The following is a 288358-nucleotide window of genomic DNA, read 5'->3' on the forward strand; positions in this document are numbered from 1 at the left end:
CCTCCGAGCCCACGACAGGGATGCTGTGGGGGACACTTGGCAAAAGAAAACGCTCAGAAGCGGCCGCCAGAGGACAAAAGGTCCTGTGCTGCTCCTGGTATTTTCAAGGGAGTTTGCAATGTGGAGAAAACGGCGATGTTCAACCCTTGAGCAATGTCTGTGAGGGCTGAAAACGCCAAGCCTGGCAGCTTGAAAGCAGCTGCGTCGGGGCCACAGAGGCCAGGCCCCTCCGATTCCAGGTAGGGGAACAGCTCTTCAGACTTTACAAGATGATCTCCATGGTGCTCATTTTCACCTCTGAGGGCAAGTGTGAAGAAAGCGGCACAGTGAAAGGGCTCACCCTCAGATCTGAAGGCTCAGCGCCCCACCTTAGCGAGAGTGCTGTGTTGACGCCATTGGGCAAAAGTGGGGCCTTTTTCAAAAATAGAATCAAGCTGCACCGGTGGCATTTTGGGAAACAAAGACTCTTCAGGGGAAAAGAGATTTGGGTTTTGTTTTTTAATGAGTGCAGCAGTGAGTGTCTCAGGGCCACAGGCAGAAGGTCCACAATTGAACCTCAAAGAAATGAGGAAAAGGAAACTAAGAGGCGTCCAGCAGATCAGAACCACTGTCATCCCTGCTGGGATGTTTCTAACCAGCGATGCTTGGTTGACTGGCCAGGAATCTGAGCTGAAAGGTAGTTTTAGTTGCTGCTGACAACTGAGGTGGGTGGGGGAGTGGGCCTCTCCCTTTCTGTATGTCCATCCAGGAGCCCCCAGCTCTGTCTCATCTTTTCTGCTTGGTATTAGGGCTGGAAAGAGTCTTTGAAACACAGCCCAGCCCTCTACTCCTGTGTGGCCCTGAGATATTAATTTATGATACATCCTCCCCACATATCCCCTCCCTCTTTTCTCCAGTTCAAGATGGTTTCAGGATCCATGGCAAGACAAAAAGAGACTCAGGCCACAGGATCTTCTGCTTTTGTTTCCAAAATCTGTGCCCAGGATTAGGGTGAGGTCAGGTGAAGCAGTGTCCCCGGTCCCAAATTTTAAGGAGCCACCCAAACACTTAATAATCAAGATAAAGTAATATTCTAATGCAACAGTTTTAAAAAATCAAAATGAAAACCTTCATAAAAGCCACAGTTTTAAAGTTTGCACTGTTACATTTAATGGCTGAAGAGGATACCTCACTCCCCTTGTCCTAACCCTAGCCCCACCCGAGGAAGAATTTGGAGGGTGTAGGGAGGGAGAAAGGAGTTTTCAGAGAGGGAAGGAGGAAGGAAGCATCTCCCTCAAACCAGACAGAGATTCTTCCCAGTTGAGGAAACAGGATTCCTTAGGCCCTGGGAGCCCCAGGCCTCCACCTGGAGACTTAGTGAGAGGTGGATGCCATTGTTCACTCGCCCAGTTGTGTCCGACTCTTTGCGACCCCATGGACAGCAGCACGCCAGGCTTCCCTGTCCTCCTGGAGTTTGTTCAAACTCGTGTCCACTGAGTCGGTGATGCCACCCAACCGTCTCCTCCTCTGTGGCCCCCTTCTCCTCCTTCCCCAATCTTTCCCAGCATCAGTGAGAAGTTGGGACCCCAAAGAAGAATAATTAGTTCACCACAGAGGTAAGAATATGGACATCTGAACAAAGGATTTCCAGGCCCAAGAGTGGTGAAGGGGCATCCTAGAAGTGGGCTGGGACAGTCGATGTGTCCGCAGTGACCCCAGGCACCTGGTCACTAAAGGATGCTCACTCCCTAGGACTTGACGTCACAAGACCCCAGAATGGTGGTCCAGTGTAGAGAGGATGTCTGAGATCACTGCCCAGCAGCCAGCAGAATGGAGGGAAACACATTCAAAACACATTTCAACTGACAGCAAATAAAAGGTTGTACAACTGGCTTAGGACAAATGGTTTTAATATCTGCCAGATCCAGATTGGGAATCCAAAGTCCAAAGGTTGATTAAGCAGCCTTTGCATCCAGATTGGAGTTTTTTGTTTTTGTTTTTTTAGAAAAAAGACCAGATGAATCTACATTTGATGGAGAAGCATCAATTTCAGCATGTCAATTTAAAATGACAGCCTTAGTTTTAGGAAGAATGTTTATTAAAATCATATTTTCTGTTTCCTGTTACCTCCCTGATGCCCCTGCATAAATCTCTTCTCTCTGTCAAATGCCTGGCAGCGTTTGGTGACGGCTGATGAGAAATCAGAGCAATCTGAGAGCCATCTGTCTTACCCTCCCCACCGTCACCTCCCACCTCCCACCAAAGTCCTTTCGGGAAGTTGGAGCTGAGAATTTATACAGCATGCTTCCTTCTATCCGATCAGGAGAGAGCCCAAGATCTCACAACTAAAATTTACTTCCAGATCATGATGAAGTTATTGGCTTTCTGTTGACATAAATTACGCGGGTACTACAATAGACGGAGCATCATTCTCTCTGGGCTGCCCGGTTTTTGTAATAGCAGCTGGATTTCTCAGTGTAATTTTTCTTAAGGTCAAATTTTCTCCTCCAAGTAGAGTCAGTGATATGAAACTTGTCAGAACAAATCTAGATGTATCTTTATGTTCTTGCATTATTCAATTCCCAGATTCTATCAGGAAGGTAGACAAGGAGAAAATATATCATTAGCAACAAAATAAATATCGGAGGCTATGCGTACAGTATCTGTGTAAAACAGAAAGAATACAACCCAGGGGAAAGAGAGAAATTTCCATTATTTATTCCAAATACCATTACTTGCTGGAAACCAATAGAGTTTCCACAGCAATTTACTTCCAGATTTTAAGACACCATTACCGCAAGATACACCCCAGGTTTAATAAGAGTTTTCAAGGAGGAAAAGGAAACTGTATTAAGGATTCATTAATTGTAAAATGAATTCCATTTGGAGAAATGCTAAAATGTGAAAAGTAGCCATCTTAGAATAGAGAAAAACAGGTAAGGAGATGCTAGCTCGTTGCAACTTAGCCATTAGTACTTGCCCCAGAGGGATGGCCATGGTAATCCCACACAGGAACCAAAGACAAGATCATAAAACTTGAGATCAAGACACAGAAGGGGAGGAATGTGTTTTTCCAGGTTCCCTAGGTAAAGTGGCTTGAAGGGAGGAGCCATGCCTATAGTAATAATAGGGTCAGATCCTATTACCTGTGTGATATGGGTCCTCAGTCTCCTTGTCAGGGGAAATCAGGGACTTCTTTATTCATGCAACAAATATGTATGTGAGTTGAAAATTTTCCAGACACTGTTACAGACACTGATGATACCTAAAGGTATCAGACAGAGAAGGTCCCTGCCTGCCTGGAGCTTAGATTCTAGCAATGCAAGAGGAGGAGGCAGGACACTCAGAAGTACGTGTGTGTGTTCAATCACTCAGTCATGTCCAGCTCTTTGCGATCCCACGGACTGTAGCCCCCCGGGCTCCTCTGTCCATGGGACTTTCCAGGCAAGAATATTGGAGTGGGTTGCCAGGCCCTCCTCCAGGGGATCATCCCAACCCAGGGACTGAACCCATGTCTCTTGCGTCTCCTGCATTGTCAGGCTAATTCTTTACACTGCACCACCAGTAGGCAAACCAAATAAGCAAGGTCAGTCTACACAGTGAGAAGTGCACAGAAAGAGTTTAAACAAGGATGGGGCAGCGCCTCTGAGGAGGAGTGACTGAGCTGAGACCTGGAAGAGCTGGAGGGAAGTTGTTGCAGAGAAAGGAAACAGCCAGTAAAAGTTCCCAAAAGATGCATCACTAATTATTAGAGAAATGCAAATCAAAACCACAATGAGGTATCACCTCACTCCAGTTAGAACAGCCAGCACCGAAAAGTCTACGAATAATGAGAGAGGAGTCTAAGTGAACCAACTTGGAACCTCAGAGCCTAACTCTCTTGATTGCTGGCTACATAACAAGTTACTTAATCTCCCTAAACTTTACTTTCCTTACCTGTAAAATTTACCTTCTAAGGAAGTTATGAGGATTAGATGAGCTTCTGTGTATAAAATTCTTAGAACAATACATAAGATATCTAGGTGCTCAATAAATTTAAGATTTTTTTTTTAAGTCTACAAATAATAAATGCTGAAGAGGGAATGGAGAAAAGAGAACTCTCCTACATTGTTGGGAATGTAAATCGGTGCTGCCACTGTGGACAGCAGTATGAAGGTACTTTAAAAAACTAAAAATAGAGCTACCATATGATCTAGCAATCCCATTCCTGGGCATATATTCGGAAAAGACGAAAACTCTAATTCAAAAAGACACATGCACCCCAATGTTCGTAGCACTGCTATTTACGATAGCCATGACATAGACACAACTTAAATGTCCATTGACGGACAAATGAGTAAAGATGTGGTACATACAGACAATGGAATATTAGTCATAAAAAAGAGAAATGCCTTTGCAGCAACATAGATCGACCTGAAAATGATCATATTAAATGAAGTAAATCAGAGAAAGATGAATGTATCATTTCATTTATATGTGGAATCTAAAAAAATAATACAAATGAGCTAATTTACAAAACAGAAATAAGCTCACAGATTTAGAAAACAAAGTTATGTAGAAAATGAACTTATGGTTGCCAGAAGGGAAGGGACAGTCAGGGACTTTGGGAAGGTCATGTAAACACTGCTATGTTTAAAATGCGTAACCAACAAGGACCTATCATATAGCAGTACATGGAATGCTCAGTGTTACGTGCCACCCTTGATGGGAGGAGGGTTTGGGGGAGAATGGATACGTGTATATGGTATGTCTGAGTTCCTTTGTTGTTCACCTGAAACTACCACAACATTGTTAATTGGCTATACCCCAAAACAAAATAAAAAGTTTAAAGTTTTTAAAAAACAACAACAACAACAAAAAGTTATAGTTACCAAAGGGGAAATGTGGAGGGGAGGGATAAATTAGGAGCTTGGGATTAGCATATACAACCTAATATATATAAAAATAGATAATCAATAAGGACCTACTGTATAGGGAAATATATTCAATATCTTATATCTATATTCAATATCTTAATAACCTATAAGGAAAAGTATATATATATATATACACACACACACATATATATATGTGGGTCACTTTGCTATATGCCTGAAACTAATAATATATTATGAATCAACTATAGTTCAATTAAAAAAAAAAACTCTTTCTTGTGGCTTCTAGGAAAACACTCTGGTTGATCTAATTCTGTCTGTTCTTCTGCTCGTTTCCTGTCTTCCTGACCTGTTCATATTAATGGGCCCAGGTGCTTCCACCCTTGCTCGCTACAATCTACTCCTAATACAGTGGCCAGAGTTACTCTTAAAATATGAGTCAGATCATGTTACTCCTTTGCCCAGGACCCTCCCATGGCATACTATTTCACTCAGAGTAAAAGTTCTTCCAGTCACCCGAGAGGCCCTTTGCAACCTGCCTCCCTTACCCCTCTGCCCACAGCTCACTCTGACCTCCTTGCACACATTACACATTCGGAATACTTCTGCCTCGGGGCCTTTGCACCATCTCTTCTATCTTTCTGAAATCCTCTGTGTCCAGATATCTCATGGGTCAACCTCTGAACTTCTTCAAAGTCTGCTCAAATTGTCACCTTCCCAGAAAGACCTTCCCTGACCACTTTGTTTAAAACTGCAGCACTTCTCCTGTCCTGATTCCTTTTTCTTTCTTTCTTTTTAGTTGCCTTTATTACCTCTTAATAGTACTTTGTCATCTGTGTGTGTGTGTTCAGTCGCCCAGTCGTGTCTGACTCTTTGCGACCCCATGGACTGTAGCCTGCCAGGCTCCTTTGTCCATGGAATTTTCCAGGCCTGAGTCGTGGAGCAGGTGGCCATTCCTACTGCAGGGGATCTTTTTGACCCAGGGATCAAACCGGTGTCTCTTGTGTCTCCTGCATCGTCAGGTGTGTTCTTTACTGTGGCACCACCTGGGAAGCTCACACTGTCGTCCACTTGTTACACTTATGGTTTACTGTTTCTCCCTCCCAACCAGAATGTAAGTTCCCCAGAGATGGGGATCTTTGTGCTTTGTTCATAGATATAATCCAAATGCCTCTTAGGATATTTCTCGATGTATCTTGGAGTTCATTCTAAGGTCTCCCCTCTGCCTGAAGGGGACTGTTCCCCAGACCCTGAGTTCAGAAGGTCCCTCAAAGCCTACAGAACCTGGAGACAATAAGGTTGTCTAGGGTATAACCCTGGATTTGAGGCAGACGAGGTGGGTGTGGGGCTCAGTGGCCACTCCCCAGCTCTGTGATCTTGAGCAAGTCACTTCTCCCACTAAGATTCAGTTTCTTCATCTGGAACGTGAGGTTAATAATAATTGCTCCTCCTGCCATGCAGAAGAGTGGTGGGAAGTGTGGCTTTAGAGCTTAAATTCCTTATGCCTCCATTACCCAGGGAAATGGCCCACTCAACAGCATTGGGTTATGACCCAAGGTCAATGTCCACATTTGCCAACTGACCTTTGGGATAAAATATTGTTTCTGAGGGAGGACACATTGTATTTTTTTTTTTTTTTTTTTTTTTTATGGCCACGCTGCTCAGCTTGTAGGATCTTAGTTCCCCAACCAGGGATTAAACCCAGGCCCTGTGAAAGTGCAAAGTCATAACCACTGGACCACCGGGGAATCTCACACATTGTTTTTTTTTTTTTTTGATTGATTGATTTACTTTAGTTGGAGGCTAATTACTTTACAATATTGTGGTGTTTGCCATACGTTGACATGAACCAGCCATGGGTGTACACGTGTCCCCATCCTGAACCCCCTCCCACCTCCCTCCCCTTCCCCTCCTTCTGGGTCGTCCCAGTGCACTGGCTTTGAGTGCCCTGTTTCATGCACCGAACTTGGACTGGCGATCTGTTTCACATATGGTAATATACATGTTTCATTGCTATTCTCTCAAATCATCCCACCCTCACCTTCTCCCACAGAGTCCAAAAGTCTGTTCTTTACATCTGTGTCTCTTTTCCTGTCTTGCATATAGGGTCATCATTACCATCTTTCTAAATTCCATAGATATGCGTTAATATACTGTATTGGTGTTTTTCTTCTGACTTACTTCACTCTGTATAATAGGCTCCAGTTTCATCCACCTCATTAAAATTGATTCAAATGTGTTATGGCTGAGTAATATTCCATGGTGTATATGTACCACAGCTTCCTTATCCATTCGTCTGCTGATGGGCATCTAGGTTGCTTCCATGACCTGGCTATTATAAACAGTGCTGCGATGAACATTGGGGTGCACGTGTCTCTTTCAGATCTGGTTTCCTCGGTGTGTGTGCCCAGAAGTGGGATTGCTGGGTCATATGGCAGTTCTATTTCCAGTTTTTTAAGGAATCTCCACACTGTTCTCCATAGTGGCTGTACTAGTTTGCATTCCCACCAACAGTGTAAGAGGGTTCCCTTTTCTCCACACCCTCTCCAGCATTTATTGCTTGTAGACTTTTGGATAGCAGCCATCCTGACTGGCGTGTGATAGTACCTCATTGTGATTTTGATTTGCATTTCTCTGATAATGAGTGATGTTGAGCATCTTTTCTTGTGTTTGTTAGCCATCTGTATGTCTTCTTTGGAGAAATGTCTGTTTAGTTCTTTGGCCCATTTTTTGATTGGGTCATTTATTTTTCTCAAATTGAGCTGCAGGAGTTGCTTATATATTTTTGAGATTAATTCTTTGTCAGTTGCTTTGTTTGCTATTATTTTCTTCCATTCTGAAGACTGCCTTTTCACCTTGCTTATAGTTTCCTCCATTGTGCAAAAGCTTTTAAGTTTAATTAGATCCAATTTGTTTATTTTTGCTTTTATTTCCATTACTCTAGGAGGTGGGTCATAGAGGATCCTGCTGTGATTTATGTCAGAGAGTGTTTCGCCTATGTTTTCCTCTAGCAGTTTTGTAGCTTCTGGTCTTACATTTAAATCTTTAATCCATTTTGAGTTTATTTTTGTGTATGGTATTAGAAAGTGTTCTAGTTTCATTCTTTTACAGGTTGTTGACCCCCAGCACCACTTGTTAAAGAGATTGTCCTTTCTCCACTGTATATTCTTGCCTCCTTTGTCAAAGATAAGGTATCCATAGGTGTGTGGATTTATCTCTGGGCTTTCTTTTTTGTTCCGCTGATTTATATTTCTGTCTTTGTGCCAGTACCATACTGTCTTGATGACTGTAGCTTTGTAGTATAGTCTAAAGTCAGGCAGGTTGATTCCTCCAGTTCCATTCTTCTTTCTCAAGATTGCTTTATCTATTTGAGGTTTTTTGTATTTCCATACAAATTGTCACACATTGGTTTTAAAACTCAGAGATCCTGAAAGCATCTGGCTGAAGTGGAGAAGGAGTGAGATTAAGGTACTCCAGACAAAATAGGCCATACTCACAAGGGTGGAGGAGAGCTGTGCATGCCATGGTCAGGGGCTGCTAATGTGGGAGAGCCAGGTTTTAAGAGAGTGAACCTCTCCCAGAAGTCCTTCATGGGCCTTCTGGGGACTCCCAAGCCAGCACTTTCTCCATTACTCCATCTTCTTAAAGAGCGATATGTAGAATTATTTCAATGATACAGTTACATTTTCAGATCCAGTTCCTTGGGCTCATGAGGTCTGTCACAGGCCATCGAGTTTCTGTTCAAGCAGCATGGTCTCCTTCTATATCTAGTTACCAAGAATCTTATCAGAACAGAAAGTAATCCAACGTTATTGTCCCAGTTCTGCTAGTCACCTGGGTCCCTGTCCATCCCATAGCTTGGTGTCTCAGACTATATTTCCCTTTTAACAAAATGGTACAAGTTTACACCTGTTGGATCTTTTGTGTTTATGGTATCTTACTGGCTTTGTTTCAGGTTTATAAGTCTGTAATTTCAGGCTGGGCCCCAGGGGTATTTCTGAAATATAATTGTGTATTTTGTATGTGTATGGGTGTGCAGGCATGGTCTGTGGCTTTGAATCTGAAGTTTAAATGGTAATAATAATAATTGGCAATTAATGATTCAGATTAAAGGAATAAGATTTTATTGATAAAAATAATAACACTACTCACCCTTTATTGAGTGCTTGGCTTTTGCCAGCCACTAAATTAAATTGAGGTAGGGAGTATTTAGGGCTTCCCAGATGGCGCTAGTGGTAAAGAACCTGCCTGCCAATGCAGGAGACAGTCAAGAGGCACAAGTTCAATCCCTGGGTTGGGAAGATCCCCTGCAGGAGGACATAGCAACCCACTTGAGTATTCTTGCCTGGAGAATCCTTTGGACAGAAGAGTCTGGCGGGCTATAGTCCATGGGATCTCAAAGAGTCACACACGACTGAAGCGGCTTAGCATGCACACACAGGGAGAATTTAAGGGTGAAACAACTGATCACACAAAGTCAGGGGTGGAACCAGGTTTCAAACACAGGCGGATTGATTCAGGAGTCCATTTTGTTCTTTTTTTTTTTTAATTTTGGCTGCTTGGGCTTCCTCTAGTTGTGGCAAGCAGGAGCTGCTCTTCGTTGTGGTGCGCAGGCTTCTCATTGCTGTAGTTTCTCTTGCTGCGGAGCACGGGCTCAGTAGTTGCGACACACAGGCTTAGTTGCCCTATGGCATGTGGGCTTCTCCCGGAGCAGGGAGCAAACCCATATCCCCTGCGTGGGCAGGTGAATTCTGATCCACTGGACCGCCAGGGAAGTCCAGTCCATTCTGTTCTTCACAAGCAGTTTTTGCATTCTGGTGTTCTCTCCTCCTCCACTAGTCTTGCTCCTCTTCGGTAATGATTCCCAACTCTTTGTGGCCTCAACTCACTGGGGGATGATGAGGCTTCCTGCAGAACCTGCTTCCTTGGCACATCCCTGGTTTCTAATGCATGCTGCCCAGTTCTCTGCTGCTTACTGATTCCGGCCCAGTGATCTCTCCAGCCACATCATGGGAACCTCTGCGCTGGGAGAAAGCCCACACTCTGCAGACAAGCAGTCCAGTGTTCTCCCACTCTAGCCCCTTCCCCTTATCTCCCTCCACCCTGATTCCTCACACTTCCTCCCTTGAAGTTTCCTCTTGAGCCAGGCTGAGCAGAGTTCTTGAGAGGTGCTGCTGAGAACATGCTCGTCACCTGAAATAGGCCTTTTTTTTTTTTTTGGCTCCCATTCCACATCCCCCAGGAACCTTCTTGTACAAGGCAGGGTTCTCGGGTTGCCTGCAACAGAAACTGACCCTTGAGAGAGCTTATTGGAATAACATGGGAAGGCTCAGAGAATGTACAGAATCTGCCATGGTGAGCCCCAGAAGGAGAAGGAATTAAGACCCCTGAGGAATCTGGGTAGCAGGAGTTAATGAGTGATTCCTTCATGGAACCTCTATTGGGATAGATTTTCCACCCTTGTGTTCCTGTGTTCAAGGTCCAGTTTCCTGGAAGCAAGAGTGTGAATGGCTTGCTTTGGGTCACTTGACCACACATATCCCTTGGCCATGGCACTTTGACTGACATTTGCTCCAAGATTCTGTGCCATGGGTTGGGGCAGTTTCCCAAGAATAATCAAGGAGGGGGAGGAAGGGATGCTGAGCAGATGAGATCCTAGATCACAGCCTCTCCTCCCTTCTCCCTTAGACCCACATTGCTATCTTCACTCATGATGGTCTATCACCCATCAGTCTTGCCTAGGCTTGTTGTTTAAGTTGCATGCAGTGAAATCACGCCCATAGCCATCATTGGGCCTTACACTGTGACTTTCTGTCTTCTGAGAGAGAAACTTCCTCTCTTAATTCTCTTGTTTTTTTTTTCCTCAGAGAGGAGAATGTTTGCTTCTAGGGTAGCAAACATAATCCTCTTTAATGGTTTTGAGGTTGGGGTCACAGATTCCAGTGTACCCAGAAAGAGGCCAGGTGGGAAATATCAATGGGGGCAGACAGTAGGGAGTACTGGGGACTGTGGTAAACTGGAGAGCTGGCCCCAATGAGACTTTTAAAAAGTACAGTGGGGGCCAAACAATGTACAATGGGCGGTCATCTGTGAGCACTCTTAAGACCAGTGAACCATCAGTGTGTGACCTCTGCCAGTCATTAGGAACAAGTCAGAGAGACTCTTCAACTTTTTCCCCTTCACCCTGCAGTGTGGCTTCGCTGAGGGCACGTGACGGCCTTGTCTGCTTCAGGGGAGGCAGGGGAGAGGAGGAGACCCCCCACTGCAAAATGGAACACAGGTTAACATCTTCAAATATTACCCAGCAGTAGCCCCGTTTGGCTCGGGTAGAAACTTGTCTTGGGCTAGACTACATCAAATTGCTATAGAGGCTGGCTCAAACAAAAGCTGCCTTTGACCATTGAGAGAGGAGAGTCTGGGTCAGAAGGATCAATTTTCTGATGAATCAGTGAACAATCCTGAGTGGAACTAATCAGGCTTATGCTGCGTCACCCTTTCTTTATAACCCATGGTGATTTGAAATCTCGCCACCCTCCTGTGATTCCCCCACCTCATCTTTTTGCCTTCCTAACATGTAGGCAAACACACTGTGTATATCTGCGTGCGCGCACACACACACACACACACACACACACACAGAAGAGGATGTAAAAAAGTACATTTTAGGGATAAGAAGGCTCAGAGAGATGCTAGAGGCTTCCTGGACAGGACTGGAAACAGAGAGCTACAAGGGGATGACGACCAGTGGAAGGAATTTAGCTCTCTGCCTCCTGGGAATCGAGAAGGTCTTGGGGAAACAGCCCTGGGTAACAAATTAACTCCAAATTCCTAGGGGATTAATGGGTAGGGAGCATTCCTAGCAACTCTCCTAGTTACTGAAGCCAAGGGAATAAGGAAGGGTAATCAATGAGTTTTTCCCTCAGTATTCCAACTGATGTTCTTCCACAAAGCATTGGGTCATATCTCTGTAGCCGTTGTAGGTCAGGCCTGGAATACCCATCAGACTAGTTAAGGTTATCCTGGTTTCAGGGAAGACTAATGCACTTTGACTGACTTGAACAGAAAGGGGGATCATCGGAAAGCTCCTGAAGGCTTTTATGAATTCAAAGGGAAGCCGAACACCCACAGCTCAGCAAGGGGAAGACAGTGGTTGTGTTGACATTGATGGGACTGTCTCACTAGGCTCTCAGTTCCTTGGGGGAAGAGCATGTTATGGGCCCTGTGACTGACCTTGGGCTCCCTAGAAGCAGAAGGGTGCTGATGCAAGTGATTTACTGGGGGGATGCTCTCAGGGGAAATCTGAGAGGCAGTGAGGGAAGCCGGACAGAGCAAGAGAAAGAGATGCAAGTCTAGTCTCAGGCTGATCTCACTGTGGAGTCTGGAGAGCGCACAGCCCTGCGGTTACCCCATCTCAAAGCGTGGAGCCTGCGTGCATACCCCCTACCCATCAGTTATTGACCGTGGGCTGCCTTCAGGAGAGGGCATCATTTCTCAAGCATTTTGGATCAAGGAGATTCAAGAGAAGGGGCCACTGTGAGCTGTTAGCAGCCAACGCGCACAGCAGCTGGGGGATGGTGCCCCACCCAGGCAGGAGGACCTGGGCAGACCTGCATCCATGGCCCTGGTTTGGCTGAGGTGTCCACATAAGAGCAATAAGCCATTGAGAGAGAGAGGCAGAAATCTGAGTCTGGGCATGGTTAGGGGCTGTTTCAGGGAAAAGTAGACAAAAGAGTGAGGATCAGCCATGCCAAAGGTGTCTAACATGTCCACTTAAATCACTTCTGCTGAAAATGTCCTTCTGGCCAGTAATTGATATCACTTGCCTGACCTTTCTCTGTATGTATTTGAATTTGTGATCCCAGGTCTAAAACCCTTCAGGAAGATTTTTGTTAGGTGTCTAGGTATGTACCCCAAAGTGGAATCTGTAGGTCAGTGGGTGTGAATGTGTTGAGCTTTAGCAGACATTGCCAAAGAACTTCCCAGAATGACTGTACATTTGACACTGCTTTTAACAATGCATGGAAGTTCTAGTTGCCCCACATCCTTGTCAGTGCTTGGTATTGTCTGTCCTTTTCATTTTAGCTCTTCAGGTAGACATGTAGTATTCTTTCAGAGAGAATTTAATTTGCATCTCTCTGATGACTAGTGAAGTCAAGCACCATTTCATATGTCTTTTTATTATTGACTTATGGGAACTCTTTATATATTCTGTATATGGTTCCCTTGTCAGATATATACCTAACAAATGGTGTATATGTATATTTATGTGTGTATGTTTATATAAACAGATAAGATAGGTATAGATATATAGATTTATAGATATACATACATAAAAACACATATACAGAGTGAGAGGAGATATATGTGATTTACACATAAAAATATGTTTATTATATATTACATATAATTTTGTATTTGATATAAACATGAACATATAAATATTAAATACAATATTTAATACAAATATATGTATAATGCATATAAATATGCTTATATAATTATTAATTACATAAATTTAATGTATTTTATATATATACACACACACCATATATATTTGGGCTTCCACAGTAGCTCGGCAGTAAAGAATCTGCCTGCCAATGCAGGGGACATGGGTTCGATCCCTGGGTCAGGAAGATCCCCAAGAGAAGGAAATGGCAACCCGGTCCAGTATTCTTGCCTGGGAAATCCCATGGACAGAGGAGTCTGGTGGGCTACACCCATGGGGTCGCAGGAGTCAGACACAACTTAGCAACTTAACAACGTATATGTGAAAATCATGTATCTTCCCTCACTGTGACTTGCTTGAATTTTTGTTTTCTTAGACATATTTTTAATGAATACAAACATTTAAATTTAATCTAGTTCAATTTACCAGTTTTTTCCTTTATATTTAGCATTTTCTGTACCTTATTTAGAAAATCTTTGTCCATGTCATGGTTGAACATTCTCCTATTTTTTCCCTAGAAGCTTTTTTGTTTTATCTTTTATATTTAGAAACATAATTCATCTGGAATTTATTTTTTGTGTTGAATTAGAAATTGAGGTGTCTTCCACCACCCCCACAGATAGCCAATCATTCAGTACCAATTATGGAAAAAGATCATCGTTTCCCAAAAGGACTACTGTTATGCCATCTGTCATAATCTGATGGTAATATATGTATGAGTCTGTTTCTGGTCTCTTTGTTCTCTTTCATTGGTTTATTTTTTTTATATGCACGTGCCAATATCATACCATTTTAATAATGAAAGCTCTGTACTAAATCCTTGGGTGATTGACTTGTCCTAGTTTTCCCAGGACATTGCAGCCCCCCACTCCCCACATTTTTATTGAGGTATAATTTGACATATAACACTATATTAGTTTAAGGTGTACAAAATAGTAATTTGATATATTTAACTTTCTAGGTTTTAAAACTGAAAGCACTGCATCTCAGAAAACCCCTCAGAACTTGGCAAACTAGAATAGTTGGCCATCCTAGTAGACTGCAATACCTGGTGACATAGATCCTCCAAATTTGTTTTCTTCAAAATTGCCTCAGCTATTCTTCACCTTTTGCATTTCTTTATAAATTTTAGAGTCAGCTGATCAGTTTCCACCAAAATAAAAGCTCTTCTGAGACTTTCACTGGAATTGAATTAATTTATAGATAATTTTAGGAAATTGGCTGCACATCTTTTGTCAAATGGATTCCTACAGATTTAACGTTTCTATGCTATTTTTGTCAATGGTACCATTTTTTAAATTTCATTTTGTTTTTGTTTTTATTGCGTTGCTGATACAGAAATAAGATGAAATTTTGTACATTGACCCTCACTCTATTAATTGCAATAGTTAATAGATTTTTTGAACATTATGTATATACAATCACACCTTCTGTAAAAAACGATAACTTTTTTATTTCTGTACAATCTCTTTGGCTCTTTCACTTTTATCTTAAGATTTGTACTGGCTGAAAACTCTAGTGCAGTGTTGAATAGAAGTGATGATAGTGCCTACAAAATTATCTCTTAATTTGATCCTCTGGAAGAATTGTTCTTTAACTTTAAAAATGTTGTTCTGAGAGTTGGAATTTTATGTACTGTGACCAATAAGTAGTTTTATGGCAGGTGGGTCCAGTTGTGGCCCTACTTTTATACTGACATAAAGTGTAAATACGCCTGCCACACAGTGAGACGACTTATTCACATTTACTCATTTTGGGCTGACTTTGGGATTAAAGCCTGTGTTTCCTGAGACGCTCCCGATGAGAACATCTGCCGGCTTTTGTTTGCCTGGCATCCTTTTCCTCCTTTCACGTCCTCTTTGTTCCTTCTTCATTCCAGCCATGGAATTCCAGTAAGCTCCCACTCACATTACTCCATCCCTGGCCTCCAGGGCCACAAACTGGCCCTGGCCCATCAACTTATTTCTTCCCCAAATTCAAATAGAAGCCTCCTGAAACCGTGTGGAAATGCTCTGAGAGCGGAACCAGCGTCTCTTGCTGCTGGCGACCTGGAGCTCACCAGTTTGCTGTCCTTCCTCTGGAACTGCTCCAGAATCCTCTTTCCAATAAACTTCCTCTTTCCCTTATCAAAGTCGGTTTCTGTTTTCTGTTAGAGAATAAGTACCCTGTGTCCAATTCTCTTTACTTTGCCATCAACACTGAGAAAAATGAAAAATTTTTTTTTTTTTTTTAGTTCTACCACTTTATTGCTACCAACCCATCTCCCTCCACCCTCGTACACACGTGTTCAGTCATGTAACCCCATGGACTGCAGCCCGCCAGGCTCCTCTGTCCATGGACTTTTCCAGGCAAGAATACTGGAGTGGGTTGCCAGAGAACATATTTTTAACAATATCATTGTATTCCACTTATCTGTATTTTACTTACTGTATTATAGAATTTTTTAATTGACTCAGAATTGGTCATTGCATATTACAACCATAATTAAGGATTTCCTTTATTGCATATACATAATTTGAGTTCAAGATGTTCAAGCTGGTTTTAGAAAAGGCAGAGGAACCAGAGATCAAATTGCCAACATCCGCTGGATCATCGAAAAAGCAAGAGAGTTCCAGAAAAACATCTATTTCTGCTTTGCTGACTATGCCAAAGTCTTTTAACTGTGTGGATCACAATAAACTGGAAAATTCCGAAGGAGATGGGAATACCAGACCACCTGACCCACGTCTTGAGAAACCTGTATGCAGGTCAGGAAGCAACAGTTAGAACTGGACATGGAACAACAGACTGGTTCCAAATAGGAAAAGAAGTATGTCAAGGCTGTATATTGTCACCCTACTTATTTAACTTATATGCAGAGTACATCATGAGAAACGCTGGGCTGGAAGAAGCACAAGCTGGAATCAAGATAGCCAGGAGAAATATCAATAACCTCAGATATGCAGATGACACCACCCTTATGGCAGAAAGTGAAGAGGAACTAAAAAGCCTCTTGATGAAAGTGAAAGAGGAGAGTGAAAAAGTTGGCTTAAAGCTCAACATTCAGAAAACTAAGATCATGGCATCCGGTCCCTTCACTTCATGGGAAATAGATGGGGAGACAGTGGAAACAGTGTCAGACTTTATTTTTTTGGGCTCCAAAATCACTGCAGACGGTGATTGCAGCCATGAAATTAAAAGACGCTTACTCCTTGGAAGGAAAGTTATGACCAACCTAAATAGCATATTAAAAAGCAGAGACATTACTTTGCCAACAAAGGTCCGTCTAGTCAAGGCTTTTCCAGTGGTCATGTATGGATGTGAGAGTTGGACTGTGAAGAAAGCTGAGCACCGAAAAATTAATGCTTTTGAACTGTGGTGTTGGAGAAGACTCTTGAGAGTTCCTTGGACTGCAAGGAGATCCAACCAGTCCATCCTAAAGGAAATCAGTCCTGGGTATTCATTGGAAGGACTGATGATAAAGCTGAAACTCCAATACTTTGGCCACCTCATGTGAAGAGTTGACTCATTGGAAAAGACCCTGATGCTGGGAAGGATTGGGGGCAGGAGGAGAAGGGGATGACAGAGGATGAAATGGCTGGATGGCATCTCCTACTCAATGGACATGAGTTTGAGTAAACTCCAGGAGTTAGTGATGGACAGGGAGACCTGGCATGCTGCGATTCATGGGGTCGCAAAGAGTCAGACACTCTAGGCTCATGGGCTCAGCAGTTGTGGCACATGGGCTTAGGTGCCCCACGGCATGTGGAATCTTCCTGGACCAGAGATCGATCATGTGTCCCCTGATTTGGCTGGTGAATTCTTAACCACTGGACCACCAGGGAAGTCCTAAAATTTTCTTATTTTCAGAAATTCCTATGTAACATTGGAGAACACAGAAAGATCATACTATAAGCTAAATTTCTCTGTAGTTGTTTCTTGACCATCTTGTTTTATAATGTACTAGTTAAACATTTATTATCATCAGAGAATATTTTTTAAAATGTGACTTTAAGATGTAAATCAGCTAGTCACTTAATGGCCATAATGATCCCTTATATTTGAATACTGTTTGATAGTTCACAAAAATTATAGTTCCATATATTATCTCTTAAGCTCCTCACAACAACCCAGGAGGTAGAAAGGCAAGATCTTATTAGCCTAGTTTAAAGAAGGGCAACCCGCCCAAGATTGCACAAGAGATAGGAGTGGGAGGAGTATTCTGGTCACACCACCGAATCTGGTCAGTCATTGCCGTGTCATATAATGAATGACACAATCATGCAATTCAAGAACTGGGTGATGAGTAAATCCTGCTTCACCAGCTGACAAACACGCTGAGTCTCACTGTAGGGATGTCTCTGGTTTGTCAGCACAAGCCCTGAATGGCTAAGTCGGTTGGGAATCCCAGACCTCCCCTTCCCTCCTGGCTCCACCTCCTCCCCTGCATCTGGGGCTCACAGCCATCGCAACCAGGGCTGACTGCTCTGAAAGGTGTTAGTCTTGTGCTGTAGCAGCTAGGAGCCTGGTGTCATTGCTGACTCTGGAACTTTCCAAAGGTGTGCCCTTGGAAAGCTGTGGTCTTGTCAACGTCCACTGCTGCCCGCAGGATCCAAGCACAATGTCCTTATACCTTATACGTATGCCTTTCCCTTCTCCAGGGGATCTTCCCCACCCAGGGGTCAAACCCGGGTTTCCCACATTGCAGGCAGATGACCCTCTGAGCCACCAGGGAAGCCCATATATGAACACCCCAGCCTGAGATAATTATTCCTGCAGCCCCAGGTGTGGGGGAGGGCTTCGGCAACCAATCCTCTGGTCATCTGTGGATACACAGGCCATCCGAAAGAAGTGATTTGGATGGAGGCTCTTGTCCTCACAGTGGCTGTTCCTGCTGTATTTCCCTTCAGGGGCTCCACAAAAAAGAAAGGGAGGTGCTCCTTCCCTTGGGATTACACATTTAGATAGGTGCACCCACACTGACTCAGGGGTCCCAGTGTGATAGTTCTTTGGATTCATTCACTCAGTCTCTTCTCCAGGTAACAAGTCAGGTGCAGAAATAAGCTGCCCTGAAGCCTGTATGTATGCGTTGGTTTAAATTTTCACATCCTATTATGGCAAATATAAAACATACACATAATATAGAGAATATAATAGTATACCCCATCTCCAGCATAAACCCATCACTCAGCCTTTTTTAAAAACATTTTATCTTTATTTACTTATTTATTTGGCTGCACCAGGTCTTAGTTGTGACACACGGGATCTTTGATCTTCATTGCAGCATGCAGGATCTAGTTCCCAGACCATGCACCAAACCGCAGCCCCCTGCATCAGGAGCAGAGTCCTAGCGACTAGACCACCAAGAACTCCCCATCACTGAGTCCGAACCCTTATCAACCCTCACCTAAACTTCTTTTATTTGTCCTGCTGTTTCTCCCTTCCCTCTGGAGTATCTTAATGGCAGTCCTAGAGATCATAGGATTTCACCCTTATTCATTTTATGTCCATAGTAGACAACAGACTGTTTTAGAAAACATCACCACTGTATGCTTGTGACACAATACCATTATGACACTGACAAAATGACTAACCTTGAAATTAATAATTCCTTAATATTAACATCATCTAATATCCAGTCTTTGGTCACATTTCCCCACTGGCTCAAAAACGTCTGAAACATCTGTTTATAATTGATTGGTCAAATCAGGATTTGCATAGTCTATTTGGTTGTTTGGTGTCTAAATCTCTTGTTAAGGTAAATTTCTTTATTGAGGAAATCCTCTCATTTGTTATGTAGAACTCTCCACATTTTTGGGTTACTTGATTACATCTTCTTGGTGTTGTTTGACACTTTCCTAAATTGTTCATTCTCCCTTCTCCCCATAAACTGATAGCTATGTTTGTAGGACTGATTGGATTCAAACTCAAAGTATTTGGGGGAATGGCAAAAATACTTCATAGGTGACTCAGTATATTTTTGACTGCACCATCTTAGGACGTGTATGATGTACGGTTATTCAACTCTTAGTGATATTACATTTGATGAGTGGGTCCAGGTGTTGTCCACCAAATCCATCCGTTAAAACTCTATCCATCCATCTTTCATTCAGTGGTTTTAGCAGCCACTGATGATTTATTTTTTTAGTTCTACCACTTTATTGCTACCAACCCATCTCCCTCCACCCTCGGGCACACATGCTCAGTCATGTAACCCCATGTACTGCAACCCGCCAGGCTCCTCTGTCCATGGACTTTTCCAGGCAAGAATACTGGAGTGGGTTGCCGCCATTGATGACTGTTATTTAAATATGGTATATTTTTTAGTTTCTGAAATGATTTTTTAAATCATTTCTTTTACATTTATTAGTAGGAAACATTTCATACAGAAGGATTTTTCCTTAACAACTCTTTGCTGCCCTAAAATACAATTTGTCCAAGAAAGGCAGAATGCATGTTTTACTCTTCCTCTTCTTTTACCATTAGTATATAATTTAGCCACTTACGATAGCAACTTGTAGATGACTTGTAAGTTCTCTCTTTTCTTAATATCACTATAAACTTGTGGCTGTTAACATCACTGACGTGATAGTTGATTTAGAATACATTCTACAGCCAGTGGTGAAAACCAAAGGCAGTTCCAACTTTCAAACATAAAGCACTCCGGCAAATGTATCTAAAAATCAAACAAACTTACTTGTTTTAGGAGGAATCCTTTCCTACAGAGCTAAGACGTGAGATCAAAATCTCTAAACATACCTAAACTTCTAGCTACAACATTTAACAATGAATATTTCCAGGATTTTCTCGCTCTCTGATTTTCCTCTTTCTTTCACTCTGTTTACAATCTTGAATGCCTGATTGTCTGTTTGAGGCTAGAGATTCACTCCTTCTGGCCCACTTAACAATTTCATCTTTGTATCATTCAAATTACACTTACACAGTCTACATTTCCTGTAACTAGTATTTGGACTTTCATTTTTATAAAATAAGAGCAAGTAAGCACTCAAATCATTTTTTTCTTCTTTTTTAAAAATTGAAGTACAGTTGATTTACTATGTTGCGTTAGTTGCAGGTGTATAGCACAGTGCCTCAGTTACACATATATTCTTTTTCAGATTCTTTCCCCTTATAGGTTATTTCAGAACACTGAGGATAGTTCCCTGTGCTATACAGTAGGTCCTTGTTGTTATCTATTTTACCCATAGTGGTGGATGTATGTTATCACAGCCTCTTAACTCATCCATACCTCTTTCTTTGTGGTAACCCCAAGTTCGTTTTCTATGTGCGTGAATACTTGAATAATTGAACAATGCCCTGATAATTGAAAACTGCCATGTGAACACGATAGGGATGAGGCTCAAACGGAAGCACTGAACACCAGTGAGTGCTGCCATGAGACAGTTCAACATGCTTGTCATCTGACGTGCCAAGTGAGTGAAAGTGAAAGTCGCCTAGTCGCGTCCGTCTCTTTGTGATCCCATAGGCTTTACAGTCCATGCAGTTCTCCAGGCCAGAATACTGGAGTGGGTAGCCTTTCCCTTCTCCGGGGGATCTTCCCAACCCAGGGATCAAACCCAGGTCTCCTGCATTGCAGGAGGATTCTTTACTAGCTGAGCCACAAGGGAAGTCCAAGAATACTGGAGTGGGTAGCCTTTCCCTTCTCCAGCGGATCTTCCCAACCCAGGAATCGAACTGGGGTCCCTTGCATTGCAGGGGAATTCTTTACCATCTGAGCTGTGACAGAAGACCTGATGTGCCAAGGACAGAATTTATTCTGTAGAAGGAGGGTTGGGTGTTTTGGTGAGGGATGCATAAAACTGTTATCGACTGTAACACCCTTGGTTTGCTGTCGGCTTATTTCTCCACTAGAAAGTTAGTTGGTTAGTTAGCTAGTGAATTCTAGGAAGGCAGGAGCCATACTTGTATTTTATATTTACTCCCAAGAATCCAGGACATGGTTTGCTTTTTTAAAAGAAAAGAACGAATGATGTATGCCAAGCAAGAAAAAGATCCACACTGGTTTTGAGCAGTGAGAAGCACAATTAGATGTATTTTTCACTTGTATTTGTTGCATATTTTGACTCTGGGATATTGGTATGATAAGCTATTCTTTCTCTAAAAATTAGTTTATCTGAGAGAGATGTGGTACATGTCATCTAGGACTATTTTGAAAAGTAAGCAATCAAGTTAAATAATTGATAATTCCATTCCTTAAGGTTAACATTTGGATATCTCTTCTTGTAATTCTCTACGTACAGCATTAACAATGTTGGAATCATCTAGAACATACTGTTTACTAAGTGCATGGTTAACACTATCCTATGTTACCTTTTCCCACAGTAGAAATTTTAAAACTAACCAGACCCAAATCCAGTTTCCAAACATGAAATTTTGATGAACAGGACCAAAGAGCAATGATTCTGATCAGAACTGTGCTTCTTAATAAAAGCAGCCTGTTTTATGACACACACAGCTCCAGGATATGAGAGTAACTCCAACAACCATTCATTTAGATTTGGCTTGATTTTATGCCAGTCTCATGGCCAACTCGAAGCAGGTCCTAGGACAGCGAGTGTGATGTTTGGTGTCCAGGGAAGCAACAAAGAGGAGGAGGGACCCAAATTCCAGACCCAAATTCCAGGTAAAGTCAACATTTCCTTTATACCAAAGTTATCCATTTATTGCAGCAACATTTGAACTAAAATGTTTTTTTAAAAAAAGCCAAACAAGTTAGATCATCTTGCAGCAGGGGGGTGGGTGGGGTAGGCAGGGGGAGCAGGGGGTGGGGGAGTAACCTATTAGTATAGAAAGAAATGGAAATGGTGAAGCTAAAAAGACATATCTGCAGATACATTTTGCTTTCAAGATTCTACACTATGTAAATATCCTTCTAGAAGATGAATTTAAGCTGATTCATTGTCACTTGCTTCTGCAGTGGTTTCCCAGGCACCTTAGCTAGCAGCCACCCTGCCTCCAGGGTACTGAGGGCAAATAAATATGTTTCAGACAGGCTGACAATAGGAAAGAACTGCAGGACAAGAAACTACCTGTAATACCTAGGTGGGAGTATCCTGGAAAGTGACGTGCTGAGATACTGACCCTTCCAGCTGGTTAACTTTGAGGTTCCTGCATTTACTTTTGGTTGTGGTTCATTCAGCAATAACAAGTGAGTATGTGACAGCTGAATGGTTCAGGGGGACATGCAGTATTATAGACAGAATCAGAAGAGATTCAAAGTGCATGCGTGGCATTACTAACATCTTTCAAGAGCTTAAGGAAGTAACAATGCTTAGGCCTTTTCAGTTCTAGGTGTAGTATGCATTGTTTTTTGATCATCGCTATCCATCCTGAAAAAGGCCCTGATGCTGGGAAAGACTGAAGGCAAAAAGAGAAGAGGGAGAGGGTTAGATAGCATCACCGGCTCAATGGACAGGAATCTGAGCAAACTCTGGGAGACAGTGAAGGACAGGGAAGCCGGTGCTGTAGTTCATGGGGTCGCAAAGAGTCGGACATGACTTGGCAACAACAAAGTCCACTTCCTTATAGTAAAGAATCTGCCTGCAATGCAGGAGACCTGGGTTCGATCCCTGAGTCAGGAATATCCCCTGGAGAAGGGAATGGCAACCCACTCCAATATTCTTGCCTGGATAATTCCATGGACAGAGAAGCCTGGCAGGCTACAGTCCATAAGGTCACAAAGGAGTCAGACATAACTAAGTGACTAACACTTTTTTTCATCCATTTCCTTATTTCGGTGACAGTGATCCAGTTTTTTCTTCTGGAGAACACTCCTCTTCTATAGTCCACGCTCTTTGGGTGAACCAGAGGTAAAGTGTATGACTCATATTTGGCCAATCACAGCACAGAATTTTCCAAGCTCAGTAATTTGTTAAGGGATGGGCAGGTAGCCATGTTGGTTCCGTTAGTGAATCCAAGACTACAGTGAAGGATCTCTTTCTTGCTGGACTTGGACTGGGTGCATGTACATTTGAACTTGTTGGGAACTGTCTTGCTATCACATGAAGTCTGAGTTTTAAGCTAACATGGAGGAGAGCTGAGCCTTTCTTTTTTTTCTAAGAAGGCTCTCTCTTTTTTAATTAACCTTTTTATTTTGTGTTGGATTACAGCCGATTAACAATGCCGTGATAGTTTCAGGCGAACAGCAAAGGGACTCAGCCATACATATACATGTATCTCTTCTCCCCTAGGTGGGTAAAGAATCCAGCTGCCAATACAAAAGTTTCAGGAGACACAATTTCAATCCCTGGGACAGGAAGATGCCCCTGGAGGAGGAAACGGCAACCTACTCCAGTATTCTTGTCGAGATAATCCCATGGACAGAATGTCCTGGCAGGCTACAGCTTCCACATAACATTGAGCAAAGTAGGTCCTCGTTGGTTATCCATTTTAAATATAGCAGTGTGTACATGTCGACCCCAAACTTCCTAACTATCCCTTCCCCCCATCCTTCCTCGTCAACCGTAAGTTCCTTGTCTAGGTCTGTGAGTTTGTTTCTGTTTTTTTAAACAAATTGATTATATCTTTTTAGATTCTGCATATAAGGTATGTCATACAATGTTTCTGCTTATCTGACTTGCTTGACTCAGAATGACAATCTTGGATTCATCCATACTGCTGCAAATGACATTATTTCATTCTTTTTAATGGCTGTATAATATTCCATTGTGTTTATGTACAATGTCTTCTGTATCCACTCTTCTGTCAATGGACATTTAGGTTGCTTCCATGTCTTGGCTATTATAAACAGTGCTGCAATGAACACTGGGGTGATGTATCGTTTTCAGCCATGTTTTTCTCTGGATATATGCCCAGGAATGGGATGTAAGGTCATACGGTAGCCCTACCTTAGTTTTTTAAGGAGCCTCCACACTGTTCTCCATAGTGGCTTTACCAATTTACATTCCCACCAACAGTGTAAGAGGGTTACCTTCTCTCCACACCCTCTCCAGGATTTCTTGTTTGTGGATTTTTGATGATAGCCATTCTGACTGGTGTGAGATGATACCTCATTGTAGTTTTGATTTGCATTTCTCAGGAATAATTAGCAATGTTCCAATAATTGGCAGTGTTTAACATCTTTTCATGTGCCCCTTGGCCATCTGTATGTCTTCTTTGGAGAAATGTCTATTTAGGTCTTCTGCCCATTTTTGGATCGGGTTGGGTTTTGATGCTGTTAAACATCATAAGCTGTTTGTAGGTTTTTTTCTTTCTGTCAGTTACATCGTTTGCAAATATTTTCTCCCAATCTGGGGTCTTTTTTCATTTTGTTTCCTTTGCTGTGCAAAAGCTTTTAAGTAGGTTGCATAAGGCGGCTCTCTTTTATTTAACTGACCTGATATGGGCTTGGTGGCACAATAGACTGAAAATCATAATTCTACCCTTATTTTCATAGGAGAGCTACAAGTGCCCAAATTAAATATTTGTAAGAAAATGGATGCTTTATGATAACAACAGCAAACTCTACATTCCAATAATTTACTATATGAGCATTATAAAATGTCTGTGATATGGCATTGTGAAGTGTGCAAGAGAAAAATAAAACTGTGAATAGCAGATAGTAATGCATATAAGTGAACAGAACATAGTAATGTATATAAATATTCTGAGTGGTAATACAAAGTAACTGATAACTACCTACAAACAAAACTAGCCTAGAACAACAGCATGAGTCATGGGCTTTAGGCTCAACTGAGTATTTCCATTTAATTCTCAAGGCATTGATCTTTATATCTTTGTCTTAATGTTTACTGTGAATTACTGATTGTATATTCAGTTGCTTATTTGATATCTCCACTTAGATGTCCAACAGGCATCACAAACTCACTTTGTCTAAAAAGTCTTCTCCTCCAAATCTGTTTGAATAGACTGCCTTCCAGATTTCAGGAGATAGCAACCTCATCCTTCCAGTGGCTCAGGTCTAAAACCTTAAGCATTATCTTTTTTTCTCACATCTGAAATCCATTATATAAGCAAAATTTATTGGCTCTATCTTCAAAATTTATTTGGACTCTAACCATATCTTTCTGTCTCCACTCCTATGTGAATTATTGTAGTATGGGTCTTCCTGATCTCACCCTCCCTGTCCCCCCCACCAAAGTCTGTTTACAGTCCAGCAGAGGAAAGTCTTTTCATTTTACTGAGAAAAATTTAAAACACAGCAAAGTTGAAAGATTTTACAGTGATCCATCTGTATACTGGCTTCCTAGAATCTACCATGAACAGAACAGTCCTTTTAAAAATGACAGGTCATGCAGCTCCTCTGGTCAAAATTCCTCAACAGCTCATCTCATTCAATGAAGAAAAGCAAATTTCATACCATGGTCTACAAGACCCAGCACCCTCTGGTCCCTGCTACCAATCTTCCCTCTTGTCCATTACTCTTGAGCCACACTGGCCTCCTCTTTGTTCCTCAAACACTCTAAGTACCTTCTTTGCATTTGCTGTCCCTTGCGTGGGAGGCTCTTCCTGCCATGACTTTGCATGGCTTGCCTCTTTGGGTCACCTCATTCGGACTTCTCTGACTCTTCCAAGTGTTAGGTTGCATGATGTAATTCTAATGTCATTCTACTCAGCTGTGCCACATAAACCAAATATCATCCTGAAGTTAAAAGAGAAAAAAGATGCAAAGAGAGCAGTAATTTCATATGGTTCAAACTAATAAAACAACTAGACCCTAACCTTCTTATTCTTACCTGGGTTCCAATATTCTTTTTTAAAAATAATATTTATCTGGCTGCACCAGGTCTTAGCTGCAGCATGCAAAGTCATAGGTGCGGCACATGAGACCGAGGTCCCTGACCAGGGATCGAACCTGGGGTCCCTGCCCTGGAAGCATGGAGTCTTAGCCACTGGACTGCCAGGGAAGTCCCTGGCTTCCAATATTCTTGAGAGCACGTCTCACCATCTTATGTACGATTTATGTATTGTCTATGAGATCCTCAAAAACAGGGAGTCTGCATTTGTCCACTTCTGTGGACTCAGGACACAGACCAGTATTTGGCCTGTAGTGTGCACCAAGGACATATTTATTTAAGGAATGAATTCTTTACACTGAAGTCAAGCTGATCATTAAAAATACAAAGTCTGATCATGTCATTCCTATTAAAAACTCTCCAATTTGTTTGCATTACTTTCAAAATGAAGATAAGGATCCTTAGGAAGACTGTAGGTCCCTGCATGGGGCTCCTTAGTTCTCTAGACTCATCTTGCATCATCTCCCTCATTTCTTTTTAGTCCCTGGGATTCTGCTTGTACCATTGTGAGGTCTTTGTGGTCTTCCTTGCTCTTCCCCAACTTCTGCACTGAGTTCACTCTGAGGTGGTTTTAAATCTTGGCTTATAGCATCTCTTATTAGAAGTCATTTCTGATACCTCAGGTTAGACTGAATTCCACTTTAATGCCGTTGATTCTGGTGGTGAAAAGCTAGAAGAAGGACCTCAGCTCTTGTTTTCTTTGATGAAAGAAAATAGACCAAGACAGTGAAAAAGACAGAAGCACTTATTAGAAACACAGCACGTGTGGAAGAAACAAAGTATGTGTGGAAAAAGCAAAATAGTATAGAGGGAGCACACAGGTGAGCTTGGAGTGAGTTGCCCCCAGCAGGGTCGGCTTAGATTGTTAACATAGGGGCAGTTTTCTGGGAAGAGGTGGTTCTTCTCACTTGGCCCTGGTGTGGGCACACATTTCTCAGCCAAGGTGGATTCCAGCTGGTGACTTCTGCCTCGTTTTGTCCTGCCCCTAGACTGAGGGCCTTCTCTGTGCATGTGTCAGACTGAGAAACCCATGAGAGTGCACCCAGTCAGGGCCCAGTGCTCCTGTTGGTGCCACATCTTGAAGCATCAGCAAGAGACCAGCTGCAGCTTCTCAGTCTGGGGTGATCTACCTCCTCCTCACCCTCAGGCACCACATACCTACCCTTAGTAACACCTATGAGGATTATAGAGTGAATTTTGTGTGATTATCTCCTTTACCAGACAGTAAGTTTCACGAGAGAAGGAAACACAGCTTTCTTTTTACTCCTCCTTGAATCCGTAGCATCTGGGAAGTATTTGGCACATAAGAAGAGCTTAATACTTATTTTAAAAATAGACCCTATTGTGTTCCTGCGTTACCAGTGCAAAACTGGGTTCCTGGTATACTGTAGGCAAATAAGTGTGCTAAATGAGCCCTAACATGAAGGATGTTTGATTACTTATTTACAGAGCATACAATGCAGAAGAGCCATCACTTGATTATCGTGATGAGGCATTTATACATAACTGATACCTACAAGAAACTCCCTGACGCTGGGAAAGATTGAAGGCAAAAGGAGAAGGGGGCAAAAGAGGATGAGATGGTTAGATAGCTTCACTGATTTAATGGACATAAATCTGAGTAAACTCTGGGAGATGGTGAAGGACAAGGAAGCCTGGCGTGCTGCAGTCCACGGGGTCATAAAGAGTCGAATACAACCTAATAACGAAACAACAACACGAAACTCCAAATTCTTCCCTCTCATCAACCTTGCCTACATCACTGAGACTGAAGAAAGGAAATTACACTTCTCTTTCCTTTATCTGCTGTCTGGTAGAGGAAAGGATGAACTGCTCTTGCTAGGAGAATCCAGATGGAGTCAGAATTAGCCGTGAGATATGGCTTCCAAACCAACAGATCATAGCGTTCTCATGTGGATAATTAGATGTTTGCAAACTTTTTTTCCCTTTTCTGTCAAATGAGAACTTTTGCATTCCTTAATAAAAATCTCTTTGCAAATATTTCAGTGGTCAGAGGATATATATTAAAACACACATTTGCAAGTTGTACAAATTTATAGGTTTATTAGGGCAGGAAGGTATGGTACAATATAAGCAGAAAAAGCAAAAATCTTACAAATAAATCACATTTAAGTGTGTGGACTCACAAAATTTTTTAGTAAACTTGTAATTCTAGACAAGCACTGTGGCAAGTTTATTAATATTATCATTTGCTAATTTAGGAAAGGGAGAAGAGCCAAATATACCAGAAATGAATTGTTGCAAAATGGTAAATTTTTAATATGATGAAACACAAAAAGAAACTAATAATCAAAAGACCGTGAAATGTCAATTTCTTAGTTTTAATAATGTTTTATAGATATATAAGATGCTGCCAATTGAGGAAACTGGATAAAGAGTAAACAGGACTTTTCTGTATTATTTCTGTAACTTCTTGTGAGTCTGTAACTCCCCTCCTCACCAAAAAGGAAAGCAATAAAAAGTAGTAAGTCTAGATAAGAAGGCATTTTCGGAAACAGAACTGAAAGCACAGACACGTAAGCAAAGATGGTTGCTTTGCTAGGTTTCTGCAGGTTTGTAAGGAGTTAACAAAAATTTTAAAAATGCTTCCAAAGTGTGCTTACATACACACACTTTACTAATAAAAAAGATTGGGCTCTGAAAAGTAGCGTCCTATTTTTAATGTTTGAACTAATGTTTTCCAGAGAGTTGCATAGAGTGAAACATAGCATTGTTTGCGAAATTCAATTTTGTGAAAACTCATTTGCAAAAATGAGTGTCTGCTCTTGAGAAAGGAACACTTTTATTTCTTGACATCATCAAAGAAAAATGTGAAGGATTTTAATATGAAATGAACAAAAACGTACAAATCCTATCACCTCATTGCTCAAAAAAATTTTTTCCTTCATCTATTAATATGTCCCTAAAGAAGCTAGCTCACACAGACCTGGGGGCATTCACATGTCAGAATATCCCATAAAGATCTGGGAACACATATTTTTGGCGGAAAGAATGCGCAGGGAAAGACTGCTTGTGAAACAGTTCAGAGTGATGCATTTAGTAAGGATCCCCTTGCAATAACAAAATGTTAGCATCAGAACATTCTTGGGAGCCTTCAAAAGACACATGACATCAGGAACTCTTAAAACAAGTGAAATTTTTTTGGGGGATAACATGGCAAATATTCTACTGTGGGAGAACTAAAAACACAGAGAATTTCCAAAATTGCCTTATGGCACCCTACCTTAAAGTATACTTTCCTAATAAAATTACAAGAGCAACATAGACATTTGCTTGGCTGGACGCTTCGTTTATATTTCCCTCTTAAATATTAAAATTACAGCAATGCGGCATAAAATAAAAGGAGTACTAGGGCCAGAAAGACGAGAGTTTCAAATTCAGTTTCAAATTTCAGACTCTCTCAGCTACTAGTTTTGTTACCTTAGACAAATCATTATTTCTCTGAATGTCAATGACTTTGTTACTAAAATGGGTATAACAATCCCCATATCTCAAGGTTGGTCCTAGAACTGAAAGGGATCATATATTTAAGAGTTTAGTAGAATGTTGTGCAAATACTGTGTGAGCTGCCTCCCAGTTTTCCCAGAAGACACAGCAAGACCTTTCTCTGTTTGGTATAAGGTGAAACATGTGGCTAAGGAGTAAAATTTTAAAAAGCAAGAGAATCTAATCCTAAATACACACACACACACACACATTTATTTGTAGTTATTTATTTGGCTGCACCAGGTCGTAGCTGTGGCTGGAAGGATCTTTTTCCTTGTTGTCGGTGACATGCCCCATCTTTTAGTTGTGGCATGTGGGATCTATTAATAGTTCCCCAACCATGGATCTGAAACCCAGACCCCCTGCATTGGGAGCACGGAGTCTTAACCACTGGACCACCACGGAAGTCCCTTCCAATCCTAATATCATTCCAAACAGTCTTTCCATTAATTATGCAGTCACATAAACTAATACTTAATAAACATTATTGGTATTATTCGGGAACCTGAATAGGTTCTCTCTTGCAAGTCTGCTTTTTAGTTTATCTTTAACTGAGCAAAACACGTCATTAATCCTTTTTTTCAGATCGTAACGTAGTGTGATCTTTTGGGGATATTAAGCACCTCTTGATCCCAGGTAAAAACAAGTTTCAATATTTGTTCACAGGTCTTGAGAAAAACAGCGACATGGAAAGAGAAAGAGCGCGAGGTTGGAGACTTTGTCTTTCCAAGGCTGATGGTATTATAATCCTCCGGCCATGAAGCCACCTGTTGGTGTCTCTCTGCCCGGAGACCACAGTTCCTTAAGCCACGCCTCCCTCGCAGTGCCGCACTCCCGCCCTCATGAACTCTAAAAGGTGAGCAAGCCTTCTGAAATCCCAGGTGTGGGCAGCAGACAAACAGCCCTTAGAAGGCATTCGAGCCAGGTTCATAACATGGAATCATGGGCTTATCCAGTGGGTCCTGGAACCTTCTGCTGTCCCGGATGCAAAGTTGTGTTGAAGGTTTTCTGCCTTCTGCTCAGGAGGCTGCTCAACTGCCACTTCCCTCTGGAGGTCTCCTCCTGCCAGAGGTCTCGCCTACAGGATCTCTCATCACCTTTTTGTATCTCCTGCGGAGCCTCACCGCAATCTGTCATTGCCTTATTTGCAATATCCGTCCACCCCACTAGAAGATCAGCTTCCCAAAGAGCAGGACCTCTGGTCTTTCTCCAGGGCCCTGAAGCTGGTGGATCTCGACAGAGACTCTCGGAGTGAATGACAGGTCCGAGTCCATCAGATATTGAACGGACTCTGTATTTTCCCCCCAGCCCCGCCCCCAGCACTCTTCACCGGAAATCATTCCAAAATCATTCATTTTGGAAATAAGGCTTCCAGCGTTTCGACCGCACCCACCCACCTACGTTCCAACGGTTTGAACTGCCGCCCCGGCCCACTCACCCAAGCCCTCTAGGCCGGACAGTTTAGAGGTGACCGAGGCAGGGATAGCCTCCAACGGGCACGCGCATCAGTTCACATTCCCGACCCCCGTCCTGGGGGCGGAGGAGCGGGGTGGGCCCCGCGGGCCTGGAGGAGCCGCCTCAGGAGGCCGCCCGAGCCTCCACCCTACTCGGGGTCCAGAGTCTCTTCTCCTCCGGCGGCGCGCAGCCAGCCGCGGGGGGTCAAGCCAGTCGCGCAGCGCGCGCCGCCGCGACCACAAGTACTTCCGGGTGAGTGGGTCGCCGACCCTGTGGCCCCGCCCCTCCTCCGCCTCCGCCGCCCGCCGCCCGCCGCCCGCCGCTCGGGCTGCGGCTCCTCCCGGGGGCCGGTTCCCGCTGTCTCAGCCGCGGCGCCGAGGGGACACCGGCGTGACTGACTGACCGGCCGTCGGCGCCGGTAGCCGCCGCGTCCTGCCCGGCCCGCCTGGCCGGGGACCTGGGACCGAGTCCACCTTCCGCGCCCCTCGCCCTTCGCTCCGTCAGGCTCCCGGACGGCGAGCCGCGCTCCGGCCCTTCCCGGCGGCGCCCGCAGCCCCAGCCCGCGCCCGGACACAGGTAACGGCCGCTCCTCCCGCCGGCCTTGGCGGGGAACCGGGGCCCCGCTTCTCGGCCTCTGCAGCTTGGTGAGGTCCGCGCTGCCGCCGACCCCTGCTGGGGGCCAGGCCCCCTCCGGCGGGCCCCGGGATCGAGGTCGCCCCCTGCCTGGGCGTCCTCGGGCATCACGCCGGGTCTCGAACGCGCAGCCTCGGTCCGCGAGCGGGGACAGCGATACTCCCATTGTGGGAGAAATGAACTCGGGCCGCTGTCTCTGTGCTTTGGGTGCTCAGGGCTCCTCCTCCCTCTCCCCGACACACCACTCCTTCGGTCTGTCCCCGGCCGGCCACCCGGGGAAAGGTGTCAGGCCGGTGGAGGGCGTGGAGCTTGTATGGGATTTTTTCTTTTCCCCCTTCCTCCTTGATCCGAACCGAATGAAGCCCGAGCTAGGAGTGTCCGGGTTAACGCTTGACTACTGCCAGGTGTCATTCACACCCAGATTGTTAAGTTGCGTAGCTCCAGCCGGGCCTGCTGCTTGTGCCCGTGGGTATGTTACTGGAAGCCAGAGGGCCTAAGGAAACCCATCTCTCTTTCTTCGACGGGGAGGGGAAAAAAGTTCAAGTGTTTGCTTTCCTTTTTCCACCGTGGGATATACAAATATAAGGCTGTGGAGACCTGGCCAGGAAAATGATGGGATCCTAAACTTCAACTGCTTGTAGCTCTTTTTCTTTGAGTTTCCATTTAATGACTCAGCACTTCTGCCCTTAAAAAGAAAAAGTGTAATGTAGGTTCATTGATTAAAGGTTGAGTGTGAGAATAGCAGTGTCCATTACTTTTTCATGGCATCACAACGAGAGGAGAATGGGGATGCAGTAGTGGAATCGGAGAGATGGAGGGCAGGGTGTGGATGAATCAGTTCTTGATTAGTGTTTAAAATAAGTGTTTCAAGATTAAATGTTTATTTTGGGGATGCATCTGTTTGGAGAGGTGCAATTGTTGGAAAAGGCGAAGTGTTGCAGATAAGTGTTGCTTGGCAGGGACTTGAGGTTCGCTGTGGTTTGAATGTCTTACAGGATTAACTCAGTTTAACCAACTTCATGCTGTGTTGAACACATGTAGAGATGATGACCCAGTATTATACTCATGTAGAATAAGAATTTCAGAAAGTGTGATTCATTGAGGAAGTTAGATCACTCTCTGTGTGAATGAATCATTGATAGGGTTCTTAAACTTGGAATAGAGGAAAGTTTGAGGTTTGTTACTGCCTGTTTAATTAGATACCGTCACTCCTACGAAGTGTTGCATTGATGCTTTGTTAGGTTTGTTGCTGCTAATAATTGTCATTAGTATGGTAGAGAAACAAATAGTGGACTTTTGCAGAAGCTTTGGATTTAAAATAGTTTGTTAGTTCCTAAGTGAATTGTGATTTTACCCACTCCAGGAAGATAAATGTCTAGAAACAAATTAAATGTCAGTGAAAAGGACAGCTACCATCATTAAGGTAGGAAAAAGTTCACTCAAAGAATCTGCAGTACAGAGAACAAGCAGTCATTTGAGGGAAAGACCTTACCCATTTGGGAAAATCTGCCCTTAAAAAGGTGGAATGAGACTTTATACATGCTCATTTGTGCACGGACTTTAGTCCTCCAGACTCCAGATTCCAATCCGTGGAATTCTCCAGACAAGAATACTGGAGTGGGTTGCCATTTCCTCCCCCAGGGGATTTTCTGAATCAGGGATCTCACCTGCATCTGCTGCACTGGTGGGCGGATTCTTTACCACTGAGACACCTGGGAAGACCATACAGAGCTCCTGTTTAAGTTCTGTCCTAGAAGAAAGTGTGTATTAAAGTAGTGATTCATTATGGGAATGAATTCATTTTAAATTAGAAATAACTTATGACTGGAATGTAATTTGATCATTTTTGGCTTTTGAAGTGTTGCTAAGCAAAATGACTTTGAATCATAGAGTTCTTGATACTCTTAGCCTTGATTTCTTCTTTTTGGAAATCAGCTTATTTTATGTTGGTTTATAAAGAACTTTATAGTTACTTATCAGTTATTAAGTAATGGTAAATTTGCCCTGTTGATCTTGCTTAGTAAATTCTTTTAATTCTTGGACTAAATTTTGGCATTTTATTCCCTTGGATATCCATTATATTCAGAGCGTTCCCTAATATTGCTTTTGATTTTTGTCCAACTAATAGTGACTTAAGAGTTTCAGTTTCCAATTGAACAGAGATTCCCTTTTGGAAAATCCCTTGTGGAAACCACCCGAACTGATAGTCCTGATGGGTAGCTTTGTAAGAGAATCCTTCTTAGGTCAGGATTTAAGCATCTCCACAATGAAGGGAAAAACTGATTCGGAGAATATGTTTGGCAAAGTAGATTCTTTTTCTCTCAAAACAAAAACAGGTCTTTACTAGAAGCGAGAGGGAGCAGTTTCTTGCAAAGCTCTTTGTGAATTGTTTACCCTGCTCCTAGTGTGAAGAGGAGCAGAATCCATGATATGGGGGGGGGGGGGGGGGGGGGGGGGTAGGAAATCTCCCTGCAGCATGTTGGGAATTTTGATGAGGATCATTTTAGAGGAAACACATTCTGTCCTCACCACAGGCTCACTTTCCATCGTACCTACAAATAGGCCATTGCATAGACCTTTGCCTTTGCTTTCTCCCTGGAGAATATGAATGGAAAGATGGTATTTTAACCTTATTCAGTTAGAAACACAGTAAAGTTTATGACCATCATTCAAAACTCAACTTTTAAAACTTCTGACAGAAGGGTTGAGCAAAATTTACCCTGTGAGTAAAATAGCTTTGCCCTTCTCTCCACTTTTTCCCTTTGAGATAACAGATAGGACACCATTAGAAATGATCTGCCTTGCGCATTGTGCTTCCACTTTAAAAACTTTCTGGCCTTCAGTAAATTAAGGCAGACTTAAAAGGAATCCAACACTGGGCTAAAAACTGGGTTTATTGTATGCTAATACTTTTTCCTTTGTTCTGTTATATCTTTATTTTGATTGGGGGATGGAGAAAGGGATTCTGTTTCTTGTGGAAGCTCTGAGATTTGCTCCATATGTGTGCTGTTGTTTTAGTCTAGAGATGGGAAGAGCAGTAGCTAAGAAGAGTACAGGTGATTAAGAAGAGGTGGAGAAATGGCATCCATAGGAGTGTGCTCACCTCCTGGCTTCAGTAGTTGTTTGTAGAACTTTTTAAAATTGATTAAACATTAAAAAAAAAAAAAATGTCCCCTGGTGAAAAGGAAGTTTCATCTCCATGATAAACTTCTAGGCTTGACTCCCTCCGCCACCCAACTCCATAATCCAAGCAGTGGTTTCTGGTTAATGGTTTCCCATGTGTCTCTCCAAAATTTCTCTTCCATATATAATCTCCTGTGTTTAGAAAAAAATGCCCTGTCCCTTTCATTCTGACCTTTGATATGTCTTAGAGATCATTCTATATTAGCACATATGTCCATCTATTTTTCAAAAAAGACCAGCTGACCTGTCTAATATAGATGAAACAAAACTTGCTCATTTCCCACAGTTTAACATTCCCTGTTCAAGACATTTGGCTTCGCTGGTGGCTCAGCGGTAAAGAATCTGCCTGTCAATGCGGGAGATGCAGATTTCCATCCCTGGGTTGGGAAGATCCACTGGAGGAGGAAATGGCAACTCACTCCAGTATTCTTGCCTGGGAAATCCCACGGACAGAGAGCCTGGTGGACTAGAGTCCGTGGGGTCGTAAAAGAGTCGGACACGAGTTAGTGACTAAACTACAACAACAAGGTTGTTTTTAGCTTTCTGCTAACACTGCTGTAATGAACAACTCATATATAAGCCTTTGCTATAGTGTGTAAGTGTGTATATGGAATTTATTTCTGGAAGTGTGAGGGCAAGGTTGGGACTTAAATTGTGAAATTTTAAAAATTTATTTCAAGCTTATATTGGGATTTATTTTATAATAGAAATTACCTTTCTTCTTAACCTTGTAGGAGAAAAGAGTTGTTAATTACTCTGTGTTCTTTCTACTCCTTGCAATTTAAAAATATACTACAAGTGTATTTTATAAGGTAATTTTAAACACCTTAGAGTGACAGGTGGGTGATTTTATTTATACTGGTAAAGGTAGAAGCATTGTACTTTGAAGACTGTGCTATTATAGACAAACTACTTCATTTATATTTGGCAATACTAGTTAAAGGAGTGCCTTTTGTAGTAGCTTGATTGTTTTAGGAGTTTATGACCAATATCAATTAAAAATGTATACAGTTTCACTTCTTGCCCTGCAGAAGTCTGCTGCCATATATTAGTCACATGGGAAATAAATGGCCTATTTTTTCGCTTCCTCTACCTTCCACATCCTAATCTATTTATAATAAAATAAATCTCTGTGGGGTTCGAGATCCAAAAATCATTTTATAAACCAGAATGCTATTGATGGATTAATTTCTCAAGGCAGAAGGACAGATTTAGTCTTTATTCTGCAAAGTGGTCCTGAGCAGAATAAGGAAGATTTTCATTTTTAATTTCAATGTTACACACCTCACTCAAGACTAGCAAGAGTTCAAAAATCTTTACTCTTTTTAAAGGAGAGACGGGGCAGGGGCGGGGGCGGGTAGGAAGTGCTGAGGAACTAATGTATGAGGACAGAGTTGGAACTTGTGAGTGGCAGTTTCCTTGGCTGGTGCCCAGGGTCTATTTTGAGGCCTTGTCAAAGCTCTCCTGACAGAACCTACCACATAACCACAATCTGTCCTGGCCCCACTGCAAGTCAGGAAGGCCTGCGGTTTAGGAAGATGGCAACAGAAGAGGGAGCTTATAAAGGACATTTGCCTTCAGAAGATTAAGACTCAGTTTGGGGGTGAAAATGTGCTTAGCATGCATGTCTAAGATCCAGGTTTTTTTGTTTTGTTTTGTTTTCCCTTGGTACGGGATGAGCTTGATTAAGGAAAACTAACGAGGGCAGCATTGTAGAAGAATGTGTGCAAGGAGGAGCACAGTATTGATGTCATGTCTGGTTCTGAGTATTTGGCAAGGATCAGGCTAATGTTCTACACCAGGGGAAACACATTACTCTTACCCCAATAGGGAGGCCATGCCCCGAGTTGAAATAGAAGTCCAGTTTGGAGACCTTGTCCCTGGGATCAAAAGGACACTGGGAATGATGGGCTGTTATAAAAGTATTATTGAGTTTATACAGGGAAATAAGCTTCTTCCCGAATTCTCATTCTCTTCTTCCCATAGAACTGTGTAGCCCCATGTATAATATCAGAAAGTTCTTGCTCTAAATTTCTGGTGTATTACCAGATGCTGTGTCCCAGCATAGCTGCCTTTCTGTACCAGATGCTTTCTCATGGAACCTTGGTGTTTCCGTACTTAGTGAATAAAGTGCTTGGGTTTGGAGTTCTTCCACTGATCTCAGAGCTTCTTAGGCCAGAAGGCTGTTAAAGAGCTTAGTGTGCTGCTTTCTTGATCAAGGCTCATGTCACCATATTTATCCAAATCCTTGATTAGAGTGGAGGTTGTTTGAAGAATTTGGCATACAGACTTCATTTATAGATGCAAAACCTGCAGATGGTTTCCTTTCTTTTGCTTCACAGTAGGCTGGCACTCCAGAAAAGTTGAGTTTTTCCTTTCCCTCAGAAATTTGGATTGTTAGCATTTGATGATGATGATGTATTTAGTATTCAGTGTGAGTAGAAAAAAATAACCACTGTTTTTCTCTCTTCTCTATTCCTATTATCTGTCATGTTCCTATTATCTTGTTATATCCCTTCCCTGTCTCTGCCTTCCCCTTCTCCTCTGAAAAAAGAGTGAGATTAGAGCAGAGCAGAGAGCAGAAAAGAGGTTGGAGAAACCTTGAAGTTCAAGGGCTTATCAGGGTGTTTTTATTTTCTCAGAAGTAGATTAATAAAATCCTCCTTTAAAAATCACAGTCATCTTTTCCCATTGTTTTCAGTTTGAATCTTCTATATCTTAGTTTTCCTTCAGTAGGAACAGGAAATTTTTAACTAGTTTGGATATAAAATTACTGCTTTAGGAAACAAATTTAACTTTTAAGTTGCCTGTTCTGATCACTTTGTTATTCTTTCTACATCTCCCACTTTTCTCAATAGAAACATTTTAACAGCTAGGAGCAGTTAAACTATGCTGTGTGCAGGGAATTAGGATGTTAAAGTGTTCATTTCTCTGTTACATGGTTTAATCACTTATAGTAACAAAATTGTATTTATTGTGTTATTTCTTGTATAATTACAACATAATTAGTAAGCATACATGTTAAAATAAAAATAGACTAAAAATAGAAAAAAGTCCCTTAAAAAGGAATGACTGATTTATCTCTGGCTGCGCTGGGTCTTCGTTGCCGCACACGGGCCTCCCCGAGTTGTGCTGTGGGCTTCTCAGCGCTGTGGCTTCTCGTTGCGGAGAGTGGGCTCTCGAGCACAGGCCTCAGTAGTTGTGGCCCACAGGCTTAATTGCCCCCCAGCATGTGGGATATTCCTGAACCAGGGATCAAACCCGTGTCCCCTGCACTGGCAGGGGGACTTTTAACCTGTGGACCACCAGGGAAATTCCAAGAAATCCATTTTAGATTTAGATGAGATGTTTTTCCCCATGTCCAAGTGGATAGTCAAGGAAATGAGAGGATTCTATCCTGCTGTCTTGCTACACTCATCCTTTGCTCTCTATCCAAAGTGGTTTTTTTCATTGTGGTAAAATACATGTAACATAAAATTTGCCATTTTCAGCATCTTAAAGTGTACAGTTAAGTACACCCACATTGTTGTGCAGCCATCACCACCATCCATCTCCAAAACTTTCTCCTCTTCCCAGAGGGAAACTCTTTACCCATTCAACAATAATCCTCATTGCTCCCCAGCCCCTGGTAACCACATTCTACCTTCTGTCCCTATGAATTTGACTGCTCTAGACACCTCATGTAAGTAGACTCATGGAGTATTTGTCTTATAAAATAGCTAGTTTATTTCCCTTAGCATGTCTTCAAGGTTCATCCATGTTGGAGCATGTATGAGAATTTCACTTGATTTCAAAGCTGAATAATATTTTATCATATATAGATATATTTTGTCTATTCATCTGTTGATGGACCTTCGGGTTGCTTCTACCTTTTGGCTCCTGTGAACAATGCTGCTTTTGAACACAGGTGCATATCTTTGTAAGTCCCTGCTTGCTTTTCTCCTGGATGTATACCCAGAAGTGGAATTGCTGGATCATATAATAATTTTGTGGTTATTTTTTTGAAGACTTGCATGCCATTTTCTGTAGCAACTGCACCATTTTATAGTGTCCAAAGGTTCTGATATCTCTGCATCTTTGACATACTCTGTCAAAGATTCTCCCTCTTTGTTTCTTTCTGAAAATAGAGCCATTCTTGTGGGTAAGTGGTACTATCTCATTGTGGTTTTGACTTGCATTTCCATAATGATTAATGGTGTTGAGCATCTTTTCAAGTATTTTTTGATCATTTGTATATCTTTGGAGAAGCAGCTGTTCAAGTCCTTTGTCTGGCTTTGAAAGAGTTGTTGTTGTTGTTGAGTTTTGGGGGTTCTCTATATATTCCACATGCTAATAATCCCTTATCAGATACATGATTTGCAAATATTTTCTCCCGTTCCATGGGTCAATTTTTTTTTTACTCTGTTGATAGTGTTCTTTAACACACAAAAGTTTTTAGTTTTGAAGTCCACTTCCTCTAACTTTTCCTGTTGTTGCCTGTGATTTTGGTGTCCTCTTCAAAAATTCTTTGCTGTATGAAACATCAGAAGCCTTTTTGTATGTAGACAGTTTTAGCTCTTCTATTTATTTCTTTGGCCTACTAGCGGGTGATTTTTGTATACAACATACAGTAAGAGTCCAGCTTTATTCTTCTGCATGTGCATTTCCAGTTTTACCAGCACCAGTTGTTGGAAAGACTGTCCATTCCCCATTAACTGATCTTGACACCCTTGTTGAAAATCATTTGACCATATATGCCAGGTTGATTTTTGTGCTATCTGTTAAATTCTCTTGGCCTCTATGCCTCTCTATATGCCCGTAACACATTGTTTTGGCTATTGTAGCTTTCTAGCAAGTTTTGAAATCAGAAAGTGTGATGCCTCCTTCTTTTTCTTTTTCAAGATTGTTTTGGCTATTTGGGGTCCCATGAGATTCCATAGGAGTTTTAATGTTAGGATGGATTTTTCCATTTTTGCAGAATCTGTAATTGGGATTTGTAGAGAGTGCATTGGAGCTGTCAGTTTCTTTGGGTGTTTTGATGTTTTAACAGTATAAAGTTTTCCAATCCATGAACATGAGGTAGCTTTCCATTTATTTATGTGTCCTTTCATTTCTTTTAACAATATTTTGTAGTTTTCAGTGAACAGATTTTTTGCCTTCTCGGTTAAGCATATTCCTAGTGTTTTGTTCTTTTTTTCTTATCGTAAACAGTATTGTTTTCTTTCTTTCCTTTTTAGTTGTTCATTTGGTTGTCAGTGTATAGAAATACGGCTGATCTTCTGTATTGATTTTGTATCCCTACACCTTTGCTGAATTCATTCATCCAGTTTTTAAAGCAGTTGCATTTGTTTTCTGTGTTGTATAACAGAGTGCACAAATTTAGCAACTTAAAACAACACACATTTATTATCCTACAGTTTCTTTGGGGGCAGGAGTCTGAGCGAAGTTAAACTGTCTTCTGTTTAGGGTCTCATGAAATTGCAGTCACGTGTTGGCTGGGCTGTAGACTCACCTGAAGACTCAACTGGGGGAAAAAATTGCTTCTAAGCTCACTTAGGTTTTTGGCAGAATTAGTTATCTTGTGAAATTATGACTGAGACTTCTTGCTTACTTGAAGTTGCTTGGTCATCTGTAGGCTGTCTTCAAGGTCCTAAAGGCTGCTCTTAGCTTTTAGGGGCAACCTGAAGTTCTTGACCCTTGGGTGTTCTGACCACTTCATCAAAGCATCAAGGAAAGCCCAGGGCGATTCTACAGGCTAGACAGCCCCATGTAGTGTGGTATAATCATGGGAATGACGTCTTGTAACCTTTGTCATAGTCTGTTGGTAGAAGCAAGTCATGAGTTCTGCCTACATTCCAAGTGAGGTGTTCACACAAAGATGTAAACCAGAGTGGGAACCGACCGTAGCATCAGCCATAGCTGGTTACAAAATAGCACATGTTCTATCAACCTATTTTTGTGTGAAAAGCATATATGCACTTAAGAGTATCTTCAAATGGTGGAAAACTGCTGTTTTTTAATCATTGTTTTATAGTATTTTTTTCATTATTTGTTCCTATTTCTCCCTGCAATATTCTAGTTTTGCAATTTTAATTTTAAAATTAATTAATTTTAATAGTTGTGTCTTCCTTATAACTAAATAAATGCTATTTACTACTTAAGCCAAGAATTAATATCATGATTGTTTCCTTTCTTGTTTAACTTTCTTTCCCACCCCTCCCCCCACCCCGAGATTTAAGGACTTTTTTTTGGAGAGGGAGGGGGTTAGCTTTCTAGTCACCTTATTTTCCCCAAATGCTCCAATAGATTTTTCACATGTCTACTCTTTCTAATTTATTTTAAATTTTCAAGTGTCTGCTCTTTCTAATTTAGTAATTTGTGGTTTATTTGTGAAATACCTATAGAGAAATAGAAAACAAAAATACAATTTCAGGAAGACTAATAAAATAAGCACCTATCGCCTCACTACCAAGACCAAGAAACTGAACATTCAGTATCCTATAAGTTTCCTGTAAATAATCTTAAATGACAGCTCTTTGCCCTCCCAGTAATCATAATCCCATTTTACATGGTAATAATTCTTTTGGAACCATTCCCTGCCTTGCTCTGTAATCATATCCCTTCCTGCAAATATGTGTTCCTAATCAGTTTGTGACTTCATTTTGAAAAACTGAATGGTTTGATCACCCTTTTGTGTCTATTAGTCAGGTTAGGCTAACCTACTGTAACAAACAATACCCAAGTCTCAGTAGTTTAACACATTAAAGCTTCTTTCTCACTCCCACTGGCAAAGGAGTAGCTGGTTCCACACAGTCACTGAGGACTCAGACCACTTTCATCTAGTGACCCTGCTCTTGCATGGGACTCAGAGACTTTCACACTTGCACTGAACTCTTTGCCTCTGGCTGACAGATGCAAGGGCAAAGAGAGGGAGCATGGTGGGTTCCATGGCAAGTTTGTGGGCCTGGACTAGTACATATATCATTTTTGTCCACATTCCATGAGCCAGAATTCAGTCAAATAGCTGCTCCCAATCCAAGGCAGGTCGTGAAATGTAGCATGTGTGTGCTCAGTTGCCCAGTCATGTCCGACTCCCGGAGACCCCATGGACTGTAGCCCACCAGGCTGCTCCATCCTTGGGATTCTCCAGGCAAGAACACTGGGATGAGCTGCCATTTCCTTCTCCAGGGATCTTCCTGACTCAGGGTTTGAAGCCGAGTCTCCTGTGTCTCCTGCATTGCAAATGGATTCTTTACCACTGTGCAACCTGGGAAGCCCCTGAAATGTAGTATAACTGTGGGCAAAAAGGGGAAATGACTCGATGAATGGTAGACCAATTTCTACCACAGTATTTATCCCTAGGCAGTGTCTATTTTGACAGTTGAAAAACTGAATGGCAAATATGAACCTAGTTAAGAATAGAAAGGTCCACATTGCTACTATTAAATGAAGGCTGACAGAAGCAGATAAGCTGAACAGACTCTTTCTTGAGTCCTTTCTGCTAAGTCCTTGGGAAAGTTTGCTAATAAGTCCTGAGAAACCCTAAGACTCACTACAGTCAGAGCACCTGGAGGAGCTGAAGTCTTTACAAGGTGTTAAGTACCAAGAAGAAATATGGTTGGGGAAGTACACTGTTCTTTCAGGCTCTTCCTGCTCTGTTAGCAGAAGGTAAAAGTGAAATATATCCATGGTGTGAAATATGGCCTCCCTCCCATCTAGGCAGCTGGGGGTGGAACATTGGGAACTTCCAACATGGGGTCAAGACGGACTAAATTCAGATTAAAAGCCTGGGCCAGCTCAGCTCGTATTAAAAAGAAGTCTCAAAGGCTGTGGAGGTTTGGGCGATGCCAGCTCTCTGTTATGTCTCTGGAACCAGTGATTGCTTCAGTCTGTAGCTTTCTTCCTGGGATGTCCTCCACCCTGGGATGGCTTGATCCCGTTCACCTCTTCGGTCTTGGATTTATTCCCTGTATGCTATGTTTCCGTCTTTTTGATTTTCTCTTTTATTAGAGATGTACCTTTAGTAACATTAACATAGGGTGTAAAAGATAAATTTTTGAAACTGTGGGTGTCTGAAGTCTTTTGTAATCAAGTTTGAGGATGACCCTGGAGGAGAAAACGGCAACCCACTCCAGTATTCTTGCCTAGAAAAATCCATGGACAGAGGAGCCTGGCAGGCTACAGTCCATGGGTCACAAAAAGTCAGACACAACTGAGTGACTAACTCACACACAGCTGAGCGTGCGCGCATGAGAACAGAGCAGTGTGGCTGGGCTTAAGCCTCTTACAGGGGGTCTGTAATTTTCTTTCAGGAATGTGAAGGCATCACTCTATTGCCTTCTTGTTGCCAGAATTATTTTTGTTTCCAGAAGACTGAAACCATTCTAATTGTTAATCCTTTATCTGTGACCTGATCTTTCCATCCCTGGAAAGCTTGTAAAATCATTCTTGTTCCCATGTTTGAAATTAACTATAAGAATTCACTATGAAATACCTTGGTGTAGATTCAGGACTTGTACAGTCAGTAGGCCTTTTGAATCTGGTGACTCATGGCCTTAACTTCATGAAAGTTACTACTTTTTAAAATTAATTTGGCTGCACTGGATCTTAGTTGCAGCATGTGGGATCTTAGCTGCGGCATGCAGGCTCTTTGGTTGTGGCATATGGGACCTAGTTCCCTGAACAGGGATCAGACCCAGGCTCCCTGCATCGGGAGAATGGAGTCTTAGCCACTGGACCACCAGGGAAGTCCCAGAGAAGTTATTTTATTAATGATTTCATTTTCTTTGTGTGTGTGAATGTCAGAGTGTGTGTGTGTGTGGGGTGGGAGGTGTTGGGGGTAGTAGATGAGCAGGTTTGGGAGGGCCTGTTCGTTTTTACAGAAAGGAGCCCACCAAGTATTGGTATTGAGTCTTTCATGAGCAGAAGGAATGTGTCTGGAATGGCCCTCGTCACCTGTGTCTTTGGATTGGAGTGACACTTGGGTCACCCACTCTTGCAGCTGTGCTGTCAGCTCTGCCCTCTTCTCTAGTCCTTCCCTCATGAACACTGTACTTACATCATATTTATCTGTTAACTTCATCATTTTATAAGCCTAGTCAGTATCTTGCCTACCATTTCAGGGAATTATTTTGTCTTTCTAAGACAAGTTTAAGCTACACAAACCTGACCAGCATGGCCCAAGAGAAGGGAAATGTTGGTATCTTCCTGTCACCACTATTTTTCCCCCAGTGGGTGAACGCATGGTGGAAGAATCATAGGGATCTAAAGAGAAACACAAAATTTCAAAGAATTTTGCTCTGATCATAAGAACATGTAGAGTTGAACATTGATGTCTTACCCAAGACTTCAGAGTCTTGGTAACGTTAATGGTTACTTCTTTGTTCTAATTTTGACTTACTGATTGGAGTCAGAGTTCTAATTTTATTACATTTTTAAGGTTAATCTAATGGTGTTCATTCTTTTTAAAATTAATAACGTGTTTTTCATTTACTTAGAATTTCATTGTGTCCATAAGAGTCTTGGTTGGTGTGAAATCTGTTAGAACATTATGATTTTACCAGAGATAACCAACATAAATTTTTATAGTCCTACTTTGTAGTACTCTGACAGGTCAAATGAATCTTTCCCCTTCATTGGCTTAATACAGTGTCAAAGTTGACTATTCTTTTTACATGTTTTCATACTATGAGGTAGCCCCAGAATTGTAGCTTTTAGTAGCTTAAATCAGTTTTTGGTAAGGTGATTATCTGCAATATATAAAGCTTAAGAAAAAAGAATTTTTTATACACTATTTCCTTTGCCATTTATTTTTCATATGTACAAAATATTACATAATTTCAATCACACTTTACATGCCATTTGTCATCTTTTTGTACCTTGTAGACAAGATATCAAATTTGTCCCTGTCTTTATTTGCTTCCCATGAGTTTTCTAATGCTATAATTTATTGTATCATGTTGACTGGCCTTGACTTAAAGCTATTGTCAGTTTGGGTCATTTTCAGCTTAGTGTTTTGTTTTACTATAGATCAAAAAGAAATTAAAATGATTGTCTTTATTCATGTAATTTTTTCTTTTGTTGTATTCTAAGTTTGTTTGTTTTTTTTTTTTAACTAATAGAATAGAGTTAATGTGAGTATCGTCAGTAGAATTCACTCCCAAGCAGAAGGAGAAACTAAAGTCTAAAGCTAATTCCACCCCCCAAACCACCCCCTTTGGGACTTAATTCTGATCCCTTCTATTTTATTATCAGCAGCAGGTATCTTATTCTTCTATCATATTTTGATTTTTACTTCTTTTCATGAAAGTATTTCAGTTATAATTACACATACTTCAGAAAGAGAACACACCCTTGTAAGTTCAGTAGGAGGACAGGTAGTTCTTTTTAATGTTGCTTCATACCTCGGATTAGATCTGATAGACAGAGTGCCTGAAGAACTGTGGACAGAGGTTCCTGACATTGTACAACAGGCAGTGATCAAGACCGTCCTCAAGAAAAAGCAATGCAAAAGGGCAAAGTGGTTCTCTTAGGAGGCCCTACAAATAGCTGACAAAAGAAGAGAAGTGAAAGGCAAAGGAGAAAAGGAAAGATATACCCATTTGAATGCAGAGTTCCAGAGAATAGCAAGGAGAGATAAGAAAGCCTTCCTCAGTGATCAGCGCAAAAAAATAGAGGGAAATAATAGAATGGGAAAGACTAGAGATCTCTTCAAGAAACTTAGAGATACCAAAGGAACATTTCATGCAAAGATGGGCACAATAAAGGACAGAAATGGTATGGACCTAACAGAAGCCGAAGATATTAAGAAGAGGTGGCAAGAATACACAGAAGAACTATACAAAAAAAAAATCTTCATGACACAGATAACCACGATGGTGTGATCACTCACCTAGAGCCAGACATCCTGGAATGCAAAGTCAAGTGGGCCTTAGGGAGCGTCACTACGAACAAGGCTAGTGGAGGTGATGGAATTCCAGTTGAGCTATTTCAAATCCTAAAGATGATGCTGTGAAAGTGCTGCACTCAATATGCCAGCAAATTTGGAAAACTCAGCAGTGGCCACAGGACTGGAAAAGGTCAGTTTTCATTCCAATTCCAAAGAAAGGCAATGCCAAAGAATGTTCAAACTACCGCACAATTGCACTCATCTCACACACTAGCAAAAGAACGCTCAAAATTCTCCAAGCCAGGCTTCAACAATACATGAACTGTGAAATTCCAGATGTTCAAGCTGGATTTAGAAAAGCCAGAGGAACCAGAGATCAAATTGCCAACATCCGTTGGATCATCAAAAAGGCAAGAGAGTTCCAGAAAAACATCTATTTCTGCTTTACTGAGTATGCCAAAGCCTTTGACTGTGTGGATCACAACAAACTGTGGAAAATTCTTTAAGAGATGGGAATACTAGACCACCTGACCTGCCTCCTGAGAAATCTGTATGCGGGCCAAGAATCAAAAGTTAGAACTGGACGTGGAACAACAGACTGGTTCCAAATCAGGAAAGGAGTACATCAAGGCTATATATTGTCACCCTGCTTATTTAACTTATATGCAGAGTACATCATGTGAAATGCCAGGCTGGATGACGCACAAACTGGAATCAAGATTGCTGGCAGAAATATTAATAACCTCAGATATACAGATGACACTACCCTTATGGCAGAAAGTGAAGAAGAACTAAAGAGCCTCTTGATGAAAGTGAAAGAGGAGAGTGAAAAAGTTGGCTTAAAGCTCAACATTCAGAAAACTAAGATCATGGCATCTAGCCCCATCACTTCATGGCAAATAGATGGGGAAACAATGGAAACAGTGAGAGACTTTATTTTCTTTGGTCCAAAATCACTGCAGATGGTGATTGCAGCCATGACATTAAAAGATGCTTGCTCCTTGGAAGAAAAGCTGTGACCAACCTAGACAGCATAGTAAAAAGAGAAATTACTTTGCTAACAAAGGTCCGTTTAGTCAAAGCTATGGTTTTTCCAGTAGTCCTGTATGGATGTGAGAGTTGGACTATAAAGAAAGCTGAGCATAGAAGAATCGATGCTTTTGAACTGTGGTGTTGGAGAAGACTCTTGAGAGTCCCTTGGACTGCAAGGAAATCAAACTAGTTCATCCTAAAGGAAATCAGTCCTGAATATTCATTGGAAGGACTGATGCTAAAGCTGAAACTCCAATATTTCTGCCACCTGATGTGAAGAACTGACTCATTGGAAAAGACCCTGATGCTGGGAAAGATTGAGGGCAGGAGGAGGAGAAGGGGATGACAGAGGATGAGATGGTTGGATGGCATCAGTGACTTGATGGACATGAGTTTGAGTAAACTCTGGCAGTTGGTGATGGACAGGGAGGCCTGGCGTGCTGCAGTCAATGGGGTCACAAAGAGTCAGACACGACTGAGCAACTGAGCTGAACATATATAGTTAATTGGAAATAGAGAAAAATGCCTTCCCACAAAGGATGTAGGTCTGGTGTTGAATTAGATTTAGGGTTAGATTTATGTTTGAAAATACACAGCTCCCCACCCACCTACCCACCCACTTGTGGCTCAACTGAGATTAACTTTAGCCATGGGATTTCCTTCTGAGTTTTGCTTTGTCACCTCTTTTGCTATTGTGATTTCAGATTTTGGGTTTTTTTGGTATCAGTTACATCTTATATTTCTGAAACATTTTACAGTTTATAAAAACGTACTCAATATATCCATTTGATCTTTAAAATGACCCTTGTGATGGGAAAAGAAATTTAATTTAAATAATTCAAGATTTGTTGATTGAAAATCACAAAATATTGGTGAAAGAAATTAAAGAAGATCTATATAATTGGCAAGGCATCCCATGTTCATGTTTTGGAATATGAATATTGTTAAGGTGACACTCCTGTACAAATTGATCTTGGACAGTGCAGAATTGAATTTTTGTTGCAGAAATAGTCATGCCCATCTTAAAATTTGTATGGCAAGATAAGGGACCCAGACCCGGCAATACAATCTTAAAGAGGAACAAAGTTGGAGGATTCATGCTTCTTAATGTTAAAACTTACTCTGAAGCTATAGTAATCAATTACAGACGGTGTAATACTGGCATAAGGATATACATAATAATCAGTGGAATGGAATTGTGCGGCCAGAAATAAACCCTTACTTTTATGTTTAGCTGATTTTTAACAAGGGTACCAAGACAGTTCAGTGAGGGAAAGGACTGTCTTTTAAACAAATGGTACTGGAAAAAGTAGATAACCACATGCAAAAGAATGAAGTTGGATCCCTGCGTCATACCATGTAAAAAACTAACTCAGAATGGATTATGTAAAAGCTAAAGCTGTAAAACTCTTAGAAGAAAAGAGAGTAAATCTTTGTCACCTTTGGGTGGACAGTGCTTTCTTAGCCTATACACCATCAAAGTCTTACAACAAAAGAGAAAAATAGGTGATTTGACTTCCTCAAAATAAAAACCTTTGTGCTTCAGAGAACACTATTCTCTGAATAGTGAGAAAGGATATGTAGACAGGACTTCCCTGATGTCCAGTGGTTAAGACTCTCACTTCCGCTGCACAGGGCATGGGTTTGGTCTCTGGTTAGGGAACTAAGTTCCCATATGCGCTCCAGTGTGGCCAATAAGTAAATTAATTATTTGACTTTAAAAAAAGAATATGTACAAATGGTATAGCTACATTCTCTCTGACCTCTTTACAATTTTAATTTTCCCATTGTACTCTTTCTTCCACTTACAAGGCAATGATTAGTATGTACATAGTACCTTGCAAATTTTTCATAGATCTTCATTGAAAAGGGAAAAATTAAAGGTATATGATTTCTTTTATTAAAATTTTATTAAAATTTTGTAATATCCTTATTTCACACTTCTACATTTTTCCTTTGTTTGGGGTTTTATCACCTTTGTTTGGGATTTTATCACTTTTGTTTGGGTTTTTTTGTCACCTGAGCTTCTATTTTTAACCCTAGTACTTGTGCTGTTTTCTTGTTTTCTGCTTTATTTCACACTTTTAAGTGGGACCTATCTTCAGTAGTATGTAATTTTCTCTCCTTCCCATTCAGTCTCTGAACATGTGACAATACATTTCTGAGCTACTTAAAGGTATGGGGAAAGGAGTCCATTCAAATGGTACTACTAGAACGTGGTTTACTTCTTAGGGCAAACTGAGAATGCAGTTGTTGGTAAGAGTACATCTTCCTGATTTAGGTTCTGCACAGTTGATAATGTAGTATTATAAATCATGTTGAACATACAGCCCGTTAGAGTTCATTTATTGAATAACGTTGTTAGCAAGGAAGGAAGTTCGCCCCTGGCATGTACTCTTATGAAAAGAGGAAACGGAAAGATTATTGGTTGTGTTGGGTATATAAGAATACTAAGTATTCAAAATACTAGACTTTAAAAAACATTTTTGGTAATTCTTAGGACTACTGGGTGTGGAAGTAGGAGATGTGACTATACAAGTCTTTGACCTTTTATAGTCATTGTATTTTATAAAAGATGAGTTTAAATTAACCCTTATAGGTTCTGACACTTTTCCTGAGATTTAGTTTGTGTTTAGTACCTATCTTTCTTTGTTCTGCCAGGCCCTCCAGTTTTGCCTCATGTATGTATTTTTCATTTTTTACTTTGCCTCAAGTTCTGGGTGTTCCTTTTGTTGCTTTTGTGAGTTCTGTGTAATGGTCTCATCTAGATATTTCAGAATTGATGTCTTTGCAATCCCTCCCTCCCTTCCTTGCTTTTTTCTCTTTTTCTCTCCCCCTCTCCTCCCCATGCTTTTTGTGCCCTTCCCCCGCCTCCATTTTTTTTTTCCTTTTAGTCCAGGAATTCATGTTCTCTCCTTTTTCCCATAATCTTTCTAATGTATACATAACTATTGGTATTCTTCTATACTGTGAGTACCTCTGCCTTCCTTTTTATTTCAAATCAAGATTTTTTAATTGCAATTCCCAGTTGCCATGCCTTTTGTTCATTTAGTCATCTACCTTTGTCAACCAGTTACTTTTTTCCCAGCACTTTATTATAAAAAATCTCAAACATACAAAAAAGTTGAGGGAACTCGCTGGTGGTCTAGTAGTTAGGACTCCACACTTTCACTGCAGGCCCAGGTTTGATTTCTGGTCAGGGAACTAAGATCTTGCAAGCTGCGTGGCACAGCTAAAAAAAACAGTTGACAGAGGTCTGTGAACACTCTTGTACCTACCACCTGGATTCTGCTATTAATATTTTATTATATGTTGTCACCCGTATAGTCCTTTATCCATTCTCCTCTCTATCAATTATTCCTTTTTATTTTTGGATGCATTTCAAAATAAGTAGAAGGTATCAGTACACTTCAACCCTGAATGTTTCAGTATGTGCATCATTGACTAGAGTTCAGTATTTGTTTGAAGGTCCTTTCCTTTTGAGTTGGAATTTACATAGAGATATATGCGCAGATCTTAAGTGTACCATTTAATGACCTTTGTCTTTCTAAGTCAATTTGTGTTCTAATAAGGTGACTAACACACATTATACAGTTATACCTCTGAACTTGTGTATTTATTCAGATTTTCCAAAAAAGACTTTGAATAACACAGAGTACCTTAAAATGTTTTTTTAGCATGGCCAGTGATACCTCAAGAAGCATACTGGTAGAAGCAATTTTGAGGATACTTTTGTTTAGTTAAAAATAAAGAATTTTAAGGAAAGGCTAGGAATGCCCTTTTGTCAGCTTCATAAGCTAAATGTGTAAAAGAGCTAGTTAGTTCAAGACACTTGAAACATTTTGTCTGCTAAGTGCTTGCATTTATCTTAACTCACCTGAGCCTCACATTAGCCATGTCAGACAGTGGGGATGGTTGTTATTTCTGCTCTTTGGGTGAGGAAAGGAAGTCGTAGGCAGTGGGACGAGCAGAGCAGCAACTGGTCGGGCAACCAGCTCAGAGCCTCTCGCTTTAAATCTTGTCCAGGGGCAGCAGCTCCGGTCGCTCCAACTTCAGTTCAGGTGCCATTCTGGATCTTGGGATTTGCTTATAAGTAACTACCAACTGTTTTATTGTATGGACTTGGGTTACCTGTAATGACAATGCTGACACAGAAGACTTAACGCCAGTATGTTGAATTCTCTATGATGAAGTATAATACTTACGATGTAGGGAACCGCCACCATCAGGACCCAGACAGAACTATCTGAGTGTGCTATATTTAGCATACGACACGCTGATACTCTGTCCTCATAAAAGTGAACCATGTCATGAGTGAAACGCCACTTAATGCGGCAAAATGCCTGTTTTTCAGAAATGTATTGCATGAGATGCTTGTTGGAGAAGAGAAAGCCTTATTGATATGTCTGTTTTGGAAGGTTTATCTTTCACAGCACCCTTTCTTTCCTCTAGGTAGACAAATACTTAATGACAAAACCATCTGGAGAAAATCAACTTGACATTGGGTAAAGGAGTTCACAAAAGTGCAGGCAGTTTTGCTCTTGTCAAGGGGTGTAAAGGTTTAGCTCCGGGTTTGGTTGATAGCACTAAGGAAAAGCTGGAAGAAATTAGCATGGCTCCCAAAGAAAACTGTTCTTGAAAAAAACCTCCTTGGAATAGAAATTTACTTTAGAATCCTTTAGAATCAGAAACTGGAAATAATTTATTTGAGGTCACCTTCAAGACTATCTTTAATTTTGTCGTTTCATTGAAAAGTAGTTTTCTATTGCCTGTGCCAGAAATCTTACTTCTTTTAAGGTTTCCCCCTGTCGGTGATGTAGACTCTTCTAGAGTTATTAGAAGATGGTTGCATAGGGACTGAAAACCTTACATTTTTCTAATGTCAGGAAGGATGTCTCCTTATAGAATACAAACAACGTAATTTTTGCAGAAGCCCTCAATTGTTTTTTAAGATAGGTAATGACTGATCTGCCTCACGTGCCGGGATCTGGCCAGTTATGCATGAGAACACCTGGGAGCCCTTGTGGATGAGTCTCAGAGGACAAGGGAGACAGGAAGTTGTCTCCGCTTCCTCTCTGTTGTCCTGCGCCTCCGTCCTTTTCGCTGTCATCTTTCTCTCGGGGTGGCTTAGCCTGGAGCTTGTTGAAACAGTTTTGGTGTTTAGGCATTGTTAAGAAAAGATAATTCTTTAAAAAAATTTTATTTGTTATTTATTTTTGGCGGTGCTGGGTCTTTGTTGCAGTGCGCTGGCTTCTCGTTGCAGTGGCTTTTCTTGCAGAGCACAGGCTCTAGGGCGCTCGGGCTTCAGTAGTTATGACGCATAGCCTTAGTTACCCCATGGAATGTGGGGATCTTCCTGGATCAGGGTTCAAACGCATGTCCCCTGCATTGGCAGGCAGATTCTTTACCACTGAGCCACTGGGAAGCCCCCTAGAAAAGAATTATTTAGGTAAATCTGTGTGCTAAGGAATATCCTGGCAGCTCTAATGTCTAAGGCAGTGTATTAGTTGAGAAACAAGGAAAATGGATTATGGGAAAAGAGGAGAAAGAAATCCTCTATTCAAAAGCATGCCACTGGTGGTGGTGTCAAGTAGCGTGTCTCAGCTGGGTAGCATATTGGGCCTAATTTGGGTGCAATCCACTTTGGGGCCAGTTTATTCTCTGATATGAAAGCTTTTATTTTTAAATGCATCTCTTTTCCCCCAATGCTATTGAAGTTTTAGAGAGTCAAGAAGAAAAAAACTCATCCTTCTAGCAAAACTACTGTTAAACTTTGCTACAGTTCCAGACAAATCTTTTTTTCTTCTCTAATTATTTTTGTGTGTCTGGAATTAGAAAATGCCTATGTTTTGTATCCCACTTCTGTGAAATGTCTTTCAGTGAGTCCTTGGAAAGTTGGCTGAAGAGCAAATATTGGATGATACATACCACAGAGCAGCAGTTAAATTGTCACTCGGGTCTGAAAAGGGACCTTCTGTTGCATGCTGCTTTTCTCTCAGTGGGTAACTAGTGTTTGCACAGCATTACTATTAAATAAGTGAATGATCGTTAAAATGGTGCTGAGGCTAAGAAGGATGGCACCATTTTCTGGGGGGAAAAAAATCATCTGTGCTTTCCAGAAATTGTCTTGATTCATGGCTAGGATTTAATCAGGTGCTGCCTTCAGATATACATTCTTATTTTTTTTTCTTCTGTTTCCATTTAAATAAATCCTTTTCTTGTATCAGTTCAATCGCTCGTCATGTCAAACTCTTTGCTACCCCATGGACTGCATGGACTTTCTTGTATAGAGATATATTTTCTATGGCAGAATAATAGGACTATCATCTGATTGACAAACATAACAGGCCAGCTGTGTAGGAATAAAAAATGGAGTCAGCTAAGATAGGAATGGCCTGAATTTTTATCAGAGAGAACTTTTTTGGGCAGAATGAATTGATGAGTTCTGTTTTATTTTGCTTGGATCAAGTAAATTCATTCCAATACATTAAAGTCACTTATACGTTTAATATATTCAATAGTGTATTCTATCAGGACAAACTCACTTGAGATTTTCTTTGTGGCTTCTTGTCAAATGAAATTTTGCTGGTTGATGTATTTATTATTTATTTTGTTTACTTGTGTCGGGTCTTAGTTGTAGCATGCAGGATCTTTTGCTGCTGCACACGGGCTCTCTAGTTATGCCCTGTGGACTTCAGTAGTTGTGGCTCATGAGCTTAGTTGCTCCATGGCATGTGGGATCCCGGTTCTCCAATCAGGGTTCAAACTTGCGTCGTCTGCATTAGAAGGCTGATTCTTAACCGCTGAACCACCAGGGAAGTCCCTTGCCAGTTTATTTTGTTAAAACTAGGGAAAAACTGATGGATATTTCATTAAAAAAAAAATACATGCCCAGGAATGTGTATAGGAGAGAAGGAGTCATGTAATTTGGGATGCATTCTCTCACTAGTGTCTTTTATTTCAAATACCATGTTCTAGAAAGGTTAGATGGTCTTTATCATCCTTGTTACTTAATCCTAGCAGATGACTTTTTCCTTCACTCCTTTGTAAAAGTACATCTATTTTATAATAACAATAATAATAGACCAATAGATATATTCTTAGTCATTGGCCTATCTCATTGCTGTTTTGTTCATCACTGTATTTTTAACACCTCCCATAGTACCTGCCTGGCAATAGCAGCTATTCAGGATTTGTTGCCCTTGATGTTGGTTGTCGTACTGTTCATGGGGTTCTCAGGCCAAGAACACTGGAGTGGTTTGCCATTCTCTCCTCCAGTTGACCATGTTTTGTCAGAACTCTCGACTATGATCCATCCGTCTTGGGTGGCCCTGCACAGCGTGGCTCATAGTTTCATTGAGTTACACAAGCCCCTTTGCTGCAACAAGACTGTGATCCATGAAGGGCAAAAGTGAAAAAGCTGGCTTAAAACTCAGTATTCAGAAAACTAAGATCATGGCGTCTGGTCCCATCACTTTGGCAAATAGAAGGGGAAAAATTGGAAACACTGACAGACTTTATTTTCTTGGGCTTCAGTATCACTGCTGACAGTGACTGCAGCCAAAGAATTAAAAGACGCTTGCTCCTTGGAAGGAAAGCGATGACAAACATAGACACTGTATTAAAAAGCAGAGACATCATCTTGCTGACAAAGGTCCATGTAGTCAAAACTATGGTTTTTCCAGTAGTCATGTACAGATGTGAGAGTTGGACCATAAAGAAGGCTGAGTGCTGAAGAATTGATGCTTTTGAATTATGGTGCTGGGGAAGACTCTTGAGAGAGTCCCTTGGACAGCAGGGAGATCAAGCCAGTCAATCCTAAAGGAAATCAACCTTAAATATTCATTGGAAGGACTGATGCTGAAGCTCCAATACTTTGGCCACCTGATGCGAGGAGCCAATCATTGGAAAAGACCCTGATGCTGGGAAAGATTGAAGGCAAAAGGAGAAGGAGGCGGCAGAGGATGAGATGATTAGATAGTTATCACCGATTCAATGAACATGAGTTTGAGCAAACTCCAGGAGAAAGTGAAGGACAGGGAAGCCTGGCATGCTGCAGTCCATGGGATCACAAAGAGTTGGACCCAACTTAAAGACTGAACAACAGACATTGTTGTTTATTGCTAATTGCAGAATAATAAACTTTATTCTTTTTTTTTTTTTTAATGTGGTAACTTCCCTGGTGGCTCAGTGATAAAGAATCCACCCGCCAATGCAGAAGGAGCAGATTCGATCCCTGGGTCGGGAGTATCTCCTGGAGAAGGAAATGGCAACGCATTCCAGTATTTCTGCCTGTAAAATCCCATCGACAGAGGAACCTGGTGGGCTATAGTCCGTGGGGTTGCAGAGTTGGTCACAACTTAGCAACTACACAACAACAGTGGTTTAAGTGGAATTGTTTCTTGATTTACACTAAAAGCCAACTTGCCTTTGTAGCTTTAAGGCTCTGTATTAAATTTTCTTGAATATGCACTCTCAAAGTTTTAGGCTGAATGACCTGTGAAATGTTTTTTTCTCTCTAGAGTGGAAATAGATTTTAGAAATAGCTCTAGTAATTTTAAATTGTTAAGTAAAATTATTGCTGTTTGCAGTTTTCTGAAGCTAATATAATACGTTCTGACAGAGTGCTGTGGATAATATGGTGAAAAGCATAGGAGATTTAGTAATTAGTATAAATTTAAACATTCTAAAATTTATTGGGAAAAAACTGATAGTGGAAGACAAAGTGGTGACTAATTTCAGTAATTGATACTTAAATATAATTTCTCATTGTTAAAAGTGTAAGTGAGTATTAAAACTATATAAAGAGAAACATCGTAAATTATTCTGTTTCTTTTTTATTTCAGGACTGAAAACAGTGAAGTCACATTTCATTGTTTAAAGACTATTTAGAAGACAAGATGGGGACTCCTGGTTCTGGAAGGAAAAGGACACCTGTGAAAGACCGATTTTCTGCAGAAGATGAAGCTTTGAGTAGCATTGCCAGAGAGGTATGTCTAGAAAACCTCTCTCACCACTGAGTTGTATAAAAGAGAATGTTGTAAAGATGCTGGGGGGAGAAATACAGAGATTCATTCATTGAGCTAGTTTCAGAATGTTTACTGTGAATTAGATGTTAAATACAGCCTCCAAAATATTGTATTAGAATAAAATGCAGTTACTGTCTCTTTACTTGGGTATTTGCTCAAGTTATCTAAAATTAATTTTTCATTTTATTTTTGTGGTTTAGTTGACCTCCAGGGACTTGTCCTAATGTTTTGAAATTTATAATTAATATTCATTATTGAAGCTTAAGGTAATTAGAATGTTGAAGATATGATAGCTCTATTATAGAAATGCTCATTTGAGCTCTACAGTTAGTATCTTCCAGGAAGCACTATATAATTGTTGACAGAAACAGTCCTTATTTGGTGTCTGCTCAGATTCAGCATCTTAGCAGTTTTTGAGATAACTGCAGTGGAATTTTTGTGTTTAACTTTTAGCTAGTAATAGAGCTTCTGGAGCATTTTTGTTTTGATTTGTTGACAACTCAGAAAAAAGGACAAAAAGGAAAGGAGTGTCACCTATTAGATCTCTGGCAGCATTTCCTGTTGCTTATTGGACATTTCAGATAACTCCCAGCTGTGATTTCTTAGTGAGGAGCCAACTTTGTTTCAAACTCTGTCTGCAGTTGCAGACCTGACCGTATACTAACCTGGTAGAAGAAGCACTTAGAGCATTTTCAGATTGTATTCTTTGGGTGCGAATTGTTCCCGCATCACTTCCTCTTTGTTATTCTTAGTAAATAACTCATGTAAAACTAGTGCTGTTGCCTTTTGACATATCACACAGTGGTTTTTTGGATTTAGCTCATTGTTACATTTTTCTTTTTGTAAGCTACTCAGCTTTTGAATTGAAAGTCAAATTTTGTAGGAGGATATTTGAGGCAGAGGGAAGTTGTCTAAAATCTGATGACAAAACTGTGATAATACCTTAACAAAGTTGTTTTTAAAAATTGGTGAGATAGTTTTAGATGAAAAGGAGAAAGATATTTAAAAATGAAGCATTGGCTAACACTTTACAGTGATCTTAAGAATTTACCTGAATGAAATATTTTGGAAGCCACATATTTAGTTGAAAATTGAAACTTCTCAGAATGTTTGATCCCAAACTTGGAGAGATTTACATACCCAGGTTTCTATAAGGGGAGGAAATCCCAGTATGTTTTAGGCTCTTTTTGTGCTGTCCCTAGGTATTTTAACTTTTTTTGGATATGATGCTTCATTTTCAAAATGAGGTATCATTCAAGCATCTAACCCTTGAGTGCTTACTATGTGACAAATACTTTTCTAAGCATTTAAAATGAACTTTATTTTGGGGGGCTCTAAAATCACTGCAGATGGTGACTGCAGCCATGAAATTAAAAGACGCTTACTGCTTGTAAGGAAAGTTATGAACAACCTAGACAGCATATTCAAAAGCAGAGACATTACTTTGCCAACAAAGGTCCATCTAGTCAAGGCTATGGTGTTTGCAGTGGTCATGTATGGATGTGAGAGTTGGACTATAAAGAAAACTGAGTGCTGAAGAATTGATGCTTCTGAACTGTGGTGTTGGAGAAGACTCTTGAGAGTCCCTTGGACTGCAAGGAGAACCAACCAGTCTATCCTAAAGGAGATCAGTCCTGGGTGTTCATAGGAAGGACTGATGCTGAAGCTGAAACTCTAATACTTTGGCCACCTGATACGAAGAACTGACTCATTTGAAAAGACCCTGATTCTCAGTGATCCTGCTGCAGAAACAAGATAGCAGATGGTTCTGTGGACTCAGTTGTGATATTTTAAAGAGACAATAAAAACTCTTGATTTGAAAAAAAAAAAAAAAAAAATGAAAAGACCCTGATGCTGGGAGGGATTGGGGGCAGGAGGAGAAGGGGACGACAGAGGATGAGATGGTTGGATGGCATCACCGACTCAATGGACATGGGTTTGGTGACTCCAGCAGTTGGTGATGGACAGGGAGGCCTGGTGTGCTGCGATTCATGGGGTCACAGAGAGTCGGACACGACTGAGCGACTGAACTGAACTGATTCCTAGTTTTCATGTCTGTCTTCCGAACTCTGAACGTGAATATTCCAACTCTAATGATCTGGTCAGCTTAAACCTGAAACTTAAAAGACTAGTTTTTTCTTTTAAGATTGAAGATTTTATTTGCAAGAATGAGTGCCTAATGTATGATGCAGTTGTTGTGAAACTTTAGAGGAAATAGGTTTAGCAGTCTTAATAATCTTTCATATATCCTTTGTGATTCTTTTTTTCTCTTTCAAGTTTTCATAGCCAGTTCTTTATTGTCCACTCATATGTTGGACAGTGGGCATTCATAGATAGTCCCCAATCTTTATTTTCTCTGATAGGATCATCCTTTCACACACACAGAAATGCCTTGGGTTAGGAATTAAAACTAACAGAACCCTCGTAACAACTAAAAATGACAAATAGCTTAATGGTGTTCTGCACACTGAATAATTTGTGTGCTAACATGTGGAACTGAGTGCATTTGAAAATTGTTATAAAGTACTCATAACATTGACCACTGTAACCATTTTTCAGTGTGCAGTTCTGTGGGTTTAAGTACAGTCACGTGTGCAACCGTCATCACCATCTATCTCTAGGATTCTTCTTATCTTGTAAAACCTGTATGGATCTTTGGAAATGTTGCAATGTTTGGAGACTGCTCTGTGAAGGAGTCCTGCCTTGCTGTGGTAGGTGAGCTGCTGCTCTCTCAGGAGGGCATATCTGTCACGGCGCTCGCTCGTGAGAACAGGTGTTGGGGGAGGTCCCAGCAGGTTCTCCAGGCTATCAGAAGGCCCATCTGGATGCTTATTACCTTGTTTGCTCCTGTGACTTTGATTGTCCCCCAGGTTTGGGAAGAATGCTGTTGGAGAGTTGACTGTCAGTGAAAATTACCTAAAAGCACAGAGCGTATCAACTTGGGGACCCTTAGGCAGCTAGCATCTGAGAGGGAGGACGGGGAAGGATGAAAGCCAGTTATGCTGCCTCACCACAGTCAGGTTTGTGAGTGTTATGGTGAGTGTTTCTATGAAAAGTAGAAGGGTCTTGAAGGGTTTGCAGGCAGTCTGATTACAGCATCACTGAAGCCTGGAATATTACTCCTTTCCTTGTTGTAGAGCCGAAATGATGAAGAAAACATGTTTTCTGCACTTCCCTTCAAATGAAACTCATCAGAATGTTGCTTACTTTTGAACCTGATGATTGGAATGTCTTTCCAGTTCTAAAATTCTGTGATTTCTTTTGAGATTCAGGACCCCCCTCAAAATTCATACTCATCTTGCACAGTTCTCTTAAATCTAAGGAGTCATTGACAGTGACTTCCCTGGCGGTCCAGTGGCTAAGACTCTGCACTCCCAATGAGGGGGCCTGGTTCCATCCCTGGTCAGGGAACTAGATCCCATATGCCACAACTAAGTGTTCACATGTGCTGCAACTTAAAAGATCCTACAAGCACAACAAAGATCAAAGATCCCTCATGCCACAACTGAAACCCGACACAGCCAAAAAAAAAAAAAATTAAAAAACAGAATCAATGACAGGCGTAGAAACTGATCTTTTATAGGAGTTCAGTTCAGTTGCTCAGTCGTGTCCAACTCTTTGCAACCCCATGAATCACAGCACGCCAGGCCTCCCTATCCATCACCAGCTCCCAGAGTTTACTCAAACTTATGTCCATTGAGTCAGTGATGCCATCCAGCCATCTCATCCTCTGTCGTCCCCTTCTCCTCCTGCCCCCAATCCCTCCCAGCATCAGGGTCTTGTCCAATGAGTCAGCTCTTCGCATCAGGTGGCCAAAGTATTGGAATTTCAGCTTCAACATCAGTCCTTCCAATGAACACCCAGGACTGATCTCCTTTAGGATGGACTGGTTGGATCTCCTTGCAGTCCAAGGGACTCTCAAGAGTCTTCTCCAACACCACAGTTCAGAAGCATCAATTCTTCAGTGCTCAGCTTTCATTATAGTCCAACTCTTACATCCATATATGACCACTGGAAAAACCATAGCCTTGACTAGATGGACCTTTGTTGGCAAAGTAATGTCTCTGCTTTTGAATATGCTGTCTAGGTTGGTCACAGCTTTTCTTCCAAGGAGTAAGCGTCTTTTCATTTCATGGCTGCAGTCAACATCTGCAGTGATTTTGGAGCCCCCCAAAATAAAGTCTGACACTGTTTCCACTGTTTCCCCATCTATTTCCCATGAAGTGATGGGACCAGATGCCATGATCTTAGTTTTCTGAATGTTGTGCTTTAAGCCAACTTTTTCACTCTCCTCTTTCACTTTCATCAAGAGGCTTTTTAGTTCCTCTTCACTTTCTGCCATAAGGGTTAGAGTCTAGCAAATGAAATGTGTGGAAACTGTCATGTTGAGCAGAGTTTGCATGTAAACATATTCTGTGTGCACACCTGTTTGTAATAGTAAGGACAAAAGGAAACTCTATGGCTATTTAGCATTTGTCGCTGCTAGAACTTTCAGATTTCATTTTTTTTTAACACTAGCTTTATTGAGATATAATTCACATAACATGTAATTCACTCCTCTAAAGCACACCATTCAATGGTTTTTACATGACTAATTTTTAAGCTGTGGTCAAAATATATGTAACCATCACCACTGTCTATTTCAAAAATCTTTTCATCACCCCAGACAGAAGTTCTGTAACCATTAAGCAATAACACCTTTGCCCCCTCTTTCAGCTCCTGGTAACCTCTGATTTACTTTATGTCCCTATGAATTTTTCTAATTCTAGATATTTCATGTAATTGGAATTATACAATATTTGTCCTCTTGTGTCTGGCTTAATGCCTTAGCATAATGTCTTCAAGATTCATCCATGTTGTAGCAAGTGTCAGAAGTTCATTCCTCTTTTTCTTCCGTTTTAAAGAACTTAATTCCTCCTTTTATGGATAAATGATAGTCCATTGTATGTATATATTGCATTTTCTTTATCCATTTATCTGATGATGAATAGTTGCTTGGATTTTATTATTTTGCTGCCTAAAATGGTAGATTCCAGCCACCTAGTAATGAGAACCAGAAATTTGATTATGAATTAGCAGAGAAGAAGGATACAAAGGGAAGAACTGTGCTTAGTTTAAAAAATACTGTCCAGTGTTACTGTTTTATGGAATAACAGCCACGATAGCTTGATAGAGTTAATGATTTTCTCATAGTTGTTTTGCTGTTTTGTTCTAGTAATCTGTTCATTTTTAGGCAGTGTTGAATTAAGGATAAAAAACTTGTGTGAAGGATAGCAGTTTTTTAAAATGCAAAAAATTTCCATAATCAATAATGATTATGGGTATTAATACCATTTTTCATTTAAGAATAAAGTGGGGTTTTTAAGAAACATGAATTTTGAATGTCATTTATTTAGTAAATGTTTATTGAGCATCTACTCTCACAGGTGCTGTGTTAGGTCAGGACAAGGTCTAACGTGACCGCTTCCCTTATAGAGCTTAGATGCTAGAGGAAAAAATTGACCCTAAAATTAATGTCTGCATTTAATATTGTAATTTCTGTCTTGAAAGCTGTGGTTGTCAGTATATGTCACAACCAGTAGCATTCTTAAAATTGAGCAAAAGTAATAATATGTTTATGTACAGCCGTGCTAAGTACTTTGAGTGAACAGTAAATGATTTTATTGATGAGGGACTTGATGGGGGACTTGACATGTTTGACGGCTTTAGGAAGGCTTCCCTGAGGAAGCGCCCTTTCAGTTGAGTTTTGAAGAAGGAGTGGAATGATTTAGGAGGAGCTGTCAGATTCCAGGAAGAGCTTTACAGTCAGAGGGAAGAACATGGGACAAGCTTCTGAGGCTGAAAGATATGGAGAATTCAAGGAATAGCACCAGCTAACTTTTGCTGAGCTCTGATTATGTACCAGGCACTGTTCTGAGTCCTTTAAACAGACTTAATCCTCTTGATAACTCTGTGGGGTGGTCTGCTGTTCTCATTGTATCCATGATGAATCCAAGGCAGGGAGAAGTGAGGTAACTTGCTCAAGGTCACATAGCTGGAAAGGGGTCGGGTTTACAAGTGTACTTGGGCTCCTCCACTCCTAACTGTTGTGCCTTTAGGATATCACTGTGACTGTGACGTGGACAGCAAGGAGGAGAGTAGCTGGAGAGGCAGGCAGGACCCAGATCATGTAGGCTGGCGGCTCTCAACAGCGAGTGGCTTTGTCCCACAGGAGACGGTGGGCAACGTGAGAGGATATTTCTGCCTGTCACTACTGGCATTTGTGGGGAGAGGTCAGGGATATTGCTAAAAATGCTACAGTGCCCAGGACAGCCCCCCCACAAGAAAGAACTCTCTGGTTCAAATGTCAGTAAGACTTAGGTTGAGAACCCTGATATGATTTTGGTCTGCGTTCTAAAGAGGAAAGGGGAAAAATGAAGGATTTTGTGTAGGGGTGTGACGTGATCAGATTTGTGCCTTCAAAAGATGACTTTCCTGTGGGTTGGAGATGCTGTTATTAATAATACCAGAAAGAGACCTTAGTGGTTGCAGGGAGATGAGTCATGGGAGCCCGCAGTGGCCTGGCCTAAAGTGACGACTGTGGCAATGAGGGGAGATGGTTGGAATGGAATCAGAGAAGGTGCTCAGTGAGTGGCAGTGGTTGGGTAGCGGGGGTGGAGGCTTGGGGTTGTGCATCCAGTCGCTTGGTAGGCAACGTTAGTGTGGGGAGGACGTTTGCAGAGGGAACACTGTAAATTTATGTTAGGCTGTGTGGTATTTAATGTGTCTGGAGATTTTGAAGAAGCAGCTTGGGGGTTTGGGTCAGGAGCTCAAAGGAGAGGTCTGGGCTCTACATACATATCTGAGACTTGTGCACCTATAGAAAGGGATTGAAATCATGAGTTGTGGATGAGATTGTCTAGAGAGAAAGTGTAGAGTTGAGGGTAGTCACTCCTTGGGCTGAGCCCTGAAGAACTCCAGGTCAGATCTCGAGTCTTCTGAATGTTGACACTTTCTTTGATCATCCTTTTGTGTTTGGTTCAGATTGTTCTGTGCAAATTGGATTTGTCTGAAAAGTATTTCCATAGAAGGCAGAATTACTCTTCTTTAAATTACCTTTAATATGCTCAGTGGTGGTACACAAAATTTATAAAAGATTATAAAATATGAGTCAACTTTTCAGAGTTATGAAAAATGAATGCTTTTCTTTCCATTTCTACCCAGTTAAGGGTTTTCTTAAAAAATTCTGCCGCTTTGTACTCACTGGTTTTTTGTTTTATTCTTTGCTGTGCTGGGTCTTTGTTGTTGCTCGGGCGTTCTCTGATGGTGGCAAGCAGGAGCTGCTCTCGGTGGGGCACGGGCCTACCCCTGCGGCGGCTTCTCTTGGTGCAGAGCACGGGCTGTGAGTGCATGGGCTGCCCCAGCGGTGGCGCACACAGGGTCAGTTGCTCCACGGCGTGTGGGATCTTCCCAAACCAGGGATGGAACTCATTTCCTCTACATTGGCAGGCGGATTCTTTAACCACTAGACCACCAGGGAAGTCCTGTACTTAATGTTTTTATTAGACAAATGCTTTGAAAGAGTTGTCACTTTTAGTCAATTAGGAATCTTTCCAGTGGCATTAGTGCATGAATGCACCTGTCTTCATTTTTTTTCCCATTTACCCACTGAAATTAAGGCAAAGGAAGGAGGCCGATGTGATTGGGGCACCCCTCCCCATGCAATCCAAAGCCCTGGCTCTGTGATGGCCAACGTTACTTTTGGTGTCTCACTGTTCCTGGAGTTATCCCTCTAACCAGAATTAAGGGAGGATTACTGAGCCTGAAGTTTTGTGTCAGTGTGACTAAAATATGTTTGGTATAAAATTCATTGTCATTATCTTCTCCATTTCTGTGACTTACAGGCATTTGGAGAAAAAATTCAGATAGCACAGTATCATTATCCTAAATATAAAGCCATTACTAGCAACCCCTACTCCCAGCCTCCAAGACACACACAAAGTATTTCTGCTGGGACTGTGAATCACATTTTCCTTTGGCAAGACATGTCATTGCTGAGCCAAAGTTTCAGCTTTCCTGTGCTATCTTATTTATTAGATTGTATTCAAACCTCAGTAATAAAGTCTGCAATCTTAAATTTCTTCTCATTCCGAAAGAATATTTTGCTGACAGAAGATTTCTGAATAAAAGGAAGATACAGTTGTTAGACATCAGAAGAAAATGGATTAAAATTCCATAGATTTTATCTAATATTGTTGTTTATGCTCAGGAAAGTTTATATACTTGGTTTTCAACTACCAAAAGCTTAAAAAAAAAAAAAAGTTGATATTGTAAGATCAAATTAAGAAAAATGGTACCCAAGATTTTCTACTAAAGGGAAGTTACTAGGAAGTTGAGTAATGACTTTTATTTGTTAATTTGGAAACCGTAGCAACACAATAAATATTATGTCTGAGCTTGTCTTTCAGTGTTCTTTTGGCATGAGCGTCATGGAAGAATAAACAAAATTAAACACAGTAAACTCTTGAGACCTAGCTACCTGAATTAGTCATTTTCTTTGACAGTTTCACTTGGTATAATTTTGTATTTCAGATTTCTTGAAATTAAAGCATAGTCTGTAAAGCCCTAAATAACTCAGACGGTAAAGAATCTACCTGCAATGCAGGAGACCGAATTTGATCCCTGGGTCAGGAAGATACCGTGGAGAAGGAAATGGTAACCCACTCCAGTATTCTTGCCTGGGAAATTCCATGGACAGAGAAGCTTGGCGGGCTTCCTGGGGTTGCAGAGATTTGGACATAGCTGAGGGACACGCACACACACACCTTTTCTTTCTCATGCCAGTTGCGTGGATTTCGCATTACGGATGTACACGCAGGCTGGCAGTTCCGCATTTGGCTCCATTCAGTACCACCATGGTAAATTCCATTTGTGATGCTTTGAATCTGAGGTTCCAGTGGGACAGCCCAGTGTTTAACAGCCAGTTGGGTCAGGAGTGAGAGAGAAAAGTCTGTGTTGGACGCAGAGATTTGAAGACTCTCACTATCACTCAGGGAGAGAACTTAGGGTGGACATAGGTAAAGAGAGTGAGATGAAGTCTGGAAGCTTTGGTTACGTTAAAGTTTGAGGAGGTAGCCCATGTCGGACTCTGAAGAAGACAGATCACGGAGTCAAGAGGAAAACCAGGAGAGAGAAGCATTGCAGAAAGCCCAGAGAGGAGTGTTTCAGAAGGAACTGAGTGGCAGTGATATGGGAAATCCAGAAAGGACAAGCAAGATAAGAAGAGAAAAATTCTACTGGGTTTGGTAGTCAGAGGTCATGAGTGACTTTGGCATGAGCAGTTTCTCTGAAATGACTTGGGCAGAAGCCAGAAAGCAGTCATTTGAAGAGAGTCAGGAGGGAGGTGAGAGAATAGTTGGCCCTGTGTCCATCTCCAAGAGAAGATGAGACAGAATCGAACCGGGTTGGGACGGTTTGTCTGTTGGTCGCACAGCTTATGGGATCTCAGTTCCCCAGCCAGGGACTGAACCGGGGCCATGGCAGTGAAAGCCCGGAATCCTCACTACTAGGCTGCCAGGGAACTCCCCATTTGTTTGTTTATTAAAGATAGGAGAGGCTTTTAACCTACTTAGGATGAGAAGGACAAACCAATAGAGGGAGAGGGTGCAGGCAGGAGAGCGATCAGATAGTTGAGGCAAGGTCCCTGGGGAGGGTGGAGTTCCCATCCTAGTAGGAAGGGTGTGTGTGTCTATATATAGACACGTCCATCTATGTTTTATATGTACATTGTTATATAACTTTACATGTCTATACATATATTTACCTTGTTATATAGCTGTATAGTAAACTCCTGCCTTTGACACTTAGGATGATGAATTCAAACTGTTTTTTTTAAAATGAATATAACTTTGTTCCCCCTAGAATAGTGAAATTTGACATGGGGGTTATATTCCAAGGAAACAGGGCACTGTCCATTGGGTGGGATAGATCCTGCTTTACTTGTAGACCCTTAGGACAGATACTTAGAATAGGATTGGCCTTGGTTGAGTTTCTGATTTGGGATGCCAGTGGGAGCCACACTGAGTTCATTTTTGCCCATTTGCCTGTGTTTATTTGACTAAGCAGTGACAGAATCCAAATTTAAAATTGTAACAGTGTAAGGGTGCTTTTTGGGTATTGGTGAATTTAGTTAGTTCAGTCGCTCAGTCGTGTCCGATTCTTTGTGACCCCATGGACTGCAGCACGCCAGGCTGCCCTGTCCATCTCCAACTCCCAAAGCTTGCTCAAACTCATGTCCATTGAGTCATTGATGCCATCCAACCATTTCATCCTCTGTCATCCCCTTCTCCTCCTGCCTTCAATCTTTCCCAGCATCAGGGTCTTTTCCAGTGAGTCAGTTCTTGGTGAATTTAACAGTGTGTAATATGGAATAACAGGGATAGGAGGAGAGTGGGAATGGAGAAAGTGAAGTTAAAATTAGTATCATAGGTGAAAGTGGTAAGGGCCTGCTTGAAGGGAAAATTAAAGGTTGGATTCAAGGGATAGTGTAAAGAAAGTTTGATTAAGAAGTAGGAATCCCTGAGGCTGAGTTTTCAACAAGGGTTCCACTTCTGGAGATTGAAAAATAGGGAAGCATAGAGTATTCATGGGGATGAGGTTGCTTTTATTCACTCTTAGTGCATGACAAGAGATCCACCAAACAGTTAGAAATGTAGGCCTTGATTTTGGTCAGAGCCCAGGATGTAAGATTTGAGTCATTCTCATTGGTGGATAGTTGAAAATGGGGAGTTAAAAAACGACAGGAAAGGCTGTGTGTAACAAAAGAAGATTGACTACATTTGGTGTAAAGTCCTGGTCAAAGAAAAAAGAGAACCAGAATAGTACATTTTCACAGAAAAGAGAGTCTATGCTAAATTGAAAATCATAGGATAATTCATCCAAAGTAAACTTTTATTATTTGCCTAAGGGTGTGTTCTTATACTTGGGATATAAAGATATAAGTTGTGACAATATAGTTAAGAGCGTGAACTGGAATCAGATTCTTAGGATCTGGATCTCAGTTCCAGTACCTGCTGGCCAGGTGATATTAGGCAAATTACTTCATCTTTCTGTACCTCAAGGGGTTACTTTGTGAATTAAAGGAAAATAACCACCTAGCTTTGCTAAGTGCTCAAATGATGGTAGTAATATTAGTGTGAGGTCTCATCTTTTCTGTCGTCTTGAAAGTTTGAGTTTTGATTCTATGAAGATCATTCTCAAAGCACTGTTCAGTTTTATAAATATTAAGAGCAAAGGTGAGGGTCCCCCCTTTACAAAATTAGTACATTTTGAATCGGGTTGCCAGAACTTGATTGTTATTTCCCCACTGTCTTCCTTGGAGCAAGATCCTTGAAGAATTACTTACGGTTTATTTAGTAATGTGGTTAAGTAAATCTGAGAAATGCGTTTGTTTTATCCTTTTCTTGGAAATTCATAATGTGTATTCCTAAAGATCTGATTTAAAAAAAAATTAGCCTGGTATTTTCTAGACTTAAGAAATCATAAGATTCCCTTTCTTCCATTTTATATATTGAATTTTATGTGTTGGTATTTTATATGTTTTATTATCTAATTTAGCATTATATTCTTATGCATTTCTCATTTATTTAAAAAAAATTTTTTTTTTTTTTTTGGCCACACCACGTGGCATGTGGAACTTTCTTAACCAGGAATCAAACCCATGCCCCCTGCTTTGGAAACCTGGAGTCTTAACCACTAAACCACCAAAGAAATCCAATTAGAACTTTTTAAATTGAGATGTACTTCACATACAGTAAAACTCACATTTTAAAGTATACAGTTTTAAAAAATAATAATAATAATAATAAAGTATACAGTTTTTAGTGGTGTTCAGTATATTCAGAAGGATGAGCAACCGCTGCCCCTTTCTAATTACAGAAAGTCTCGTCTGCACATAAAGAAACACCACACCAGTCAGCAGTCACTGTCCATCTCCCCCTTGCTCCAGCCCCCAGCAGTCAGTCGTCCACATTCTGTCTTTGGATCTGACTGTTGTGGGCATTTCATATAAGTGGAGTCATGGAGGATGTGGCCTTTTGTGCCTGGCTTCTTTCACTTGGCGTGATGTTTTTAGGGTTCATCCATGCTGTAACCTGTATCAGCACTCCATTCCTTTTTCATAGCTGAATAATACTCCATTCTATGGATGATAACCACCTTTTTTATCCACTCATCAGTTGAACATTTCAGTTGTTTCCATGTTGGAGGCTGTTACGCATGATACTACTGTGAACACTTATGTACAGGCTTTCGTGTGGACACATGTTTCCATTTCCCTAAGTGTGTATATAGAGGTGGATGCTAGGTCTGATGGACTATGTTTAATGTTTTCAGGAGTTCCTAAGACATCTTCAGTAGCAGCTGCAATCATTTTGCTTCGCCACCAGTGGTGTGTTCTGACTTCTCCACATCATTACCAACACTAATTATTTTCCATTTAAAAAATGTTTTTGTTATAGCCATCCTCATGGGTATGAAATGGTATCTCAGTGTGGTTTTGATTTGCATTTCCCTAATGTATAAGTGGATCCACAAAATTCAAACCCATGTTGTTCTAGGGTCAGCTGTATTTGTCTTTTTATTGCATCTCATGTATTTTTCTTTACTTAAATTCCAAAACAACACAATACAAAATTCTGATGGTTGAGACGTCCCTAAGGTAGAAGCACTCAAACTGTAATACATGTTTAGGTCTCATGTTTCCCTTTGCGTGGTTCCTAGTTATTAGTTGAGTGATAAAGTGAACATTCAATGAGTTTAAAAGGTTTATAATTCAGCACAATCTAGAGCATTTGTTCCAAGGATATTCAAAGCCCATGTTTTCTTCCACTTGCCCCAAGCATTTAGTGAGAAATAAGATTTAATTCTATGAAAATATATCTTTCTTTTTTGTGTTTTCATTTTCACTGCTCTATGGAGAATAAATTTCTATACCTATTCAATTACAAATTATTTCCTTTAACCAGCTTTTATATGCCCAATATTTCAAAGCATAATAATCAGAATAATGTTTAGAAACCTGGTCCAGTGCTTACTAGATTTACTCGTAATTTCTGAACCTGAATTTCCAGTTCCTGAATTTTCCTATTAATTTTACTTAAAAGTTTAGGTCATATCAGCTGAAAGGCCATACAGATAACTTCAATGATTTAGGCTCCTGAATACTTCTGATTTCATTCACATCTTATGCTGACTTTTAAATTAACTAACCTTTCTTTGTGGTAAAATAAACATAACATGAAATCATTTTGATCATTTTCAAGTGTACAATTCAGTGATGTTAAGTACATTTAAACTGCTGTGCAGTCATGACCACTGGCCATCCTCAGAATTTTTTCAGCATCCTTAGTAAAACTCTGTACCCGTTAAAATAACAGCTCCCATCCCCTTCTTCCCACACTGGGCATCACTGTTCTACTTTCTATCCCTGTGGTATTTGACTATTTTAGAAACTTGAGATAAGCAGAAGCATTTAATATTTGTCCTTTTGTGTCTGGCTTATTTCACTCAACAGTGTCTTCAAAATTCATCAGAGTTGTTGCATATAGTCAGAGCTTCCTGCTGTTTAAAGGACACATAATATTCCATTGTATGGAAAATGTAGGTACATTTTCTTTATCCATTCATCTGCTGATAGACATTTGGGTTGTTATACGTTTTGGCTCTTATGAGTAATATTGCTGTGAACATTTGGTGTGTGAATGTCTGTTTGAGTCTTTACTTTCAGTTCTTTTGTGTATGTACCCAGAAGTGGAATTATTGGGTCAAGTGGTGATTCTATGTTTAATTTTTATTACCCAACCTTTGTTTTGAACTTAGTTCAATCCTTGTGGCCCTTTATTGTTTTATCTTTTTTATTTTGTATCTGTGAGAGTGGATTAAAACTCATCTGTGGTAGCTCTTTGACACAATTGTATCCTGAAGGGAAGGTGCTGGTGTTGCTGCTTTGAAGTGTGGTTTGTGTACCTATAATTTGACTGTTTAAACATATATCAGTATATCTAGTATTATGGGTAAAAGTCTAGAAAGCTTATTATCTTAGTGATTTTTAAAACAATTTTGAATGAGACTTGAAATTTCTAATCCAGTTCTGAAAATATAAAGAAATACTGTTGTAAACAAACAAACATGAAATTAACATATGATACAGTATTATTTGGGCTTCCCTTACGGCTCAGCTGGTAAAGAATCCACCTGCAGTCCTGGAGACCTGCCTGGGCTGGGAAGATCCCCTGGAGAAGGGAAAGGCTACCCACTCCATTATTCTGGCCTGGAGAATTCCATGGCCTGTATAGTCCATGGGATCGCAAAGAGTTGGACACGACTGAGTGACTTTCACTTTCACTTCACAGTATTATTAACTAAAGTACAGGTTTTATTCAAATCTTACAAAATTTTATGCTAAGATCTATTATTTGTTTTCATACCTTATTTAAAATTTCACATTGTATTTAGTTGCATTGAGCAGCATTAGTGGAATGCAACAAATTCTGATAAATGTCTTTTCATTTTTATTCTATTACACATATTTTCTAACTTTATTTGTTATGACTTCTTGTATACACTCATTTAAGTGGACATTTAGTTTCCATATACATGGGTTTTTTTAAGCATCTTTGACATTAAGTTCTCGTTTTGATACTGATTTCTCATTTAAAGGCTTTCTTTGCAGTCATGCTCTGTGTTTTTCCTGTCTTGTAACTTTACTGAGGCTTTCAGTGGCTGAGTCAAAGATCTCTCTTGGTAAATGTCACATTGCACTTCGAAATATGTGGGTTAATTTCAAATGTTTTTGATATTGATTTCTAACAATTCCACAGTGTTAAGAGGTGTATATGATTTCATATATATGATATCATATATCATATATATCATATGATATATATATGATATCATAAAGGTATATGATTTCAATACCTTTAGACCAGGAAATTTTTGCACCTTGTTTTATGTCCCTGGATATGTTCCAGTGTCTCCTGGTTTATAATCTATGGGAATTTGAATAGAATTTGTATCCTGCTATTGTCTGAAAATTGTATAAATCCTAATTATGTTGGATTGGTTCACGGTGCTTTTCAGGTCTATTATATCTTTCTACTTTTCTATGTATTTTATTAATTTTTGAGAATTTGATTTTGAAAGTCCAACTAAAAATCTTAATTTACTTAAAATGCTTGTAATATATAGTGGAACTATATATAATTTTGTTCTATGTTTTCCAAGTCTCCTATAAATCTGTTGTTATACTTTCAAAATTTTTAAAAAAATGTAAAAATGTATAAGAATAGAGTACACATCTTGTCTTACCAGATTGGAATGACCATTGGTTGTTAGCCCCTTGCTATTCCTACCATCAGGAACCTGGAAGCAATGTATAAAAAAGAAACAGATAAAGTAGTTTTGAAACCTCTTTATCTTCTTAAAGCTTGCTCTATTTAATACCATCTCCAAGGGAGGTAACATCCGAGTTTTGCTTAGAGTTGGCTGAGCAGCAAAGAGGAGGGTGTGTTTGTGGCCCTGACGCCCGTGGTCTTTCTGTTGTATGGCAGTTAGGTCCCTTCCCTTTTGTTGTGCAAGAGGTTGTACTATTAGAGAATAAATTTCGATTACCTATAATTCCGTTTGGTTAGAGAACTCCCATTTTAGAATAGATTGTGCAGAATTGGCCACAGATATCAGAAGGATTAAATCGGCATTCTTGATATATTTCTAAGGGAGGCTGCAAGTGTAGATGTATTTATTATGTGCTGAAGCATCACTTAGCCTTGAAGTCTTTTTCTGTAAAATACACATTCTGGTAAGAACGTGGTGATCATTCATAGAGGGGGAGAGAAGGTGGAGAGTGTAGGCGTATTTTTAAATTAACTACTTAATTATTTGGCCGCGCTGGATCACTTCGTTGCTGAGTGGGCTTTCTCTAGTTGCAGGGAGCTGGTGCTGCTCCTCGTTACGGGGTGAGGGCTTCTCATTGTAGCGGCTTCTCATTGCAGCGGCTTCTCTTGGGGAGCATCAGCTCTAGGCGTGCAGCCTTCAGTAGCTGTGGTGCCTGGGTGTAATTTCCCCGCAGCATGTGGAATCTTCCCTGACCAGGGCCTGAACCCGTGTCCCCTGCATTGCCCCGTGAGTTCCTATCCACTGGACCACCAAGGAAGTCTGAGTGTAGGTGTTTTAAAGATAGAGGCCATTGGAAAATTCATGTGAGAAAACTAAGTGCTCTGGAGATGATGGTGTGAGAGCTTAAGGATGGTAGATTGCAATTCACTTTGCAGGGTTTTTGCTACTAAAACACATATAAAACTGACTAGGAAAATGCCAGACTTGAGATAGTTGAATAACTAGTAATTCTTACACTGTCTATGCTTCTTAGAGGCCTGCTGTGACCTTACCTGGCAAAACCCACTGCCCCTTCCTGCAGGCGTCCTTCCTTTAAGCAGTATGTTTCTCTCTCTCGGCTAGACTGTGAAGTCTTTAGGCAGAAATGGCATGTCCTACTCTGTATTTTTTGCACTCAGGGTAGTGCTTACATACAGGAGATCCTTCTAAACCTTGGCTGAATCTCTTCTTAGTCTGAGAGTGCCTGCAGGCTCAGTTGCTCAGTTGTGTCCAACTCTTTGTGACCCCATGTACGTAGCCCGCCGGGCCCCTCTGTCCGTGGGATTTCCCATGTACCCCAGTATCCTTGCCCCTCCTCCAGGGGATCTTCCTGACCCCAGGATGGAACCCGCGTCTCTTCTGTCTCCTGCATTGGCAGGTGGGCTCTTTACCGCTGGGAGGCCCTCCTACTGTGAGACCAGGGCACAAATATTATCACAACAGGAGAAGCGGCAGCTACTGTCCTTATCAGAGGAGGACTCTGAATCAGAGTTACAATCCAGCCAAGAAGCCAGGAAAGCACTCCCAGAGAAACCACAGAGATTTTTTTAGTTTCGTATGGTACATCAAGCTGTTTTGTTGTCTCATTTCCTTGATACACCGGCCCATGGCCTGGAAATCTCTTGTTTAGCAGACACTGAGGCATGAAAGTTATAGGGTGACAGAAGCATGTAATTTTAATACCATATAATACATTTAACACAGTGTAAGAAGTCACAGTAGGGACATGTGCGTAGGGCATTCTCTGTGACAGAGGGCCTGAAGGAACTCTTAATAGAAAGTAGTGTGGTCACTGAATAAGAGAGAAGGGAGAATACCTCCTGTCAGCAAACAATCTTCTGTGAAGAGAGGCTGAACCTCCCAGCCCAGGAGATGGAGTCCAGGAATGGAGGTGGATGGATGCAGCTGGTGAAGCTGGGGCCAACTGGGGGACAAAAGGCAGAGAACTGACTGGGAGAAACCTTATCTCTGTTTTTGCTCTTCGTCTCCTGTCTTCTCTTTGTGCTGCTGCTGCTAAGTCGCTTCAGTCATGTCTGACTCTGTGCAACCCCATAGACGGCAGCCCACCAGGCTCCCCCGTCCCTGGGATTCTCCAGGCAGGAACATTAGAGTGAGCTGCCATTTCCTTCTCCAATGCATGAAAGGAAAAGTGAAAGTGAAGTCGCTCAATCATGTCCGACTCTTAGCAACCCCATGAACTGTAGCCTACCAGGCTCCTCCGTCCGTGGGATTTTCCAGGCAAGAATACTGGAGTGGGTTGCCATTCCCTTCTCCCTCTTTGTGCTGGTCTGTGGAATTTTTGCTTTAACGATGAGTAGGGGGGAGCCCCTAGAGTATTTTACAGAGAGGAATGATTGATTTGATCAGAAATGTGTTTTGTAAGGCAGACTGGCAGTCATGTAACCACATATATGATGAATTGTAGAGTCGAGTCTGGAGTCAGGTAGACGGATTTGGAGGCAGTTGCAGTGTCTAAGAGATAGAGTTCTTATTATATGATTTCATTTATATGCTGTGTCCAGAAGAGGCGGATTCATAGAGACAGAAAGTAGACCAGTGGTTGCCAAGGGCTGGGGTTGGGTAATGGGAAATTACGACTAATGGGTACAGGTTTTCCTTTTGGGGTGATGAAAGTATCATTAGATGGTAATGATAATTGTGCGACTTTGTGAATATACTTAAAAACCCACTGAATTGTATGTTTTTAAGTGGTGAATCTGATGGCTTGTCAATTATTATCGCAGAGAGAAAGAGAGGAAGAGTTCCTGAAATAAGCAGGAATAGTGAGCATAAAGAAAACGAGATGGGTTAGAGGGAAACTCAACCCAAGAGTTGACAGCTTGGGTTGTCAAGTCAACCCAAGAGCTGGTCAAAAATTGACAGGAGAGTGAATATTGGCGATGCTCACAGTGAAACAGGGGCCAGCCCTGCCATTTCTAATTTGTATAATTAAACTGATGGGGAAAGAAATTCTGGAAAAAGCAAGTTTGGAGAAACCTACAATGGACAGTGTGAAATGTTTTGAGTATGTTATCAAGTCAGACAGTTGTGCATAAAGGCCCAGATTTCAGGAGACTCTGGGACTAGAAAAAGAAGTGAGTTATGGAGGGGGTGAGGGGATGTAGACCGAAAAGGTCGTCAGGCTGCTGGTGGACAACGCCATGTCCCCACTCTTTCTGACTCTCTATCCTCCAAGCTGGTCTCGAGGGGTGGTGCTGGAACCACTGGTTTTTAAATAAAGCTCAGTCTTTCTGTTACTTTGCAGGCAGAGGCAAGACTGGCAGCAAAACGGGCAGCCCGGGCTGAAGCAAGAGATATCCGCATGAGAGAACTGGAGCGGCAGCAGAAAGAGGTAATTGGGGAAAATAACCCGGGTTTTGTGTTATTCCCCGCCCAGATCAGTACATGGCTAGTTTCCTTCTGAAGTAAACCTGGTTCCTTTTGAAATACTGGGAATAGAGTAACCTGATGTATGTGTTTTAACGAGCCATTCTGTGTCAGCAAGTTAAGTGCAATATTTGTTTGAAATCGTAACAGCAGACACCTATATACCTCTTGTCATAAGTTACTGTTGTGTTATAAGTCCTTGTAATAGCCAAAAAAGGCTTAGAGATGACAGGATTATTTACTGTAGTCCTAAATGTCCTAGAAGTTTTACTGTGTTATGATAAATACATAGTTAAGCTATGTAGCTTAACTACATAGTTAAACTCTGTGAAACAACCTTATAGTTTGTAAGCATACTTAATAATGGAGGAAAATATTCATAAAAGAAAATGGAAAAAAAATCCCACAGTTGTAGCACTTTTAGGACTCCAGTCTTGTGTTACAAAAACTAGTATCCATATATAGATCAAAAACTACTGGAAAGAAGTATTTACTCTGAGTACTTTGGTTTATCTATGGTGGGATTATGATTGGTTTTATGTTATACTTTTGTATAGCTAATACATTTCCATCTGTCGTAATTATCAGTGAGAAAAGCAAAAAAAAAAAGAAAAATTTCTAACTAGACATATAGAAATTGGGCTGGTTTAAAAAGAAAACAAATACTCTTTTTTACTCTTTCCTTCTGACATTGACCTGACTTTGAAAATTCCCATAAAAAACATTTCTGATGTTTTAGTTCAAAGGGGGGATAAAGCTGCAGGGCAATATTAAACACTTTATTTTGGGGTTTGTGGTGAATTTTCTGTTAATGAGTTAAAAAGATGTATATAGAGTCCATATTGTCTCAGCTCAAAAACAAAGCCAAAAGCAGTTAATGTGTTGCTAATTTTTTTTTTTACCTCATAGCTTCAAATATTGAATGCAGTTCTTGGCTTGAGATGAAATGTTACAATACAATGCGTTGTCTTTCATACTCCTAAAATTGTAGTGAACTGTAAGAATAGAGTTATTAGGTTTCAGTTTTATTTGTAGTTCTCTTAGCTGCAGACTGAACATACTTAGCTTAGTACGTTGTGTATTTTGAATGCGTAACTTTGAATTAACAATCATTGCCTTGCAGGACAAATGAATGTGATTAAGTTAAGACTTTCCATAGCAGACAGTATGTTGGAAACTTGAGTTTGTGAAACTTTTGCATTTGTAGCACTCTCATCATTCCTTTGATCGGAAATGGGGACAGATTCAGAAGTGGCTGGTAGGCCAGAATTGCCTGCCCTGCATGTTGTGATCAGTTGCTGAAATATGCAATCTCAAAGTAAAACATTGACTAATCATTTGCCAAGTAGGAGTGTTTGTCATGTTTGAACCTAAAGGTCAGCGAGTATCTCTTCTGCCTGTAGTGGACCAAATGTGTGCTTGGAGTCCAGCCATTTTTGTTGTAGTTACAGCCTCACGCTCATCTCATAAATGCTCCTGACCAAGAAAGATTGAGTAAATGAATGTGTTTTCACTCTGTGGATCTGTTCTTCTGTCCCTAAAATTTGCCCACCCCTCTCCATCCCACCTTCTCCCCTGCCCCTTTCTTCATTTCTCTCTTTTTTAAAAAACTATGTCATCAGATTCTTCATAGAAAGATGAACCAAATCATTCTTTCATCCCCTCTGAAAATTGCCTTTATTTTGTTAGTTCTCTCAGTTTCCTTTCAAGTCTTACACTGTCACTCCCAAATTTGTTAGCTGCAAGAGCAAATTGCAACCAGTAATGTTTGAGTTACTGTGAGTCATTCCTAAATTTGAGCTTTTTTCAGTGCTGACAATTGCCCTAGCTGCTTCTGATTGCAGAGGTTCTTAGCTTGGTGTGTGAATAGGCTTGAGGGATGGGGTAAAAACATCTCATGCCAGGTTTTGAGTGTGTGTATGTTTTCATGTGAAATGGCCACAGGAATTTTTATCATCAGATTCTCAAAAGGAGTCTGTGATCCCTAAGAGGTTAAGAACCACTGTTTAATTGCTGCTTAACAAGCAACTTTCATAAGCAAATCCCTTCTAGAATAGCATTTTAAGGTATAACTAGAATTTAAATATTTATGATTGTATTTACCTACAAATTTTAAAGCTTCATCATACGTCTCATTGTGATATTTTAGAAAAGAGAGAAAAAAGATGTTTGGTTACTTAAAATTAAGCAACTCCTCATGTATGTGTTTGTTATTTTGGAGTGGAATCTGTCCTTTCTTGTTATTAAAGCTCGCTTATTTTTTTATTCAAGTGTCTTCTGCATGTAACTGGCTTAATATTACTGATAATGTCTTAAGAATATTTTTGCATGAGTTAAGAGAAATAATTCTTAATTGCAAAAGTGGAAATATTAATTTCTTCTTATAATTATGTATTATAATTCTCAAATTGCCTAGGATTTTAATATCTTAGGGCAGATCAAAGCATTAAATAAGAAAAGCCTATGCTAAAAGTCTAATATTTAATTCTTATGTCAAAAGGAGCAGTTTGGGTTAGGGTTTAAAATGCAGGTGTCCGAGTCTTAAATAATAGGTAGGATTTGGACAGGCAGAGAAGGTGGGGTTTAGTTTCAGATAGAATAATTAACATTCCAACCCCTTCTGGCACTTTTTTCAAACTGATTTTTCCTCTTACTTCTTATCCTTGCCTTTCTGGCTGCTTTCTGTCTATGAACTTATCATAGAAGTTGGCATGTGATCGTCACAGTGTAAAATATGAATTACTAATAAATTTGTAATAAATAATGCATAGACAAACAATTAGGTTATCGACTGCTAGAAGGAAGAGTCTTCCTATATTAAAAATTTATCCTAATTTCTCCCAGCCTATATGGGCTTACATTTTATTCTGTAGTTTTCTGAACTCATTAGGTCATTTTTTCCAAATGGTGCTAAAAAGAAAGCTGTGTAAATCTAGAGATACTCCAGTAGTTACTGTGTTGTTATTTAGAGTTATTTTTATAATAGGCGTAATTAAGGATAAATATGAATTCATCTATCTTTGCTGCATGTTTAATGGGATGTACTCTTTAGAGGCAGGTTTTTAAAAGTGCTCCTGTGTGGTAGGTGGAAGGAAAAGAAAGGATAGAATAAAGAGAAGACTGAACATTAAACCTTGTATTGATATGTCACCCTGGTACCCCAGATAACACTAGGAGCGGGCACATGGAATTAACTTAAACTAACAAAGCTAACTAGCCTAGAACTTGTTACCACTTAGTAAGCTGACCTACCCTGCTGGGCTAACACTCATGCCCCCCAAAGTTTTGTGATACATCACCTGATAGTCAAAGAGAGGAAAGAAACTTGCTTGGCTTCTTACAGATTACATGTATCTATCACATAACAAAACTGTGAATCAGTGATGAATTCTTAAAGATCAGAACACCATGTTGAATATTGAATTATTGAATCATCCTGGTACATATAAACAGACTTCTGAACAGATTTGATCAAATGCATCAATGTACACGACAGATGACAACCAGGCGTTTTTTGGAATTATATTCAAAGATCATGACCAAAACAAAGCATTAAATTGTGGTGTTTCTGTTGAATTACTGTTGCTGGATTCACGATAAATGATCAGGCATAGCCACATCTAATTATTCCATCTGCATGATGATCATGCTGCATTGTCATGGGGTGTTGAAGTTTTGGTGCGTTTTGGGGAAAGCGGTGTCGATTAGCTGTGAACCCAGTTGGCCAGTTGTGTGTAGATTCTTAGTCAATGTGAATTGACACTCCAGACTTTGAAATTCTGAAAGATCAGAAGTTTCTTACAGTTGATAACGTTCTAGGGACTAGTCATTTAATTTCACATGACTTAGTACTTAATGCCACAGTGCTAATAGCTGAATATGGAAAAAATTAGTATTACTTTTAGTTAATTGGAATTTTTTATGTGTTTTTTTTTTTCACAATCTTCATAAGGCATAACTTCTGAAGCAACTTTATCACCTCTAAAGTATTTACTCAGTTTCCCCTAATTATAAGTAGTTTTTCATATTAACTATACACAGTCAGGGGCTATTTCATTTAGTTGTTCTTTACTTTTCCAGTTAAAGTGGTAAAAGAAAAAAATTTTTTGCAATGAGCACAAAATTATAACCCAAATCTCTTTAAAAGAATACATTTTCACCATAAACTACATCTATAATAAACATTTCTTCCTGCCTTGCATAAACTAACATCATAAATAGATCAAAGTCTGCTTTTAATGCTGACCTCAATTTCTGTTGGTTAAGTATACTTACTTATTTTTATCTTGGTATATTGTGCTCTCTTGGTCAATATAGAGTACATTCTATAGAGTACAATATATAGAGTACATTCTACAAATGGCCGGCATACATACACTTGTTCAAATGAAAACATTGCTAAGATGATTTCTACTTCCCTTCCAACTGAGGGACCTGACTGCCCCAGCCTCGGCTCTGAGGAAACTCACCTCTGTGCCCAGTTCTGATAGACAGCCGTCTGCTCAGTGATTAACTGTCCCTGTACTTTCTCCTTCCCCAGGAAGAGTCGGAAAGGGCCAGGCACTCCCACAGATCCAGTCATCATCGTCCTTCTCTGGTTTGTAATGACCTACAGACTTGCCTCTGATGCTTTTCCTCACCAGCTGCTGCAGTCCCTCACACACCTTTACTGTTTGTTTTTATCTTATCAGGGAGTTGAGGAGGCACTGTCCATTCGAAGTCTTGGCAGTCACAGGGTTGGTATTTTAAGTTGTTTACACCCTAATAGCAAAGCTATCCCTTTGTCTTTTCTAAAAAAAAAAAAAAAAGAAAGAAAATATTGGCAAAGTTCTTTTCATTGGAAAGTGATATTTTTCTCTCAAATTATTGCTATAAGTAAATCAATTCTAAAATCGTAAATATTTTTGTCTATTAACATGTATATCTACTTTTTTTTCTATAAAAGGGCTTTTGATTTTGGAAAATCATCACAAAATAAGATTGATTTTATAAAATAACACCTGCATGGTTCTAACTTTCAGATTTTTTTTAAATAATCATTTTTTTAATAAAATTTATTATTTTGGGGCATGGGTGACTAATTATAGTTTTATTCAGTGGAAAAATTGAACTTCTGATTTTCAAAATGCCTGTCTTACCATATTTATAGAAATGATCATGCTTCAATATTTTGATTAATATTTTGTAGTTTGTCTCAAGTATTTAGTGTACATCATTGTAAATCAAAATAAATGAGATATTGCTCATTAAAGGCTTGCATATTGTGCCAAAAAAGCTGATCTCTATTCTTAATGAATTGTGTTTTAAGTCTTAGAGCAATGCTTTTAATTTGTACATTGTTAATATAGTATATGTGCTCATATCTAGATTTTTTCATTAGTAAAATTCTATTCTTGTTAAGATCTGTATTTGTTAATATCGCCAGGTCTAGTTTTCTTCCTGTCTTGTATAATGTTCCTATCTTGTATTTTTTTCCTATCTTGAAAATACACTGTATTAAACTGAGTGTGTTCTGGTATACTAGTTATTGATATGTTTGCATTCTTAAATAGTCTTTTATTCTGGTTATATTTCTTTTTTTTTTTTTTTAATTCACTTACATTCTTAAGACCATATTTTATTTTTTAGATAATTTTCCTTTTGCTAAAATCTGTTGCATATTGGCTGGGTGCAGCTTTTTCCCATAAATTTTGCACATGCATATGCACTAAATTGAATGACAGGCGAGATGATGTTTTCTGAACGTACAGTTGTTCCCAAGAGTGGTTATATTTCTTATTGGTGAATGTAATCTACTGTCTTTTTGAAATAAATTAGTAAGCTAGTACTTGAATCATAAACATTTTGGTTGATTATAAAAGTTTAGATTTATAAGAATATTAAAAAGCCTTTATAGAAATCTAACTAGTGGTTTAAGAATGATTTTAAAGGAAAAGAGCTTTAAGATAATAAATTTGTCATGCTTCTCCCTGGAGAGATTTTGGTGCTTTTTTTTCTCACAGGGAGTTAACAAAAACTTAAAAGTTGAGCTTGGAGGGCTTTGAAAATAATCCCATCTCACCTCTTCTTAAAAAATATATGACTTATTATAATGGTCATAGTGTGAAGTTCACAGTCTTCAAGCTGGTTATTTGTAAATTTGCATGGGAAACTTACATATTAGTTTAACCTAATGGTAAAGCCATCCAAGTTCGACCTAATTTGTTTTTAAAACAAATGTGTAAACAAAAAATAAATCTGCAGTTAAATAAGGAGTTGTTTACTCAGTGTCTACAAAATGAGATTGATTTTCATTTCATGGAAATTACATCATTAAATAAATTTAAGATATAACTGAAACTCATAGTATTTTATTTCATTATGGTAATTATGAAAATTTGCTATTATGTAGCAAAAAGTAAAACTCCTAATATTTTTAAAAAGCAGTCTGTGAACTTCAAGATTAGTAAAATTTTTACCTTGTAGAGACTTCAGTACTACTGTGAGTATACATTTAGAATATTTAAGTTTTTAGACTTTCTTAGAAATGTCTGATTTGAAATGAAAGCTTACTAATAACACAGTATAAAAGAAATATAGTTTTTTTCTTTTTTCTAACTTGATCATTTTGGGAGTTTTAAATTTTCATCAGATTATTGCTTTTTAGAATAACTTTACCATCTACATTATACCAAAAATATAGACAACTTGTGTTCTCTGTAAAAATATATGTTATGGCTTAAAACCTTGACCTAAATTTTATTGGGGTTTGGTATTTCTTTTCTAGTTATTTTTTTAAACTTATGAGCTGTATATTAAAAAGTCTAAGACTTTTGGACCTTGTATTTGGTACATGAACATCAGCAGTACTTGGCTATGAGGAAGATGTATTTATGGTTTTATGCCACATTCTTCGGACTTTGATCTCTCCTTTTGTCCACTTAACTGCTTTCTTTGAAAGGTGTCCTGCCTGAAGCTATGTGGGGCTAGAGATGGTATAGATGCTATAGACATTCTGTATAAAAATAGAGCAGAGATAGTTCAAGATGGTTCAAGATGGTAGGTTTGGGGAAGGAAGATTAAATCAAAGCCCTGAGTTTAGAATTGAAACAGTGCTTCTTTAAAAAGCAATCTACCTTTAAAAAAAAAAATCTGACTGACTGCTTGGTCATGCTTTTATATATTGAAATACAAGAAGACTATAAGGAAGAGATCCAAAATTAGAAAATGAGGTGATCTTGAATCAGAGTGGTAGGGATACATCACAGTTTTCACTGGTGGAGAGCTTTACTGTTGTTTTTTATTAGTTCCTATTTATGTATTAGTGGCTTTAGTATAATTTTAATGAATTTAATTTTAATATGCTTGGAATTTTTTATTCTGTCATTTACTCCTACACTGTTTAATTCCGTGGAAGAACCCATCGAAGGACATTACAGGGACACATTGGAGCCGAGCCCGTACACCAGAAGTGAAGACCTTGTGGCGTGTAGCCCAGGGAAATGTGCAGCGTTAGTACTGCGCATTCACTGTTGACCACAGCGCCCCGGGGACTTGAGCAACAGGTCCATTCCCACAGAAACAGACACTTGCCGAACTTTTGTTTCTGTAGCCTGCTTTTTAATACTTTTTATAATAGCAAGTTTGGAAATATTTTGTTTAGCTAGAGCCTTTAATATTTTCAGTTCTCCCTTCTTTGATGAATCATTTGTTTTTAAACAACTTAAATACCAACTGTCACATACTGGAGGATCCTTTTTGTTCACCGGGTGTACAACCAGTGGTAGTGATTGGGATGTCCAAGTTGTGGATTTTCCTATCAGATTCAGCAGTTTTTAAAACTGAGGGAATTCCCTGGTGGTCCAGTGGTTAGAACTCCACTCTTCCAATGCTGGGGCCCTGATTCCATCCCTGGTCGAGGAACTAAGATCCTGCAAGCCTCACGGCGCAGCTGAATGAATAGATAAATATAATAAAACTATCTGAGCTCTGCATTATATTTTGGAAAAAGAAAATCAAAATAGATCATTTTCAGTTCAACTTGTTAAATCTTATGTTTTTGCAGAAGATCAGATGTTACAGAGAGGATGAGAACTAAGACTGATTCCTTCAATGAACTTACCTTTTTGGAGGATGGAATAGTTTATATGCAGGAATGTGTGATTTGAGTAATACATGTTTTGGTCATGGTTTTTTTTTTTTTTAAACAAAAAAGATATTTTGTTAACTGAGAGAAGTCGCAGGTGAAACTTTCATAGAGAGGGAACTTTATTTTCAGTGAAGTGTCATTCACCACAGTGACTTGACCGCGCGCATCATTTACCACCAAATGCACACCATTAGGCATTTTAGAAAATTTTGGATAAAAAAGATTTTTTTTACACATGGTAGTAACACTTTATATTCTGTTTTCATGATAATATAAGGAAAGTATGCAAATGCAGATATTTTGCTTCAGTACCTGTTAGTATTTACTGCAATATCATTTTTACCGAATTTAATTTTGCCAGTGGTAAAATTATACCACTTAGCCTTATACTTATGAAATACATTTTGGGGAATTTCTGCAATATTTTTTGTGAATGATCATCTCACTAAGCATGAATTGAAACCTTTGTTCTGTCTGAAATATTATTTTAATGCTTTATTAGAACTACACTTTTAAATTTTATCTTCTAGTGTATTTTAGGCTTTTTAAAATTGCAGCCTCTATGACAGGAATACATTTTACGTTATAATCCAACATACATACCCAGAGATGTGCCTGTTTTTGTATGTATAGAAGTATATAAAAAATACAGAAACAAATTTTACAAAAATAATATGTACTGTACGTGATCTACTCTAGTTATTTTGTATTTTCTTAATGTTGGTTGCACCCATAAATTGACTTTATGAACTACTAATGAGTTGCAGTCCACATTTAGAAAAACATTACTTTAGATCAGGTTTCTAAATAGTGTTCCCTAAGATCCTAAATGGGTATAAGAGTTGCAAAAGAAAAATATTTTTACCAAACTACCTGAGGAGTTTATTCATTGCTTTTGCTTTATACATTGTTCTTCTGGGCAAGACTGCTTAAAAAATCTCACTAGAATGCTTAAAAAATTAGGAAAGCACAAATCTGAGTAGTTAGTTACTATTTAATTTGGTTTCTTGAATTTGACATGTGGTGCTAAACGTATTACTTTCTTAAAGACCTTACAGGGAATATGGTTTTTCTGGTCTTGTCATAAATTTTATATCTATTTTCTTTGATTTATATTTCATGCCACTTTTATATGTATACTATCCATTCCACACTTTGCTCTCACCAAGTTTCTAGCTTTGTTCACTATGTTTCATAGGGAAAGTTCTTGAGAAGGGTTGTTTTCCAAGTGTGTGCATAAGCAGATCCAAGGGAACTCTCCCCATTTTAATGTTGCAGTTGTTTTTCGTCTTTTGGTTTTTTGTTTGTTGCTTTTTTGGTAAGTTTCATTATACTAGCTATGTGTTCCTGCTTCATTGCTTCTCCATGACTTGCTTTTGCCACATTTCACGTGATGGACAATGATGGTCACAGACCTTTAGGATGCTTAATGCCTGCATTTGAAGGCTTCCTTGGGTGTTTTGTGCTGTAGTGTACTGGGGTGAGTCATCTGAACATTACTGATTATACATTCTGGTTTTGAATGAGAACATGCAGTTTTTCTTGTACATATAGTTTAACAATAACCTATACTAGGAAAGAGTGAGGGGGGAGAGTATTCTTTAATTCAGATGTCACAACTGTTATGTTTAATAATTTGGAACTTTTAAAGTAGTGCTGGATTTTTCATAACTCTATAAATGTTGCTTCCCCCCCCCCTTTATATTTCTGATTTTGGAAATAAAACCAACTTTCACCTTTTCCTGAAATCCAGTATGGTGCTCTTAAGGATAGATCATCAAGACTTCCATCATTAGTACGTATTGCATGACTTTGTGTTAAATATAGTTTCACTTTATAAACAATTGATTATACTAATCCTAGATTATGTCTAACTTTTTCACAGGTCTGTTGTGATGTTTGGGGGAAATATGTGACTAACAGCAAATTCTAGTGTGCAATTGTGACATGATTTAGCACTTGAATAGCTTTGCCTTTTAGGATCTCAGGATCAGATAAAATTTTTTGCTTTCCTATTCAGGACTAGGATTGGTAGTAGTGTCTTTTCTTAAAATGGTGAGTCACCCAGCTGACACATACTCATGCCCTGGAAGACATGCTTCCAGCGGTGTTCTGAGACGTACTGAACTACAGCGGCGTGTTTTACAGCTACACCTGCTATGTTTTATGTTTTGTCTCACAAGCCAGCAGCTGTGAAAGGATTCAGGTGACAACTGAAACATCAGTTCCATCCACTCATTTTTTGCTTGATTTGGTTTATTTTTAATGGCATGTCATTTTGGCCAAGGAAGTTTACTTGTAGTGTGTTTTTCTTGGGTTAATGTGTCCATAGGTTGCCACAGCTCTTATGTTCAGAGTAATAATGTCTAAAAGAAAGATATGCACTTTAAAAAAAAAAAAAGAAAATGAGTTTGTAATCACTGATTCAGGGTCTAGCTGTGCATGTTTCAGGTGATGTGTGTAGAGCAGGCTGTTGATGGCTAGGACCCTTCTAGCTGCATCTCCTCCTTTCAGACCAAAGGTGCATATCCACATTGGACTTCTTATCTGCCAGTTGTCCTGTTCAGTAGTATTGCTGTCCTCTGTCCCCTCACATGCACTTGGCTCTGACTCCTAGAAGTTATGTATTAGACAGTGCTATCTTCAAAGGACTCGGAGGTCAGGTTATTATCTAATGACGCTGCTGCTCCTTGAGACAGGCCACGCTGTGCCGGCTGCTCTCCGCTGAGCAGCACGTGCTGTGGACCAGTAACTCGGGTTAAGAGGGCTGTCTCGGGCAGTGCAGTGTTGTTTTCTGTTCTCATCTTGCTTTGCTGGGTACACAAGATTGCTCTTTGGCCTTTAGGTAAGGAGGACTGCAAAAGGAAGTGGCCTCTCTTGTCACTCATGCGTTTTTAAGGAAGCAGAGACTCAAATGAGGTGTGGAGTGAAGGTCCCCACTTAAAGCCTAATTAAGTTTTCAGTTGACTCAACACAGTGCTGGACGGCACAGAGGAGATGAGGGGAGCGCTGGTGGGCAGGCAGGCTGTGTGTCTTAGCCAGTTTCCCGCTCACAGGTGGGAAGTAGAGTGCATGCGTGTGGAGTGCTCTGTGTCCCATGTGGGCGTTTTTCTGTGTATGATGTTAAGATGGTTTTATTAAATTATCTTAAAACTTCACTATCCAATCTTTAAAGTTAACTTCAATATTTACTTCTAGAGTCATTCTTACAGTCACTCTTACGGAATGAAGAAGAGATCTTCTGGTTCTCATAAAGACCCACTGGTTAGTTCTGTTGTGTCTCATATCACAGTATTTTGTGTGGTTGTAAAATTCACTGATCCTTTCAGGGAAGTTAAGAATTAGGGCTGCTCTTCAGGCATTATTGAAACCTGATAATATACTGAAACATGACTTATCAGAACCTTATTTTAAAATAATTTTGTTTTCATTTACAAGATTTAATGTCAAGTTAACGTATGATGGGCTTCCCTGGTAGCTCAGCTGGTAAAGAATCCAGCTGCAATGCAGGAGACCCTGGTTTTATCCCTTGGTTGGGAAAATCATGAGAGGCACCTATCCTGGAGAAAGAATAGGATACCCACACCAGTATTCTTCCCTGGAGAATTCCATAGATAGAGGAGCCTGGCAGGCCTAAGTCCTTGGGGTTGCAAAGAGTCGGAAGTGACTGAGCGACTTTCACTTCACTAGCGTATGCTAACCCTGGTGGCTAGACTTAGGAAAGTGTCACACTAAGTTCATTAATATTGTATTTTCATCTATGAATTGCACTTTGGAGGATGGTACCTTAAGAATAGGTTTAGTGAGATTCTTATAACTTATTTTGGAAATTTGAATTGATTTAGTTGTGGTATTGGGCTTCCCTGGTGGCTTAGACGGAATCTGCCTGCAATGTGGGGAGACCTGGATTCGATCCCTGGGTTGGGAAGATCGCCTAGAGGAGGGCATGGCAACCCACTCCAGTATTCTTGCCTGGAGAATCCCTGTGAACAGAGGAGTCTGGTCTGCTACAGTCCATGGGGTGACAAAGAATTGGACACGACTGAGCGACTAAGCACAGTTGTGGTATTATAGGCAGTACCAAACTCACATGGAGCTGTCATTCTGAATGATTGTTTTTATAGGTTTGAGATTTGGGGAACTTGAAATTAATTTTCTGGTAGAAACAACAAGGTTTATGATGGCAGAATTTCCAAGCGGTCTTGCAGAAAATTCTTCAACCTATAGTGTAATTAAACTGTAGGACTGATAGTGTTCTCCATTCCAGCCAACTTGCTAAATGGTGTTGCTGTATGGAGAAAAAAAAATGTCTACAGTGCCCATTTGGGGTGCTGGGAACACCTCTTCCCTGTCGAGTTGCAACAGCACTGGCAGAGGAAGTGCAGCCCAAGCTCTTTGCTAACTCGGGGCTCCCTTGGGTAGGGCTCTGACCATTGGTGAGGTGGAGAGAGGGGTGGGAACCTTTGGCTGGTGGAAATGCGGAAGGAGGCGAGGATGAAACGGGAGGATATTAGTGAGAGGCCCTGGCAGGTGGAGTATTGGGAGCTTTGGGGAGAAGTGAGTCATGGTGCCTCTCAGAGGGTGTGGTGCAGGCGGGTCGGGCAGGGCAGGGTTATGTGGGAGGAGGGGGTGTCCCCTATTGCATTGTCAACAGTGGAGGAGCCGTCTTTCAGTCAGGGATTGCCTGGGCTTCCTTAACCTTGAGCAGAAGAGATGGCTGAAATTTTATAGATGATTCCCCCCCCCCCCCCCGCCCCCGCCGCAAGCAAATCAATAATGTAATTGCTTGGCTTAGCATATTGAAGATGAACCTGCCATAGATGTTTTAGACCAAACCGTATTTACTGCTCACACTCTTTCTTTGGTAATTTAATTTGATGAGTTTATTTGGACAAATAATGGAATTAGAAGGAGTTTTGAAAAAAAAAAGCTTTAATGATTTCTGTGATGTTTCTAAATAGATTATAAAAGCGGTAATTATCCATTCGTCCTGGGTTTTTCAAGGACATTCCTAAGTGTGACATGAGAATAATTCACTTACTATTTCCTTTCTATTTTATCTGAGGATTTATATTCTTTTTAAAGTAAAAAAAAAAAAATTAGCAATGATTTGGTTTGAAAAGTTAACCTTTAATATTAGTCTTTTTTGAGAGACTTGAAATAGCTGTTATTTTGACTTTGACTTAATATAATTCAAAGGGGTTTGGCAATATCCAATTTTGTCATTGTTGTTAGGTTAATAACATTTAACCTAAGAAAAATGTGTTTGATTTTGCTTTTTGCAGAGTGGGCTCTACTTTGACCAAAGAAACTATAGCAGTCTTAGACATAGCAAACCCACCTCTGCCTACTGTTCTCGGGTTTGTCACAAGGTTTTTTTGGCTTCATGTGTTTTATCCAACTTTAACACATTTCTAATCCCCTGTTTTGCATTTTGAGTAGTTAGGACTAATCTGTGAATGGCTGTGTTTGAATTCACATTGTCTGTGTGAGTGTATCTTTGAATGATGGTAAATGTTGAATCACCACATTTATTAATGAGGACCATTTTTTCCAGTTTTTTAAGTGTAAAGTATTTAACATTTACAAAAAAGTTCAAAGAATTGCATAGTAACCACCCACACACCTATACTCAGATTCAACAGTTGACATTTTTACTGTGTTTCCTTTATCGTGTAATTATCTGTCTGTCCCACCATGTTTCCATCAGCCCGTCTTTTTGGGAAGGACACATTTCAAAATAAGTTGTGCACATCAGTACATATCACAGTGTATGTCCTTTTACTAAATAAAAATGTACATGTGGAAATATAAACTATAAGTGTGATGAGAGGGAATTCCCTGGTGGTCCAGTGGTTAGGACTCAGCGCTTCCACTGCCAGGGCCTGAGTTCAGTCCCTGGTTGGGGAACTAAGATCCCACAAGCTGAGCAGCACAACCAAAAAAATATGTGATGAGAAGAATGTAATTATGTAATGTGAGAATCTCTTGTTTTTTCAAGGCACTTGGCACATCATACATTTAGAACATATTAAATATATGGCACACAGTACATTTAAAATAATTCAGTTGTCAAAACCTGCATACATGATTTAGTCTTATTTTCCATGTCTGATTGGGCTTAGTGAAAAAGAACTGAAAATGTATTGAGATGACATCAGGAAAAAAGATTTAATTCCTTTTTAAATAATGCTGTGCCTTATTTAATGCATGGATTCACTGTGACCAGTATAATTTATCTAATTAAACCAAGGCACTTTGCCCATGGCTTGTTCTGAAATATAGGTTTCCTAATCCATTTGGAAAAGAGAGTTTATAGCAATAACTCAGAGCTCATTTACCTGGCTTCCCAGTAATCAGGATAAGCCCATTCGACGTCACAGGAGCTTCTGGTGACTGCTGCGACGTGGCCGCAGTATGCGACATTCCCTCAGCCAGGCCCTTGTTCCCAGAACACTGTCTCAGGTGGCCCTCTCACCTCCCGACATTCATGTTCAAAGACCAGTGGGACTTAAGACACATTTATAGAAAACTGTTCCAAGTGTTTTTCTTTCTGAGCCCTTAGAATTGATAGTCAAAGAGATGTCTAATGGTTAAGTTTTTCTCACTGTGTGTCACTTAACTGCCTTAAACACTTAGGAATCACTAATGAATTACGGGATATAAAGTAGACATAGGCTTTCTGCTTTCACGATTGTGAGACCAGTTCTTTCTTTTCTTGCTTGTGTTTTGTTTTTGTTTCTCAGCAGTCTTCCTCCTTGTACAGCGACCCTCTGGCGACATCCAAGAGCTACAGGGTTAGTACTTCCTGAGGAGGGCGGTGCCTTCAGAGCTGCCGGTTACGTTCCTTTGGTTCCTTTGGGTTAAATCGTGCTCTTTCTCCATAGGCCTCCTCCACTGTAAATTCTGGCCTGCTGAGAAGTGCCAGTCTGGTTTGTATTTTCCACTTCCAACGTGTGTACTCTTGGCGGAGCCATTGTCATGGTGCTGGCTCTAGCTTGACATCTTTCCTCCAAAATAATCAAAATAGTCACTAAAGCACGTGGCTTTAGTGCTGTGTGTACCTCAAAATGTGCTGCCTCTGCTTAAAGTACAAAACTTCCGGGGAGTAAAAATGAGTGTGTTCTCCTCACAGTGGTAGATAGTGCTGGCTGTTGGTGGGCCCTTGCCTAGAATTGGCTTCCTCTAGACGAGGTGGATTTGCATGGGTTCCACTCCACTCGCATACTTGTGTGAGATGGCTGCCTAGGCATGGGATGTCATATTTTGCAGGGGAACAGCTGTGGCCTTGGCCACATTAATACTCGGCTCTAATGAAGCCAGCTGACTCGAAAGCCAAAACAATCACTCTGTGTAATGTGCGATCGTGAGTTGGTTGCTTTCAGGCTGTTTGTTTTGTTGTGGCCTCTTCTAGTGACTGGGAACCTGAGGCTTTGTGCTTGATTTTATCGTGACAGTGGGCAAAGCTTTCTGTACCTCACTTTCTTATCTGTTTTCTTCCCTCTTTTGAAAGAATAAATTGGTAAATGTTCTCCTAATTTCATAACATGATGATGAAAGGCAATGCTGTAACCACTGGTGCTTTTTGAAATGAAGTGTGATCCTGAAGCTTTACTGAGGCTGACGCAGGAATTTATGCAGACATAAATGAGTGTTATCACCTCGGGAGGCTGTACACTTAAACACTATTCTTCAGCTTTTTTGGAACTGAGTACTCTGAAGAAGTTACATCACTTTCAAAATAACTTTGACGCTGAATGGCTAAATGGTATTTCCTTTGTTCTCCAGGTGTCATTGTATAATGGTGGATTATATAACCCTTACGGTTCTCGAACTGTAAGTCCAAGCAGGGGGCGGTGGTGGGGAGGGCGATGTGTAGGTGGGCACAGTTTACTTACAAAGAGAAAAGCCATTTAATCTGACCTGTAATAACTCTCCAAGCTGTGACCCATCAGCTTGTCAACTGCGACTCCCCCAAGCTGTGAGAAAGCGCCTGCTGCAAACCGAGGCTTCAAGTGCGAAGGCAGTACAAGCAGAGAAACCGCTTTTCTGGCTCATTAGTTCCTCGGGGAGAGGATGAGAATAGCACTTCTCGGGCACCCCTTTGTTCTCTGCTTGCTCTTGCCGTGAGCGGTGGGCAGCTGGGTCAGGAGGGCAGGAGTGCAGTAGGGCTCCAGCCAGGGGAGTAAGAGTTTCCTTCACCTGGGAGCCAGGGTGAGGCAGATCCAGGGGCACTGATGTCCTCCCAGTGGGAAAAGGAGCTGATCATTATTGTAAAACCTGTCTTCTTGGAAACTTTATAGCCATCTGAATACAGTTTTCACTCATCAAGAACGAGTTCATCCCGAAGCAGTCCTGTGGTGAGCGGCCTAGTCTCCTTGCATGTCCTGTAGACACTTTTGATTGGTTCATTAATCTGCACTCACCATTCAGAATATCGAGGGTGTGGTGTGTCTCACCCTGTTGTGCATGGATTGCCATTTTCCTTCAGCACACAAACTCAAGAACTAATTTGTCTGAATTGGTGGTTTCTGTATGAATGTGACTTAGCACATAATTCTTAAATGAGTCTGAAGCTAGTGCCATTGGAATTCTTTTTTAATTTATTTGTAATTCTCATTTGGAAATTCTTCTTGTTTTTTTCCAGTGGGGGTAGTTCAGGGTGTGAATTGGCTGCCCTATCCTTTTTCTTTCTCCTTTTCATCTCTACTTTCTACATTGAACCATTCCACTTGCTTCCTAGCCCTTCAATCAGTGGAGTGAAAGAAGAAATGAAATATGTCAACTTTAAAGAATTGCTACATAAAACACGAAACTGGGACAATTCTAATTACCCAGTCTTTCTAAAGTATTAAAACTTGCTTTAAATTTATAAACGTAATATTAGCTTAAGGAAAGTACAAAGTAAAAGTCCTCTGACTTTTCTCCTGTTTCTGTCACCCAAATGCAACCTCGGTTTGTGTATATCCTTTCAGAGATATTTTATGTCTGTACGAGTGTCCTTTGTTTGAACAGTATGCAAGTGATTCGTGTACCTAATGCTGCTTAACTTGTTTTCTTTACTCACAGTGTTTTTTCAAATCAGTATATAAAGATTTATTTTATTCTTTTTTTTTTTGGCATTTAAAAGATTTTAAAAAGTATGTCATGTCCCTTTCTATTTCCCCTGAGTGCCTCTTGGAGATTAGTTTTAGGTCAGCACATTTTTTTTTAATGGCAGTGTATCATCATTCTGTTAGTGCTGGGGCTGTACATTTGAAAAATCGCTCCTGTTTTGATGAGCTTTTAGGTTGTCAGATTTTTGCTACAACAGATACTTGTACAGTGAACATGCTTATACAAGTATATTATGAGTAGATCTGCATGGTAAGTTGCTAATAATGAAATGATGGGAACCAAAGAGTATGTACATTTAAGTTATGTATATTACCATATTACCCACTAAAAAGACTGTACTAATTACTATTTTTAATAGCAAATTATGACTTTTTTAGGAACTACCTTGTTATTCTTGATGATATTAAAATTGGAGAAATTATTAAGCAGTTTCTTAGAGGTCAGCATAGGTTACTTTGTGGAGTAGAATAGACAAGTTATATGGACTTTCCTCTATGTAGATGTTTGACTCATTTCTCCTGCCATTTCCAAGTGACATTTATCAAGGATTCCACTGTTACAGTTAACAAAAAGTTATTACAGGGATGTTTAAGGATATACAAGCTTTTTCACAGGAGGAAGTTTATTTTTAACCCACCTGGTAATAAAATTCCACTTGACAATTCTTGAGCCTGATGTCGTTTTTAGTGTCCCAGCTGTGATGGTCCCTTGCAAAAAAACAAAAAAATTTATGGTAATGTTTTTAGTCGAGTGTAGAATCTTGTCATCGTGTGCTGGCTAAATGTTATTTCATTTGCAAGTTGGGACTCAGAGTTATTACCCCAGTGATGCCAGAATGGCTCCTTAGTGACGTCAGAATGGGGGCAGCCTCCACATACTGAAGGTGAATCTTCCACTGCTGATGAAGGAGGGCGGGGATGTGCAGTAATGTTAGAAATTCCTGCATGTGCTGCACGGGAGTGAATAAAGGACAACAGGAACCATCATTTCAGTGTCCTTGGTGGTAGGAAGTTCTGTGTTTGACATATTGTTTCATTTGAGAAGATTATTTTTCTCCCCCCAACTAAAAGACAGGGTATTTATTGACTTAAATGAATTATAAGATTATAATTCATTGTAATCGGGGGATCCCAGAGGGCCTAGAGGTTTAAAAAGCATGAGGTCCCTAGCAAGTGTTGGCTAGTAGTCATGCTTCACCCCCCTTTTTCTTTCATTTAACTTAAAAGGTAAAGTAAATACTATTTTAATCTTTGTGCTTTTTGGAACTATCTTTTGGTTTTTGGTGATTATTCAATACGCCTCAAAACAGTTTTTTGGTTTAATGGTGCACAGTAGTGGTGTTAATTACAATCAATACTCATAGAGAGCATTTGCGTGCTTCCCCAAGCCTGCCTTCCTGTGCTTATGGTCATGGGAAGACCTATAGTGAAACTGCATCTTTGTCATTATCTGCTTTTAATATCCATAGTTTATCGACGATGACACTGCAAGCGTTGCGTCTTCTGGTTGTGCCAGCCGTGGGCGAAGGGACAGCGTGGTGAGCGTGTTTTGCATGCAAACACATCTAATGTTTTAAAATTGCAACACTGTGTGATCATATGAAATCTATTGCAAAATGAAATTTTCACTTGACGAAATGAGCGTTTTCTTCCAATTTAGTTTATATGAATAATTTACATTAGAAGTGTATTCCTGAGAATACATTTTCTCAGTGGGCTGTGTAAGCTTTCCTAGTGACACCTCTTATGTGCTAGTCATTATGTACTTGACAGATTTTCACTTTTTATTCTTTGTTGCTGTTTTATGCACATGCATGTATATGCACAGTTCACCAAAAACAAAAAAAAATCTCAAATAAGATTAATGTTTCCACATTCTTTAAAACTCATTACTATGGATTAGAAATCATGCTGCCATTAATTAGTAGTTTTCTTCACTATGTATTTAACTATTGTTTATATGTCTTTTAAGACCTGTGAATTTTTTGAGTTGCTGATGGCAAAATTTAAAAATATTGTCTTAGAATTCAACTAGAGTTACAATTGTAAAGGTAAGAAACAGCTATGTTAGAATATAAATTATATGATTTCAGGTTTGGTTTTTTTTTTATGAAGTAAGGAATTTTACAGAGAGCTGATGACAATTTTGCTATATTAAGAACTGATTCGAAAATTACATTGAGGAGAATGGTGTATCAGCTTAGAGCTAAAAGAAAAAAAGAGAGCCCAATAACTGAGAGGCTATAGAGGCTATAATTCCTTTAAGAAATTAGAAGGCCGTTTACTTTGAGTCATGTTTTGTGAAAGATTGTAAACCCAAATTTTTCATAGAAAAGGGGGAACAGTGAGAGTTTGTGAGCTTTGTTGCCAGAAATACAATGATTGAACTAAGCCAGTTTTGGTTCCTTGGCAAGCCAGGTAATGCTCATAATCACAGCTGAAGAAGAAAGAACAGTCCCCAACGCCCGAAAACACCCTGGAAGGTGACGGAGTGGGAAGGGCAGGGGCTTGTACTGTTGCTCCAGCCCATTAGTTGTATTAACAGCGATTTCTTTACTTATTATTTTTATTTATTTCTTTATTTCTTTAATGAGCATGTAATGACTATCTTTGTAGGTAGGCTTAATATATGGAGTAAATGAACTATCGAAATTCTGAGATAGTGGGTACCTTTATAGTATTATTATATGTAAATTTAAGTTGCGTTACTGTGAACAAGAATACTAGTGCTTGACCGTCTCAGCTCTTCATAAAACTTCATATATGTAAGCCTTAAAGGAGGCATCTGTGTGGATGGGCTTCCAGATTCCTTTCTGGAAGAGAAGAGTTTTTGAGCAAGGTAATCAGACAGAGCTGAGGTAAGCAGTAGCTGATGAGTGAGGTAACAGATGTTCATTGTTTTTTAATTCAACAAATGCTTATGGAGTGAGTACCAGTTATATGTGAGGCACTATGTTCAGTGCTGGGAATGATGTGGTATGCCACACGGGCCAGATTGCTGACTTCATGGAGCTTACATCCTAATAAAAGAAATAGGAAAAAGACTGGTAAAGGAAGAAACAAAAAGAGAAAGTAAACCCAGGGACTGTGAAGAGAAAAAGCAGGTGATGTGATAGAGGACATTGAGTGGAATGTGTGTCACTTTGGGATGGGGTGATCAGAGAAGGCGTCTCCAAGGGAGGTGACCTTTGAGCTGAGAGTTCTTAGGCCAGTGCCAACAGCTAAGGTGAGAAGAGACTGTTGTGTTCAGGGAACCAGAAAGAGGCCAGTGTAGTTCCTTCATTGTTTGTTCTACAGTTCCTGGTCCTGAGAAATATGAAAAAGGGGAAGCTGGAAACTTGGTAAAAGGCACAATAAATACTCTGCAGGTATTTTGCATTCAGCATATATGTGCTTAACCGACTCGATAGCTATAATGCATTATACATTTGTGGCATATAGTAGAGGCTTTAGGTAAATGCTATCCTAGAATCCCTTGTGGTGAGGGTGATGCTCCTCTTCAGACAGTAGATGATGATTTCTGTAGCATAGAACTCTGGCTAAAATTAGTAAGAGTTTATTTTAGGGAGCTGTGATGTCATTTTGGAACCCTATACATTTCTTTCTTAACTTCTTGAGTAGGTAATCACAGCACTTCCCTCATTTCATTTCATGAAACTTTATCACACAACAAAAAGAAAAAAAAGGTTTCCCCCCATATGACAATGTTCTTATCGTTTTCTTCTTTCTCTCCTTAATTTTAAAGCATCTCATTTTTTTCTAACTGAAAGGTTTCTGCCGCTGATTATTTTAGTCGCTCCAATCGTAGGGGGAGTGTCGTCTCCGACGTGGATGATGTGAGCATCCCAGATCTGACCAGCGTGAGTGCAGCGCATGGGGACCCACTGTCTCAGGCTTGTGACTAACAGCTATTTTAAAATCAGAATTTAATTTATTTGAGTACACCAGCATTAAATAGTTTTTTGTTTTGTTTCAAAATGTATACATTGATATGTTCTTATTTTTTAAAACAGTTTTTCCTATGGAAGTTTTCTAGGAGCAGCCCGAACAATTACTGATATTTTGCCAATTTGGTTTCATCTATTTCTTCCTCCTTCCCTTCTTTTTTTCCCTGAATTATTTTAAAGCAAATCCCATACATCACGCCATTTCCAAATAAATAGTTCAGTATGCCTCCCTAGTTAAGAACTTTTTTCTTATTGTATCAGACCTAATGAAAGGATAAAAAACTCCTTAAAACCATCTAATATCTTTCCCATATTTAGATATTCCTGATCAGTCTTAAAATTTTTCTTCTCTTTTCATTTTGGTGAATCTATAAATTTTTAGGTGGACTTTGACTGTTGAACAATAAAATACACTACTTAGTAAAATGTCACTAATTTATCATAACTGGGAAGATTCCGAATAGATCTGAACGTTTGGGTTATGGCATTGTTTTTGAAGAAATGCCTGTCCGTTGCTTTCACATTCATTATGTGTGCTCTCTGCTCAATCGTGTCCAACTCTTTGTGACCCCATGGACTGTAGCCTGTCAGGCTCCTCTGTCCATGGAATTCTCCAGCAAGAATACTAGACTGGATTACTATTTCCTCCTCCAGGGGATCTTCCCAATCAGGGATCGAACCGTGTCTCCTGAATCCCCTGCATTGGCAGGCAGATTATTTTACCACTGGGCCACCTGGGAAGCCCTCACATTCATTGGGAACTGCATTTAGGAAAGAGTGTCCAGTAGAAATGCCTGGAGGCATTTACCTTAATGAAGGAACCCACAGCAGCACATGTCTACCTGCCTAGTATATCTAACAGCCTGATTTTCTGTTTGTAACACCTCTCTGTTGCTGACATTAGTGTTGTTTTTGTGTTGTTTTGACCTTGAACCAACAACTGCTCTAGTTATCAACTCTTTGAATCAGATGATGCAGAGTTTCTTAACAAAAAAATAGACACTTTTTTAAAATGAAGAGATAGTTATTTATATTTAGCACATCACAGATTGTATTTAAATAGCTACTTGTGAATGACTAATCCTAGAAAACAATTCTAAGTGTGGTCCTCAAGTATTCCAGATGGTTGGCTCTTAAAGCTGGCTGAGCAACAGCCCCTGTCTTGGCTTTCATCAGATCAAGGAATCTCTCTGCACCCAAGTTAGAAGACTGGCTCCCAGGTCCTCCCCCTGAAATATTGCCTATTTTATTAATTTGCTTATTAACCTGTTTTTTCATAGATATACTCAATTTAATTTATTATATACACCCTTTCTCTTAAAAACTTTGAATCCGTTTAGCACCTAATAGGATGTCTGAATTACTGGTTATATCCTCCTTACGTTTATTTCTTCGCAGTTTATTTTAGTAACTATACAGAAGTGAAAAGATTGACTTTATTTTTAAAGTCTTCCACTGCTGCTTCTAATTAAATGAAACTCTTCTCCCAGTAATTATTTTGATTTATCTACACATTTTAATAAAAATTATACATATTTAAGAATATATAACTAATGATTTGGATTTGATAACACATGTATATAGGCTTCTTATTGTTAATTTAGTCGCTAAGTCATGTCCAACTGTTTTGCAACCCCATGGACTGTAGCCCGCCAGGCTCCTCTGTCCATGGGATTTCCCAGGCAAGAATACTGGAGTGGGTTGCCATTTCCTTCTCTAGGGGGTCTTTCCGATCCAGGGACAGAACCCACACCTCCTGCATTGGCAGGTGGATTCTTTACCACTGAGCTGCCAGGGAAGCCCCCTGTAGGCTGTGCAAATGTGTATCAAACCATGCTGTGTGCCTTACAACACAAGCACGAGGTTCTCCAGGGCGTTGGCCGGCACCCTGTTTTATAGATTATGAGCCGAAGTGATTTTTTTTTCCTGAATGGTTGTCTAAGTACCTATGTGATATCCTTAATTTTGCCTCTTGGCTAAATACATGTATATGTTGGTCCCCTCTCTAGAGCAAAAAAAAAAAATTGTCTAATATTATTTCCTCTAAAGGTTATACTGTAATTCAGCTCATTATAAACAAAAAGTGCACTTGATGTTGGTAAGATCTCCACCCCCCACTCCCTCACACATATGCTTTTTAAAAGGATAAGCTGAAGTCGTCATTTTTATGTGAAATATCTCGGGGTTTTTTTTAAGTAGTGAATTATTCACTTTTATTCAGCAAGCAAATGAATATTTTTTTCAGTCTGGGCATTTTCGGGACAGCATAATTTGGCATGAAGCAATGATCTATAAAGGAATTTTCTTATGATCCTGTGACATTTGGAACAAATTCCTCATTAATGCCTATAGAGACTACATTTTATACTAAATGCAGTTTAAAGAAGATTTACTGAGGTGCTGGGAGAGGGACAGGAAGACCTAAGCCAGTTTAACATTGCTCAGAAAATGTGAGGAACAAAGGACAAAGCAATATTTACCACTTGTTCTGAAAAAAGAATCCTTGTGAAATACCTCAATTTTAAAATGCTAACAGTGAATTAAAAATTTCAGAGGATAGCTTCTGGCTCCCCCATTGTGGATCAACATGTGCGTAACAGTCTGCTAGTTTATAAATCTCAGCTCAAAGGTGCTGGAGAAGGTGCCAGGCCCTGTTTTGGCAGGGCTTTGGTCACAGCGTGGTTGCTTTTGTCTCTCGTCTTTTCTTCTGCAGTTTCCCTTTCTGTCCCTTGGGTTGGGCTAGAATAAAGGAGAAGAATGTAAATATGCTTAACTGTAGTTTTACTGATTATTAATGATTAGACTATTTCTGAATGGACTCCTCAGCTAGTTTTGCTTTCGAAGATTATTAATTGTTCCCTTCCCTTCTATGGTTGGTTTCCTCGTGGCTCAGACAGTAAGGAATCTGTCTGCTAGGCGGGAGACCCGGGTTCTACCCCTGGGTTGGGAAGATCCCCTGGAGAAGGAAATGGCAACCCACTCCAGTATTCTTGCCTGGAGAATCCCCACGAACAGAGGAGACTGGCGGGCTACAGTCCATAGAGTTGCAAAGAGCAGGACATGACTGAGCAACTCACACTTACTCTTCTATGGTTGGGGAGTCAGAGCTTCTGTTTTTTAGGGTTTTCTCCAAATAGAATTTTTAAATAACATTATCAAGTCAGTATATACATATAAATTAGAAGTTAACAAAGGATTAGACTCCAGTGACTGCTTTAAGCCAAGAAAAGTGAAAGTCGCTCAGTTGTGTCTGACTCTTTGCTACCTCATGGACTATACAGTCCATGGAATTCTCCAGGCCAGAATACTGGAGTGGGTTGCCTTTCCCTTCTCCAGGGGATCTTCCCAACCCAGGGGTAGAACCCGGGTCTCCCGCATTGCAGACGGATTCTTCACCAGCTGAGCCACCAGGGAAGCCTCAGCAAGCTATACTATAAACTCTTCACTAGATGATAATTTTATACCTTATACCTTAAAAAATAAAGTTTGTTCAAATGGCTTAATATAATACTCTTATCTCTTGGTCACACATTATATTAGATTTATGTTATGGGTGACAGAATGGTTGCTGCTTGCTGAAAGTGGCTCTCCATATCAGATACGCGTAGCTCAGTTATATCAAATCTCCAGTGTCCTTTTAAAAAAGAAATATAATTTGGAACAAAATGCATCTTTATTTCTAAACAACTCTTTCTATTTCTAAACAATACTTTCAAATGATGGTATTAAAATGTATTCATAACTAAAATTCTGTTTCCATTCAAAAAGATTCAGTTATGTTTTACCATTTTAGTAGGACAGAATTATCGGTCACAGTACTCATATGCTGAAACAAGGCCAATGGGCCTCTTCATCTGAGAATAAGAAATACCTTTCTTTGAAACAGAAAGTTTCAAAGATTTGACAAGATACATATTCTAAGAAATATTTTTCGTGTGCTAATTTCAACAAATAATCATGGAGTTTAGACTTAAAGAGAAACAATCTGTGTTCTAGGATGTTAAGAGAAAAGTATTTTCAGATTTCCCAGACATAGATAAGGTAAAGGCATTTATCACCAAAGAAAAGATGATAGTTGATGCTTTGTTTACCGGTTGATAATTTGAAATTCTTGAAAGAAGCAATGAAGTTTGCCATCATATGCTCTTTGCAGATTAATATGAATGTAAAATATTACAAGCCTGTTAGCCAACTTTCCATTTCCAACTATCAAGGAAACCCTTTTCTTGATTGGAAAATTACGTATTTAATTATTTAGGAATGTAATGACATAACATGTACTTGAAAATTTTTGAGGCTGAGTAAGCTGTCGTCAGTATTCATGAGCAAGTTCTGAGGTCTTTACTAATGATTTATTTTCAGTATTCTTTTCGATCTCAGTTTAATTTGCTTGTTTTACAAAATTGTGACCATATAGTATTATACATAGAGCCTTTGTTTTCTCATTTTTCATATTACTACATATTCATTTTTTTGCGTGTTATTCATAAACAACAATTTTTGAAAAGTCACCTATAGTCACCATATTTTACATTAGATCCTCAGACTTTATTTATCTTACAGCTGAAAGTTTGTACCCTTTTACCAGCAGCATTTCCTTCTTTTATACCTTAGCATATTAAATATGATTCCATTTTATTCCGTTTAAGATCCTTTCCAGGATCTGGTGGAGCCTTTGGGTCATCCTTTTGAAAACTGGCTTCTTGTTGCAGTGCAGCTATGTAGACCTCCTGGGGCATTTAGAATACCAGGTTTCAGCTAGCTTTTTGTCTAAATGGAAGGCTGCCCATAATGTAGCACAGGGAGGCGAACTGGGGAGTCTCTGGCCAAGTCCCTGCAGCCAAAATAACTGGGCTGCGGTGGGGCTGGTCTCAGCGCTTTTGCTGCCTCCACAGTCCTGAAGCTTGGCGCGTGATCAGCCTGGGTTGCGGCAGTTCTGTCAGAGGATAGTGACAGCAGGAGAACCAGCCCTGTGGTCGGCTAGGTCACTGATGCATCCTCTGGATTGTGAGGTTTCTCTCAGGTGACTGCCTGTTAAAAGTGGGTGGGCTGGGGGTCATTTGTGTGAGAGCGAAGTAAGGGACAGAATTTCAGATGAACCTGGAAGATTGTTTCTGAATGCTGCCTGTTTTTCTCTTTAACTCATTAGGAGAAGAGAGTTGGAAGGTACTCTAAGGAGAATAAGGCAGTCTATTTAGATGTAGTATTTCTTTTGTTCTGAGGAATAACACGTTAAATATTAAGCAATATATTTTTACTAGTATAGATATGAGGAAGGTAATTCCTCCTTATGGCAGTATTTGCCAACATGAAAAACTACTGTTATTGCTTGTTTGTTTTAAGACATTTCATGTGTGGTTTAAGAAGTCAAAATGAAGTGATGTCCATTCTTTTTTAAGAGTATTGTAGTAAGAAGCAGCAAAAAGAATTCAAAATCTAAGACAGGATTTATGTTCTGATTTAGTACTTATAGAAAAAGGTGTTTACTGAGATAGAAAATGAACATGATAAATGTGAGTAACAAAAAAAAAGGAAAACTTTCAAATATGAGGAAGTTAGAGTGAAGTGATCTGAACTGGGCCAGAAATAGTGATGTTTTGTGTTTTAATAATTAACTGAGGACAGTTTGCAAATCTCTTCTCTAGATTGGGCTGGAAGGGTTATTGGTCTAGAAGTTGGGGTCCAGGTATATTTTCATTTAGTTAAAAATCTCTGTGACTTTTTTCTCCCTAGTGGTAATTGGGACAGTATATACAGGTAAATAATATGAACAATTGACGAAACTGAGATCTGGATCCTGCTCTGGCATTTAGTTGTTGTTTAGTTGTTGTTCATCCTTCAGCAAGATCTGAAATTTCTCTTTCCTCAGCTGTAAAGTCAGAGTTTTAGGCGAGACCTTTAAGGTACTTCTCTTCTTGAAACACGGACTGAAACAACCGTTAAGGCCTGTCTGTGAGAGAGAGGATAACTGGTATGGTATGTCCAGACAGTAGGGTACTATGCAACTGTTAAAGGAGGTCAGTCTGTAGGTGCAGGAGGAGGACAGTTTGTTTATTCATTCATCTGACAAGGTTTTAGTCCTTTTGTATGCCACATGCTATTCTTGGTATTAGGAATACAGAAAAGAACATACAGACACGAAGTTTACATTAGAGAGATCAGATAATAAATAGATTAATAAGTATCATGGGGTCAGGGAGTGATAAATGCCATGAAGAAAAATACTTTCTCTAATCTCTGAAACATGGTGAGGGAAAAGAGACTATATGGGATGTATTTGGGACACCACTGTTAGAATTTTGTAAAGACTTGGGAGTAGGCTGCCCTTGAGGGTAGCACATGCCCTTCGTGCTGTTGGATTTTTTTTCTCTTTTTAGATTTGTGCATGTATTAGTTAAAAAGCAAAAACGGAAACCATACAACCAAATCCTTGGGCTGTGGAGAAATTTTTTTGAGGATGTATTTAACATGCTGTAGTCCAGTCTGAACTTTTTTGGCTAAGTGCGCTAGCCTTATCTATGTGTCCTGTGTACTAATAATGTAATAAAGTTTGTTGGCTTTTGGTTTTATCAGACTTTTTCTTCTTCCATGTATGAGTATTTTTGTGTGTGTGTAACTTTTGCAATGCTAGAGTTTACGTTTATATGTAGTTTTCTTTAATTGTTTCAAATACCATGAAAAGAAAAATCTATGCAAAAGTTCTAACTTTTTTCATAAGGATAGCATGCTTACTCTGTCTTCCTTGAATAAGAATTGAAGTTAACATCTTGTCTTCTGTGTCCCAACTTTTATTTCAGTTTTAGTATGTTTACTTTTAGGATCCAAATATCAGCTGAGCTTGGAGAACTCAAATGGTGTCACTTCTTTTTTTCTTCCCCCTTAAAAAAATCAAAATGCTCAACATCTTTTCTGATTTTTATCTCTGTTCTTTTCTAGTTGGATGAAAAATCTGATAAACAGTATGCTGAAAATTACACAAGGGTGAGTATATAAATTCCTAAGGAAATTAAGTTCTCGAGGTCACTAGCTTACTTTCTACTACTATTTTATTCTTGATTTTACAACAGTTTAACTGATGGAGTTACTCTTCCTTTCTTCATCTACTTCCTGTCCTTGACCCCCAAATTCCTCTGCAGTTGAATCATGTGAAGCCCTGGGAAGAGAAGAGACACTGCATTTTATTTCCTTGCATGTCACCTCTTAAACTTGTGGCTGCTCTTTTGATTTTCATTCCTCTAGAATTTCATCCTGAGAAGAAACCATTACATACTGGAAGTGGGGAAGTGTCTTTAGGAATGGTGGTGACAAACTCTGAAGGTTTTCTTTCTTTTTCCTGTATAGATAAATTATTTCTTTGAAGTGAAATAATTCCTTTTTAGGAGTTGCTTTGTGTTTAAAAAAAAAAAGTCTCTTTCTTCTAGAAACATTTTTAGAAAGTCATCCTAGGAAATTATCTGGATTAATTTTTTGCTATGTCCCCAATGATATGCCAGTTCTGTCCAGTAGAAATATAGTGCAAGCCACAAATGTAAGCCACATGTGAACTTTCTAGCAGTCACACTAAAATAGTAAAAGGAAGCAGATAAAATTAATTCAAATGATGTATTTTATTTAACCCAAATGTCCAAAATATTTTAAGCATAACCAACATGAAAACTTATCAGTGAGATATTTTACATTCTTTTTTCCACATCAGGACTTTGAAATCTGGTGTGTATTTCACACCTGAGAAAAAATTCTCAATTTGGACCAGTCACATTCCAAGTGCTCAGTCGCCACATGTGGCGGGTTGTCTGCTGAATTAATTGAACATCCCATATCGCTGCCGTTTATTAATCAGGAGCATCATCCGCAGCTGAGGGCAAAATGCTGTTACTCTTAGCTGCAGACAGTGTCTCCAGCTTTTATCAACAAAGTGTTGGGAAAAGAAAAGGTTCTAAAGAAGCAGCTTCAAGAACCTAATGATTAGCATACCAACATAGCATTCTGAAACTGTTTAAAATCAAGCTGATGTCCTCACCCCAGCACTGTTTACAGTACAGCAGAGATAAACTTAGAAAACAGACAACTCTTCACACGAACTATTTCCTTCTTAGTGATTATGAATCCTAGATTCCAAAAGAGTGAGCAAACGCAGTTGTGCTGAGTATGCCTGGGCCCATCTCGGGGTAACCCCCCTTCCCCAGCTCCCCACCAAGGCCAGTCTAAATTGCTTGTGGACTGCGTTCGGTGACTTCTCATCCACGCTGTGTTAGAGCTCTTCCTGTCACCCTGCCCCACTTTTAGTTTCCACAGCAAATTTATTTTTAAAGAACTAAGACTTAAAAGTGTCATCTCTCTTTTTCTCTAGCCTTCATCTCGAAATTCTGCCTCAGCAACAACCCCTCTAAGTGGAAACTCATCCAGGCGAGGAAGCGGGGATACCAGCAGCTTAATAGACCCAGACACCTCATTAAGTGAATTGCGGGTAAACCGCCATTTTGGTTTGCTTTTTATAAACATTTTTTATTTTTCACTTCTTTGTAGTATACTGGAACCATTTAACATTTAATGTGACTTGGTAGGAAGGAAAGAAGTATGAGTTCTTTAAAAAAAAAAATGTTAATACAGTTCAAGAATGTGACTAGGGTCTGAAAGGAAGGAGATTAGTTAATTCTTTTCTGTTCTCTTTCCTGAGCATTTGATGGTATTTGGAATGAGTTCTGCTAGTTTACAAATGCCAAAAAAACCTTCTAATGTATATAAAAGTCATCCTTTCAAATAATTGGCCACATTTTAAATGGAAAATATGTGGATGTACAGGGAACCAGACATTGGGGATTATTAGTCTTTTGAGCCATTATAGTATTATTTGGCTGCTTGAATACAGTTATCTCTCAGAGTTTCATGATAAGACAAGTATAATAATATTTGGGATGACAGAAATACCTGAGTAATGAAAGCTCATTTAACCCGTTAGTTGAGCCTCCAGTCTCACTAATAACCCTTTCAAAATGTCTATGAATGTCTATTTGCTGAGCATCCTGTTTGTGAGGAACGAGGCAAGGGTAGTAATAAAAACTGCATTTATTCATTCATTCAACATTTATCGAGCACTTGGCCCCATAGGTTCAGGCAGTAAAACATACTTTGGAAACCTGAGGAATTCACTGTTTCACATGGGAGACAAGTGAATATAAACCAGTAAAGCCAGGTGGTGTGGTACTATCATAGTAGCAAGAGTAAGGCTGTTAAGGGAATTCAGAGAAGCATCATCTAAGTTAGAAGAGATAATGAAAGGCTTTTCAGAGGAGAGAAGGAGTGAAGGAACAATAAAAATTAACCAGGCAAAGAAGCTGAAGCGTGAAGGTGTTTTCTGATAAATTCAGAGAACCAAAAGGTTATCTGGGTAGCAGAGTTGCCAGAGGATAGGATGGAAAGTGAGGATTTGTAATGGATGAGAGAGAAGGCTGGAGGAGTAATGATGGGCCATGTCTCAAAACACTTTGTGTGGCCGCCTGAGAGGAATTCAGGTTCACCCTGACAACGGTGGGATATGAAGCAGGGAAGCGGTGCTGTCTGATTTGCATTCCTAAAGGTTGACCACAGGCTGGAAGAAACCTTGGAGGCAAGGAGAACTGTTACCCTGTGGTTGAACAGTGGGGAGGAGATGAGCAAGTCAAAACAGTAATGGGAGGAAATGCAGGCAGCTTCCTCTGAAGAGAGTATTGGAGGCTGGAAGTTGATTGGTCAATAGAGAGAGTGTTAAGAGAGGGTTTTTGCTTTCTTGCAAAGGCAGCCTTAGTTATTATCTTCATTGGTTGGATTGAGCCATTAGAGAGAGGCCATGAAGTTAAGGAGAGGAATAACTGAACAGAAAGTGCCTGAGTGGGTGAGAGGAATGTCCAGATAAGGCTGGGGGAGGTGGGCGCCCCTTCCCCGGACACAGTAGAGGAGGAGGGAGGGACCGTGGGTGACTGAGTCAGACTGCAAGTGGGTCAGGAGCAGGAGTCTGGTGTGTGATGCGGGCAGCTTGTACAGTGGGCTGAGGATTAGCAGAGGCTAGGGAGGATCGCGGCAGTGGCCGTGGCTGTGCAGGAGGCGGCCCAGGTCACCCGAGCTCTGACTGTGAAGGGGCCAGTGTTGTTGAGCTCTTAGTACCAGACAGAAGCGTGGGGGTGCAAAGTAAATAAGCTCAGCCCTTGCCTTTAAATGCTGTTTTCTAGTCCAGCAAAAGACAGGAGGATGGGGCTTTCCAGCTTCAGACTCAGCCTGTGCTCGCTATTTACAGCCTCTTGGAAGGAAATGAGCTTGTATAACGAGCTAGTGTCTGGCTCCCAGTAGACACTCTGGTGGCTCAGACAGTGAAGAATCCCCCTGCAGTGCAGGAGACCTGGGTTCCATCCCTGGGTTGGGAGGATCCCCTGGAGAAGGGAAGGCAACCCACTCCAGCATTCTTGCCTGGGGAATGCCCATGGGCAGAGGAGCCAGGCGGGCTACAGTCCCTGGGGTTGCAGCCAGACACGACTGAGCGACTAAGCACAGCGCAGCATCGGTGCTTGATAAACGTCCTGAGGGAACCGAGGAGTAACAGGCCCCCCGGGGAGGGAATGAAGAGGCAGGGGAAATGTTACGTAGTGTAGAAACTGTGCAGTGGGCCATTGTTCCTGCCTGTAATTGTAAAGTTGTGTTCAAGGGTCTGTAGCTGTTATTTCCAACCTAAATCAACCATCCAGAGTAGATCTCATGTAGCAAGGTTGGGTACAAGAGAGACAATATTTTCCATTTAAAATTTGACCTGCTTTACTTTTTTTTATAAGGATTATGGTAACATTTGGAGCATAGACTTTTCTCATCATTTAAATGGTGTCCTCAGGATAGACTGTCTCATTTGACATTGTATTTAAAAAGGTTTGTGTTTAATTTCCCTCCCTTCTCTTTCTCCCAAATGAATTGTGGTCAGTAACCAAGTCATTGAAACACAACTTTGTTCATATCTAATTTTCCATTTTTTAAAAACTTTTGCATAACTCAGTAAAATTTTCAACTTGTAATTAATTTGCTACATATTTTACTACTTCTTAGTGAAGTGTTATACTCAAAATTAAATGATTTATGCAATTTTCAAAATTGTGTTTTAAAAAATGTTATAAGCTATAGCTTTTGTCCATACACAGCCATGCCCCTGTTTGCTAATATTGCTTCAACAGGAATCAATGCCAAGAAAATTTTTAATAAGTTGAATTGGTTACTCTAGGGCCTTCCCCAGCCCCACCATCACATGTCTGTCTGGAGTGGCAGTTAAGTTTGTGTACTTTAACGGCTCTTCTTTTGGTCTGGTCTATACAGAAGTAATTCACATTTTCATGAATCCTTTGAGACTTGGCGTATGTGGTTTTATGCAATGGTTCATTCCTATGTCCTGCAGGATATCTATGACCTTAAGGACCAGATTCAGGATGTAGAAGGGAGATACATGCAGGGGCTTAAAGAACTGAAGGTATCAGGGCCCTTTCTGCAGCCCAAGCATGCTCTCTGTGCGCAGAAGTGTCAGTAGCGGCGGTTTCCCGAGTTCTCTTAACCCCACTGCACATGGCTTTACTAACCGTGTTTGTCTTTCAAGCGTGTGCTTAACCTGCAGTGAAAGGCGAACTTCCAGTCTCTGCTGATATGTACATGTGTGGTGTAGTTTTGGGACTATTCAGCAAAAGATAGTTGGCCTCAGTTTTTAAACCTTGTGAAATACTTACATATCCCTTTTGTCTTAACCTTACAAAATTGAGTTAGGCAAAAACCTAAGAAGTGTTCTAAGAATATATATATATTTTTTTTGAGAATTAAACCTTAAAATTCTTCCAAGCTAAACAAAAGAGCATTGCCTATTTCTGTCACCAAATTCAGTGTTAGAAACAGGAGGAAGAAGCATCTGAGAGAGAGCATTCCTATAAATAATCCCTGTGGTGGAAAGACCCTGAAGCATGAGGACTGTGTTTTGGTGGTTTTTTTACATGTAGGTCAAAAAGGGTTACACAGATTCAGTGCCTTAAAGAATTTGAAGGTAAATTTGAATAGGGATCTTCCCTGGTGGCTCAGACAGTAAAGAGTCTCCCTGCAATGCAGGAGACCCAGGTTCGATCTCTGGGTTGGGAAGTTCCCCTGGAGAAGGGAGTGGCAACCCACTCCAGTCTTCTTGCCTGGAGAATTCCGTGGACAGAGGCTATAGTCCATGGCGTCACAAAGAGTCAGACATGATTGAGCAACTAACACGTTCCCTTTTTAAATGGTAGCAAGAATGGATACCAGTTTTCAATAGAAGTGTAGGTGTGTGGCAGACATCTTAGTTATAAATGGCACTTGATTATCATGCTCTTCCCTGTGTTTTCTTACAAAGTCCAGATCTAATATATGAATTACCATAAGTTTCTCTGAACGCAGGTAGTTCCCTATTTAATATAGGCCTCTTAAAATATGTAAACAAGGCATTCAGAAAGGTGACTTGGGCGATGCCCCAAGAACACAGTATGAACCTAACAAGCAAAGGCTTTGCTCAGCTGCCCTGGCATGACTGGACTTGGGCCAGCTACCAGCCAAAGCCTTCACGCAGGTGACTGTGGCCAAAAAGGCACACGGTTAAGACTCAGGACCAGAAAGGGTGGAAAGGCCTGTGGAGAGCGTTCCTGGGACGCCCGGACACCACTGACAACCGTGTGTGGGCACTGGTGAACATCAGGAGAATCCAGTTAGTGTGCCTATGTGCTCACTCAGCCTTATTGCTCTCATCTTCAAGTTTTGGAGCTATGACTTGGAAATATCTTAGATCAAAGGAACAAATCCAGGACTTTCAGTCAATACATTCATTTTAAAGTATTGAGTGTAACATAATGTATCAGGAAAGCAAATGATTCAGATGAATTCTTACTTGTTTGTCCTTTTATTTTGAACATTTTCCTCTTTTTGACCTACCATTTATTGCATTCTTTGAAGGATACAGAAAACAGATTCACCTTATTTGAGGCTTTGAGCAGATAAGACCCCTTTTTTTCATTCATAGTTAGTGTACAACTGAACTTGACTTCAGATTGTGTTTATCCTTGAAATGAGTCTTTTAAACAGAAGAAAAAAGTCATTTACGAAATCATCCAGTTGGTGGTCAAAGCACAGTGGTGTGATGTACCCATATCCTATTAAAAAAGAATGGTAGGTCATTGCTTATGACATTATTCTCAAGTACGTCTGCCTGTGAGGGGTTTTTCCCCCACTCCAACTTCCATCCATCGTCACCTGGGTCTAATTAATAGCACAGATTGCTGGACTCTACTCCCAGATTTTCTCATTCAAAAAGTCTAGGATGGGGTTATTGAAAGTTTTCATTTTTAGCCAGGTCCTAGATAATGTTGTTGCTTCTAGTCTAGAACCTACACTGAAAATCAATTCCTTGGATATATTTAAGTAGACTAATTCCTTTTGGGTATCACTGTGTGAACTAGATTAAAATCATTAAAAGTACCTTGACACTTAAACTAGTCCTCTGTGGTCTGTTGTTTTAAAGAAAAGTACATTCCACACATTTTATGTCAATTTTATTATTTTATATGTTGTATCCTTGCCGCTGCTGCTTAAACTACGTTAGATTCTGGTGTTCATGCAGTCATGTCCCATTTTGTATGGGACTGAGTTGTGAGGATGACTTTTCTTCTTTTTTTTCTTTTTTGCCATTTGTCTCTAAGATGGATCAGAATCACTCTAAATTCTGCATTGTGTGGGGTTGGGCTAAAAGTTTGTTCATTTTTTCTGGAAAAAACCCCAAAACATTAATACACTCCTGATTTGCGAACAATTAAGTGTGTGTGTGTCTTCATTAAGATAAAATTCACATGCCATAAAATTTACCTATTGAAAAAGTGTACAGTGTAGTGGTTGGTTTTTTTTTTTTTTTTGCATAGTCACAGAGTTGCACAGACATCACCAGTTTTACAGTATTTTCATTACCCCAGAAAGAAACCCCATACTAATCAGCAGCAGTTCTCCATTCCTTCACTCCCAGACCACTAGTCAATGTCGTCTTTTGTGATTGACTTTTTACTTAATGTTTTCAAGATTCATCCATGTCATAACATGCATCTGTGTGTGTGTGTATGTGTGTATATATGTAAAAATTGGTAACATTACAGTGTACAGATTTACTGTATTTTGTTTATCTGTTTATTAGTTGATAGGCATTTGAATTGTTTATAGTTTGGAGCTGTTGTGAATAATGCTGCCATAAACATTTGTGTCCAGTTTTTTGTATAGATATATCTTTTCATTTCTCTTGGGCAGATTACCTAGAAATAGAAGTGTTGGGTCATATGGCAATTCTATGTTTAACATTTTGACTTGCTGCCACTCTTCCTGAAGCAGCTGCACTATTTTACATTCTCACTAGCAATGTATGAGGATTCTGGTTTTTCCATTTCCTCACCAACACTTGTTATCTCTTTTTTTGATTATGTACAATAGCCATCCTATTCAGTCTGGAGTAGTATCTCATTATGGTTTTGATCTTATTTCTTTAATCATTAATGATATATTAAGAATATTTTTGTATGCTTACCATTTTATACCCTCTTTGGAGGAATATCTGTTCAAATCCTTTCCCATTTTAAAATTGAATTGTGTGTCTTTTAATTGTTGATTTATAAGTGTTCTTTATATATTCTAGATACAGGTACCTTATCAGATATAAGATTTACAAATGTTTTCTCCCATTTTTTGCATGGTCTTTTTATTTTCTTGATGATACATAGTTTATAGCATAAAAGTTTTTAATTTTGATAAAGTCTGTTTTTTTCTTACATTGATAGTTTGGTTTCATATCTGAGAAACCACTGCCTACGCCAGTCATAAAGATTTACTTCTGTGTTTTGGGGGAAGAGTTTTATAATTTTGGCTTTTAATTTAGGACTGTGATCCATTTTGAGTTAATTTTTGTGTGTGTAGGTGTGAGGTAGGAGTTCACCTTTATTTGCTTGCATGTGGATCTTAGTTGCCCCAACACCATTTATGAAAAAACTATTCTTTCCCACTGAGTTGTCTGGGCACCCTTGTCCAATATCAGTTGATCATAAATGTGTAAAGGATTCTGGACTCTCAGAACCCTCAGTTCAAATATCATTGCTCTTTTGTTTGTTAACCATTTGCATCAGTATTTTAAAAATACAGAAGTGATGGCTTTTTCTATGTGAAATGTTTTTCTTTTTAGCTTTAAAAATAGGTAATAGTAATCTACCAAAATAGAAGCAGCTATTTAAAAACAGACTGTAAGCTATTTTAGGCAGAAAACTTTGAAGTATATAAAAATTTAAGCATTCAGTGGTAGCACTTTTTTGGGCGTGGGGCGGGGGGGGCTTGCAGCCAGGCTTGTGTTATCTGAGTTCCCCAGCCAGTGACTGAACCCAGGCCCTGCAGTGAAAGCACGGAGTCCTAACCACTGGGCAGCCAGGGAATTCCCCTGGTAGCTCTTTTTAAAAATAATTGTTTTTGTGTCGCTTAACTTATTTTAAATGGCTGGTATTTGAATAATGTCCAGAGAAAATGTGTATACATTTATTAGCATATGCAGAACAGGAAAGTACTGAAAACAGAGATCCAAGAATTGGTGAGACTCAAAGGGGTGTGAAGCCTGCTTGTAGAAAAGAGGCTGTATCCCTGTCGTTGCGCTCAGAGTGCCGGACAGCTTGCTGTTGAAAACCACAGGAGCAACATTTCTGAAAACATTCGCGATTCTCCATTTTATGACTTTTACACTCTGACTCTTCCGTGTTGTCTGCATGCGTTTTCGTCTTTCGGAGGCTACGTTGCTGCTTGATGTTGTTTTCTTGGATAGCAGAGAGCCCATAAAGTGCTTATAATGGCATTCTTGGCTTATTGTCGTCCTCCTGTTTCATGTGCATGTCACTAAACAAAGTTTCCAAAACTGCTTGTATTTTGCAAAAATATGTCTTCCTATGTTTGTGCCAGTGCTGTAGGTGATGAACGTATTTTGATGTCAGACTGATGACTCTGACTTTCATTTAGGAGTCTTTGTCTGAAGTGGAAGAAAAATACAAGAAAGCCATGGTTTCCAATGCACAGTTAGACAATGAGAAGAACAATTTGATATACCAAGTAGATACCCTCAAGGATGTTATTGAAGAGCAGGAGGAACAGATGGCAGAATTTTATAGAGAAAATGAAGAAAAATCAAAGGTAATTTGCTCATTTTACATCATGCCTTTCTCTGGGGTCAGAAAATTAAAACCTGCTATTTAAAAAGTACTGTTTTCTTCTGTAAAATGGGGCCAGTAATGCCTACATCATAGTTCTGTGATGAGGGGTTAATGATTATTACTGACTATAAAGTGTTTATTTAACACATAGTATTTTTTCAGTGAATGGTTGTTAGTATTATCGATGAAGAATAAAGGAGAATTAAAAATTTTTTTTAAAGTACTGGCTTTGATGGAAGAGGCCAGGGTCCTGGGGAATGGTATTTCCCTCAAAACTGGTTGCTGCAAGGAAATCAACAGAACATAAGACTGCCATTCCTGGAATATTTTCCTTTTTTAATTTTTATAAGGTTTAATTTATTTTCATCAGGGGAAACTTATCACCTCCTTTAGTTTCTGAAAATAGAATGCAGTTCAAATTTGATCTTTGTTTTCTATCTCTTAATTCAGCAATTAGAGTGAATTACTTCTTCCTGTTATAAATGCTAGAACTTCACAAAGCTCCAGAGACTTTCAGTGAGATGGCTCGTTTTTTCTCTTTTCTATTTTTGTTCTCTTCTCTCTTCTTTTCTTCTCTCATTTTTCAAGAGAACCTGTTTTGTAAATGATTGGGGAGAAGTCTTTAACCAGTTATTTGGAAACAGCAGTGTGGAGGTGTGGATAAGAAATCAGCAGATGTTTTCTTTAGCGATTTGTAAGCTATATTGTTAAAATGTGCAGATGGAAAATAAAAGCCTCTGCCCAAGGCCTGGTTTTGCCTTTTGACAGCCGCAGGAAACAAGTTGAGTTCCCTTAAAAAGCTTATTGGATTTTTTAAAAAATGCTGAAATCAGTCCAAGCAGAGGACAGATGGATATTACTATGAAGAAATGAGCTGCCGGTACATTGTATTAAAAAAAAAAAGAAAAGAATTTAGGAAATGTGCTTTGGTGAATTGTTAGAAGCAATAACAATCTGTATTTGTACATAATAAAGGGAGAGAAGGTGTTAATATAACCTCTAAGGGACCCACATTATTACTGTAGACTCTATAGGGATTTCTTGAGGACTGAAAATGCTCATTCCAGTCTGTTTTCGTCACTTTTACAAAGTGTTACGAAGTATTTGCAGCAGGGTTAGGGGAAGGAAGGCTGAAGAGGCAGAGTGCAGGAGATTTTTAGGGCAGCAGTGCTATTCTATATCATACATTGTACATTTATCACAACTCACAGAATGTACAACAGAGAGTGAACTCAATGTCAGCTGTGGGCTTTGAGTGACAGTGACATGTCCGTGTAGGCTCATTGATTGCAACAAATATGAATGAAGTCGCTCAGTCGTGTCCGACTCTTCGAGACCCCATGGACTGTAGCCTACCAGGCTCCTCCATCCATGGGATTTTCCAGGCAAGAGTACTGGAGTGGGTTGCCATTTCCTTCTCCAGGGGATCTTCCCGACCCAGGGATTGAACTGAGGTCTCCCGCATTGCAGGCAGACACTTTACCGTCTGAGCCGCCAGGGAAGCCCGGCAACAAATATACCCCACTGGTTTAGGATGTTGATAGTGGGGGAAAGCCTTTCTGGGAAGCGGGAGAGGGGACAGGGGTATTTGGGAACTCTAGTTTCTGCTGGATTTTGCCTTAAACTCCTCAGAAAAAATAATGTTTGTAAACAAAACCATTAGGATAAGAAGGCCTGCATCTAGATCAGGTGACAGGGGCTTCTGGGTGTTTTCATATTGATGACAGTGGCTCCTTGACAATGCGGTGATGGTAGATGGATTCCTCTTTGATTCTTCCTGTATCTCATCAGCCAGTTTTGGAGAGTCCAAGCCATCTTACTTTTCTTAGTCCTTGGACTCTTGTTCTACCTTGCCACACATTTTTCATGTCTATTTCTGGCTCCTGCTTCTAACAGATTAGAAGAAAAGCTCATGGTATGTATTGAATGGTCAGTACTAAAAGGAGTTCTTCTCCTTCTATCTTCTCCAGTGACCTTGAGCATTAAAAAAAAAAAAAAAAACCCTATGATAAGCTGTTTTATTTATTTATTTATTTTCTTTTTTTTTTTTTTTTTTATTATTATTTTTTTCCCCTATGATAAGCTGTTTTAACCTACTTCATTTTCCCTCCTATCATTTTCTAGGATATAGAGATGTCTTAGTATACATAGAGTTGTGGTTTTCTTTCAGTTTGTTTTTGTTTCTAAATCTTGTGCTTTTTGACTTTGAAAAGTCTGTGTGTTTTTTTTAATGCCCTGGGAATCTGCTTCAAATACGGTGACGCAGAAGACTTCGTGGGCATGTCTGTGATGCACCTTCAGCCCAACCTCTCTCCTCCTGAACAGATACTGCCTCATACAGATGTTCCTCTTCTTTTACACAACAATATTCATGCCACCTTTCAAAATGTCTTTCGTGTCTTCTGCTGGGATTATGGTAACTGCGTCTTACATGTTGGGTCTATACTACAGGGACGGAATGCCTGGTTAGGAATGTCTGCATTATCGTAGGGACTTCTTTTTCTTTTTTCTTTCCTTTTCTTCTTTTTTTTAGTTTATCTGAGATTTAACAAAATCTTTTCTGCAAATTTTAAACAGACCGGAAAAAAAAAAAAAAGTATAATGAACTTTCCCGAACCCGTCACTGATCACAGACAGGACATGGATGCATAGCCAGTTTTACCATGTCCGCTTCCGCCACCGGTTTGTTTGAAACAAGTCCTAAATACCCCATATTTTAATATGAGTTTATTATTTTATTTATTTATTTTTGGCCACACTGTATGGCTGGTGGGATCCTAGTTCCCTGACCAGGGATTGAACCCAGATCTTGGACAGTATTAAGTGCCAAGTCGTAACCACTGGACTGCCAGAATATTCCTGAATTTAATATGAATTTAAACATGTACTCTCTTTTTAAAAATATAGTGGCAATACCATTTTACATCTGAAAAGTTAAGAATAATTCCTTCATACTGTATATCCTGTCATTGTTAAAATTTCAGTTTCAAAGGTCATAAATGATTTTTCTTTTTTACACTTAATCAGAGTCTTGATGAGTTCCACACATTGGCGTTGGTTGTCATGTCTTACAAATCTCTATTTATAGGTTTCCTTTCATCTCTTTTTCTCTCTTGCAGTTTATGGGTTGAAGAAACTGGATTGCTGGTCTTAACAGTTTCTGACAGTCTTGGGGATTTTGCTGTTTCATTAACTGGTTCTTTACCATGCTCCTTTTTCTTCTGTGTTTCCTATAAATAGTTAGGTTTAGAGGTTTAATCACATGTGGGTTCAGTCTACTTCATAGATTCTTTTCCTTCAGGAGGCCCAGGCATAGGGCATCTCTCTGATACTGCAACGCGGTGTTTATATCCACTAGTTGGTTAGGGGTGGCAAAATGGCATTCTGTTTTTATCTTTACTGCTTTCTTTTATTTTTCCATCATTGTTTTAAAACAGCTTTATTGAGATATAATTCACATACCGTATACTTCATCCATCTTAAATGTACAGTTCAGTGGGTTATTTTGCATCTTCACAGACAAGTGCAACCACAACCAATTTTGGAATGTTCATCACGTGAGAAAGCAGCCCTGTACCCTTCAGCAGTCTTCTTGCTCTCAGCCTCTCAGCCCTAAGTGTTGGTTCTACTTTCTGTCTCTGTAGAGTTAGTTGCCTTTCATATCAGTGGAGTCGTATACTATGTGATCTTTTATAATTGGCCTCTTTCACTTTGGTTAATATTTTCAAGTTCATCTGTGTGGTACATGCATCTGTACTTCATCCCTATTTATAGCCTAATAATATTCCATTGTATAGATATACCATGTTTATCCATTCGTGTGTTGATGGACTTTTCTTTCACTTTTTATCTGTGATGAATTATGCTGCTATAAACATTTGTGTACAGGTTTTTTGTGGGAACATTCATCTTTTAAATATTATACCTAGGAGTGGAATTGCTGGGTCATTCGGAAAGTCTGTGTTTAAACATTTAAGGAATAACCAGACCCTTTTCCAAAGTGGTTGCACCGTTTTCTCTTCCCTCCGGTGGTGTATGCAGATTCTGATTTCTCCGCATCCTCACCAACACTTGTTCTTATCTGAGTCTCTTCCTCACCATCCTGGGAGATGGGGCTTTGGAATGCATTTCCTTGATGACTGATGATTTCGAGTGTATTTTGATATGTGTACTGTTTGTACATCTTCTATGGAGAAACGTCTGTTCAGATCCTTTGCCCATTTTTAAATTGGATTATCTTTGTGTTATTGCATTGTTAGGGTTTGTATATTCGATTCAAGTTCCTCATCAAATACGCGGCTGGCAAATGTTTTCTCCCATTCCATGACTTGTCTTTTCACCTGACTCTGCTTTGTTTATTAGTGTAAATTGCCCCTCATCCCTTATTACTCAGTGCAACAGTTTACATAGGAAAGGCAAGATAAAAGCATGACTCTTTTCCTTTGTTTACAAGTTTTCAAAATAAGGAATTGATTGTTTAGCATCCTCTCACAGTGACCAATTATTATCATTTTTAAAAAACCATTATGAAGGCAGGAATTTCATGATTTCCATCCACTGTAGCTTTATTCTTACTGATTTTCAAGTTGTCCCACGTTTATCTAAAGTGAACATCTTCAGGTTGATTCCCAAGAAATTTCGACCTGAGTCTGATTGGTTGTGATAGCTTCTTTGCTGTGTAGTGTAAGCACGTTTTCAGGGCTTGTCTGGTGCATTTTCTGCTCCAGACCTGAATCAGCTGTCAGCCCAGGGAGCCCTGGCTCTCTCGCTGGAGCAGTGTGGGTGCTCAGGGCGCACACACCACGGCTCTGGTGACTCTCTGGGCCCTTTCAGTGGCTGTGTGAGGGCGATGTGTACACGGGGTATTTTTTGTTTTTAAAGTCAAAACGTGTATAGTGTTAATTTATATTCAGACTTCGGATTTTTACTTGACCTCTCTGTCTTACATGTGTGTATCTCCTTCTTCTGAAACTGCCCTTCCCAGTTCTCAGAGTCACTCGGGATGGGGGTAATTTTGTTATATTCTATTTTCATCACTTTATCCCACAGTACCTAGAATAGCAATACCAGCATTACCACCAGCAGTATAATTACTGAAAATAGTTAAAAGCATGTTTGTTTTTCTCTGTTTGGTTGTTATTTTACTGCTTGGCTGTATATAGTACCACCATTGTTTTTAAAGTTACTTGAAATAGTTTCCCTGTGCTTGTATCACTAACTGAATACATACAACTTGGTTCACTACATTTTCCTTTCAATATTTAGGAATTGCTTTTTCAAATTTTTATTATGAAATTATTTTTACTTTTAATTGTGGTAAAAAAAAAATAACAAAATTTACCATCTTAACTGATTTATAGTGTGCATTTCATTAATGTTTATTCACACTGTTGTGTTGACAGCTCTTGAAAACTTTTCATCTTATGAAACTGAAACTCTGTATCCATTGAACAACCCCCCAGTTCCTCCTCCTGCTCCTGGCGGCAGTTCTGCTTCCTGCCCCTATGAGTGACTCCCCCAGGTACCCCCTATAAGTGGGGTCATCTCTGGCTTATTTTACTTAGCATACTGTCCTCAGGGCTCACGCACGTTTGTAGCAAGTGACGAGATTTTCTTCTGAACACTACTCCACTGTACTTATGTACCACATTTTGTCTGCCCTTCATCTGTCAGTGGACATTTGGGTTGCTTCCACAGTGAAATTTTTTACATAATTTGTGAATTATGTACACAGATCTGAAGTCAAATCAGTAACAAAAATATATTCAAAGAAGTCAGTCTTTTGTCTCATTCTCGTCATCCCGATTTTCTCCTTCCTTAAGGGAATTTTTTTAATTAAATGGTTTATCCTCCCTTTTTTTTTTTAATCCTAAGAAGACATTTTTCCCCATTCAAAAAATAAAATATATTTGTGTTTCTCCTTTCTTAGAAAATGGTAGCATACTGTACTATTTTTCTGTATCTTGACTTTATCACCTGATGACTAATATAGGGAGCTTTTCCTCTGTCTTTTTTTTTAATCACTTATACTACAGTTTGTACCACCAGTTTCCTATTAATGGACATTTGAGTTATTTGCAGTTTTTTGCTCTTCAGAATAGTCCTGCAAAACCAGTGTACTGCATAGGTCTTTTTATATTTTTGCCGGTATCTGTGCAAGTCAGAAAAGTTGAGTTTGCTGGGTCAGAAGGCCTGGTGGCCCTGCTGGATATGATGAACTCTCTTTTGTCGGGGTTGTACGATTTTGTATTCCCACATATTTTAAGAGAGGGTCAGTTTCCTTCTCCGTACTACTTTCCCCTGAGTATGGTGTTAAGTTTGGGGACTTTTACTGGTGTTTTGGTGAGAAACACAGTTTTATTTTGCATTTCTCTTAGTATGGGCATCTTTTCATTTTCAGAGCAATGTACTTCTTTTTCTGTGAACTGTCCCTTTTTTTTTGAGGCTCTCTATATGGAAAGATGGTATCCTTTTGTCTCTGCTATAACTTAGTAAAACAGTTTTTTGTAGTCATTTGTCACTTGTCTTTTTGCTTTGTTTATAGTGTTTTTGCCATGCAAAAGTTGTGTTTTTGTTTTGTTTTTTGGCGCCACTGCAACTGCTTGTGGAATCTTAGTTCCCCAACCAGGGATCAAACCACCGCCCTCTGTAGTGGAAGCATGAAACCCTAACCATTGGATCTCCAGGGAGTTTCCCAAAAGTCTTAAATTTTTATGTAGTCCAATTTTTTTTACCCCATTCTCCTTCTTGTTTGTGGAGTTTTGAGTCATGTTTTAGTAATGTTTTATCCACTCCTTGGTTATGGCGATACACTCACCTTTTTCTCTAGTGACCATGTGTCTAACTTCCGTTCTTCTGTCTCTGGTTTCCTCTCCCTTTTCCTTCAGTGCATCTCTTCTGGTGTGTTCTGTGAAGTTCGGTTCCAGTTTTCTTCTTCTGTGTTTATATCCAGTTATGCCAACACTGCTCATTTAAAAGCCTAGCTTTTCTCATTGATTTGAACCGCTTTCTGTTTTGTCGTTGTTTAATATGTGATTGGGCCTGTTTCTGGATTTTCTATTCTATTCCATTGGTCTGTATTCATGAGCCATTACAACATTTTTAATTATATAAGCCGTATAGTACTGTTTCAATATCTAGTAAGGTTAGCTTTCTTTTTTTGTGTTTTTCTAGCTGTTTTTTTCTTGTTTTTCTCCCAAATAAACTTTATAATCAACTTATGTTGCTCTGTGGGGAGAAAAACCTGTTGGTATTTTTATTTGGACTGCATTTAATGCATAGGTTATTTTAGGGGGAACCTATGTTTTTATGATGCATCGTTTTATTCAAGAATATGGCATGCCTTTCCATTGGTTCAGTCCTACGTCTCTGTCTTCCAGGAATGTTTTATATTATTTTCCTCATATATATTTTGAGTACATCTTACAAGTTTACGTGTATGTATTTTATTTTTTGATAGTGTGTTTCTTGTATCTTCTCTCATTTTGATCTGTGGCACTTCTTGAATTTTGCATGTTAATTTTATAAGCTGTGGTTTTACTAAGTCATTTCATTATTCAAAGTAATTTTGCCATTGATTAGTTTGGATTCTCTAGATATGTAATCATATGAGATGAAAATTGAGAATTTCCTGAGCCTTTCCGTAGAACACAGAATTTTTCTAAGTTACAGTGCATGGCAGCGCAGGTGTGTTCTGGGGGTCACACACAGCCTCTCTGTCGCTATATTGTAGCTGTTCCGTCTGTCCTGTGCCACCATCTGTGTTAACCGTATCATTTCTTTAATAACAGGAGTTAGAAAGGCAGAAACATATGTGTAGCGTGCTACAGCACAAGATGGATGAGCTTAAAGAAGGCCTCCGACAAAGAGATGAGCTAATTGAGGTACGTCCGGGAACTGTGGAAATACCTATTTTGGGGAGAAAATGCGCCAAATGGAATGAGGGCATGTGTGTTGGGAGGGAAGGGAGTTAAAATGCCACAAACCCTGTACCTGTCTCTTCACATTTGGCCGCACCCAAACATTTTACAAGTGTGAAACATGAGAGCAGGCTTAAAAAATTAATGCTGTAACCCCTGTAAGTATTTTCTTTTTAATAGCAGAAGCTTTGGTTACTGTCTTTTATTCCTAAACACACTCTTCCCTAAAGATACCTTAGGGAGTGGGCAAAAGGAAACCCCTCAGAGTACCATGATTCTTGGGAATGTAGTGAATGCTCTATTTTGGGACATGATTCTTGGGGAAGAAGAAGTTTGATCTTCACTCAGGTAGGTGCATTTCTGAAATGGCTAAATGGAAAGAAGTTGTCTGGATGCCTGGTGGGAGACAGAAGGCGAAACTTGGCTGAGGCTGCGGCTCAGGTTCCCCCGGCAAGGAGCTCTAGGATCACGGCAGGGTCCTAGGAGGGGGAGCCCTGTGGGCCTCCAGGAAACCTTTGATGGCAGTTCTCATCCTTTTGGGCCTGCTACCTGGCATGCATCTCTGTTTTTCTTTAAATGTGGTTTTCCTCTCGAGGTTGCCATTTTTTTATAAATATGGGGTTAGGTTTGTTGGGACTGGCTCCTGCTTGCTTCCTCGGCGTGGTTTCCCGGCGCGTCTCGTGTTGATGAGCAGCGGTGCCGTGGTGATGTCAGAGAGGCCCGCTCCAGCGACCCTGAGATGCCGCCTCATATGTCACGCTCAGCTCATCCATGTCCCTAGTGGTTCAGAGCTCCCCTCCCCGCTGCTTCCCCCCTCCTTTTTCTCTTCCCTCAGCGGATCTGACTCACTTTACCTCCCCCCATGCGAATGATTTTAAAAATGATTTAATCGAGGAAAAGAAGTGATTCTATTTGCGGATTTATATTACTTTTTTGTCATTCTTGAGAATAACTGAACTTGGCTTGCTGAAAGCGGGTAGAATTTGTGAATTCTAAATGCAAACACAGATAACCCTTTGAAACTATCAGGTTACATATGGAGTTAGTTGTCTTGGTTTACCATATATGGCAAGAAGTATATTGTCCACATTGTTTCTTGATGGCACCTATAAATAATGTGTGAGTTCTTCTCCCTCTCTGTCTTCTTGTTTTTATGTGTCAGTATGCCGGCCACTTCCTTCTTTTTCTAGTTAAAATGTATAATTTTTCCCCATTACAATTTCAAAAGAATGATAAAACTGCTTTGGGAGCTGCTTCTCAAATTCAGTAACTTATGTTAGAACTGGTTAAGTGTTCTGATTTTTAATGTGATGATTGTATTTAAGAGGAATTTTAATGCTTGACTTTTACAACTTGTCAGTATGGTCTCTTAATTTAAAGTCTAAGGTGCCGGGTATACAAACTTTAGTTTTAGGTATTTTCTTATGTTTAGAATTAACATCCTTCAGATATTAGTACTGGAGAAGGAAATGGCAACCTACTCCAGTATTCTTGCCTGAGAAATCTCATGGACAGAGGAGCCTGGAGGGCTACAGTCCATAGAGTCTCAAGAGTCAGACACGATTTAGTGACTAAACCACCACCAGATGTTAATATACGCATTTACTTATAACTGAAGAGTCTTGGCTATGCCAAAATAATGCTTTTTGGTCTTTAGAATTGAGAACCACGTGGTAAATACATGAGAGGTGTGAGTAGGGAAAGTAGGTGATAATTTACCAGTAATGCAGAAATGAAACCTGCTAAATATAAGAGGGTATAAATTGTGCATCACTGCCTCCTCAAAAGAGCTAAGAACTGCTGAATGCTAAAATTCAAGTGTTTCTAAAAACTGCTATGATCATTTGTAATTTATGATGTTCTTGCTATCATAGATGCTGCTAAAGGAAATTGAGCATGATTGAGCTGTGTCCCTCTCATGTTTTTTCCAGTTCTGCTTTAGAAAAAGAGCTCAGAAACTCCTGCTTGTTGTCAGTGACAAGGGTCACGTGCTCATAAGCAGGTCTGACTTCCCCTCTCTAGAAGTGTAAGTGTCCCATGTTGGAGGAAGGGCAGTCATGAGTGGAAGAGTACACGCGTGGAGCCAGCTGGGCGTGTGCAGGAGCCCACTGGCTGGCTGTGGCTGGGACCGCCATCCCCAGCCCCTCGCTGGCTGGCCCAGCACCAGGCCAGTGGCAGTCACGGCGCCTAGACACTGCGTGTCATCCTTCCTTCCGACAAGCAGCTCTTGCTTTTCCTGTTCATCACAGCCTTTCTCCTTTAGTTAAGTTTCTCTATCAGCTTTATTTCTCTTCTGCTTTCCTCCCCCTCACCCCGTCCTCTTTTTCTTCCTGCTCTTTCATTTTTCCTCTTCCCCTCTTCCTCTGCAGGAGAAGCAGCATATGCAGCAGAAAATAGACACCATGACAAAAGAGGTGTTCGAACTCCAGGAGACGCTGCTTTGGAAAGATAAGAGCATTAGGGTATGAAGTGAAACTGGGCTTTGGCCCGAAGCTCACAGACAAGGACTAGACCAATGTAAATGTAATTTAGAGATTCCTAAAGTTCTGTCCTTTGATTATCTTTGAGCATTTATACAGAGTGAAATATAAATTAGCAGAAGACAGAAGGTTCCCTGGGAAAACCTGATCCTATGCCTGGAAAGAACTCTTCTCTCCAGCTGACTCTGGGCTTGTAAAATGTACAAGCAAGAGCTTTCTAAGGAAGTTGTTCTTTATTTTCCCAGGATTTTTGTGCAGAAACAGCCACAGGCATTTAATTCAAACTCTGTGGGTAATTTGATACTCTTACATTGCAAGAATCTGGAGAAGCAGCAGAGGATAGGGGGTGGGGGAGAAGTTATTAACATCCCATAAATCTTTGGTGAATAAAATAGGAAGAGATCAGAATCATTTTAATTACGGAAGTGGATAGGAATGTAAGATTTTGCTGGCGCTGCCAAGCTGTGACATCTCCTCTAATTATATCCTCATAACTCCCCAGAGCAGGGGCCCAGATAAGGAAGAAGTTCTCTACCTTTTTGCTAAGCCCTTCAGGTAGATCCCAAGAACTCCAGAGACTGAAAACATTCCTGCCAGCTCATCCCAGGTAGCCTTTTGACTGGCATCTGCCTCATGGCATAGGACCTCTGTTCCGGAGACTCACCTTGTCAGGGGAGATGAAGGAAAAGAGAGGCGACCTCTGGCCTGAGGACCTAAGGAAGTCTTGTTCTGCGTGAAATTAGCTGGTGGTGGTGGCGCTCAGTCCCTGAGTCGTGTCCGACTCTGTGCGACCCCCTGGACTGGAGCCCGCCAGGCTCCTCTGGCCATGGGATCCCCAGGCAAGAATACTGGAGTGGGTTGCCGTGCCCTCCTCCAGGGGATCTTCCCAACCCAGGGACTGAACCCGTATCTCTTCCGTCTCCTGCATGGGCAGGCGGGTTTGTTACCACGAGCACCACCAGGGAAGCCCAAACTTTTAAAAAATGTTTGAAATCATCCTAGACTCTCATGCAGTTGTAAGAATTAATGCAGAGATCTTGTATGCCCTTTATCCAGTTTTCCCAAAATGTTACATCTTGTAAAACTGTAGTACAGTCGGGCGTTGGCCTTGACCCACTCTGGGAGGAGCACGTCTCCGTCACTGCGAGGGGCCCCTCCCCCTGCTCTCCTGTGGTCACGTCTGCTGCCTCAGCACCACTGTCCCAGGTGCTGGCAACTGCTCTTCTCCATTTCTGTAATTTGTCATCTTAAGAATGTTCTATAAGTGGGATCGTACAGTATATAGCCCTTTGGAATTACATTTTTTCCACTGAGAATAATTCCCCTTAAGATTCATCCAAGGTGCTTCATGCATCAAAAGTTTGTCCCTCTTTTGCTTTAAAAAGTTGTTTTGTTGTTGTTGTGGCAACATACAAAAAATAACATAAAATTGACCATTTAAATCATTTCTAAGTGAAGAGTTCGGTAGTATTAAGTCCATTCACATTGGAGGTTCCACAGAACCTCTTTGCATCTTGCAGAACTGAAACTGAACTTTATTAAACAACTACTCCCCAGGTCCCCTCGTCTGTCCCCTGGGAGCCCCCATTCTACTTCCGTTTCTATGAATTTGACTACTCTGGGTACCTCATATGTGGAGTCATACAGTATTTGTCTTTTTGCGACTGGCTTATTTCAGTTCAGCGTATGTCCTCGGGGTTCAGACATGTCATAGCATATGTCAGAAGTCCTTCCTTTTAAGGCTGAATGATACTCCATTGTGTGTGTGTACCACACTTTATGGACTCAGTCATTCTTTGATGGACACTTGGTTGCTCCCATCTTTTTGCTGCTGTGATCATGAGTTTTCCAGTCTCTTCTGGTGGTTTCTTTTGGGTACATACCCAGGAGGGGAACTGCTACGTTATATGTAGTTTACTTTTTGAGGAACAACCATACTGTGTTCCATAGCAGCTGCACCATTTTACCTTTCCACCAGCACTGTACAAGGGTTCCAGTTTCTCTCCATCATTGCCAGCACTCATTTATTTTTTTGTAGTAGCCATCATCATGTGTGTGAGGTGGTCCTCCCTGGACTTTTAAAAGAGGCATTTTAAATATGATGTGTGACTACCTGATGTATCATGTCTCTAGCTTCACTATCAAGACTTAAATTTAGTAGCTCCATGAAGGAGCATGGCCCTGTTCTCATATTCAAGTTCAGTTTTAATTATTTCATTGACCCCAGTGTTCGTTCATCTGGCACCAGCGTAGCTCTGAGCACCCAGGGGTCATGTGCAGAATGGGTGTGTGTGAAGGGCTTGTATGTCCCTACAGCCTAGCACCAAGGCTCACTCCCATTCTCACTAAAGATATTTGTGCCTGTATGTAATTATAACCTGTTGTCAAGAAGTTCAGCCTTTCGGGCTTCTTGACACTAGAATTTGAGGTTAGGTCAGGGGTAAAAAATTATTTAAAGCTCCACAAGCATGTACTTTTTACCCTAAAAAAATCTGCTGTAGGAACACTTACGGAAGACAAGCCCAAGAGTAGTGATTATATGGTCAGGTAATACAGAGGATTTCAGATCCAGTGTGAATACATTTGGTCTACTTATAAGGTATTTCAGTAGTCTTCAAACTCTGTGGTAAGATGGGAAGATTTGCAGGATATATTTTATTTTCCCACCCATAATTATGGGAAGGTGAAATTTGAAAGTCCAAAAGTAAAGATACAGTCTGCTGTAAGATTGGGAAGAGGAACAAATGGCATGTACTAGCTAGCATTTGCTAGAACTCGAGTTTCAAATTGGTCTGTTCCTAAGGGGTTTTCTCCAGTGTTATTAATCGAGCATGTTGTGACAGTGGCCGCCGTCCCCGGTGTGTGTGGCGATGCACGGCACGACAACGCACGTGGACACCTATAACCCAAAATAGCCAGCCCAGAGAGGACAGGCTGCCACGGATGGGACAGTGCTGTTGGGCTTTGCTGTCCTACTGTTACACTTGCTAGTAATGTAACAGTGTTAATACTGGCTTGAAGTGTTCCACTGAATGCCTTGTGGTGTTGGGAATGCACTTACTAACTTACAGGCAGGCTCTCGACACACAGTATGAGTGTAAATTGTTGAAAGAGGAAGCTGGATGTTCACATTGCAGTTTGGGCAAAGAAGGAATAGGACTTGTCCTGTGAACTGCTTTTCCAGTGGCATCTGGGGTGACAGTAAGGGAAGATAATGTGGCCTTCGTGAGGTGACAATACATGCAGAGTATGCGAGGGCTTTGAACCAAAAAACTGGGCTCATTTTCTGGCTTTGCCACTTACTGTGACTTCAGGTAGAAAACATAGCCTGTCAGAGCCTCAATTTTCTGATCTGTGAAATGGGGATAAGAAAAGTACAGGGTATGTAAGGGAAAAATTAAATATAAAAATACATGAGAGACATCAATTTTAAGACCTGGAGCTACACAAATGGCAGTTGCCATCATCCCTTATTTACTTACTGGTTGGGAAATAGGATTATAATGATTTAGAAAGTTGTCCAGCTTTTCAGCAATGAGTAACTAAGCAGTTGGCCCACTTCTAGACTCTGTAAACCAAGAAGAGAATTCCTGTTGTAGTTCAACTTCTTGCATGAACGGGAACGCTGGTGCAGAGAAAGGCTTTTTCAAACAGCCCAGCTGCTAGGTGTCTGCATGCACTGCTTACCCAGGTGGGTTTGAAGTCTGGGCTATTTTATGACATGAAGGAACAGTATGTCAGCATGGGCCAGACGTGTTCCTGCTTCTGTCCGCTGTCCTCAGCTCTGACAGCTGTGAGCTTTAGGCAGCAACAGGGAGAATACACATGGAACCCAGGCCGGCTTTCCATGAACCTTCCTGCGTCTTCTGCACTGCAGGGTGCTGGTGCTGAGTACTCCTCTCAGCCTGGGCCAGTGGGTGGTGCTGGTATCATCCTTTCTTCTGGTGAGGAAACTGAGGCACAGGTCAGTTAGGAGGTGCCGGGACTCATCGGCCTGTTTGCAAACCCATATTCTGCTACCTGCCATAAGTGGGCTGGGTTTATTTCATCAGTTTTTCACATTTTGAATGTACATCAGAAAAGCAAATAACCATTAGTTGCATTTAATTAACAAAAACAGATCCTTGAGAATTTGGGGTAGGGGGTTAGCTATTTTTCATTGAGTGGTATATGAGGAATATTTTACCATATGATGTAGAGGACAATTAAAATACATTGTATATATACTGGTTATTCCAGAACCCATTTATTATTTTTTTAAAAATCAAACATATTCTTGAATATACTAGTTCAGTTTAACATGACATGTGGGTTTTTGGACTGTCAGATAAAAGCACCCTTAGGAGGTTTGTCAGGAAACCTTTATATTAGTATTATTCATGCTTCACCTTCGTTCTCTGTTTACTTTCATTGACTAAAAAGGGTTTGTTTTCTTGCCTGATGCACTAAGCATGCTTTGCCAGATTTACACACGATTAACCACTTTCTACAAAACTTTCTTCTGAAGCTAGATACATAGGACTCTGTGTTCCCTCCGTATCTAAGTGCTTGTGTCCAAAGCTTTTAACGCCTCCTTGTCTCTGACGCTTTATCTTTTTTGAAGTTGAATCCAGTCCTGCTCTGCTCCCTTTCATTTGCTCTCTCTCTCTGCCCTTCTTTCTCCCGCTGCCCCATCTAAACCAGGCCTTTGAGAAACTGAAAGAACACGCGGGCTGCCTCAGGAGCGAGCGGGATGCGCTCCGGGAGGAGCTGGCCACCCTGAAGGCAGCGGCGGAGGCGGGAGAGGTACGTGAGCTCCTCGCCGCTTTGCTGCTCCTCCTGCCGCCCTGTCCTCTCTGCCTCTGAAGCTCTCCCGTCCAGAGCCGGGGTGTGAGTCCGTCTGCGGAGCTGGTGCTGACCAGGGGTCCCCGCAAGCAGGCGGGTGTTGTCACAGGGCCACCGTGCTGCTGCCTCCTGCTTCCCTGGGGCTCTTCTGTGACACCGAGTCTCCTCCTCCCCGCAGAAACATGGCCTAGTCATCATCCCCGACGGCACTCCCAACGGTGACGTCCACCAGGAGCCCGCAGTCGGGGCCATCACCGTGGTGTCTCAGGAAGCCGCCCAGGTCTTGGAGTCGGCGGGGGAAGGGCCGCTCGGTAAGACGCTGCCGCTGCGTTGACTGGGGTTGGTGTTGTCCTCCTGGACATCCAACCTGGGCACATCCTCTCTTGGAAAACAAAAACCAGGGTCCTCTGAGCCTTCTCGACATTCTTGAGAGGAAGACACCTGGGCATGCTGTCCTCGGACGTCCTTGACCTTGGGAAAGCAGCACTTGGGCCCTTGCCAGGCAGGGTCAGGGGGTAAGGCCCCTGGTTGGAAGCATGTTGGGTGTGTGTGTGTGGCTTTGTCATTTAAACACTACTTTCTGCGAAGAGAGAATACAGCACATCTGTCCTGGGGAGCCAGAGGGCTGGTCGGTGGCTTCCTGAGCATGTTCTAAGTTTTTTCCTACAGGAGCATCTGGTTTTCTGTTTTGCGACTCAGGATTCTGTAGCTCTTTGCCACCGCACTTCTTAAGGCAACAGATGAGCAAAAGTTAGCATTTCAGTATTCACTTACATAACAAATTGCCAGCCACCGGTGTTAGTTTCTGCAACAGTCCCCCCGTCAGTTATGTGTTCAGGGCTAAGCCACTTAAATTGGACGCTCTGAGAGCCTGACGACACTACCCTCAGGAAGACGCCCATGTGCTGCGTCCGCTCAGAATCCAGCCCTCGGGGATGGCACAGGCGGATGCTCTGTCATCAGCCACTTTTATATTAAAAGTGATCTTTCTTCCTCTTTTATTTTCATGTATGTGTCAGTTTCCTAGAAGAATGTGTATATGATAGAGGCGGGCCCACTCTCAATGAGGGGGCTCTGGAAGTGTAACTGCCTGTCGGCCCTCTGATGCAGCGGAGGATGCCGCGGAGCACGGACGTGTCCGGCCACGGGCAGCTGCAGGGTTTCCTCTGCCTTGTGGGAGGGGCTGGAGTCTTTGGTGGTGACCGTGGTTGGCCGTGGGGAGCTCGTCATCTGTTGGCATCCCGTCGGTCCAGGGCCCTATTCTCCGGCATGTTGGGAGGGAGCATCCATCCCCTCAGGCCAGGGGCGGCCTGCGTGGTCCTGCTGCAGAGCCTCTGACGAGCCTTGACGGCCTACGTCTTAGAGCCCGCACCCCTGTCCCCACACACACAGGCCTTATGGGCCTTGCCTGCTCCTGGCATCGTGTTCCTGGGCGTTCTTTGCTCCAGCATCCCCTCAGGCTCATTCTCAGCCCTGTCCTCTCTCCCGGAGTTTGTTTTCTCATTCTAAGGACTTAAAAGCCTGTAGGGGTACCCTTGGCTTTCAGGGGATTGTCTCCTGGTAAAACTTTGAAATTTTTGAAACGAAATGATCTTTGTTCTTGCATTTGTCTTCCCGTGGAAAATCACTGCTTTGGGGAGCAAATGTTGTATTCAGTGCCTGATAAACATCAACTGTGTGGAAATATGTCTTGAATCATCCAGTACTTTCCCTTTCATCATTAAAGCCTTCATGTGTTTTGATACTCAGAGCGGTAAATTGTTTATCAGATGTTTGCTATTTGTGAATTTGAAGAATTATTTTAAATTGTTTATATACTACATCATTACACACTTTTCATTTGTTTTAGACGTAAGGCTACGAAAACTCGCTGGGGAAAAGGAAGAGCTACTATCACAGGTAAACGCATTCTTCTCATGGGAGAGTAATCATAATTGTAACTGACTAAATCATGTGGTAAAATGTGAGCAAATTAAAATGTGCACTAGAAAGACATGTGCTTATTTCAGCTATCACTACTCCAGTAAGAGTTGAAGGATAAAAAGTCGTATTTACCTCTTTGTTGTCTCCTAGTCTTTAAAAAACAGGTATAGGCCACAGTTCATTCAGGCAGCCTGCTCTGCAAGCCCTGTTAGGACGGACGTTCCCGCCCTGGCTCTCGCGTTCGGTCCCTGTAGCTGACTGCGGTGCGCGCTGACCGCTACGCTTCTGTGTGACGTGCTTAGGTTGCTTCCTGGCCGTTCTGTTTAAGGCAGTCCTGGTGACACCCCTCTATGGAGCGTGGGGACTTCACTTGCTTCACCCCATCTCCCTGCCCAACATCTGTCCTTCCCGTCCCCACTCCCTCCCCACAGAGGGACAGCGGGACTCCAGTCGGGCTGTGTCATCGGAGGTCTGTAAGCAGCGCGCACAGCGGGCCTCGGAGCGTGTCCTGGGGCCCTTTCATCTCTCGCGTCTCGGCTCCCCGCAAGTCAGGACCGGGGTTTGCCTCTCACGCGCTTGGTTTCCTAGGTGCTGGTTTCTCATCTAGGGGCAGGCTCTCCAGCAGTAGTTTCGGCCCACACTCCATGTTCCCTCAGTTCCACTTTCTGGTTCCTGGAGTGTCTGGCTCAGCCCTTCTGAACATGCTGGCTCGCTCCCTGGGGCAGAGACCTTACCACCCTGCTCATCATCCGGTTTCCTTTGCCTGTAAGCGCCAGGCTGGACCCCATTCTGCAGCGTCTTAGGCCTCCCTCCCTCCACCTCCGTTCTCTTGCTCAGGTACATCCCCCAGTAGCTTCCAGAGGACAGTTTGGGGGCAGTAAATTTTTCTTAACTTCACAGGAGTGAAAATGTCATCTTACCCCTTTATTTGATTAACAGTTTGATGTGGTTGTGGACTTCTTTGTTGTAATCACTTGCATTCATCTTCTTTTTCAAAGAAATTGCTTCATTGTCTTCTGGCCTCCTTTGGCTATTAAGAATTTCAAGGACATTCTGATTTTTTATTTTTTATCTGTGACCTGTTTTTCCCCTCTGGAAGCTTGGCCCATACTCTCCTTTCTCCCGAGTATTATGAAAGTTCAGTGATGTGGTTTGGCGTTTTGTGTGAATGCCTTTATTGTTTCTCCAGGCACGTTTAGCAGCATAGGTGTAGGCATGGAGTGAGCAGCGTGTTAAGATTTTACCAGGTGAGGAGACTCAGGCAGATGGGGTGCAGGCATATGCCAGAGTGATGATGGACCTTGAGATTAAGCTGGCCAGGGAGGTTTATGGGGAACCTAGGAAGACATCAAGGCACACTGGAGAGAAGATGCAGACAGTGGACCATAGAGCCAGTCGGGTGCAGAGAGAATAAACTGGAAAGATCAAGAGTAGTGGTTAGAAGATGCCCGGGGCTGCACTGGGCAGGGCTGGCTGGCGTCTGGTGACGAGATCTAGTGCACGACAGTGGGAGCGAGTGGCTGAGGGCGCGGATGGAGTAGATGGCAAGCTCCTTGTTCCAGAAACTGAGGGATTCGTTGTGAGAGATGCTCTGCTCAGATGGATTTTGAATTTGCCAACAATTCAGGCAGGAATAACCTTGCAGGTATGAGAGTTAGGAGCTATAAAGGTGACGAGAGTGCGGGGTGATGGTAGTGATGAGCATTTATAAAGAGGAGATGTGACTGGGAGCTGCATTAGGAGTTCAGGGGGCCAGAGGGAGGCGTGTGCGCAAGGAGAGCAGGGGACCCTGACCCGTCCTCCTTCTCAGCAGGGGCGAGGGGCTGCCTGCCTGCAGGGGAGCGGCCCCTCAGCGGGGAGCAGCCCGGGGCAGTGGGGACGGAGGGGCTGCTGATGACACACGGTAACCAGAGGGTTACCAGGGTCCTTTGGGGAAGAGCACAGGCAAGAGAGGTGAGCCTTTCTGAGATGGACATGAGCAGGAACGACAGGGAAGGCGACCCGAGGCGGGTAGTGATGTCGTGGCTGAAAGGGCAGAGCTGACAGGAAGGACAGGTTCAGTCCTGGTGCCCAGCTCACCCTTCTCCATGGCGGGGGGCAGGCAGACTTGGCCCAGTGCCAAGCCATCCCTCTGCCCCCTGGGGATGGAGCTATGGACGGCCAGCGCTCTGAGCATGCAGCCTCACCTTTGACCCCTGAGGAGGCGGCGCGGGGAGGCCTGGGCTTGGCCCCATGTGCTGCCTCCTGCGTCTCTGGTGGGAAGTGCTGTAGGCATTTGGGGAACTCGACTTTGATTTCTGACTTGGGGGGAAGGGGAATAGACCTCAGGCCAGATACTCAGATTCTCTCTCCTGGTTTTCTATCCCTTTCGTCTCATTTGTTCTGCTTTCTAAAAGATCTTTTCAACTGTACCTTCTTATTTTTACTGAGTTGTATTTCTGAAGTCATTATGTCGGACGATATTGATATGCCGGTTGATTTGCTCCCCTTTTTTTCTGTGTAGTTTGTTTCATTCCAGATGTTCTTTTATGTAGATTTATTTAGTTTTCAGTTTAAAAGTGGAATACTAAAAAGCTGGTGGGCAGCTTGTTGGTGGGGCCCATCCGAGTTTCTGTAAAGCTTGATGTGGCTGGGAGCCTTCGATGTGGGTGTGCTGGACTTGTATTTTAGGCTCATCAGAATTCTAAAGAGTGCGCCTCCAATCTTCTGCCTGAGGCTCCAAGCCCAGCTGTGTGCAGTGTGGAAACAGGGTGGGCTAGAGGCCTCCCCATGCAGCTCATTTCTGTCCATCTCATTTTCCATTCATGCAACTGCTGTCTCCAACTGGACCTTCTTCTTTCCCAGTCCAAAGTCCCTCAAGTTTATCTATTTTTTTTTTTTAATGTAGATAGCTTATAATTGGCATAAAATCAGCTGTTGTGTATGCTTAGTCGTGCCCGACTCTGTGTGACCCTACGGACTGTGGCCCTCCGGGCTCCTCTGTCCATGGGATGCTCCAGGCAGGAACACTGGAGTGGGTTGCTGTGTCTTCCTCCAGGGGATCTTCCTGACCCCAGGCCTGAACCCGCATCTCTCATGTCACCTGGACTGGCAGGCAGGTTCTTTACCGCTGGTGCCAGCTGGGCACACACTTACAATGTGCAGATGCACATTGCAGATTAGTTCCCAAGGGCGCCACGACAGAGACCACAGGATGGGCGGCGCAGGACAGAGGCAGTCTCCACTGTGGAGTCCTGTGTCTGCAGTCCTGTGTCCCGGGGTCCTGTGTCCGCAGCGCAGCTTCCTCCTGAGGCTTGTGGGGGAGGCCTCTCTTCTAGACGGCGGGCCGCTGGGCCCGTTGGCTTGGTGACGGTGTTCTCTCTGCCATCACATGGCTTCCCTGTCCATGTGGTGCTCTTCTGATTAAGGACCCAGGCATACTAGACTCAGGGCACACCTTATTCCAGTGTCATTTCATCTCAACTAAGAGCCTCTGCAGTGACTGTTTCCAAAATAAGATCACATTATGAGGCAGTGAGCTTAGGACTGTAATACATGAACTTTGGGGGGACAGCAGCCTATGAAACCACATGGTAAAAACATGCATAACCCAAGTCCCTGTGTCCCTTTGTAAACCCTCCTTCCTCTCCCACCTCCTCCCCTTCTCCGGAAACCACCAGTGTACCTTTTTGCCTCTTCGGTTTGTATTTTCTGGAGTTTCTTGCACTGCATATACTTAGCTTGAAACTCACCATTTTGCTGCATGTGTTACCAGCATATTCGCTTCTTTGGCCGAGCAGTAATCCATTGTATATACATGAACTACTGTTTGCTTTATCCTTCCGTTGATGGACATTTCAACAGTTTCTTGTTTGGGGCTATTAATGAGTAAGCTGCTATAAATCGCCTTTATTTTGGGGTAAAATAAGGTAAATTTTGTAGCCAAACTCAAAAATATATTTCCAATTATTTCTGTATACAGCTTTCTAAATAAGAATACTTAACCTAACTCTCAAATTAGAACAAGAAACATCCAACTGATGGTGGGATTTTCCATTTTAAACAAAAATTTAAAAATACCCAAAGATGTGCTTTTCTACAGATGAACACAAATAATGAAATATGGCTATTTTTTTTGGCTATTTTCATTAGGACCCCCAGTCCTGGAGCTCACTCCTTTTGATCATTTGTTCATAGCTGACCTCCAGCACCTGAGACAGTGAAGAGGGTCTCTGAGTGACTATCTGTGGCCTTATTCTAAGATGCGGCCATGGGGCCAAGCATCTGTTTCATTTGAGAGGCTGGACCTCGCTGATGAGCCCTTACTTCCTCTTCAGATTAGGAAACTGAAGCTGCAGTTGGAGGAGGAGCGGCAGAAGGGCTCCAGGAGCGACGGAGGCACAGCCGGCGACCTGGCAGAGCTACAGAACGGCTCAGACCTGCAGCTCATCGAGATGCAGAGTGAGGCTGGGCCGGCGCACTCCCCGGGGTGGGGTGCAAGCGGGGTGCAAGCGGGCTGCTCAGGCCTGTGGTTCCAAACATCAGCCCTGAGGTGGACCAGGAAAGCTGTCCCAGTCAGTCACGGACTGAAGAGCCTGCTTCTAGCTGCTGTCCTGGGTAGTGCTCTCCCCTCCTGGGTGACATGATTTCTAGAACATCTTGCAGCTAGTGACATCATGACACTGTCCTTTTTCACATTCCTTTGTCATCTGTAAGCCTCCTTCCTACTGATAAGTTTTTCTGGGGAGTTTATCTTAGATGATTGGAGGGATATATATTCAGAACTCACTCACACCATGCAGAGTGGTTTTAGAGTTTTCCCAGAAATAGTCTTGACTTTACTAGATGGAATTTAAAACAGGCCACAAAGTAAGCCCATTCAGTTGACCTAAATTCAGTTTTCCTGCCTGTTTTTGACCCAATATTACTGAATATTGTAAAACACCTACTGTATTCACAGTATTCCACAGTAGGGAGACATCTGTATATGGAGAATGTATAATCCACACAGGGGAGACTTTTATTTTTCCAATTTGAATAAGGCATTTCTCATAACTTATTTTAAAATAACTGGTTCCTCCATGACCTTTTCATCTACATATTCTGAGTGAGGCCACATAGGCCTTTTTGGACAAAGGCTTCATTAGAACTAACTTGCTACCATTAACATTTCTGTTAAATTTGGATGGCTGGAAGGAATTTTTCTCCCCCAGCATTTCTAAACTTCTTGTTTTAAATAGTTTGCTTCTAGGTCAGATATACAGCTGATGATTTCCAGCTCTATCCCTAACGCATTATCACAACATACTACTGAAAAGCATTTACTTCAGCAAATATTAAGCATACATTATGTGCAGAGCACTTAGCTGGAAACAGGTAGACGCAAAAAGCTGAGGCACCAGGGGACCTGTGTTTTCCTATGTTCTATATAACGTGAGGAAAACATGATAAATGTCCTAAGAGCACAAAAAGGAACAAAGGAAGGAGAAGCTACAGTTAACTTTAGAGGGTCATGAAGAAGGTGAAAACTGAGGACCTTAATGGCTGCTAGACTTAAGAGATCAGAGGTGGGCAGAAGGGGAACCAGGACAGGGGCCCTGCTGCGTTCACAGTCGGGCTCCCTGCTCCAAGCTCCACCCGCACATACCAGAATCTCTTCTGGGTGCTGGGGTAGCACGCGCTGGAGCGGCCCGCAGCAGCGCGCCGGGACCGGGCTGACCGCAGCGGCGGCCTGCGTGCTCTTGGCCACACAGCCCTCTCCTGGGCAGCAGGCGGGCCCCCCCCCCGCCTCTCCTCACACCTGCATCCCTGCAAGAGGTGGTTTATTCTCTTCTCTCCTAGGAGATGCCAACAGACAAATTAGTGAATACAAGTTCAAGCTTTCTAAAGCGGAACAGGATATAACCACCTTGGAGCAAAGCGTAAGTCCTTCCTGTGAAAGGTACCAAGTGATTTCAGTCCCCCTGACAACACATCTGCTTCCTGCCTCTCCGTGGCTAACCCCGTGAGTGCCTAGGTTTCTCTGAGCTGTGTCTGCAGCTGGATCTCTAGAACAGCTCCATATTAAAGTGGAGAAGCCAGCAGTGAACTTCAGTCTTCTCTATGAAGGAAGACCGACTATACTTCCATTTCTTGGAGCCAATTCAAGAAAATGGTCCTTTATAATATATTCCCTTCCTGTACATTTCAGAAAGCCTAACGACTTCTCCATTCTGGGAGTCTCCTCCCGGGATGTTACTGTGGCTCTTGAACAATATAGTCATCATAAAACTGAACATGGGAAACTGGCCCTGTGATGACTGCACAGCTCATCCTCTCAAGGGATGACAGTTCTTGGTTTATAAATAGCAGTTGGGTTCTGAGAGGACCTCTGACTCACCCTGAAGGGGCTTGCTAGCATTAGATTACTTGGAATCTGTCATGATGTCGTGTTTCCATCTTGGCTGCAAAAAAACTGGTGGCTCCTAGTGCCAGCCCCTGAGGACTGTGTTCTCGTATTTACAGATCAACCGCCTGGAGGGGCAGGTGCTGAGATACAAAACCGCTGCTGAGAATGCGGAGAAAGTCGAGGATGAACTGAAAGCAGAAAAGAGGAAGCTACAAAGAGAGGTACTTACTGTATTATGCTTCTTGAAATACGTTCCTAAAAAAAACTCCTTTGGAAATACATTCTTTGCTGTGTAAGGATTTTCATCCTGGCTCCAATCTTTAATGACACAGCAGTGGAATCATTTACTCTGTGTTGGTTTTCTGACCTGCACGGGGACTGCCATTTACTTTTATGTTTTGCTCAGATAGAAAAGTTTTTGTTTCAAATGAGGTCTGTGTCTCTGTATGTCTGTATGCCCTTTCTCTCAGCACCACTGGTTCACACCTCTGGCTGGCTGGCTGGCTGGCTGAAAAAAGGCATTTAAGACCACCCCCTCCACCCCACCCACGGCAGTAATTCCATTTCCCCGAGAGTGCAGAGGAAAGCCATGCCGGGCTTTGTCTCTGACCATGAGAAGTAACCGCTCTTTTCCCGTTTGCAGCTCCGAACAGCACTGGACAAGATCGAGGAGATGGAGATGACCAACAGCCACCTGGCCAAGCGGCTGGAGAAGATGAAGGCCAACAGAACGGCACTGCTGGCCCAGCAGTAGGGCCCCGCCTGCCCCGGGGGCGACCTCCGCCCACCAACGCAGACCCCTTTCAGGACTGTTTGGGCTTTGTCATTCAGATAGCCACTTTGTATTTTATAATTTATGAGAGAATGAAACAGGTTTGAATCTTCATGAATGAACATTTTGTGTGTAGTTGATTCTAGACTAAGAACTAGTCCATACCGTTACTTTTTTTCCGTAATTTTAGAATCAAGTTTACTCACCATTTTTCCCCAGCCGCCTCAGTGACTGGGCCCGTTTCTGGAGGACAGCGGCTCAGCGCCCACTGAGATACTTCCTGGAGACCTCAGAAACACAAGTGCCTTCTCCACGGTGCAATTCAGACTACAGTGATCTCCAGGGGCCAAGAGACACTTACCCTTAATATCAGGTAGCGTTTATATTTAGTGAAGAAACAAGTTCACAGGTGGGGAATATATGTTTCACTCAAATTTGTATGTTTGGAGGAAATAGCCTTTTTTGTAAGATATTTAAATTTATATAAGAAAATGTTAGAAAAGGATATGGGGAGTGTATATAAAACTTGTTTTATTGCATGGGGCAGGGGCGCCCAGGGCCTGTTGCTCTTAAAGTAAGAGTAGGGTCCTTAGTCTTCACATCAGCTGTGCTGTATCTTGTAAAGTATTTTCATCTGCTGCTTATTTGTGGAATGAAACCTCAGACCAGCCCAATGGAGAAGGAAGGGCAGGCCAGGCAGGTGGAGGTCGGCCCGAAGAGTCTGTTAAACACACCCTTCTGCTGACTACAGTTGGCTACTGACACATTCGTTCTGTTAAGAGGAGCCTTTAAAACAAATCATGGCTCTCACGCCCCTCCTCTCTCCTTAAGGAAGAATAATCTGAAACACAGAATTTAAGAACTTTGGTCTCATCCTTAAAGGTACCCAGTTCCGAGGGTTTTGCCGTGGAGTGTGTAGCCATGTTGCAGTATTTGTGATTCTCTGTTGTTCTCAGAATTGAGGTGGTTTCATGGAAGTGATTATTGTATCTTCAACGTGTTTACACAAAAAATACGGGGGAAGTCTAACGAATTAAGGCCACATAAGATAAAATTAGACATGAAACTAGATAATAAAGTTAACTTAAATATGAATAAAATCTCTAAAAATTATTCTCTTCTTTAGAATAATTATCTGTTTTAAAAATATGGAAACCAGTGTCCTCAATTAAGGTGATTTCCTGTAAGTTTTCTTTCAGGTGGTGTGTAGGAGGGGGCGGTGGGGAGGCATGTTCTGGGATGCAGATCTGTCCTAGAATCCCACACCTGGCGCCGGCATGCTGTGTGGTCCAGCTGCAGGCCTCGGGAGTCCCTCCTCCTCTCCGCCCGTGGTCACTCAGCCTGTCTTGCTCCCAGGGCTGTCTGTCCTTGTCCCTGTCTTTTCCAAATGGAATGGCTCCACTTCTCACAAGACAGAGCCTTCTGTTCTTTTCCGCAGAACTTTCTTCACTGAGCCTTATGAGCTGGACTTACTTCCAAACTTACAGGCATTCTTCCTCCCAGTGCTGACTGCACATTTCTTTAATGCAGGCTGATATTAAGCTTATTTCTAATGACACTGATAATTCAAGTTTGTATTTTTATAACACCCTTCAAACAAGAATGCCTAGAAATGCCTTTATCATATGCTGGTATAATTGATAGCCATTAACAAAGTAGGCTAACTTACAAACTCATGCCTGTTATGCATTGCATAAAGACTGTTCAACTTTTTTTTTTTTTTACTAAGACTAAATTAATTAGTTATTAAAGGTACTAATAGATTGACCATGTAGAAAGCTGAACTGACAATACCATCAGAGTCTCTTATAGGTTCAGGTGCCTTTTAAAAGCATAAAAAACATAATGTCTATCACCTGATATTAGAAATGCATCAGAATATAAAGAATCAAATCAATGCATGATCTATATAAAATTTTCAAGGCCATTTAGACTTACCAGATGTCCAAGAGGCTTTCAAACTGCTTTTGGCAGTCTTCAACACAATCAGGTAGGTATACACTAGGTGAAAATGGATCTAGGTAAATTTCATTTGTAATGAAATTAAATAAATCATGCTCAGGACAAATTTGGCTATTTATTTATAGTCAGTCTGCCACACATGAAGCAGTGCTCCTAGTGAGAAGGCGTACGTGAGGTGAAAGTTCCACCTACCGACATCAGGACACAGAAGGAAGAACAAACCACCCCAGAGTCCCCAGGCGACCAGTCAGCACCTCTCAAAGACTTTGTACAGATCAGGCAGGTTAGCGAGCTGCAGGATGTTCCCATCTTCTGTGAAGTGTTTTGGAGGCAGCAGGTGGGAGCGGAAGGCTTTATAGATGACGTGCTCCACAGTCCACTTCCAGGGGTTTGCAGAGGAGCCAGGCACTTCACTCTGGAAGAGACAAGGTTGAGTCCACGTCCCAGGGTACGCCGGGCCTGGAGAGTTGTGGGGGCTTACAGTGGGGCTGTGCGACCTCATGCCTGAGAGGTCTCTTTTCCAGGCCAGCCTCGCAGGGATCCTGCGGCCTGAGCACAGCAACGAGAGGGTGAAGAGACTCAGCCGTGGCTCTTGTGATGCTTCCCCCCATGGAAGCTGTTTCCATTCGGGGACAGTGCTCACTGTAGCAGCATCTAAAATAATGTCTCCTCCTGACTGTGCTGCCTGAATGGCAGCGGTAGGAAGTACACTCCAAAATCACCACAGGCTCTGGGAGCCTTTGAACACACCCTGAAACTGGAGCACCGCACGTCATCTCAGGATGGGTGCGATCGCCCAGACAGTTCTGTGTATAAAGTGACTCCATGTCCATCTGACACCACAGGCAGACCTTGTTTTGTTGCACTTTGCAGACTGTTGTGGTTTTGTTTTTAAACACAAATGGAAGGTTTCTGGAACCTTGCACCAAATCTACTGGTGGCATCTCTGCAGCAGCATTTTTAAATGTGGGGATACGTATTGGCTTTAAGACACATGACAGACAGGACAGTGTAAACGTAACATTTTATATGCACTGGGAAACCCCAAAATTTGTGAACTCGCTTTATTGCAGTGGTCTGAAACAGAACTTGCAAAATGTCTAAGGACTGCCTGTGTTTCAGTCACCTCTCCTCACCCAAACAAAACCTCCAAAACAGCTGTGGATTGAAAAGCGCTGTCATCTGACATGGAAACATGAAGAACCCAGGGCCCTCCCTTAAGAAGAGCTGGGAACCTGACCCACTAAGCCAGGTCCGTCTGGCGCAGCAGTGTCAGAGGCAGAGTGAGGCACAAGCCGCAAGAGATGGGGCGACTGGCCAGGACGTGCCGGCTGCAGCCGCACCCCATTCCAGGCTCACAGTGGGAGACACGGGCCCCGGGCCCTGGAATCCACCTGCTTCTCACTACAGTGGCTTGTCTGTACATCTGACAGTGAGATCACTCTAGGGGTACCTCCTAGTAGTGTTTCAGAAGGAGATAAAATTTTTAAGAGCTGACCACTGTGTTAAAGCTGATGTGCCTTGGATCGTAGGTGTTCAGAGAGGCGCAGGCTCGTGTGAGCACCCATCCCAGTTCTGGAGCGCCAGTGTGTATCGCCCTCATACCTGCTGGCCTGAAAGGGTCGACTCTGCAGACACGTACTGCTTCCGGATGGAGTAAAACATCGCACATTCCTTACTGAGGCTTTCAAAACATTCCTTTTCTTCATCCCAGTTCACCTGGTCCAAAGAGAGAATTCAATAAGTCAACATATGTACATGCTTTAAACACATTTCATTTCTAAATGGAGATAACAGACGACTTAAAAAGGACATGTGATTTTTAGGCATGAAAGCTGTAGACTAGAATTGCTGAGTACTGCTAGGGTGGGTGGGGACGAGAGGGGCCTTAGCTTCGTTAGCTTTTCCTCCTCCTCATCACAGACGATGGTGGAGCTGCGACCCTGCACCCCCCTACCCCCAACACTCATCCCCCCACAGGACTGTCAGCAGGACGAGCTCCATCACTTGCCTCAGTGGCCAGTCTGAGGATGAAGATAGGCAGACCCTCCAGCGGGGGCACATAGTTGTCGATCAGAAGGGGTAATCCAACCAGGTTCCCTTCCTGGACAAGGGGGATAAGAAACCATGCTGTTAGACCAATTCCATCTCCCTGGCGCTTGCTCCAGGTCCTGTCCTCAGACTTGCCATTCTGGGCAACCAGGCTGGGGCCTGGGGGCAGCAGAGCCAAAGGCTTAGAGAGCCTTCTCTGTGGGTTCTCTTTAGGTCTGCTCACAAACTGAACACAGCAAACCAAGTCCCAGAGGTCAAGGGGGACAAAAACGGCCATCACCCACCTCATCAATCTCCAGAGAGAAGTAGTCTGCAAGCATCTCAGCCTTCTTTTTCAGAAACTCGACAATGTACTCGGCAAGTCCTTCCTTGGGACCGTCCTCCTCTGTCCAGCCACTCTCGGGACTGTCTAAGGCGAGCATGGCCAGGTCAAAGAGCGGTGCTGGCTCCTAGGAAGGGGCAAAAACATTAGGAGCAAGCATTAACAGGGCTTTCAAACACTGGCTGAATTCCCACAAGACCACTGTCACCTCAGCAGGTGAGAAGCCACAAATCTAGCACTCATTCCTCAATTCCCCCAAAGAAAACACTTGAAAATCTACAAAACAAGGTTGTCCTCCTCACCAATGGCCATTTCAGCAGAGACGGCGTCACTGGCGCACAGACCTGCTGAAGCGCCGGGAAAGGCACAGCCATTGGAAGGCACTCCCTCCCGTGCGGCTCAAAAGACCTCGCTTTCATATTTCTAGAAACTCACGAGGCCGAGCCTTCATTTCTTCCTACCGCCTTACTAAAGCGGGGGGGGGGGGGGGGGGGGGGGGGGGGGGGGTATGTTAAAGCGAAGGACGTTCAGGTAAATCATCTGATTAGGAAGGAGATTGAAATCTATTGTGAAGACTAAAATCCCTAAGTTTTATTTCTCCCCTTTGAATATTGTTACTGTTGTCATATTAATACATTTTACATGTTATAAACCCACAGTATACTGTTCTTACTTTTTCATAATAACAGAAGCGTCAATTAACAGAAAGACCTAACCATCCTAGATGTTTATGCACTCGGTAACAGAGCTCTACAATACATGAAGAGTAAAACAGAACAGTGAAGAGAAGCATACACAGTTACATGGAGGCTTCCATATCCTTTTCCCAATAACTGACAGAAAGTCAGTATATACAAGACGTCGGTGTCACCAACAATTTGAGACACCTGCCATTTGTGGGACATTCTACTCAACAAGACCAGAACACAAATTCTTTTCAAATGCACATGGAATATTACCAACACCGATTATACTCTGGGCCATAAAACAAGTCTCAATAAGTGTAGAGGATTCAACTTTGTTCCCTGCAAAAATGGAATCAAATTAGAAATCAATAGCTGATCTCTGAGAAAACTCCAAGTAACCAGAGACTAAATAATATACTTCTAAATAATGTGAGGGTCAAACAAAATCAAAAGGAAATTTAGAAGTATTCTGAACTGGATGAAAATGAAAACTTATCGAAATGTGTGGGACGCTGCTAAAGCAGCACTTGGGAAAATTTTACAGCACTTTAAGTAGAAGAAAGGAAATAAAGAGGAGAGCAAGTATCAGTGAAGCTGAAATCAGAAAAGCAACAGAAGAATCAATGAAACCAAAGTCAGTTCTTTGGGTCCAGATTGACAAACCTCAGTCAGACTGATCAAGTTAAAAAGAAGACATAAATTACCAATATTAGGAATGAGAGAGGTTACATCATTACAGATGTACAGACATTAGAAGAATAAAAAAAGACTAGGAACAACTTTATGCCAATAAATTTGAAAACCTAAATGGGCAAGTATTTTTAAAGGCCCCTCAAAGCTAACATGAATAGCTCTATATCACTAAAATTTTACTTAAAAATCTTCCTATAAGGAAATCTCCAGACCCAGATAGCTTCAACTGATGAATTCTACCAAACATCTAAAGCATAAACAACTGTAAACAAACTCTAAAGCATAAACAAACTTTAAATAAATTCCATCAGAAGATGGAATAACTATTTCTCAACTCATTCCATGAAGCCAGAATTTGATACCAAAACCAGACAAAGACAATAAGAAAACTACAAACCAGTAGGACTTCCCAGGTGCCACTAGTGGTAAAGAAATCCACCTTCCAATGCAGGAGACACAAGAGATGTGGGTTTGATCCCTGGACTGGGAAGATCCCCTAGAGAAGGAAATGGCAACCCACTCCAGTAGTCTTGTCTGGAGAAGCCCATGGACAGAGGAGCCTGGTGGGCTACAGTCCGTGGGGTCACAAAGAATCGGACGCAACTGAGCATTAGACCGAAAACTAGTCTCATGCATGAATACAGATGTTAAGAGTTGTAAACAAACTATGACAAGTCAATCCCAGTAAAATATAAAAAGGGTAATATATCATGTTCAAGCAGGGCTTATCCCAGGAATGCAAGACTGGTTTAAAATATGAAAACCGATCAATATAATTCACTATATTAACAAACTAAAAAAAGGAAAACCATACAATTATCTGAACAGATACAGAGGAAGCATCTGAAAAAAATTCAGCCTCCCTGCCTAAATAAAAACCTGAAGCACACGAGGAACAGAAGGGAACTTCCTCAGCCACCCTGTGGGCCATCTACAAAAACCTGCATACTCATGGTCAAAGGCTGAACGCTTCCCCCAAGACTGAAAATAAGAGTATTTCCATTCTCGCCACTTCTGCTTAGCCTGTACTTAGGTTCTTGCTCGTGCAACCAAGCAAGAGAAAGAAAAGGCATCTGGGTTGGAGAGGAAGGAATAAAACTGTCTTTATTCACAGATGCTATGATCATATACCTAGAAAATTTGCTGGAATCAATAAGCTACAGCTAATAAGTGAGTTTAACAAGGTTGCAAGATAGAATTACCAAAACACTTGTACTTCTATATAATAGCAACAAACTGACAATTTTTTTAAATGCCTTTTACAATAGTATCCAAGAATTGTGACTGTAAAGAAATAAACTGAGAGATTTTTCTCCCCAAATTGATCTATAGTATAGGCTCAACACAATCCCAATAAAAATTCCAGAGGGCTTTTCTGTATGTCAGATGTAAAAAGAAGATACAAAACTACATGGATAGCATGATTTTTAATTTTAAATTAAAATTAGGCAATCAATGAGAAGGTTTTGAAAGAAATGGACTAAAATTGTTAGCTGGGGTTGTGTCTGGGTCACAGGCTTTAGAGAATGTTTATTTCTGCTTCTATCTCTTAAGTTTTAAGTAGATATGTATTAGTTTCTATAATAATAAACATTTAAGTTGGCTACCAAATGACTGTTCTGCTTTGTATAAAACTATTATAAGGATACTTCCATATGAAACTCATACATAAACTGTTCTAATCACATTTAGAAACACTTATTATACAACAAATAAGATAAAGGGGCAGGGCTGTTTTCAGAAATGACCAGCTGGTGAAGTCTCAGAAATGAGAATCAGGAAATAAACTTACCGATAACCTCAGAACCCCAAAATTGGCAAAATCATAAATGAGAATCTGGTAGAACAGTTCTTCACTGAAAATAAAAATGAAGTGACTTTAATTTAAGGAAAAGCAGAATCTGCTTGAGAGCCGGGGGGCAGGGACAAAACGGGAGAGAGAACCCAAGACCTGGTGGGGATGAAGACGCACTGCCTCGCGGCGGCCTCGCCAGCAGCCCTGGGCTCTGCACCACCAGGGAGGCGGCGTCCGCCCACTCAGCATGGAGACCGTCTGCCCCGCCGTCACCCGCGCGCTGTCCCCACCTTTCTGGCTGTAAAAGGCTCTGACACCCACTGGTGACAAAGTCAAGGAGTTTTTCTCACTTTTCCCCACTGGCAAAGGATCATACAAGCCATTTCTTTTACCACCCACCATCTACAAGTGTGGGCTGTACCGGGGGCAGGGGACAGACCCGGGGGGCGGGGGTGGTGTAGGCGGCTGCGACGTGTACAATGTACTGAAGTACCTGCAGAAACAACTGAAGTAACTGTACTCTACAGTCATGGAAGAGATCTGCACCACACAGGTCTTGTTTAAAGACTTGGCCATCAGCGTAGACCAAGCGCGGCAGCAGGGACACCGCGGTACCCGGAGAGCCGCTGGCTGGTCCCGGGTCAGTCGGTGGGGAGGCAGGGAGCCAAGTCTAAAGCCCCTGCTCTCACCCCGGTCACATGCTCGCTGGGGAACTGTTCACATTTACCAGCAGCTAGGATTCCAGGACTGCCCTAGGTTTGTAATCGTGAAGTCAAAGAACCGAAACAATTGTGATTTGGGATCTTGGAAATCATGCAGTTAGATTTCCTGGCAAAGAAAAAACAAAGGGAGCAGGATCCCCAATAACTGGTAAGAGCTCCCTGGGAGAGCCCATGGCTCCTGAAGACAGACAGTGGCCCTGAGCTGAGCTCACCAAGGGTTTCCGAGCCTAGGAGGAAGGAGTCACCAGCATGCCGGCAGCAAGCTCTCCAGTGGGGCGGTTCTAGCTCAGAGAGGTCACGTGGGTCTGTCTCGTGTGGCCACCCCACTCAGGGCCAAGCGGCACTGCAAGGCCTCAGCAGGACGGAGCCCCGCGAGGGCCAAGCGACGGTGTCCAGGGGTGGAGGGTGGCAGCGCCGCCCACCTGAACTACCGACTCGAGGTCATATTTAACAGAGGTTCTAGACTCAATAGGAGCTCATCCGCCAAGACTCCTGGAAACCACCATAAATGTCATTGGCTACATGCTGGGCAAAGGGCAGCTGCTGAGTTGGCCCATCCCATGCTCATGGACCCCACTGGCTCCTCGGGGCTAGAATAGGCCTTGGCTCCATCCCAAAGCTGAAAGGAAAGAGGTGTCAGGGCCTCTCGCTTTCCCCGCCCTGTAGGCCGCGCTGGCTCGGGCCAAGGCCCACGTGGTCTCCCTCCTCTCACTGTGTGCAGCGGGGTGCCCTGTTATAAAGGGGGGGAGCGGGTTCTCCCTCAGAATCTCCCAGGTGCTCACCTCTGCCCCCCCACCACTACTTGAATTCAATCCGCCCCTGCTCACGGAACCTGGTCCCAGCTTTAAATCCAATCAGCTGGATTTGAGCAGCTGAGCGCTGGCGTTGCAGAGCAGGCCGCAGCCCCTGCTGTCCACCACACAGGCTGGAACACCCCCGCCAGCTCCATGCTCTCAACACCCGGCTCATAGCAGCCAACCAAACCCAGGGGTCTCACGTCATTTTACCTTCACAAAACCCTGTGAATTAACAGTGATACCCCACTTTTACAGGAGAGAAATCCGAGACTCAGTTATCAGAGTGACTTGGCCGTGGTCACATAAGCGGTAAACGGTTGGGCCTGGGCGAGAACCCGCACGTGTCTGACTCAGGCGGGGCCCTGCTCTCCCCCTGCTGCTCCTGCCTCTGTCTGCAGACCACCCTCCCAGCAGCTCTGCGCCTCTCATGTTTGCACCGATTTACCTAAGTCTGGTGGTGTTGAGAAGGTATAACTTGGTCTGATGCTGTGCCAAGGCCCACTGGGGATTCACGCAGCCCACAAAGGAGTGGTTATGCAGCATCTCCCGGAGAGCTGGAAAACAAGACACGGGTCAGGACGAGTCCCCCCAACACCTCCCTGCCCCCCGGGCACCAAGCACCAGAACTAGATGACAGATAAGCAAAGGCGCCCACATGGGAAACTCGTGCTGAAAACGCACACAAGGAAGGAGTAAGACAGAATTAATCTTTCAAAATGCAACGAGAAATTGCCAAAAGATTACGGAGTACTCAAAGATCACAATCCAATACAAAGCAGGAAGCCAGAGAAGTAACAAGAGCTCTGAAACCCTCTATGAACTAAGACACCGGAGGAACTGCAGGATTCATGGACTTCAGTTTGTGCAGACTATGAAAAGCCTAGGAATGGGGTGAAATGGGGACTGTGACAGGAGGTCATGTGCCCCTTCTGCAGCCAGGATTCACGCTAAGCAGGCTGCCTGAAAAGTCTGTGGAGGTTTTAATTTAAACTGATTCCAGGGCTAACTGTTCCTCCAGGTCCCTACTAGAATCAAAGGCAAATTCTCTCTGGAGAAATTCATCTTCAATTCAGACTTCAAATAATTCCTCACAGGTAAAGAACCAGGACCTCTGTGGTCAAAACTAGACACCAAGAATTAGAATCCAGAAGAAATCACACAGTATCTACCAAGTTTTAAAGATTGAAAATTCCAGTAAAGATGATAAAACAGTAAGCATGTACAGTGCACTTAAGAGGTATTAAAACATAGAGTAAGTCACAGACTATCACAATGATCATGGAAAGACAAAATTCATTTCACCTACATGTGGAATCTAGAAAATAATACAAGTGAACTTCTACAAAAACAGCAGGACTCAGAAAAAAAATTTATGGTAACCAAAGGGGAAAGCGGATAGGAAGGGATTAATTAGGAGTATGGGATTAACAGATATAAACAAGGACCTAATCTACAGCTCAAGGAGCTATATTCAATATCTTGTGACAACCTAGAACAAAACACAATCTGAAAAAGAACGTGTGTGTGTGTGTGTAACAATCACTTTGCCGTACACCTGAAACTAACAATATTGTAAATCGACTACAGTTCAACTTAACAGGAAGAAAAAAAACAAACAGAAACAACAAACACTCTACATAAACTTTCAAAATATAAAGGAAGACAGAGTAATTCCTACTTTACAAGACTAGCATAACCCTATCTTAACCCTAAGATGAGAAAACATTAAAAAAGGAAAATTTTAGGCCAACATCCTTGTGGGTCACAGATGCAAAAATTCTTAACAAAAAATTAGCATATCAAGCAATATGAAAATAATATAATCAAGAAGAGATTAGGCCAGGAATATAAGGTGATTTAGCATTTGGAAAATCTCACCATATAGACAGAATAAATGAGAAAAAAATAATCACTTTAACAGACACAGAAAGAGTATTTGACAACAACAATTTTTAAATAAAAACTCTCAGAGACTGTCGTAACACTAGCAATCCAGTGGTTAAGACTCCACACTTCCAACGCAGGGGGTTGCATATTTAATCCCTGGTTGGGGAATTAAGATCCCACAGGCTGTGTGGCGCAGTCAAAAAAAAACAAAAAATACCCTTGGCAAACTAGGAATAGAAAATAACTTCCTTAATCTGAAAAACCTATCAATGAAAAACCTCCAACTAGCATCATGTTTAATGGTGAAATAATAAATGCATAATTTCCACAATACAGAAAAAGATAACAACTCCCATGCTCACTCATTCTATCTGACATTGTATTGTGGGTTCTAAACATTGTAGTGAGGCAAGGAAAGCAAACTAAAAATATGAAAGGAAAAAAAGTAGAACTTTATCTGCACCCTTGGCAAGGTCATGTGACACAAGGTCTTTTGTATTTTAATATACTAATGGATGAGGGTAAAAATTTCATGGTAAACAATGGGGAAAATGATTCTGACTCAACCTTAAAAATTAAAATCAGAATTTTTAAAAAGTTCATATTAAAAAATGATCAAGGAGATTTCCAAAAAACCAAATAAAATGTCTAAAAAGAAAAAATACAAGAATTGAAATTAAAAAAATCAAGATCCAGGTTTCCCTGGTGATCCAGTAGTTGAGAATCCACCTTGCAATGCAACCCAATACGCCAGTTTGATCCCTGGTCCAGGAAGATCCGACGTGGTCCAGGAAGATCCCACGTGGTCCAGGAAGATCCCACGTGGTCCAGGAAGATCCCACGTGCCACAGAGCAACCCAGCCCGTGGACAAGTGCTGAGCTCACGAGCTGCAGCTGCTGCCGCCGGCGCCTGAGCCCGAGCCGTGCAGCAAGAGAAGCCACCGCGAGAAGCCCGCGCCACTCGCTCCCTCTCACCACAGCTACAGAAAGCGCGCGTGCAGCAACAGAGATCCACCACAGCCAAAAAATCAAAAACAAGTCTTAAAACAAAAACCAAGATCAACTGAACAGAGCGGACAAAGCTGGCAAGGCAATTAAAAGGTAGAACTATCGGGAGCACAGCCTGACGACATGAAAACAGGAAGCTTATGCAGAGCAGAGGAAAATAAATATGTAATTAAAATTGCAGAAGCGTTGGGAAACAGGGAGAGACAGTATCTGAAGACTCTCAAGACAAAGTATCAGAGAACGTCCCAAAAGTGATGAATGATACCAAGCCTCGGCTCCAGGAAGCCTGACAAAATCTACACCTGAGATAAACAGAATACCAAAGAGAAGAGACCTTAAAAGCACTCAGAGACAAAGGAGAGATCACCACAAAGTAACAAATTACAGGGCTGACAGGAATTCTCTGGCAGTCCAATGGTTAGGACTCCACACTTTCATGGCCAAGGATGCCAGTTTAATCCCTAGATCTCCGCAAGCTGCACAGCGAAGCAAAAAAAAAAAAAAAGACCGACGAATTTTCAACAATAGTAGGAGCCAACGATTGGTAGACTAACACCTTCAATGCACTTAGAGAAAGTAACTGCAACTCTGGAATTTTAAACCCAGCAAAGAAACTTATCAAAATAAAGATGGATTAGACAAAACAAAAAGCTTTCCATCCACGGCCCCACTGAAAGAGGAAGTAGGTCCATACACCATGAAAGGTCTGAGGAGAAGAATACTGAGCAAAAAATACTGGATAAATTCAAAAAACAAGAGTTAACAATGTAATATGGAAGAATCAGATACATAGAAATTGTGAATATAACGCCATATACCAAAACTAAATCTCAGGTGGACAAGAGATTTACATATAAGCATTTTAGGAGCTAACAAAAGACCATATATTTAATTATCCCAGAGTGAGCAAGAATTCCCTAAATAGATAAAAAGGTCTGTGTGATAAAAAGGACTGTGTGATACAGGAGCCATTCAGGGTGGTGGAACACCAGGACATGAAGCTCACCTCCTTCCGCAGGTACATCAAGGTGTGGAGGGACTCTCACAGAGCATCTACTAAATGTTGGCAGAAGACCTCAGACCTCTGCAAGGGCAAGGAAATCGCATGTAACCCAGAAGGACAAAAAGAAAGCAAGAGTGGAATGAGACTGGACTGGACCGTGCCGCAGGGAGGGAGCTGTGGAGGAGGAAGGGTCCTGCGTGCTGGAAGTGCCCTCACCAGCAGGGAGATTGGCCTGGACGGAGTAGCGGTCAGCACAGACAGGCCTGACCAGAGAGCTCTGCACCCCCGGAGAGCGGGCCTGGGGGAGGACGGGGTGCTGTGTGCACACACCATGAGGGGCTGCAGCCTGGTGTGACCACACGCGATGGTCTCTGAGGAGAGGCCAGGCACCACTGTGCGGGGGGCACACGAGGGGAGCGGAGGCCCCACCATCACAGCCGTCTTCCTGCGTGAGGCTGTGGGTGGCAGGACAAGCTCCAAGAGCGGTCACTAGTCGCTGCAGGAGCAGTCTCAAGCCGCGGGCTACCCCCTCCCAGCCTCCAGGAGCAGTCATCCGCTACCTCCACTCCCATCATGAAGCTTCTGGGCTGCAGATGAGCTACCACTACCACTGAGAAGTCCATCACCCAGCACCAGCCGCTGCATCTGCACACCCACTGTATCACGGGGAGAGCGCCCAGCACTTGCAGGACAAAGAGCCAACAGGCGCCCGTACTGAGAAGAGCCCTCCCGGGACTTCTCTGGTTGTCCAGTAGTGAAGGCTCAGTACTCCCAATGCAGGGGGCCCGGCTTCAGTCCCTGGTCAGCGAACTAGACCCCACGTGCTACAACTAAAGATCCTGCACGCCACAGCTAGGACCCATGCAGCCAAATACATAAAAAAGAAAACCAGTCCTCACATTATATTAAACCCACACAAGCTACACAGGGACAGGCCCACATATAGACAGCCCTCCAAGACTACTCTTCCAGCAGTAGATAACGGTTTCTCCTTACCCCACATAGGAAGAGGATGAAGGAGCAGAGAAAGCGCTCCCAGTTAAACGATCAAGAGAATTCCCCAGAAAGAACAATGAAACAGACCTAATAGACACCGATTTCAAAATGGAGATAATGAAAATACTCAAGGAATTAAGAAAGGCTATTGACAGAAATCTCCAAGGATCATTGCCTTGTCATGGCAAAAGGGCTTGTGCAACTCAGTGAAGCTGTGAGCCATGCTGTGTAAGGCCACCCGAGGCGGCTGGGTCCCAGTGCAGCCTTCTAACGAAACGTGGTCCACTGGAGGAGGGAATGGCAATCCTCTCCATCAGCTCCTCATAGCAAAATTCAGGCTTAAACTAAAAAAAGCAGGGAAAACCACCAGGCCAGTCAGGTATGACTTAAATCAAATCCCCTACAAATATACATGGAGGTGACGAATAGAGAATAGATTCAAGGGATTAGACCTCGTAAACAGAGCACCTGAAGAACTATGGACAGGGGTCTGTAATACCGTACAGGAAGCAGTGAACTAAACCATCCCAAAGAAATGCAAGAAGGCACAGTGTTATCTGAGGAGGCTTTACAAACGACTGAGAAAAGAAACGAAGCAAAAAGCAAGGGAGAAAGGGAAAGGTACACCCAACTAAATGCAGAGTTCCAGAGAATAGCAAGGGGAGACCGGAAGGCCTTCTCCAATGAACAATGCAAAGAAGTAAAGGAAAACAACAGATAGGCTAAGACTAGAGAGCTCTTTGAGAAAACTGGAAATATCAAAGGAATATTTCATCCAAAGATGGGCACAATAAAGGAGAGAAATGGTAAAGATCTAACAGAAGCAGAAGAGATCAAGGAGATGGAAAGAACATACAGAAGAACTGTACAAAAAAGGTCTTAATGACCCTGATAACCATGATGGTGTAGTCTCACTCAGAGCCAGACATCCTGCAGTGTGAAGTCAAGCGGGCCTTAGGAAACATTACTATGAACAAAGCTAGTAGAAGTGATGCAATTCCAGCTGAGCTATTTCAAATCCTAAAAGATGATGCTACGAAAGTGCTGCGCTCAACATGCCAGCAAATTTGGAAAACTCAGCAGCAGCCACAGGACTGGAGAAGGTTAATCCTCATCCCACTTCCCAAGAAGGGCAGAACTAAAGAATGTTCACACCACCAATGGCACTCATCTCCCACGCTAGTAAGGTAATGCTCAAAATCCTCCAAGCTAGCCTTCAGCAGTATGTGAACCGAGAGCGTCCAGATGTACAAGCTGAATTTAGAAAAGGCAGAGGAACGAGAGATGAAACTGCCAAAATTCGCTGGATCATAGAGAAAGCAAGGGAATTCCAGAAAAACATCTACTTCTGCTTCATTGACTACCCTGGAGCCTTTGACTGTGTAAATCACAACAAACTGTGGAAAACTCTTAAAGAGATGGTAATACCAGACCATCTTGCCTGTCTCCTGAGAAACCTGTGTGTGGGTCAAGAAGCAACAGTTAGAACCCTGTATGGAACAACTGACTGGTTCAGGATGGAGAAAGGAGTACGGCAAGGCTGTTTGTTTAACTTATACGCAGTGCATGTTATACAAGATGCCAGACTGGATGAGTTACAATCTGGAATCAAGATTGCCCAGAGAAATACTAACAACCTCAGATGTGCAGATGATACCACTCTAATGGCAGAAAGTGAAGAGGAACTAAAGAACCACCTGATGAGGGTGAAGAAGAGTGAAAAAACCGTCTGAAAACTCAATGTTAAAAGAAAACTAAGATTATGGCATCCAGTCCCATCACTTCATGGCAAATAGAAGGGGAAAAGGTGGAAGCACTGACAGATTTCATCTTCCTGGGCTTTAAAATCACTGTGGATGGTGACTGCAGCCATGAAATTAGAAGACAACTGCTTCTTGGCAGGAAAGCTATGACAAACCTAGACAGTGTGTTAAAAAGCAAAGATACCACTTTGCCAACAAGGTCCATATAATCCAGGCTATGATCTCTCCAGTTATCATGTACGAATGTGAGAGCTGGACAATGAAGAAGGTAGAGCAATGAAAAAATGATGCTTTCAAACTGTAGTACTGGAACAGACTCTTTAGAGTCCCTTGGACTGCAAGGACATCAAGCCAGTTAATCCCAAAGGAAATCAACCCTGAATACTCTTCTGGAAGGGCTGATGCTGATGCTCTAATACTTTGGCCACCTGATACAAAGAGCTGACTCACTGGAAAAGACTCTGATGCTGGGAAAGATTGAAAGCAGAAGAAAAGGGAACAGAGGATGAGATGGTTGGATGGCACTGCTGATTCAACGGACATGAGTTTGCATGTGAAAACTCCAGGAGATGGTGAGGGACAGGGAAGCCTGGCATGCTGCAGTCCATGGATTTGCAAAGAGTTGGACACAACCTGGCGACAGAACAACAATGTCAATCAATAGAAATGAAGAATATTTTAAAAAGGAACTAGAAACTAGAAAGAGGAACCAAGAAAAAGTTAGAAAACTCATTCGCTAAGATGAAAACTGAACTAAAGGCAATGAATCAGTCCAGTTCAGTCGCTCAGTCGTGTCCGACTCTTTGCGACCCCATGAACTGCAGCACACCAGGCCTCCCTGTCCATCACCAACTCCCAGAGTTTACTCAAACCCATGCCCATTGAGTCAGTGATGCCATCCAGCTATCCCATCCTCTGTCGTCCCCTTCTCCTCCTGCCCCCAATCCCTCCCAGCATCAGGGTCTTTTCCAATGAGTCAACTCTTCGCATCAGGTGGCCAAAGCATTGGAGTTTCAGCTTTATCATCAGTCCTTCCAATGAACACCCAGGACTGATCTCCTTCAGGATGGACTGGTTGGATCTCCTTGCAGTCCAAGGGACTCTCAAGAGTCTTCTCCAACACCACAGTTCAAAAGCATCAATTCTTCGGCACTCAGCTTTCTTCACAGTCCAACTCTCACATCCATACATGACCACTGGAAAAACCATAGCTTTGACCAGACGGACTTTGTTGGCAAAGTAATGTCTCTGCTTTTAAATATGCTATTCAGGTTGGTCATAACTTTCCTTCCAAGGAGTAAGCGTCTTTTAATTTCATGGCTGCAATCACCATCTGCAGTGATTTTGGAGCCCAAAAAAATGAAGTCTGACACTGTTTCCACTGTCTCCCCATCTATTTCCCATGAGGTGATGGGACCAGATGCCATGATCTTAGTTTTCTGAATGCTGAGCTTTAAGCCAACTTTTTCACTCTCCTCTTTCACTTTCATCAAGAGGCTTTTTTAGTTCCTCTTCACTTTCTGCCATAAGGGTGGTGTCATCTGCATATCTGAGGTTATTGATATTTCTCCCAGCAATCTTGATTCCATCTTGTGCTTCATCCAGCCCAGAGTTTCTCATGATGTACTCTGCATATAAGTTAAATAAGCAGGGTGACAATATACAGCCTTGATGTACTCCTTTTCCTATTTGGAACCAGTCTGTTGTTCCATGTCCAGTTCTAACTGTTGCTTCCTGACCTGCATACAAGTTTCTCAAGAGGCAGGTCAGGTGGTCTGGTATTCCCATCTCCTTCAGAATTTTCCACAGTTTATTGTGATCCACACAGTCGAAGGCTTTGGCATAGTCAATAAAGCAGAAATAGATGTTTTTCTGGAACTCTCTTGCTTTTTCGATGATCCAGCAGATATTGGCTATTTGATTTCCCGCCATGTTATTGTGCTAGTCATTGCCTTTTCCCAAAGAATGCTGCTCAAACTACCACACAATTGCACTCCTCTCACGTGCTAGTAAAGTAATGCTCAAAATTCTCCAAGCCAGGCTTCAGCAATATGTGAACCGGGAACTTCCAGATGTTCAAGCTGGTTTTAGAAAAGGCAGAGGAACCATTTATTTAAATGGTTTAATTTAATTTAAATGGTTTAATTAAATTTAAACTATTTAAAGGCAATGAATAGCACAATAAATAATGCAGAAGAATGAATAGGTGACCTGGAAGATTGGAATAATGGAAATTACCCACTCAGGACAGCAGACAGAAAGCCAAATTTTAAAAGAAAATGAAAGCAATGTAAGACACCTAGTAGGTTCTAGTGCATGCATGCTCAGTCATGTCTGGCTCTCCTGTGACCCCATGGGCTGCAGCCCGCCAGGCGTCTCTGTCCACGCAATTTTCCTGGCAAGAATACTGGAGCTTGCCATTTCCTACTCCAGGAGATCTTTCCAACCCAAGGATCAGACCCGTGACTCTTGCCATCTCCTGCACTGACAGGGGGATTCTTTACCACTGGCACAACCTAGGAAGCCCATAAGAAACCAATGGGATAATAAAAAGGCATGCCAAGCTATGTATAATAGGGGAAGAAGCCCCTTTCCAGAAGGGGAAGAAAGAGAAAAGGAGATTGAAAATGTTTTTGAAGAAATTATGGCTGAAAATTTCCCAAACCTAAAGAAGGAAACATATTCAGGTAAGGAAGCACAGAAGCTCTCAAACAAGGTAAACTTAAGACATACTATTTGGAAAATGGCAAAGGTTAAAAACAAAGATTACAAAGGTAGAAAGAGAAAGCCAAAGGCAGCAAGGACCCCGATAAGGCTAGCAGCTGATTTCTGAGAGCTGCAGCCAGAAAAGTTGCAGGCCAGAAGGGAATGGCAAGATATACTCAAAGTCTTGAAAGGGAAAAATCTGCAACCTAAGACACTCTACCCAACAGAATTATCATTTAGACTAGGAAAGACAATTTCTCAGACAACCAGAAACTAAAAGAATATAGCAATGTTATATATATCCTGAAAGAAATATTGAAAGTGTTAGTCGTTCAGTCATGTCTGACTCTGTGCAACACCATGGACTGTAGCCCGCCAAGCTCCTCTGTCTGTGGGATTCTCCAGGCAGGAATACTGGAGAAAGTTGCTATTCCCTTCTCCAAGGGATCTCCCTGACCCAGGAATCGAGCCCAGGTCTCCTGCACTGCAGGCAGACTCTTTACCATCTGAGCCCTACTAGGGAAGCCCAAAATATAGAAAGGTCTTCTCTAAATAGAAAAGTAAGAATATACAGAAAATAGAAATTCACAATTGAAAAGCAAATCCCTAAATAAGCCAGTATATAGATTAAAAACAAAAAAATAAAACACCATCTGTGAAAGTCATGAGATAGGCCTGGGACCTGGGACCATTTGCTGCAGTGTTGCAAAGCCTGGCCCTGGACACACCTCTCCTCAAGCTACAAAATACTGGGACTAAAAACAATCCTGTGCATGTACAGTTGAGGCAAATTTGGGACCAAAAGATACAAAAAAGGCAAAAAAAAAAAAAAAGATGCCATTTCTGAAGAGCCAAGAACAAAACCTGGGTGTCACAAGCAAAAGCAGGTACTGTGCATGCCCCCACTGCACTCAACACCACCAGAGAGGTGGGCAAAACCATCTAAGCCACCCCCCGCCACTGAACCCCTGACACACCCCTACCCTCGCCCCATATAAGGAACAAGCTTGTCCCCCACTTGGGGAGCAAGTGCGCAAGGGAACGTGTTATTTGTTTTCACTCACTTCTGCAGCCAGCGCAAAAGCCCGAATAAAGCCTTATACCTGAATTTCTTGTATGGCCTCCAGTCAGTTTCCACTAATTAAGGAAGGCCAAGAACCTGGTCAGTATCAATAATTACCACTGTGAAAACACCAAAAGGATGAGCATAAGGATGCAAAAACAGGACATCAAATCATACAATGTGAGGGAGCAAAGAAAATGTACATATATCTGTTCACTTCCTAGAACATGTTTGAGCCTGTATGACTCCCAGCCTAAGGCAAGCAGATATAGGATGCAGCTAACAAACTTGAAAAGCATGATAACCACAAATGAAAAACACACAACAGACTCACAAACAAAGAAGGGAACACAAGCATAATACAGAAGAAAACCATCAAACCACAACAGGAAAAACAAAAAAAGGGGGGAAAGACAAAGAAATACAAAACCAGCTGGGAAAACAAGGTTAAAATGGCAATAAATACGTATCTATCAATAATTCCCTTAAAGGTTGATAGACTAAAGGCTCCAATCAAAAGAGACAGAGTGGCAGATTTGATTAAAAAACTAGAGCCTACAACAGGCTGCCTACAAGAGACCCACTTTGGGGCAAAGGACACCCAGAAATTGAAAGTGAGTGCGGAGCGCCCAAGGGAACCTGTCTTGTGTCCCTCTGACCCCCGCTGCAGCAGGGGCCCAAGAAGCCTCGCCTGAATGTTTCATCTGGCCTCTGATCAAGGAGGCCAAGAACCTGGTTGGCAACATATTTTGCAGCGCCCAACATGGGGCCTGTCCCCTTCTGGGGAGAGGACCTGGGCCCCTCTGGGACCATGGAATGCAGCTGCCCATGGGTGACAAGCGGCCACCTGAACCCTTCGTTTCAGCACCACCGCGTTTGAAGGCTGCCTTCCTGGCCCTTGGGGCCTCAATGCCTCACTCAGGCAACACCTCCCCCTCCCCTCTGTCCTTTCCCTCTCCTGAAATCTTCTCTCTCTGTCCTACCCTCCCAAGAGTGGATGTCGGGCAGCTACAGCATCCCTCCTCTCAGCCTGTGAGACCTGCTCCTTCTGGCGGGTGACGGGCAGAGGTGGAAGCTCACCTCACACCGCACAGACCCCGGTCCAGAGGGCTCCCCCAGGAGACTCAGGAGAGTCACAGAGGTTCCACCCTCAGGTCGTGTAGTGGCTGCAAGTCTGACTGTCCCAATATTCTCACCTTTATTTCCTGCCACCAAGAGACGCCCTGCTGGGGACAGGATGAAGTGGCAGACTGCTATATACTATACACTATATATACTACATTCTGCGCGGTCAGAGTACCACCTTTGGGTCGCAGTCCCACAGACAAACAACTGGCTGGTTTCTGGGCAGATCGTCGGGTGGGCAGTGAACAGGGGGCTCCCTCCTTCATTGGCCCTTCCCGGAAAAGTGCTGGTTGGTGCCTGAACAGACACCTGCAGGGGGCGGATACAAACAGCACTCTCTCTGTTTTCCAGTCTTTTCTGTGCCTCCTCCCCTTACCTCTTCCTCAGTCCTCACCCCTACACCACAGCCCCTTTATCTGAAAGCTTTCGGTGTCTTTAGGTTTTGTGACTGCTGTCTTTGTGGCAGTTTTGTCCAGCTGCTCCTGCACGTCTCTGGGACAGCGCGGGCATGGTGGAGCACTTAAGCCTTGAAATACAAACATAGCCCACACGGCCTGAGACGGCAGCCCTGGGGTACTTGGAGGGATTTTAAAGAACAGGAAGAAAAGACAGGAGCCTGCATTTCCCCTCCTGCCTGAGCTGGAGCGGCCTGCATCTCTCCTCGCCCTCTGCAATGTAACTGCTCTGTCTGTGCTCTCAGCAAGTACTTGATTGATCTGTAGACCCTAGACTGAGGGGAAAAAAGGAGAGGTGCGTTTTAAATTCAAGAGGGGAAACTATGAGATCTCTGGTTCTATAGAAATTGGCTTGTCTGGCTTAAACCTGTGTGCTTAATCAATACCGACCTGTCTTTAGAGACACCGAGGTTAAGTATAACACTTTCACTGTACCGAGGGTTACCAGAAGTCAGTAAGTGCACAGTGTTTCTGTTATAAAATCTGTCAACATGGAAAACAACCTGATATGATGAAATTTTGAAGTAAAGGTAACTGGAATAAGAACTTTTTGGTAAATCCCACAGGACTAATCATGTTTTGAAAACTTTCATCTAAAGCAGTCCCTCCAAGTTTTGGTAAGTTTAAAAATAAATTAAGTTAAATGATAGGAACTAACTGAATATCCAGACAATTTCAAATAAGATAAAATACTGGAACACTAATTGCTAAAAGGTCTAAGTTTATCTACTTTCATCTGATGCTGCTGCTGCTGCTAAGTCACTTCAGTCGTTCATCTTCTGAGAGAGAAACTAAAGATGTATGGTGCTACCTTGAAATGTTTTCTACCAATTTATGGACTGGCAAACCACTTCAGTATTCTTGTCTTGAGAACCCCATGAACAGTATGAAAAGGCAAAAAGATGACACTGAAAGATGAACTCCCGAGGTTGCCGGTGTCCACTACTGGGGAAGAGCGGAGAAATAGCTACAGAAAGAACGAAGAGACTGAGCCAGAGGGGAACAATGTCCAGCTGTGGACGTGTCTGGTGGTGAAAGTAAATCCCGATGCTGCAAAGAACAATACAACAATACAACACCTGGAATGTTAGGTCCATGAATCAAGATAAATTAGAAGTGGTCAACAGGAGATGGCAGGAGTGAACATCGACATGTTAGGAATCAGTGAACTAAAATGGACAGGAAAGGGCGAATGTAATTCAGATGACCATTATATCTACTACTATGGCCAAGAATCCCTTTGAAGGAATGGAAAGTGAAAGTGAAGTCGCTCAGTCATGTCGGACTCTCTGTGACCCCATGGACTACACAAGTCCATGGAATTCTCCAGGCCAGAATACTGAAGTGAGTAGCCATTCTCTTCTTCAGGGGATCTTACCAACCTAGGGATTGAACCCAGGTCTCCCATATTGCAGGCAGATTCTTTACCATCTGAGCTAAGCCTAGAAGGAATGGAGTAGCCCTCATAGTCAACACAAGAGTCTGAAATGCAGTACTTGGTTGCAATCTCAAAAATGACAGAATGATCTTGGTTCACTTCTAAGGCAAACCATTCAACATCACAACAATCCAACTCTATGCCCTAACCACTAATGCTGAAGAAGTTAAAGTTGAATTATTCTATGAAGACCTACAAAACATCCTAGAACTAATACCAAAAGAAGATATCCTTTTCGTCATATGCGACTGGAATGCAAAAGTAGGACATCAAAAGATACCTGGAATAACAGTCAAGTTTGGCCTTGGATACAGAATGAAGCAGGGCAAAGGCTAACATAGTTTTGTCAAGAAAATGCACTGGTCATAGCAAACACCCTGTTCCAACAACACAAGAGATGACTCTACACACGGACATCACCAGATGGCAAATACCAAAGTCAGACTGATTATATTCTTTGCAGCTGAAGATGAAGCTCTATCCAGTCAGCAAAAACAAGACCTGGTGCAGACTGTAGCTCAGATCATGAGCTCCTTATTGCAAAATTCCAGCTAAAACTGAATAAAGCAGGGAAAATCACTAGGCTATTCAGGTATGACTAAATCAAATCCCTTATGATTATTCAGTGAAGGTGACAAGTAGATTCAAGGGACTAGATCTGGTAGACAGAGTGCCTGAAGAACTATGGACAGAGGTTCGTTAACATTGTACAGGAGGTGATGACCAAAACCATTCAAAAGAAAAAGAGATGGAAGAAGGCTAAGTGGCTGTCAGAGGAGGCCTTACAGAAAGCTGAGAAAAGAAGAAAAATGAAAGGGAAAGGAGAAAGGGAAAGATAATATCCAACTGAATGCAGAGTTGCAGAGAACAGCAAGGAAAGATAAGAAAGCCTTCTTAAGTAAACAATGCAAAGAAACAGAGGAAAACAACAGAATGGGAAAGACTAGAGATCTCTTTAAGAAAACTGGAGATATCAAGAGAACATTTCATACAAAGATAGGCACAATTAAGGATAAAAAAAGCAAGGACCTAACAGAAGCAGAAGAGATTAAGAAGAGGTGGCAAGAATACACAAAAGAACTGTACAAAAAAGATCTTCATGACCCAGATAACCACGTTGGTGTGATCACTCACCTAGAGCCAGACATCCTGGAATGTGAAGTCAAGTGGGCCTTAGGAGACATTACCACAAACAAAGCTAGTGGAGGTGATGGAATTCCAACTGAGCTATTTCATATCCTAAAAGATGCTGCTGCCAAAGTGCTGCACTCAGTATGCCAGCAAATTTGGGAAACTCAGCAGTAGCTACAGGACTGGAAAAGGTCAGTGTTTATTCCAATCCCAAAGAAAGGCAATGCCAAAGAATGCTCAAATTACCATACAGTTACACTTATTTCATATGCCAGCAAGATTATGCTCAAAATCCTTCAAGCTAGGCTTCAACAGTAGGTGAACTGCAAACTTCCAGATGTACAAGCTGGGTTTAGAAAAGGCAGAAGACCCAGAGATCAAATTACCAACAACCACTGGATCACAGAAAAAGCAAGAGAATTCCAGAAAAACATCTGCTTCATTGACTATGCTAAAGCCTTTGACTATGTGGATCACAATCAACTGTGGAATATTCTTCAAGAGATGGGAATACCAGACCACATTGCCTGCCTCCTGAGAAACCTGTATGCAAGTCAAGAAACATCAGTTAGAACTGCACATGGAACAACAGAGTAGTTCAAAATTGGGAAAGGAGTACATCAAGGCTGTATATTGTCACTCTGCTTATTTAACTTATATGCAAAGTACATCATGCGAAATGCCAGGCTGGATGAATCATAAAGTGGAACCAAGATTGCCGAGAGAAATATCAACAACCTCAGATATGCATATGATACCACTTTAATGGAAGAAAGTGAAGAGAAGTCTCTTGATGAGGGTGATAGAAGAGAGTGAAAAAACTGGCTTAAAACTCAACATTCAAAAAACAAAGATCATGGCATCCAGTCTATCACTGACTGCATGGCATATAGACGGGGACAATGTGAAAACAGTGTCATATTTCATTTTCTTGGGCTCCAAAATCAATACAGACAGTGACTGCAGCCATGAAATTAAAAGACACTTGCTCCTTGGAAGAATAGTTATGACAAACCAAGACAGTATATTAAAAAGCAGAGACATCACCTTGCCAACAAAGGTCCATATAGTTAAAGCTACGGTTTTTCCAATAGTCATGTATTCATGTGTGGATGTGAGAGTCGAACCATAAAGAAAGCTGAGTGCTAAAGAACTGACGCTTTCAAGTTGTGGTGCTGGAAAAGACTCTTTGAAATCCCTTGAACAGCAAGGAGACCAAACCAGTCAATCGTAAAGGAAATCAACCCCAAATACTCATTGGAAGGACTGATGCTGAGGCTGAAGTTCCAATACTTGGGCCACCTGATGCAAAGAGCTGACTCCCTGGAAAAGACCACTTGATGCTAGGAAAGGTTGATGGCAGGAGGAGAAGCAGACAATAGAGGCTGATGGATGGTTGGATGCCATCCCTGACTCGATGGACATGAGTCTGAGCAAACTCCGGGAGACACTGAAGGACAGGGATGCCGGAGTGCTGCAGTCCATGGGGTCACAGAGTCGACACTACTCAGTGACCGGACGGCAACAACGGAATGCCAATGTAAGCGACAGTGCATGGTTGCTTAAGGAAAGCAGGACGTGTGGATTCAGAAAAGGGAGTCTGGGGCATGGAAACGTATTTTGCTTAAGAGAAACAAGGTGCATTTGTCCTGGAGGTGGCTCTCTGAATGGGAAGAGAACACGGGACAACGTACAGCTATAGAAAGTGGCAGGTGATTTGCAGAAGAGGAGCAGTGAGAAAAGAATTCTGTATGTGGTCAGGATTTTCTAAGGTTGGATTAAACTTAACTAGGCAAATGGATTTTATTAAGAGCAGACTGGTGCAGGACTGGATTGGCCTCTCTCACAAGAGAACAAAAGCTGTCCTGGATGCTCTTTTGATAACAGATCGTGTAAGTGCCTTTAAGGTCTACATCGACCTTTATTTTTTCCCACCTTAGTTCAAGGAGTAAGGATTGTTTCACAGAAACCTATGATCCTATCTGCCTGGGTGTTTTAAATCTTTTTGACAGAATTTTCAAATATCAAATTCTAATGGAAACTCTCTTGACTTCCAGTTAACTTTGGGGTGCTTTAAGGGGCCCCTGGAGGACATCCCAAAGAGAGATCTTAAAGTAACTGGGTTAATCTGCAAGGAGAAGTTTGCTAGGTTCTCAGAGAACCCTGACAAGTTTAGCGGTAAATTTGTCAGGCTGGGATTGGCATTCTCTCTGACACAGCAGGCATCAGGGTTATTCTGGCCCACTGCTGCACCCCGGATGAAAAGGAGGATATACTGACAAAGGCCAGGGAAATAGCAGATGGCCTACTGGCCACCAATCCACACCACCAACCTCATCAGGTGGGGGAGTGGGGTGCAGAGGGGGGCGCAGGTATGTAACCCCAGAACATGACCCATAATCCAACTATGACAATCATGTAAGGCCGCTAGGATGAGACATTACATTACTTGTCTATCAGAAGGAACTAAAAGGTGTGCCAAAGCCTGTAAATTATTATAAGGTCTGAGAGGTTACACGGGACAAAGATGAAAATCCAGCAGTCCTCCTGAGCCAGTGACGGAGACACTCAGGAAGGACACCAATACAGACCCTGAGTCTTAAGGGAGACACTACTGGCCACGCATTTTATCACTCAGGCTACTCCTGATATCCAGAGAAAATGACAGAAACTTGAGGCTGGGCCCAAACCCCACTGTAAAGGTCTGTAACAGCCAAGACTTAACAGAGGAGGCCAACCAAGATAAGAGGCTAATACAGAAAACACAGCTTTTGGCGGCTCTGACTCACCCACCACCTCCAGGGAACCATGGAGGGCAGAGAAGGCTGGACACACCACCAAGAAACCACCTGGGCCTGAGCCAGTAACGCCTTTTGTCAGAAAGGGGGGCACTGGGAGGGGGGATGTCCTGAGCACCCTCCTGTGGGATGCCAGAGGGGTGACCCTGACTGGCCCCAGTTCCCTGTGAGCGATCTCCACACCCCAAGTGACAGGCTCAGGTGCCTGGCAGGTTCCACGTCCCACTTGATCCATCCTCATTACTCCAGAGAGCCTCGGGTCATCTTCAACATGGCAGGTAGGAAAACAGAGCTTCCTGTGGACAGTGGAGATACCTGCTCTGTTCTGACTTGGCCAACTAAAGGTAAGGTGATTTACATCTCCCCCTTGCCTGCAGAGTCGGGTCTACTGTTACTACTCACTCCTTTCTGTACATGCCAGAATGCCCAGTCCCCCTACTCGGCTGAGATCTGCTACATAATCTTAGAACAGGATGAAGTCCAAGGAGGTAAAGAATCCAAACAGAGAATGCATATATGAGCAACCCCAGATGACCCACCTGGTGGGTATCAAAATATCTCCCACAACATCCTTCAAGAAATTTGAGAACAAGTAGATCCTGTAGTCTGGGATACCCTCAATGCCAGGAAGGGCAAAATGTGCTCCCCCAATAAAAAATAAGATTTAAGGCCTGAGGAAAACACCCCTGGAAGAGACAATATCCTCTGAAGCCTGAGGCCCTGAGGGGAATCCAACTACTGCTCAGCAAATTCCTAAAACATGACTCATCAGATCCTGCCAATCCCCCTGCAACACCCCAATCCTTCCTGTCCAGATGCCTACCAGGCAGTATCAGTTGGTGCAAGACTCAGCAGTAGTGAATGAGGCAGTCATCCCTATTTACCCACTGGTGCCAAACCCACACACCCTCCTCACCCAACTGCAAGGGAACACCCAGTGTTTCTGTTTGGGACCTCAAAGATGCAATTTTCTGGATTCCCCAACATCCAGATTCTCAATACCTTTTTGCGTTTGAATGGAGGGACCCTGACACCCTGGGGGCTAACCAATATACCTGGATAGTGCTTCCCCAGGATCTTCAGGATGGCCTCCATCTTTTTGGAAATGCGTTAGCAAGGGAAAGAAGGGAACTGAGCCTTGAGGAGAGAGCTCTGCTACAGTCTGTTGACGACACTGATAAGCAGTGATTCAGATCAAAATACCGATAGGGCCCTAAATTTTCTAGCAAAAAGTGGATATAAAGTCTCTCCAACCAAGGCTCAGATTTCACAGCAGAGAGTTTAATATTTAGGATTTGTTTTGACCCGAGGGGCAAACAAACCCTGGCCATAGATCAAACAGCAATTAGTGCATACCATCTCCTACCACCAAGAAACAACTCCAAGGCTTTCTCGGGACAGCTGGGTTCTGTCATATCTGGGTTCTAAATGACAGCCATATAGCTAACCCCGATATGAGGCTCTAAAGGGAGGAGAAAGGAACCCCTCCAACAGAATAAGGACCATCAGTGAACTAAAGGGCCTCTGGGACGCTGAGCACCGAGCTGAGCAGAGCACCAGCAGCGGGGCTCGCACATGCGGAAAGGCCCTTTACCCTGTACGTGCATGAAGGGGTCGTGACTAGCCACAAGGAGTCCTGACCCAAAAGCAGGGACTGGATCAGAGACCAGTGGCTTACTTTTCAAAACAAATGCACTCGGCGGCCCTGGGATGGCCGAGCTGGCTGTGGGCAGTAGCAGCCCTGCTTGTTAATGAGGTATCCAAGCTCACCCTGCAACAACACTTAGGTGTATTAACCCCTCATCAGGTACAATCTGTGCTGGAAGTCAAAGGACATCATTGGCTGACCGGAAGAAAGTTAACAAGATATCAGACTCTTCTAACAAACATCCTGGACATTACCTTCAAGGTGTGCCAAACCCTGAACCCAGCAACTCTGCTTCCAGTGGTCAAGAGTGGAGAGTTAACGCATCAGTGTATGCACACGTGCTCAGTCATGTCCGACTCTTTACAACCCCATGGACTGCAGCCCGCCAGGCTCCCCTGTCCATGGAATTCTCCAGGCAAGAACAGTGGAGTGGGTTGCCATTACCTTCTCCAGGGGATCTTCCCCACCCAGGTATCAAACCCAGGTCTCCTGAATTGCAGGCAGATTTCTTACTGTCTGAGCCACCAGGGCAGCTAAATCCACACAGACTCTAATCCAGAAAGATACACAGCACCCTGATGTTCACTGCAGCACAATTTACAACAGCCAAGACATGTAAGCAAATGTCTATCCACAAATGAATGGATACAGAAGACACATAAAATGGACTACTACTCAGCCATACAAAAGAATGACGTAATGCCATTTGCAGCAGCATGGGTGCAACCAGAAATCATCACACTCAGTGAAGTAAGCTGGAAAGAGAAAGACAAATGACTCACGGTATTACTTACACGCGGGAGCTGAAATGTGACACAAATGAACCCACCTGTGAAACAGTCACGAATACAGAGAACAGACTCGTGATCGCCAAGACGAGGGGGTGAGGGGAGGGACGGAGTGACAGGCTGAGGTGAGTAAACATAAACTCTTATATACAGAATGGATAAACACCACAGTCCTATGCACAGAACACAGCACTATATTCAGTATTTTATGACAAACCACAAGGGAAAAGAAGACTGAAAAAGAATGGACACGTGTATGTGACTGAATCACTTTGCTGCACAGCAGAAATCAGCACGACACTGTCAATCAAGTATGCTTTTTTTTAAAAAAAGCCAACATGTAGTAAACAACTCATAAAGTCTGCACGTTAAATCTAAGAATTTCTGTTCATGAAAAAGCCTTCATGATCTAGAGTGCCCACCCGCTGCCTAGGCAGCGGCACAGCTGGTCCACGAGCATCTTGTTAGGGTGAGGTGTTGGCAACGAAGCCTGGAGCCCTTTGTCAGAGAACTGAGCACACACACCTGCCCAGGAAATGGAGAAGCTGAAGGAGACTCTAAAGGAAGGTGGAGTGATTGCAGACTCAGCCATTCCTTACACCAACGAGTATTTGAAATACAAGGAATCAAGGAGATGAGATGGTAGAGGAGAAGAACATGAGCTCACCTCTCCTTAAAAAAACATCCAAACCACAACTAACTACTGAACAACTACTGACAAAAAACCACTGTAACCTATCAAAAAGGATACCCTAAATCCAAAGAAAAAGCCAAAACAAGACAGTAAGAGGGGCACAATAGTGATGAAATCAAACCCCACACACATCAGGCAGGCAACCCACAAACGAGAAAATAATTATACCACTGAAGTTCTCCCAGAGGAGTGAAAGTTCTAAACCCCACATCAGGCTTCCCAACCTGTGGGTCTGGCAATGGGAGTAGGAATCCCCAGAAAATCTGGTTTTGAAGTTCATCAGGGTTTGATCACAGGAATTCCACAGGACTAGGGGAAATAGAAATCCCACTCTTGGAGGGTGCACACAGGATCTCAAGTATACAAAGATCCAGCGGGAAAAAGCAATGACCTCATAAGAGACTGGGCCCAACGTACCTGCCAGTATTGGAGGGTCTCCGGCAAGGTAGGGGGCAGTTGTGGTTCACTGTGGGGACAAGGACAGAGGAGGCACCAGGGTGAGCCCCCTTGGAAGGGGTTTTCTCACTAAGACCTGGTCCCACCCAACAGCCTGGAGGCTCCAGTGCTGGGATGCCTCAGGCTAAGCAACCAACAGGCTGGGATAGACTGCTTAAAATCTTCCTGCGCACATAGCTCCTCAATAAACGCACCCCCTGATGTGGTCCTGCCTACCAGAGGAACAACATCCAGCTCCACTCACCAGTGGGCAAGAAGCAGCTCCTCCCACCAGGAAGCCTGCACAAGTCTCTGAGACAGCCTCATCCACCAGGGGGTGGACAGAAGCAAAAAGTACTATAACCCTGCAGCTTGCAAAATGGAAACCAAAATCACAGGAAGGTAGACAAAATTAGAGTAGACCAATGTGTCCCAGATGAATTAACAAGATTAAAAACCCAGAAGAACAAGTAAGTGAAGTGGAAGCAGACCATCTACTGGAGGAAAAACAGTAATGACAGTAAAGATGATCTGGGAAAAAATGAAGGCACAGATCAAGACACAAGAAATGTTTAACAAAGACCTAGAAGAACTAAAGAACAGAGATGAACAACAGAATAACTGAAATGAAAAATACACTAGAAGGAATCAATAACAGAATAACTGAAGCAGAACAGTGAGCTGAAAACAGGTAAGTGAGTTAGAAGACAGAACAGTGGAAATTACTGCCAAAGAACAGAATAAAGAAAAAAGAATGAAAAATGAGGTCTAAGAAACCTCTGGGACAACATTAAATGCACCAACATTCACATTATAGGGATCCTAGAAGGAAAAGAGAAACATATAAAAGACCTGAGAAAGTATTTGAAGAGATAGTAACTGAAAACTTCCCTAACATGGGAAAGGAAACAATCACCCGTGTCCACGAAGCACAGACCGTCCCAGGCAGGAGAAACATAAGGAGAAACATACCAAGACAAACTAACCAAATGGACAAAAACAAAAGGCAAAGGAAAAAATATTAAAAAGCAATAAGGGAAAAACAACAAACATACAAGGGAACTCCTGTAAGATTATCAGCTGACTTCTCAGCAGAAACTCTGCAGGCCAGAAGGGAGCGGCACAATATATTTAAAGTGAAGAAGAAAGATAGAGAACATTACAGCATACTAACACATATATATGGAATTTAGAAAGGTGATAACGATAACCCTATATGCAAAACAGAAAAAGAGACACAGAAATACAGAACGGACTTTTGAACTTTGTGGGAGAATGTGAGGGTGGGATATTTCAAAAGAACAGCATGTATACTATCTATGGTGAAACAGATCACCAGCCCAGGTGGGATGCATGAGACAAGTGCTCGGGCCTGGTGCACTGGGAAGACCCAGAGGAATCGGGTGGAGAGGGAGGTGGGAGGGGGGATCGGGATGGGGAATACATGTAAATCCATGGCTGATTCATATCAATGTATGACAAAACCCACTGGAAAAAAAAATAATAATAATAATAAAAAAAATAATAATAAAAAAATAAAAAAAAAGAAAGGGAAGACCCTACAATGAGGAAGGATAGTCTACTCAGCAAGGCTCTTACTCAGATTCAACAGAGAAATAAAACACTTTACAGACACACGAAAGCTAAGAGAGTTCAGGACCATCAGACCAGCTTTGCAACAAATGCTCCAGGAGCTTCACTAGACAGAAAAGGCCACAACTAGAAACAAGAAAGTCGTTAACAGAAAAGCTCCCTAGTAAAGGCAGACATAAAATAAAAGGTACGAAATCAGACGCTTGCAGATATAATATCAAAATCAGCAACTGTGAGAAGAGGATATTGGACAAATGCAGGACACTGGAAATGCATTTGAAATTAAAACACCAGCAATTTAAAACAATCTTGTTTATACAGAGACTGATATACCAAGCAGTCTGAATTGATACAAAACAAGATTACATATATGCTGTCTACAGGAGACCCACTTCAGATCAAGGGACACATACAAAGTGAGGGGACAGAAAAAGGTATTCCATGGAAATCAAAAGCCAGCCAGGATATCAATATTTTATATTGGTATCAGACAAAAGGGACTTTAAAAGAGACTGTTACAAGAGACCAAGAAAGAAGAGCACTCCAAAACAACCCAAGAAAAAGCTGTATCAATTGCGAATATGTATGTACCCAACATACAAGCACCTCAATACATAAGGCAAGTAATAACAGCCATAGAAGGAAAAATCGACAATAACACAATAATAGTGGGGGACTTTAACACCCTACTTTCATCAATGGAAAGATTATTCAGACAGAAAATCAACAAGGTAACACAGAGCTTAAATGACACATTAGTTAACTGGTATTCACAGAGCATCCCACCCAAATGCAGCAGAATGTACACCCTTCTCAGGTGCACAAGCAACACTCTCCAGGAATGATCGCAGGCTGGGCCGCCAAAGGAGGCCTTGGCAAATTTAAGAAAACTGAAATCATATCAAGCGTCTTTTCTGACCACAATGCTGTCAACTACAAACTGGCACTTGCCATCTACCTCTGAAAGGATTAAGTCACATGTGGCTGCAGTTGCTGACCTTCAATACCCTCTGAAGGCAGCAGGATGGATATCAGGCATGAGGCACTTTGTGCTGGAGAAAAACTGGCAAAACAGGCTGCAGATAGATTATGTTCAGGAACTCATTTTATGAGCCCAATTCTTGCTTCTCCTCATATCTGGAAAAGCACTAAATTCCTTCATGGTAACATCTGCTCATGACTAGCAGTAACCCTCAGGAGACCTTCGGCAAAAATAACTGAATTTCATGTACCTCCCCTTCACCAAAGTCATATATATCTTGACCTTCCCCACTACCTCTTTGGAGCAATTTCTCAGAACTACCTGAAATGCTATCTCCCAGGCTATAGTCCTCATCTTGCCCTAAATAAAACTTAACTCGCAACTCTCATGTTGTACATTTGACAATTTTGTGGCGACCAACGAAGTGACCCAGAGTGAACTTCCCTCCTTTGCCTGAATTTTATGAGGAACTAGAGCCTCGGCACCAGCAGTGGCCCCTGGTACCCCTCTGTCTCCTTGGGGAGTCCAGGTGAATTCAGGTAAGTCTCTTACAGTTCTCAGATCTCCCACACCAGCTGATGATTCTGAGTTTTATGTGACGATGTGTAACGAGTACCTGCCCTCTCAGCTGAAAGATACTGGGAGGGTGGGGTGGGGGGCTCAGTAGAAAGATACTAGGTTTTGCTCAGCTGTGGAGACTGAGTGGTCTTGACTGAATGGGTAGGTAAGAAGCTGATCTGACACTTTTCCTCAATTTGGCTGCCTTAATAGAAACTGCTGGGATAAAAGTGAGCTCCAAAGAAAAGGAACAAGACTCCTCTCAGCCAGTTATGGCTTTCTCAGGAGACTGAAAAGTTTACGGGAATGGTGGAGACATGGTCGAGTGTCCTCATACCAGGCAGTGGTCCCATAGGGAAAACCACTCATTAATTGAAATACTTGCTCACCAGGAGTCATGAATAAAAATTGGCCACTCAGCCATCCAAGCACCTATGCTGGTCTTAGACTGTCCAAGGGAGAAAAACCAAGACAAAGAGGGCTGAAACGACTCAAAGGTGACTCCTAGAGGAGTTAAGCTCACAGAAAGCACACTGGCCCACCACACAACTTCATTAGTAAATTTTACCCCTGACAATTTCAACTTATAATGAGAAATAGACTCTCTCAAACACAGAAACGAGGGGCATCACAAAACAAGCCTCTAACGAACACCCAAGCCAGATTCATGTACAACACATACAAAGCTCATACCTGGAGCTCATATTTGAAAGTACTTGTGAAATGGGGAAATTATAACTAAAGGAGATCTCAACCTAAAATGGTCAAATTGGGGTTCTTTTGATAGTCCTAAACTGATATTTTTGCATGCACAGTTAGAAAAGCCGGCTGTTAAAATCAGACAGACTGAATGGAATGCTCACTCTGATTGGTTATTTAGAAGCTTCTAAAAGAAGAAATGATACAGTAACTTCTTTGCAGGAAACAAGCAGAAAATTGCTTGAAATTATATCAAAACTAAAAAAAAGCCGCTAGTGCTGACTCTCTCTCCCCCTCTGTTCCTCTTCTATCTGAATAGCCTGGCCCAGACACTCTTTTTCTCTTCCAACTCTTCTGCCTCCTGCTGCTCTCCTTTCCCCAGCAGAGGAGGATAAAAAATCAGAAGTGATTACAGCTCCCTTTGAGGAGAAACCAATTAGAAGGCGAGGTGAACCATCCTCGCTGCTCACACACATCCCCTGGACCCAAACAGAGCCTTAGAGGGAGGCTTAGCTAAGGAGTTTCCTGATCCAAGTCAGGGTCCGCTGGGATCCGCTGAGGACTCTAAGGGCTTCCCCGGTGGCTCAGTGGGAAAGAATCCACCTGCCAATGCACGCGACGCAGGTTCAATCACTGGCGCAGGAGGATCCCCTGGAGAAGGAAATGGCAATTCACTCCAGTATTTTTGCCTGGGAAATTCCATGCACAGAGAAGCCTGGGGGCTACAGTCCATGGGAGCTCAAAGAGTCAGACACAATTTAGTGACTCCAACAACAACAACGAATCTGAGTTAACCATCCAGACCTACGAACTTGGGTTTTCAGATCTAAATTAATAGTTTATTAGTTTCTGAAAGCAAAGCAGGGAATGGATAGAGGAACACCCCTTAATGGACTTTGAATCACATAGTTCACAAGCTCGCACTGAAGGCAAAGATTTAGCTCAGAAACTACTCTTAACTTATCCCAGAGCTTTTCCCAAAAACTGTAGACTGGATAAAGATTCAACAGTGCAAGCAAAGACCAGATGAATCAATTCCAGATTATTCTGAGAGATTTAAAAAACTTTTAAGCAATATTCTGACTTGACACCTGAATCATTCTCTAACCACTAAAATGATCCTTTGCCTAGATGAGGATTTGGCTACTCTGAGTAAAAGACACAATCTAGGTTGGTCCACATTACATACAAATGCCCTTGTTACACTGGCTGATCAACTTTTCAAAGCCACTAAAAAGAAAGGGGGATATCTACAAAAATCACGAAACTTCAACTGCACTATTAAGTTCCCAACAGCAGTTGAAGGTTAACCAACCTCCATGTAATTCTCAACTGAGAGAGAAACAAAAAGTTTGCTGTTACTGCAGAAAACCAAGACATCAGAAAAGGAACTGTAAGTTAAGTAAAAGAAGCCTAGAAGGAAAACTGGATTTTAGGCCAGAATTTCAAGTTAAACTAGAATAGGGCTGCTCAGAGGGAATGTGGTGAGTCTCTCCCCTTCTCCTAACACCCTGGGAAAAGTCGAAATGATCAAACAAAGAGAAACAAAGACTTAAGAGATACCAGGGCCATCTTCTCACTTTTGAACCCCACCAAAATTAAAGGCTCTCTCCCTCAGAGTAATACCTCAGTACAGATGGTAGGCATTTCTAATGTGCTATTAAGACTTAAATCATTACCTTTAGAATTCTACTTAGGGGAACTTAAAGGAAGACACTCCTTTTTTCTAGTAGAAAGTGCTTCTGTTCATTTGACAGGCAGAGATCTATCAGAAGCTTATGAAGCCCTTACTTCCTTGACTCCTAAGGGAGAAATGTATCTAGAGCTAAAGGACCAATCACAGATGTCTGTGACTCCTGATGAGGATGACACTGAACAAAACAAATTGCTCAGCTTAGTACCTAAAGAATTATGGGCACTTTATTCTACTGACATTGGAAGAATACATTCTGCATCTGCCATCGAAATTACTGTAGAAAAGGAAAAGCCCCTGCCAATATTTGCCAATATCCATTACGGCAGGAGGCCACAGAAGGAATACGCCTTCAACATCAGATCACACTGAGAAAGGGCTTACTGCGCCTTGCACCAGCACCAGTCCTTGCTGTTGCTGTTCGTCGCTCAGCCGTGTCCGACTCTTTATGACCCCACGGGGCTGCAGCACGCCAGGCTTCCCTGTCCTTCACCAACTCCCGGAGTTTCCTCAAACTCCTGTCCATTGAGTCAGTGATGCCATCCAGCCATCTCATCCTCTGTCGTCCCCTTCTCCTCCCGCCTTCTCAGTTCAGTTCAGTTCAGTCTCTCAGTCGTGTCCGACTCTTTGCGACCCCATGAACTGCAGCACACCAGGCCTCCCTGTCCATCACCAACTCCCGGAGTTTACTCAAACCCATGTCCATCGAGTCAGTGATGCCATCCAGCCATCTCATCCTCTGTCGTCCACTTCTCCTCCTGCCCCCAATCCCTCCCAGCATCAGAGTCTTTTCCAATGAGTCAACTCTTCGCATCAGGTGGCCAAAGCATTGGAGTTTCAGCTTCAGCATCAGTCCTTCCAATGAACACCCAGGACTGATCTCCTTCGGGATGGACTGGCTGGATCTCCTTGCAGTCCAAGGGACTCTCAAGAGTCTTCTCCAACACCACAGTTCAAAAGCATCAATTTTTCTAGCCCTTGTAATAAATCCCATTTTGCCGGTTAAGAAAACCAAATGGCAAAGGTTGGAGATTTGTACAGAACTTGAGATCTATCAATGCTATTATTAATATTATCCCTCAACATTCTGTAGTGCCAAATTCCTATACCTTCCTGTAAACAGTGACTTCTTTTCTGTGACAGATCTCTGTGGTGCATTTTTTAGAATCCCTATACATCCTGATGATCAGTATTTTCTTTGCCTTCACTTCAAATGAATGACAATACACATGGACTACAATGCCACAGGGCTATGCTGAAAGCCTCATTTACTTCTCTCAGATAATAAAAGCTGATCTAGATGATCTAGATTGTCCTCAGAAGTCAGGTTTGATACAATATGTAGATGATTTACTGCTGTGTTCAAATCTTCGATAAACAGCCAACAAAACACCCTGTATTTTCTTCAGAAGCTAGCCTTAGAGAGACATAAAATGTCCAAAGAAAAACTGCAATACTGTAAGACTAGTATAAAACATCTAGGACACAGGATATCTAAAGAAGGACTTTTAATTGATCTGGGTAGAGTGAAAGACATCCTAACCTTAACTGTCCCAAAGACAAAAAGACAATTAAGGGATTTTTAGGACTTGTAGGCTACTGTAGGAACTGAATTCCAATTTTTTCCTTCATCTCTTAACCAGTATATATTCTACTCAAACAAGACCAACCTGAACCTCTTTGCTGAAATGCAGAACATTTTGAAGCCATGAAGAGCTTAAAAAAAAAAAAAAAAAAAAAAAAACTTCTGGCCAAAGCCCCAGCCCTGGGGCATTGAAATTATAATCTACCCTTCCTCCTCTTTGTTCACGAAAACAAGGAGACTGCACCAGGAGTACTAACCCAACAACACAGCCCTTATTACCAGCCAAGTTAGATTCAGTGGCCAGGGACCTCTCGCCTTGCCTCCAGGCTGTCAGAGGGACAGCTGGGCTGTGTCAGACCACAGTAGAGATAATCATGAGTCACTCTCCAACCATCTTTGTTCCTTGCCCTGTGGAAGTCTTAACTAAACTTTCATCACAAACAACATTATTCAGCAAGTCAATTAACTTCCCATGAGACTATCTTGCTCTACCCGAATATAATTCTTCACAGATGAAACAAGCTTCATCCAGCCACCTTGCTACCAGAGGAATTAGATGTTAATGATGAAAAACATGAATGTGTTGTTTTACCTGACAACCTTTTATCTCTCAGGATCAATCTCCGAGGAAGCCCTATGGATAATCCTGACTTTACATTATTCACTGATGGTTCGTATCTGTGAGGACCTCGTGGAAAGTACCGGTTATGTGCTGGTACTAGTTACACTGCTGCTTCTCCAGTACCAATCCTTGAGGATGGTCCCTCACCTGACATCTCTTCTGCCCAAGAAGCTGAATTGATAGCACTAACAAGAGCCTGCCACTTGGCAAGGGAAATCCCATAATATTTACACCAACAGCCACAAAGCTTCTGGGGTAGCACATGATTTTGGCATGCTTTGGAAACAGAGGATTTTTAACTTCCTCAGGGCAGCCTCAGGGGACAAGTTGCAGAATTACTGGATGCAATTCTTCTACCAAGTGCATTAGCTATCATTAAGGTATCAGGTCATTCAGAGACTGACACCACGAAGCAAGAGGGAACTCCGTAGCTGATCACAATGCCAAGATGGCAGCTCTGCAAAATGGTAAGTCAACAGCGGGTTTCTCTTTCCAGCCTCCCAGGAACCTTGCTGACACCCTGCTAAATTTTTAAGAACAGCACCAAAGGGAGAAGAGGAAACATGGAAACAAAAAGGAGCAAGGTTTGACTCCAACAAAGGGCTCTGGATAGGCCCAAATGGAAAGCTATATTCTTCTGTTCAGCATACAATACCCCATTTTACAATAAATTCATAAGCTAACTCACCGGAACTCAGGTAAGACAGTACTGTGGGATAAAACAGTATTTGGGGAAGCGCTCCTTCACTGTAACTCGGAAAACTTATTCTAGGTGCACCAAATGTCCAAAATACAACTCAGGAAAGCCATTACATAGTTCTCAGGGAAGTTTTCCATTACCTGCTGGCTCTTCTGAAATTTGGCAGGTTGAATTTATCCAAATGGCCCCTCTCAAAATTACCAGCGTGTAACCTGTTAAGATTTGCATGCCTTCACATTGGGCTGAGGCATTTCCATACAGAAGGGCACACTGCACAGTTGGTAAGCAAATGAATACTAGGGTGATTCCCATTTGGGGAGTCCCTATAGAAATACAGAATTATAGGGGAACCCATTTTATTGGACAAATTGTCAAGAAAATTTGCAACATTGGGCTAATTATGAAGCATTTCCACTGTACTTTCCACCCCCAGGCCTCTAGGCTAGTAGAAAGTACAAATGAAACAATTAAAAATCAACTGGAAAAAATAAATAAGTAAATACTAATTGGCTAAAATCGTAGATGCTTATTCCTTACCTTGGCCAAAGGCCATTCCACTGGTCCTCCTCAACCTAAGATTAATTCCCTTTGGGAAACATCCTTTGTATCCTTTTGAAATTATCACTGGGAGACCAACGAGACTGGATGAAGGATTTTATAAACATATATTATTAAAAGGGAACATGTTATATTATTGTAAATGCTTAACTGAACTCCTAAAAGAGCATTTTAAGCTTGTTTCTGAAGTTTATCATAGTAATCTATTTTTGGATGAAGATCAGCTATCCCATGATGTGCAACCAGATTATGTATATTGGAAAAGATGTCATTTAAAAGACTCACTACAACCCAGATGGAAAGGCCCTCACCAGGCACTCTTAACTAGCTCATGTGCAACAAAACCAAAGGAAACTGACTGTTGGATTCACATTTTCCACTTAAAAAGGGGCCCTGCGACAGACTGGTCTGTAGAGAGGACTGCTGACCTCAAACTCACCTTAAAACGATGCTCAAATAAAGGAGAAACTACACTCACATCAGGATGAGAAGACAACATGAGAAGTAGACAGCTTACCCAAGATGCCGGAACTGACACGTATGATCATTTACAGTTTTCCTGACTTCCTGGACCTCTGCATATGAATCAAATGTTTTCCTATCATGGGCACGATCCCATGCTAATTAAAAAAAAAAAATCAATCCACTTATTGGGTTTGTGGCCAATTATCTGTGTCTACTACCAGGCTTACCCTGGAAGATTTCTCCCTTCCAAGGCTCTGACTGGATAGCCCTGAGGAAATTTATTTTAGAGGCAAGACCAGTCCTGTTCAGGCTACTCATGAAATAAATAATACCCACTCTGACCCTGGTCACAGATACAAATTTTCATTTAGTGTCACTCAAACTCAATCAGAACAAGCTAAATCTCAATCAAAAACTGTAACTTGTCATCTATTAAGAGGAAACCTTCCACAATTATGGGATGGATTTATATTGTCATTTAAGTTCAAAAGCTCCTCTATGTTGGGAACAGTTAAATCACACTAAGGGTGAATCAAACTAAGCCTAGTAACAGTAGGAAATTTGGCTGGGTGCCTTGTGAACAATGCCTACATATGATTACCCTTAGAGACAATGATCGGTATGAAACTGAGTCAGACAGTCAGAGAGTCACTGGGTTGCAAGTACTGGAACTCAGTGGATTTGTGGTACTAACTTACAGCCTTGGCTTCCACTGGGATGGATAGGAAAATGTCCTGCGAGTCCCATGGACATAGGTCATATACATAACAATTCAGAGATGACCCCAGCCAATCTAGAGATCTGTATGCCACTGGTATGACCATTTAACAACTATTTCTGTGCCTTCAATAGGACTGGAGAATGTAATCGGCATATCAAAGCCTTAACAACATTTACTCAACAGGCTTTAAATGACAGTAACTGGGGTATGAGCCTGTTGAACTCTGAGGTCTGTATGACGAGAAAAGCAGTGCTACGAAATTTACACAGCCTGTAACGTCCTTACATAATCTCAGGGACACACCTGTGCCATAATTCAAACTGAATGCTGTGTTTCGTACCTGAAGAACCCTCTCATACAACACGTTTAATGAACCACATGAAAAACCAGAACTGTGCTTTCAGTGACCCACACCCTAGTCTTGACAAGCTCTTCAAAAATCAGTTTGGTGTGGGAAGCTCTTGGCTTAAATATTTACTTACTAAAGTTATTAGCTATATTATTGGCATTTTGCCTGTTATACAAGATTAGCATTTTTTGTATTACCAAATGTGTAACTGAGCCTCCAAAAAAATAATGATGGCTTTCCTGGTGGCTTGGTGACTCAGATGATAAAGAATCCACCTTTAACGCAGGAGACCCAAGTTTGATCCCTGGGTTGGGAAGACCTCCCTGGAGAAGAAATGGCAACCCACTCCAGTATTCTTGCCTGGGAAATCCCATGGACAGAGGCTGGCCAGCTACAGTCCATGGGGTCACAAAAAGTCAGACACGACTTAATGACTAACACACTGAGGCAACTTGAAGCAGTTGATCAAACATATAATTCTGTATGCGATCAATGACTGTAATAGTATAATTCTCGATATGGGAAGATGCAGCAAGAGGGAATTTTTTTCTTGGACCAAAAAAGACTAGAAGTCGGGTGGCCCAGAGATCTTTAGTTACTGTTCATAAGACCACACTGACTGGTCTATCACCAAAATCTTCACCATCTAGGAATGCACCTTCCTAGCACCATGGAACGAATTTATCACCATGAAGAGGCCCTGTCAACTACAAAACAGCACTTGCCATGGGCACTTGCCATCTGCCTCTACAAGGATTAAATCATGTGCTGCTGACCTTCAACACCCCTGGAAGGGAGTTCAGGATGGAGGATCATGAAGGAGACACTCTGTTCTCTAGAAAAACAGGCAGAACAGGTCTTCAGATAATTAGGTATTTTCAGGAGCTGATTTTATGAGTCCAGTTCTTGCATCTCCTCATTATCTAGAAAAGCACTAAATTCCTTCATGGTGATGTCTGCTCCTCATGACTAACAGTAACCCTCACAAGACCTTCTGCAAAAATATGTGACTGACTGCATGCAATCCCTATTCACCAAGTCACATATATATTGACCTTCCTCCCCTAACTATTTGGAGCAGTTTCTCATAACTACCTGAAATGCTGTCTCCGAGGCTACAGTCTTCATTTGGCCCCAAAAAAACTTAACTTGCAACTCTCATGTTGTGCATTTTTTTTAAGTTGACAATGCTATTAGATTAGAAATCAATCACAAGATTAAAAAAACCTGTAAAAAACATAAATACATGGAGGCTAAGTAATATGCTACTAAACAACCAATGGATCACTGAAGAAATCAAAGAGGAAATCAAAAAATATCTAGAGACAAATGACAATGAAAACATGGTGATTCAAAACTGATGGGACACAGCAAAAGCAATTCTAAGACAGAAGGTTATTGCAATACAATCTTACTTCAGGAAAGAAGAAAAATATCAAATAAACAACATAACATTAAACCTAAAGCAACTAAAGAAAGAACAAACAAAATCCATAGTTAGTGGAAAAAAAGAAATCATAAAAATGAGAGCAGAAATAAATGAAATAGAGAAGAACTGGAAAAGATCAATGAAGCTAAAAGCTGATTCTTTGAAAAAATTAACAAAACTGATAAACCTTTAGCCAGACTCATCCAGAAAAAGAGAGAGAGGGTCTAAATCAATAAAATTAGAAACAAAAAAGGAAAGATACAACGGAGGGACTTCTCTGGCAGTCCAGTGGTTAGGAATCCACCTACCAAAGCAGGGCACAGGGGATCAACATCAGGTCTGGGAAGATCCCACAAGCCTCGGGGCAAGGAAGCCTGCGCACCACAGCTGCTGCACCTGTGTGCGGCGCCTACCGAGCCCGCGTGCTGCAGCTACTGAAGCCTGCAAGCCTAGAGCCTGTGCTCTGCAACGAGAGAAGCCACCACAACCAGAGAAAGCCTGCCTGCAGCAACGAAAACCCCATCTCGTGAAAAATAAATAAATAAATAATTCTCTAAAAAATCAAAAACTTACAGACATCACAGAAATACAAAGGATCATGGCAGACTACTTGCAGCAACTGTATGCAAATAAAATGGACAACCTAGCAGAAATGGACAAATTCTGAGAAAGGTACAATCTCCTAAGACTGAACCAAGAAGAAACAGAAAATATGAACAGACCAATCACAAGTACTGAAATTGAAACTGTGATTAAAAAGCTCCCAACAAATGTCCAGGATCACATGAATGGTGAATTCTTCACTGGTAAATTCTATCAAACTTTTGGAGAAGAGTTAACACCTATCCTTCTGAAACTCTCCCCAAAAATTTGCAGAGGAAGAAACACCCCCAAACACCATCATTATGATACCAAAACCAGACAAAGATACCACAAAAAAAGAAAAGTACTGACCAGTATCACCAGTGAACATAAATGCAGAAGTCATCCAGAAAACAGCAGCAAACAGAATCCAACAATACATTAAAAGAACCATCTCTCTCTCTCCCGTCACTCAGTCCTGTCCAATTCTTCATGACCCCATGGACTGGAGCCCACCAGGCTCCTCTCTGTCCACTGAATTCTCTAGGCAAGAATACCTTAGTGGGTAGTCATTCCCTTTTTCCGGAGATCTTCTTGACCCAGGGATCGAATCCCAGTCTCCTCCATTGCAGGCAGATTCTTTACTGTTTGAGCTGCCAGGGAAACCCATACACCATGATTAAGTGGGATTTACCCCGGGGAAGCAAGGATTTTTCAATATTTGCAAATAAATCAGTGTGATACACATCAACAAATAGGAGAATAAAAATCATATAATCAGGACTTCCCTAGTGGTTCAGTGGTTTAAAATCCACCTGCCAATGCAGGGTACACAGGTTCAATCCCTTGTCCAGGAAGATCCCACATGCAGAAGCAACTAAGCCTGCATGCCACAAGAGCCCAAGAGGTGCAATGACTGAGCCCATGAACCGCAGCTACTGAAGCCAGTGTGCCTACAGCCCATGTTCTGCAACAAGAGAAGCCACTGCAATGAGAAGCCCATGTACCTCAATGAAGAGCAGCTGCAACTTGCTACAACTAGAGAAAGCCCACACACAGCAACGAAGACACATTACAGACAAAAATAAATCATTTTTTTAAAAAACACCTAAATAGACGCAGAAATGGTTCTGACAAAATTCAACACCCATTTATAATAAAAACTCTCCAGAAAGTAGGCATAGAGGGAATATACCTCAACATAATAAAGGACATATATGACAAAACTACTAACAATGTTCTCAACAGTGAAAAGCTGAAAGCTTTTCCTCTAAGGTCAGGAACAAGACAAGGATGTTTACTCTCACCACTTGGAAAAGAAATAGTAAAATGGCCATTGTTTACAGGTGACATGATACTATACATAGAAAATCCTAAAGATGCTACCGCAAAACTACTAGAGCTCATCAATGAATTCAGTGAAGTTGAAGAATACAAAATAAACACCCAAAAATCTGTTACATTTCTTCACATTAACAAAAAATCAGCAAGAGAAATTAAAGCAACAATCCCATTTACCACTGCACCCAAAAAAATAAAAATAAAAACCTAGGAATAAACCTAAGGAGGCAAAAACCTGTACTCCAAAAACTGTAAGATACTGATGAAAGAAATCAAAGATGACAAACAGAAAGACATACCATATTCCTGGATTGGAAGAATCAATCCTGTAAAAATGACTATCCTACCCAAGGTAATCTAGAGAATCAATGCAATCCCTACCAAATTACCAATGGCATTTTCACAGAACTAGAACACACACCAAAAAATCTTAAAATTTGTATGGAGACACAAAAGATCTCGAATAGCCAAAGCAATCTTGAAAAAGAAAAATGGAGCTGCTTCAGACTATACGATAAAACTACAGTCATCAAAACAATATGGTATTGGCACAAAAATAAAAATATAAATCAATGGAACAGGGGAGAAAGCCCAGAAATAAACCCATGTACCTATGATCAATTAATCTGAGACAAAAGAGGCAAGACTACACAACAGAGAAAAAAGACAGTCTCTTCAATAAACAGTCCTGGGAAAACTAGAGAGCTACATGTAAAAAAAAATGAAGTTAGAACATTCTTTAACATCATATGCTAAAATAAATTTAAAATGGATTAAAAACCTTAAAGTAAGACTGGATACTATATAATACTCTTAAAGGAAAACATACGCAAACACTCTGAGATAAATCAGAGCAACGTGTATTTTGACCCATCTCCTAGAGTAATAGAAATAAAAACAAAAATAAACAAGTGGGACTTAATTAAACTCAAAAGTTTTTGCAAAGCAAACCATAAGCAAAACAGACAAACTACAGGAGAAAATATTTGCAAATGATGTGACCAACAACAGATTAATCTCCAAAATTAACAGCTCATGCGAGTCAGTATCAAAAACCCAAATTCCCAATCAAAAAAGTGGGCAGAGACCTAAATAGATATTTCTCCAAACAAGACATACAGATGGCCAAGAGGCGCATGAAAAGACATTCAAGATCACTAATTATTAGAAATGCAAATCAAAACTTTAATGAGCTATTGCCTCACACCAGTCAAAATGGTCATCAAGTCTACAAACCATAAATGATGGAGAAGGTGTGGACAAAAAGGACCCTTCTACACTTTAGTGGGAATGTAAATTGTTTTGCTCTACACCTGAAACTAACACAACATTGTTAACTATACTCCAATATAAAATTTTTTTAATTAAAAAAAAAATATTATATATATATATATATATATATATATATATATATATATATATATATATATATATATATATGGGGGGAGCCCATTTCCTTCTCATTACTAGAGAAGGAAATGGCAACCCACTCCAGTATTCTTGCCAGGAGCAATTCCATAGAGAGAGGAGCCTGGTGGGCTACAGTCCATGGGATCACAAAGAGTCAGACATGACAGAGCAACTAACACGCACACACACGTGTGCACACACACAAGCATTCATAAAAAAATACATACCCCATGAACCCTAAACTGAAGGAAGATGTTCTCAGATAACTGATTAATGTTTACATTACATAAAACACTCTTAAAATCAGAAAAGACCAAAAACCCAACAGAAACATGGGCAGAAAGCTAGAAACAGACACTTACCAAAAGGAAATATTTAGTCAACTTTATCAAAGACCAAGGAAGTGCAAATGAAAACTACCATTAGACACCATTTCACTAACAAGAAACCAGTAAAAAGTCGACAATATCAAACGCTGGAGAAAAACTGAAGCAAAGCAGCTGTGTCTACACTGTTGGAGGGACCACATACTTAGCGACCCATGTGGAAGACAAACCTTCACTTTTAGGAGCCACCCGGGTGGTGTGTCTACCCTACACAGAGCTTGCCGGCCAGTGCGCCGAGCTCATGATCTGCTCAAGTCTAGGAAAGGGGCTGGGGGCTGAGAGGCAGAGGTGGGGCCCCTGAAGTCCCCCGCATGTTCTTCCACTGCAGAATGAATGATTAAACACAGGGCAGAATCACAAAGTGGAATCTATCACAAACAGAAAAAGCAAACCAGAGTATAGCAAGATGGATGAACTTTAGCAATGTGTGTGCATATTTATATACAGTGCAGAAAAGTACAGTATATTTCCCTCTATATAAAGTTTAAAATCTGCACAATAAGTTTTGTAGGGCTACAAACATGGGTGGTAAAATTCTAATAACAGAAAGGAAATAATAGTCACAAAATGTAAGGTGACAGTTACCCTAAGAGAGGAGGGAAAGGCTGGGACGGGCCAGCAGCACATCGCTGTTGCTTCTCTAAGCAGTGGTGTCCAACACCAGTGTTTCTTTACACAGCAGTGTGTCCACGTTCTCTCCAGTAGCTCCTACTTATGTTCTATAAGCACAATTTTGCATCTGCTAACTTATCTGAGTGCCTGTGCACCTGAGTACATAAATATACATTTAATGAAGGAAGTAAAAGCCCCACCACTACAAAGGGGAATGGAGGAGAGGGGTTGGAGACAACAGGGCAAGCGTCTGGGGACAGCAGTAAGCCTCCACATCACATTTTTGTTTTTAAACTCAGGCACCACATGTGAGTTCCTGCACTGTTACATAAGTTCTGCAACACTCTCTGCTCCCCCTCCCCAAAAGAGGCTTATTTTCCTAATTTTAACATAAGTGTTCCCCTCTGTTCCCACTGGAAACTCAATGTCTCTACAGGATGTTCTGCGTAGGTGGAAAATAATTATTTTAAAAGCTGGAGAACATCAAATAATCTTGAATAATGAGGCATTGGAGAAAAGAGAAGCAGTGTAATCCACTAAAAAAGGACCAGAGATTTTTCCATACACATTTTTCACGGAAGCTCTGACGCATCCACAGCTACCGAAGCGCAGCCCGGCCGGGGGCAGGGAGGGAGGCGGGGCTCTACTCAGGCAGGAGGTTGGCAAGGAAGACAGGCCGGGCTCCTCCCCAGTCATGCCCACAGCACTGGGGGTCTGCAGGCATCTCCTGTCACTCTACCAGCACCAAGATGGGACCAAGTCCTCTGTGCTTCAACGCCAAACCACACATCCACGTTCACAAGGGCACCCTACATCTTGAGCACGTACCCCTGAGCACTAGCGAGTGAAGGTGCCCAGAGGAAGGGCGAGCAGTCCTCCGGCTCCTGAGGGCCCCTCCGGGAGCAAGCTCTCACGTGCCCGCAGCCCCCGGGGGCCAGGGTCTCTGGCCCTGCCTCAGTAGATCCAGCAGCCCTGCCAGGGAAAAGTCACCCTGTCACCCTGGTTGACGTGGCCTTCTATCTCTGTCCCAGAATGTCTCTCATTCTACCTTATGTCACAGCCGGCAATTTACCAAACACCCCCCACAACAGCATGGACTCCTTTAAGTCAAGGGTTTGAACTTATTCAGTGGGTTTTTTGCCTCAGGGACACAGCATACTTTGTACATAGAAGACATCTGATAAATGTCTGCCGAGCTGACTTATTGAACCAAAAGAACCTGTCATCTGGTGATAAACATAGAAGAGTGTATACATTAAGACCCAGGACTGTTCACCAAAGACCAAGAAAATAAAGCTGCAGATAAAATGGTAAGCACACTTTCTGATTTAAGTGTTAGCAAATAACTTACGACATTCCTCATCCTCCTTAATTAATGGATCAAAATTATGTGACTGGCAATAAGTAACTTGGTTGTTACTAATCCAGGATGAGCCTAATTCCACGGAACAGGTGGCTGGATGTTGGGCCAGAAATTAACCTCACTTGTTGCTTGAAAGTGTATTCACGAGGAATGGATAAATCCAGACTCAAGACGTCGTCTGATGGAGTGTTCAACCCTGACATCCCTTCAGGTTACAGATTGCAGGGTTCCCCCTCTGAGGTGGCTCTTCCCAATCACTCCTTCAGTAAAGATCTCCTGAGTCCCCAAGCCAGGCACTCTGCCTGGCACCATAATGAAATAATTACACAAATAAATGCAACTAAAAATGTCGCTAAAGGAAAGTGAGGCAGGAAGTAGATGGGCTCCCACAAGGTAAAAGGATAGGAGACTTATTCCCTGGGGACTGAAACTTCAAAACAAGAATAGCAGGAAAGCTCAGAGAGGAGACAGGGCCTGCCCAGATAGAAGATAAGAGACCACATATTTCTCATTCTTGAACCCAAGAGACCTCCCCAATTATACATGCACAGAAAGGCTCCTTGGAGGTCAAAAAGGGGAGAGATGCCAACTGATGCTCACTACCCATAGTCCTCTTTGGTGCAATCCATCTTGGCTAAGAGATGCATACCTACATATGGGAGGGTCCTGAGATATAAACTAAATTTGGACTCTAAACCAGGTAAATCAAAATGACTGGCCAAGGAAACGAGAAGAAATGCCCCATAAAAGTAATTCAACTGCCACAAGGGCACGCCTCAGCAACTGAGTCTGCCCAAGTGTCTATCCACACGGACTGTACTTTTTCCTCCTAATAAATACTTCACTTGTTTCACTGCTTTCCATCTTTGTGGGAATCGCTCATCTGCAAAGCTGAAGTGCCAGTACTGACCACTGGTCCAGCGGCGAGCATCTGGTGCTCTCCCGGCTGTGAGCCAAGTTCAGTCTCTGGCCAGGGAACCGAAGCCTGGCTCTAAGCAGCTGCAGGCCGAGGCCACCCAAGATCGTATTTGGTGCTGAAACTCGGGAATTCGAGAAGTCAAGGTAAGCCATGGAGTTTGCCCAGCTGTTGCTTTTACTCTTGCTTTCTTTCTCTCACCATCCCCTTCACTTTCAAGACCCACAGGCCATCATGTCTGTCCACTCACGGCATTATGGCTCCCTGCAACACTGGGGATGGCAGGGGAATTTCGCAGGTTGTACAGATTCAAATGTTTGGGTGACAGCTGATGCTGTCCTTCGGGACATGGCAGAAATGCAATTTCTGACCACGAAGGAGCCCAGGGGGTCTCACTCTCACTCTCTAACTTTCCCGTACAGAAACCTCCACTAAGGTATTCTTTCCCACTTTACTTGAACAACAAGGTCTATTTCTTACTTTTTTTCTCTACACCCTTTTATGGAAAGATTTCCTAGATATCGTTCCTAAACTGCATCCCTGCCACTGCCTAATTCAGTGCCATGTGCGTCAGACAAAATCAAACAATTCCCAACTCTTTTTTTCCTTTACTATAAGTATTTGTTTATCTATTTGGCTGCTTAGTTATAGCATGTGAGAACTTTTAGTTGTGGCATTTTAGATCTAGCTCCCTGACCAGGGATCGAACCTGGGTCTCCTTGCACTGGAGGTGCAGTCTTAGCCACTGGACCACCAGGAAGTACCCCCAATTCTATCTTAGCTCCCAGGAAGATAGGACAAAAGATTTGGAATTCTTCAGCGGTCTAGTCTCTCACCTCAACGTCCAGAAATTTACTATTGAGAATTTCTCCACTTCCTGGCCCTCAAGTCTTGAACCCCATGCCATCTTCCATAGCACCCAGCTCCAACTTCTCCAAGGATTCCTCTTTACACCTACCAGACCCCCTTCACTCCAGGCATAGCAGCCTCCACACTGCTACAGAGAGCCTATCAGGTCGGCCGCTACCAGAAGCCCGAATTATAATATAAACTTTGTAGATGCTCAGTCTCAGGGAATACACTCCAGCACAGGAGGACTTATCGTAGGACATAAGCTCTATAAACAACAGATCCCTGAGGGAAGTCCTGGCAACCTGTCTACACTGGTTCAAAAGCCTTTCTCCGGCTGTGCTGGGTTGGGTGCCCTGAGCAGGGTATCTTGGGGGCCAGAAACCAACCAGAGAGTGAAGAGGACATACGAAGTCCCATCAGGTTTGAAGAGAATTTCAGGGGCACCCGAAACCCCTTCAGGTTAATGCCTCCTGGTAAACATTTCCAGGATGCCACACTCCATTCCAAGAGTGCTCTCTTATTTTTGGTTGCAGGTTATTCAACATGGGAGGATCCCCCTCCGAGCCAGGAGAAACACTTCTGGAGTGTATCGTTAAGAAGTGGCCTTTTTTTTTAAATTGAAGGGCTAATAAAGGAGAGCGCTTCCCTGAGGATTAAATGGTTGGATGCCATCACCGACTCAACGGATATGAGTTTCAGCAAACTCCAGGAGATGGTGAAGGGCAGGGAAACCTGTGTGCTGCAGTCCGTGGGGTTGCAAAAAGTCGGACTCAACTGAGGGACTGAACAACAAAAAAAGGAAAAACAAATTCTACTGTCACAGTGCCTGGTCTTTGCATAAATTGGGGAATGGAGAAAAATGCCTTGAAAATGGGTTTCTAAATTATAATACCATTCTGCAATTGGATCTTTACTGCCACAAGATGGAAAAGTGGAATGAGATTCCCTATGTTCAGGCTTTCATGGTCCTTTACCAACATCTCGCCCTATATGGGTCTCATAATTCAAACCCTGGAGAATGTGCTCGCTTAGGCAGCATATATACTAAAAACCTGGGGAACAAGAAGACTCTCCTGACATTTTAGATGATCTTGTAAGTTCCCATCTCTCAGGGGGAAATCTAGCTCCCCCCACTCCTAACAACAGCATCTGTACTTTTTCAGAGTCACCTACTTCTCTCGCTCCCTCTGACCAATCCTAAACTCCGCCTCCCTACGTCCCTTCACACCCTCTGTTACCCCAAAGAAGAGAGACTAGTCCCTCTGGGGTAACTTACAGTGGAGCTTCCTATCACCCAGGCTTAGGAAAAGTATGCCCTGTCAGAGAAGTGGCAAATGGAAAAGGGACAGAGCACGTGTCCTTTTCTTTAACTGATACAGCCCAGTATAAACAGAAACTGGACCAATTTTCTGAAGACCCTAGTAAAGTTTGCTAAACGGTCTTACGTCCTCACTCTGGTCTATGATTTAACCAGAAGGATGTCCAAGTAGTCCTATCTACTCATTGTACTTTTGAGGAAAAACAGAATCTGGACAGCAGGTCAGAGGGAACTGACCAGTTTACCAGAGACCAACCCAAACATTATGCTCTGAGTGAAGATGCAGTCCCAGATCAGGAACCCTCTTGGAATTATAATTCCTGGGAAGGAACAGAAGCCAAGAAGCATTTATCCAATGTCCATTGGAAGGGATGAGAAAGTGTATCAAAAAGTCAGTTAACTATGAAAAGGTTAAAGAAATGACCTAAGAAGAAAAAGAAAATCCATCCTTCTTTCACATACGGTGTGCGGAGGCTTTTAGGAAATAGACCAACATAGATCCCTCCACTTGTGAAGGTCAGTCCCTACTGGGACAGAACTTTATCAGCCAGTCTGCCCCTCACACTAGGTGGAACCTCCAGAAGTTACAATTTGGCCCACAGACACTCATGCCCCAACTCTTAGGGGTGGCCTTTGGGGTATTTAATAATGGAGATCAAGCTGAGGAGGAAGAGGGAACCCAACATGAGGAAAGACAGGCAGGGCGCATGCAAAACTGACGGCCATTGCTCTCACCCACTCCTTGTAACCTCAGGACAACCCAAAGACACCAAGAAAGTCCAACTATCTGTCCGAAGGTAACACCAACAGGGACATGCTACAAATGCAAGTCAACTGGCCACTGGGCCCGAGATTGCCAGAAAGATCCCCCCGGGCCATGCCTAGCCTGCAAACAAACAGGTCACTGGAAGACAGACCTCACTCCTTCCTGAAGGGGAAGCAGGGCTCCCGCTCCTGAGAGGGCCATGCTGGACGACTGAGGCGGCCCGGGGATTCTGGTGGCTCCCCCCACAACGAGACATCTATCTCCTTCAAGAAGCCCCAAGTAGTCCTTGACTGACAGATAAGAAAATCGATTTTTTAACTGATAAGGGAGCCACTTACCCTGTCCTGATTCCTCACGCTGAACTTCTTTCCTTCAAAAGCTGTATTATAATGGATGTTGAGGGAAAGTCTCGCATCCATTATTTTACTGGGCCTCTCACTTGCCAACTTGAGCAGCAGTTGATTTCGCATGCCTTTTTAGTTGTACCAAGTGTCCCACCCCTCTCCTTGGGAGAGAACTTCTGAGTTTCCTCAGGGCCATACTCCAGATAGGAGGACCCGGGCAGCCTCTTATTTTGCCTCTAACATCGGCCAGAAGGGCAAAGTCCTATTCCCAGGCATATTCTACAAACAGCAGACCCTTCAGTATGGGACAAAAGAATCCCTGCAAGGACCATAAATGCCCAACATGTAAGAATTAGCTTAGGCCAGAAACCGCCTATCCCAACAGGAGACAATATTCTATAAAGCTGGAAGCAAAGAAGGGTTTACAACCCCGTGCAGATAAATTCTTAGGACGTGGCCTCTTGGTGCCCTCCAGCCTCCATGCACTACACTTGTTTTCTGCCAGTTGTTAAGCCGAACGGGGAGTACAGTACAGCACAAGACCTTAAAGCAGTAAAAGATTCAGTGGTCCCTATATAGACCCTTATGGCCAATCCTTGTAACATATTAGCTCAGATTCCTGGAGATGCCAAATAGTTTACTGTGCTAAGACTCAAAGATGGCTTTTTTTTTTTTTTTTTGGCATCCCAGCTCATCCCTCATCTCAGTATCTGTTTGCCTTCAGGTGGACTAGCCCTGACTCAGACCAAATGCAACAGTATATACAAACAGTATTCCCTCGGGGGTTTCGGGACAACCCACACTTGTTCGCCCAGGCCCTAGGAAAGGAACTAAGGGAGACACACCTAAAAGAAGGGATCATTCCACAGTATTTGGACAATATTTTAATATGGAGTCCCTCCATGGAGGCTTCAGATCAAAATATCATTGAAGTCCCTAATTTCCTCGGGGCCCAGGGTTAGAGTCTCTCAGAAAAAGGCACAAAGCAACAAGTTGAATATCTGGGATATATTATAAACTCCAGAAGTAGACAATTATCTCCAGATAGAAAGCAAACTATATTAGGCCTAAGCACTCCAAAGACAAAGAAACATCTCCATCTTTTTTGAAGCATGGCAGGATTTTGTAGAACTTGGATTCCAGGATTTGGACTAATGGCTAAGCCCCTATATGAAGCCATTAAAGGCCCAGATATGGAACTGATACTTTGGAATGGAGAACAGGAGAAGGTTTTTAATAATATCAAGCAGAGCCCTTGCTCTGGGTCTCCTCAGTCTGGAAAAGCCATTCATCTTGTACATGGCTGAAAGGCAGGGGACAGCCTTGGGGGGTCCTTATACAGAAGCTAGGGCAAGTTCCTCAGCCTAACGGCTACTTTTTCAAGCAACTAGACTCTGTGGCCCAAGTTTGGCCTGACTGCCTCCAGGCTGTAGCAGCCACTGGTTTATTGGTGGAAAAACCTAACAAGCTTGTCTTTGGACAGCCACTTGAAATCCAGACCCCTCACAAGTACTAGCAACTTTAGAGATAACAGGCAAACTAGAAGGGTGCCTTATCAAGTACCAGGCTTTGCCCCTTGACTCCCCAGAACCAACCCTCAAAATCTGCCACACACTCGACCCCACTACCTTAATGCCCACCCAAAGCCCAGAGCTAACACACTCTTGCCTCAAAACCCTTGACCAGGTCTGTGCCTGCTGATCTGACCTGTAGGCCAGGCCATAGAAAACTGAGGAAGTGCTAACACCAGTTTCATTAGAGATGGAGTCAGGAGGGCAGGGTATGCCATTGTAAGCAATTATAGTATTAAAGTCTTTGCCACCTAACACCTCAGCCCGAAAGGCTGAGCTAACTGCCCTAATGTGAGCCTTAATCCCAAGGGAAGGAAAAATTATAGAGATATACACAGACTCAAAATATGCCTTCGTTTTACATGCCACACAGCTATCCGGAAATAGAGAAGACTTCTAATGCAAGTCTAATGTAACTTCTAAATGCAAGAAATTTCCCTGTAAAATGTGGGGCTGAGATTCTACATCTCATAGAAGCGGTTCAAAAACCAGAACATGTAGCAGGCATTCATTGCCATGGGCACCAAAAGGGAACTTCTCAAATTTTCTGAGGAAATGACAGGGCTGACTGGGAAGCGAGCAAAGTACCCTGATGTCCGTAACAAAAATGGCTTTAATCCTATCCCTTACCCCTTCTAATGTTATACCCAAGTACTCAATTCTGAACAGACCTAGGCACGAAACAGGGGGGGAAATTAAGGGACCAGATGGCTGGTGACACACAGATCAGAAATTGCTCGTTCCTTCCTCTGACCACTGGAAAATTACTAAAGGGCTACGTGATTCTCTCCATCTAGGGAGAGATGCAGTGCCTATAGTTGTTTTCCAAGTTTTTACAGGGAAAGAGCTCCTGGAGACAATTAAAACAGTAACTCGAGCCTGTACCCTTTGCACCACCCATAATCCAGGAGGCAACGTCAAGCCTCCCCCTCGTCAGCCCAGTCCAGCAATGTGGGATTTACCCAGGAGAGGACTGCAAATAGGTTTCACTCAGATGCCCTCTTTCCAGGACTTCAAATACTTACTAGTCTTTACAGGTACTTTAACTGTATAGATGGCGGCCTTCCCTAAGAGAACAGAGAAAGTAACTGAAGTGGCTAAGGTGCTCCTAAAGGAAATTATTCCTGGATTCAGATTGCCCCATCACCTTCAGAGTGACAATGACCCTTCATTTATAGCAAAAATCACACAACAGATTTTGCAGACTTTGGGAATTAAGTGCCACCTCCATTCGTCCTGAAGACCTCAATCCTTAGGAAAAGCGGAACCGGATAATCGTACTCAAAACAAAACCTTGGGCAAACTGTCAGGAAACGTTGGAGTCGAGTTATCACCTGCTGCCAACAGCCTGCCTAAGGGTCAGGGCAGCTCCTGAAACTACCACTAAGTTAAGCCCTTGCAAAATGACATACAGAGGCCATTCCTTACTCTGGACATGCTAACTGACTCAGAAACCCAGGCTCACCTTAGATACATTATAAACCTAGGCCAGGTCCAAAAGGCTAGACAAGAAGATGGCAACAGAGCGCAGCCCTCTCCAGATGACAGTCCCAGTCACCCTGGAGATTGGGTACTCTTAAAGACCTAGACAAATGAACCCCTGGCGACTAGCTACTTCCAAAATGGCAAGGTCCTTACTAAATCTTGCTGAGTGCTCCCAGAGCAAACTCCAGGGGGTCACCAGCTGGGTTCATCTGTCCAGGATTAAACCTGTCTCCACCGATACGTTACAGGAACCTGAAGACCCACATTCCAAGCATCCCTGTGAATCCAGCCCTTTCTCCAAGTCTGTACAGCAGAGGTCCCCAAGCCCTGGGCCATGGAGCAGTAGTGGTGAGGCCTGCTAAGAACGGAGTCACAGAGCAGGAGGTGGTGGGCAAGCAAGCAAAGCTTCATCTGCTGCTCCCCATCGCTCGCATTCCCGCCTGAACCATCCCCTGCCCCCCAGCCCCGGTCCATGGAAAAACCGTCTTCCTCGAAACTGGTCCCTGGTGCCAAAAAGGCTGGGAAGCACGGCTCTACAGGACCCAGAGGACCCAAGACAGCCTGAAAATTCCAGGTAGATGAATAAGCCACTCCAAGACCTAAACCTCTTATTCAAAAAGCACAGAAAGACGTCTTAGACCCTAGGCTAAGTAACAGCTACTATCTTCCTTTTGCCTTCTGGCACACTAATCCATTTACAGAATAACTGATGTGCTCTGGTAGGTTTGGATAACTACTGTCTTCTCTGCTCTCACTCTTGGAATTTACTAAACTTCTCTGCCCACGCTGGGTGACTCAATTATGGCCTGACTGGTGCTATGATGAAGCTACTAACTGACTTAGCTTCTCTATGTCTCTTTCCCTTATCCACAGGATGAAGAGACAACTCTCTGGCTTGCACTGCACAAATTCATGCTTCTTCCACTGAGTTGATGGAAAGCTGGATTTGCTTACCCCAAGCTAAGTCCATCCCGTAAGGAATTTTAACCAAGTTCCTGAGGGAAAATGGTCTTCCATCAGAGACCCTAGACTCAGAATAGTAATGTACAGGGTCAGAATTGTTCATTTTCCAACTGAAGAAAATTTTAATGTCTCTTGCCTAACCCTTTCCTTAGAAACATTTTCTTACAAACTTTCTCTTCTCAGCCATCCTGATTTATATTTTGCCCAGTGCTCTGTTGGGCTTCCCTGGTGGTAAAGAATCCGCCTGCAATGCGGGAGACCTGGGTTCAATCCCTGCGTTGGGAAGATGCCCTGGAGAAGAGAAAGGCTACCCACCCGAGTATTCTAGCCTGGAGAATTCCATGGACTCTATAGTCCATGGGGTTGCAAAGAGCTGGACACGAATGAGCAACTTTCACCATTGTTTTCCATACTGTTGCACATCTGCAACTAAGACCTTTCATTCCAAGAAGGAAGGCCTGGGACCAACGGGTTCAGATCTTTCATTTTATTTATTTTTTTTCAGATCTTTCATTTTAGAAATAGAGAAAGATACTAAATTTTAAGCCCGAGATTAACAAAGATATGCTGACCTTGTATAACCAGATTCCTACCCTTGCTTGAGTCTGACTGTAACAGTCTTTTACTGGTCTTTAGTCCTTGCTTCTCTAAGTAGTTTGCTTTCTCTGGGACATCACAGAACAGTGGTGACAGAGGGACTCCAGTCACTCCCCACAGCAGACCCTGCTGAAAGAGCAATCTGGGGCCCTTTAAGGAGACAGGGAGAGAGCTTCATGAACCCAACTACATAGGGTCTTACGAGGCCCTGGCCAGCTGAAGAAGCTACAAAAGTTTTACCCTTTATCTATCTTCCTGATAAAAATTTCTTGGGGTCTGTCTCAAGGAGGATTTGAGGCAGGTGGTAGATGTGCCCCCCGACCCAGGGTGAGCAACTGAAGTTTGTTCCCTGGGGACAGAAACTCCTAAATATCAATAGCAGGACAATCGAGAGAGGAGGCTGGACCCTCCCCAGATAAGAGACCACACATTTTCTCAGTCTCAAAGGAGACCTTCCTGAATAGAAAGCTCCTTGGAGGGCAAAAGAGGAGCGATGCTAAGTTACACCTCTTCTCTGGAGTCCATCTTAGCTGACAGATGAGTGTGCATATATGAGATATACCAAATATGGGCTCTGAAGCAGGCAGATCAAAATGACTGGCCAAAGAAAAACAGGAAAAAATGCCCCAAAACAGTAACTCAAACTGCCTCAAGGGTGAGACTCAGCGACAGTCTGATCCCCTCAGCGTCAGTACAGCCGTGTTTCCCACCTGTGCTTAACTTCTTCCTCTTAATAAATACTTGTTTCACTGCTTTCTGTCTCTGTGGGAATTCTTTATCTGCAAAGCCAAAGGGCCATGGCCTTGTCAATGACCACTGGTCTAGTGGCTAGGATTTAACACTATCACTGCTGTGATCCAACCTCAATCTCTGGCTGGGAATCCAAGCCCCGCTTCAAGCTGGCCCAGGCCACCCAAGATCAAAAGCATCTGACTTCTTTCCTGGGCCAGGGCATAGCTCTGTGGGAGTGCAGCCAGGTTCTAGCCTACTTCCCCAAATCCGAGCTTCAGAGAGATCCCGGTAGGCATTTAACTCAACCAGCTTCCCTGCTTGGGGCTGTATAAACAGATGTCTCAGGTGTTCATCACAACAGCCGAGTAAGGGCTGTAACAGGAGCACCTGTTCACAGAGCAGGCAACAGATGCCCCACAAAGGTGAACAGATTTCTGACTGGCTACGGAATGCTGTAGGTGGTAGGAGCTTCAACAGAATTCTCCTGGCTCCAAAAGGCAGCCCTACTCCCCACACCAAGACCAGGACTCCTCTGGAAAACCTGGCCCTGCTCATCTGGAAACAGCCTCAGTCTGAGGGATCAGGGATCACATGGCTTACTCATCCCACCACGTGATCTAAAGCAGCTGATCTAGTTTTGCATCTAAGCCCTGGACCAGCCCCCCTGCTGCAGGCTGGGCTAGCAACAACCCCCTCTCCACGAGGCAGGCACCCAGACCAGCTTTGCACTGAGGGGATGTTCCAACTAATCTCTCCACCTTCCATTTCTTTATCTTTAAAACAAAGATAACAGCATCTGCTCTGCCTCCCTCACAAGACTATTCTAGAATTAAATGAGGTAATATGCATGAACATACAATTTTAGAACATTTTGATTCATCATCACCTTAGCAATGGACTCCAAACCTAACCAAACTTGGTACAGATTAGACTTATACCTTACCGAAAATAGTTTGCAACTATTCAGAAATTCACTGAAATTATAACTTTTAAATAGCCTGCTCTGCATGAGAAATACAAACTTAGAGAAAACTCAGTAAATTCCAAATCTGAGGGAGTCTGTCAATTAAAACAACTGTGAGGGAGACTGCTAAATAAATCAAGTCATGGCCCACCTTCCTTTCATTATTTAAAAATGATTTTAAAAGCTCCCAGCTTGAAAGCCAGTAACAGAGGGAATAGAAGCAAGGGGAACAAATCTTCACGGAAACAGAAATCAGAAGCCAGTTGGCAGCGCCATCTACAACTGGCCAGGCCCTAATCACAGGAAGTGTGCAGACTTCCCGAGGGAGCAGACCCCACACCTTCCCCCACATGGAGACAGACAAGGGCCCAGAGTGCGAAGATGAGAAAGAACTAGCTAGGAAAGGCAAACTGAGGCCTCTCTTGAGTTCATTCCAACGAGTGGTAACTGAGAGAAGAGGGAAGGGGTGTCTGAGCCAGAACAGCCGTTTAGAAGGCTAAGGATCAGTGGAAAAGGCCCTGAATTGTTCCTCGGCCATTCATTTCATTTAAAAGTTAGTCCAGGTTGTCCTATTTTAAGATAACTTTCAACACTGCTATAAAATGTAACTTGTTTAATCAAAAATGTGCAGTAGATGAAAAATGGCAAGGACAGGGCTCAACTGCACAGACTCAGGTGCAACACCGCCCAGCAACGACGGACCCACCCAGAGCATGACTATGACCCAGAGTGGGGTCAGGACTTCTATCAGGGACAAGTCACTGTCACATACCTCAGTCCCTGCATCAATTTATCCCCAGGAGGTGATGAGCCCTCCTTCCATTCCTAAAACCATAAACATCATTTCAGAGTAACAGGGACTCAAATGGAGCTCTATACTTGGGCGTTCTGAAAACTATTTCTGAGGAAAATAATAATGATTTTTCATTTTATCTTCAGGATACAAAAATAGCTATTGACTTCTTACTCTGTACCAAGTGTTTCACTTACATTTTATCTCTAATCAGCACCAGTCATCTTCAGTGGTAAAATTAACCTCGTTTTACAGATAAGGAACAACCAGGCACAGAAAGGCTAAGGTCAGACAGCAGACGTGGGAGCTGCCTGGATACACACCAGGGCCCGCCAGAACCTGTGTACTCTCAGCCACAGCATACCCCAGGCAGGGCACACTGCTTTTAGCTGAGATAGAAACAAACAAGATTCTTTAAATCAGGGGTCCCCAATGCCTGATGATGTGAGGTGGAGCTGATGTAATAATAATAAGGAAGTGCACAATAAATGTAACACACTTGAATCACCCTCAAACAATGCCCCCCTTGCCCACTCCCCTAGTCTATGGAAGTGTTGTCTTCCATGAAACCAGTCCCTGGTGCCGAAAAGGATGGGGACCACTGCTTGAAATGACCACTTTACTCTGACTTCTCTGATTTAACAAGAGTATGATTCGCTCTGGCTGAAACCAGAGACTCACTTTTTCTCTTCTCTCCCAGGTGTCGATTACCTTGAAGCTGACACCGCCATGGATTAGTAAAGAAAGCAAGGTTCGCTCAGCGCACTGCAGAGACCATTAGGACAAGCATGCTTCCTCCATTTCCCAAACCTTCACCAGAGCAGTTCCGGCCACGGGAGGTGCAGGCAGCCCTCGGCACTTACGTACTCTCATGGCCCCGCTCGTTGATCTCCTCCTGGAGACTCAGAACGCTGGTGAGGTTGATGATCCTTCTCCGGGGGGTACAAGCGGCTGTCATCTCCTTTCGGGATGCATCCTCCACCATTTCCACATCAGAGTCTTCCCGAGGCCTCTTTCTGCAAAGGAGATGAGGAACTGGCAGGTCAACACTATCTTTAAAGTTTTTAAAGTCAGTCAAATTTTGCCTCGCATTTTGGAGAAGGAAGTAGCTTCTATGTGCCAAATCTGCACATATTGGGGGGGGGGGGGGGGACCTCCCCACGAAGGAGCCAGTCAGATCAGTCTGTTCTCCCGGATACTGCTTCTCAGACACCTCTGGGGCCCAAGAAGGGGCCACTGGACATGGCTCAGCCCAGGGACCTGCAGGGGCTGGAGCAAGTGTGCTGAGCTCGCCACGTCTCATTCATTCAGCCCTCCACCCTCCAGCTGCCCCTCCACCCATCACTGTTTCATAACCCCAACCTCACTCAGCCATGACAAAGCGCCTGCCTTCACCATGCTGGCTGTCCAGTGGCACAAACAGCGACAGGAGAAAGGTCATTTTAAGTAGCAACAGACGCTGTGACGAAAATAAAACAAGGTAACAGACTGAGGGGAGAAGGAAAGAACTTTAGATTAAATGGACAAAGACGGTCTCTGGTGAGAGGTGACATCTGAGTTGAGACCTGGGTGACAAGAGGTCGGAGAGTTCCTGGGCTGAGGGACGAGTTCGGCCAAAGCGCCACGAAGGGGAGGAGAGTGATGGGCTGGGGCGGCCAGGCTGGTTTCACTCCAAGTGGTTTTCAGCAAGGAGTGATGCACTCTGGTTCCTGGTTTAAAAAGATCTCTTTGCTGTGCAGTCAATGGCTCGTAGTGTCACCTACCTTCCCAAGTGATAAATAAAAATGTCACACTTCCCGGCAGGGCTGTTAAGATCATGAACTGAGCTAATGCATGCAAAGTATCTGGCACACAGCGGATGCTCAGTAAGTGTTAGCACCCTTTATTATTCTCTGGAAACAAATCCTTAGAAGTCGTCTTGCTAGACTGACTTGGAAATGAGCGAACCAGAGTCAAGTAACAGGCCCAAGTTCCAGTGGGCATTTATAGCCCGGGTTTTGGTGGTCAGCCACCAGGTGGACACGTGGCCTTGGGCAAAGGACTTCACCCAGAGCTCCAGGGACACTGCCTGCACACGCTGAGTAAGGAATACGTACCTTACAAATTCCAGTGAGATGTCCTTAAAGCACCCAGAGTGTACACTGAACACCAAAGAAAATATACAGATGGCCAAGCAGCACATGGAAAGATGCTCAACATAATTATTAGAAAAATGCACACCAAAACTACAGTGAGGTATCATCTCACATCAGTCAGAATGGCAATCATTAAAAACAATAAATGTTGGCGAGGGTGTGAAGAAAAGGGAACCTTCAACTGTTGATGAGAATGTAAACTGGCACAGCCACTGTGGACAACAGTATGGAAGTTTCTTAAAAAACAGAACTACCATGTGACCCGGCAATCCTACTACGCTGAGAAAACTGTAAGTCAAAAAGATGCAAGCACCTCAGTGTTTACTGCAGCACTACTTACAATAACTAAAACACAGAAACAACCTAAATGACCATCAACAGAGAAATAGATAAAGATGTGGTATGTGTACATATACAGGGAATATTACTCAGCCATAAAAAGAAGTGAAATTGGGTCATTTGTAGAGATATGGATGGCCATAGAGTCTATCATACAGACTGAAGTCAGAAAGAGAAAGACAAATATTGTATATTAATGCATATATGTGGGATCTAGAAAAATAGTACAGATGAACCTATTTACAGGGCAAGAACAGAGACACAGACATAGAGAACAGATGTGTGGACACAGGAGGAAGAGGAGGGTAGGTCTGACATAAACACATTACCATGAGTAAACTAGACAGCTGGTGGGAAGCTGCTAGATAGAACAAGGAGCTCAGCTCAGTGCTGTCACGACCTAGGAGGGTGGGACGGGGGTAGAGACCAAGAGGGAGGGGGTACACGTACACAATTAGCTGATTCACACTGCTGTACAGCAGAAACTAACACAAAGTTATAAAGCAAATATATTCCAATTAAAAAAATTAAATTGACAAGTCATTGGTTCAGCTGTTCCTGTCTCCCTCTCTCTAACTCTCCACCACTAGCCCATGCACTTCAGGTAGTTTCATAATTTAAACTGAGAAACTCTGCTTCTTCTCAAAGGAGTGACAACAGTTTGGAGAAGGATGAAGAATCCTCCAGATATTTTAGGTCCCTGTTCCCAGCCACCTCTGCTATTGAGGCTTTATTAAAATTCATTACTAAGGATAAATCTGATTTTTTTTCTGATGTGTTTTCAAATAATGTTTGGAATCATGGGCATTTAAGGTATTTCAAAGCCCACTGTGATGGGTGACTCTCAAGCCGTGGTCAAAGGCAGGCAGTGGACCATCCCACTGGAGGGAGACGGTGAACAGGCAGAAAGAAGGTGCAAGGAGTTTGTGACAGTTCAAGTTAGAAGGCAGTTTCATCAAAGAACAAAGGCGGCCAGCTGCCTTCCCCCCGAGCTCACACCTGGGGTTCTCAGGGCTGGAAGAGGGCCCTCTCTTCTCGGCCAGGGCTGCAGTCCTCACTGTCGCGTCGTCCTCCAAGGCCTGACTCCTGGCAGCCACTTCAGCAGGAGCTGGGAGTTCAAGCATCTCCTCATCCTGCTGCCTGGTCCCGCTACTAGAGGCATCTGTCCTGTGCTCTGGGACAACAGCCTGGGGCTGACTGGACAGGGCCTTGCTCACAGGCTGCAGGAAGGCATCGAGCTTCTGTTCCCGGCAGTCTGTGCGGACCATCTGGTGGGCATACACTCTGTCACCACTTCCGGCAGTGGATGAGGAAGTCACACTCGCTGTGGATTTAACTGCTTCCCCAGAGGGGCCAGTAAGGCCTGGCAGTAAAGTCTGTGTCAAAAAAGAAGACCGTGGGAAGATTCAGACTATGAAGTACGGAAGTACAGGCCCCAAAACGGAGCACAAGCTAGAACCAGGTATAATTATCACCACAGAATTATTATAGAAGGAATTCTGACCAAAATTTGAAGTATGAAATTAAAAATACACAAATACAGAGACTTCCTTGGTGGTCCAGTGGTTCCCAGTGCAGGGGGCCTGGGTTTGATCCCTGGTCAGGGAACTAAGATCCCGCATGCCACAGAGCATGGCCAAAAAAGTAATAAAGACAGAAATAGACAATATAAAACCAAAAATTCACCAAAATCCTTACAATTTAAAAATCGGTTTGATATAAAAATATGCATGTAAAGCTCATATATTTCTGTCCATTTTTTTGTTGCCATAAGAGATTTATTCTGGTAAAATATGCACAACACAGAATTTATTTAACCATGTTCATGTGTACCGTCCTTAAGTACACTGACCATGTTGTGCAACCATCACCTACATCCATCCTCCCAAGTGGAAACTCTCCCCTCGCTTCTGGCAACCACCTTCCAACTGTCTTATTTTTAAATATACCTCTTTCCTACTTCTGTGCACTGATAAGGCCTGAGAGCAGTGACCACCCCGTAGCAATGAGGAACACCCCCCCACCTCAACCCCAGATTATAGTTTCTAAATGCCATTCCCCACTAAAATAAAGCAGTTCTTTGGGAAAGTGGCCAATTTCAGGGCATGGACTGGGAAACTATACAGTGAGCCTACAAAAATCCTATCTTATCAGAAACAAGGAAATTATCAAAGATTCAAGCAATTGGGTTAAAAGGACAAGAGCACCAGCCTGAAGTGGTTTCTGCTGGTCAAGGATGGAATAATTTAACTACAACTAATCGAATTATGATGCTTGTTAACAGCTGACTAAATACTGAAAGAGAAAGAAAAATGGAGAGGAAGAAAGGAAAGCAGGAAGGAGAGAGATGAGATAGGGAGAACAAAGTCACTAAACATTATTGGACATTGCTAGGACACCAACCCATTTCCCTGCAAACTGATCACCAAAGGCAAAGAACTCAGCATTTATCCTTTCTTTCTGGCATAAACTATTTCAGGATAACCTAATAACTAAAAAACGAGTGAAAAGTATTTGCTACAGAAAAAACTGGTTTATTAATAAAGAAGAAATGATAAAATCAAGAAAATCATAATCTCACAATCCTAATGAAATACTGGCTCAAGCAACGACCATCAAGGAATGGTGAAACTAATCACTAATGGTGACCTCCATGGTAAAGGAATCAGGCTGTCAGCAGCTGAGACCACTGATGAATCTTATCACAGCGACACTTACTTGCATATGTACTTAACTTCATTTGCCTGTGCAATCCACAGGTGGGTTTGGGGAGGCAAAAACTAACAAAACTACTTTGCAGACAGTTACTTTAAAGTCCTAAAAAGTGAAATACCTCGTCCAACGTGACGGAGCTGGAACAACCCACAAGCACCACCAGGGTTCCCGATTTTCACACCAAACGGCAGCCCAGCAAACCAGGGCTGCTGTTGTCCTGGCCCCAGGAGCGAAGTGCAAGGCCCAAGCTGAGGAGCAGGAGGAAGGCAACCCAGGCCCAAAAAGTGAGGAGCCAGGGCGACCTGATGTTGGCAGGTTGGCAGGGCAAGAAGGTGTCTGAGGACCCCACGGGAGCAGGGACAGTCTGAGTTTGGAGCCCTCTACCCAGAACAGTGCACCGACAGACAGAGGCGGGTCCTCTGATCCAGAAACCCACCTTCCTTCTAAAGACACACCAGTCGGAACCCACAGAGTTATCTCGGGAAATAAAATGGAATCTAACAAATCTGCCTCATGCAGGATAGGACAAGCAGGGAAGTCGAGAGGTTCTTTTCCTGGTAGAGCCACAGTCGCCTCCTGGGACTCTGGTGAACTTCTTCCTCCAGGCCTCTCCTCCCCTTCCCACCAACCAACCAAGGCCCCGGTGCCAGCATTTCCAGATTTCAACTATTCATCAGTGATCAGAGACAGGCCCTCTGTCCAGGCTCCCTCCTCACTCTGCCCAAGTCGCTGTGGGTTTCCATCCGCTTTCCATGCGGCAGCCATGAAGCTCTTTGTAAAATGCAAACCAGATCCTGTCCATTCCCATCACATTGACGTCTACACTCCTTACCTTGCTGATAAAACCCCTTGAACTGACCTGAACTCTGCAGGGAGCGTAGAGCTTCACACATGCCCAGCGTTGCTTAACCCCCCCTACACATACCCATGCCTGGCCAAGCTTTTAAAAATCACCGACGCCCAGACCAACCCCTGAGATAGATTTACTCGTTTGGGGAGGGCCCAGGTAGTTTTTAAACATGGCTCAGGTGATTCCCATCAGGCGGCCAGCAAGGAGAACGCTGACAGCACGCTGAGCATTCAGATCCTCAACACCTGTTACCTTGCAGCCCTCCCCCACCACCCGGCAGGCCTACATCATCCTCTCCTCCGCCAGAAACGCCCCGTGCACGCCTGTCCCTTCTGCCCACCTAATTCCTTCTCAGCCTTGGGGGCCAAGGCTCCACATCCCTTCCCCCACGTCTCTGAGGCTCACGTCCGGGACAAGAGCCCCCTCCCCTCCAAGTCTGCTTTGCTCTCATGTGGGATGTGGACTCTAGCCTTCGTGAAGGGAGGAATCGGTCTCTGCTGCACCCCCAGCACCCAGGGCCCATCAGGGGGCTTCTGTGGGTATCTGGGGAGGGAGTAGCAAAGGGCACTGAGGCTGAGTCGGCAACAATGGATGAAAACCTCCCGGATCAGCACAGAGGGCTCACACACACCCCCCTGGGGCCCAACCTGCAGGCGTGCAGGTCCCCGGGCAGGTGCGGCTGCCCAAGGGCACTCTGCTCACTGCTGGAGGCCACACCATCCCCCACTGAGGCTCTCTGCAGGCAGGTAACCGTGAGTGCTCTTCAGGAGGCGCTCATCTGCTTGGCCGCTTTGCAAGTTTTCAGAGAAGCAGGGCTCACAGAAGCCCACTTCCTGCTGGCAGGACCCAGGGTGACATAAGGGGGAGGCTCCATGTCCCTAGTCGCAGCGTCTGCTGTGCCGCTGATGAACCCACCCTCACTACTCGGGGCAGTCACCTCAGAACTGCAACCAGACACTGGACATGTACTACACCTGCTTATTGTACAGATGGGGAAACTGAGGCCCCAGAGAAGGGGAATAGTTTATAATCAACGCTCTTAGAACCTGGATAATTGCAGTAAGTTGAATGGTGCCTGGTCCCGGACCAGACATTTTCCACTTGCTGTTCACCAACCACTTACAACTTTCCTGGGATGTGAGGGTGACCAGCTCCATCCTTACTGAGGGAGACGTGGAGGTCAGGGAAAGGCAGTCACATGGTGGTAACAAGGCCTGACTAAAGGCCCTGCCCAGGGCCCTGCCCCTACACTCTGCCCCAGATATGGGGGATCAGCCTCCTCTGAACGTCTCCAGTGGGCAGTGCAGGTGAGAGGCGCCCCACTCTGTTTCAGACAGCCCCTGTTCCTAGGAAGGTGGTCTAAGGCCCCCAGAAAAAGGCAGAGAGAGAACTCAGGGCTTACGACTCCAGGCTCAGGGATAACACCATGAACCTTCAGAGTTGGGTTCAAGAAAGGTGCTGAAAGAGAACTATTAAAGTGGGACTCCCCCAATGGTCCCATGGTTAAGATACTAAGTTTCCACTGCAGGGGGCATGGATTTGATCTCTGGTCAGGGAACTAAGATCCTGCATGCTGCAGGTCAAGGCCAAAAGAAAAAAAGTATCAAAGTAAGTCAAAAGTCCCATAAAGCAACAGTGGAATATCTGGGCTCTCCTGTGTGACAGGGCACGTTTACGGTGGCAAAGGCACCGGAGAAAGAGCTGGGTGAGGCGTCCCCACCTGGGTGAAGTAGGTCCTGGAGGCGTTGGAGCCCAGGAGCCTGCTCTCAATGTGCTGCTGCACCCGCTCCAGGATGCTATCCTCATGCAGGAAGTGAACCTCGTGCTTCGTGGGGTGCACGTTGACGTCCACATTCTGGGGGCTGATTTCTAGACTGGCAGGAAAAAGAAGAATCACGTAACACAGTGAGAAACGCGGGGAAAATTCACTCACAGTGTATGCGGTGGGCAGGAGACGTGGGGAGGCCAAATGACGCAGTGGTTAAGACTTCAAGGTCAAATCCAGTGACCATGGTTCAAATGCTGACTCAGCTACTTGACAGCCGAGTCGCTGCAGGTAGGTTACAGCATCTTTCTATGCCTCGATTTCCGTGCCTGTGAACTGGACCTAATACATGTTGGGGATTAAATTCATGTAAAGCACTTTGCATGTACCCAGCACATTTATCATCCATCAGCTGTTATTACCATCACTCCAGAGCTAGTTGAATTTCTCATTCGATAACTCACAGCCAAGGCATTTAACAATTCACTGACCAGCAACCTATTAATATGTCTTTTGTTACCCAAACTTTATAGACCAGAGTGTTTCAATATTCATGTACATAACAACTCGTCAATGACAGGTGTCAGTTTCTGCAAAAATTCCCCAGTCAACAATGTGTTACCTTCTCAGGACTGGTTCTCCTATATGTAACCACGAACCTGTCCCTACTTACTGTTCAGTATTATGTGGAGATAAAAACATATTCCAAAAATAATACATGTGAGAGAACTTTCTAACATTAAAATGTTGCATAAAAGTCAGTTTAAAGGCTGTGCCATCAACTTACTGCCTCAGGTCAAAGCCAGCATCTATCACTGCAAGCTCTGATAACGGAGTGTGGCAGTGTGAGCTGTTGTCGGTAGAGGGCGCTGGACAGACTCGCAGGAGAAAAGGGTTTCTCTGCCAGGTTAAGGCAGGTTCCTCCTGGTTCAGGAGCAAGGCGATGTTCACTTTTGTTTCACTAACATACTGCCTGGCACCAGGGAGGCTCTCGGTGGGATTCTACAGCAGAAGTGAATAAATAAAGGCAAACTGTGCCTTTCACCTGTGAAAAGGGACAGAACACCCTGAGCCAGTGGAATATGGGGTTCACTCTCACTGGGCGAACTAACAAGTCCATGGCTCTTTCAGAGAGGATGGCTGGACAGAATTTCTCTTCTCTACGAGTCTTGGGTGAGGAATTCAGTGCTGCCTTACCTGAGGTACAGGAACGGGTGTGTGCTTTTGGGCAAATACGCTGCATACACTGTTTCTATGGCTTTTCTTAAGGAAGCAGACTCTACCAGACGATCTAGAAAATAAAAGGCAATAAGCTCCTATCTGTCTTAAGGGTGAGGTGACAGGTGCCCACCAATACCATGCCATGACATCAGCTCGGGAAGAATACGGCTGGGGTGACACCCACAACAGTCCCCCTTTACCATCATGATCCCCCAGCATCTCACTGGGGGCGTGGGGCTCTCCTCTCACCAGAGCAGCAGCAACAGCCAATTCTGCCTCCCTGCTCCCTTCCTCACCCCTCCCCGGCAGCCCAGGCAGACCACGTGCCCCTGCTCAGAACTTCACTCTGCAAATATACACTCTGGGCTACAAGCAGGGAAACAAAGGCTGGTGAACAGAGCTAGTCCCAGCCCCCCGTGGTAAGGACCACTGCTGGAGCCGGTGTGCTGAACGGTGGGGAGACGGCAGCTATGCTGGCTCAGGGGGCCAGCACTGGGGTAGCTGAGCAGAGAAGGGGCTTACGGGTAAGTGCATTTCCCAGGCACTTCAGGGGGAGCAAGTCCCTGACTGCATGCTGAGAGTAATTTAGGAGACGAGGCAGGCTTGAGAGGGTAGAAAACGACAAAAGCCGGAGAGATAAGCTGGAAGGTCTATTTTCAAACAACACGGCTCTCTTTTCTCCCCAGACTCTTGACCTGTTGATGATCTACTGTCCTGTGCTGGTGGAGTGGTGGGTATGTCACATCTTTTTATGTCCAAGGAAAGAGAGGCAGTGATCTTATAAGCAAGGAGACTATTATTCTGCGTGCTCACTACGTCACCCACAGCTGCCACGATGATGTCGCTGTGCTACGTAACCTAACCAAAGGGGCCCTCTGCTGAGGTTTCTGAACTTGAGACATGCTGGAGAAGTGTTCTTTGTCCCTGCCACCCGAGGGAGCCTGCCCAGTGTGTAGATAAGTGAACAACACACATAAGAGTCTGACCTAACCTCTAAAAAGTCTATAAATAATAAATGCTGGAGAGGGTGTGGAGAAAAGGGAACCTTCCTCCACTGCTGGTGGGAGTGTAAATTGGTACAGCCACTACAGAGAACAGTATAGAGGTTCCTTAAAAAACTAAAAATAGAGTTACCATACAATCCAACATCTGGAGAAAATGAAAACTCCAATTCAAAAAGGTACAAATGCACCCCAAAATTCACAGCTGCAAAGACATGGAAGCAACCCGAATGTCCATGAACAGATGCGAGAACAAAGAAGACGTGGTGTGTATTTCTATAAGCGTTTATGTACATAGATATATCACAGTGGGAATATTAATCATGAAAAAGAATGAAATATTGCCATTTGCAGCAACATGGTAAGTGAGATAAGTCAAAGACAAATTACTGTATCACTTTTATGTAGAATATAAAAAATACTACAAATGAACTTATTTACAAAACAGAAACAGACTCACAGACATAGAAAACAAACTTATGGATACCAATGGAAAAAGGGGGGAGAAGGATAAATTAGGAGCGTGGGATTAACCAATACACACCACTGTATGTTAAACAGACAACAAAGATTTACTGTATAGCACAGGGAACTATATTCAATATATTGCAACAACCTATAATGGAAAGAATCTGAAAATATATACATAAGTGTATAACTGATTCACTTTGCTGTATACCTAAAACTAATACAATACTGCAAATCAACTATACTTCAATTAAAAAAAGGAAAAAACACTGCCGGCACCTAAAATACCCCCTCCCTATGCCCTGCTGTGCAATTTCCAACAGTGGGTCTTGATGTAAGAAGAGAACAAAGGTCTGCCCGGGCCTGCTGGTAAGGCTCTGAGGCCAGCAGGGAGGAGGCTGGACTGGCTCACAGGGCTGGGATGCCCTCCCCTGGGCATCCTCTCAGAGGCAAGAACCAGACTCCACAACTGTCAGCCAACCCTGAGCACGTGTGAGAGGACTGAGGAGACTCCGGGCAGAAACCATAACTACTTCCTAATTAAACCACATTTCTGCATAAGGTTTCCCTGGGTGTAATCAAGCCTGTGGGTAAGAAATTCCTCCATGGCCCCTTAAAGTTCCCTGTGGAGAGATTTCTCCACATAGCTCTTTCTCACTTACGGTTGATGAAGAGTAAGAAGATGCACTTCTTCACCGAATAGTTTGCATTGGATATGTAGCCACTCATTTTGAAGGCAAGGGTTTTATCCTCACATTCAACTTCTATCAATTCTCTGGTTGGAAAAAAGAGAAATTTTGAGGCTTTTCAAACAACTGGAAAATTCAAACACTCTAAAGAATCAGAGTTGGAAAAATCAGTGCTCCTTCCCATAAACTGACTCTGCCAAAAGTGGATCCCAGAGACTTGGTTCATTAAGATCCTCCAGGCCCACCCTCCATCCGTCTATCCAACCTCTCATCCACCTATCTAGCCATCCATTCACCCACCTAGCCAGTATTTTCAAGCATTTATATGTCAATCATCACTGTCACTGTTGGGACATGGCAAATCAAGTTCTGAGATGTTATTTTGCTGAAACTTTTATGTATCTTAGTAACTCAGTCCCAAAGATGAGATTCCAAAGAATCATCTCTGTTGAAAATCTCTTACTTTGCTGATGGGGAACATGACAGACTCCTGTGTGGTGCCCCCTAGAGTGTGTTTATGGGGAGCAGGGGCACCTATTAAGATGAAACAAGGTCCCCCCATGAGCCACACTCACTTCTGCCTGAGGGCCTCTCAAGTGCTAATCCCTCCAGCTGCAAAGTTCCCTCTGCTGGTGTGGCTTCCTAGGTGGCGCTAGTGGTAAAGAACCTGCCTGCCAAAGCAGGACACGTAAGAGACCCGGGTTCAATCCCTGGGTCAGGAAGATCCCCTGGAGTAGGAATGGCAACCCACTCCAGTATTCTTGCCTGGAGAATCCTGTGGACAGAGAAGCCCCGAGGGCTACAGTCCATGAGCTCGCACGGAGTCGGACACCACTGAAGCGACTTGGCACAAACACCAGCTAGTTAATTCCTCCTTACCCACTGCATGTAGGGGTCACCTCCTCAAAGAGCCTTCCATGACAATCCCTCTCCCTGACCTCAGGAGACGCCCCACCTTATACTTTTCCTTTAAGCCATTGAGCACAGTCACTAATGAATGGAGTAATTATTTCCTGTGTCTTTTCAATTACAGTATGAGTTGTCTGGGGGCAAGACTCCTTCCTGCTTTATTCCCTCCTCCCCATCTCTACCCCACGGCACAGCGGCCAGCAAGGGGCAGAAGCTCATTACACACTTGCTGGAAGGATGGCTGACGCTCCACAGGCAGTGGTGTGCGCTCCAAGTCTGCACAGAGAACAGCTTCCCATGCCTCCCCACACAGAGAACCAGCAGGCCCTCTCTCCCCAAAAAAGAGGCTGGTTTCCTGGAAACCTGTTTGGGGAGCTGCTCCTCCATGGGGTTTCCAACCTCTTATACTCTCTAAGAGTTTCATAACAACTAATTCTGAACCTTAGAATCTAGCCAAAGAGCTCTTAGAAGTTTCACTGGGGGGAAAAAAAAAGTTTCACTGGGTCTTAAAATTTGGTCAACAGAACTCTCTGTTTGCTCTGGGAGCACAACTGGAAAAATAATTCTTTAACACTTGATTAGTGAAAAAAAAAAAAAAGGGGGTAATTAAAAGCAAATTGACTGTCCTCTAGTTAAGAACCTGGTTTTGTCCAAAGAGTGAGTAATCTGTCCTTTGGAGTAAAAAACTGAGTTCTGGGACCACTGCTCCTGCTTTTAAGATTGCTGGAAAAGGTGAAGTCGGGGGCTGTCTCATTCATCCGTGTACCTCCAGCTTCTGGGGCCTGCCTGGCATACAGAAGGCGCTTAGTATCTTCCCCTCAGATTATGACGCAGACACTTTGGGCTTTGCAAAGCCCTGAGATTAAGTTACGGATGTGTAATGGAAACAGTGGCCTTCACGCATCGAGGGGAGTGCCGTGAGAAATCTAGAATACAAGCACTTTTCCCGCTGAGGCTTTGACCATGAAGATCTAGCGACACGACACTGCTCGCCACCAGACAGGGACGTCTTCAGGGGCAGAACATTCTACTTGTCTTTACATCTTTACCTTCTGGCACAAAGCCCAGAATATGGGAGGCAATAAATAAATGTTGAGTGGTAATAAATGCAATCCAAGGGACAATTATGAAAATATAAGGACAAGCGGGAACAACGGAGGATAGAATTCTTTTACACCAGAGATGTTCTGAAGACAGAGACCTAGAGAGAACAAACAGTTTGCAGCCAGACCACCTAGGAGATGACGTGCACCCAAGAAGCACTGATTATACGAAATAATCTGAAGCACGACAACAAGCCTGAAGCATAAAAACAAGCCTGTACTTGGTTAAAGAAAACTCTTAAGGCAAGTGTAAACAGATTCCAAAATAATGTGATAAAGCACAGAAGATTTTTAAAAATGCAAGTTATCAGCATACCGGCTAACAGCATTTCCAAAGATGGAGCGAATGTTGTCCACAGTCGTGGCATTTGGCAGGGTCCTGACGTCGGCTACCGTTTCACCTTGCTGATAAACAGAACAGAGCTGACTGAAATACCATAATCTTATCTCCACAGACAACTATTTAAAAAAAAAAAAAAAGCCTTCTTCTTTTATAGTACGTAACCATCCTTTATAAATTAAGAACTTACTTTTTTAACTGAGAAACCAATCCCTGAATTGTGTATTGCATACCTAGCAAAAGAAAAAACAAAACAGTAAAAAAGAGAAGCCAAATGCACCATATGAGAAAGAGCCCCCTTGTAGTTAAATCAGTGGAGTTAACTGATCTAAACAAAGATACAAACAAAAATATCTTCAAATATCATATTTTGCCCACATGAAAATAAACCAGCAGAGACTGCATGAAGATCTCATTGCTAAATGTGGCAGAAATGAACAAAAAACAGGTTTCCCTTTTGCTTCCATGCATTGCTGACTAGGCTCGAGGGTATTTCAACACAATCTCCTCCTTGCCTAGTTTTATCTTCAAACTCAAAAGATCTGAGTGGCCTCAAAAACTTCTTGAGAATGTAGCCTGAACACCCCCTGTACTGTTCTTCTCTCTCAGAGACCCTAACACAGTCCCCTCTCAACCCGCGTCTTTCTCCCCACGAGATCCTGCTTCAGGATCTCCCAGTCTTTTCTCCACTGGCTACCGTTTACCCCTCCTCCCTCCATGGGCCCCAGGAACTGAAGGATTGTGCCTAGCAAAATGCACTTATTCAGTAACAGTTCACTTACCGCACATAGAACCAAAACAGTCAATCAGAATGCGTCTATTTCCTGGAGCTAATTAACATTCTGATACTGATTCATATGACTCCGGGGGAAAAGCAAAGAAACCTGATGTGTAAGTTCATTCCACTTTATTAATAAAATGGACTTTATCTAACAAAGTTCATTCTACTTTATTAGAGGCAAATGTTTTATTGATTTTAGATTTTGTAGCAACACTGAGAAATAACACACCTCTGTTGCAACTCAAGGACTCGCAGGCTCAAAAAGCCATGCTGGGGCCACTGTACTAGCAGGTTAAGTCAATCCTGGACACGATGCTGTTTTCACCTGCCCTGGGTCCCTTCTCCCTCTGTTAACAGCCCCTACTCTTTCCCCCACCACCTCTCCCCCTTCCACTTGTATATCCTTTCTCAGAATGCCAATTGAGACGTCATCTCCCCACCAATGTGGGCGCACAACAGGGGGACCCAGGCTATGCCAATCAGATGCACTCTCCCAGAAGACGCTCTTGAGCAGACTCAGAAGAGGAATGGAGAGAGTTGGGGCACAGACACTAAACCCCTGAAGCCACCTTGCTTCTTGACCTCTTCAAGAAGGAGCTGTCTACACTTTCTTCTACTTTCTGAGTCACTCCTAGCCTTTCAATAAATATCTTTTGGACCCAGGTTAGCTACAGTCTGTTTTGCCTGCCACCAAAGACCCTTCACAGATACAGAAAACAACTGCTCTCTCCTGGGGACGTGAGAGAAAACCCAGAATTAGTTTTCTCCTTGCCCACAGTTTTATTTTCACAAACTCAAAAGATCTGAGCTGTCTTAAAGACATCTTGAGAATGTAGCTTCAACATCTCCTGCACTGTTGTTCTCTTTCAGAGAGAGAGGGAGAGAGAATAATCTTGAGCTAACCTCTGACCAGAAACAATTTATGGGCTGGTATTGCTGCTTACCATCTAGCTCTGCAACTCTTCTCCGTTTCTAAGCACCAGAACACCTTTCTCTGGTGACAGAATGATTCAGAGACCCACACCCAGATTGTGGACTGTACCTGCCGACAACTTCCAAAATTTTCCCATATTCTTCGCTTGGGTTTTTTAAAGCTTTCCTCCTCGTGGATACGTTGTAAAAAAGGTCCTCCACCTGAACAGAAGGTTGATGTTTCTTGTAAATTCACAGAAGTATATGGAAGTACAGCACGGTCTTAAGGCAGAGAATCCAACTATGTTTACCACCAGCACAGTTCTAAGCGTTAGAAGACAGGGAAGGAGATGGGGCTGCCTTAACAAAAGCAAGCAAGCATATTTTCCTGCCTCCTACTTAACTCATTAACTTCTCAGATAGGCACTGAGGTCCACCTCCATGTCAGGCTCTTTGCCTTGTGCTGGGAATAAGACAACAAATAAAATATACAGTCCTGCCCAAAACGGCACAGGATTTAGTGGGGGAAAGATAAACTTATAAACCGTTGTGACACCACATGGCATGAAACTTTCACAAACTAGAAATAATTATTAGATCTTTTGGGGGTTCTTGGAAATCTCACTGTGGTCCCAGGGACAAGATCCCGCTTAACGTGAGATGCAAAGTATATTTCTTCATTGCTGTGCCCCCGACCTGCCTCATCAAGCCCAGGGCTTGGAGCCTTCAAGCAGATGTGCTCTGGCTGGGGCTCGGGGTGCGGGGGTGGGATGTGTAACGTGATAGTGGGGTGATTTATGGGATCCTGGAAGAGAAATACACCAAACATGGCACCACAGAAATAAGGCAGCTTAACAGCCTTTCTCCTGATTAATGACACAATTGTGTTACTCAAGTTCCCTTTGAATGAGTGGTCAAATATTCCTCTTGCCATCCTTTGATAGAGGAGCAAAGTAAGATGAACGGCCATTAAATGACTTGCCTCTGGACACACTGCCGCTGAGTGGCAAGGTTAGGATTCTGGACTTGTCTTCTGGAGTCAAGTTTAAGGTTCTTTCAATGGCAGCTACCCTGCCACTGATGTCTGCCATCTCAACAGAAGAATCTCCCAGCTTCTTAAAAAAAAGGAGGTGAAAAAAAAAAAAAGGAGGCGGTGGGCAGGCTGCCATGTCACAAAAATCAATCATCATTTCTCTTTCTTACAGGGTGATATCTTGAGGCCTCTATTAACTGGTAAATATTCACTATATCAATCCTTTGAGAACTCGGGAGACAATTCTGCCTTTTATTTCAGTATTTACACAAAGCTCTTTCCCAACAACGTCACCTCCCGCGTACCATTCTTACCGTGATCTGGGTCCCTTGGTTGCCTGCACACGGTTTAGGAGGCGCTTTCAGCTTTCCATCTGAGTAATGAGCTCTATCAGAAAATATAAGAGATACTGACAACTAATACAGAAAAGATACTTCTCCAAAGACTAAAAAAGTAAGTCACACCAACAACAGATTAAAATATAACCATGTTATATGTTGTCTGAGTTGCCAGCTTCCTCCCTTTTTCTACTTCCATAACCATCATAAATGGGTACCAAAGAAGGGGAGAAAGATTCCTACTTTTTTGTTTGTTTACCAACTACTGCATTTTTAGTTTCTGAGTTCTGGGCTACAAACAAAAGTTCTGACACTGCCTAAGATGACAGTAACATTTTTTTCAATAATTCTGCAATCATTTATTGAAGGGCTATCATGTACCAGGCCTGTAAACGCCCTGAAATAGAGACAGGCCTTGGGAGGTTCTTGATTTAGTGAGGGGACAAAGTGTTCCCTGAAGTGTGGAACAAGGTGCCAAGTGGTCCAGAGAAGGAAAACATTGAGCCTGGGGTGGGGTGGGAGGAAGTGTCACAGAAGAGATGACGCTTCACCTGGGCCCTAGACTGGTATCTTCTCAAGCGGAGAGGGCAGGGAAGTCCATCCAGGAAGGGAAAAGACAGACAAAAGCACAGAAGCTTTAGAACACGTAGCAGCGCGGCTGTGGGGAGAGGCTGGGAAGATGGACTGAGCACCTGGAGAGGGCACGAGCTGCTATGACGAAGACTCTGGATTTCATCCTGCCACACAGGGGGAGCCATGAGAGGTCCCAAGCAGGGGCATGAGACTCCAGAGGCAAAGAAATGGAGCCTGCGCCCCAGGCCATTTCAGAAGACATTCACTCACAAGCACCTCCCCTGTTTGTGAGAAGAGATTCTAATCATATCAGCCCAGCCAGGCCCTAGGCTGTTGCAATCTGCATCTAGACAACCCCCTGCAGCACCAAGCGCTGCAGACTGAACCGCTCCATCGTCCATGACGGCACACACTCATCTGCGGAAGAGGGCTGAGGAACAGACAGAACTGCCCTCTCTTGAAGCTGTTTTCTGTATAAACTAACAGTCAGTATGTGAGAAAAAAAATTCTCCTTTTTGGCAGGAATTAGATATGAATACCCATCTTTCACTAGTAATGGCCAATGGTTATGAGAGCAAAGGTATGATTTTGATTCCTTGAATCCCCTTCTTGTTCTGTGCCAGCACAAGAGACAGCCAGTGGGCACCTGTGGGAAGGAATCCACAGGGGCACTCACGTGTGGCCGGGGATCAGAGGCAGCTAAGGAGTCACAATCCTCTGGCACCCCAGCCACAGCCGCGGAATCAGGCCAAAGCCACACCGTGCTGAAGGGCCAAGGGGCAGAGTGACATCACAGCTCCCACCGACTCAGCCCTCCTCGTGTAACAGACACGGTGCTAGGCACTTGTAATCTGTTACAGCGGACCTTTCACAAGTTCATGAAGTAAGATTATTACTTACAACCACCCCTTTGGATTACGTAATCCAAAGGGAGGAAAGAAAATGTACCCAAGATCTAGGCAAAAAAATACAACATTCGTGTTTAGACAGGATTACTTTGAGTTGCAGGCCAAAAGCATGTTTCGGGATGAATCTATTCGCTGAGCAGAGGACAGCACTATACCTGTATGCACACTTCCCGTCAGCTGTTTTGGTTGTAATGGTGACGTGAGCCACGTGGCTTATGCTGGCCAAAGCCTAAAGGACGAAAGGACATGGAGTGAAAGAAAAGCCCACTCCCAGGTCACCCCCACCTCGCATTAAGGGAGAAGTTACCTAAATTGCCTCTTCTGTTTTGTATCAACAAATGGCAACAAAGAGCACTCTGCTCACGCATTTGATGACATGTTAAAAAAAAAGGAAGCTATAAAACTGAATCTGCAGCATAATTACTAGAACAAGAGGGGGAAAAAATACATCCATACAAAAGTCCAAAAAGAAAACACAACCAAGAATTAATGTGAACAGCAACTGTGTTCAGGTGTAGAGTTATAGGCGTATTTAATATTCTCAGTGACTTGTCTTCTAACAATTTTAAAGCCTGCCTTCAGAAATGGAAACACTCCAAATTGATAGTGTTGTAAACTGTATTCAAAACTGTTTTCTGTAAGCAATTTAATGGTTAGAAATAAAAATTTTAAATTATGCAGTTAAGACGAAACAAATTTTTTTTTAAAATGACCATTTTTCCCCCTGAAAATCAAGACTGATTCACTGGCCCTGTGGAACCTGTATCTCCTTTCACAGGACACCACAGCATAAAAAAACACAGCCTAAGCACTGTGATATGTGACAACATCTGAGCAGACAGTAAATACAGCAGTGGCAACTTTAGTTCATTAACAAGGACCACAGCTCAGGCTCAGAGATTAACAGGTCCTAGCTGGATTTCCCTGGTGGATTGTGATAAGCTAATTTTCACTCAGTTCAGTCTGACTCTTTGCAACCCCAAGGACTATAGCCACCAGGCTCCTCTCTGTCCACGGGATTCTCCAGGCAAGAAGACTGGAGTAGGTTGCCATTCCCTTCTCGAGAATCTTCCTGACCTAGGGATCAAACCCAGGTCTCCTGCATTGCAGGCAGATTCTTTACCATCTGAGCTATAGAGAAATCCTGATTTTCATTATTAAATATGTAAATGATTTTGAGACTTGATTTTTTTAATGATGTTGAGATTTTGATAAGGAAGGACATCCAAAACTACAACACCGTGAAGAAAGCAAGCCACTGGCAGACGACCCAGCTGCTTCAGGGGCCTTTGCACAGGCACTGCGGGAAGAGGGCAGCAACACAGACTCTGGAGTCAAGCTACCAGGGCTCAGGTCCCCCTTCTGCCGCTTTCCAGCCGTGCACTCCAGCCTCACTGAAGTCTGAGTGTCGGTTTCCCAGTATGTCAAACAGGGTTACAATAACAGAACCTACTTTTTCAGAGTTGTCAAGTGTGAAAGGGTTAATACATACAAAGGGCTGAGAACCAGGAATGGCACATAGCAAGCCCTCAGTAAATCGTCCCTGTTTAGTCACAACCCCAAACATAGCCTACGACTGGGCTAAGGCTACAGAAGGCCCGAGGCTTAGGAACTGACTCGGGAAGTTGCAAAGTCAGAATGAAACTGCTTTGCCAGGGCCAACCTGAGACCTACGTGAAGTCAGGGGACCCTCAAGGCTCACAGTCTGATGCCAATCCTTCCTGCAACAACCTGGGGCTCACTGTGAGCCGGAGGGTGCTTCAGGCCACCTGGATTTGATCTGCATTGTGGCAACTGGGTCATAAAAAGCTGCCTTTTAATTAAAAAGAAAAAAATCAAAGTAAAAATACATTCACATGATAAAAAATTTTTAAACTACAAAAAGAACTAAAATGAAAAATAACTGGCTCCATTCCCTTCCCTTCCCTCTCATCCCCCCAAATAACTACCCCCAAACAGTTTCTCTGGTACCTCAAAGCCCCCAGAATACAGCCAGAACACTGCCCGGCCAACACCTGGATTTTAGCACAGTGATAGCCATGTCCCCTGACCTCCAGAACTGTAAGATAATAAATGTGTGTTGTTTTAAACCACTAAGATTGTGGTCATTTGGGGGAGCAGCAATAGGAAGCTAATACAAGTTACAGGAAATGTATGTATATTTTTACTCACAAACATTATATCTATAAACTTATCCTAAGAAAATTAACTGAACAAAACACACTGTACATGTGAATGTTCACCAGAGCATTAGGCATGAAAAAAATGGCAAAGCACATAAACGTTCAACAGGAAATCTTTATAAACAGACTACAGTACATATAAGTAATAGAACAGTACGTAGCCATTATAATTCACATAGTCCTACATATACTCAATGATATCTTTATATCTACGGAGTATTGTCATAAAAACATAAGCTATTTTAGTCTTAAAAGTATTTTTATCCATTTTCTATATCATATGTCCCCATGATATGCCATATAATTTCATTTATAGATACTTCAGAATATAACTTAAAAGATTAGGACTCAAAAAATAAAAACCCCATGAAACTTTTTATATCAAGAAAATTAACAGTAATTTCTCAATAAAATCAAATAATCAATCTGAGTTCAATTATCTGTCTCAAAAAAATTTGAGTTTGTGCAAATCAGGATCCAGGTAAGATCCACACGTTGAGGCTGGCTCATATGCCTCTTAAATCCCCCTAACCTGTGATTCTTGCTCCCTTCCTTGCCTTTCTTCCCCTGTGCAGTTTACCTTATAGGAAACAAGTTTTCATCACATGATTTCCCAGTCTCAGCGCCCTCTACCATGCTGCCTCACTCCCTGTATTTTCAGTATACTGGTAACTTAGATCTAAGTATTCCTGAGATTCACATCTTATTTTGGACAAGAAAACTTGGTAGGTGGTGCAGTCTTCTTCCATCAAGAGACTTGGGTGTCCCTGGAGATACATAATATTAAAAAGCAGAGACATTCCTTTGCCAACAAAGGTCCATCTAGTCAAAGCTACGGTTTTCCCAGTTGTCATGTATGGATGTGACAGCTGGACCATAAAGAAGGTTGAGCACCGAAGAACTGATGCTTTTGAATTGTGGTGTTGGTGAAGACTCTTGAGAGTCTCTTGGACTGCAAGGAGTTCAAACCAGTCAATCCTAAAGGAAATCAATCCTGAATATTCATTGGAGGGACTGATGTTGAGGCTGAAGCTCCAATACTCTGGCTACCTGATGTGAAGAGCTGACTCATAAGAAAAGACACTGATGCTGAAAAAGATTGAAGGCAGGAAGAGAAGGGGATAACAGAGCATGAGATGGTTGGATGGCATCACCGACTGGATGGACCTGAGTTTATCTCCGGGAGTTAGTGATGGACAGGGAAGCCTGGCGTGCTGCAGTCCATGGGGTCAAAAAGAGTCAGACATGACTGAGCGACTGAACTGAACAAGTAAAAATTATGATATCTTACTGACCTGTTGAAAAACATAGGCTGACAAATGGCAGAAATGTTATCGCAGGAGGATATTTACACTCTGCTTCAATCCTCAGCTTACCTCACCCCGAAAGCCATAGGTAGAAATGTGAGCTAAATCTTCAAACGACTGCAGTTTACTCGTAGTGAACCTCTCACACACAATCTCAAGATCTTCTTTCTACAAGGTGCAAAGAAACAAGTAAATAAGTATGTTACTCGTTTTTCCCAATCTTTCTGAATTTCCCTTTTCTTGACTGACTCCAGGAAGAAAATGCTCTTGGGAGAAGAGTTCTAAATCAGCAGGAGCCTCCTCTCTGGGCATCCAGAATCCTACGAGGCCCTGACACTCCCTCCTCTTCACTTATCTGGTTCTCAGCCTGCTCCGCTGCTTCTGTCTCAGCTCCCCTGACAGCGGGTAATCCACAGTTCCATCCCCAGATGTCTGCTCTGTCTACACTAGTTCTCTTGATGATCTCATGCAGGCTCACAGATTGTACAAAAAATATTACTGTATTTGGAAACTCCTTTACTAAAAATTTACAGATATATTTAATTGCAGCAAAAGAAAATAACAAAATTTACCACTTTAACTCTCTCTAGGTGTATGAAGTACATTCACAATATTGTGCAACCATCACCAACTTCCATGTCCAGAACTCTGAAATCTCCCCATATGGAAACTGTACCCATTAAACAAAAGCTCTCCATTTCCCCCTCCCCCAAGCCCCTGGGAACCACTATTCTACTTTCTGATTCTAAAGATTTAACTACACTAGGTATGCCATATAAGTGGAAACAAACAGTATTTGTCCTTTTGTGACTAGCTAATTCTACTTAGCATCCAGTCTTTAGGGTTCATCCATGTGGTAGCATTTGTCAAAAATCCACTTCTTTCTAAGGATGAATACCATTCCACTATATGTATTTATCATATACTGTTTATCCACTCATCTGTTGCCTCCATCTTTGGAATATCATGAATATGTTGTTATGAACATGAGTGTGCAAATCTCTTTAAGACCTTGCTTTCAACTCTTCTGGGTATAAACCCAAAAGTGGAATTGCTGAATCATATGGCAATTCTTTAATTTTCTTCCAGTGGCTGCACTATTTGATACTCCCACCAGCAATGTACAAGAGCTCCAGTGTCTCAACATCCTTGCCAATATCTCCTTTTTGAGACATCAAAGGTTTAATGGATGAGGGAGCTTACACATCTGAAGAAAGGTCCTGGAGTGACATCCCACTGTATGGAGCACATGACAGGCAGGATATGGTGACAATCTTTTTATTAATTAATTAATTATAACAACCATCCTAATTGATGTCAAGTGGGAGCTCACAGAAGTTTTTATTTCTATTTCCCTAAGGACTAATCACATCAAGTGTCTCTTCGTGTGAGTCTCATGGCTTTTAATACCATTAAATGCAATACACCAAATTTTTATCTCCAGCGCAAACCTCTACTTTGCACTCCAAACTCACACATGGATCCCACTAACAGGCATCTTAAATTTAACACACCCCCAAATGAATTTCTGATCTTCCCAAATCCACCTGTTTCACAGCCTTCCCATCAGTAAATGGCAGCCTTTTTTTCTATTTGCACAGGCCAAAACCTTGAAGTCATTCTTGACTCCTCTCTCTTACTCCCTACACCAGCAAATTCTGAGAGCTTTGTTCATCATCACCAACAAAGAATCTCACTGCTTCTGTCCTGTCCTGCTGCAGTCTATTTTCCACACTGCAGACAGAAGAGTTCTTATAAAACTTGCCAAACCATGTTATCTCTTGGCTCAAAATACTCTAATCACATCCCTCCTCATCCAGAGTAAAAGCCAAAGGTTGTACAACGTCCCACAAGTTCCTGCATGCTCAGCCTGCTTCTCCTTCAGACCTCATCTCCCACTACTCTTCCACTCCCCCCACCACCCCATTCTAGACACCCCAAGCTCCTTGCTAGCCCTTAAGCATGTCCAGCAAGCTTCCATTTTGTGGTTTTTATGTGTATCGTTCTCTCTGCTCAGAACACTCAACCTCTAAACGGCCTCATGACTCGATCCCTGACCTCCTTACTCTCCTGAATGCTGCCAGGCATGGAATAGGTACTCAATAAATATTTATCGTTGGTGTTGAAGTTCTCAAACAATCCCATCCATAAAAGCCTGAAGTTTCCAGAACAGGGCAAAGTTCCGCCACTTCCTGCAGATGCAACACAAGCAGCACACAAACATCCTGCTGCTCTGAGGTTTTACTCACCCTGATCCCAGTGCCATTGTCTTGAATCTGAATCAACTTCAGGCCTCCCTCTTTAACCACCACTTGAATACTTGTGGATTTTGCATCTAAACTGGCAAATCAAACAAAAAATAGTAATTTATCAGTCTGCAGTTACTCCAATGCACATATTTTAAAATGAATCAAGGCATAAGAACAAATTTCAGACAAAGACAAGGCTGATGAATGTGTTTTTCTTTTGTCTTAAAGGCTCTGAGACCACAAAGTTATCAACTTACATGTTGTGAGAGACAGAGAGGGAAAGAAGAGAGGGGTAGAGGGGGCAACCATCACTTCCAATAGGACATTCAGCAACATTTCTGCTCCTCTAGTTCTAAACTAATTCTACCATCTGTTACTCAAACTTTATTCAGCCCCAGGATCCTACATGACTCTTTTAAAATATCACTAAGGAAAAAATTCTAAAAGTTTTTCTCCACTATTCTCTTTATGAAAATATATACTGGGAGAAAGAAAACAATGGTGCTGCAGAAAATTAAATACACCTTATTACACCTTCAAAGAATAGCCTACAAGCATAGAACACCTATAGAGCAAGAGAAAATAAATCAGCCTGGGGCTGCATGAGAAAAAGAAGTTACCTCCTCCTTAGGAAGACAATTATTTATTCAGAAATAAGATAATAAGTTACTTAAATATCAAAGAACTTTCTCAGCAGTCCCTGAATTGAAGTTGCATTTAGCCATCTTGACTTGTGTATTAAAAACAGAACTAAAAAAAAAAAAAAAAAAAAAAACAGAACTAAAAAAAAAATAAAAAATAAAAACAGCAGAACTAGACTCCATACAAAATTTCTTAGAGAACTGTAAGCCAGTGATCTAAGATGTGTAGTGTTCCTGAACGGTACCTTAACACACTTAAATTGTTCTGTTAGTTAATTCTAAAGTTGAAGAAACAAAAGCCAGCCTTTGCCAACTATGTAAGTAAAGGCAAAAGGAGAAACGATGCTCAGGTTCCCCGCTTCTTCTTTTGTCCACCTTCTAATTCTCTTCCTTTCTCCTGGTGGTCCTTTCTGACCCACTGTTCTTTCATTACCCTCTTTGTTGTGTATGTTTTCAGAACAATCCCTTTACAAACCTTCCAACTGGAACATTTTTTTCCCCTTTAAAGTATGGATTGTATTAACATCAATGCCTTTTTTTAAATATTTGGCTGCACCCAGTCTTAAGTTTGCAGCATGCAGGATCTTTAGTTGCAGCATGTGGGCTCTAGTTCCCTGGCCAGGGATTGAACTCCAGCCCCCTGCATTGGGAGGATGGAATCTTAGCCACTGCACCACCTGGGAAGTCCCATATCAATGCATTTCAACACAAAGGATCCCACACATTTAGGTATACTATGAACCTCTGTCCTTTTTGAAGTTTACAGTTTACACCTAACCTTCTGTCCACGTTTTTAACCTCTTCTCTCCACGATGGTTGTGTGACAATTCTAAACTTCAGAATCCCCAGAATACCCCCAAGAAATAAGGGATCTTTGAAGCGACTCCGCAAAGAGGGTAGGGAAATCCTAAGTGGGTGATTTGAGAGAATAGCACTGAAACATGTATATTAGCATATGTGAAACCGACGGCCAGTCCAGGTTAAATGCATGAGACAGGGTGCTCAGGGCTGGTGCACTGGGATTTCCCAGAGGGATGGGACGGGGAGGCAGGTGGGAGGGGGTTCAGGATGGGGAATGCATGTACACCCACGGCTGCTTCATGTCAATGTATGGCAAAACCACTACAATATTGTAAAGTAATTAGCCGCCAATTAAAATAAATTTTTAAAAATCCTAAGTGGGGACTAACCTGGCAATAGGAAAATGACAAATTAAACCCCAAGTTCATGGCCGTCTCCTAAACTCCTAGCAGTTAATTTTGAATATAACTCAAAGTGAATTGTACTGTTCAATGTAGATGGATGAGTTCTGGAATAAGCAAGAAAATGATAACCCATGGTACCGTTTGAAAAAAAGGAATTTAAACTATAAAACTTTTAGACATTCAAAAACTTGCACCTTCTGCATATACAGTTTTGAAAGGGTTTCTTAGTTAATAGCATCATTAAAACAATACTGGTTTACTGTCCTTGCTCCCCCAACAACCCTAAAGTCTCGCGAGAACGCTCGAGGGAGCAGACAACAGCCTAGGCCTCCGCCGCCGCCGCGACCACACAAGCTTGGGTTCAGGGCAGGGAGGCGTGTCCGCGCCATCCATAGCGGCGGTCCGTTACGCAGTGGCCTCTGAGAAAGCCTTGGCTCCCTTCGTACCAGTTCTCAATCATTTCTTTGATGGCATTAGCCGGCCGTTGGATAACTTCTCCTGCCGCGATGCGGTTCACTACTGTCTCGTCCAGCCGCCGGATAACCCCCGCTACAAGCGACATTTTGGCGCCAGACGATCCCGGGTCACGGCGTGAAGCTCACTGGAAGTACCTCCAGCCAATCTCCATACAGTTTCTTGCCCACGTCCTTCCCTCAATCCTGTTGACGAAATCCAGCCTAACCCTCGGGCGGTAGCGTCACTTCCGGACCAGGAAGCTACTGATTGGGCAGCTCTAATGCCCATGAAGTCGTGATTCCGGTTTCTTAGTCCCCGCCCTAAAACGGCTTCCGTTCGCCTCGCAGCTAGAAGGATGTGCGCCTGCGCGCTTGCAATCGCTGCCTGCTCTTTCTATTGGCTCCTGCCTTGGGGCTAGGGAATACGAAATCTCCAGCCAATAGGAACGGACGCACGGGTGCCCCAGGTTGGTGTCCGCGGCTGGGGTGATCTGGCGCAGATCGGAGGAGGCGCTTGGGGCCCATCTTCTGCTCCTCCCTCCCCGTTGCTTGCGGCCTCCCAGAGGTCGGCCCATCTCCTGTGGCCTCCGTGAAATGTGGATGACGCCCAAGAGGAGCAAAATGGAAATCGACGAGTCTCGGGCCTTCCGGGCCGAGTGGACCCAGCGGTACCTGGTGGTGGAGCCTCCGGAGGGCGAGGGCGCCTTGTGCCTGGTCTGTCGCCGCCTGGTCGCAGCTACCGGCGAGTCCGACGTCAAGCAGCACTACGAGGCCGAGCACGAGTACTACGAGCGGTATGTAACGGAGGACGAGCGCGCGGCGCTGGTGGAGCGTCTGCGTCGGGGCGACTTGCCGGAGGCCGCCCCGCTCACTCCGGAGCAGAGAATAGCTCGTGCAGGCCTGGGACTCGCCCGCCTCTTGGCCTTGAAGGGTTGCGGCTGGGGCGAGGGGGACTTTGTGCACCGGTGCATGGCGGTGATGCTGAGAGACGTGCTGCCCGATCACGTAGGCATTATGGATGGCATCGATTTATCTCCAGAGACCACGCGGCAGAGAGTCCTGGACATTCACCAGAATCTACGCAGTCAACTTTTTAACCGAGCCAAGGACTTCAGAGCCTATTCCCTTGCCTTGGACGACCAGGCTTTTGTGGCCTATGAGAACTACCTGCTGGTCTTTGTCCGCGGCGTCGGCCACAATTTGGAGGTACACGAAGAGCTTCTGACCATAATCAACCTGACTCATCACTTCAGTGTTGGCGCCCTTATGGCGGCAATCCTTGAGGCCCTGCAGACGGCCGGGCTTAGCCTGCAGCGCATGGTTGGACTGACCACGACCCACACTCTGAGGATGATTGGTGAGAACTCAGGACTGGTGTCATACATGAGAGAAAAGGCTGTAAGCCCCAACTGTTGGAATGTGATCCACTATTCGGGATTTCTTCACTTGGAACTGTTGAGCTCCTACGATGTGGATGTTAATCAGATCATAAATGCCGTATCTGAATGGATAGTTTTGATTAAGACCAGAGGCGTGAGGCGGCCGGAATTTCAGGCTTTACTGACTGAATCTGAATCAGAGCACGGTGAAAGGGTTAACGGACGCTGTCTGAACAACTGGCTTAGGAAAGGGAAGACTTTGAAACTAATATTTTCCTTAAGAAAAGAGATAGAAACATTCTTGGTCTCGATAGGAGCCACGACGGTCCATTTCACAGACAAAGAATGGCTCTGTGACTTCGGCTTCCTGGTGGATATTATGGACCACCTTCGAGAAATTAGCGAACTATTGAGAGTGAACAGAGTCTTTGCTGCCGCTGCCTTTGACCATATCTGTGCCTTTGAAGTGAAGCTGAATTTACTTCAGAGACAAGTCGAGGAAAAAAATCTGACCAACTTTGCTGCCTTGAGCCAAGTGGTTGATGAGCTTAAAGAGAATCTTCAAGAAGACGAAAAAGTACTCGATCTTGAGAGGTATCGAGGGGTGATCTGTCGCCTACAGAAAGAGTTTGAAAGACATTTCAAGGACCTCAAGTTCATTAAAAAGGACTTAGAGCTTTTTGCTAATCCATTTAGCTTTAAACCTGAATATGCACCTATTTCAGTAAGGGTGGAACTTACAAAACTTCAGGCAAATGCTAACCTTTGGGAGGAATACAGAACCAAAGATTTAGGGCAGTTCTATGCTGGGCTGCCTGCTGAATCTTTCCCGATTATCAAAGGGGTTGCCTGTAAGGTGGCATCCTTGTTTGATAGCAGCAAAATCTGTGAAAAGGCTTTTTCATATTTGACTCGAAACCAACACACTTTGAGCCAGCCTTTGACAGACGAACACCTCCACGCCCTGTTTCGGATTGCCACCACTGAAATAGAGCCACGCTGGGATGATCTTGTGAGAGGAAGAAATGAAACCAATCCATAAACTCTTAAGTACAACATTGAAACACTCAACAAGAATCCAATGCTAAAAGCAAACATTTATTTGATTTTCAAGTTTGCTAATTTGGATTGTGGGAAGGCACCATCTTCTTCCATCAAAATTGATCACAGTTGATACTCTATAGACAGATTTTTTTTTTTTTTTTTTTTTTTTCCCATCTCAAGAAGCAGCACGGGACTGACATCTGCAGACGCCTTTTTTTTTTTTCTAAAGCTGAATTTCCTGGCAAAGTCATTATCTTTTGCTTTTATAATTGTTTTTAAAGAAGTTTAGTACTAATAATGTGAGTTGAATCAGAAGTCTGTTTTTAAGGTGTTTCGAAGAAACTTTTGCTCTTATTTTAACCAAAAAGGTGTTAAAATTCTGATGCGTATAGTCTGAAAGTATCAACTCCTAAAATATATGTTTGAGCCAGTTTGCAGAAACTCACATAGCAACTGCAGAAGCTTCTTCAAAGGAGGAGGTGTTTTGTCTAATTATCAAAATGTTTTTGACTATTTTTTTTTAGAGATGTTTCTGAGTCTAAATATATTTACTTACTTTAGACCTATTTCCTCTCTCTCACCTTCCCCTGCCCCATGGTAGCGATAATGATATTAGGAAATTTTACTCAATTTGAGTAAAATTTTAGTCAGAGGAGCAAGAATTGTTTTAAATTGCTAGTTTAAGAGGCTTTTACAGTTTGAAGATCAGACTAACCAATTTTTGGCAGTTTCCCCTGAATGCTTCACAGTTGGGTGCCGTTTTTATGAGCTTGCCTGTTAGAAGACTATGGTAAGTATAGACTCTTAGGGGCTGCCCACTAGTCATTCTTTGTTTACTCTAGACAGTTTGGCCCTGTCAAAAAGGATGAGAAAGAGAAAATGTTTGCATCGCAGGATCAGGAGGTGTGAGCTATTTTAGCTTATTTGTCCCATCACCCTGGGTGCTAGGGCTTTATAGAGAAATCCTGCTAAAAGGCAATCCTTTATTTTAATGTGATGTATCAAATGTTGTTTGTGACTTTAAATGGATTTATTATCAACTTGCCATTGTCCCACACATTGTGTATTTAAGACTGCACAAGGGGAAATATTTTAACTCTGCAGAAGCAGCTTTATTTACTGATTGTAGCAGTTCCATATTTTTTAGTGAGACACCTGCTTTGGACTAAAACAGTAATTTTCAAATTTATGTTAACCATTAAAAAATCTTACAGTAAAGCCAAATATGTGAAATGATTTAAGGACAGGACCCAACTTAGAGATCCGCTCAAGTACAATTTGAAAACTTGTGCTCAAGTCCTGTCTTAACTCTTGGAATGCATTTCTCTATGGTCACTAATTCAGCAAATTCAAGGAACCAGAATAAACAAGAATTTAGAAGGAACGTGAAGCCTGAGCAATCAAAATAGAACCAAAATCTTGCCAGTGGTTCTCAATCAGACAGTATCTCCTCCTTTAAAATGTAGGGAGATGAAGGAGACTTTTTAATTGTGACATTCATTAGGAGGAAGTTCTGCTGGCGTGTAAGCATGAATGACACCCTCCCCTTGTGGTGCCTAGGATAGCACAGCACAGTCAAAATTCCTGCCAAAGTTCCAGCAGACCCCCCTCCACCCGAGCACATCATCTGATTTTGAGGGAGAAGGCAAATTACCGGTAGAAGCAGAATTAGAAGGGCAAGTTAGGCTAATTGATAACATTTGATGGTGGAAACTAATTCCAGCATTCCAGATTTGGCTGGTAAGATACAGTCAAGGCCCTGATAGGTTCTGGTAGCTCAGAAGAGCATTTATAAGTCAGTAGTTGGCACTGAGCCAGATTAAAGGGCTCTGCTCTATTACACTTAATTACACATATGTTTTATTACACACAATTAGTTTAGGGCAGAAAAGAAAGTGTTCTATATTACTAAGATACTTAGCGAGAATGGTCAAGTTAAGATTTGGGTTAACAGGGAGTAAGCTTAAACATCTGGAGAAACAGCAGATTAGAAAACCAAAAAAGAACAAAAACATCTGCCGGTAATTTTCCAGTAGTTTGGAGTATTCACTTTCATGGCAGGTGCCTTAATTGAAAGGATAATGGGAAGACCTGTAAGCTGCTTCTGCTTTCTAACTCCAGTTCCTCAAATACTGAAGTTTTGTACATTTTGTGAAGTTCCATTATATGTTTTGCTTAGGGTGATCATAAAATTAGTTCTGTAGTCACTGACTGTGGGGGAGGTATAAGCCCAGAATTTTAAATTAACCCTGAACAGTAGAGAATTTGCTATGTAAATTAGCCTTGTTTGTAAAAAGAAGTGTGTATTTTGCTGTTTTCTGTACTAAGTAATTCTGTAACTGCATGGCAGTCTTTACAAGTTACTTTTTATAAAATAGCTGTTACTGGTCCTGTCATATCAGTGAATATAGTTAAAGTAAGTACTATTTTTTTTTAAAAAACTCTTGTCCCAGTATCTCCCATTCCTACTAGTTTTCTTCAAAGATTTGTCTGTATTCCTCCCTCCCATACTGTGCTCTGATCACTCTTCCAAGTTTCCCAAGTCCTTGTCAATATGCCTACCCTCTTCCCACCCCTGACTGCCCTCCTTGAAATGCTTGCTTAGTTTGACTTTTGGGAGAGGCTATCTCCAAGTACGCGTTCTCCATCTTCTTTGCAGGCACCTCTTTCCCTTAAACATCTGTGTCCTTGGGATTTTTTTAATTTGGTTTTACGCTATCTTGTTTACATCATCTCCTTAGCTGACTTTTTTTTCCTTTCATCCCTTCAGTTACCAACTGTATGCAAATGACTCCAACTTCATGTCTCCTTTCTTGACCTTCCCTGATTCCCATATCTAATTGCTAACTCAAGTCCACTTTGCATAGGCATCACACATGTCCTTGACCTTGTCCCCCAAACGTGCTCCTCTCCTGGTCCCTTTCTCTGTAAATGGCACCACCACTGCCAGCCATTCAGTTGGCACAGCCTGAGCCCCAAACTCAGGTCTCCATGACCTTTCCCTCTTCATCCATCACATCCACTCACACACGCCTTTCTGTGAAGTCTGCTGCCTACACATTCCTCAGTTCTCCAGTGTACTCTGATTCAGGCCGTCAGCCTACCTAAATCACAGCAGTGGCCCCCTCCGTCTCCCTTTGTCTGGTTGTGATCACTTGTCACGCTGCAGCCAGATTACTCCAGAAGTCTGGTCCCATCACTCCTTGCTTCACCCACTGCTCTTAGGAAAAGGTGCGGTTTATGTGCCACTTCCTCCAGGAAGCCTTCATCCATTCCCTCTAGGCTAAGTGCCCCCACGATGCCTCCCTAAATACCCTGTTTCTCGCCAGCCATATACTTAGCACACTGCATCGATCCTTCCTGTTGATCCGTGCTACGCTGTGAGCTTTGCAAGCCTGGAGACCATGTATATGCCTGCTCACTGCTACATCTAATGCTTAGCACAGTGCCTAGCTTTTCAGTAAATATTTGGATGAGTAAATATTTGTTCTACTCTTCCCAGCCCTTTCATAGTCTTTGATCTTCTCTAGTTCTGCCTTGACCTGCTTGCTGGGTAACTTATCCACCAATTGCCAAGTAAGAAATGAAACTAAGTTCCTTCTGACTAGGGAATTGTATTCCTAGAATTGAGTTCAGTGCTTGGCATGTGGCTCAAATATTTACCATGTGACTGTTGTTGAGGAAACACTGCAGTTGGCCCTTGTAAACATGAAGTAGTAAAATGAAGTGTCCTCATAGAATCCACCGTGTGGTACTGTCTTTACCTCCTTGATAATAGAAGTCTTCATTTTTTCTTTCTTTCTAATTTCTAAAGGCAGGCTTACAAAGGAACCTGGATGAGAAAGATTGGACAACCATGTAGTGGACTAAAACAATACTTCAGTTACATTCGGTACCAGAAAAAGATAAAAAAACTGCTTAAGAGTTAATCCCTATTTTCCTTCTGTAAGCATCAACTCTGGGAGAAAACCACCTGCTCTTTTCCTTTACAGATGGTTTCTGGCTCTTCTGGGATTTTAAAGTAAGTAAATTTCACAAAACACGAGAAGAAGGACCCAGTCAGCCCTTCTGATCACTAGATACTCGGTTCACATGCTTTCCTACTTGCAGAATGTCATCACTCATCACCTCCCCAAGGAAGGTAACCCGGAAGTGCTATGTGCTCAATGTATGCTGCTTAGATTTGCTCTGTTTCTTTGCTTTCTTGTTCTCCTGCCTCTCTGAACTTATTTTCTGGGTCACCTGGGCTTCCAGGTGTTGTGAAAGAGCCACACCCATCATCTCTTACATTTTTTCATTTTTTTCATCTCTTGCTGAGCCGTTTTTTCCAGTTTAAGGGATTAACTGGTGTTACACTCTTAACTGGACTTTTAGCCTGAGGCCCATTAACATTAAATTCAGAGATTTTAACAGTAAGTGTGATTGTCATCCAGTGATCGGATCCTTGCTGCAAAACTGGGTTTTACTCAACCTTTGGCATAAAGGATTTCTCATTTTTATCTCTCTCTCTAATTGAGACGTAGCCTCTTCCTACGTCTTGAGTTTGTGAACTCTCTGTATTCCCTTGTATTTCTGCTTGCAAACTGATGAACTCTTCTGAGTTCATCCCTTTCCTGTCTGTTTTGTCAAATGGGACCAACAGCTACCATAAAATATTTTGTTTCCTTGTCTTAAAGAGAGATTCTCTGCCTTCCAGATTCTCTCCAGGGAATTCTTCCATTACCCTGCAGAAATGACTTCTTCTGTTCTCCGACAGCAACTTCCAGAATGCCTGCCAACTAAGTCAGTGTTCAGTACTCTAGGTTTTTGAAAACAGAAACTCTTTCTGTCTCAATGAGCTAGGTTGCCATGCGGTAACAACCACAAGATCCCAGCTTTTCTTTGGTAGTCTGGCGAGGGCCTCTGCTCTAAGTCGGGGGTTGAAGGCCATGGGCAAGGTGTGTCCTACTGCCCGTTTCCCTAAAAGTTTTATTGGGAGACAGCCTTGCCCATTTGTTTCTGCCTTATCTATGACTGCTTTTCTGCTACCCTGGCAGAGTTGTGGGGTTAGAGAAGAAAGTGTGCAACCCACAAAATGTAAAGTGTTCACTATGTGACCCTTCAGAGAGAGTGTTCACTGACCCAGGCTCTAAGTGGTCCTCATTCTGGGGCTCGAGCTGACCAAGCGGATGTCACCTAGGGTGTGACTGCTCATTTAGGGAAATGAAAAAGCAAGACAAGTCACTTACAGGCCGTTTAAGCACTCTCACTGGCCAGAAGAGATCCCACGGCCACGCCAAGTCCAAGGAGTGTGATCCTTCCTCGTGCCTTGGAAGAGAACCAAAAATATTTGGAAGATGATACTACCAACTAACACATAGCTATATTTCTCTCTCTCTCTCTCTCTATAAAATTTCTTTGAAAGTATTTTTTCTTTTTAATTGCGGTGAAATTTATGTTCAGTAAAATGCAAAGACTCCGTGCACACCTTGTGGATTTTTATGTACACCCTAGAACCCATCAACCAAATCAAGACCCGGAACACTTCAGCACCCTGGTCGCGGCCCTCCTGTGCACACCCCCAGCCTGCCACAGATAACCACTATTCTGACCGTTAGCACCAGAGATTATATTTGTTTTAAAGCTTCATGTAAATATGATAATTCTGTGTACTCTTGTTCAGCATTGTATCTGTGAGTTATCCATGTTGTGATTCGTTTATTAATACTTCTGTGTAGTGTTCTGTCGTATGACTTATACCACAATTTATGAATCCATTCTACTGTTGGTGGAAATTTAGGTTGTTTCCAGTTTGTAGTTGTTAATGAATAAAGTTCTTATGAACATTTTAGTGTCCGTCTTTCACTGAATGTGTGCGCCCGTGTTTCCCACTATTCTCCCTGGTATATGCCCTGCTTCATCCTTCTCTCATCATGGATCACACAGCAACTAGCTAATCGTATTTTAAAATGTAAATCAGAGCATGCCCGTCATCCGCTCAGCATGCTCCAGTGGTTTACTGTCACAGTTAGAATAACATCCAAGGTCCTTACCACGGCCCACCTGCATGATCGGTACCCACACCCTTTTCCTTCCTACCTCATCTTGCATCATGTTCTTTATCCCTTCCCCTTCCCCAACTCTACTGTGAACTACACACTGCTGGCAAATTGAAGATTGAAGATAATTTGACCCCATCCTTAAAGTTGTAATCTTTGTAGATAATTTTTTTGTTTTCTGTGCCACAGGTTCTACGGGACCTTAATTCCCTGACAGGGATTAAACCCACAACCCTGCAGTGAAAGCCCAAAGCCCTAATGACTAGACCACCAGGAAAGTAACTTCATAAGTACATAGATCATTTTAACAAGCCATGATACTGGTTTATGTTGTCAGTTACTGTTGTATGTGGAATAAGAGGCAAATATGCCCTATGAGTAAAATAATTACTGAAACATAAAATAATCTTTGAGCCCCTGAAAGAGATTTAGAGATTAAAAAAATAAAACCTACTTGATAAATTCAAGAAATCTGTAAGATCTTGCTTTATACTTCCACCGATTATGAATTACTGTTCACCAATTTGATTACACTGTTAAAATTTACTGTTACATACTTACTTTCATAAGGGGTAGCTAGGTACTGACAGGGGTGAAGAGGGGTGAGAGGGCATTGGAGTAAGTGCTAATATTAAGTACAACCCAAGGGCACTGATACTTCCTAGATGGTGCTAGTGGTAAATGCTGGGGTCCAGCCTCGGCAGGATCCAGGGGGTACCCTCAGGATGAACGGCGTCGGCAAGAGAGAGAGAGAAAAGACACATGAGACCAGCCTTGATAGGGCCAAGTCTGCGAGGGAGAGAGAGAAAGAAGAGAGAGAGAGAGTGACCAGACGGGGGTGCACCAGAGTCTGGCAGAGTCCGGCAATCCTTTGTTTTTTACTGTAGCTTTTATACCCTAAGTTTGTACATTTCTAAGGGGAAGGTAGTTTAACATTACGTCAGCTCGTTCTTCACAAAACCAGGGTGTTTTCTGCATACTTCTTTGTTTATGAGGGTCTTGTACATTATCTTCCTCGGCCTTGGGGCCTATTAACATTTTATGCAGGTCAGGTGAATGTAAACCTGTTTTCTGTTTCTATGGTAACCTTAACTGAAAGGTAGCAGTCTCATAGGGCAACAGTACAGAGTGGAAGTATAACCTTGTTAACACAGAAATTAATCCTTCTGCAGAAGTTGTCAGTTGTGTTTATCTAAGAAGTTTACCCCACACTGACTCTGCAGCTTCGGTGAGGCAGCTTCTGCCGAGCACTCCTGGCTGACATTTAGCAACCATCTCATTGTTACCACACTAGGGCTAAGCTCTTATTTTTCTAGATCTTTAACTATATTAACAATGGTTTCTATAACACAACCTTAGCACATTAAAAGCAAAAACACAGCAAGCAAACGTCAACCCAATAACCACCTTTAGAACAATTTTTCTTATGTTTTCTAATAGGGCTTCCTCACTCCCGAAGGGCTCTATGTCTACTAGGGCCTTTATATGATCAGGTTCTTTATGCTATTTTATGATTGGGGTATTATAAGCAGCCACGCATATTAGTACCAAGGGCATAAAAGCATTTGCCAAACAAACTAAAATACCAGCCAAAGAGTTTAAATTAAAACACTCCTTTCACCCTGGATAATCTCATAAAATACCACCACCCGGGAAACTTATTGATTAAAGTTCTAAATTGATTCTTATTTGGAAAGAGATCGGGGAAGGCCTTCTGCCTGTGTCACAGAAATTAGGGAGTAGTCTATTGAAGCAGGCATCAGAAAGACAGATATCATCTTTAAGGTGAGCGCCGGGGGCAGCTTTTCGGAATCCCTGAAAACCTGATCTGCCTTGCCTGTCAGGTTTTCTCCTCGTGACCTTGTCATGGGTGGGATCTTGTGTGCCGGCTCCCGGCAGGTAAAGAATACACCTGTCAATACAGGAGACGAGATGCGCGGGTTTGATGCCTGGGTCGGAAAGATCCCCTGGAGGAGCGCATGGCAACCCACTCCAGTATTCTTGCCTGGAGAATCCCATGGACAGCGGGGCCTGGCGGAGGGAGCTGCAGAGAATGCACCAGCACTCAGCGCCTCCATGGAGCTCCAGGGCCTGGTCCCCTCGAGAAAACCAACATCTCGAGACAGGGTAAGAGAGTTTCTTCTGGTAAAGGAGTCTAGGGCAGCTCAAGGATGCTGGCCTTCTGGGCAGAAGAGGTTCCAAAAGTCCACACCTCCAGCCTCCTTCCTTAGAGATGGACCCCGAACAGAGGACTGCACTCCCATCACAGCTGCTTGGGAGGGTCTGGAGTTCTCCTGGGGGTGAAAATTAAGGTTTAAAATACTGGAACACAAGTCTTCGGGTGCTCTTCAGGCACATGCCACTCTCACTTCCAACCCAGACACAGGACTCTCTCTAGGGCTCTGCTTGGCTGAGTTATCAGAGGGGTGGGCGTGGGGAAGTGCTGCCGCCGTGTGGACATTCCTGGTAACGACAACTTTACAAGAGCCGCCTAAGGGCACTTAATTCACACAGGCTGCAGGGCTGAAAAAAGACACAAAGTTAAAGTGAAGTCCTATTGGACTCTTTGCGACCCCATGGACTGTAGCCTGCTAGGTTTCTCCATCCATGGGATTCTCCAGGCAAGAATACTGGAGTCGGTTGCCATTTCCTTCTCCAGGGGATCTTCCCAACACAGGGATCAAACCCAGGTCTCCGCAGAAAAAAGACACAGGTCTTCAAGAAATGTCCTGGGGTAGGGGATCAAAGAAAAATTAAATACAGGGTAAACGTTCCAGAATCAAATTTTAAGAGATTTAGTCACACTCGTTAAAAAAAAAAAAAAAAAAAAAAAAAGCAAGAAAACAAGCTCCACATCCCTCATTATTAAATACATGCAAATCTAAACCGCAACAAGGTATCACCTCGCATCACTCAGAATGGCCATCAGCAAAGGGTCTATAAGCAGTCGATGCCAGAAGGGACTGGAGAAAAGGAAACCCTACCTCCTTTTCTGTGGGTGGGAAAGTAAATTGCTGAGAGGAACCATGAAGTTTCCAAAGAAAACGGGGAATGGAGTCACCATGTGTGTGTTAGTTGCTTAGTCGTGTCTGACTCTGCAATCCCATGGACTGTAGCCTGCCACGCATCTCTGTGCATGGGATCTGGCCAATCCTACCCTGAACCTACATCTGGATAAAACCTGATTTCGAAAAGACACTTGCACCCCAATGATAACTGCAGTACTATTATCACCAGCAAGGACACAGAAGTGAGAAAAAGGCCCATCGACAGATGAGTGCATAAAGAAGAGGTGGTAGGTATACATAATGCATATGACTCAGTCATAAAAAGAATGAAACAATGCCATTTGCAGCAACAAGCATGGACCTAGACATCATCATACCAAGTGAAGTAAGTCAGACAGAGAGAGGCAAGTATATTTGAACACTTACAGGTAGAATTGAAAAACTGCTACAAATTGAACAATTTTACAAACCAGAAACAGACTCCCAGACTTAGAAAACAAACTTGTAACCACAGTGCAAAGATGGGGGAGAAGAAAAAATTAGGAGGTTAACATAAAAAAAATTTATATATATATATATATATATATATATATATATACATCCAAGTTTTGAAACAGATAATCAAACAGGATCTAAAGAACAGCACAGAAAATTATATGCAACACTTGACAATAACCTATATGGAAAAAAAAATCCAAAAAAGAACAGATATATGAACAACTGAATCAGTCTGTTTTACAGCTAACACAAACACAACATTGTAAATCAACTATAATCCAATATAAAGCAAGGAGAAAATTTAAAAAGAAAAAAAACTAAATAGAAAGGACAAATAAATAAATGCTTAACATATCCCCCTGAGGCCTTGGTGAGCTGCATGGTGTCACCTCCATTAACCCTGAGGATCCTGTATTTCCCAGTGGAGAATTCTGGGCAGCGGGAGCTGCAGAGAATGTGCCAGCAACCAGCACCTCCATGGACCTCTGGTGCCTGGGCCCCTCTGCACAAAACCACAATCTCCAGACCTGGGATGGGAGCTCAGCAGGTGAGGGAGCCTCGTGCAGCTAAGGATGCTGACCCTCTGGGTTGCTGTTGGTGGTGTTCCATTGTGTCCGACTCTTTGTGACCCCATGGACTGCAGCACACCAGGCTTCCCTGTCTGTCCTTCACCATCTCCTGGAGCCTGCTCAAACTCATGTCCATTGAGTCGGTGATGCCATCCAACCATCTCATCCTCTGTCATCCCCTTCTCCTCTTGCCTGCAACCTTTCCCAGCATCAGGGCCTTTTCCAATGAGTCATCAGGTGGCCAAAGGATTGGGGTTTCAGCTTCACCATCAGTCCCTCCAATGAATACTCAGGACTGATTTCCTTCAGGATGGACTGGTTGGATCTTGCAGTCCAAGGGACTCTCAAGAGTTTTCTCCAATACCACAGTTCAAAAGCATCAATTCTTCTGCGCTCAGCTTTCTTTATAGTCCAACTCTCACATCCATACATGACCACTGGAAAAACCATAGCTTTGACTAGACGGATCTTTGTCGGCAAAGTAATGTCTCTGCTTTTTAACATGCTATCTAGGTTGGTCATAACTTTTCTTGCAAGGAGCAAGCATCTTTTGCGGCTGCAGTCACCATCCAAAGTGATTTTGGAGCCCAAGAAAAAAATTCTGTCACTGTTTCCCTCGTTTCTCCATCTATTTGCCATGAAGTGATAGGACCAGATGCCATGATCTTAGTTTTCTGAATGCTGAGTTTTAAGCCAGCTTTTTCACTCTCCTCTTTTACTTTCATCAAGAAGTTCTTTAGTTCCTCTTCATTTTCTACCATAAGGGTGGTGTCATCTGCATATGTGAGGTTATTGATATTTCTCCCAGAAATCTTGATTCCAGCTTGTGCTTCATCCAGCCCAGCGTTTCTCATGATGTACTCTGCATATAAGTTAAATAAGCAGGGTGACAATTTACAGCCTTGATGTACTCCTTTCCCTATTTTGAACCAGTCTGTTGTTCTATGTCCAGTTCTAACTGTTGCTTCTTGACCTGCATACAGGTTTCTTAGGAGGCAGGTAAGGTTGTCTGGTACTCTCATCTATAACAATTTTCCACAGTTTGTTGTGATCCACACAAAGGCTTTAGCATAGTCAATGAAACAGAAGTAGATATTTTTCTGTAATTCTCTTTCTTTTTCTATGATCCAACGGATGCTGGCAATTTGATCTCTGTTTCCTCTGCCTTTCCTAAGTCCAGCTTGAACATCTGAAAGTTCATGGTTCACGTACTGTTGAAGCCTCGCTTGGAGAATTTTGAGCATGACTTTGCTAGCATATGAGATGAGATGTGTGGTAGTTTGAACATTCTTTGGCATTGCCTTTCTTTGGGATTGGAACGAAAACTGATCTTTTCCAGTCCCATGGCCATTGCTGAGTTTTCCAGATTTGCTGGCATTTTCCAAAATTTCCCTCATTATTAAATACATGCAAATCTAAACAGCAACAAGGTATCACCTAGCATCACTCAGAATGGCCATCGGCACAGAGTCTACAAACAGTCAATGCCAGGTAGACTGGAGACAAGGAAACAGTCCCTCCTCTGCTGTAGGTGGGAAAATAAATTGCTGACAGGAACTATGAAGGTTCTATAAAAAACAAGGGATGGAGCCACCATAGGATCTGGCAATCCCACTCCTAGGTCAATATCCAGATAAAACCCTCATTCCGAAAGACACTTGCATCCCAGTGTTCATTGCAGTACTATTATCACCAGCAAGGACACGGAAGTGAGAAAAAGGTCCATCAACAGATGAGTGCATAAGGCAGAGGGGGTAGATATACATCATGCAATATTACCCAGTCATAGAAAGAACTAAACAACGCCACTTGCAGCAACAAGCATGGACCTAGACATCATCATACCAAGTGAGGTAAGTCAGACAGAGAAAGGCAAGTATATTTGATCACTTACAGCTGGAATGGAAATACTGATACTAATTGAACTCTTTTAACAAAGCAAAACAGACTCCCAGACGTAGAAAACAAACTTATGGTTACCACAGTGGAAAGAAGTGGGTGGAGGAATAAATTAGGAGGGTCCCATTAACAAGTGGACTTCCCAGGTGGCTCCGTGGGTCAAGAATCTGCCTGCGATGCAGGAGATGCAGGTTCGATCCTTGGGTTAACAAGATTTCCTGGAGGAGGGTATGGCAACTCCCTCCAGTACTCTGGCCCAGAGAATCCCCATGGACAGAGGAGCCTGGCAGGTATTGGTCCATAGTGTTGCTCAAAGAGTTGGACATGACTAAGACAACTTAGCACCCAAGTACTAAGTACATTAACAAGTGCATTAACAAGTACACATATATGTACACGTTTGAAACAGATAATCAAATAGGAACTAATGAACAGCACAGAGAATTCTACACCACACTTGACAATAACCTATATGAAAAAGAATCCAAAAAGAACAGATACATGTGTAACTGAATTCGTCTGCTTTAAACCTAAAAGACAACATTGTAAATCAACTATACTCCAGTACAAAGCAAGAAGAAAATTTTAAAAAAGAAGAAGAAACCAAATAGAGAGAAAGAAGGTAAAATAAGAAATGCCTACTGTATTCCCCTGAGGCCTTGGTGACTGGCAATGGTGTTACTTCCATTGACCCTGAGGGTCCTGGGTATCCTGGTAGGAGTATCCTGGGCAGAGGGAACTTCAGAGAATGTGCCAGAAATTAGCACCTCCGTGGAAGAGCGCATGATCCCCTCTGGGCAAAAACACAATCTCCAGACCTGGAAAGGGGACTTCCCCAGCTAAGGATGTTTCAAAAGTCCCCTGCATGCATCCATGCATCCAAGTGGTGGAGTTACCACCTCTGGCCTCCCTCCTTAGAGATGCATGAGGAACCGAGGACTACACCCCCAGTACATCAGCTTGGCAGGGTTTGGGGTTTTCAGGGGTAAAAATACTGGAACACAAATCCTTGTCTCTTGTTCTGGTACATTCCACTCTCATACACAACTCAGGCACAGGACTATCTCTAGGGCTCTGCTTGCCTGAGGTTATCAGAGAGGTGGACATGAGGAAGTGCTCCCGCCTTGTGGACATATCTGGTAAGTTCAGTTCAGTTTGGTCGCTCAGTCGTGTCCGACTCTGCAACCCCGTGAACCGCAGAACGCCAGACTTCCCTGTCCATCACCAACTCCTGGAGTCCACCCAAATCCACGTCCATTGAGTCGGTGATGTCATCCAACCATCTCATCCTCTGTCGTCCCCTTCTCCTCCCACCTTCAATCTTTCCCAGCATCAGGGTCTTTTCGAATGAGTCAGCTCTTTGCATCAGGTGGCCAAAGGATTGGAGTTTTAGCTCCAGCATCAGTCTTTCCAATGAATATTCAGGACTGATTTCTTTTAGGATGAACTGATTTGATTTCCTTGCAGTCCAAGGGACTCTCAAGAGTCTTCTCCAACACCACAGTTCAAAAGCATCAATTCTTCAGCACTCAGCTTTCTTTTTAGTCCAACTCTCACATCCATACACGACTACTGGAAAAACCATAGCCTTGACTAGACGGCCTTTTGTTGGCAAAGTAATGTCTCTGTTTTTTAATATGCTGTCTAGGTTGGTCATAACTTTTCTTCCAAGGAGCAAACATCTTTCAATTTCATGGCTGCAGTCACCATCTGCAGTGATTTTGGAGCCCCCAAAACTAAAGTCTGCCACTGTTTCCACTGTTTCCCCATCTATTTGCCATGAAGTGATGGGACCAGATGCCATGATCTTAGTTTTCTGAATGTTGAGTTTTAAGCCAATGTTTTTACTCTCCTCTTTCACTTTCGTCAAGAAATTCTTTAGTTCCTCTTCACTTTCTGCCATAAGAGTGGTGTCATCTGCATATCTGAGGTTATTGATATTTCTCCCGGCAATCTTGATTCCAGCTTGTGCTTCATCCAGCCCAGCGTTTCTCATGATGTACTCTGCATATAAGTCAAATAAGCAGGGTGACAATATACAGCCTTGACGTACTCCTTTCCCAATTTTGAACCAGTCTGTTCCATGTCCAGTTCTAACTGTTGCTTCTTGACCTGCACACAGATTTCTCAAGGGCAGGTCAGGTGGTCTGGTATTCCCATCTCTTTAAGAATTTCCCAGAGTTTGTTGCAGTCCAGTCAAATGCTTTGGCATAGGCAATAAAGCAGACATTTTTCTGGAACTCTCTTGCTTTTTCGATGATACAGCAGATGTTGGCAATTTGATCTCTGTCTCCTCTGCCTTTTCCAAAACAAGCTTAACACCTGGAAGTTCACAGTTCACATATTGCTGAAGCCTGGCTTGGAGAATTTTGAGCATTACTTTACTAGCATGTGAGATGAGTCCAATTGTGCCGTAGTTTGAGCATTCTTTGGCATTGCCTTTCTTTGGGATTGGAATGAAAACTGACCTTTTCCAGTCCTGTGGCCACTGCTGCGTCTTCCAAATTTGCTGGCATATTGAGCACTTTGCTGGCAGCACTTTCACAGCATCATCTTTTAGGATGTTCTGGAGTAGGGGATCGAAAAGCTATGTAAAAGAGGGCAGACTATAAAGAATCCATTTCAGGAGGGAAACGCTACTCATACACTTTAACAGAAAACCACAGAAAAACATGCTCCTCATCACTCATTATTAAAAACGCAATGTAACCCAAAACAAGGTATCACATCGCATTACTAAGAATGGCCATCTACAAAAGGTCTACCCACAGTCAATGCCGAAAGGAACCTTCTCTCCTCTTCTGTGGGTGGGAAAGCATATGGCTGACATGTATTATGAAGGTTCCATAGAAAAAGAAAAACAGAGCCACCATAGGATCCAGCAATCCCTGTCCTGGACCTGTAACTGGATAAAACCCTCACTGGAAAAGACACACGTTTACAGGCAGTACTATTATCACCTGTGAGGACACGGACGTGAGATAAGGGTCTATCGACAGATGAGTGCGTAAAGAAGAGGTGGTAGGTACACACCATACAATATTACCCTGTCATAAAAAGAATGAAATAATACCAATTGCAGGAACAAGCATGGACCTAGACATCATCATACCATGTGAAGTAAGATAGAGAAAGGCAAATATCCTATGTGGTCACTTATGGGTTGTGTGGAAAAACCAATATATGCTGAATTACTTTACAAAGCAGAAAGTGAGTCCCAGGATTAGAAAAAAGCTTATGCTTATCACAGTGGAAAGATGGGAGAAGAGGAATAAATTAGGAGACTCAGATTAACAGGTACACATAAATATATATATACATACACATGTTTGAAACAGAGAATCAAGGAGGATCTACTGAACAGCACAGGGCATTCTATAACACACACGACAATAACTTATATGGAATAATAATAATAAAAACCGGACTTCCTGGTGGTCCAGTGGATAAGAATCTGCCTGTCCAATGTAGGGGAGACAAGTTCTATCTCTGGACTGGGAAGATCCCATGTGCTGTGAGGCAACTAAGCCTGTGACCACAGTTACTCAATACAGGCACCTCAGGGCCTCATGCTCTGCAATGAGAGATGACATCTCAATGAGAAGCCGGCGCACCGCAACTAGAGAAAGCCCATGAGCAGCAGTGAAGAGCCAGCACAGCCAAAAACACATAAATAAGTTAACTTTTAAAATAGATATATGCATATGTAAAACTGCTTGCTATACACCTAAAACAAACACAGCAGTGTAAATCAACTGTACTCCAATACAAGGTAAGAAATAAAATTTAAAACAAAGAGAAAAAGAAGGAAAGAGAGAAGAAAAGAAAACAGAAAGGAAAAAAAAACAACACAGCCTGCCTACTGTATTGTACTGAGACCTCGGTGACCCGCTATGCCATCACCTCTGTTAACCCTGAGGGTCCCGGTTTCCCAAACGGAGTCTCGGGGACAGAGGGAGCAGCAGAGAACGTGTCAGCAGACAGCACCTCCGTGGACCTCTAGGGCCCGGTACCCTCTGGACAAAACTTCTGGTAACAACATTTCTGGCAACAGCAACTTTATCATCTCAAGCCAGGGGAAGGGGGCTTCTGAGGGTAAAGGAGCCTAGTGTAGCTAAAGGATGCTGGCCCTCTGGGTAGAAGAGGTTTCAAAAGTCACCAGATCTCCATGCATCCAGGTGGTGGGGTTCCCACTTCCAGCCTCCTTCCTTAGAGATGCACCAGGAACGGAGTGCTATGCACCCAATACCTCGGCTTGGCAGAGGTGGGGGTTTTTCTGGGGGTGAAAATTAAGGAGTAAAAATACTGGAACATAAGTCCCTGGGTGCCGTTCTTATGTATAACCCGGGCACAGGACTGTCCCTGGGACTCTGCTTGACTGTTATCAGAGGGGTGGGCCGGAGGAAGTGCTGCCGCCGAGTGGACACTGCTCACAACCACTTTAGTCGACGCGCTTTGGGGCATGTCATAGAGGCTGCGGGCCTGTAAATGACATGGGCCTTCAAGAAATGTCCTGGGAGAGGGCACTGAAGAACAACGCAAAACAGGCCAGACTTTTGAGAATCCAATTTCAGAGGGAAACTCCACACACACTCAAAGACAGAAAATCACAGGAAAACATGTTCCACATCACTCGTTATTAAAAAAATGAAAGTCTAACTCACCACGAGGTATCACCTCACACCACGCAGAATGGCCATCAGCAAGAAGTCTACGCACAATCAATGCTGGAGGGGACTGGAGAAAAGGAAACGCTCCCTCCTCTGCTTGGGCAGGAAAGCAAATTGCTGACAGGCGCTATGAAGGCTACCTAGAATACGAAATACAGAAACACCATAGGACCCAGCAATCTCATTCACGGGCATGTATCTAGAGAAAACCCTCGTTTGAAAAGACAAGTGCACCCCAACCTTCAATGCAGCACTATTCACAGTAGCTAGGACCTGGAAGTCACCAAAACATCCATCTACAGATGAATGGATAAATAAGAAGCTGTCCCTGTACACAATGCAATGTTATTCAGTCATAAAAAGAATGGAATAATACTACTTGCAGCAGCAAGCATAGACCGAGACATCACCATATCTTGTGAAGCAAGTCAGACACACAAAGTCAAATATCATATGTGATCAGTTACAGGTGGAATCAAAAAACTGATATGAACTGTATTCCCTTACCAAGCAGAAACATACTCCCAGGCTTTGCAAACCAACTTATGGTTAGCCTAGTGGAAATGTGATGGGGAGAGATAAATCAAGATCTGTGATTAACAGTATATATCTACCTTATACATCCCTATATATAATGTAGGTAACCAACAAGGACTCAGTGTATAGCACAGGGAACTTGACTCAATAACATGAGAAAAGAATCTGAAAAAAATGCACATTATGTACATGTATAAGTGAATCACTTTGTTGCGCATGTGAAACTAATACAGCACTTTTTATCAACTATACTATAATAAAATAACATAAAATTAAATAAAACCTTGCTCCAGCTGAAAAAGTAAGAAAAACTCTAAAATCATTACATTATAAAGTTCCCCCATGTTTTTTACCTGAGGCTGCAGCTCGTTCATTTTCATTGCTGTATAGTATTCCCTTAATAGGTTTATCCCTTCTGCTGATAGATTGGAGAAGGAAACGGCAACCCACTCCAGTATTCTTGCATGGGAAATGCCATGACCGAGGAGCCTGGTAGGCGACAGTCCATGGGGTCGCAAAGGAGTGGGACAGGACTCACTGAGTGAACAACAGAGACTGCTAATGGATATTTAGGCTGTTTCTAGTTTTTGCTATTGTGTATGACGGTGCAGTAGAGCATTTTTAATCATGTCTTGGAGATGTGTAGGAGAATGTTTTTTGGGTTACTTACATAGCATTGATAAAACTTCCCACCAGCATGTGACTTTCTCATTGCAGAAATAGTGTGACAACTTTTGCTTTGTATATATGGAAGTAGTTATTTGGTATACACACATTTAGAATCGGTCATCCTTCTCAATGACTTGAAACTTTTGTCAGAGTGAAGTGACTCTGTCTAATGCTTTTTGACCTAAATTCTGTTTTATGTGATGTTAATAAAGCTAGACTTCCTTTCTTTCATTTTTAAAGTTGTGGGAAAATATACATAATGTAAAATTTGCATTTTAGCCATTTCAAAATGTAGAGGTCAGTGGCGTAAGGTACATTCACAATCACCTCTTGCTGGGAGCCAACACACGAGACCCCACCCATAACAAGGTCATGAGGGAGAAAAGCTGACGGGCAAGGCGGATCAGGTTTTCAGGGATTTCGAAAAGCTGCCCCCGGCGCTCACCTTAAAGATGGTATCTGTCTTTCTGATGCCTGCTTCAATAGACTACTCCCTAACTTCTGTGACACGGGCAGAAGGCCTTCCCCAATCTCTTCCCAAATAAGAATCAATTTAGAACTTTAATCAATAAGTTTCCCAGGTGGTGGTATTTTATGAGATTATCCAGGGTGAAAGGAGTGTTTTAATTTAAATTCCTTTGCTGGTAGTTTGTTAGCCAAATGCATTTATGCCCTTGGTACTAATATGCATGATTGCTTATAATATCCTAATCATAAAATAGCATAAAGAACCTGATTATATAAAAGCCCTAATAGACATAGAGCATTTTTGAGGGATGAAGGAGTCCTATTAGAAAACATAAGAAAAATTATTCTAAAGGTGGTTATTGGGTTGACGTTTGCTTGCTGTGTTTTGCTTGCTGTGTTTTTGCTTTTACTGTGCTAAGATTGTGTTATAGAAACCATTGTTAATATAGTTAAAGATCTAGAGAAATAAGATCTAGTGTGGTAAATCTAGTGTGGTAACAATGAGATGGTTGTTAATTGTCAGCCAGGAGTGCTAGGCAGAAGCTGCCTCACCAAAGTCGCAGAGTCAGTGTGGGGTAAACTTCTTAGATAAACGTACTGACAACTTCTGCAGAAGGATTAATTTTTGTGTTAACAAGGTTATACTTCTACTCTGTACTGTTGCCCTATGAGACTGCTACCTTTCAGTTAAGGTCACCATAGAAACAGAAAATAGGTTTACATTCACCTGACTTGCATAAAATGTTAATAGGCCCCAAGGCCAGAAGATAATGTACAAGACCCTCATAAACAAAGAAGTATGCAGAAAACACCCTGGTTTCGTGAAGAACAAGCTGATGTAATGTTAACCTATCTTCCCCTCAGAAATGTACTAACTTAGGTATAAAAGCTACGGTAAAAAATAAAGGATTGCCAGACTCTGCCAGACCCTGCAAACACCCCCGTCTGGTCATTCTCTCTCTCTCTCTCTCTCTCCTTCGCAGACTTGGCCCTATCAAGGCTGGTCTCACGTGTCTTCTATCTCTCGCCGACGCCGCTCATCCTGAGGGTACCCCCTGGATCCTGCTGGGGCTGGACCCCGGCAACCTCTGTATTATTTCAGAACTTTTTCATCATTCCAATCTCAACATCTATAAGCATTAACCAACTGCTTCTCCTCCTTTCCCTTTGGTCCCTGGTAACCACTATGTTTCTCTTTCCTTATGAATTTGAATGATCTAGGTATCTCACACAAGTGGAATCATACAGTTTTTGTCCTTTGGGGCCTGGCTTATTTGACTTGTTTTTGAAGCTTTAAACAAATTTGATTAAGACATCATATACATGCACTAAAAAGAGCTTTAAAAAAAACAAACAAACAAACACCAACAGAGTGTAAAGCCCTGTAGGAAAGCAAAGATGAGTAAACCTCTGTCTCTAAAGTGTTTACAGGCTAGTTAGAAGGAAAACTGGAGACAAGCAGTCAGCCTCGGGGCAGGCATGATGGATTGTGAGATGTGTGGCACATGGTCTTCCTTCTGCTTCTCCTCAGCTGCTGCAAAGAGAAATCTGTGTTTCTCTTTAGAGCCACTGCAGGTGCATCCCTGAAGCGCTGAGCCAGAGTGGTTTCCGCTCATGGTGGTTGTTCAGTCGTTAAGTCAGTCGTGTTCGACTCTTTGCGACCCCAAGACTGCAGCACACCAGGCTTCCCTGTCCTTCACCGTCTCCTGGAATTGCTCAAACTCACATCCATTGAGCCGATGATGCCATCCAACCATCTCATCCTCTGTCGTCCCCTTCTCCTCCCACCTTCAGCCTTTCTTAGCATCAGGGTCTTTTCCAATTAGTCGGGTCTTCGCATCAGGTGGCCAAACTATTGGAGCTTCAGCTTCAGCATCAGTCCTTCCAATGAGTATTCAGGGTTGATTTCCTTTAGGATGGACTGGTTTGATCTTCTTGCAGTCCAAGGGACTCTTGAGAGTTTTCTCCACTTCAAAAGCATCAGCTCTTTGGCACTCAGTCTTCTTTATTGTCCAACTCTCACATTCTTACATGACTACTGGAAAAAACATATCTTTGACTATATGGGCCTTTGTAGGGTAAGTAACGCCTCTGCTTTTTAATACACTGTCTAGGTTTTGTCATAGCCTTTCTTCCAAGGACCAAGAGTCCTTTAATTTCATGGCTGCAATCACCGTCCGCAGTGATTTTGAAGCCCAAGAAAATAAAGTCTGTCACTGTTTCCATCTTGCCCCCATCTATTTGCCATGGAGTGATGGGACCCATTTCTGCTAGCGGAGGTAAATCCGCAGCCGGTCCCCGGGTATAGCTGTACTCTCGGCCTCACGGTGGCGTATTTCCAAGGCAGCAAGGGCGCTCCCAGCTGGGGAGGAACGCCCAAGTGCGGTGGCCGTCGTCAGGGTGCTGGAAGCGCTTTCCGATTCCTCTCGCCGCCGCCTCCGTCGTCCTTGCACAACCTGCACCCCACGGTTCCCCGTTCAGAACCTTCGGTTACAGTCAGCGCATTTCACTTGCGGTCTTCCCAGCTCCCGCTTCCATCGTCACCATCAGAACCCAGCAGGGCTTTCTGTCGTTTTAAAAGCTTTCAGTTTCGTTTCTGGGTGGTTCTTTTGCTCCTCCCTCCCCCGGCCCCCGCCCCAAGAAAATCGGTTTCGCAGTTCAAATGCAAATTTCTTGGCAAAATCCTGCTGAATACCCCTCCTCCCGGCGCCCACCACCCCAGCCAGCAGCTTCCGGGAGACCTGGGACTCCTCACTGATAACGTATTATTTGCTCATCCATTCCACAAGCATTGTGTCAGCTAAGTGCCAGGGAGCTGGGAGCACGGAAGGAACGAGATAATAAAATCCTAGATTTGGATGCTGTCTGGGGTAGATAACAAGCAGATTGTTACAGGACAACGTGGTAGGCGCTGTAACAGAGAATAGAGGGCACTGAGCAGGAAGTGGTTTACAAGGGAGGTAAGGATGGAGATGAGTCATCCAGGACTTTTGGAATTTACCGCATGGAGGAGGGCAGCAAGGCCATTATCAGGCTGCAAAAACAGCCTGTGAAAACAACATTATTTCCTCATGTTACCTGGAGTTGGGGAGGTCAGGGCAAACCACCCTTTGAGGCGCTCCCTGCTCCCTCCCATTGCCAACTGGACCTGGCATAGACGTTTAGTTTTATCAGTAACAGTAAACGTGGTCGATCTGTCTGACCCACATTGCTGCTCGCTCTCCATTATCAGCTTCCGCTTTAGCTCTGTGCCTGCATAGTCACTCTGTCGTGTCAGACTCTTTGAGACCCCATGGACTGTAGCCTGCTAGGCTCCCTTGTCCACGGATTTTTTTCAGGCAAGAATACTGGAGTGGGTTGCCACTTCCTTCTTCAGGGGATCTTCCCAACCCAGGGGTTGAACTTGAGTTTCCTGTATTGCAGGCAGGTTGTTTACCCGCTGAGCCATCGGGGAAGCCCCTGATCTACCATTTTCTCAGTTATTGTGAACTGGAGGCTAGAGTTCACAGTAGCTGAGAAACGGCCTGGTTCGGAGTATCGCTGTGGTCCCTGTCGGAACCATTTCGCACCAGTTGGGTTCACTGGGAACCGGCTAGTCGGCCGTGGCTGCCGTTGTAACAGGAGTCTGCCCAATCTAGTCCAAGTAGTTGTGCCCAGGGATGGGATCCTATGATACAAAGCATGGCCAGCTGTCCCAGAGGAAGGAGCCCCAAATGGTTTATTAGCAAGTTGCTGATTCTTCAAGGCAAGTTTTCCCAGTCTTGCCCCATGAGGGGCTGACTTGTGCATTGTAGAATGTTTAGCCGGATCCCAGGCTCCACACAGGAGATGCCAGCAGGACCCTTCCCCCTGCCCCCCACTGAGTAATGATGAGCATAGGTCTCCTGAGAGAAAACTCATGCCTGATTGAGAAGCACGGTTCTAAGGTGACGGGAGGCTCCAGGACTGACCCTTCAAGGTCGATGTCATCAGTGGTCAGGAATGTGAGCATGAAGGCTCCGGATTAAATACTGGCCTCTGCAGGGCTGGCTCAGAGGCTGAGAGGGTGGCTCCTGCTGGTCAGGGGTTAGAATGGAGCATTGGTGGGTTCACATGTGAATGTGTGTATATGTTCAGTTATGTCTGACTCGTTGTGACTCCACAGAATGAGGCCTGCCAGGCTCCTCTGTCCATGAGATTTTCCGGGCAAGAACACTGGAATGGGTTGCCATTTCCTTCTCCATCAGATGTGAATAGCTGTGCTCAAGATAGGGAAATGAAAACAGAAAAGCATGCTGTGTGTGTGTGTGTGTGTGTGTGTGTGTGTGTGTGTGTGTGTCTGCATGGACTTGATTGAGCATGTGCTTTGGTTTACTCATTGTGTACACATTTCTAAGAATGTGCAATTCTCAGTGTGGGTGTAGGTATCTCTGTGTGGCTATAGATATCTGTGTGTTTCAAGATTGGACTGTACATAGTCCACACTGCCCCTCCTCCTATATCAGCAAGATAAATTAATGACATATATGATACTTAATTGGTGCTTTCAGAACACTAAGACTCAGCTCTAGTAAAGCCGAAATGAAAAACAGTTTCAAAAAAAAAAGAAAAACAGTTTCAGGAATTTCCTAGTGGTTGAGTGGTTAGGACACTGCTCTTTCACTGCAGAAAACACTGGTTCGATGCCTGGTCAGGGAACTAAGATTCTGCAAGCTGTACTGCATGGCCAGAAAAAGAAAAAGGAAAACAGAGCCTGCTTCGGAGTGTTTCTTCCTATTGTGTAGACCTGTCTGTCTCTAGGCATTACACAGTATGTGTAATGAATGGGTGATAACCCCAATGGTCTTCAATGACATCGGGCTTCAGCTCCAGATTCCAGGGTGGACAGAACTCAGGGTCCAAGAAGCACAGCCAAGTCCATTCTGAGTTCATCTGTGTTCTTTAGTCTCAGCCCTTTGACCAACTGGTTGTCTAACAAACCACTTAACCTCTTATTTCTTTGAAGTGAAGTGAAGTGAAAGTTGCTCAGTCGTGTCTGACCCTTTGCGACCCCATGGATTCCATGGAATTCTCCAGGCCAGAATACTGGAGTGGGTAGCCTTTCCCTTCTCCAGGGGATCTTCCCAACCCAGGGATCAACCCAGGTCTCCCGCATTGCAGGCAGATTCTTTACCAGCTGAGCCACAAGGGAAGCCCAAGAATACTGGAGTGGGTAGCCTATCCCTTCTCCAGAGGATCTTCCCGACCCGGAATCGAACCGGGGTCTCCTGCATCGCAGGCGGATTCTTTACCTACTGAGCCATCAGGGTAGCCCTTTAATTTCTTTGGTTTCTCATTTTGTAAAGTGGAGCTAATAATACCAAACTTAATTAGTGGACTCTCTTGACAACAACTTAATTATCATAAAGACTTAAAAAACATAAATGCTGATAAATGTTGAGTGAAAATAAATTGTACTTCCTCATTATGTAAGCTCTTCCCTTAAAAAAAAAATCAGCTGACATTTATTTGTGTACTCTATGTTCCTGATAATTTATCTAAATGTTTGTCTTTCTTGCTTGGTTAGTTATTTGTGTTGGGTCTGTGTCTCCGTTTGGTATAGTGGCCACCGTGGCTCTTGGTCACTCAATTGTCATTTGTGTTCATGATATTTTTAACAGTGATGATTCCGGCCTAATCCCCCAGTTTGCACATTAGTTTTCAGTTTGTTAAGGTCACTGAAGTGAGCTTTTGGACACTTTCAAGAGAAAAGAGCTTATATTCTTTCAATCAACCAACCAATCAAAAAGCCAACCAACCACATGTGAAAAGCAGAAAGGTTCTGGCCCTGAAAACACTATCATCAGGGACGAACTACAGACTCGGATGAGAGAGATGCATGGATGCTCTTGCCAGGTGACTTTTCTGCTCCTTCAAATTAATATTCTTTTTTTTTTCTCTTCCAACTCTGTTGGGGCACAGTGGGTAGATAAAATTGTTCGTATTTAAAGTGTACAACATGATGTACATGATATACGTGTACTTTGTAAAATGATTACCAGAATGAACACATTCATTACCTTACATAGCTACTATGTGTATGTGAGTGTGTGAGTGTGTAGTGAAAATGTGTAAGATCTATTCACTTAGCAAGTTTCAAGTGTTTATTGTGGGTTTCTTTTCTTTTTTTTGGCCATCCTGCACAGCTTACAGAATCTTAGTTTCTCAATTAGGGATCGAATCTGAGCCCTTGGCAGTGAAAGCTCAGAGTCCTAACCACAGGACCACCACGGAATTCCCTCAAGCGTTCAATACGGTATTGTTAGCTCTAGGCACCTTGGTTCTTCGTCAGAACTTATAACTGAAAGATTTGACCAGTATGTTCCCATTTCCTCCTACTAACCACCTACTAACCACCTGCTAACCACCTACTAACCATTCTACTCTCTATTTCTATGGGTTTGGCTTTTTTTTTTCCTTTTGGTTCCACATATAAATAAGATCATACAGTATCTGTTTTTTTCTGTGCAATTTATTTCACCTAGCATAATGTCCTCTAGGTTCATCTAGAGGTAAGATTTCCTTCTTTCTTATGTTCTATTGCTCTGTTCTTATGTTCAATTGCTCAGTCATGTCCAACTCTGCAACCCCATGGACTGCAGCACGCCAGGCTTCCCTATCCTTCACCATCTCCCAGAGCTTGCTCAAACTCATGTCCATCGAGTCAATGATGCCATCCCACCATCTCATCCTCTGTCATTCCCTTCCCCTCCTGACTTCAATCTTTCCCAGCATCAGGGTCTTTTCCAATGAGTAGGTTCTTCGTATCAAGTGGCCAAAGTATTGCAGCTTCAGCTTCAGTATCAGTCTTTCCTATGAATATTCAGGATTGATTTCCCTTAGGATTGACTGGTTTGATTTCCTTGCAGTCCAAGGGACGCTCAAGAGTCTTCTCCAACACCACAGTTCGAAAGCATCGATTTTTTGGCACTCAGCCTTCTTTATGGACCAACTCTCACATCTGTACATGACTGCTGGAAAAACCATAGCTTTGACTATACGGATCTTTGTCAGCAAAGTAATGTCTCTGCTTTTTAATATGCTGTCTAGGTTTGTCATAGTTTTTCCTCCAAGGAGTAAGTGTCTTTTAATTTCATGGCTGCAGTCACCATCTACAGTGACCTTTCTTATGGCTGAATAATATTTCATTGTACATTATCTAGCTATCCCCATCACATTTTCTTTTTTTTCTTCCCATCACATTTTCTTTATCCATATCCTATGTTGGCTATTGTGAAAAATGCTGCAGTGAATATGAGCGTACAGATATCTCTACAATGTACTGATTTCATTCCCTTTGCATAAATATCCAGAAGTGGGATTGCTGAATCATACAGTTCTCCTTTTAGGTTTTTTGAGGAAACTACATACTGTTTATATTCCCACCAACAGTCCAGAAGTGTTCCCTTTTCTCCACTTCCTCACAAATACTTGTCTCTTATCTTTCTGATGATAGCTATTCTAACAGAAACCAATGAGGGGTGATATCTCCCTGTAACTCTGATTTGCGTTTCCTTGATGATTAGTGATGTTGAGCACATTTTCATGTACCTGCTGCCCAATTGTACATGGCTTTTTTCAATAGTAAGTACTACTACACAGTCTGCAGTTGGTTGAACATGTGGAGGCATCATTTCAAATAAAGAGGAACCTTAGATATGAGAGCCAACTTAATGTATATGTGGATTTTTGACTATGTGGAAGGTTGGTACCCCTAATACCTTTACTGTTCCAGGGTCAATGGTAGTTATTTTTAATACTTTTGTTCTTTAACCTTCATGAAAGTGAAAGTGAAGTCACTCAGTCATATCTGACTCTTTGCAACCCCATGGACTGTAGCCTACCAGGCTTCTCTGTCCATGGGATTCTCCAGGCAAGAGTACCGGAGTGGGTTGCCATTTCCTGCTCTAGGGTATCTTCCCGATCCGGGAATTGAACCCAGGTCTCCCGCATTGCAGGCAGACGCTTTACCCTCTGAGCCACCAGGGAAGCCCTTAACCTTTATACTAGAATTAAATTATTAACACCATTGTGTTACAGTACTAAAGTATTCCAGATTTGATTTATACTTACCTTTATTTTATATTTTCATACTCCTATTTAGCATCATTTCATTTCTGCTTGAGAAACACCATTTGGCATTTCTTGAAAGGCAGATCTATTGGTAAAGGACTCCCTTGACTTTTGTGTGCCCAGTAAAGGGTTTATCACTCCTTTGTTGCTGAAGAATAGACAGCTTTGCAGGGTAAAGTGTTCTTGGTTGGCAGTTTCTCTTTCACAACTTTTAATATATCACCCCACTCTCCCCTGGACTGCAAAGTTTCACTGATAGCCTGTTGAGGGTTCCTTTGTATGTGAGAATTTTTTTATGTTGCTGCTCTAAATATTCTCTTGGTCTTTGATTTTAGACAGTTCTATTTTAATATGGGGTTGCACAGAGTCAGACACAACTGAAGTGACTTAGCAGCAGCAGCAGCATTTTAATATCTTGGAGATCTCTTGGGGCTGAATCTGTTTAGGGACCTATGAATTTCATAAACTTGGATATCTAAATCTCTCCCTAGATTTGGGAAGTTCTCAGTCATTGGTTAAATAAGCTTTCTGTTCCTTTCTCCATTGATTCTCCTTCAAGGACTCCAATAATGTGTCTGATGGTATCCTATAATTCGGGTTTTCCTGGTGGCTTGGTGGTAAAAAATCCACCTGCTGATGTAGGAGACTTAGGTTCGATCTCTTTCTGGGAAGATTCCCTGAAGAAGGAAATGACAACCCACTCCAGTATTCTTGCTTGGGAAATCCCATAACAGAGGAGCTTAGCAGGCTATAGTCCATGGGGCAGCAAAGAGTCAAACAGGATTTAGCGACTAAACAATGATCCTATAATTCACATAGGCTTTCTTCATTTTCATTCTCTGTGATAGCTTCTTTGCTTTGTGCAACAACAAAACATACCAGGTTCAGCTTGTACATTTCCTTCCCCATCCTGGAATCAGTGATTTTCTTTAAAGCGTCCTGGTTCCTTGTAGAAAGAAATGGTGTTTAAAAAGTGCCTCCTGGGTGCCAGTTGTTCAGTTGCTAAGTCATGTCTGATTCTTTGTGACCCCAGGGTCTGCAGCACACCAGGCTTCCCGGTCCTTCACTGTCTCCCAGAGTTTGCTCAAATTCATGTCCATTGAGTCAGTGACGCTATCTAATCATCTAATTCACTGTTGCCCCCTTCTCCTGCCTTCAATCATTTCCACCATCGGGGTCTTTTCCAGTAAATCGGCTCTTTGCATCAGGTGATCAAAGTACTGGAACTGCAGTTTCAGCAACAGTCCTCCCAATGAATATTCAGGGTTGATTTCCTTTAGGATTGACTGGTTTGATATCCTTGCAGTCTAAGGGACTCTTAAGAGTCTTTTTCTAGCACCACATTCAGAAGCATCAATTCTTTGGTGCTCAGCCTTCTTTATGGTCCAACTCTCGCATCCATACATGACTATTGGAAAAACCATAGCCTTGACTACCCCTGTGTGCCAGGGATGCCTGCTATTATTAAACCCAGAAATAATGCATCACATCAAAGATGAAGAGAATGTACAGAGTCAGACAATAAACTGCAAATTCATTCTGATATTTCCATTTTAGTTTTCAGTTTATAGAATTTTCCCTAACTTCTTTGATTTTATATTTGTATTTCTTTTCTCTTACACTGAAAATCTTGATTCTGAATGAAATTGATTGTAATTGACTATTTGCTTATTCTAATTTATACACACGACTGGGTAATAAAGATATTTCCAAGTAATGTCTCTAAATAAATGCTTTCAAGAATTTTTGTAAAACATACCAATATTACTTAATAAGGATGTAAGACTATGAAACTCAAGATTTCTCTGCTGGTTCTTTTTTCCCTTAGGGTAAACAAATCTGTTTTAAAGTCACTTGAAATAATTTTTGTTTGGTGGTGCTACCCAGTTGATATACATTAAGTTAATTTGTTTCAGTATGGTTTCAATTTTAGAAACTACTTTTCAGAAATTAGGTTTAACTTTTCAATGATATTTAAGGTTCCCTTGGTTTCTAAGTCAAAACTAAAAAACAAGGTATATTTAAAGAAGCCTAGGTTCCCTATCTTTCCCCTCTACCCTGTTTCCCCTTGTAGGTAATCTTTTGTCTTTTATTTTCCTTCCATTGTTTTGAAAATATAAGCACATGCACTAAAATATTGACCTCTCCTTATTACTCTTCCCCACTTAGTATTTTCTGCCCAACACCCCACAGTGTTAAATAGTGATCCCCCTCATGGCTCAAAAGCACACATAGTTCTTCTCTATGGTGTGAGTGTATCATGGTTTATTCAGTTGTTCGCTATTAATGCACATCTAGTTCCCTCATTCTTAATCCTGAACTGATAACCATCTGAGGAAAATCCAGAACAAGGAGAACAAAACAAAAAACAGAAACAGAAAAAGGAACTCAGGGAACAGAGCCTATGTAGAGAAAACAAAAGCTACTGTATCTGCAGGGAAATTAGAAAAGGTATGTAATCGTGGAAAAGAGAATGGGGACCGCCAAAGGAATGCTTACAGAATAAGAAAGAGCTCTTGGAAAAATCAAAATGTGGTATCAGAAATTAAAAACAGAAACCTCATTAAGAAAGATCAGAAGAATTTTCTCAGAGGTTAGAGCAAAAAAAACAGAAAAAGAGTCGGACAGGACCTGGCGACTAAACCACCACCACCATAGTCACCAGGAGAGTTTTTAAAAATCCTGGGCCCATATCATACCCCATACCAATTAAATCAGATTAAGTAGGAGTAGGGGCCAATCATCAGTTGTTTTTTTTTTTTGCCCTCCCCACACCCCTCCCACTATAGGCCTGCAGGATCTTAGTTCTCCAACCCAGGCCCTCCGTAGTGAAAGTTGAGTCCTATCCACTGGACTGCCAGGGAATTCCCAGACATCAGTATTTTTGAAAGACCCTCAGATGATTCCAGTGTGCAGTCAAGTCACGGAACCACTGGGGTAGAGTGTGTATGAGCAGGCTAAGCCTGGAAGGGTAGGGTAAAATTGTGAAGCTCCCAAGTGCCCAGCTATAAAGGGCAATAGAGGTGCCATTGACAGTTTTTGAATTGTATGTGATGCAGTGCGGTATCTGGGGAGATTAAGGCACAGAAGAAATGGGAGGAGGTGAGATTACAGAAGCACAGAGAACACAGGCTAGACTGATAGGCTACTTCTTGACTCAGAAGAAGCAGCGCAGAGAAGCACCGCAGGCTGTGTGCCTTAGGTGTGCCCAGTTCAGTTCAGTCGCTCAGTCGTGTCCGGCTCTTTGTAACCCCATGACTTCAACACTCCAGGCTTCCCTGTCCATTACCAACCCCTGGAGCCTACTCAAACTCATGTCCATCGCGGCGGTGATGCCATCCAGCCATCTCATCCTCTGTCGTCCCCTTCTCCTCCCGCCTTCAATCTTTCCCAGCATCAGGGCCTTTTCCAGTGAGTCAGTTCTTCGCATCAGGTGGCCAAAGCATTGGAGTTTCAGCTTCAGCATCAGTCCTTCCAAAGAATATTCAGGACTGATTTCCTTCAGGATTGACAGGTTGGATCGTCTTGCAGTCCAAGGGACTCAAGAGTCTTCTCCAACACCACAGTTCAAAAGCATCAGTTCTTCCGGGCTGTGCTTTATAGTCCAGCTCTCACATCCGTAGGTGTGTCCATGGATCACCAAGTCTTCCTTGCCTCATTGGAAACTCTACTGTTGCTCTGGTTCAAGCCCCGCGAGGCTCCTCGGTTGTGGTGCTCCCGCAGACGGGTGTGAGCACCACCAGGAGGCAGTCTAGGCCCCACCCGGCCCAAGGGGAATCCCCAGCACCCCTGGAATGGAAGGCCGAGCATACAGTAAGTACTCCATGTCCAAGGTCAGACGCAACCGAGGCAGATAGGAAGTGGGAGCTGATGGGCACGAGGCGCATCTACCCGGGGCCTGTCCCCCTAGTTTCTTTGTTGGAGGGGACGAGAGGTCCGGGGGCGGGGCTCAAGGCCATTGGCTGACCATTTCCTGTCTCCCCGACAATCGCGGCGACCTCGCTAGGGTGAGAAGTCACCGTGACCAAAAGCTGTCGGAGGGGGGTGTGCGCGCGCCCGGTCCCTCGAGGTGCACGGCTCGAAGCACTCGTTTTTCCAAAGGTGGCCGAGAGCCACCCCATTGGAGCGCTCGCCCGCAAGATGGGAGACATCGAAACGCCTCTTTAAAACACACGGTGACAAACACCTCCTCCCATCCAGCGGTGCCGTGCACGTGAGTTTTCGGGCCCTCGCAACTACGTGGAAACTTGGAATAGGTCTGTGGCTGCCTACAGCCGGGCGCCGGGGTCTCTGCGCCCCCGCCCCGCTCGTCGCGGCGGAGGGGGCCGAGCTACCGCGAGCCGGAGACCCCGCCCGCTGAGTCCGTCCCCGGGGAAGCGGCTCCCGAGGCGGCAGCGGCGGCGAGGGCCATGTGGGACGCGCGGGTAACTAGGTGCGTAGAGGCGCCGGACGTGCGGGGGGCTCCTCGGGCCTTCAGCCGTGCCTCTTCCCGGCGCGAGGGAGGCGGCCGCGCGTGGGGGCCGGCGCGCCCCGAGGCCGCACCGGGGCAGGCGGTCCCTGCGCTCATCTAGGTGCAGACGCAGGCTTGTTGCGCGGGGTCCGGCGCGGGGTGGGGGTGGAGGTGGGGGGCGGCTCCGGCGTTCCTGGCGCCTGGGGAAGGGGCGCGCGTTGCGACAGGACTGCGGCGGCGCGCGGCCTGCCACGTCCCCACCGCGGCACCAAATCTGCGGCTCCGGGGCCCGCCTCCCACCTCCTCCGGTAGACCCCAGGGCCGCGAATGTTAAGACCAGCGGACGCGCCCGCGGGGCGCGCTGCGGAATGGCAGGCGCCCGGGCGCGGGGCGGGATTTGCCGGGAACTTAGGGGAGTGCTGGCCGCTTCCTGGCTGGAGGAGGTTGGCGAATCCAGCTCCGAGCAGGCCTCTTCCCCAGCCCGCTCGATCATGAGCTGGGCTTGCCTCAGGCCCACCGTCCTCGGCCAGAAGAGTCGGGAGGAGGGGATAGCACTAAGGGCCCGGGGTTCAGAGGCGGAGTCCCAGAAACCCAGGCTTCTGCTTCCGAGCGTTTGCAAACGCGGGCTCGGAGCCTGGAGCCTGAGAGGTGCACTCCGCCCCCTCGCCGCACGCCTACTGGGAGCCCCGAGCATTAGCCACCTGGCTGAAACTGCCTTTCTTCAGCCCGACTCCCGGCTAGGGGCGTTTCTAGGAGGCTGCAAGCCTTGGTTCCTACTAGGCAAAATTTATCGGGAGATGTACAATTTGCAAAAAACAATTTTTTTTTTTTTTTTTTAAGAGGAGCGAGAAAGGGGTGGGCTCTGAGGTTTCTAGTCCCAGTCCAGTTGTTGTTGACCTAATCAGTCCTTAAGTGGGAAGAAAGCAAGGAGCCCAGGGCCTTCAGCACCCAGGTTCTGCCCCAGCCTGGCGCTGAGCTTCCCAAGTTCCAGGCACCTTTCTGAAGCAAGACTGTTACCCGGATGGCTTGGTCTTTTGTTGATTATCCTGTTTTGTGCTTTATAGGAAGTACTACCCTGAAGGAGAGTCAGAAGTTTATTTCAGTTGTTTTGCAGTCATCTCTGTTTTGTACAATCGCAGGATGGATGCGTGAGCTCTGAGTACCCTGTGCCGGCCTTTGTATCCTCCACAGGAGATGGAGGGGGGGATGGGTGTGTGGGGGCATGTGTCCCCAGGGTCGGATCTCACTGCTTCCGGCCTATGAGCTTCTGTCTTTTCCTGACCAAGATCCACAATAGAGTCCTGCACCCAGGCACATATATATATCAGTATAAAACTGCAAGAAGAGCGTCGTGAGTGCTAAGTCGATTTACTCACGTGGGACTCTCTCTGAACCCATGGACTGTAGCCTGCCCGGGTCCTCTGACCATGGGATTTTCCAGGCAAGAATACTGGCTGGAGTAGGTTGCCATGCCCTTCTCAAGGGGATTTCCCCCACTCAGGGATCCAAGGGAGTCTCTTATTTTCTTTACCCCTAGTACCACCTAGGAAGCCCCCAAGAAGAGCCTCACAGAATATTTACACTCTACTGGGTGAGGACAGTGATATTTTCTATTCTATTCCATATTCTGTTTTTTTTTTTTTGAAACCTAGTTATAATCCGTTAACTTGGTTTGATAACTGACTAACCGGTCCTCACTGGCAAGTGTAAGCTTTCTTTGGGGCACCCCCAGAGAGGTGGAGGAGAGTATCCATATTTCACTGGGAACTAACTCTGGAAGGGATGAATTGGTTTAAGAGACATGAAGGAGGCTGAGATTCAAACTTGAGTAAGGAGAATACTAGAGGTTGTGGCTGCAAAGGCAGGCTGAAGGATGCTTCTGGTTCCTCTGGTTCTATTCTGTCTGGCCCCACCAGGCTGCCTGCCTGCCAGGAGCCCAGTGAATGGGTGGGGCCTCCTGTGAGTGCTGAGGAGGTAGCAGAGTAATGGCTTCTTGCCATTATGTCTTTTTTTGTCTTTTTTCTTTTTTTTTTTTGAGTAAGCAGGAAGGAGAATGCTGAAAGGCTGCCAGGAGCTCTGGATTCATACATTCCAAAGGGAACTCTTTTAAGTCTCTGCACAGAATTTCACCGCGGGGTCAGCAGCAGGGCAGCAAACATTTTATAGATGAAGAAGCTGAGGCTCATCACCTGGTAGTCATTACAGCTAATTAGTAGTAGATCTGGCCTTAGACACCCACTCTCTCAGGGACCGAAAAGAGACTTTATGGAATTCTTAAACTTCTCTTTGCTGATCAGTTCTTTTTTTCTGCACTTGCTACCAAAGGCCCATTCTTATGCTGTGCATCCTCTTAGTATTTTATTTTTGCTTCTTGGGATGAAGAGTCTGTTAGCAGCCAAAATAGAGCATGCGAGCCTCTATCTAGGTGGGAAAGGTAAGTGACCCTGAGGATGTTCTTAAAAACTGAAGTGGGGTTGGGTTGTGGGTGTGGTTTTGCTTTCATTGGCCTCCAGGAACAAGCTGTTCTCTGCCTTCCCAGACAGAGAAGTGGAGCTGACCTATTGGCACCCTGCCTCTGGGTTTCCAGTCACTGACCCAGCTAACCTTGTCTCATGGCTTTTGTAACAAGTTTCCTTAAAGTGTAGCCTGAGTTTCTTAAGGCCCAGAAATCTTTGTTTCGACAAATCTTTATAAGAAGGAAGAACTAGGGGGAAATGGACAGCCTCTTTGGCAAAGATGACTCTTTATGTTACCACTGAGATCTATGGTGGGACAGTGGCAAGGGTGGAGAGAACATTTGGTTTTAAACTTTATTTTTTAATTTTTGGCTTCACCGTGCCGTTTGCAGGGTCTTAGTTCCCTGACCAGGGAATGAACCTGCAACCTCAGCAGTGAAAGCATATAGAGTCCTAACCACTGGACCGGTGGGGAACTACACACTGCTATATTTAAAATGGATAACCAACAAGGAACTCTGCTCAATGTTATGTGGCAGCCTGGATGGGAGGGGGGTTTGGGGGAGAATGGATGTGTATGGCCGAGTCCCTTTGCTCTTCACCTGAAACTGTCACAACACTGTTCTTTGGCTATACCTCAATACAAAATTAAAAAAAGGAAAAATAAGAAACTTTTAAAAAAGGTATTGAAGCAGGTAAACAGACATCTTTCGAACCCCAAAATGTCACAGTGCCCAAACCAAGATGAGTATTCTTCCTTTGGTCACTAAGGTTGTCTGTCCATTTTGCCTGATCAGACATTTTTCTTTGTCTCAAATTTCCTAAGTAAGCATTGCTTTGTTTCCTTGATTTTGTGGAAAATCTGAAAGTGTGACTGAGTGTTACCTGTAACCCCCTGACCCAGTATACCCGAATCAACTCCATCTTTTGCCTGGGCGTTGAACCAGCATCAGTGCCCACCTGCATCCCCATAGCACATTTGTTTTAGCTTCTTTGAGCCTGGTGAGCTGGTAGGACCTCCTGTGTGTTTGTCGGAGACAAGCAGAGTCTGGATCGAGCTATTTCTGTTTGAAGTTCTGATGACATCTAGATTGAGGTGTTTTTATCTTGTAAATGCTAAGTCCTCCAGTCAATGAAAAGAAAGATTGCTAACCTTAGAAAACAGTGATGACCTTTTGAAGGTGCAGGGGCAGACAAGTGTTCCCTTCTTTCCTTTTATGTTCTTTGGCTGGTTCTAATAATTAAATTGACACAAGGGATTAACAGGAGGAAAACAAATTTAATTTCCTGCCTATGAGCGCGCCTTAAAAATATGAGACTCAAAAATAAATGGAAAAAAAAATATGAGACTCAAAGAAGTCTAACTGATACAGGAAGCTTTTATGCCTTTTAGGCAAAGAAACAGCAAGCATTGACAAAGGGGCTTGGGCTTGGGGTAATAAATTGGTGAAAAAATAACAAGGTTTGTTTACACAGCTCTCTTGCCCTAAATTCCCTATCTCTGTTGATAAAGATGCCTCCTACCCTTCTGGTACAGGGAGGATGCCTTTCCCGTGGGAAATTTATTTTTTGCTTTCAGAGGGGGAAGGAGGGTCAGAGTGTCCTTTTTGCACCAGCTCTTTCTCAGATACCTTTGATACAAAATAATAATCACTGTGCTAGAGTGGCACATTATAGGGTAGTATATTCAGGCCATTTGGGGGAAGCTGCACAACAGAAAATATAGAGAATTACCGCACTCCACTGAGTAGTTTGATTTACTGTGAAAAATACTTGCATCACAAGTGTCAACTGGGATGAGCTTTGTGTCCGGCAGCAGTCCCCAGGGTTCTCGCCTATGGTCACCGTTGGATCACCTCATCCGTTGTCCATCAGGGTCCACTGTACCTTGAGGCTCAGAAATTGGTAACTTCAAACGCTCACTGGAGTCTGGAATCTGAACTCACTGTCCAGGTACTAAGGGTCTCCGTAATATGGACTCAGATTTTGTCTCTAATATACCCTTTGTTCTCCTGTCAGCGTCTCACCTGGTCTCACCTCTTTCTGGTTTTTCGCTTTCCAAGGCAGTTCTGCTCCTCACATACCTGAGGGCCAGTATACCTCATATACTGGCCGATGGAGGATTTTTTTTTTTTTTTTTTTCCGATGGAGGATTTAAGCACGTGAGACCTAGGCACTGCTAACGGGGCAGAACAGAGTCAGAGCCAGGCAGCCCAGGGAGCAAGGGTGAGTGGACATGCAGACAAGCCTCCCAGAAGGGTTCCCAGCTCCTGAATCCTCCGGCCCTGGACAGAGTCTGGGAGGTAAGCTTTGTGCTATGCCCAGACAGATGGAGGGCACTTCCAGCAGGACGGATTGAGGGGTGCCGGAGAAGAGAGGGTCATTCCAGGTAAAGGGGGCAGCTTGTTATGAAGAATAATGACGAGCACCATTTCCTTATATACAAACACGCCACGAGGACGTGTTTAGAGGTTCTACTAGGTGAGCGTAGCCGCTGGTACACCCCACATGGAATGGTCCTCTTGGACTGGGCATGTGTAGGAGGCCATGGGGGAGGAGGTGGGCAAATATCTTTTAACAACTCCCAGATAAATAAGTTTTGGAGATCTAGTTAACGCACAGCATAATGATTATAGCCAACAACATTGTATTATAAACCGCAAAGTTGCCAGGAGACTAGATCTTAATTGTTCCCATCACAAAAAAGAAATTATACTTGTCTGTCATCATAGAGGTATTAGCTAATGCTATGGTGGCAAGCATATTGAAACAGATAAATATAAAATCAACACCTTGGGGACTTCCCTGGTGGTCCAGTGGTTGGGACTCTGGCTTCCAATGCAGGGGACGTGGGTTCGCTCCCTGTGTTGGGAAGACCCCTTGGAGGAGTGGGTTATACTCCAGGATTCTTGCTTGGGGAATCCCAAGGACAGAGGAGCCTGGCGAGCTACAGTCCATAGGGTCACAAAGAGTTGGACATGACTGAAGCGACTTAGCCCTCATGCATGCTACCAATAGTTGACTATGCCTGGCTCTATGTTAAATGAGTTTCATGTATTATTTATTCCTCAGAGAAATATTGTAAACCATCCCCATTTTACAGCTCTCTCTGCCCCCGAGTGTGAGCTTCATGAGGGCAGCAGAGGTTTGGGTCAGTCTTGATGCACATGTCCCAGCATCTAGCTGAGGGCCTGGCACACAGAAGGTGCCCAGTACTTGCTGACTGGCAGAGGAAAGAGGAAGTCCAGACCTATAGGTGACTTGGCCCCTCTTTAGCATTAAGGAAACTGAAGGTGAGGGTTAGGGAATTGGCTGCCTGACCCCAGGCCTGGAATAGGCCCAGTGGGACTGGATCCCAGGTTTGTGGACTTTGTCTTTTGTGAGGAGGAGGCATGCTTGTCCTCCCCGTGGGGCTGGCGCCAGCCTTGTGACTGCAAAGGTGTGTGACGGGGAAGGGGCCAGATGAATTTGGGATCATGTGGTTACAACAGGGAGAAGGCTGGAAAGGAAAGTTGAAGGAGGCGTGTGTGTTTAAACAGCTTTGTATGTTATTTAGAAGGCTGGGAAAGCGGATGGCTGTCTTTTCAGCCTGGCCAAAGTTCACACTTTTTTCAAGACCGAGTGGAAAGCCCTGTGTTTCCGAAAACTGTCAGCTGGTGCTAGAACTTCGGAGGGACTCAGATCCCCCCAGCATTGCTCAGGTATCTCCCTATGAGGAGGTGCCTTTCAGGGACCCTGTCTGGGGGAGACTCTTATTTAGGGGAGCTCCTGGGCACCTCTGGACCCTTCCCATGCCCCAGTGGGTGGTGTTCCAGGCTCTCCACTGGGTTTGTCTTGCCTTTCAGTCATGGGGAAGCGAATTGCTGTGGTCTTAGGGGTGGGAGGAGGGACAGAGGCCATTAATCTGCACCTGAAATGTTACAGGGGCTTCTCAGGTGGCCCAGTGGTAAAGAATCCACCTCCCACACAGGAGACATGGGTTTGATCTTTGGGTCGGGAAATGCCACAGAGTAGCTTGGAGGGCTACAGTCCAGGGAGGTTGCAAAAATTGGATACAACTTAGCAAGTGAAGAGCAGCAGCAGCAAAATATTACAGAGGGGCTTGGGAAGGGATGTGGAGCCCAGGCCGCTTGGGCTGCTATTATCCAACTGGAGTTCTGCACTAAGTGAGAAAGCGCCTTTGTTCTAGGGCTGTCATGGGGTGGGGGTGGGGTGGGGGGGCGCTGCTCCCACTTCACAACCATCCATAGCTCCCAGGTACTCTGAGGGAGAGTGGGAAGCCTAAATACAGGGACTGTGGCAGTAGTTGGGCTGCCTGGATTTAGCACAGATACTGAATCAAGGCTTCTGAGCAGCGTGTGGAACGTCCTCATTTGTCTTCAGGCGGAGTCTGGAATGCCAATTTTTCAGGGTCACTGTTTTGGGGGTTTGATTTTCATTTTCAAGGCCGCCCTTTCTGTTTTCCCCAGCCCCCAGACCCTTTCTTCACTTCACCTCTCAGGGTGTTGTGAACACAGATTTTGGTATCAGACTTAGGTTTGTGCCTTGTTCAGAGAAGTCCCTTTTCTTTGATTAAACCTGTTTCCTGACCTGTAAAACTGGGATCATAATTATACGTCCCTCACTGGCACTGTTAGGAACAATTTGATGATAAAAATGTCTGAGAAGGGCTTAGCGTGGGGCCTGGCATGTAGTAAGGGCTCAGTGAATTTTATCTGTTATCATGCAGCTACCCAGGACTGCTCTCATTCAGATGGCGCAGTGCAAACAGGCTGGTCTGTGGCACAGAGAGGAGAAATTGTACCCACCCCTGGCCACCAGTGGGACGGGGGTCTCCTTATGGCCTTCCTCTTTGGGGGTCAAGTGATTTTGACCCCCACTTCTGAGTGACTGATTTAGACTCCACTTCTGAGCCAGGAGCTGAGATGTATCCTTCCCGGCCCTTCAGCAATATTTCTTGAGCATCTTCCAGGGCCCTGGTGGTTTCAGAGACTTGGAACATTTGCCCTTCAGGGTACAAACCACCTGCACACTATCCGAGACTAAAATGTGCCCGAAAGCTCTTAGCTTGTCCTTCCTTGAGAATGAATTTCTTTAATCTGAGTTTACATTCATTCTTGTCTTTTTTTTTTTTTTTGCAGTTAAAAGATTCCGTCTCTTGTGAAATTATGCGGACAGCAGATGGTACACGTTGATTTATTTTTTTAAGATGATACACTTAAAAACAAATTCTGATTTGGCAAATCAAGGAGTTGGCAACTTTATTTAGGCTCCCTTTGATTTCTTTCCTCTGTGTGCAAATGTTACTGTTTGTCAACTTAAAAAAAAAAAATTAGGAGTCACTGATTTATAGGATTATTCTTTGCTGTTAGCATTTTTCTATCTCTGGCACTGTCATATCCCAGGTGACACGTGGCCCTGTTTGCTGACTTTTGGATTTTCAATAGGTGTTTAAAAATTTGGGTGAACATCTTTATCCTTGGTTTTCCCCAAATAACCAACAGCTTTGGCGGTATGATCTTGGTTGTTTTTGATTTGTACTTTGTGTGGTTGGCTTTTCTTAAAATTTGGGACTACTGTTGTAAAATTTAGTTTGTGCCTTAAGAGTTCAGTCTACAGGGGAAAGCAGAAAAACAGTGTCTAGCATGGAGCTTTTGAGACCTAGCACAGGGCCTGAAATACTGAGACTGTGGGAAAATATATTTAATATGTTCAAAACTGCTTAGATCCTAACTCAGGGCCCTAAGTGGTTTTAAAAGCTACACACACAGGGCCTGGGCAGAGATGTTCACAGCAGCAGCGTTGGCTTTAGCTGGGGTGAGCACGGCCGGTGACAGGTTTGCTGGGGTTCAGAGTGTCGGTGGAGGAGGAGCACCACAGGTCTGAAAGTCCTTTGGAACTTTTCTGGAAATTGTGCTTGAGAGGAGGTGGGGGTGGGGCCTCAAGACCCTGGAGGCTTTTGTAACGTGGGCGCAGCCTGTGATCTGAGGGATCCAGGGATGTCTCGCTGGTGGTGATGAAGAAGCTGAGCAGGAGCTGGGTGAGTCTGAGGCGTGTGTGTGTGTGCTCGGTCACTCAGTTGTGTCCAACTCTTTTGCGACCCCATGGGGTGTAGCCCGCTAGGCTCCTCTGTTCACGGGATTTCCCAGGCAAGAATACTGGAGGCCATTTCCTTCTCCAGGGGATCTTTCTGACCCAGGGATTGAACCTCAGTCTTCTGCATCTCCTGCATTGGCAAGTGGAGTCTTTACCACTGCTCTACCGGGAAAGGCCCTTAGTCTGGGGCAGGGAGGCCAATAACAAAGACGGGGAGGATGTGTCCAGAGGGTGTGTGTGAACCCAGCTTGGGGACGGCTGTTCTGGGGCCTGCATGCCTCTTAGGGGAGACAAAACTGAGGGTGAGGTGGGGAACAGGTGACTTGCATTGGCCTGCGGTAGGGAACTTTGGGTGTTCATGCTTGGAAGCATTAATTCATTCTGGCTCAAGTCTTCATTACGCAAACTGGGAATGGCACACAGGACTCATCTGGGGTGTGAATGTGTGGCCACCTAGAATGAATGGTGCGGAAAGGATTCTGAAGCCTCATCAGGCCCTGCAGGAAGGAATACTGTGATCAGAGGGTTGAGTGGGTGGGTGGGGAGAGAGAACCCCGGATAGGGACCTGTGTCTAATGTGAAGTTGTAGAGAGGGGTGAAATAGGCAAGTCCTCTTCCTTCATTTCTAGTCAATGAAAGAAAAATTGCCAAGGACTTGGGCAGAAGGTAGAAGGTTCTGGAAGGCTGATACTGTCTTTGGGAACCAGAGAAGGGGCAGGAGCTTGTGGGCCTCAGGCAGGGAAATGTGGGGTTGTAGGGCCCCAGAAGGCCCTCCTTCTGCCCCCCCTTTCTTTGCGTAAACGTACCATCATCTCTCACCAAGAGGATTTTCTTCTCAGGGTTGGGGTGGGGGGTAAGGCTGCGCCCCTCTGGAGCTGCCTACCTGAGTGGGGAACTTTTCCCAAAGTTCCAGTCCAAAACCCCTGGGGAAGGGGGCTCCCGGGCTTGCAGGTCTGGCACCCAGAGCCCACGTGAGATCCTGGACCCCCCTGCACGCACCTTGGCCTTCCATTCCAAGGAACAACTGCAGGAGAGAAGGATTTGGGTCCATTTTCGTACTTGACAGCACTGACCCCTTCCACTCTTCATTCAAGGCCTTGAATCACAAATTTTTCTCAGCTGCTTAACTGGCTGGTAATTTCAGAGAACCCCTGTGAAAACAGACAGACAGATCTTAGGGCTATGGTCTTTTCCTCCCTCCCTTCAGAGCTGTGTTTTTTTTTTAATTCTTATTGGCATATGGTTGATACACAATGTCGTTAGTTTTCGGTGTACAGCAGTGAATCAGTTACACACATACATGTGTCCACTCTTTTTTTTAGTCTTTTCCCCTATAGGTCATTACAGTGTGTTGAGTAGAGTTCCCTGTGCTATGCAGAAGGTGGTTATTAGTTATCTGTTCTCTGTGTGTGTGCATGCTCAGTCACTTCAGCCGTGTCCAACTCTTTGTGGACCCTGTGGACTGTAGCCCGCCAGGCTCCTCTGTCCATGGGATTCTCCAGGCAAGAATACTGGAGTGGGTTGCCATGCCCTCCTCCAGGGGATCCTCCCGACCCAGAGATCAAACCCAGGTCTCCTGAATCTCCTGCGTTGCAGGTGGATTCTTGATCGATAAGACACTGGGGAAGCCCCATTTTATGTATAGTAGTCTGTCTATGTTAATCCCAGTCTCCCAATTTATCCCTGTCCCTCCTTATCCCCCTGGTAACCATAAGATTGTTTTCTACATCTGTAACTCTGTTTCTGTTTTGTAAATAAGTTCATTTGTACCATTTTTAAAAATTCTACATGTATGCTATACCATACAATATTTGTGCTTCTGTGTCTGACTTACTTCACTCTGTATGACCTCAGGGTTGTGTTTTTTAACAAAATATTTTCTCTTTGCTGGGTAAACAAAACAAAGGTCCTGTAAATGTTACAAGGATCACACTGAAATAATGGAGATTGCCATGGCCTGTACCACTAACCCGAACCTTTCCTGGATTTCGGGCCACGGTGGGTTCTAGTCCTGGCCTCCCTGCCCACCCACAGGTGCTGTAGACCAGGTTGTGGGTGGGGGCAGGAGTCAGCCTGGATCTCACCCCTGGTGCTCAGCCCAGTGTGACCGTGGTCAGGCCCTCCAAATCTCTGAGCCTGGGGAGATTTGGCTTAGAGCATTTCCCTTGCTCTGAAAATTTTAGCCCAACCATCTCACTTTCTGAAATCCTTTCAATTTTAGTAATTCTGAGAACATATTCAGAGAGATATTGTATTACATTCCTAGATCTGCAGTAAGAAATTGTACAACCACAAACTGGGTGACTTAACAGAAAGCTATTCTCCTATGGTTCAGGAGCATGCTCCCCATTTTTTCCCCATCTCCCCAGAGATCTCCACTTAACTCATTTCTTAAGTGTCTCTCTGGAAATTCTCCCAATAGATCAAATCAAATATATATATGTACACTAACCTGTCCTCAGACTCTCCAATTTGCTCTACAAATTGTTCTCCAACTGGCTTTATTCACCTTGGTTGCATGTTTTGACATCTCTTCCTTTGGATCTGCCATATTTATTCTTAACAATGATAGTGTTCTATTCTGAGTGGTATATATACCACTTTATATAAGTGTCTCCACTTGTTGGACTCTTGGATTTGTATCCTTTTTGCTTTGACAGGCAATGAGGCAATTAATATCCTCATGTCCTTTAATGAAATATGTCTGTAGAATAAATTCCGAGCAGCCGTGTGAAAAACTTGTGTATTTCTGTAGAGAGAAGCTGTACCACTTAAATCTTGTCATCAGCTGTATGTGAGAGTGATTCTCCATCCATAACCTTGCTGCTTAGGGTGTTGTTAAACTACTTTCTTGGAGGAGGCAATGGCAACCCACTCCAGTACTCTTGTCTGGAAAATTCCATGAATGGAGGAGCCTGGTAGGCTGCAGTCCATGGGGTCGCTAAGAGTCAGACACGACTGAGCAACTTCACTTTCATTTTTCACTTTCACGCATTGGAGAAGGAAATGGCAACCCACTCCAGTGTTCTTGCCTGGAGAATCCCAGGGACAGGGGAGCCTGGTGGGCTGCCGTCTATGGGGTCGCACAGAGTCGGACATGACTGAAGCGACTTAGCAGCAGCAGCAAACTACTTTCTGGGGTTTTTGATGTACAGAAGTTTTAAACTTTTAATGAATTCATGGCTATCACTGTGTGGAAGATTACTTAGAATTTTTTATTGCATTAAAGCCTTTTCAAATTTATGTAATTTGAGAATCAAAAATACAGAAAGGTTACAATGAAAAGGTGGGATTAGGTCTCCCTTCTCCACCCTGTACCCCAATAAAGGTAATTTTATTTCTCATGCATCCTTCCAGAATTTCTTTGTGCATATATAAGCAAATGCAAATATATATATTCTTATCTAGCTCTCCCCTCTGTCTTTTAAAATTTTGCCCAAAATAGAGTATAATGTATACACCATCCTGCATTTGCTTTGTGTAAACATATTTTGCAGATTATCCCAGATCAGTACATACAAAGCATCTTCATTCTTTTTTCTTTTTTTCTTTCTTTTTAAAGAAAGTGCATACTTCATTGTGGGGGTGGCTGTAATATAATTTATTAAACCAGTCCTCTGTTGATGGCCGTTCAAGCTGGTCCCAGTCTTTTATTATTATAAACAATTAGACAGTGAGTAATGTCATACATCTACCATTTCCTTTGTGTGCAATCAGTTTGCAACACTGATTCCCAGAAGTGGAACTACTGGGGCAAAGGCCCTGTGTGTGTGGCACTTGATTAGATCTGACCAAGTTTCCTCCTGAAGCAGGTGAAAATAATCTAAAATCTTTTCTCTTAGGGCTTTTTTTTTTTCTCAACGCTTTTTTAAAAATGAGAAATTTGCATCTAAGCAAAGGCACAGATTTTAACGCTCCTGTTCAGTGAGCTTTGATGAATGTATATACCTGTGTGACCCCATCCCGATCACCGTAGAGAACATTCCATCTCCCAGAAAGTGCTCTTATCCCCCTTTCCAGTCAGTAATCCTCCCTCCTTCCCTGGGTAACTGCTCTTCTGCTTTCTTAGATTTGCCAGTTCTAGAGCATCAGCCAGATAGAATCCCACAGTATATAGTCTTCTGAGTCTGGCTTCTCTTGCTTGGCATGATGTTCTTGAGGTTCTTTACATTGCTGTGTGTGCCAGAAGTTTCTTTTCACTGCCCTGGTGTCTTTTTGACACTAGCGTTTTTTTTTTTTCATTGACGTAGAAGGAATTTTGGTGTATGATGTGTATTCGTTTTCTGTAGCTGCCGTAACAAATGTCCACAAACCTAGTGGCTTAAAACCATGCAGACTGATCATCTCACAGTCTGTCGGTGAGAAGTCTGGTTCCCGTGGCAGGTTTCATGAGGCTGAAATCAAGATGTTGGCTGGCTAGGGTCTGCCCAGAATCCTTTTCTAAGCTCATTCGTGTTGTTGGCAGGGTCCAGTTGCTTGCAGCTGTAGGACCGAGGTTCCTGTTACCCGACTGTCACCCAGGAGCCTCTCTCTCTTTCCAAGGCCACCTACATTCCTCCCTGTTGCCTCCCCTCCATCTTCGAGGCACGAAGCGATGGGGTTAGTCTTTTTCAGGTTTCACATCTGCTTCTGCATCTCTCTTGCCTTCCGCTTCTCCAGCATCTTTCTGACTCTAGCCAGATAAGTTTTTCCGCTTTAGAGGGTTAATATAATTATATTGGGCTCACCTAGATAAGGGCTTCTCTGGAGAAGGAAGTGACAACCCACTCCAGTGTTCTTGTCTGGAAAATCCCATGGACAGAGGAGCCTGGTGGGCTATAGTTCATGGGGTCACAAAGAGTCTGACGTGACTGAGCGACTGAACATGCACAGGTGGCGCTAGTAGTAAGGAATCCGTCTGCTAATGTGTGAGGTGTTCAGAGACGCAGGTTTGATCCCGGCATGGGGAAGAGCCCTTGGAGGAGGAAAAGACAGCCCACTGCAGTATTCTTGCCTGGGAAATCCCAATCCATGAAGTCCCAAAAGAGTCAAACACCACTGGGACTAAACAATGACAACAAAACAACCTGGATTACATCTATTGTACAAAGGCCCCTTTGCCATGTCATGTAATGCTTTCACAGGTTCTGGTGGTTGGGGCGTGAGCATCTTTGGTGTGTGTGTATGTGTGTCCATTGTTTGGCCTACCAAATAGTATGAATTAGAAATTTAACTTCCAGGACTTCCCTGGCAGTCCAGTGGTTAAGACGCCTCACTGCCATTGCAGAGGGCGCAGGTTCGATTCCTGGGCGGGGAACTAAGATCCTGCATGCCAGGCATTGTGGCCAAAAAGAAAAATTAACTTCCTTTCCAGATATTGTGCCAGTTTTACCAGCGATTCATTCTATCCCTGTCTGTTTTAAGAACTACCTTTTTCACACATGGAATTCTTTTATATTATATGTTTACTTCTGGATGTTTGGTTTTGTTCCACTGGTCTGCTTGTTTTCATGTTAATATCACACTTTTAAAACTTAATTGAGTTTTATAAATACATTTTAAAATGTTAGAAAAGATTTTCTCTTTATACTTCTTTGATTAAGAATATTTTGGCTAGTCTGTCCTGTTTATTCTGAGATGAACTTGAGAATTCTTGCATTAATTTCTTTAAATATCCTGTTTTTTAATTGGAATTTTTTTGGAAAGTACATTAATTAATTTAGAGAGGATTTGATATTTTTTAATAGTGAATTTTCCCAAACAGAAACATGTTATGGGGAGAGAGGTGGATTGGGAGTTTGGGATTGACATGGACACACTGCTGTGTTTAAAATATAGGACCAAAAAAAAAAAAAGGAAAATATAGGACCTACTATATAGCACAGGGAACTCTGCTCAATATTCTGTAATAACCTAAATGGGAAAAGAATTTGAAAAGGAATAGATACATGTATATGTATAAATGAATCACTTTGCTATATACCTGAAAGTAACATAACATTGTTAATTAACTAGGTGTGCTTACTCAGTCGTGTCTGACTCTTTGCAACCTCTTGGACTGTAGCCCATCAGACTCCTTTGTCCATGGGGATTCTCTAGGCAAGAACAGTGGAGTGGGTTGCCAAGCCCTATGCTTCAATATAAAATAAAACTAAAAAAAGAAACATGTTGTGTATTAAAGTTTAAAATTCAAGACTGTCTTTTGAGGAAAGTTTTGTTTGTTTTATCCACGACAGTCTTGCAATTTTACAAGTGCCAGTGGCTATTTATAGAGAGATTTAAAAAAAATTCCCCCTGCCAAACCAGGGATTGAACCCTGGCCCTAGCAATAAAAATACCAAATTCTAACCATTGAACTGTCAGAGAATCCCCAAATAAAAGCTTCCATGAGAATTATATGTAGACTTGCATATTTGCTTAATTAAAATTTTTCTTATTACTCTGGTGTTTCTTTGAAAGTCTATGTCTCTTCTCTCAGGTTGGACAGATAGAAGGTTTTTGTTTTTAACGGAAGCATCAATGTGTTAATTTCTGCTATTCAGCAAAGTGACTCAGTTATACATGTATGTATATTCTTTTTCATATTCTTTACCGTTATGGTTTATCACAGGATATTGAATACAATTCCCTGTGCTATACAGTAGGACCTTGTTGTTTAGGGTTTTCTGTCCTGTGTTGATTTTTAGCCCATAAACATCAAATTGCAAAGCAACATGAACATAACTGGCCTTCCCAGGAGTCCTATTTCTGCTTTTCTCCTCACAGTGAAACGTTCCATCAAGAATTTAACAAAAAGCATACTTTGAAGTCCTGGTTAGTTGCAGGACAAGAGTGAGTCAATCTGAGATGAGTCCAGTCTTAATATGAGGGTCAGGGGAAATAGAACTTTCCATTGGCTGTATCAGCAGGGGTCAATTGTGGACTGAAACTACCCTGTTCCCCTCAGACAGAAACCAAACTGCTTCATAAAATCACGTCAGAACATTTTCTTCATGCTTGCTTTGCAAGGCCAGGAGCAGTTTTGTACACTTGCGTCTTGCTTTTGTGTGTCTTTGCTCTATTTGTTAAGGGAATGAGTAGGGTGGAAACTTAAGGTTCTGTATTTATGGGAAGTTACGGAGCCACGAGATAATTTTTTAGTTGTACTCCTGTGGGCACTGAACGGAGGACATCTGGCAACCTGTGAGCCCATGTTCTATGTCAAGATATTGTGCGGAAGGAGCTACATGAGGATTGAGCTCTTGATGGCAGGTACTGCTCGTCTCTGTATCGTAGATGTTGGGTGGGATAGAAAGACAGCACGGTGCTCAGAGGTGGGAATGAGACAGGGCAGGGAGTGTGGAAATTGCACCCTTCCCCCCAAGAAAAAAAGAAGGAACAGCAAAGAAAGCAAATCGTCGTCCTCAGAATGAGCTCTGACTTTGGATTCTTATCCCGCGCTGTCTGTGCCCACCGTCCTGTGGGAGCAGGAAGGAGTCGGTTTTAAGAACTGCTGTCTCTGGCCTCGGTTTTTTGCAGTGGTCTCTACCTTCAGCTTTCCAGGGTTGATCTTGGATTGTTCACTACTTTGAGAGTGTTTTGAAAGGATTTCAACTAAAAAAAAAAAAACCAAAAAGCAAACAAAAAGAAACCCACTACCAAGAAACAAAAAAAGTAAACAAATTTGTTGTTAAGTTGTTATGTCGTACCCAGATAAGGGATAGAGGAAAAGCCTCTCTCTGCCCCTTTTAGCTGCCCAGGGCCCACCCTGTTTGCAGTCTGCCTCCTGTAAGTCAGTTATAGATCTCTTCATGTGTATACACACAATGCAACTCTAATGGAGAAGAATTTTTTTTAAAAAATAATATAGATATATACAAGTATAACCGAATCACTCTGCAATATACCCGAAACTAACACAGCGCTGTAACAATCAACTATCCTTCAATAAAAAGCAAAACAGAATAAAGACACACTCAAACACAACATGACAGCCACCCACGTCTGCTTTGTTTTCAACTTGCTAGTTTCAGAACCTCCCCAATGCATTTGCATTTCTCTTACGTCTGCTTCCTCTGTTGTTGCCAAGCGGCCCTGGCCACCTCCCCACAACTGGACCTAGAATCCTCCTAGAGATAGATGTAGTGAAACAGCGAAAGCAGACTCTGCCCCTGTGAAACCGTCTTTACCTTCTAATCTTTGAGCTTTAGCCCTGCTGACAAAACTGAAAGTGCAGGAGCCTTTCCTGGCAGTCCTGTGGTTGACTTCACCTTCCAATGTAGGGAGTGCTGGCTTGATCCCTGGTCAGGGAGCTAGGGGCTATGAGTGGTAAAGAATCTGCCTGCCCATGCAGGAGAAGAGACGCAGAATGGTCCACATCAAAACAAACAAAAAAAAACTGAAAGTGCTGACTGCTGGACCCATGCCTACCAGGGGCACACACGGTGGGGTCTGACCGCCGCTGACTGTTTAGCCTCCGCCTGGTTTCTTCAGAGTGGAGTCTCGCCCCCAAAGTCAGTCCGCCTAGGTTTGGATTCCAGCAGCACCACTGTCCCTAGGACTACGGCAAGGCCTTTACCGCTCCTGCCTCAGTTTCCCTATTTGTCAAATGGGGACACAATCAAGCCTACCTCCTGGGGCTTCTGGTAAGAATGAAATGACATGATGATGTAAAACACATACTAGGTGCTCATTACATATTCGTTCTCAGGAGTACTGTCATTACGGTACATTATTACCACTGTGTTTCACAGTTTCACCCTATAAATAGACTGATCACTTGTTAAAGAAAAAAAGATTTGACAGCAGAGCTCTAAGCATTCTAAGGCAACGATATAAAGCATTCTTCCCTGTGATGAAGATGTAGCTGTCAATAAATCCTGTTGAGAAGCAAAAAACTTGCTTTGTGGTTGGCAATCCCTCTTTCCCTTGTCAGGTGACCGTACCAAGAAAAAGCCAAGATGTAAGAGGATGTAAACATTGGATGTCTACTCATAACATTTAAAGCTCACTTAATTTCTAGAGAAAAATCAGATGTGAATCGTTTTTATTGTAAGTACAGTGGAAACGTTTTGTGTTTGAATTCTTTAATTAAGCCCTTAAGGAGTCTCATTTTAATAACATTTATGGTCTGATCATGAAGGTGGCACATTTTCTGGCAATTGGAAATTCAGAAAAGCTCAAGGAGGAAAATTAAAACCCTAATTCCAGTGGTGAGGCTGTTAACATTCTGGCATGTCTTCAGTACATTAGATGTGTTTAAAATTTAATTTGGTATTAAATGCCTTTTTATGTAGCCTGTATCTTTCATTTACTAACATAGCCTATCATTAAATGTTCTTTTACAACATGACTTTGAAAATAACTGTGTGGTGTTCTTCCATATGGGTGTTTTATAACTGATTCAAATCCGTTACACATTATGGAATATTTAGGGTTATTTCTGGTTTTTCACTGTAGTGAACATCTATGAGGCTAAGTATATCAGCGAGCTAGTATATTTCTCCTGTAAGCCAGATATGACAGCTCCCACCATTTAGGGTCATTCTTTTAAATATTTCCTAGTGACCCTTTACTATTTTAATTCTTCATTCTTTTGCCTGCTAGTGATGGTGGTCCTGGATATCCACTGTCCATGTATTTAACAGTTACTTGTATTCCTCTGTGAATTTTCTGTCTGTGGCTTTACACAGTGGTCTCTACCCTCAGCTTTCCAGGGTTGATCTTGAATTGTTCACTACTTTGAGAGTGTTTTGAAAGGATTTCAATTAAAAAAAACCAAAAAACAAAAAGCAAACAAAAAGGATCAGGAAAGGATCAGGTTGATCCTTTCTTGCAGTGAAAAGGTATTTATAAAAGAGGGGTAACAGAAATTCCCTCGTGGTCCAGTGGCTAAAACCCTGTGATTTCACGGCTGTGGGCCTGGGTTCGATCTGTAGTTGAGGAAGTAAGACCCCCACAAGCTCCGTGGTGCAGCCTAAAGGAAAAAAAAAAGGGGAGGGTTAGTTGTTACAGACAACAACAGTTGTTACAGACATTTCCTGTTTCTAGTTGTCCAAAAATGGCCACTTTGAAATTATTTATTTGACACCTGGCTGGCAATATTTGAAGGAGAAACACTTGTTTTTATTCTCTAATCAATTATATAAACTTTTTCTCATGGTCTTCTCTGTCATCTCTGTATAAATGTGAGTCATAGAATTTAGAGATTATTTAATGCAAAGTCTAGGTGGAATTTTTAATTTTGACTTGTTTAGCAATAACATGCCTCGTTCTGGTATAGCTCTGCGTGGTGAACACAGGAATGCAGTTCAAAAGTCCAGTTAACTCATGGGCTTAAAATAAGCCACTGGGACTCACCCCCCCCCCCCGCCCCCCCCCCGCCCCGCGTTGGTCCAGTGGCTAAGGCTTTGGGCTCCCAATGCAGTGGGCCCGGTTTCGATCCCTGGTTGGAGATACTAGATCCCCACATGACACTGAGACCTGGCATAGACAAATAAATAAATAAATGTTTTAAAAATAAAATAAGCCACCATTTTTACCTGCTTGGGTTGGCTTCCCTGGCCCCCAAACCCCTTGCCAAGGTTTGATGATACAAACAATAGGGATTATTCTCTGTACAATGATTGTGCTGATCAAGAAGGCTCTTGATAGATTGTACTGTCCCACAGGTGCAGGGCCTATGCAGCCACCTGAAATGTCCTCATTTTTAAGACTTTCCCCACTGCCTTACCTTTCCTGCTGCCATCTTGAGAGGAGAAAATTCTAAGGGACATCTCTTCTGATGCCCACTTTTTTTTTTTGGCCACAGCATGTGGCATGTAGGATCTTAGTTCCCTGAACCGGGATCAGACCCATGCCTCCTGCGGTGGAAGCAGTCTTAAGCACCAGACCACCAAGGAAGTCCCTGACGCCCACTTTTCCCTGCCTCCTTGGCTGCTTCTCGAGGCTCTGCGAGGCCTCTCCTATCCACACTGCCTTGGTGCAGCGAACACTTCCTGAGGCCCCAGCAGGTGGGCAGGGCTCCAGGCCACACCAGAGAGAATCGGTAACAAGCAGCCTCTCTGGGTCTGGCATTCTAATTCATTACACAGCAAATATTTAAGTACCCACTCTGTGCGAGGGCTACCAAATGAATGAAACAGGAGTCATTAAAGAGGTAAGGGCTTCCCAGGGGATGCAGACAGGTAGGTGGGCAATAGCAACCTCAGGGACAAATACTTCGAGGCTTTTAGGGCCTTTGGAAGGAGGAGAGTGGAAGGACTCTCAACTCCTTGGATGAGTAGGCAATGCAGTACAGGGTCAAGGGCAGACACTTGGAACTGGGGTCAGAACTGGGGACGCACATTAGCCCGTCCTTAAGCAAGTGACTTGAACTTCTTGAGCCTGAGTTTCCTCTGAACAGTGAAAAGGGTGCCTCCTTCTGAGCTGCTGCGATGGGTAAATGAGAGAGTAATGCTTGTGGCGGTTGTGGAAAGAGCTGCCACTTATCTAGCACACACCACCTGCCAGCTTCATGTCCTCTTTTTTAAAAAAAAAAAGTTTATTCTTTATTTTGGCTGCCTTGGGTCTTCGTTGCTGCACTGGATCTTCATTGCTGCGCATGCGGGGTGGGGGTGGGGGCGCTACTCTAGTTGCGGTGGGCGGGTTCCCCATTGCAGGGGCTTCTTTTGTTGCATAGCACGTCGGCTCTAGGCACTTGGGCTTCAGTAGTTGTGGTGCATGGGCTTAATTTCCCCACAGCTTGTGGAATCTTCCTGGAGCAGGGATCGGACCCACGTCCCCTGCGTTGGCAGGCGGATTCTTAACCACTGGCCCACCAGGGAGGTCCTTCAGGCCGTCTTATGCATGGAAGCTGCCTCCTTCCTTACAGCCTACCTGGTCATTAACACAGAATAAATGGAATCGTTCTGGCCGCTGCTCCTGAGGTCAGAAAAGAACTGAGGAAGAAACCCTCTCTGATCGGACACTCAGTCTGGTCCCTGGGTGGGGAGGGGTGTGGGCAGGGTGTGAAGGGGTGTGGGCAGGGTGTGCCTTCAGCTGGTGGGAGGGGCCAGGATGAACAACCTGCCCCTTCAGACTCGGCGCGATGCAGATGTGGAGAGGAAGGAAGCCGGTGCCACCAGCCTTCGCTCCTCTCCTCACAGGATGGACCCCATAGCTTACGCTGAGCTGCTGAAAGAATCTGGCAACCAGGGTTTTAAGAGTGGGAACTTCTCTTTGGCCATCAAAAAGTACGATGAAGCCATCCAGATTCTCCTGCGGTTATACCAGTGGGGGTAAGTGTTCAGATTTTCTCCCTGCCTCTTTTTCTTGTGTGTGTAGTCTCTCTCTTGCTTTTGTTTTTTTCTCACCTTTTATCAACACCAGCTAGTTTCAGTTTCCTTTCTCCTCCCAGTTTCTATTTATCTCTCTGCAGTCTCAGCGCAGCTAGAGGAATTCAGGAAACAGAAAGTGAAACACAGGGAGCTGTTGCTAAACCCTGCAAAACTTCGCCTTTTGTCTGCTTCCAGCAGAGTTCCTGGGATGACCGACTCTGTCTCCAAGCCTCTGCACTTGGAATTCATCTTGTTTATCTGTACTGTCAACTCCCTGGCCTGGCCACAGGGCAAGCCACCAGGAAGCAGGGCTCACCTCTTCCCCTGCCCCTTCAGCTTCTAGCAGACCTGTTCCCAAGCATTTCAGGATCACAGCCCGCTTACAAATTATGGAGGACCCCAGAGAGCTTTTGTTGGTGTAGTTATCAGTAAAGCCTGTATTAGAACTCAAAACTGAGAAACATTTAAAATATGCATTTATTCGTTATTTTATTTTTTTATTTTTTTTAATTATTTTAAAATATCAGTAATAAACCCGTGACATGCTGACCCAAGCAGTGTTTTTATGACGGATTACTTTTCAGAACCAAAAATTTAGTGAGAAGAGTTTCACATTTTACGTATTTGCAAGTCTCTTTAATGTCTGTCTCAGTGGAAGACATCTGGCTTCTCACGTCTGTTTCTGCATTGAGTCTGTTGGGACATCACACTGCAGGTAGCCTCTGGAAAATTCCCCATCCACATGTGAGAGAAGAATTGTGAAAAAGGCACCTACTGTCTCAGTATTATTGTATTAGTTTCCTGTTGCTGCTGTAAGAAATGACCACCAACTTCGTGGTTTAAAACAATACACATTTATGATCTTGTGTTTCTGGAGGTGAGGGGTCCAAAATGAGTCTTGTGAGGCTAAAAAGCAAGGTGTTGGCAGGGCTGGTTCCTTGGGGAAAGTGAAAGTCAAGTCGCTTAGTTGTGTCCGACTCTTTGCGACCCCATGGACTGTAGCCTACCAGGCTTCTCCATCCATGGGATTTTCCAGCAAGAATACTCAAGTGGGTTGCCATTTCCTCCTCCAGGAGACCTTCCCGACCCAGGGATTGAACCCCAGTCTCCCGCATTGTAGGCAGATGCTTTACTGTCTGAGGCACCAGGGAAGCCCGGTTCCTTGGGGAGGAGCCTCCATTTCCTTGTCTCTTTCACCCTTCAGTGGCTGCCTGTATCCCTGACTTGTGGTCCCTTCCTGCATCCTCCTCAAAGCACATCATCCCAGTCTCTGCTTCTGTCATCACATCTCCTTCTCCTCTGCCTGTGGCCGACCCTCTCAGTCTCCCACGTACAAGGACACTTGTGATTGTATCCTATTCCAGATCCTAATCTCAAGATCCTTAAATTAATCCCATCTCCCAAGCTCCTTTTGCCATAAAAGAAAACATTATTTGGAAACCATTATTCAGCTAACTGCAATTGTGAAGATATTTTGACCTTGGGGACCACCTGAAGTGGTCTTGGGGACCCCCGGAGGTTACCACATCATTCTCTGGGGTCAGCTGTAATAGAGGAAGCAGAGGTTGGCATCTGTAGGGTGTATGCAGCGTAAACTTGTACCTAGAAGTGGCAGTGAGTGGAATTCCTGACACATGGGTCCCACCTCCTCCCTCCTATCTCCTTGGTGTCTACGCTGGTTTGGAATTGCCTGTAACTGACCTGGGCTTGTATTCTGCCCCCTCTCGGTTCAGATCAGAGCTGGGCCGAGAGTGCCTCATTCGCCGGGGGAAACGTTGACTTCCCCTTCTGTCTTGAAAAGAAAAAGTTAGTGTCAGATTGTGGTGGTAGACTGACCACTTGGTGAGTGCTCACATCTCAGCGCCACCACTTAGCAGATGCATGACAGCTAAAGGGACGCCTGCCTGCACCCTCATGTGTTGCCTTTCATGGGACCTTCCTGGTACAGTTCCCGGTGCCCGTCACCTGCCTTCCTGCTGCTGCCAGCTGACACAGGGCTTGTGGTCCACGAGCAGGTGTTCTGGGGAGAAGGGGACGGAGGGAAGCAGGATCGGGTAGGGATGGTGTCTCCGCTGGAGTCAGCTGCATCCTGGTCCCCCGGGGAACTCTGGACCCAGAGTTATACTGCAGAACTGTCTCTCTTTAAGACAAGGAGGCTGACCTTTCTGATACCTGTGTCAGTCAATCACCAGCTGGTAGGCTGTCTGGCCCCCAGGAATTGTCCAAGGGAGTGGGGTGATTAGTCAGCTCAGGCTGCAATAACAAACTGCCACTGACTGGGTGGAGTAAACAACAGGAATTTGTTCCTCGCAGTTCTGGAGACTGGGAAGTCCAAGGTCCGGGTGGCGGCCACTTCATTTCCTGGTAAGTGCCCCGTTCCCGGTTTGCAGATGGCCACATTCTCACTGTGTCCTCCCATGATGGAGAGAATAGGAACACTCTGATGTCTCTGCTTATAAGGGCACTAATCCTATCATGAGGGCCCGATCTCCTGACTTCATTTAAACCTAATCACCTTCCCGAAGGCCCCCGCTCCAAATACCATCACTCTAGGGGTTGGGGATTCAACATATGAGTTTGGCGGGAACACAGTCCATAACGGGGGTATAACTTCCTGGGGAGAAGGCAGCTCCCATTAGGCTGAGGAAAAATGGGGCTCAAGGAGATGCTAGCTGCAGCCCACACTCATTCCTGCTAGGATTGGCTGCACTGGCCAGGGTGTCTGGGCTGGACACTTGGTGTCTACTACACTGTGGTCACAGCTTCCTTGTCAGTTATCCTCTGACAGACTCACCACCTCTCCTGAGCCTCTGGGCCCTCATACTTCATGGAGAGAAACTAGATACAGAAAGCCCTGCCGGTGGGAACACAGTAGAGATTTTTACTTTGCTTTATTTTTTGTGGGTATCTGTATTACCTAACTTTTCTATTTGTATTATTTTTACAATGAAAGTAGTTCAAAAAAACAAGAAGCATAAGCCTTGCTTTTCCACTTCATGTGTCTTGAATTAAACAGTTCACTTGGGCTTCTGTTGACTTTTTATGGTATATTTTGTGTTTTGCTTCTTCCAACTTGGCTTCAGCAATAACCTTGCAGAAGTATGACCCCCCGACCCAGGCGGGTACTTTGACCACCTGATGTGAAAAGCTGACTCATTGGAAAAGACCCTGATGTTGGAAAAGATTGAGGGCAAGAGGAGACGGGGGCAGCAGGCATGAGATGGATAGATAGCATCACGGACTCAATGGACATGAATCTGAGTGAACTCTTGAGAGATAGTGAAGGACAGGGGAGTCTGGCATGCTGCAGTTCATGAGGTTACAAAGAGTCAGACCTGACTTAGCGACTGAACAACAAAGAAACAGGCAGGAGGGGCCCTGACCTGCTGTGCTTTTGAGGCCCGATTTTGCCCTACTCCAACTGTACCCTCCCCATGGAGGGAGTCTGCAGCAGGGGCTTTACCCACTCAGAGCCTTGCTTCCTTCCACCAGGACCCCAGAATTCCTGTCCACGGCCCCTGCTCCTAGCATCTGCACGGGCCTCTTACCCGCAGCCCAGTTTTCAGAGTGCTTACCAAGGTTAGGGGTGAGGGCTGAGCTTGGACATCACGTCTCCTGCAATGCAGGATGAAGGCTGAGAAGGAAAAAAGAAGAGGGAATGGTGAGGGGCACCAGCCTGGCTCACCTGGCCCTGAAACAATGCCTGTAGTTCTAAATTTGAAGCTTGCCTTTCTGATTTAATTAATTTAAATTTACATGGCTGTATGTGGTCTGTGGCCGCAGTATCGGATAGGGAAGATTGGTCACATGGTGTGGGCGCCTCCTTTTGCACGCTGGCCCTGGGTCCCCTCCCATTTGGGTGTCCCTGCCTATGTACTAGAACAATGCTCATCCTGCATCTTTCACAGAGTCCGTGGGGACAGTGTGGTCACGTGTTTTGAGGAGCTCTGCCTCCATTCAGCATGCACGTGTATGTGCATTGGCTCCCACGGTGTCTGGACTTTGTGAAGGCTCAGTGAGAACTCCCAACCTCTCCGCCCTGAGGACCAGTTGTCCTTTTTACAGCATCTTCACCAGTGGACTCTAAGGGATAAAAGTCCTGTGGAGATCAAGAGGAGGTGGACTCGAGGTGTTGAGAACAGTTGTCATGAAAAGGTGGGAGGAGAGGATTTGGGAGTGAGGAAGGGCGACTGGGACATCGCAAATGACCTAGCCTTTGTAGGCTGTGAGGGTCAGATGTCATAGGTATAATTGGGACATTTCCTGCTGAAACCCCATCACCACGGCAAAAATAGCATCAGAACTGTGGCCTTCAAGGACTGGGTTCTGTATTTGCAGCACAATACAGCTATTTACCGACTACCGGTTGGTCCTTTCCCACAGGGTTCCCCCCAGGGACTTGGCTGTGCTGCTCTGCAACAAATCCAACGCGTTTTACAGCCTTGGGAAATGGAACGAGGCCTACGTGGCTGCCAAGGAGTGTCTCCAGTGGGACCCGACCTACGTAAAGGTAGGCTGACTGTGGACGCTGCGGCTGCTGCCTCCTCCCCTTCCTTGTTGTGTGTTTTGCCTTTATTCTTCCATCTCTCACGTTTGTTTTTGTTGCTGTTGACTGCGAGGCATGTGGGACCTTGGTTCCCTGACAAGGGATCGAACCCGCATTCCTTGCATTGAGAGCTAGGAGTCCTAAGGTGGATTGCCAGGAAGTCCCTGCGTTTTTAGGAGTGCTTCTCATTCAGCTCTCTTTGCGCTGTAGACAGATGTGCACAGAATCTGGAGGAGAGTGGGAAGGATGGTGGCCAAGTGTTGAAAGGCGTTTGCAGGGGAGAGTGGAGCCAGGCCTATTGGTGGGTTCAGTCCAGTGGAGGTCTCGATGGAGCTCATTTTGTTCTGATGTATTTACACCAAAATCCATAGTCTCCGCATGTTCTTTGCTGTTTGCAAGTTTCAGTTTGTCTCCTTCGTGGCCATAAGAATTCCCTGCAAGAGGGGTTTTATGGTGATCCTTACTTCTTGGAGTTTCTGCTTCTAATCAAAGAAGAGAGGCTCCAGGAAGGCTTCTTTCTGCGTCTGTTGAATCTCAGATGCCTTCATCTCAAAAGAATCCTTGTGCCAAAGTGTCACATTTTGGGGTGATGTATTCTGATCCCCTTCACCTCCCTCCAAAATAAAAGGTGAAACTTAGACCTGAGAAAGGCAAAGAAATGGGAAATTCTGTACCAGCTTACTTGACTGCTCGCTTCCTTTTTCTGATTGTCATCTAGGGTTTTAGACTTTTTAAAGTGCAAACAAATCAGTAAATAATCAGAGGTTTGGTGAAGTTGAATTTCACCAAAATTTAAGTTGAATTTCAGGTGCTTGGTTTTGGGGTTTTTTTAAGTGCTTATTTATTTGACTGCCTTGGGTCTTCCTTGTGGCACTTGGGATCATCCTTGTATCATACAGGACCTTTTGTTGCAGCACACAGACTTCCTAGTTGTAGTACGTGGGCTTAGTTGCCTTGCAGCATGTGGGATCTTAGTTCCCTGACCAGGGATTGAACCTGCTTCCCCTGCATTGCAAGGCAGGTTCTTAACCAGTGGACCAGCAGGGACGTCACAGGCGCTTGCTTTTTTTTTATGAACCCAGTTGGTGAACACCTTGTATTATTTTAGATAGAAAATTGTTTTGTTAGCCCCTGATACTGATTCATTTCAGTGGTCCAAGTGGGGAAGGCAATGTGGATCATTTTGTCCCTTCTCAAGAGCTTGACAGTTTGCATACAGGCAAAACTAGACCATTTTTCTCTATTAATCATTGTAATTTTCCTCTCCCCTCAGAAACCAAAAGAAATTTTTGGCCTCTGGTGTATATTGCTTGTAATATGGAGCTGAGTGAACCTCAGTGCTTGCCATTTCTATTGGAAATCATGTTTACTTCAATTGAAAGGAGCAGGGAACAGCTCCTGTGTTGACATGACAATCTCATTCTTTTCCAGAACACTGTAGTTGTAGGACTACATGGTTTCTTTTTTCCCTTCTCGCTCAGGCTGTGTTTTAAGGCACAAATACTTAAACCACACGTGTCATTGGAAGCAGGCCCGCTCCCTTCTCTCAGGTTCTTGCGTTGTCTGCTCAGCCGGTTAGTCATGTCCGACTGTGGCACCGTGGACTGTAGCCCACCAGGCTCCTCTGTCCGTGGGATTTCTCAGGCAAGAATGCTGGAGTGGGTTGCCATTTCCTCCTCCAGAGGATCTTCCTGACCCAGGGATCGAACCTGCGTCTCTTCTGCATCTCCTGCATTGGCAGGCGATTCTTTATCACTGAGTCACCTGGGAACAGAGGACACAAGCTGGCTCCAATGTTAGATGCTGTATGTGTCAGAGACTTGAAAGGATTCTTTTCTTGCCAGTTACCACTTGATAGGAGCATTGTGGCATGGAATCCAATGTGGAAAGCCTATATCCATAGCTTGTTAGAAATCTGTGTTTACTTGGAAATCAGTGTTTACCTGTAGCCTGTTGCCTCCGATCCTCAATCTTGCCTTGCCTTCAGCAGCAGTTTGGAAGATACGAGCATGTTAACAGTTCTGGTTTTTCTTGTTGCAGGGGTACTATCGAGCTGGTTATTCCTTGCTGATGTTGCGCCAGCCTTATGAAGCCGCTCGCATGTTTTTTGAGGGTCTGCGGCTGGTGAGGAGCAGCCAGGACAAGACCCAGATTGCTGATTTCTTGGTGGCAGTCTTCACCACGATGGGCAGTAAGTCGGGACTGGGGGAGGACTGCCCTCTTTCTTTCTTTTAAAGGCCTTGTGATTGTCTTTGAATGGCTCCTGGGGACTCAGGTTTCTGGGGAGATAATTACAGGGTGTTTATCTTTGTGGCTTCTTTATGCAGCTTGAATGAAACTTTACAGTGGAAAACACATGGGAAGCTTTGATGGCCCAGGCCTTTGTGGAAACTTCATCTTTTTGCACAAATCACTTAAAGCTGTCCCACTTTTCCAGTTTTGTTGCAGACTCCTCAAGGTTTCTGTGTTGCTAGACATAGTACTGTCCCTACTTACACTACATGTTTTACGTGATTTTTGCATGTATTTCTCCAATATGTCAAGAAGTGTTCCTGTTTGCCATGAAAACAATCTGAAGGGGCTGAGGGAGGGTCCTATGGAAGCTGACAGTCTGCTAGGAACACACCCGGGTGGAGGTGGACATGTGAGGAGAGGTGGTGATTTGCATCGATCATTAGGTTTTTAGTCTGAACACGTGGCCTGTGATATGGCTTTGTCTGTGTCCTTGAGTTGGCAAAAACAGCCAAGTTTGAAACATAATATGAAAAATTCCCTCCAGGGACAAATGAGTTCTTTCCCTGGGTACCACAGCATGGTCTAAAGTTCTACCAACAGCCAGGCTGTTGTTTTCCAATACTGTTTTTGATCAAATTTAAGATTGTACTAATTTAAGATGTGCCACTATTTTTAAATTTTATTATTATGATTTTATCTTTTGGCCACACCACACAGCAGGTAGTATCTTAGTTCCCCAAGCAGGGATTGAACTGTGCCCCTTGCAGTGGAGAGGTGGGGTGCGGTGGAGGGGGGATCTTAACCCCTGGATTGCCAGGGACAATCTGCTGTTGAGACAGCATCAAGAGCAAGACATGTCCCGATGCTAGAGATGGTAGAATGTGAGCAATGGCTTATGTTAGAATTGCTGGAAAATGGTCCCGTCTTTCAGAAACAGGTAAATTACTGCTGATGATACATTTGACTGACACAGATTCAACTGTTCCCTTTTCGATTGTGGGAAAGCAACTTCTGTGATCTGTGGAGGGGATCCTACAGACTTTTGGGAAGCTTGGCACAGAGAGGGGGCGAGAGCAGTGTCGGGTGGTAGGTGGGAAGTAGTTAGAGGAGGGCTCAGCCGTGTCCGTCAGCAGAGACGTCAGTGTCCAGACAGGTGCTAATGGATCACAGCTCTCCCATCTGCCTTTGGCTGACAGTGACTAAAGCCTGCTTCCCTTTCCCCTGAGCCTGTTGGCTTGTTCCATTCCCTACATGTCCTCATTGTTCTTTATGTCTTTTTCAAACTTAATTTAAGTATTTGTTTATTGTGGTTGTGCTGGGTCTTCGATGCTGCATGCGGGCTTTTTCTTGTTTCGCCGAGTGGGGGCTGCTTTTTGTTGCGGGACCCAGGCTTCTCACTGTAGTGGCTTCTCTTGTTGCGGAGCACAGGTTCTAGGTTTGGGCTTCAGTAGTTGCAGCACAGGGGCACAGTAGTTATGGCATTTGGGCTTAGTTGCTCTGCAGCATGTGGAATCGAACCCATTTCCCCTGCATTGGCAGCTGGATTCCCATCCACTGTACCACCAGAGAAGTCCTCCCTTTGTGTCTTTTAAAAGCCACTGTTGTGGGGCTTCTGTGGCTGTCCACTAGCTAAAACTCTGCACTTCCAACACAGGGGGTGCAGGCTGGATCCCTGGTTGGGGAACTAAGATCCTACATGCTGCGTGGCACGGCCAAAAAATAAAAAAGTGTACAATCCAATGGTTAAGAAAAACTAACAGCCCTGCTCTGTCAGAAGCCACACCAGAGTTGGGGAATTCCAGACAACTGACTCTTTGGTGTGGCTGCCCCTCTAAGAAATCTGGATCCTGAGGGGGAAGTTAACAGGACTTCTTAAAATGAAAAGTGAAAATGAAGTCGCTCAGTCGTGTCCACCTCTTTGCGACCCCAAGGACTGTAGCCCACCAGGCTCCTCCATCCATGGAGTTTTCTAGGCAAGAGTACTGGAGTGGGTTGCCATTTCCTTCTCCACAGGACAGCGCAATCCTAACTTTTCTACCTGTTTGGAGGATAACTGTTTGCCTATGGCCCAATTTCTAAATTTTGAAAAATATATTTATGAAAATTGTGCATCCTGTTTGTATACTGTATGTTTGTTTTGCTATTTGGCTACTCATTTGTGGAGATTGATAACCTTAGAAGTAGGACCCTGTTATACTGGCCCCTGACCTGTCCCACTTGGATATTCTCATCCACAAGTTTGCAGGGTCATGAGAGGCAAAATGTTGATGGGCCTCTAGGTTGAAAGAGTGCAAACTGACTAAAAGAACTGCTCAGTCTGGGTTCTGTCTTGGTTTTGTCATGAACTAGCTGCATGATAAGCCACAAAGCTTGACCTCATTTGTCACAGCTTCTCACTGTTGGATGAAAATAATATTTGTCACATTTTTCTTAAAGGAAGTGAGTTTAATAACTTCCCTTAAGTGCCCACTTCCTCCTTCATAAATGGAGCTAATAGGCACTGCCTTATTGGTTTGTTTGAGGGATTAATACAATGTATATCACTGGGCTCAGCGGATAGAGAAGCTATTATGTAATAGCTCACAATCAACTGCCTTAAGGGACTGACTTTCACCTGAACTTAAAATGATCGCCACTTCAATTATATAGGACTTTATGCTTTGAAAAGGCCCTTCTTTGTTATTTTAATTTTTAAAATTTTTATGCCCTTTTTGGAGGTTACTTTCTGTTAATAGTCATTACAAAATGACTGTATTCCCCATGTTGTACAAAACATCCTTGAGTCTATGCCTCCCACTCCCATAATCCTCTACGGCCCCTCTTTTTTCTTTCTTTCTTTTTTTTTTTTTTGGCTGCTTGGGATGGAACCCATGCCTCCTGCATTGAAGGCTCAAAATCTTAACCACTGAACTACCAGGGAAGTTGCTCTCTTTTCTTTTTGATATTTTAAATTTATCCGTTGTCTATGTATGCTCTTAATTGGGGGACCTTTTCCTAGATGTTCTAGATTTTCCCCAAGTTAAAATTTCTAACCTCTGGAACTTTCTTTCAGGTGACTCCGTTGTTTTGCAGAGTTTTTTGCCCTGCTTTGATCGTATTTTCACTACTGGATTCTCCAATGAAGTGTGGCAATCTGTAATAGAAAAGTTGGCAAAGAAAGGATTATGGCATGTAAGTAAAAGGAGATAGCTCTCTTGTGAGGAAAGGCAGATTGAATTTCCTTAATTTGATTAAATTTCTTTCTCTCTGCTGGCACTTGGATTATAATTCAGTACTTATTTATCTTGATGCCAAGGTAACTTTTTTACTGTCATGCCATTAAAGATGAAAAGTCATTGACATAATATTAGTTCACCAGATTCCATTTTTTAAGCTAGGAAAACGGTTTGTGGCAACCTCACTCTGTGCTCTATGTCGCCATTGCCATCAAAGAAATGTAAAGTCCGGATGCTAATGGTGACGGGGAATGAGGAAAATAAGCAATTGTCTGTTCATCTTTATAATGGTCTTTATACGGCAGCATGTGCCGGCTGGGGCCTGATGACCTGCTTGTGCTTCTCAGAGGATTTCTGTATGACGTCAAAAGACTGTTACCCTCGGGTAGCAGCGAGACTATAGGACCTGCACCCACAGCCAGGAATCCATAGAATGAAGGAGCCCAGTGGCTTCCATGCCACACAGGTGCCTCCCTGAATCCGAGTCCTCCGCTGTCTGTCCTAAGCTAATTCTTTCCTCTCTGAGCCTCACTTCCTCATTTGCAAGTTGCAGGATATAAGCCTATTCCCTCCTGGTTGTGGGGGAGGATTAGAAATAAGGACCAATAGCACCTGATAATAGTATCATTATATTATTTTATCATTACTATCACGGTAAGCCCTTGATGATAACAGTGTTCGCTGAAGTTACAGCGTGCCGGGCGCTGAGCCTGAGGGGTTTTGTCACCTGGCACCTGTGTGTTCAGTGTCCAATGAGTAGTGGCTGTCATTGACGGTGGCCTATAATCGCTCCTGAGGATGGGCTGGTCCAGAGAGGGAGTTTGGTTAGAAATGGCCTGCAGGCTTTTTAAAGCCATGCAGCCCAGAAAAATCACAAAAGCAAGAGCAACCTGTAAGAACTCCAGACCCAGGAAGGCCAGGTGACCTTAGGATGCAGGATTCTTCAGTTTTTTAGAAGGTCATGGATGCTGCTGGGAATCTAATGAGATCAATGGGACTCTGTTTTCGTGCGTGCTTATGCATGCACACAGACACACGCGCACACACATACACAATTATGTGTGTAGCTTCAGGGAGTTCATAGGAAGTCCCTAAAGTCCAGCCACAGGCTCCCGGAAGCTCACCGCCATATTACAGTCTTGAGAATGAGGCAGTGATGGGGAGGAAAGCAGGCTAGACTCTTGGGAAATCAAGATTCAGAAATCCAGGGTCCTGGTAACAAGAGATCTAGGATCTTCTTTTTTCTGATAAGGTGGGTAAACTAAGAGCTCTTTCTAGCTTTATTTTTATAAGTTCTGAAGTTCTGTAATTTAGGGTAGATCTGTGAGTGGGAAGCTCTCAGCATCATTAGCAGGAAAGTAGTTCTGTCTACAGCCCCGGGAAAAGAACCTTTTATATGTCCCCTCTTCCCAATGTGGGATCAACGTGGATAGACCCCTGGAGCCTGGGTGGGAAGGGAGGGAGTGGGAGCCCAGCAGCTGCTGGCAGGCTACTGCCCAGCCAGCCAAGAAGGCCCAGGAATCCAGCCAAGTGGTGGCCCCATATCCTACCAGCAGTGGGGCCCAGGCCATTTCCAAACACTGTAGGCAGAGACATCTTATAAAAACCAAGCCAGCCATCAGGATTGTCAGAGCTCTGAACCTATCATCTGGGTGAGTCTGGGCTGTGGGGCCTGCTTATGGTGAGTAGTTAGGAGTGGGCATCATCCACTGGTGGTCCAGGGGCTAAGACTTGAGCTCCCCATGCAGGGAGCTGGGGTTGGATCCCTGGTCAGGGAACTGCACCCCACATGCCACAGCTAAGGGTTTGCATGCCACAACTAAAGATGCTGTGTGCTGCAACAAAGGTGGAAAATCCCACACACCACAGCTGAGACCTGGTGCAGCCAAATAAATAAATTTTAAAAATTAAAAAAAAAAAAAAATGTGGGCATCAAACTGAAAGAAGTTGGAAGCAAGATGTAGCCACAGGCTGAGTTCCTGTGGTCCCATGCCCACTTGCAAGAGCATTCATGGGGGCAGTGGATCCTGAGTCTGGATCGCCAGCCAGTCAAGGTCATGCCGAGCCTAGAATTCCTGGACCAACCAGTGTACCTGGATGTGCTAACTGTCTGAAAAGGAAAACTTGCTTAACTTCTCTCAGATTTAGCTTAGGGTGAGTGATTTAACAACAGGGTTTTCGAGGGGAAAAAAAAAAATCCTGATTTGTGGCATTTGCCACTTCCTGTAGTGTAAATGCTCTCGATTTCCATGGCCAGTCTCAAGCTGCTAAGTCAACTGTAGGGCTTGGATTTGGGAAGAGACGTGCACAGTCAGCTCCCACTCTGATCGCTCCAACATAGCCCTCAATAGGGTCTCATGGACCCCAAATAGCACTAAGGTGCTGAAGAATAAATTCGGATGGGTTATTTCAAAAGGATTTGTTTCTTCTGCTTGCTAAGCTTTAAGAACGTTGTGGGAGATTACTTCTTTACTTCCCTGCCCCAGTGCTCTCCCAGTGCTGCCCGCCATCAGCCACTCCCGTCTTCAGCAGGCTTTGAGGAAAGGCAGAGAAAACCCATGTCTCAGCACAAGTAGGAATTTCACCAGACAGAGACACGTGGATTATCATGGCTAAGGCCAAAGAGTTTGGCAGGTGGCTTAAAAGAGAACCAGGGCTAGAAGCTGTCCTGTTTTGTCTTGTTTCTGAGTCTTAAAGCTTAAGATTACTTTCGTTTTAATAACCCATGTGGAGAACATAATTGTTCCAGCTTTTTCTGTTTCTCCCCTTTCATCAGTCATTTCTGCTCCTGTCAGTGAAGAAAGACCGGCTTCCAAGAAATCTCCACGTCCCAGATTTATCACTGAAAAGTCTCTTTGAGGTAAGGTAGCTTCTTGACATGCATGGTTTCCATTCAGACCTCTTCCCACGTATGGTGAC

At 43.0% G+C, this 288358-nt stretch overlaps 4 protein-coding genes across 24 annotated transcripts in view; 3 read left to right on the forward strand and 1 right to left on the reverse strand.

The window, feature by feature from the left end:
* Positions 1-31366: 31366 nt before the first annotated feature.
* Positions 31367-137373, forward strand: LRRFIP2 (LRR binding FLII interacting protein 2). Of its 14 annotated transcripts, XM_061127738.1 has the most exons (23): positions 31367-31592; positions 55578-55721; positions 74437-74523; positions 79099-79155; positions 79250-79294; positions 85885-85950; positions 87972-88046; positions 89433-89483; positions 90475-90522; positions 90990-91046; positions 93272-93340; positions 95573-95662; positions 102686-102730; positions 104100-104216; positions 111785-111955; positions 119766-119858; positions 127058-127159; positions 127377-127509; positions 129048-129097; positions 133438-133561; positions 134942-135021; positions 135605-135709; positions 136132-137373. In XM_061127738.1, the coding sequence occupies exons 2-23, from the start codon at positions 55632-55634 to the stop codon at positions 136240-136242; spliced, it is 1866 nt and encodes a 621-aa protein (XP_060983721.1). In that variant the 5' UTR covers positions 31367-31592; positions 55578-55631; the 3' UTR covers positions 136243-137373. The 14 variants fall into 14 exon arrangements, with proteins under 14 accessions (XP_060983721.1, XP_060983707.1, XP_060983711.1 ...); XM_061127724.1 differs by lacking the exons at positions 85885-85950; positions 87972-88046; positions 89433-89483; positions 90475-90522; positions 90990-91046 and adding an exon at positions 107157-107228 and having other exon boundaries at positions 31373-31592; XM_061127725.1 differs by lacking the exons at positions 31367-31592; positions 85885-85950; positions 87972-88046; ... (1 more) ...; positions 90475-90522; positions 90990-91046 and adding exons at positions 54945-55052; positions 107157-107228.
* A 945-nt stretch (positions 137374-138318) lies between these two features.
* On the reverse strand, positions 138319-221549 carry MLH1 (mutL homolog 1). Its single transcript, XM_061127720.1, has 19 exons — positions 221288-221549; positions 218996-219086; positions 216816-216914; positions 213412-213485; positions 211752-211824; positions 210535-210626; positions 208902-208944; positions 208688-208776; positions 206333-206445; positions 204178-204271; positions 202936-203089; positions 198650-199026; positions 196044-196192; positions 145735-145843; positions 143768-143831; positions 140559-140723; positions 140234-140326; positions 139828-139941; positions 138319-138637 (listed from the first exon to the last, which is right to left on the reverse strand). The coding sequence occupies exons 1-19, from the start codon at positions 221401-221403 to the stop codon at positions 138470-138472; spliced, it is 2277 nt and encodes a 758-aa protein (XP_060983703.1). The 5' UTR covers positions 221404-221549; the 3' UTR covers positions 138319-138469.
* Positions 221550-221750: 201 nt separating this feature from the next.
* Positions 221751-229544, forward strand: EPM2AIP1 (EPM2A interacting protein 1). Of its 3 annotated transcripts, none has more exons than XM_061127723.1 (2): positions 221751-227860; positions 228416-229544. In XM_061127723.1, the coding sequence occupies exon 1, from the start codon at positions 221891-221893 to the stop codon at positions 223715-223717; it is 1827 nt and encodes a 608-aa protein (XP_060983706.1). In that variant the 5' UTR covers positions 221751-221890; the 3' UTR covers positions 223718-227860; positions 228416-229544. The 3 variants fall into 3 exon arrangements, with proteins under 3 accessions (XP_060983706.1, XP_060983704.1, XP_060983705.1); XM_061127721.1 differs by having other exon boundaries at positions 221751-224509; positions 227712-229544; XM_061127722.1 differs by having other exon boundaries at positions 221751-224018; positions 227712-229544.
* Positions 229545-253776: 24232 nt separating this feature from the next.
* The window catches only part of TRANK1 (tetratricopeptide repeat and ankyrin repeat containing 1), a 97638-nt gene continuing 63056 nt past the window's right edge, over positions 253777-288358 (forward strand). Inside the window, exons 1-7 of one of the 6 annotated variants that reach the window (XM_061127745.1) lie at positions 253777-253979; positions 275273-275404; positions 277757-277807; positions 279827-279953; positions 282030-282180; positions 285277-285395; positions 288216-288299. In XM_061127745.1, coding sequence (XP_060983728.1) covers positions 275274-275404; positions 277757-277807; positions 279827-279953; positions 282030-282180; positions 285277-285395; positions 288216-288299 — 663 coding nt within the window. In that variant the 5' untranslated portion in view covers positions 253777-253979; position 275273. Of the gene's footprint in view, positions 253980-254179; positions 254380-254560; positions 254599-275009; positions 275054-275183; positions 275405-277756; positions 277808-279826; positions 279954-282029; positions 282181-285276; positions 285396-288215; positions 288300-288358 lie in introns of those variants that run through there. The other 5 variants (XM_061127744.1, XM_061127743.1, XM_061127742.1 and 2 more) reach the window with 5 other exon arrangements.

This window comes from Dama dama, chromosome 24 (assembly GCF_033118175.1).
Source record: "Dama dama isolate Ldn47 chromosome 24, ASM3311817v1, whole genome shotgun sequence".
NCBI lineage: Eukaryota > Metazoa > Chordata > Mammalia > Artiodactyla > Cervidae > Dama > Dama dama.

Bases quoted from the DNA above. Each gene is read 5' to 3' on its own strand.
- LRRFIP2 (XM_061127738.1), top strand. From the start codon at position 55,632: ATGGGGACTCCTGGTTCTGGAAGGAAAAGGACACCTGTGAAAGACCGA. The intron at 104,217-111,784 runs GTAAACCGCCAT...ACTTTCATTTAG, and splicing joins CCTCATTAAGTGAATTGCGG to GAGTCTTTGTCTGAAGTGGA. The intron at 135,022-135,604 runs GTAAGTCCTTCC...TCGTATTTACAG, and splicing joins TAACCACCTTGGAGCAAAGC to ATCAACCGCCTGGAGGGGCA.
- MLH1 (XM_061127720.1), bottom strand. From the start codon at position 221,403: ATGTCGCTTGTAGCGGGGGTTATCCGGCGGCTGGACGAGACAGTAGTG. The intron at 206,446-208,687 runs GTATGCTGATAA...TTTTCCAACCAG, and splicing joins TTTGGAAATGCTGTTAGCCG to AGAATTGATAGAAGTTGAAT. The intron at 199,027-202,935 runs GTGGGGACGCCT...TTTTTGACACAG, and splicing joins CCAGGACCTACTTCACCCAG to ACTTTACTGCCAGGCCTTAC.
- EPM2AIP1 (XM_061127723.1), top strand. From the start codon at position 221,891: ATGTGGATGACGCCCAAGAGGAGCAAAATGGAAATCGACGAGTCTCGG.